The 281,306-nt window shown below is 40.7% G+C and overlaps 1 protein-coding gene across 1 annotated transcript; it reads right to left on the reverse strand.

Annotated features, from left to right (window-relative positions):
• Positions 1-36,606: 36,606 nt before the first annotated feature.
• On the reverse strand, positions 36,607-227,059 carry grid1a (glutamate receptor, ionotropic, delta 1a; the record flags this gene model as incomplete). Its single annotated transcript, XM_079169360.1, has 17 exons — positions 36,607-37,044; positions 38,171-38,197; positions 40,962-41,202; positions 42,758-42,924; positions 44,234-44,429; positions 50,502-50,640; positions 53,139-53,469; positions 54,485-54,682; positions 56,013-56,114; positions 64,803-64,922; positions 65,876-66,037; positions 69,190-69,363; positions 77,164-77,217; positions 104,401-104,606; positions 116,521-116,805; positions 225,320-225,475; positions 226,981-227,059. The coding sequence occupies 17 exons, from the start codon at positions 227,057-227,059 to the stop codon at positions 36,607-36,609; spliced, it is 3,075 nt and encodes a 1,024-aa protein (XP_079025486.1).
• Between the last annotated feature and the right edge of the window lie 54,247 nt (positions 227,060-281,306).

A 281,306-nucleotide genomic window follows, 5' to 3' on the forward strand; every position in this document is an offset into this window, starting at 1 on the left:
GACCGAGAGGGGTATTGTCAGGGGAGGCAGACGGCAACAGCTTCACAATCCACTTCAAAAGAATAATTTGGGAGTCACTGTTAGACAGAACACCGCTCCCTGACAAATTATTGATACCTAGAAAAGACAGTTTTGCTGTAGACCTTGGAAGTAATGCGCTGTTGTTGCAACATCACTCAACCAAGGGAGTTTAACTCGGGGCCAGACATCTAATACTCGCTCAGATAATGTACCTTGCAACAGTGCTGGCTAATTATAACCAAACTATTGCTTTTAAATTACCAGCGAGGTAATGAGATGGTTGGAGGAAGCCGTACTTTGGCTGTCAAAGTGATTCTCACAATGCCGAGTGAAGTGTGTGGGACACGCAGATTTCGAGCTTCATCAGTGGAGGGCTCAACACATTGCACTCTCCAAATGTTGTGAGAGATAACTGAACCAGAATTAGCTTTTGTGGTCTTTAAAATTGTGTCAAAAGATCAGTGTTGCTGATTTTTCTTTTTGGCAGATTGTTGTAAGGGAGACTGTGCTGCGTTTCAGTTGGAAATGTATAATTCATCACCTCCTTTTGTGCAAAACAGTTAATACACAGTTTCCTCCGGAGTGCAAAAGTGTGAGAAATGGATTGAAAAGCCTCTTCTCAAACACAAGCTGCAAATGTTACTGTGGCTAACTGGCTTACTATACTAGCAGCCAATCCTTACTTCTAACATTAAAGGGTAACTTCAGCACAGATCTGAGTCATCACTGCATCATTATGAAAAATCCAAAAATGTATAACGGAAGCCTCAACGTGAAATGACGATTTGTATAATTTTGGGAAGAAATGTCAATATTAACACCAGTATTGATGTTTCATCAAAGTACAGTTATATCATTTAGTTTATAGCTCAAAAACATGTTTGAGTGTAACTATGTATGTTGCGTTAAAGAAGCCCTGTGTGGGCTCTTTACTGGACTTTTCTTTTGCAGTGGTGCTGTTGTAAGTGAAAACAAATTACAAACGCATTTTTAGCTGAACAGGCAAACAGGGCTTTGTTATAGTGAAATAACAGTTGAAGCTTACATTTTTCCTCATCATACTTATAATGCAAGAATAATGGCACTTCTTTATTTCCACGTCTTCTGGATGGATCGTCAGCCTATTAGAATGCAAACATTTTTGCCTGGAACTTGCAGCATTAGTCTCCGTTGTTTCGCACAAAATCATGTTAACTTTAGCAAGAGACGGCGCCCATGAAGCGTCAGGACTGCAAGATAAGTGCAGCCTTCGCTCACGCCGCTGGAGACAAACAGAAGTTGTCACAAATAATTATTAGGACTTGGGATGTTCATTTCTGTTAATGTTATTGACCAAGACTCCCTGGAAGAGTAAATCTTGTTTCTAAATGTGACCTTCCTTGTTAAATAAAGGATATTTTAATAATAGATAAGTTTACAGCTCTATATCTGACTAGTCTAGATTTTCTTGTGAAGTAGTTGAGGCACTTAGGATGAGGTTCTCTTCAGTACTGTGCAGTGACTCCTTGAACCAACCGTGTTCATGAACAATTGTGTTCACTGCCACTCGAGGATCAAGGAAACATGCTGCTGCGAGTGGGGAGAAACTCTGTTCCTCTGTGTTTAAAAAACAAACAAAACAGGCAGCATTTCTCACACGTATAGCTGTTATCATGTCTAATAATACTGTAAGCCTCTGTATCTCGTGCTCCCACGGAAATCTGACAGGTGGCTGGCGAGTTGAAACGAAACATGCTGGACATGCTGTCACTCTGCAGCATTTTGTATGCTCTGCGAAAAAGCAGGAGGAGCTCTTTGAGAGCCTCTAGCTTTTGCCACTTGCTGGCAAGAAGACTGCGTCAGTCCTCTGCATTAGCCAACTCGCAGAGTGTTTCTTTGACCTGAAGGGAGCGGGTATCCGTGTTGACGGTGTTGAGACCATCTGGTTGTGCAGTCGCTGAGGAGACACCACACACTTCCTGCAGCTTCTGTTTCTAAACATCCTTGCCTTGTCCGGCAGTCTCTTTAAATTTGTTTCCTCCTGCGTGAGGCTCACAGCTCGCTGTAGCTCCGGTTCATCCTACACTCTATTCGTTTCTGTAATGGTATGTGAATTGAAAGCTGAATGACAGGCGGCTTTTGGCCAGGAAGCCTGGCCTTGTTTATGTGCAAACTGGAGCACTCGATATGTGCTCTCAATGTTTATTTTGGCTCCTGTGAATTTCACATGATGATACAGTTAACACACATCATAGAGAGCAAATATCTGTCGATCAATGGGGTAGAGGAAATCTGGCCAATTAAAAGGTCGCAAATGCTGCTACTTGGACTGCTAGTCTAGTAAATAACTATGATTGGGTTGTGGTAATATTGGGAAAAACATAATATAGTCACTCATGTTTTTCAATTTGTCATCGGCCATTATTGTGAAGGAATTTTAGTTATTGCTTTAATCCATTTTCATTGCTTCTTTTTTGCTTGAAAAAGGAGTTTTTAATGAATATTTTTTGCAATCTACCAGTCAAGTAAATTCATTTTTATACCTCTGAATCATGAACAAAATTGCTTAAAATTTGTACGTCATGTGACAAAAATATGTTACAGAGTGGACAGAAAAGATGATGGTTAAATAACAATACGGAGAAACATTCTTTTTGATTGTGTAATGCATGTGAAATGAATGTCAAATGTCAGATTGCTTTTGGCTACTGAGCCTGGCATCATTTACCTACAAACTGGAGGATACAATCGGAGCGCTAAATGAGTTTTTAGCAACAGTGAATTTCACATGCAGGTGACGCATTTAATCCATCATAGTGAGCAAATGTCTGCCAAGGGGTAAGTAAAGTTTGGCCAATCAAACGGTCACACATTTGACTACTGGGACTGCAGGTACAAGAATAAAATTACAATATATGCAGAACCAGATGACAATATTACTACAAAAGAGCACACACTTACTCCATGAAATATGTGGATCAGAGAAGACGTGAGCTAATCCAGGTGCCGTTAGGACCTGCGCTACAAATGTAGCAAGACCTAGGAAGAGGACAGACGCATCAAAGTTGCCCGTTCTCACAGAGGGAGGAGAGACGAGAGATGCTGAGGGGATAAAGCAGTTGACAAGGACTAAATGAACACAGTGGCGTGTGCACAGGCCACTGCAAAGGTTTGGGAAAGTTTCAGCAAAAGTTCAGTTAAATTGCGAAGAACTCAAGTCGGGGGGGGGAAAAAGTGTTGTGATGTCGTTTTAGTTTTCTAAGTTTTAACACCTTGACTCACAGTGAGAAAATTGGCTGTTTTGAAAGCAATTTGTGTCAGTTGCCATGGCACCAAAAGCAACACGCTTACCTGCCCAGACACCAACTCTCTGGTAACAACAGCTGCTCGTTAATGGAATCACACTAATGTATAGATTCAGAAAAATAACAATAAAGACTGGAAACGGGGGTAGAATGCTAGTTTGGCTCTGTCCAAAGGTGATAAAATACAGCGACCAGCTAAAGCTCAACGATGAACTAGTTCTGTCTTGTTTGTTGAAAGAAGAATGTAATGTTTTATTTATTGTAACTATTCCTTTAACTGATTGAGTTATCACTGAGATAAGCTCAAGAAAGAATGGTCTGTATGTAGAAAACAGTATTTGAAGGACATCTGCAGTGCATCAACTTCAGTGTGCCCAAGTTTACAGTTATTCTGTATTTATCTTGAAGAGTGACACGGTATTTTGTCGTCCCAGTGTCATATTCAAAAGTGCATGAAGGGAAAGAAGAGTTGTAATAATGGTGAAGTGATGGATGGATTTTCCCCTGTGGCGGAGACATTGTGCTTTTAGATGTAAGTTTTTCTCTCTTTTGTATTTTTTCCTGACTGAACCACAGAACAATATACAACCCAGACAGTTTAAGTCAAGCATTCACTCTATTTTTTTCACGTCAAGGTGACGGCCGAGAATTATATCAAAAGGATAGAAAATATATTGTAAAATAAAATATCCTTTATAGTAAGCTATAGATGACTTTAAATGAAAGTTATTGTGCTGCATAAATAACGATATTGTGGCTCCTTTAGTCAAGGCTGTACTAAATTTGTAGCAAAGCAAGACGATGTCAAAAGATTCACCTTGCAGATTAAGGGACTTGTTGTGTTTCTTTACAAACACCTGTAGGTGTTTTGCACTTTTAATAAACCAAATTCTGACTGTTCTCACGAAACCATACCAATTTCTAGATACCATAAATACTACTACTCTTGGAGAGGTAAACACTTTGGAATTATTACTGAAACAGTTATTTGTGTTGCAAGTGCTGCCTTGTCTATACCACTATCTGTCTTTTTTGTCCTTTGGGGGGGGGGGGGGGGGGGGGGGGTGTCGTTAATGAAACACTTTTCAAGATATCAAAGGTAGCAGATGAACACAGACAAGTTCATGTTACATCCTCTGCCATTTTTCTAAATTGAATCTTTGCCAGTAAGTTCACATATCTGCCATTTATATGACATCAGAATATCAATGTCAGACTTTTATTTTTCGTATGCAGTTGAATGCCCTGAAAACATCAGTCTGTCATTTTTTTTTTGCTGCCAAAGTTAAAACAAGTTCTGGTTATGTAACATTTGAGGTATCTGATTTTCTCATTTGTTTGAAGACGGTTAGTGTGCAGTTTAGTGAATCAAATATGGACGACCCACGCTCTCCCAGTCCTGATGAAGCAGATTACTTTAGTAGCCTTTGTGTTTGAGTGCGCTGGTCTCCTTATTAACAGGAAACACTTCAGTCACAAACACAGGTCAGTGAGTTGTACTGCATACTGGGCTGAACAAAAATGATGTGCAACAGGAGTGAACATCAGAATTTTAATTATTTGGACATAATGGAAAATTAATATCATCCACGAGCTAAACGAGGTTAAACCTCAAGCTCGGGCATACAAAACCAAAAGGTCACCAGTTGACTGAGCTGACCTGTCAACATTGTCTCACACAAATTCTGAAAGTGTACAGTTTTCAGCGTTTCTGCTCAATAAAAAAAGACACTACCAAAGTCCAGTGAAGTAACTGGTGTCGTCTTCAAAGAGTTTTTTTTTTTTGCCTCCCTGCTGTGGAAATTACATTTCTGCTTTTCGCTTGCAAGCTGAACTCTAATTCAATCACAGAATCGGCTGGAAGCAACAGCAACCAGTTTTACACTGCTATTCAAAGGCCAAACACATCAAGATGACAATCTACATGTAGGCGTGATAATGCAGATGATTTAGTAAGAGAAAAATATAGCAACGTATTGCAGGGTTGTGTCTTCTTTGCCGTGTTTCGTGCCTTCACACCGGTTCACACCATGGCTGATTGATGAATGTCTCTTTAGATGCACCTTTCATCAGCTGTGCCAATGTTTCCAAATATAATTAATATCTAATATCCATGTAAAACATGTCACGAAGGAGGGAACTTTTTTTCTTTAAAGTGATTGTTAGTTGAACACACTCTTGCTTCTTCACTGGCAGGTTAGTGTTCAATTGATTTGGCAATAGTCATGAGTGATAACAGCTAATCTTAATTTACTGTGACAAAATGTGTTTTAGCATGACGCTGAATCCCATTTCAAAAGGATGTCAGGAACAGGCAACAAATCACAGTCCCCTTTCTCGCTCAATGTTATCAATTATAGAGTTAATACTTCAACCTGACATATCCAGTTAGTTCAGGCACATCAATTAATAAACCTCTTTTTCGTTAGCTCATTGATGTAAATCTGAAAACCAAAGAGTAATTCCTCCCACAGTTTTATCATCAAAGACACAGAATAGAGACTGTCACACCCCTGACACCAGTGTACACAATCTTCTTGGCATCAGATGCTCACCAGTAAAGCTCAAAGTTTCCTTTCGTTTGTCTGCCACCATTTTAACATTCGTTCTCTATAAGTAACCTGCAACGGCAGCGCAAGGGTCATTTTGTTTTTTGCAGCAGAAGAGACTTCTCCAATTTCCCACTGGACAAACCGATGATCAGAAATCCTAAACATGTACCAAAAAAAACAAACCTTTATCTCGCCGACGGTGCTCAGTGCAATCCAGCCCGTCGTCCTAAAGAGAATACAGTATGTGCTGATCTAATTGAATCTGCTGCAAATGGGAGGCATCCCCAGTGGGCGCACTCTGCCTGACACCTCTCTAAATGCGAATTGCCGCATGACTGCAACTGTATTGCATACAAAACATTGGTTAACACCACAGCAACTGCTTATATTCTCAGGTGATTGGGATTTGGGAGGCACGTCTGAGGTGCAGTGTGAGAGCTGTCAACCTTGTCAGACACAACACATTCTTTGGTAATCTTCTGCCATTTCAGTTGGCCACTGAGGTGCGGTGCAGCCAAGTGTCGCCTACACAGCAGGCAGAGAGACCCGGGCATGTTTGCCAAGGGAAATTACTGTGTACCTGTGGGCTCTCGACAATGGCAATGGCATCGACCCTACCAGATCTTTCATCAGCCAGCAGAGGCCATTAAAGCCTTTAGATGGGCATGTCAGTCATGAGGGGTTACAGATTCATGGCCGCTAGGTTTAAAAGAAGAGATTTACTTTTGATTTTCCTTATTTTAAATATATTTCACCTTATTTGAGCCTTTCATTTTTAGGTTTGTGTTGTTGCAAACCTGTTGTTGTTGACCTGTTTCATTGGAAAATTCAGAGATTTTCCACAGAACAAATTTAATCAGTAAACAAATTAAAGCTGCCCCGATTAGTCGATACGGCAGAACAACGCAGGGATAGTGCAACGTGACGTCATCTGGCAAGACGTGTGTTGGCCAATTATGCGGATGCTAGTCGCATGTCGATGTGTCCTTGAGCAACACACTTAACCCCAAAATTGCCTACGCTGTGTGTGAATGCGTTAGTCTGATAGGCAGGTGGCACTTAGCCCCTGCCATCAGTGTGAATGGGTGAATGATGACGAGTAGTGTGAAAGCGCTTTGAGTGGTCGGAAAGACTAGAAAAGTGCTGGCCACCCTGTATTGGCTTTTATTTGACACTTGATGAACACATGTTGCAGCACTTCTTCAGACCCTTGAGAGGGTGGATATGTCCCTGAGGGGTCAGTGCATTAATCAACATAAAACAGCGGAGACGTTCTCCATATCTTTGATGCTGGAACAAATCTATTTCAGGAAATTTGTTTTTGTGTTGGGGACTTGTGTGCACTGCGATGCAGTAATGCTGCGGGGTTCATTATACGGACAAATGAAGCTCAGTTCCTGAAAAAACTCTATACCTATTAGGTGATAATAAGAAACTAGGGGGATGCATTATACCTGGATATCAGCAACCATGGCTGTCTTCTTCTCCCTGGCTCAGTCAACTGTCGGTTTTCTTTGTTTCTGCAGAGTCTCAAAAGAACATTTTGTCTCATTTGTTTTAGATCTGACTTGCTGCAGTTTCACTCCACTAAAACAAGGTTACCGACATCAACCTTTTAAAGATCAAAACTTGTAAGAAATCTTTGTCTACTGCTCAGGGCACTCGAAGAAGGAGGATTATACTTTCTGAAAGGTTGCTGTTCTGTTATCATTTGTCCCCACATCCGTTTCCATACTTGTGTTTCATTGAGCAGATACTCCTAAAAACTAGCCTTTAACAGCAGTTATTTAAAAGCATTTATATTGGAGTTGTAGTAGTTTGCACCGTCCATCTCAATTTTATAACCAAGGATCCTAATAGCACTACTATTTCATACCCTTTCTACCCTTTGCATCCTATGCTGCAGGGATATACACATTTTCAGCTTTAATTTGTATTTTCTTTGTGTCTGTTATCTTAAAAGTTTAACTAGACGTAGTGTATCGACCACACTCGGCACTGCTACCAGCTGGCAGAGTCACTGTGGGTGTATTTTATAAGGAAGCTGAAAGAAAATCAAAGCCCTGAGCAACAAGCAAATCAAGTAAAAAGGGACCTTATTTGAAGCTGCAATTAAAATGTTTCTGCAATGGCAAAAAGACATTAATTACAAAACCATGTTAATGAAAATGGCTGCTAAAAAGATTTGTAGAAACACAGAAAATTGGAAAGAATACAGAGTGTTGCCATGGTGATGCTTGGCAGTCAACAGAGAGCTTGTGTGAGCTTTCTTCCTCCTCCTTCTGAAAGCTGATTGAGTTGACCGGTGAGTAGCGGAGAAGAATGCCACCGACAGCCCATCCATTCCCCTGATTAATCCTCCATGCTTTCCCATTTTTCATTCATTTTAATCATTAATGCTACAGTCGCCATGCTTGTGTGTGTGTGTGTGTGTGTGTGTGTGTGTGTGTGTGTGTGTCGGAGAGAGCTGTCAGGGACACTTCTTTAAAGGTCTTTTAGTGTGGAGGAACATCAGAATATTTAATATTTGCATACAGGCCCAGATCAGTTCTAAGTCCTCAGTTACAGTCATGAGCGTTAATTATTCTTATAGTAAATTCAATCGTTTTTCATGTAAAAACATCCAACACTCTGTTTCCAGCCTGTCAAGTATGAAAATGTGTTACTTTTCTTCATCATGTGTGATTGTAAATTGAATACGTTTTGGAATATGCATTGAAGTAGTCCCCTTTGACTCTGAGAAATGATTTTGGACATTCCTTCTAGTATTTTGGACTATTTCTTGACGAAACCATTAACAAATCAGTAAATTAGTTGTAAGTTATTTATCAAGAAAAAATGCCATACATTTGATTTTTGAAGGTTGGCAAATGTGAGGAATTGCTGATTTGATCTGATATAGATATATTTTAAAGTAAATATTTTGGGATTTTTTAATGTTCAGACAAAAAAAAGCATTTCAAATACATCAACTTAGCCGCTGTTATATTTTGAGGGGCATTTTCCACCATCTTTCAAAGTGTTATATAATAATCGAGTAATTGCATAGTTAATAAAATAATCTTTGTGAATCAATAATGGAAGTAATTGTTAGTTTTAGCCTTATGCAGTGTAGAAATATTGCATCATGGAGCTGAGTTTGAAAGGATCACGCTGTTTCTGTAAAAACCACTCAGCCTACGGTGTTTTCATTATAAAGATCTGAAATCATCGGCAAGAAGAAAAGAACCAATTTGAGATGACGTATACCTAATTAACATCCAACATGCTAATCCAAAGCTAAGGTATTTATTTAAGTCATCATAGCCTCTGCAAATGGACCACTAATGATATGCAATGGTGTATTTAATGGGATTTAAAATGGTTAAAGTAATCACAGTTGATGTACATAATGGCCGAGTTGTGTTTGTGCTGCCCCTTCATGATCGTTTAACGTCTACACAGGAAATGTCTCTTGGCACCTGGGAGACTGAGGTTTAGTCCACCTCCAGTAGGAGAGAGCTCACAACAAAGAGTCTTATCTTATGATGACTCCATATGACATCAGACATTTAGTTAGCCAGTGTTCAAACATAGTCAGAAGAAAGCTATCTGATGAATTGAGATTGGTGTAATAAATGAATGTAAGTGGATTACCTAAATACAATTTTAGCCACGGGAGAAAGGTGAGATGTGTTTTGGCCCTAACGCATTACTTCTTCTTTTAGCTTTTGTTCTCCAGTAATCCATTTTTACAAGTTTACTATACCAGTTGTAATACAGTAAAAATACTACCTACAATCTGGATACTGGATATCTGAAGTACTGTATAGCTATTACATAAGACTAATACACTAACAAACCTGAAAGCAGACCACTGCATTCTCCAGAGGAGGATTGTATAATGAAGGGGAGGAGCCTAAGAGAAGAGATTCATCCACAGATCACTAACACAAAGAAATGGAGAGCAGAAGTGCCCTCACGCGTTCTTGTGCACAGATAATTCTTTATCATTTACCATTCATAATTAACTTTCCATCACTGCTCTCGACCTTTTTCTTTGATGTATAATGCATCCTGTTTCCCAGTTGACTGGTCTGTTAATCTGTACAATAATTAACAAGGTTTATGTTTTGTTCTTTGAATCTCTTCAGAGGGACGGTTCTGACACAACTTCTACTTTGAAACACTTAAAGGCGTATACTCTAATCCATTTTAAAAATGCAAATGTTTCTTATTAGTCCTTGATTAGCATCCTAAAGTGAATTCATACTTTATTTTTTTCTATTTAAAACAATAGTATGGGGAGTTATGTTTAATTGACAGTTTACCTTTTGGAGGGCAGCGTATGAAATTTGAATCACAAACCTGCATCTTGGCGACTCTGGGACCGCGCAAACCAGCTAAAAACACAACATTGATATATTATCAACTTTTAAGTTGATATGATAATAAATTCCTTATTTATACATCCAGCAGTTACGGATAAATATAAATTCAATATTTATTTTAGTCTTAGCTCTGTTTTTGGTCTCCACCAGAGTGAAATAGACTCTTTAATAAGCTACTAAATGCTCCCCTGTGTTCACCAGCTTGTTGCTAACTTTGTCTGAAAGAGATGCTGATGAGTGAAACTAAAACAATGAGATGGAAGATGCTGAAACCTTCCGTATTTAATCAATTGATTTACACCAACTATTTATCAGGCAACGAGTTGTCTCTCAACTTTTTTTTTTCTATTGTCCTGTTTGAAAACACAGCAACAGAACATCCCTTCGTGTCCTTGTTATTTTGCACACACTGGCAATCCGTGCTTTGAAACACGAGGCGTGATGTAGGCATTCTGACATTATGTTGGAAGGCCATTGTTTGGATTGAAATGGCTTTGACTTTTTTTTCCCCTGGTCTTGCAGCTCTACCTACTCAAAGCAGCCACGGTAAAGTACAAATCGATTCACACCCAAACAAATAGATAATGACTCCTGTGCAGCAACAGTAACAAAGAAAAGTAGCACCGATCTTAAACGCTGCTCAACATACATGCGCTGAAAAAGTGTCATTCTTGAGTTGCGATCATTCATTTTCTGCGTGTCCTGTCAAGGTGATACCTCAAACATGCATGCACAAGCTACAGACTCAGTGGTTGAGTGTCTGGTTTCTAGCAAAGGCGTAGAATTGTCCAATCTTTGCCAGGTCCTCTCCTTTCACTAATGCCTAATCCCCACGGCATCCATCTGGACAAGAAACAGCTGAAATCTAATAGTTAAAATCTGGACTCTGCAATGCATTAGAGGAAACACTTGGCTCTTCAGAGCAGCAAGTACTCTCACAGTCATCTTTGAGCCAACCTTGTGTGGTGGACAGCTCAGCCCTCGGCACTCTCAATGATTATCGGACTGATTAACACAATATATGAAAACCTTGACCGGTGCAAGAGGCATCCCTTGTGTTAGGGAGTTTCAGCTCGGTTGGGATTGAAGTCTTCATGGATCATTTGTAAATGTGAGGGATTTTACATATCGAGCGATACCCACGTCAGTCAGTAGCGCCACAAAGCCAGCTTACATCTTGTAAAATCAGTATTTCACTGCAAGATATTGGTCCGGATAATATTCACTAAAACTCGATGGGGCCCAGCCGTTTTTGAAGTTGAACTGAGCTGATTCCTCTTAACTCATCACCTAAGCTAGGCATTGTATAGCTGAATGTAAGCCTGATTCAGCAGCGGCATTTGGTGATATTAAGTTTAAAATGTATTCCGAAACCAGCTTTGGAGGATAGTTAAAGAGACAGCTTTAGTTTATATCTGTTCAAATTGTATCTGATTGTGTTACTGAAGTAAAACAGGAATTATTGTAAGGTTTACTTATAAAATAAACAATGAAACATGTATTGTGACTTATAGTGCCTCCTCGTACAACCGGGCAAAGCTATCACTTGATTCGCATTTAAGGTACAAATACTGAAAACATGTGAGTAAACGTTCAAGTTCAAACGGGTATTCTTCGTCCGCAGAGTGCCACCTGTCTGGAGTTAGGAAGACATCATTGATATTGCAATAATTACCATCAGTTATCCAGAGGAGAGAGAGGAGGATCTTTTTCACGGCTTAAATTAAAAGGACATTTTATCTCTTTTCATTCTTAACTGGTTTTCTTGCATGTGATGCTCATCCTAATTAATCTCGTTATAAAACTAGGTGCAGGGGCTGACCTTTTCAGGTGAACAGTCACAAAGTGGTAGACATTCCTTACATCCTGACACTTCCGCAGTCAAAAGGTTATATTGAGAAGCACATAACATCCTGACCCGTCCGAGTGTGTCTCCGCTTTATCAATTTATTTTATTAACTCCAGTTGGAACATTGTCTTCTGCATTTTAAACTCCTTCAAACTTTTTTTTTTTTCTCGGAGCAGAATAGTAAATGCTGCCACCGGGGCTCTTTGGGATCGATGTGTTGCTCTACGTCGGACGCCCACCTAAGACCATGATGTGGTACGGATGCCAAAACAATCGCTTAGCTGAGACAGTTGAAGAATATAAACATGTTTTTTCACAAGATGACATTTGAACACACCATGTTAACATGAAAGTGTAACAGAGATGCTCACAAGTTATTTTTTTTTTGCAAGTCTAAGTCAGGTCTCAAGTCTCTTATGGTTGTAATGAGCGTTTGTCTGAAAGATGCCGTCAGGCTTTCTAAGAACTCTGCATAGCTATATCTCAGAAATTCAAAGCAGGTGCTACGCTATCGTCTGTCCTTCATCTACTAGCACAGAGTATCAGTGTTTGTGTTGTCACAATACTGGAATTTCTAACTTTTACCTTGAAAAATATCTCTACCAAATATAATAACTCTGATACGAATTATCAGGGGATCCGTACGGTCCTTTACCCCATCAATATATATTATATAAGGTATATATTTTTATCTTTCATACAATCGTTTTTTTAAATAAAACATGTTAATCAGTCTAAATGAAGGAACACTGTTATCTCCTGGCCTGAATCACATCCCTCAGAGACTTAATCTATCAATTATCTCTGCATATGCATACAGTATGTCTTTTATCGAATGCAGTATCTTTAATTAAACAAATGAACACTGGAGTTTAAAACGTTGGCCTGAGCGTGAATGTGCACTCTGTTTGCTTCTGGAGCTGCCAGAAACCATTTCCTTCAGAGTTTGTAACGCCTACTTCTGTTCAGCGGAATCATCCGCTGACTATAAACACTGTCGGACGGACGAGCCAATCAAACGGCAACGATCTTTAATCTGCTGTATCTTTTTTTCAAAGCGTCACTGTTGCAAAGATATCATTCTAGTGATCTCATTTACCTTAAATTAGTCTGTCAAATACTCGTCGAAAGCACTTCAACACGTTTTGTGTTTGAGGTCAAAGGTGAACACAAAGAGGACAGTAGCTTCCTGCGTCACAGTATGAGGTCATGCTGAGCAGTCGTCATCGCTTCCTGTCAAATTCAACACGGGGTCAACGTGACTGTGTGTGTGTTTTGGACATTTTTCTTTCTTATCAAGTGATGAGCCACATAAAGACAAATAAACTAATCTGACAATTATGTCCTCAGATATTTTAGCACATTCAGTGCTGTAGAGTGGAATATGAGCAAGAAGCAATAGTCACATCACAAATACCCACAAGGACACCACATGACATAAAGTAGTAGTGGGCGAGGAAAGAGAACAAAGAGCAGCATAATTATAGGTGTTATTTCACATGGTGTTCTCCAAAAAGAGAAAAGTGGTCACAGTGAGGACAGACTGTTATAGGTGAATTCTTCCTACGGGCAGTTAAAAACTTTTTTAAAAGTGTGTCTCATATGTTCAGAGACTGTGGCGATAATTAAAAGCAGCAATGTGGAGCGCCACTACGAGACAAAGCATAACTCATTTTTAGCAAACGTACCCACTCAAATGCCAAATAAAGTCACAAATAATAAACAATATATGAGCCCATTACAGAATCCTAACACGTTAATTCACCGTCCAATGACGCTGACAGAGAGGAATAGAGCTGAACGTTGGTTTCCATGACCACAGATAAAGTCCCTGCACACAAATTTCTCTTATTAGAAGATGAGAAAAATATAATATCGTGGTTTTATTTGGTTGACATCACTTCACACCTGAATGAACTGAATTTAAAGCTGCAGGGCAATTCAGTGAAACACATTTTTCTAAAATGAAATACTTTATTTTCAGCTTTTGTTTAAGCTCTAAACAAAAGCTTTCTGTTATGTAATTTATTAAACAAGAGAAGAGCATTTATTTATTATTAGACTATGTATTATTTATGATTCATCCAGTTCAATTTTAAATCTGACAATAATTATTGTTTAGATATTATTCAATTGAACTTTTTGACTGTCAGTTGTTGACTACATAAATATGTTAACTGTTGGCTACTTCAATATATATATGGGACTAAATCATAGCACGTTAGACATGATTGAGATGTTCCGGACCTTTGCATGAGGAAATTATCTCCAACTGGACCTCGTTGAACTTTAATTGAATAACACAGTCTACGGTCCAGGTGAATGCGGCGTTCACACATATAGATTAAAAGTATAGTAGGCAGTGTCTGGCCTCTAATGAAGCTGTATCTTATGGGTATGTTGCCAAGACAGCATATCATTTACATACTCGCTCTGACTGGACAGTTGTTCTCTTATGTAGTTTTTTTCCCCCGTGCTGAAGAGCTTTATTTTTTTTATTTGAGGTACGAATGGTTGAAACTGAGCTTTTCTGAGCTTTTCAATCTCTGTAGCTCATTAAGCAGGCATTTTTAACAGCATTTGCAATATTGGTCAGAAATTTGCAAAAAATTTCCCTCAAATTGTTTGACTTTAAGAGTCTTCATCAGTCAACGCTGATCTATTGACTGTGTGGTATTGTGGCGCCATCACCATGGCACTATGTCTTCTGTTTTCACACCAGCACAACACAGCACAGAAATAGTGCTGTTTAGACTTAATTGGTCTTCAATACGTCAACAGCCTTTGTCAATATTTTGCCCTGTTTGTGTGAGTATGTGTGAATTCATTTACCCAAAATTGCAAATATCTGATTCCGTTTGTCAGAAGACAGATGATTTTGCTGCTGCCAGATTGCTACCACCCACATAATTAGTTACTCGCCTACGACACGTCAAATCGATTAACTGCAGGAACGGAGTTTGAAGAGTCAGATAAGTTTCTGAATGACTAATCACTTAGTGCAGGCGCAAATGTAATGAAAAGGAGAGATTCCTGTAGAGATACCAACAAGTACAGATTCTGTTTTGTCCCATGATGCATTGATGGCAGGAACCTCATCTAGATCTCATTAATAGGCTTACTTTAGCTGGACGTGATCTCAGCTACCTTAATCTACTCATTGGAGAATACAGTAAAGTTTGTCTGCTTGTTGTAATGGCAGCGTCTGAACTTTGAGTGAACATATAGCTGAACAAAGAAGGTAAGGAAGGTCATCAAGTAGTGCGCTAGTGGAAAATGGTACTGCCAAGTTGTCAACTTCTCAATGAAGTCAATCAATTACTCTCATCTCTGTCATTCTTCAAATGTACTTGTCAGTACTACTATTATCATCATAGTTTGAGTGTAATCACAAGTGGTAAAATCTCATCTCAGATGCAGGTTCAATATGGATACACGATGAAGAATTTGAAACATTTTAAGAAAGACCTCATATATAAACAAACAGGCATAAGAGGCTTGGTGGGACACAAACTGCATGATGATGAATTCCACAGACCTCCCTTGAAATAATGGCTGACATTTACAAAGTGTGTGTGTGTGTGTGTTTTGGTGTGTGTGTGTGTGTGGCTGGCTCTGTACAGTCATGCAAACCAACACAACGCTTACTCAGAAAAGAAACAAATGAAAGAGTGCACAGAGGTTGGTGCTCATAGATGTACTCGCTCTAAGCACTAATGATTGTGATTCTCACCTGTGCTGCTGTAAAGCAGCTAATTTGCCCATTTCAGGTTACATTATACATACAAAGCAGTTTGAGTTTGCCTGCCCCACCTTTTACAGGATTTTACAGCTCTGAAAACAGCGATTTTCATTGTATTCTTCGTCTAGTGGGTTGCCACGTAAAAAGCAGAATTAATGTTCCAAAACATATTGTAGCAAAAGAGCAAGATTTAATTGTATATATGCCGACCAAGTTGGCATATATATGGTATGAAACAGAACTCCAAAGCATATGGTTTAAAGATTATTGTATAATCAGTTGTCACCTTTCAGTATTTGTGGTGTTTTTCAATGGAAAGATTTATTTGTGTATGCAAATGTGGCATCTGTTGTGTCCAAAAAGTGTATTTCTCATAGTCTCAAAACAAAGTAAAACTCCAGTGCCAATAATATAACAGACCAAAAACTGTCTGTCGATACTTTGGACTGCTGGATACATTTTCTTTCTTCTGAGCACCTAAAGATGCATTTTTCTCCTCTCAGCGGGAGCTGGATGATCAGCTGTGTATCCAAAATGCAGAAAGTCCCCGACCTTGATGCTGCTCAGAGTAACCCTTTAGCATGCCGCTCAGTGCTGTCACCCACGACTGAAACAACACACTAAAGAGGTTGTTTGGGGGGAAATTAATGGTTTAAGGGGACACATTGCATATTTATACAATGTGCTTAGTTTGTTTTACTGGTGATTGTGCCTGTGAGTGCTCACCAAATGCGCGTTTGTTCTCAGTGGGGAAAAATGTTCAAGGCCAGTTATAGACAATGAACTCAGATTAAGTACGAGATCAAGAGCACCTCATCTGCACATGCTGATTCAATTGCTTTTCACTAATTAAAGACATTTGTCATAATAGCTGGAAACCTTGAACTAACAATTATTTAAAGTAAGAGCAAATGCAATCTTCATAAAAACTAAAAAAAGTAATTATACTCTAATTATACTCTGTGTAATAAGGGGCCTTTTGTTTCTATGTGGCTGACAATTTGAATACAATATGTATTTTTTTATTTGTACAACTTAAATTAAGCAACACCAAAAAGGAATTAGACTAAACTAAATCAACAAGGAAAAGGCTCAGATTTTATAAAATGATTGTGTTGGAAGATTCAGGGAACAATGTGTACAGTTTCTCTGTAGCCACTACTAATACTGCTGCTACTATATGCTATGCTACCCTGAATGGATTGATCTTTTCATTGCCAAATAATATTAATAATTTAATTCACCTTAATATAACCTCTGGTCATGCCATCAACAACACAACGTCCGTCATTAAGTACCTTTGCATAGTGTCGCTGTCTGATCCTGGTTTCAACCAAGTCAGAAAGTGTTTATTTAGGTACATGACCTATCAATATCATGGTCCAATAAATATTGTAATTGCACCTTTTTAGTGTATGTTATGGAAATAAGTTTAGATATTTGACTTACAACTGAATAGCTCTGTGTCTGTTGTTGCAGGGGGATCGGGGCACGATTTGTACTCTTTTCAACTTCAGCATGAATAAAAACTTAAAAGGAAACTCCACAGATTGAACATATCAAAGTCTGTTTACAGGTCTTGCGGAGTACCACTGCATATGTTAAAAAAAAAGTATTTTGTGGCTCCAGAGGGAGCTGTGCAAAATGAGTTTGAAAGTTTGAAAATCAAAAAAAGAAATGGGAATTTTGAGTTAAAAATAAGTGAGCATACCAGATCTCTGTTAGAGACTACATCAGCCACTACTAGCACAATACACTCGGATCTCAGACCAAACTGCCGGCAGTCAAGATGCATTGTGGGTAATGTAGGCACCAGGTTTTGACAATGATGAGGAATAAAAAACAAAAAAACAACAACCATGTCTTGGTCCTGCTGCATCAATTTTGATCTTTTTGAAAAACTGTCCATTGGAGTTTGACATTGTTATGGATATTCAGTGCTAGATCGGTGGAGGACTCCTGCAAGTTTTCAACCAAAAGCAGCACTTGACAGGTGTTTCACCCGCAAAATATGACTGAAATAGATGCAAAACAGTAAAAAGAAAAAAATAGTTTTGTCACTTACTAAGGGCTCCCACTTTTAAAGGTGTTGTTGTGCACTGAATGTCTTTTTTGACGTCCCTATAGCTGGTGGCAGCCCTGGATAAATGAATGTACACAATAACATGACTGTAGAGAGCGTTTCCTTTAAGAAACCTCTTTGGGCTGTTTTGCAGAATGATAAAGACACAGATCCACAGGTCCAGGTCACAGATGAGGACCGTTTCTCTTGGAAACATTGTTCGACAGCTTGAGACAAGTAAGATTTTCTCGCCAGATTGGTTAAAGGAAAGTACAATTAGAGCTGCATCGATGGTGAGAAGGAATCAATGTTTAACTTTAATTCGACAATGAAGATAAACATCTTTCATGGCTCAGAGTCACTTAGGAAACTGCAGGAAGGGAAGGTCATTAGTTTTAGTTTTTTTTTGTCCATTAAGCCTCACACCAGCATTAAACATGTGAGCTAGGGTTTGCTTTAATGATATGGGTTAGTAAGTTGTAAAAAAAAAAAAGTGACGGGTCACAGGCATACACGAAAAAGAAGGTGACATCGGAGATCTGACATAATTAAAAGCTTTTATTCAAGCGTGAGTGTGCGCGTCTTAGCAGCGGCCTTGCACCCTGACATATATCCCCTCACTTATGTAGATTTCTTCCTTTTTCCTGTGGTTGGCAGCTCAGCATTCACTAATTGTTGATTACTGACTTTGTGACACTGAAAAATGCCAAGTTAAGAGTAGTTTCTATGGGGAACTAGTTCTATGGCTCTGGGGTGCCTCTCCGCTTGTTTCATGAGTAGAAAATTATCTGTGAAAATGGAAATCTGAGGGAGAAATGATTCAAATTCGAAATCATGTTTTGTCTTCCCCACCTCTTGTGCATGTTAAATGGCTGACCTGGTAAATTATGGACCATCAGGTTTGGATTTGCATCATTGATGAATAATTTTTATTCCATTTTGAACTCCAGTAAATCCCAGACGGAGACGTGCTGCAGAGATTTAAATGGCTGACATGTATAGAGAGCTGTAAATCGGCTTGAACTGTTTACACACAAATATGCAAATTTGTGGAGCTTCATGTTCCGACCATTGTTATTGTTCCAGATGCCTTCCTAGAAGTGTTTCATGTTGTCAGAAAACTGAACGCTCAAGTCAGGGCATTACGGGAAAAATTTCAGTTTGCTGTTGACTCTCTGCAGCCGGAACATGAACACAAACACCATTACAAGCTCAGCTTATATTTGGTATTTTTAAGCTTGTTTTCATGTCTTTTTGACAGTGAGTTCATTTGTGCTAAGCTTTTCTCGCTCGATATTTAACATTGGGAAACTGCATTGGGGGGAAAAAAAGACTTGTCTCATCAGAAATGATGATTAAAGGCCAGATAACTTACATTTTTCTGAGCATATGCACATACAGATTGTTGCATTTAGAACAAGATCAAGAAATGTATACGCAAGGCATAAAACGTATGCTTTCTTTGCTGTTCGTAAGGCAGAAACCGAAGCACTGCATGGTGTCAGTTTTAAAAAAATGTAAAGAGAGAGCCACGTGGACAACAAAATAAAGAAGACATCTGTCATAATAAGAGAGGAACTTTTCAGTATGAGCGCAGAAAGGTCCTGTCACTTGGATTCAGATTTATCTCCTGCTCCTCTTTTTCTTCTTCTCAGAAGCGTTGGGACAAAGGTTCCTGAATGAGGATGAAAGCTGTTGATGGGGAGTGGGAGGAAGAGCCCGAGGCTGCTCCGTGGTGTGGATGCTGATGAAGTGATGTAGTAATTTGTTAATGAGATCTAAGCTGTCTCCTCGCTCTGGCTTTGTCCATATGAAGGGACATCTGCCCTGCCGTGGGCACTGTGACAGCAGTCCCACAGTGAACAAACCGGTCAGTAGGTGTGTGTGTGTGTGTGTGTGTGTGTGTGTGTGTGCGTGCCAGAATATGAGGAGGTTGACGACAATGACTTGCACCGTTCTCACCTGACATCTTGCGTTTCTCTGCTTGAGCTGGAGGGAGCAGAACTTGAGAGGGAGGTCCAAACTCTCAAAGATGCTGAGGCGTTCAAAAGTGTTTCAACACGTATATAAATAGCACAGGGCGGCCGAAGCACAGACATTTGGCAGGTTGCCCTCTTCAGTGTGCTGTGACAGAACTCTCTGCAGGCCTTTTGCGAACTGTGTGCAATTACTTAATTAATGAATTCATTGAGTGGAGCAAGATGCCATGCCAAATCATTTTTTTATTTTGTCATAATCATTTAAAATGTCCAGTTCAAGCTGTCAGGAGTCAATAATCAGATTGACCCATCTAGAATTAAAAGCAGACATGTGTGACTTAAAATAATTGTAATAATAGTTTAGAATATTCAAAGAAGTGAATATCTAAAATAATCCAATAATTTAGGAAAGAAAACCTTATTCATCATCTTATCTGTCATTATTACACCTTTCTTTGTCAACAGATATACACTGAGGCTGCAATTATTATTTTCATTATTGAATAATTTAATGAATATTTTAAAGACTGATGATTTGTTAATAAAGTATTGCTCTCTCATTTCAAGTAAAATAAGGGCTGCATTTAAAAATAAATCTTTTGAAAAATGTGCTTAAAAAAAGCTACAATATCCGTATTCTGCTCATCTTCTAAAAAGTAATAATAATAGTAAAGTAATAATAAATGTAATATCACTTTTAAAGGAGTAAAATGTAACTTATTACACTTCCTGAGTAACTTGCCCAACAAGTATTCTGGTAACATGCCAACATTCGTTTTAAATGTTCTAAACATTTTATACAGAAGAAGTCGCACATTCAACATGTCCATTTCACATTCACAATGTGTTTTGCTCAAACATCGAATGTAAACACCACTTGTTTGTTTACATGAAAGCACCGCAAGGTAGAGCTTCAAGAATCAAATCATTTCATAAACCTATGTTTTTCAGAGGAGGACACCTGAAAAATCCTTTAGAGATGAAATACAAGTGTGTTCTTGGCTTCGGGTGTTCACACCTGAAGGTTTTAGCAGCTACTGAAGCTTGCAGCAGTTTAGTTCTGCCCTGCTGGCACAACTTCCGTGACGCCATGGCACTGATGGCACTTGGGATTGAGGCACGACACCCTCCGCCCACGTCCTCCACCCCGCTACAAGACACACACGCACACTGCAACCCTTGACGGCTGACTCACCCAAACTGTCAGCACGAACGTGAAATGCAGACATCTTGAACTTGGGACAGCAACAATGAAGGACGTCATGTGAAAGTTATGGTGTCTATTTCATGAGTGTAAGTGTGTGTGTGTGATTACATATGTCTTTGCCTGTTTGTATAGGGGGAGGGTGTGTCTGTATCTCTGTGTTTTGTCATTTGACTCACCTCCGGAAATGCATTTCTGTTCAGTCCTTCTAACGGAGTGACCACATCTGCCACACTTTTTGAGATTAATATTCAAGCTCCGCGGCCGTCTGCCTAACTCCATTACTCATGTGGCGTCTGCGTTCTGCTGTTTGCACTACAAGGCCTAACAGCGCTTCCCACAGTGTACCAATTATTTCTAGAACTTCTATCTCCCAAATACAATTTTGTCAGATGGGATACAGTCTCTAACAGACAAATACGGCTTCTGACTTAATGTAATAAATATTTTGATTTGGCTCTGGCCCTGTCAAACCCCAGTTGGCGCTATACTTTGGAAAACTAGTGTAAAGCCTCCTTATTCGTTTTATACCGATTCTCCACAGAGGAAGCTGCAGGTTGAGCAGATAATCAGAAAGATCAGCACTCAGAAACAAAGGGAGCAGCTGTTTTTCTCCTAGATGGGCACATAGTGTGTGTTGATTAGAGAGCACATAAATCCAGTGGCCACTATATTAGGTACACTAAATTCTCCCCATACAATGCTCACATTTTTGTTTGCTGCATTGGACTCGAGTTGTTTCGAGCAATAGATCTGTCAGCTTGAAGGCTTAATAGACTGCGAAGCACCGGACAGCAGTTAGTCTATTATGGGAGGAGATTTTACAACTCTGGAAAGTTATCATGGCAGCAATTGTTTTATATTTCGGTGTGAGGTGAACAGTAGAAATACCTGTGTGTCCTTGTAACCCAGAGAACACATCACAAAGGGATTTAATACCAGTTATGTAACCTCTGCTGAATGCTATCTCACCTCATGCTTTCTGTAAAGGCTAGCATTTTCCCCCAAAATGTTGTCATACCAGGTTCAACTGTGACCCTAGTTTTTTTTTCTTCTGTTTTTTTTTCTGAACCCTCTACGTCTTCGTTCCTGCTGCATTAGTCTTACTCACCAGAAGTAGACTGTGGGTATAAGCCAGCCACTGGCCACGTATTTCACGCAACATTCTCCTCCCCTTCAGCTATCTGTGCTGTCTAATTTGCAAGGGCACTGCTGCTGCATCTTGGGCTCGGCCTAAGACGGCTGTGATTTGTTTAAAGAAATACAAACGAGCCAGAGCGCTTTCCCCCCCTATAGCAGGGGTATACAGTTAAAATTCAACGAGGTCCAGTTGGAGAGAATTTCTCCAGAAGAAGAATATCTCTATATGTAGCACTTTTTAAATTGGACTGGATGAGTTATAAATAATATACTCTAAAAATCAAAACATGTTCTCATGTTCACATTTTCTAAAATAAAGTACTTCATTTTAGAAAAATGTATCTAACTGAATTGTCTTCACCCTGTAGCTTCAAATTCAGTTAATTCAGGTGTGAAGTGACCACAAAAGCTACGATATCCATATTCTGCTCATCTTCTAAAAAGAGGAAATTGTGTGCAGGGACTCTGTCTGTGGTTATGGAAACCATTTATTTCAGCTCTATTCCCATCTCTGTTTATAGCACTGTTGGGCAGTGAATGAATGTGTTTGGATTCTGGTGGATCGATCATATTGGGCTTATTCTCTCTTTGGAGATTGGCCTGGCTATGCAAGGCTACTGCTGCATCAACAACAACAGAATGGTCTCGTAAAAAAATGAATAGGAGCAGGCTGTTTTCTCTCCAACGGGTTGCTGTCTGTCTAAACTTTGTCAGCCTTACCATCAGCCTTCAATTTTGTTGAGCTTTGGATTTGATTATTTTGGACCGAAGGACGCGCCACTACTTGTAATAACATTTCCTGCTGCTGCCACAGCAATCCTTTCCCAATGTCTGTCATGCAAGACCTCACTACACAAAATCTGGGTTCTCCAGCTGAAAACTAGCGTCCTTAACCAGGATGTATTTACAATTTCTCGTTTACAAGGCGTTTAAGAAACCGTTTTGCTGCAGAAATCTGACAATAACCTAATTATGTAAATGTGTATAAATGTACTTACTGTGATGAATATTCATGACAAGTAAACAGATGTTACTGTCGTGTAAAAGCAGGAAGGCGAATGCACTGGATTCCTACATTGTGAATATCTTTGGCAGGAACATCAGTTAATATTAGATGACTCACAGTTTGACAAATGTCTCCTCGTACATTCACTTTCACTGCTAAACAGACATCAATCGCTGCATTCTTTGTGTGTCATTATAACCTTTTCTAATACAGATCTCATTAGATGTGATGTTTTAGAATCCAGGGCCGTTCTTTTGATACTAGTGCAGGAATTTGAATGATTCCTCACCCAACTCTCCCGTGAGAAGAAATGCCTAGAGTAAAGAAATTCAGACTGGAAATGGATCGGACAAGTGCAACATGTTCTCTGGTGCTCTGAAGTCTGGTCGGCGGTTGCATCTCTTTCTACTTTGAGCTGTGGATGTTTGAGGCTGTTTACTCGGTGCCCAGTGTGTTGGCTGCATCTCAGTGAACAGCAGCTGGTTCATAAACCTACGCATGGCTCTGGGATTGCCGTCCAGGTTCAGAAGTTCTATCAGAGGTAGTAAAACAGAAACAAATATGTACACTATTTTGACAGCCAAGTAGGATACGGGTTACCACATCATAATAAAGGAGTTGTTAAGTTTGTAACTAAAATAATTCTGCTTTTCTATTCTCAATTGTGCCCAAGGTTGTGTAAAATTGCAATCTTGTGTGAGTTATCCTTGACTGTCCTCCAAGATGTATTGTACTTTTTCCATTCAGCGGTGTGTGTAACATTGTAAAAATACCAGTTTTTGTCTTTCCATGGTTTTTCAGAGAGAAATTAAACAAGTTTGATAATAAGCAAGAAACCTCAGTGTCACTTTGGGGCAACAGGTTTCAGTGAAAACACCAACTCTGTCCTGCAGAAAGATTAATTGCTCCTCAAAAGCCACAGAAGGTTGCCAAATGATGTCTGACTAATCTGCATAGGAATACATTTTCTGCAGTAGAGCAAGAGGCTAAACTTAACGTAGGACGCACTGTGATCGTCAGATCTTTTTTGGATTAATAAACAAGCTAGTGGAACAAATTAGCAGTACCAGCTGTGCACTACACCTAGACAAACGGAAGCAAGCTATAATCACATAAAAATCCTCACTTATTGGCTTTAATGTATTTTTAAGAGGTTCACCTCTGTGCCTGCGAGGTGGCCTTCTTGGAGTTTCTGTGTGGCGATGTGGACGTTGTACCGGACCGTTGTGGTGAAGAGGGAGCTGAGCTGGAGAGCAAAGCTCCATTTATTTTCCGACCGTCACTTATGGTCGTGGGCTTTGGGTTGTGACAAAATTGAACGTGATCACAGATACAAGCCTTTGAAATGAGCTTACTTCATAAAGTGAGGAGCTCAGACATCTCGAGGGAGCTCATGGACGCATCCCTTTAGAGGCTTTCCGGGCAACTGGTAAAAGGCCCAAGGTAGACATAGAATACACTGGAGAGATTATACATCTCGTCCGTCCTGGGAATGCTAAGCGATTCCCAAGGAAGAGCTGGAAAATGTTGCTGGTGACATGGACATGTTGAATACTCTGCTAAGTCTGCTGCCCCCACAACCCAGCTCTTGATAGAGCGAAGGAGCGTCCATCTTGTTCTCTTCCTCATTCCACTGAAATTCACACAGTCAGTGGTGGATTTCATCTCATGTTGGCAATTAATCTCCAGTATATTACTACTAACAGTATAATACTAATATACTGTATTTCAAATAACCTTATCACTGGTGTTTTAGTCCAATCAAATCAAAGCACTTTCTCACTGACTTTCTGGATTCATCTCGATCTCAAATCATGAACAAATACTACAAATATAACGAGAAATCGAAAATATTTCGTGGTTTCACTTTTTTGTTTGGGTATATTTACAACTAGATCCTTTTCTGAAATGTGATGTTTAAATAACCAGATATGTGGCCAGATTATTTTAGATAAATGATTGTACAGTAGACATTCAAACTAGCATATCTGCATTTTAAATGGAAAATTGCTTTAAAGTTTTATTTTATAACTGCCAGTCTTTCTGTTGGCAAAGAAATGTAATAATTAAATTCATATTCGTAATTTCAATTCATGAATCAGTAAAGATGGTCATTACAGAAAGAATGAGGAAGCGGAGATAACGGAGAGTAGAGAGACAGTGAGTTAACGAGAGAAGGAAGGAGAGGCCGGAGAGACTAAAAACTGATTCTTTACACACACAATCCCATTCTGTCTGGCAGAGCTGTCTTAAAATAGACTTGAAGAGTAAATACAGACAGTTTTTGCAATTTTCTCTCCAGCAGTAGTTTTGCCATTTTCTAAAAAGTTGCTGTCTTCAACACTTTTTGTCCACCAAAAAGTTGAACCTGTTCTGTTTTGACAGCTGTTCTGTTGCCTGAAAGAGCTGAACGCACACTTAGAAAAAAAATGGTCCTTGGTTTGCTAATGTATATCAATAGTTAGATGCTGCTATTGTCACAACCCAAAAATGAGTTTAATCTTCTAAAAAGTGATGAACGCAGTAGTAATTAGGATAAAAGTATGTGTATCTCCATTATAAAGGAATCTTATAATCCTAGTGTTGAATTACACATCTTCCAACACTCTGTGATGATTCAGAGAGTAACATTGTGGTACACCTGTTGTACTCCATTTCATTTCATTATCCTGTTTTATGATCATTCATATAAAAGCCATTTTGTTTGTACTCTGTACCGGCTAGCAGATACTTGCTATAATAGCTTGTACTTTCGTATTAGTATTAGTAAGAAACTTAGTCGGTTAAATAGCGTTGTTCAGTCGAATGGTTAATGCTACCGCTGTAAATCAGCAACGTAGCGCATATCTGGATGAGCTTATTTTGAATTTTTGGTTAGCTCTGACTGACAGGGCCGTTCTTTTACAATGATGAGTTGTGTTAGTTGTCTAAATGCTCCATTGCAATTGAACAAAAAGATTGTAAAGGATGCTGAAAATATCTTAAAACATTTTAGAATTAAATTTAGGTCAAATCAAATGAGGATGTTTGACTCGCCAATCAGTCTTAAAAACACGCCATTTACGAGCCGTTGGGGTTGAAATGAATACACACAGAAAATGTACTATCTGAGTACTTTTAAATTATGACAATTGTGCCCGACAACCTGTGCAACAGTGTGCAATAATGAACGCAGTGCCATGGTTAATCTGGTTGCTGTGATTTTAGCTTCTCCCTCCCCCTTTTTGTTTGTGCTGGACCGTGATGAGCATAGATAGTTGTAAACACTACAATTTGTAATGTTAAAGTTATATATTGTAGTAACTTTGAGGTATGCACCAATACGACTAAACCATCCCCCCTATTCATAATTAACAAAGGGCCTAATTCCTACAGCCATGCCACTAGTGTGACTAAAAATAACTCCTCAATAGTCAAGTGACACACTTAGACAATTATCAACACACAGTAAAAAAGTGCCGTTTAAAAACAGTGTATTGATGGTTTCTCCAATTTCCTAATTTCAATACTCATAATCTGAAGTGTAAGAAACTATAACTGGCTCATAGTGACAAGAGAATACGATTTACAGATTGTTACAGTCCAGTACGTTAATGGAAGGATGTGTATGAGGGATAATATTAGAACAGCAGATTGATGGATCTCTGAGTTCGGTTTCTTTTCTTTTAACCAGATGGTCACACAAATTGACGCTCCAAAAAATAAAAATCCCCAAATAAGCAACAATCTGTTGCTTATTGGTGGTGCTTATTAGATATCCTCCAAAAAAAAAGTGCGTATGTGTTTTTTTTTCTTCTTCTGTTTAGACAGTTAATGCTACTGCTTTCTCTGCACTTGAGACACATGCTTTAGAAATATGAGCTTCATTAACTGGCAGGCTGCAGGGGAAGAAGAAGTGTATCGAATCTCATACAGTGTAGATGCACAACAACCTGTTGGCAAGCAGAGAACCTCTTTCCCCAAACATGCAAAGGCAAACATTCAACACAAAACTAGTAAGAGAGAAGGAGGCATTTTTAGACATATTTGAAGAGACAGACATAGTGATGGAGAAAACGGATGGTAAGAAATAGAGAAATATTGGGATTCAGCCCGCTCCCTGAGTTATGTCTGGTATTCAGCGCGAGAAAGAGCCTCTCTGGCACAGGGCATAAAACTTTCATAGGTCTGTCTGTGTTTCTCTTGGATTATTTATCAAATAGTGTGGAGTTGTTTATCGCACAGCTAATGCCGCTCCGCTCAGGTAGGAGCTCGGCAACTTCGCATATGTTGAGCCTCATAATACATATCAATCTGTTCTCCAGCAACATGAAGAGAGAGAAAGGAAGGTGCCACATTCTTTTGACCTCAGGGCGGAATAAGGTGGATGGTACGCAGCTGAGCGAGAGACTTCTTCCCCTGATGTTGTCTGGAAAAACACATGATTTAATGAGCATATTATAAGGGATGGATATAGTACAGTGTTGTGATTCACCCGAGCTGAAAGAAAACGGAGTCTGTACAAATAACGAAAACACCAAGCAAAACAGTCCCACAGCAGCAAGACACCTCCAGTTATCAAAAGCAGTGTCTGTTGTTGAGGTAATCACAGGTCATTGCTTATTGACCCTATTGAGCTCGGAGGGCATTGTTTTGGCTTCACAACAAAATCATTATCTCATCCTAATTAATCCCATTATAAGCCATGTACGGATCCTTGAGGGCTGTGTGTTGTAGAGAGGGCGAGGCATCAGAGTGCCCTGCAGTACTGACCTGCCGCAAGAATAATAAGATATTATCGCGCTGCTACAGTTAATTAACAATTCCACAGTTAGAGCCAGTGATTAGCTTTTCCCTATAGTTCATAGTCCCAACAATAAATCGAGTGAAAGGTAGTGGTACCTTGTATTGATCATGCAGCAAAAGCTTTTTACAGCCACCATACTGCCAGGCAGAAGACTCTGTAGTCTCGGTCCTGCTGGCATTTAAATGCATTGATACTGACTGCTGAGGTAGCTAGTCTCACCTGAAGGTGTCTGTGGAGTTTTCTTGTAAACATGGTTTCTGTTTGCATTCAGTGTTACTCACCAAAGCACATTGTGTGTGTGTCTTAAAGGTCTAATAAATGTGTTGAATGTTTCTCCTTCCTCAACATTTGCGAAGCCTTGAAAAATAATTGCAAGCGAGTAAACACGGATGTTACAATGCTGTCTTTTCCCCTGACATTATTGTAGCTAATTAAGAAACAGATGGGATAGTTTGTTGTGAGATGAACCTGAACTCATTTCAATTGTGAACTAGTGGAGGGGATAGCAGGACATGCGTATATGTAAAGATACTACGTGAGAAAGTCATAATATTTATGATGTTGTTTTCCTCAATTGACCCTAGGTTGCATCTGGACACATGGTGTTATTTTTCAGCATGAGCATGGGCAGTATGGTTTCACATTTATGTACACCACTTGCTTTACCTCTCTATCTCTTTCTTAAGAGCTAATATAAGTCAGGTGGTGAGAGGTTTTAAACAGACCCCATATAACTATCAGGAAAAAAAACAACGAGGAGGAGTACTTGAGTTAGTGTCACAGCCAGGTCAAATAAAAACACCCATAGACCTGAACATACGGTACATAACAAACGCTATACAGACAGCATATGCTAAAACCTGCCATTTCAACCCCCAAAAACTACAAAGTATATAAAACATAAAACCTGGAGTACGTCCAGCCACCTCAATTAAACAGATAATCAGTTGATTGAAGTATTATCATTATTATGTCTTTATTTTTTTTATTGTCACTGAATCTAATAATGTGTTGGTTTTGGTCTTTTTTAATAATCATATTAACACGTTTTGCCAATGAAGCCGGAGTCTGATATTGATTATTTTGCCATATCACAAAGCTATTAACAACACAAGGACCATACTGTTCCTTTTATTATGACGAGCATGACCAGCCATGTAGTGTACACTAAGTCTTTGAGCATGCTCAGTGACCTCTGCCTGACATGAAGCTACTGCAGAGGTTCAGCTATAGTCACAAAAATAATTCATTTTGTTTGGCTTCCTTGGAGTTAGAACAGTTCCAAAGTCAGATTTCCCTCATAGCTGCTGTCAAAAGATCTGTTATAAAGTCTAGTGAGCTTGTTTTTAGTTTCATTTCAATTTATTTTGTACAAATCCCGAATTTGCCTCAGAGGGCTTTACAATCTGTACGCATGCATCATCCTCTGACCCGGGACCCTCACATCGGTACAGGAAGAAGTCCCCCCAAAAAAGCCCTTTTAATGGGGAGAAAAAAGGAAGAACCCTGAGGGAGAACATCAAAGGAGGGGTCCCTCTCCCAGGATGGACAGAAGTGCAATAGATGTCATGTGTACAGAATGAACAACATAACAGAGCTACAACACATTCAATGCATATGACATCAATTATTCATATACTGAGAGTAGTAAGCAGAATAATGATTACATTATGACTACTAATAACAGCAGCAGTGGATATAGTAGAATAACAATGATAACAAAAGCAGTAATGGTGTCGGCAATAGCAATGTGACTAATGATGATGATAGTAGCAGTGGGTGTCAGGCAGGACCACGGCAGGAGGCAAGACCACGGACCAGATAGAACCACGATCCACGGAAACCTGCGAGGCAAGAAAGCACAAAGACTCCGGGGAAGAAGCAAAGTCAGTAATGTGCGTTGTTGATTGTATCTGTAATAGAAATTGTAACGTGACTAATAGTAATAATTATAGTAGCAGTGGGTGTCGGCAGGGCCAGGGTCCAGATATGACCACGATCCATAGAAACCTGTGAGAAGCAAAGTCAGTAATGTGCATTAATGGGACATGAATTCATACGGAAGGAGATAGAGAAGAGGAGCTCAGTGTATCCTACGAAGTACTCCGGCAGTCTAGTTCTACAGCAGCGCATATCTAGGGGCTGGTCCAAGGCAAACCTGAGCCAGCCCTAACTATAAGCTTTATCAAAAAATGTAAACTTAAGCCTACTCGTAAATGTGGGGAGTGTGTCTGACCCCCCCCGTACTGAAACGGGAAGCTGGTTCCACAGAAGAAGAGCTTGATAACTGAAGGCTCTGGCTCCCAATCTTACTTATTAAGACTCTATGGAACCACAAGTCACCCCACATTTAGGGAGCGCAGCTCTCTAGTGGGGCAGTATGGTACTATGAGTTCCTTAAGATATGATGGTGCCTGACCAATTAGGGCTTTGTAGGTGAGGAGAAGGAATGCCAGCAATATCCTTAAACCGCTCTCTGCATCAATCTATCAACATTTAAGTTGATTCATGGACACTAGTTATATTGGCTATATTTATTATACACAGGAGATTTTAAAGTACTGTGTCATTCAGCCACCTTGTATTTTTTTAATATATATTGTATGTTGATGGCCCCAGATCTTTTCACTCTGCTCCCACTTGGGGAATATTTGTCTTACTATACTGTGAGATGACCTTCTAACCAGGCCCGGAGGCCGTTTTTAAATGCAGGCATTATGCTCCAGTCTAATTTATTTGCCTCAATAGAACGGGGCAATCGCCCACATTTAGGTACCACATTTGAGAAAACACTCTCCAAATTATTTCCACAACTCTTAACGCAAAGAAAAGTTTGTTTAAAAGTTTGGATATTTTATGCAGTCAGATTTAAGAAACATCTACTGTTGGTGGACCACCAAATAGTTTAATAAGAACAGAAAATACATAATTTAACGGTAAAGCACTTATGCAGCTTTACCAATATGATATAACACTGTGTAACACCTGAACTCTCACAGCAGAGGCTCTTTTACCTCATGAAAAATTCAACCGTTTTTTAAACAACAGCGTTTCTTATTATAATGCCACGAATGAAATACAGTTTGCTTTCGCCGGTGTTTAAAGCATTAAGTTCATGCTTCTTTCAGTCCCAAAGGTTTACAGTACAACATTGTACAATGAAGTAGTATTCTCTTCTATTCCATCATCACATTGTGGTTTGTACCTGCATACTACAGTACCATGTACAGTACTACTTGTTTTTGCCTGCCAATGCATTAACAGAAGTTCAAGTCTACTGATAATCATGCAGTTGAATTCACTGGTTTACAATCGTCGTAAGAATTTAAAAAATACAAGAGTAGAAAGTTATAAAAAAGTTATAAAAAAAAGATAACTGCTGGGCTAAATTAGCCGGCTGCTGGCTGTAGCTTCATATGTACCGTACAGACATGATATCAATCCTCATATCTAGCTAATCTCACTCTCGGCTAAAACAGCAATTAATCAAATTTCCCAAAATGACGAACTGTTAATTTTAAGATATGTAGTTGAGTCAATTTGTTTCCTAATTAAAGCTCCCCATCTGCTGTTCTTGTACTTTAAGTGAATTATTGAATTGTCTATACAGGACTGTCTCAGAAAATTAGAATATTGTGATAAAGTTCTTTATTTTGTGTAATGCAATTAAAAAAACAAAAATGTCATGCATTCTGGATTCATTACAAATCAACTGAAATATTGCAAGCCTTTTATTCTTTTAATATTGCTGATTATGGCTTACAGCTTAAGAAAACTCAAATATCCTATCTCTAAATATTAGAATATCATGAAAAAGTATACTAGTAGGGTATTCAACTAATCACTTGAATCGTCTAATTAACTCGAAACACCTGCAAGGGTTTCCTGAGCCTTGAAAAACACTCAGCTTGGTTCAGTAAACTAAATCACACGTATGGGGATTATCACAATATTCTAATTTTCTGAGACAGTCCTGTATATGGCTATGTAGCTAACAGATGGACCTTAAGAAACACAAACGAAAGATATTCAGCCTTGAAGAGAGGATGAGAGACTACATTTCAAATGATTCATATAGTATATAATCATGATCTGTGTATATTGTTGGTAATCTGCACCCATGTTGTGTAGATCGTGTTTGTATGTTTTTCATTGTAGGATCAAGGAAAGCTGACAGGCAGTTCTTATTCCAAGTACGACATTTTGAAACCAAGTTAACGTCATGATAATTTAAAGTTTTGGGGGCAAAAAAGACAAAGAGCTTCCTTTTTAGGACAAGAAAACGCTGCATGCAGTTTAAGGTACGATGGCCCAATGAATGGATAACAAAAGCTGCAGAGGCAGTCTGGACAGACGGTCAGTGATCTCCCCGCAGGGAAAATAGAAGTTATTTTAGAGCAGATTGCCTCACACTGCCCACACGAGCTAATTATACAGACTATCCATGCGAGTCATGTATGGCAGAAATGTATAATCGCAAAGACCTACTGTTATAACGTGCTATGTGAAGAACTGATAGAGATTTTTATTTTACAAGTAATGAGTCCATTTGGACATTTTCTTCCATGCACAGTATGATATCCATATTTAAAAATGTAAGATACACATGTATTCACATCTTCAATCATCTCTTCAGATGAAAGTAATCTCAGTAGCTCCTCCGGTGAATTGGATTTGTTTCTTAATATTTTGCCAAATATGCTGAGCTTCTGTACATTCTGTATTTGATGTGGAGGTGCAAAAGGCCATGTCATAAGATGAGTCATGAAGTGGTGGCAGTGGACTGTTTGTGTTAGGCAAAAACAGGAAGTACGTCCTTGACAGGACTCGGCCCAAATCCCAGAACAAGGTCAGTGGTTCCTTTTGAGCGCCGCCGCGGAGACTTCACAGCATCGCTCAGCACCACGTCCAAGACTGGCAGGCAGGCAGGACCGCCGGACAGGAAAGGTTTCTGAGGGCAAATCAACAATCTCAACACACATACGAGTACAGACAGATCTCCTAACTTGATTACTCTGAAGTGCACACGCACAAACTTGAGGGAAGCAATTTTAAAGTCCGTTGAAGTTTTTCAACTTTCGGGGCACAGTGCAGTCAAGTGAAACCACCTTCGTTATTACTTGAAAACGCAAACAAGCACTCGCCGACCAGTGCGTGAACCCCACCAGGTGCCACACCAGTCGACCAGCGTCGGCAGTGAGGGAGCAAGTCCTGACCTCTCCAGGAACTTTCTTTTGTTTTCACCTGGGAAAACTCTTTGCCTTGAGGTGAAACTGAGCAGATGATGATTCCACATGTGTGAGAGGAGGCACACGTTGGTCGGCTACACCCTCGCCAGGCCAGCAGTGTGGGTCAGTGGCTGCATTAGTACACAGCAAAATCAATCACCTTCCAGCTCACAACACCGCCCCAAGTAGCAGCGCTGCTGACTCATGGTGCCGTTGATGATGCAGATGATAATGGCAACACCTGTTTTACTTGCATCAGTGGTGACAAATTGCACTTGTTAAATCTGCAACAATCTCTTCTCACATTGCAAATGTGCAATATGCAGCTCCTGAAAGACTGGTGACAGCAAACCTCTTCAGCAGATTTCTTCAACTTCAAAATCATTTCAGCAGTACGGGGCTCAGTGACAACATTTAGTTAAGTTGGTGAGGTTGTGTTACTTTTTTTTTGGATACTTTATAGAAAAAGACCTGGCTCTTTACCACCCGTTAAATATCTAGTTGGTATTTTAAATGTACAGGGGGGGAAAACTTTACAATTGAATACTTTTTACAGACTAAACGCAATCAAAATGTCTGCTCTCGAACACCTGAGTCCTTCTCTAAGTGATTTCAATGAACTGCTCTGCTCACTCTAGACGCAGTAAAGTCCATTTAATTGAGTTGCTTTTTCTCTGGTTGTAAAATAATTGATAAAACTGGACAAAAATATTCCTCAGTGGTGTTCATCCATCTACTTGCTTTATTAGTCAAATTAAGTGTTGAACACCTGGGAGACAGATGGGCACGTTTCAGTCATGGACTCACTGTTGACCGTGAAAACAAATCCATTTAATGTAATTTAATCAGAAATACAATATTAAGCTTACTATTTTTTACATTTTTTTTAATTTATGTCTTTAAAAAAAAAAGCTGTTTTTGGTTGGGGCCTCAGGTTGCACTTGCAAGAAGTTAGATTGATTAGTTGTTTTCTCCAGTGGCAGCCTGTAAGATTTGTGGTTTATAAACGGACATCAGCAGTTGGCTCTATGCGCACAACAGGCAGCAGGTCAGGGAAATAATCAGGAGAGTGGGGAGGAATGTTTTGTTTGTCCAAACCATCGCTCTACGTTTGTTAAAATCTTACTAGCTGGAGGATATTCTGCACGGTGTGATCTTAAATCTATATCACCATATTGTTAAATGTGTCTGTATAGAGAGATAAATGTAACCATCATCTTTACATGAGGTTATGACATTTTCCCACGCCTTCTTTTGTTTGACTGGATGAATTTCAGTTTTCTGACCAGTTTAAGATTCTGGACTGGAGTTAAATCTGAATGGCGGGTTGAACATCTGGTTAGATGTCCTTAGATGTTGAAGGTATGTTTAGTTTAATTATATGGTATTCATTGAATACTGTAATTGGAGCAAAGTAGGCTTGGTAAGAGATGTCCAACCTGAAGGCCGCATTTAGAACAACTTGAGTCTTCGGACCGAATCCCCACTAACACCCAATATTTCCTCCCGCACAAACGCCATTACGCTGGCCAAACCCAGCGGAGTCTGCTTGGCTAACGTTTGCTTTCAAAACTCCCATGTCCATGTGGACGTCTCATGCTGCAACTGCCACTGGGGTCCAGTGTGCTCATACAGGTCTCATGTGTGTCTGCATGGACTGGTGGTGCTGTGAATGTGGCTCTAATGTGAGCAATTGTCCTTGATCCCTTTCTAGGTGTGCTGACTGTTGCGCCTATAGCTGGACCACAAGTGAGGCCCTTAGCGTCATACCTAGGGACGAAATGAGATTGTCAATTAGTCTTAATAGGCAAAATGGACAGTATTATTGATTTGTATTGTGCTTTCTCAATCCCAGTTATTGGCTTGAACTGATAAACATTTAAGGGTATTAAGATATATGGACCAACAAATGACAGATCTGACAAATCATCATTCTTTATTTTAAATCCAAAAATATTTTGTTTTTACGGCTTAACACACCGGGGGCAACTTCTTTCAGGCGAGTTTCGATTTTGTCATAAGTACTTTCACATAGAACCAGAATATTATGCATCAGAGAACTACTTTTTTTCAGAAGTTATATCCTCCGAGATTTTGCATCACGAATAAAAGCATCAACCATTCACTTTGTGTGGAACGGATCCATTCAAGTCGTACACTATAGTGTACAAAGTCACGGAGGCTCCGCAGTCAAAGCCACGCATGCAAACTTCATTATTTCTTTCAGCCTTGACAAAGGCAGCACATACCAGATCCACTCCTTCTGCTTTTTACTTTTCACAATAAAAGCCCTAACCATATACACTGCAGAACTCACCCAGAGCATTTTGATGAAAGGAAACTCAATAAAATAGCTCACAGTAGCTTAGGCTATACAGCAATTCACCTCAGACCAGACTGCCTGGGCAGATGCTGCTTTGGATCAATAAGACCACGATAGTTGGTTGTCTGCATGTTCAAATCTATTCACACCCTTTTATTGAAAAAGTGTCACAAGAATCGCTTATTAGCAGGCAAGTATTCAGTATTTCTGTGTTTATTTGTTCCTCATGTGTAAAGGCCTATAACTGATACCCAAAAGGTTTTGTTTCGTGCTGCAAGAACAAAGTGTCATTTGCAGTAAAACATGTGTTCTTGTAATCAGCACGGTCCAGAAAAAAATAAATAAAGAGGTAAATGAAGAAAATGCAATTAGCTGGAGATAATAAGAAAAAAGGCTGATTATCATGCAGTTGTTGCCTTGCAAACAATATTTTGCAAATCCAACTTGAAGATGAAAGTAATATGCCCTATTTCAGGCTTTCATTTCTCTCATAAACACACAATTTGACCAGCGACCCCATAGTCACAGATACACACTGACAGCATGGCACCAACACTGTTTTCAAGCACACGTCTGTTTTTTTGTATTATACTTTTTATTTTTTTCATATGAAACAAATCAATTCTTCCAATGTCTTTTGAAGTGTGAAATGTCTTTTTAGCATGAATCCTCACAGTACATTCAGTTAATGTTGATCTGAAAGAAAACATCTTTGAACTTGGCACTTAGAAAACAACCACAAAGAATTGTCACCTTTATTGATTTAGAACAAAATTTACAAAGCTATTCAAACAGTCATTTTTTGTAATACTTTTATGTTTTTTTAAACTCAACTGTTGAGAATATTCAAAATACTCTTAATGTTGCTTCTCTCTCTCTTTGTACTTACAAATATGTACATTGAAGACGATGTCTTGTCAGATATCGTCCCACTGACTCTTCATCACTGGTAATAAAAAGCCTTTTTAAGTGTGTTATTTATATCTCTTCACACTGTTAGCACTCTGTTTAGCGCTCCACTATCTGTTTGAGCTTTAGTCTCTGTGAGTGTTCGGTGTGCTCAGATGGATGTCCCGTGGCTTGGCTCACTGGCTTCTGGGATGGGTCCTCTTGGCACTGGTTGGTAGGACATTGGCATGGGTGTCTTGATTGGGCTCTGCCGGAAGAGCCCCCCATTGGGTGCCCTGTGTTTGCAGCGGATAGAGGGCATGGTGGCACTGCTGAGGGGCAGGGGCAAGGTCCTGCCAGTGGCTGCGCCCAGTGTCCTTCCTGCCCCATGATGCTCCTGGAGGAAGGTGGACACAGAGAGCCGCGGCGGCCCCCGATGAGCTGGGTAGTCCCGAGCAGACAAGGCCTCTAGGGACTGGCTGGGCTGCATGCTGCCAATGTCCAGGGCAGAGATCTCGATAGACTGGCCTGGCAGCTGTTTGTGGGCCAAGTCCTCGTCCAGGAGGCTGTTCAAACGATGGTGGACCTGTTCCAGGTTCACCTCTTTGTCCTAAGGATAGATGAAAAGAAAGGCAGAGCCACAGAGCGTGTGTGGAATAAAAGAGGCCAGGAGAAAGGTTTTAATTGAAGGGAGAGCATGAATGTAATTAAAGAAGAGTGTGATAAAGAAAGAATGAATGTGCAGTGAAAGGGATTAGGAGGATATAGGAAAGAATAGGACGGGGATAGAGAATGAAAGGAGACAGAGAAAGACAGGTTACAATGCTTGTTTCATCATCACCATCATGACCAGTTTACATGCAGTGCATTCTACTTATTGTCATTATTTTTGCGCTCACATGAGCTTCAAGGGTGCTAAAATAACACTCTGGTTAGTTTCAACTTTATTGAAGGAACCCCGATATATCCATTTAAGATATACTGGAATTGTTCAAGCAGCCCACATCAAGAGAGACATTATCTTAAAACACAACATCTTGAATATGGGGTCGTAAAAGGTAATGTCTCCACTTCTGAAATGAACTCAAATGAAGATGTCTCTTCATGCAGAAGTGTTTGAATTTTCTCCACAATTAGGTGACCACACATCTGCATTGGGTGACTCTTGCATGAAGAGCATCTGCTGTTAACAAGACAGGCTCCAATGGACACACAGATCCAATGAATCAGACTTTGTGACACAGTGAAATCTAAAAGAAGACAAAGTAGTTCATGTCACTTGATCGAAATAATCTAAATTATATTCAAGAATCTTTTAATCGATTCCTATTTTTTTCCAATAACACAAATATGGGAGAGGGTAGGGAGAAGCCAAATAAAGGCAAATAATTATTTATCACACATATTGGCTGCACCCTGCCCTCCACACAGCAATATATTTGATTCCATCATCATGCACTTAAGTCGAGCCACACTGAAGACAGACAAAACAAAAAAGCCAAATAACAGGAGAGACCATGGGGTGAGATGACAAATGAAGCAACAACAATCTACCCCATGCCCCGCCCCTTCACCCTGACACAGCCAATGACCATCCAGTACAGTAAGTCAGGCCTCTCCTGACCTGTGTCAAGAGCCTCGGCCTCCTCCCAGTCTCTCTCTCTGTCTGTCCATATGTGCCGCCTCCCTTCTGGTGAAGCGCTTGTTATGTCATTATATGTCAATGGACCAGAAACCCTTTCCAGACCGTAATCCTTAGTCACCTGCTGAAGATCATAGACAATGATACATAACCAAAACGGTCCCTCGTGAGTCCGATCATTGACATATAATTGCAATTAATTACTACTTAGGTGGTAAAAGCTATAGTTTGACATTTTGAGAAATACTCTTAGTGGCTTGCCTCTCGAGAATTAGATGAAGAGATCTTTACCTCTCATGCCTGTGCCTTATGTATAGAGCTGTGAAGTGACGGGAGCAGTTTCAGGCGACCCTGGTTCCAGTTCGATTATTTTCTTTAGAGACGATGTTAGGAAGCTGACAGTTGCAGCGCTTCCCTGGCTAGCCATCTCCTGGCTTTAGCTTCTTACGCAACTGACAGATATGAGAGCGGTATGAATTAAGAGATATACCGACTGCAATTTTCTTCGCCGATTCAGTTTTCAGATTTGTAAAAGTTCAACCTGCCGATTCCAATTTAAGAACTTTAATTGACAGCAAGGCTAATTATTTTTCACCACTGTCCCGAAGAATAATTGCAGCTGCCCCATATTCAGTGTGAACCTTCCTCGTTACTGTCATCTATAGTGGGTATTTGCATTAAATCACACAATTGAAATTATAAAGAATGATTGTATTTTAATTCTGTATTATTAGCTGCTTAGAGGCAGTTCAAGAGGTCATAATTTCCTCGCAAATATTTATTTTATATTGCTGCGAAAACCTCTAAAAACAAACTCTTTTTTTGGAAGTTTGTCACCAAAAACAAAATTTTACAAGATTACTTTTCAACACATCATAATGGTATAATTTGACTTTGCCCAAAAAAAAATTCTACTAAATATAGCTTGAATGCATCAAAATGCGGTCACTGATAACTCTGAGCAGCATGTCTGATTAAGTTGGTGGTGCCTCCATATTTTGGACAGCAGTTGGCACGTTGTGCTGACTTTAAACCATCATGTCTGTAAATTTGACCGGCAAGAAATCATAAATATGAGACTGATCGGCCGGTTATGTCTGATCAGCAGGAACTCAATCAGTGCATCTTTAATATCAATCACCTCATCTAACTCCCGGCACAAAAAGAAAAAAGGCTATTTCCCAAAAAAGTCAAACCATTCCTTTGTATAGCTGATGTATACAGCTTTGAAGTAGGATTTGTTTAAAATAGCTGTCATAATGTCCACATACTGTATGTTTGTGCTGTCATGGTGCGAGCAATGCTTGGAACAATTTAAAGTGATACTCCACCCAAATCTTATGAATATTAAACACTTGTTCTGCACAGGCTTGACGAGCAACTTTTCAAAAAATAAGTTTGTTGTGAAAGCTGCTGTCGTCAGCATGTTATTATCCTCAATTAACTGAAAAAGTGTAAGGCTTTTTAATTAAACGATGGTATTCTAACATTTAAAAGTTTGAATCAAATAACTCTTGCTATATAAAAGACTTTCTTCTATGTTGGGGTTGCAGCTAATGATATTTTTTAAATTAATTAGTAATCTGTCGATGAAGTTTTTGATTGGTCTATTCAATATCATTTGTCAGGCAGTCTCATAGAAATTGTTGCCAGATCATTTTCTGTTGCTCAACTAATCAGTTGTTTCTGCTCTAATCTACTTAAACATTTATCTTGTTTTTATCAACTAATAATCAACTCATCATTTTGGCAATAGTTACTTTTTACAATCAGATTTCACGCCTATAGAGGGCGAGTATTTGATGCTCAAGGATAACATTTTGGGTGGAAAATCGCTTGAAAACATGTCTACAAACATAATAATGGAGCACATAACCATGAGATTATACTCAAACAACCCATCTAACACATCCCATCTATAAATAAGGAGACAGGGATGTTTGTCTCTTGTGAATCTCACATGACAGCCGTATGTGGTTATTATTCGAGCAGCTGCACACAGAAACTGAAATAGGAATCAACAGCAGTAAGTCAAACTCAATGCGTCAAAAAACAGCACGGGTGGAGTTTGATTTACTGTGTCTTTTCGGGACAGGACTGGATCTTTAATGGGTGTCCTCAGCAAGTGATTCTCATTTTAATGTTGGGACTGTCAAGTCAAGCAAGTCAATGCTCAGATTCTTTGCTATCTGCTTTTGCTCACACTTTAGTTTAGGGATCCATGTCAAGCCTTAGTTGTCTGGACGCCTCATGCAGAGGGGCTGTCCAGTTGACAGCAGCGAGATGAAGTCGGAGCTCTAAAGCATTAAGACTTGAATGGATTAGCTAAAGAGAGCTATTGTACAACTGAAGCGCTTATTGACTCAGAAGTACAATTTCAGTATGTCGTTTTGAATTTGCAATTCAACATTATGTACTGTTATCACTTCAGCTGCGGTTTTCTCACATGAGCACCAGAGACTGTGACTGTCTGTTTAGGCCAAAGTTGAGGCAATTCATGTTTTGTATGCGTCAGTATGAGAGAATCACAGAGAGTGTGTTTGAGAGAGAAGCCTCAGATGTCCCTAACAAAGCACCCCGACCTCTCTCCCAACATGAGAAGGAATGAGTAGATTGATCACATGATGTCTGGACTATCATCAGGGGCACACCTATTATAACTGGGTGTACTGCAGCTCTACTAAATCGGGGCTGGTGTCAGCGCCTGCTGGATCCATAAAGTAGAGTGTGGCAGTGGCATCTCTGGGCAGGACCGGGGGGCCCGGGGGTCTGGGTCTCGACCAGGGTCTTGGTGGTGCAGGTGGACCCGTGGTGGCCACCATGGACCGGTTCTGGGTTAGCAGGCTTGGGACTGGGCCCTGGCCCGATGAGATGTCAGTTGTCACCTCTTTGGGCTGCTCTCTCCGGCATGGGTTGCTGTTCCACCAGGTCTCCAGTGCAGCCACCAGGAGCGCCAGCAGCAGCCCGGCAGCCAGGATGCAGAAGACGCCAGCAAAGCTGTGGAGACGCAGCGCCCGTCCCTCCGGCTGGGCGTCTGCGTGGCTCTGCAGGTCACAGCGGCCTTTCCTCGGCCACCATTTCTGCTTCAGGATGTCAAGGTCCCCTTTTTCCTGAAGCTCCAATATCCTGTGGAGAAGAAACACAAGTAGTTATTTCACACAAGTGGGTGCAGAGTTTCGTGTAATGAGACAAATCTTACATCATAATATTATAGCATTGATTCGGACGTGTTAAATGCTGGCTGATCAATTGACAAAGACATGGGAGTAGAGAATAGAAGATTAAATCATTTCTAAGGAGAAACATGAAGGAACATTAATACAACTGCTCTGCATTACTATAATTACTTGATAATACTGTGTTAATGTACTGCAATAGCATTGATTGTTAGCTAACTAAAGACCCATTGTGGCAATAATTGTATTAAAAACTGCAGTTTGCAATAAGTGTTATTGACGCATGGTTGAAACAATTTACAATTCCTAACCAGAGCTCAATGACCAGTTTTATGTACACAAGGAAAAGAAAAAGAGTGTCAGCTTCCAAATGAATTGGTTTCAAATCAAATTGTATGCGTTGAAACAAAGATGATCAAATACTAGAGTCAGCTCATTAGCTAGTGTGCAGAGAGGAATGGATGTTTGTTGCTGAGGAGAATGACGACGGCTGAGTTCAAACTGAGGCGAGACACTGAACCTGTCCCATCGGAGCGGTTAGCTTTCTGCATAGTCATTATTCAACCTCTTCATCAGTGACTGGCACATTCACCCAAAGCCAAAGGAAGACAATGACTCAAAGCTTTTGACATTTACACTCATGAAACCCCTTCAAATATTCACTGCTTCTTTCCGGCAAGTCCTGTATTTAAAGACCTTTCACCGAGGTACTGTTTGTAGTTTTCAGGGTAATCCTGGGATGGTGTTAACCATGAATTTATTTTTTTTGGTGTGCTGCCTTTCAATTTTGTAAAACTGCACTGAAATAGTTTTCAGCAGCATATTTCTGCCTTGTGTCTGGGGAGAAAACAGATTAACCAAAAACAATGGACTGAAAATGTGAAATATTTACCTCTCAGTCTTCAAGAGAAATGTTTAAGTGTCATTGTACAGTATCTAGACATCGGTCTACATTTATACAAAAACTAATGTTTAATTACAGCTTGGGTTTTATATTCGTAGCTCAAGGCCACCTGGAGACACGGTAACGTCGCTAAAAACAGCTCCAGTGAGGCAAAAATCAAGAGCACATATTTTTTTTCAAAAACTCAATGTCATTCAAACTAATTTGAAAGCGAAAGGTAAACTTACGTTCTTTGTGTAAATACCAACTTTTTGGATCAACTTTAACTTCCCGTACTTGTATGCAATAAAGAATTAGTACCACTCAGTTATGGGTTTACCTCCTTGTTTGATAATCTGGCTGAAGTGTCGGCTCATTCACAAATTCTGACCGCTTGTATTTCATGCCCAGTTGGACTTGTTTTTAGAGATGTGTTTCCAAATCTCAGCAATTATTTGATGTGTACAATGTTATCAAAACTGCCAGAACTATGAAGGAAAAAAAATACACTGTGCTTTTCCTTAAATGAATTAAAACAATTTACAGGTTGAAGGATACCAATATCAGGAAATATCTTCTGGTTCCACTACTGCTAAGCTAAAAAATATACCAACATACGTACTTCTGAGAGAAGAGGTCTCTGTAAGGACTGCCGTGCTGCAGGGCCATGCCGTAGCCTCTGGTGCTCATGCTGTTGCCCGCTACAGTCAGTGTGCAGTCATCATCTGTCAGAGCAGCGTACTCTACCACCGCCATGTCCCACAGAAAGGCATATGACTCTTGCTTTGCCTGGATAGTTCAACAAAAGACATACAAAGGATAAAAACGTGGAAGATGTGTTTTATAGCCAGGTGACACTAGCTTAGCTGAGAAACCTCTATGCAACTATATAAGTGCACAAACCCCACAGCATCATATACAGTGTAATTATCACACTGATTAGCACATTATTAGATTTCTTCACAAAGTTTATGAAAATAGTTGCATCCCTATTTATTTTCCAGCTTTGCATTCCTCTGGGTGTAACATATTTTCAGAGACACAATCATGTGCTGTAGCCTCAAGCGCACACTGTGGAGAGTATGGAGCTGAAAATCTGTCTGAAATCCTTCTGGACCTTTTCTGTTTATTTTGTATGCACTTCTCTGGCTTTGTTCCCCGTGGTGTCACTACAGCCTACGTCTTCCACGATAAGGCTGTGCTCTCAACAAATGCAGCTGAGCAGAATTTTCACCTCACACCTCATTAGGACTGCACAGGGCTCTCAAGTTCACTCAGCTTTGATAAATAACCACATACCGGAGAAATCACATTACCAACAAACTATAAAACCGATGTCAGACTGAGGCACTTGCAGTAGTTTGTGGGCTTTGAGAAGCACTGTAGTAATTCAGCAACTGGCTTCTTCTCTTCAAATATGTTTGAAGTGGGATTTAAATCTGGGAATATTAGTTTTTAATTAATGTATGTGCAATGCAAACTGGCCTGACTATGCTGAATGCAGTTAGCTGCTTAAATAATATAGCAGTTTAATGACAAGTGCATATTTAAAAACTCTGTAATCTGTTTAATTACGATTATTCTTCAACCTGGGGTTTGTAAGTGTGTGTTGATTTATCTGTTAAAGGAAAAGTGAGATGCATGAAATATGAATTCAGTACCACACCATTTTCGAGAATAATTGAAAACCACAATTCAATAGATTAAAAGTACCACTTTGCTCACATGCCTCTGTGAATCAGCAACAGCAATTATTTAACTAACTTACATTTTCTTCCTACCTGGTGGTGTGAAAGTAAAAAGCTATATTTCATTAGCATCAAGGCCGAACATATGTTTTGCAGTATTCTCTCTGAGCTGAAGATGTAATTACATTATGTTTTTAAATAATACCGTGATGTATTTTAATAAATGTATTAAATCATGTTTCAAATAATGAACTCTTCAGAATCAACTGATTTGATTAAATCTGACTTTTCATATCGCTGTTTGAGGATATTAAGTTTACAAAGATGCCTACAGAAGTCCAACAACAGCAGCATTAGTATAACGTGATCTGACAACATTTTGTTAATGAACCACCAAAATAAATATTCACCTTCTTGATTCCCTCGGATGGGCTGGAGACAGAGTTCTCATAGGCGTTGTTCTTGTTGATGGTCTTCCAGAGCTCAGCAAATGTGCTGTCTTGCTCCAAAGGGTTGGTTCCTTTAGCCTGGAAATACTCGTACACAGCCGAGTCCCTGACTGTCCCGTAAACGAGGTCCACCTGCTTGGACAGGTCCTGGAACGACCTATAGTTAGGGTCAAAATAGTGAGTTAGTTTAAGTGATTTAGGAAAACTGGAAATAATCTTGTACAGAAACACAATTATATGACTAGCTGAAGGAATATGACTGGTGTGAAAATGTACATGTATCAAGCTAAAATTACTGCCTAGCAGTTTACATCTATTTCTGTCATTGTTTTAATCCTGTTAGCATATGAATTCTTGAGATATGGATCTCATTAAAAAGTAATATAGAGTAAAGTATGCTATAAAATGTCATAGTATAGTGTGTCAAAAAAGTCATATAGAATGTCACAAATTTGACGTAAAAAGGTATAGTAATATGAAAGTCATAAATATAGTGTCACAATATGTCCTAAAAACATCATAAAACAGTTAAAAAAGTATGGTATTCCGTGAAAAAGTCATTAAAAAGTCATAGTATAGTGTGTCATGTCAGAAGCCATAATATAGTATGTCACAAAAAGTAATAAGTCAGAGTAAAGATTGCCATAAAAAGGTCATAAAAAAGTCATTGCATAGCGTGTCATGAATTGTTATAAAAAGTCATAGTATAGTATGTCATAAAAAGTCAATATCGTATGCTATAAATAAGTCCTACAAAGTCATCATACAGTGTGTCACTAAGTCAAAAAAAGTTATAGTATGCCATAACAAGTCATAAAAGTCATAGTATGTTATGAATTTGTCATAAAAGTCATAAAATGTCTTAGCATAGTGTTCCTGCCTGTAATGTCCCTGAAACTTGGCCAAATCCAGGAATACTGGTCACTGCACTTCAACCGTGACTCTTGTTCTTCATACTGATCAGACAGAACCGAGGACTCTGGCAAGAAGCAAGATGAATTTGTGTGCTTTATGTTGAAGAACGTTGATTGCACAAATTGAAGGAGCTGACGGGTGATTGCATTTCAGTGGAGTTGTAGTGTTAACGTTACCTTCTACTATGTGACAAATAAATTGAATGAAAAAGTCTGTGCCCTATTTTTTTCTATGCTCAATTAAACTAAAACATTGGTATTATTTTATTAATATGTAAGCACCGGGACCAACCAGCAAACCGGGCGCAACAAGACCACAGAGTAAATTCCGCTGGCTAGTAACACAGAGTGGCATATAGCCCCATATAGCCTAGCATATTAGCCTAGTGTCTTTGCCTCAGTTAGCTTGGTTGCTTCAAGCTAGGTGGGCTTAGAAAAACAACACATTAGAGTAGCACCAGAATGTTTCTATAACTAAGACTGTCTTCTCACTCATGCCCTATAAAATGAGAGAATCAATCAGCTTATTTCAAGAAAATGATGTTGGACAGAACAGTGAGAGAAACAACTGATTAGATATTGCATTGTCTTCATCTTATTCTGTCAGAATAAAACGCCATCTTTACTGCAACGAGTAAAATATTCTGCTTGAATTGTGTCTTAGCAGCTTGCTTTTAAGTAACTATACAGGCACATGCACATGTTGAACTACAGATTTGAGATAACATTATAAATATTTAGATCCTCCAGCTGGAGTAACTAGAACTTATAAAAGAGTTGGAAGGACAACTATAGTAAGACCAAATATAAAAACAATAGACAGATGGCACCTTTTAAATTCCAAAGGTATAATACTGGGCAATGACTATTTGAAGTAGATACTGTTTATACTCTGAGAATATCTCTCACCCATTTATCCTTGTTTGCCTTTTTTTCTCAAAGCAGTGCAACATAGGCTACACTTACAATCAATACAGAGCGGGCCAACCGGGTTCATTAGCTGTAATGGCTGAACAAAGGCTGAAATAAGCAAAATACCAACACCACACACACCAACCACAGTATTTCTCCCTCTCTGCCATGCACAGCTACAGAAACACAAGCTTGTAAAGAATATCCTTTTCTTCTAATTTCCGACAGCTGTTGGAATCAAAGGATCTTAATGACAGTTGATCATGGTTATATTTAGCTGAAATAAATGCAAAATTGACCATAGCAGTAACAATCAAAGCAACATTTAAAACAATAACAAAAGGCTTCCGAAAAAAAGAGTTATCTTAATTAGCATTAATCCATGTAATATCCTGGAGGACAACAAAGTTATGAAACTAATCTGACTCTTTTGCTCCCTCTCACACATATAATAGTTTTATATTGCAGTGAGCAAGGAAAGAAAAACACCCCTGTGTCCCAAGGCGTAGCTGTTTTGTCAAGGTTTATGTACAGAAAGAACAAACCAAAGTGGAAAAAAGCCATGCAGTGTTTAAAGAAAATGTCTAATATGCAAATAATGGCTTAAGTAACCATACTATTTTCAGATTAAGTTGTTAATTGTTTCCCCCAGTACACCAATTTAATGACTAATGCACACTTTGAAACAGACAAGGGCAATCACACATGCCCACAGACTCAATGCGAAGCATTTTCATTTACTGCAAAAGGAGGTTCTACAGTCTGTGAACATACGGCCGGTAGAAAACCAGTATCAGTAGACTTATGGCAAAAAGAGAAGACGTTCATTACAACAATGTTTTGATGTTTTTTTAACATGAAAGGAGCTGGACTACACCCTTACTCTATTTGTTTTTTGTTTTTTTATTCAAGTAATATCTGTCACAATCTTCCCAAGGTTTGGACATAGCGGGAAGACATTTCCACTATTGCAAATTTGGAGGTATCCGCCCTCTTCTGTGAGACATTTCATAATAGATCTTTGGCCACCAGGGACAATTAAAATCTAAGTTATCATCTTTATGAAATGAGACATTACATTTATAGATGAGCTTGCCAAGTTGGAGCAAAGTGTGATAAAATGATGTGAGTGAACCCTCCAGGCATAGTGCAACTGGAGAGGAAGATTACAAAGAAAACTGCCTATAATAATAATACAGCAATCCACATTCTCATAGTTATTTGGCTCCCATACTTGGGTTCAGACAGCACAGCTCTTCCACCTAAACCACATTACTCCAAGGCAGCAAGGACATGGTTTTGTGGGCATTGTGTAAACATTTCGGCAAGAACCTTTTCTTTTCCAAGCCAGCCTACAGTCTGCTCATTTACATGCAATTAGTAAGTAAACAGTTTACAGTCTACTTTCTCCGGTAAACAGAGATAGGGGATTAGGGAAACCTGATTTCCCCAGGTAGATTTCCCCTTGTGAACGCTGATTTCCCTGCCATGTATATGGGGAAACCATTTTCTATTTTATTTTTTAAAACTACACATGTGAATGACAGAAGACTGCAGCCAGGGAAAGTAAAGGAGAGATAATAGCAGAGCGATGCGTCTTTGTATTTCAACTGATTCCTACTAATGTCCGATTAAAACTGAAACTAACAGAAAGTTGACTATTTACACACACACACAAACACACACAGCTTCTTTCATTACTAAAGTTATAATTAGTGAGCCATGCTTACAAAATAAGGTCAGGCATAAGGGAAACTGATGCTGACCTGCTGCATGTAAACATGGATTTACTGTGTCCGGTTATTACTACAGTGCATGTAAACACGTTCTTCAAATACCTGCATAACCGGGTTACTTACACATTTTCTATGTAAGTGTTCTGGACTATATGTCCTCCAGTGGCGCAAAAGCAAAGGAAGTGAATTTTAGTTCTGATTGGAAATAAAGAAAAAAAAAGAAATTTTCCCTAATACCTGAGCTTTAGGTGTGTCTGTGGAATTAATAGGGCTAAGCTAACGGCTAATCCAGAGTTTTCCACCCTCTGCTTTGTGGTAAATTGCATCTGCGTTTTGTGGTTTGATTAACATTGATTTCATAATGGGAAAACAATCGATGTGCCAGACATGCCCACTTTGATTGTTGGTAACGGTAAGACCCACTGACTGTTTTAGGATCTTGCAACATCATCAAGTGTTCAGGTAGCAAAGCAACTATACCAAGCGTGGTCAATTTCTCCATTAGGTCAAAGAACTCCCATTCGTGAGGTTGGATGTGAAGTGTTGTGTCTTATCCCTGTATTAAAAAGAAGCAGTCACTTCTCCACACTTTACTGCTCTGATGGTCTTGACTCCAGCTGCTCACACCGCCAAATTGTATCAACATTTATCAGACTTCAATTGTTTATTTGAAACAGGCATACACATTTAGGAGAAAAATCATTAAATCCTTCCAAAAATGATAATCAACCTGTTCCATATGTCATTTTATTTTCATTTTTTTTTATACATTTTCCACAAATGTTTTTTTGTTTTTTACATTCTGCACACATTTAGCCGAGTCTTCACTCACAAAGATTATGTGATTGGGAAGTGCAGCAGCAGAGTTAATTTAAATGCCCTGCTGCTAAGTAAGAGTGTCTTCTGCATGTCAGGAAAGCAATGAAGTGCAAGTCTCCCCTACCTTAGCGAGCATTAAATTGCAATGATTTGTTCTTCTCGCAATAAGGAAAGCTGCAAGCGAGCTATTGAATTATATACTTTTTTGTATTTTTAAGTGTATGCAAACGACTATACATCTCAGGTTGTATTGCCTTAAATCTACAGATTTTCTAAACAATCGATTTAGATTAGTTAAGAGCTGAATCCCACACAGGGTTCTCTCTTTACAGCTGAGCTGTGAGCTGCTTAGCATTCGCTCCCCCCCCCCCCCCTTACATGTCCACATGTGGCTATTTGTTCAACAGAAGACGGACCCGATGCAATCAAATACCTCTCTGCCCCTTCTTCAGGGAGAGACAGCACACCAAATTGGATTCACTGACAAATAGCATTTGGGCTGAGGACAGGCTAGTTGTTAGGCAGCGGGTCAAAAATTACAAACAAGCAGACCGACCAAACACCAAATGCAGCTGATGAGAGATGCACTCGTATGGACATTCAAGCCAGCGCTTGTCCCTGTAGTTAAATAGTGTAAAATACACTCTACGATACCTCAAGAACACCACACACTCTGTACAGCATTAAAACACTCCTGTGTGTGTTTCCACTAAACAAAGACCTCACTATAATAGAAATGGGTCAAGAGATATATATACTACATTCAACGCTGATGCACACAATTAAATTCAATATATTTGGATAGCCCAGTATCACAAATCATAAATTTGACTCCCCCTCCAAACAAAAACAGAAGAAACCTCAATGGTTATATGAAAGCATCCGGAACCTTTAAGGGGTAACTCAAATCTTACACATTGAAGTCTGTGTACTGTTTACAGTCTGTTTTACGGAGTCTGTTTTCTACTGCATATGTGTAAAGGTTGTATAAAGCCTTTACCAGAAGCACGCATTTGCTGCATAGCACACCAAAATCTGCAACTGAATGGTCGGCTGTGAGGCTGCATTGTGGGTAATGTCTCAAGTTCTGATGTTTCGATATTTTTTTTTTTTTTAACTGTCCATCTGACAATGTTATTGGAGTGCAATGCAAAACATATGGTGTGTCAAATCTAGAAGGCTACAGCTGTTATTTCAATGTGTCAAACACACATTTGATCAAGATTTAGGCAAATATGATCGTAATGATATCAAAAGACTTGGATCGAGATTTGGGCCAAAACCCATTGTTTAAAGCAGGGGTGTCAAACTCATTGTTGCTCTGGGGCCGCATCGGCATCATGGTTGCCCCCAAAGGGCCGGTTGTCGGCGGGGGGGGGGGGGGGGGTGGTGGGGGGGGTGGGGGGGTGCTGCTGCTCCTTCGTCGTCGTCGTCGGCGGGGGGGGGGGGGGGGGCTGCTGCTGCCACATACGCTGGTGGAGGTGTGTGCGCGCGGATCGGGGAGGAGCTCCGCCGTGCGCGATTTCCATTTTTTTTTTTTTTGCTGGTAGATTCGCGGGCCACATAAAATGACGTGGCGGGCCGGATGTTTGACACCCCTGGTTTAAAGCATTTACTATTCCCACTGTGAGAATAATAACAAACAAATGGCATTTGACATTCAAGGTAAATTACGACAGAATGATAGCACCTTGATGATACTACTTTAAAGCACATGCAGCATAGACACATCTGTTCCTTTTTGCAATCTAAATCTCTTGTTGGTGTTGAGGTTCCACAATAAGAGCGAGAGCTGCATTTCACACAGTTCACACAATGTAAACATTAAGATACAGTGTTGTGCCTTACCGGACAGCATTGTCCATGCGTGACACTGTGAGGTAGGCAGCCAGGTTTGCTGTGTAGGACGAACAGACAATGAGAGTGAAGAGCCACCAGCTGCCCATGACAATACGCAGAGCCACTGATCCCAGGATGGAGTCACTGCCTGTGGAGGAGCAGTTATAAACACATGGGTATAAAAACATCATCTCATATCCCTGCTCTAGTGTGAATACAAAAAACATAATGCGCACTGCAGTCCCATTTATGCAACATATTATCATGTATATGTTATACATCTGATGTGGAAGTTCAAATACTGCCAACATGTGTAGGCATGATTTATTATTATCTGCGTCTTGTTTCTGTTAATGTATATATTATATAAAGAAGAAAGGCTTTTTTAATATTAATACCGTATGTTTTGAGTCACCAGGATTGTTTTGTGCATTTTCAAACAAGCTTTTAAAAGATTAGTCATCTCGATGAGAAAACAGACATTACAATTATCTGTGAATATGATTGTTCCGGTACAATATAGTCATACTTCATCAAGAAAAAGGGATTTTAGATTTTACAGTGTCTTTATGCGTGCGTGTCTGTACCAATGGTTTTCCACAAACCCTGCTCCTTTCTCTAGGTTTGAAAATATGTCTATATCATGAATCTTATTAAAATGTTTGATGGTCAAGTGATTACTGGGCATGCCATTTAAAGCACCCACCACTTTATGTTAAATCTGCTGTATATTGAGATAATAGTCATACTTGAATGAGCTTGTGACCCGAAGTGAAAAGCAACGCTTGCTTGCTCCCTCATTACCACCACTGAGGTGCTCTTGAGCAAAGCCCTTAATAAGCCCAAACTGCTCCGGTGGAGCTGCTCATTGGCCTGCAGATCAGACTGTAGTTGTTCTGGACGTGTAACTGAGTGAATGTTGATCAGGGGTGTTCCTGAAAAAGAGAGCATTGCTCTCAGTGTGACACCCTCCTGGATGAATAACGGAGAAGAAAAGAAAAACACTGGAGCAGTTGACTGCATGCATGATCTTGTGTTTCCATCCCCTATTTTCCCAAGAAAGTGTATTCACTTTAGTCTGCACTGTCTCTTGCTCTCTCTATTACTCATCCGATCCAGTTTTATTGAAGAGAGCAGTTCTCCGTTATATATATTTCTTTCTTCCTGTCCTTTCGATGTTCTTTCCTCTGTGTTTAATCCGTTGTCCTTCCTTGCTTTCTTTGAGGAGAGAAGGCTGGTTCGTCACATTAGCTTTTCTATCTTCACTTTTTCTCTGTCATACCGACTCTTTCTCTCCAAATATCCAACAGCATTTGAGGTGCATGAGAAAAACGTCAGCACACATTCAAATTTTGAAGAGTAAAGCCATAGAAATGTCATCTGAGAGATTCAGGAGTGTGAAATGTAATGAAAACATATTTGCCTGAAAGTGTCACAATCAACACAGCTGCGCCCTTAGGACAGTTTGGGGAAAAAAAACTGAAGGCCTTGTCAGATGCATAGCACTCCGGCATCAGTCATTTTTATTACATATGGCTCTGACGGATTTCGTAAGGTCACCGAGTGTGAAATGTGCATCTTGAAACTTTACTGGATCCTATCCTGCAACCGTCCACTGTGATGCAGTCTCTTTCGTCTTTGAAATGAATTGTTTCAACTGAATTTTCATCAGTTGTCGTATACAAATTGAGATTATTTCCTACCTCTAACCCACCTCCTTATGGAAGGAGAGAAGGGCAGTCCCTTTCTGAAAAAGGCAGTGTGGAAAAGTCGATATGTCTGCGGGTGTATAGTTTAATCTGCATGAACATAGAACAAAACCCAGTCAAGTGTTGGCATATCATTATGAAATCATTGGAGGGTCACGGTTGCCAAGTTGATGCTCTCTGAAAATGGCACACAATGCATCAGAAGTCAGATCCATATCAGAGCGACCTACGTCATCCCAAGAAAAAAAATGCAATCCACTTGACTGAAACAGAAAGTGGCGACGTTGGAACGCGAGCCAGAGCCGAGAACAAAAAAAAGAGAGGCAGCGAGAAGAGAGAGGGGATTTAGCTTCTCTTGAAATATAGTGGGTGCTGGGTTAAAAGAGGCTCATAGGCAGTGTGCCAGACTTTGATAGATGCTGTTCAGGCTACAACATCAGCTGCTGAAGAAGTCATTTATCCAAACCGGACATACCTGGATCACCACCAGACCTAAAGATGGGATGTTCTCCTTGACAAGGGCACCTTTAGAAAATGCTCTGGTGGGCCTTGTGCCTCAAACTGACTCACCACTGAATCAGCATTTGTTGTTTACCGACATCCACATATGCATTTTCATTGATTGGACCCCTTTTATATTAATATTCTGTCCTTAATCCCATGAAGTACTTTTTGGTGTTTTTTTTTTAGCTGGTATTCTGCTTATATTCAGGGTTGGATATTTAAGGACTCCTTGGTTGGTGCGTATAGTCTCCAAAGATGCATCACTGAAGGTTTTCATTTATTTAACAATGACATTGACTTTGTCAGTTAACACATCTTCAAACAGAGAAGTGTTAACGAGTAAGAGGTTGGTGTGTGATTTGGTAGACTGAAAACCTTCCTATATATAACATATACACACATTTGCATCCACTGTCTAAACTATACAACCCACCTTGTTGGACGAAAGCACCGTAGACGATCCAGATGGCGCTTTGAAGTGAAGTGGACACAGAAGGCGGCGGGTGGCCTCCCGCATTGTTCTGGCAGCGCACTGCCTGGATGCGCCTGAGCAGGAAGATCATAATGCCCACCACAGGGATAGCTGCGGCGATGCACGCCCATACAGCCAAGTCAAACGGTGCCAGCAAAGAGAAAATGTTGATCTTTTCCTCTGACTTGCGCATCAGGATTCCCACGGAGTAGTCCAGATAGCGCTTGCTGAAATCCACCACGCTCTCACGCTCCGGGGTGATGGTGATGGCTGATATGGCCAAGTCGGCTCGCTGCGGAGGGAGAGTCATATGTTTTAGTAACCTGATAGCATTTCTTTTTAAAACAACATAATGTGGTTAGGAGTGCATGTTGTTCGACATTCAAAGAAACTTGATGTTTTGACCCCATTGAGGAGGATTGTTTCAACAAGACTTTAAAAACTTGTGGAGGACTTCAAATACACCTTCGCGAAAGAAACGTTGGTGACCCTGTGACCTTTGCTCTCGTGTCTCCAACATGCTACATTTTCAGTTTTCAAATGAGCTTCCTTTATTTATCCATCAAAGAAGGAACCAGTCCAAGTTTTCAATTTCAAAATGCAAGTATCAGAGAATTTCTCAGTTCACCTTTATGCTGTCATCAGGAGGAAAACTTTGTCATTTTCTGACAAAATGATCTTTCATCAGCATCATTCATCTACCCAGAACATTGTTGATAACAATGTTTTAAGCTAATAACCAAGGACATCATTAGGCCTTCATGAAGGTTTTAATTCCAGAGTGCTTTCTAACTGAATAATTAAGGTCACAGTATTTCCACTCTGCACTCTTTTGCTTTTGTATGTTGAAATATATGGGTGAGAGTGCACCTAACAATAATAAAATGTTGGAAATCTTTCACAAAAATAAAATTTGATAGCATTTATGAAGTAAACAATGTAGCTTATATACAGCACATACATCTGCGATTGAAATCATTTACTGAGCCACTATGTGATGAAAATCTATCCAGGGGGGTTAAAATCCAACTATCATCATGACCCACAGCAGCATTTGTCGAGGTCTCAAACTGTATCAGTAGTTCCAAAAAGCAGAACGCAGACCCAGTTTAATCAATCTGTGATGTCACCCACTGGATACAACTGATGTGCAGATAGAGTGCAATGTTTTTTCTAATCTTTTCTACTTTACAATTGGGGTCCCATTTCAAAATAAGACCATGTGGCCTGAGTCCCAGAAAAAAAAAAAAAGATTTGGACTGAAATCTGGACTTTGATTAATTGAGATAAAAAGAAAACACACCAACCTTGCCAATGAGCTCTCCTATCATGCCATTCCAGGATCCATTGGGAAGTGCTGAGCCGTACTTCCCATCTCCGACTTGATAGATGTCATACTTGAAGCCCAGGATCTTGGCCAGGCCGTCCAGGACATCAATGGAGAAACCCTTGTATCTCTTGGGTTGGCCCAGAATATTCTCTGCTACCATCACAAAAGGCTCCTCCTGTTTGAATAAATATTGCACTTTTTGTATAATACATCACTGACAATGGTAATGCGGAGAAATGTGTGTGAGGATTTCGTCTCTAAGCCCTCGTTTTATCCTCGAAGTTTGGAAAAGAGTAGAGTGTGTGCACTTAATCACAGGCACGTCATTTATCAAGATGCACCATAATCTCCTCGGGGCCGGATTGGCGAGCGAAGCGAGGACACATTCACTCATCTAAAGAAATTTGGGGTGACACCTTTATGAAGAGCTTCTAAGGTGATCTAAGTTAAACTTCATCATAATAAAATAGTTTCCTTTGCAACTGTTGACCTGTAACACATGGCGCCATGGCAACTGCTACGGCTAATCAACGTGGAAATTGCTATTTCAAATTTATTGCACCCAACCATGGTTCTTCTTTATGGGTTGAAAGTGTCAGGGCAAAATTAAATAGGTGAAGGAGGAGTAAAGAGAGCTCAAGATGACAGGGGGAGAGGGACGGAGAAGAGAGGAGGCGTTGAAGTGGGCCGGGGCAAATGACTTGATTAAGTGACACTGCCAGGGGAGAGCTGAGCAGAACTTATGTAAATAAATACGGAGCCGGTAAGTCATGTGTGAAGAAGAGGGAGAATGAAGAGCAGGGGGAGGGAAGTGGCTTTAGCTGCTAGGATTCATGAAGTTAGGCGAAGAAAAAACTGCTGCCATGTAGGATTGTTTTTAACGGCCTCCTGTCGCTCTAGATTCACAGGACAAGATGGAAGAGGAATACCTGACATAAGTGAGTAGCACCAAACAGTGTGAAGTAGATTGGAAGAGGTCTGGTTCTCGGCTAGGTTTGTGGTTCTCAATCCTTCTGTGATAACAGCTCACTGAACCCAGTAGAAACTAGAAACCTTTGTTTATTGCAGTAGATTTTCAAAAAGTGAACAGAGCCTGTATTTCACTCAACTGAGGTAACACATTGGCTTTTTTTTTTTTTTAAAGGCAGCCTAATAATAAATACAGGACTTCATTTATTAAGTCATCGTGTTATTTACGCTACTTGCTCGCTTTTAATGCTAACTTATTGTTTTATTGTGAAACATCTGCAGGGAATGTTAAGTGTCTTTTACTGCTGCTGAACATTGAAAAAGCTAAGTAGCATCAAAATCAACTTATCAGCAGGTGAAAGATGTTTCTGTTAAACACAGAATTCACAGTATTATGTTTAAGTGTGTATTTCAGAGAAACAATTGCTTAATATGTGGGTGTAACAAACAACCAATTGAATGCGTTTGCCTCTACACTGTGGTGTTTGCCTACTCAGGTCAAGTGTTTATAGATTCATTGAACTCCCACAACTTACCAGTAACGTTACAATCTTCAGCGTCACTCCCTGCATGCCGCTCTCTATCCGACTCTCCTTCAGGCTACCGTTCAAACCACGAGTAGAGTCCCAAGACGCCAGCTAATTGGGAGAAAGAAAAGAATCAGATGGATGAGGAAAAATAGATTAAAACGGAGCAGATCTCTGAGAGACAAAAGGTCCCAAACACCTCATTCGTAAATAATGAGCCAGATAACAAAGTGGCAGAGTTGTAAGTGATGGAATCATCCTATCTGCCATTTTCTGACAGTTTGTGGTGACATTCAACACTGAGTGGCCAATGTCTATGCTAAAATCTGAGCTGGTTACCAAGACAACAAGCGCCAGCCATTAGTATGCTATTTGAAACCTCTATTCAAGCTCCGCCACTACATGCTGAAATGTTTTGTCACACTTTGTTAGCAACACAGAATACTTTACCAGCAATCACATAGATGGAGGCCGTGGTGATGATGATGATGATGATAATGATGAGAGGAAGGAGGGAGGAGCAGAAGTACAATGTTAAATAATGAGGACTTTAAAGTAGACATGCTCATCATGTAACAAATTTCCCATGAGTTTGAGTTTGTCTCATGAATCTAAACTACCCCTCACCTTCAGATCTCTCATTCCACGCTGTCAACGTTTTGAGCTATGTCTCAAGTCGTGAAGCTGATGTTTGTTAAATTCTTAATCAGTGCTGCAAGCTGGACAAGGATTCTGAAGGATCTGACAAATCATTTTGCAGTGGTCAATGGGATTTGAGCTGACAGGACAAGAATGGTGGCTCCGGGCCAAACAACAGGCCGTCCGGGGGCACAGCACATCTCAGTCTGCAGCACACGAGCCCCATCGGCAGGGTCCTCATCAAGATACCTTTCCCACCGAAACACACTCTACTCCACAACAACGAAAGAGACGTCGTTAATAAGCAGAAATAGCTTTTTTTTATTTTGTATTTCTCAATGCAAATGTGTCTTTTGTTTTTGTTCTAGCTTTGTCATTTTGGGATCACCAAATGGTAAATGGACTTGTATAGCGCTTCTCTTTCCGACCACTCAATGCGCCATTCATCATTCACCCGTTCACACACAACCATGCAAGGTGCCACCTGCCCAGAACCATCTAACATTCATACGCCGTAGGCACAGTCTACGGGAGAGATGTTTTGGGGTAAAGTTCCAAAGACACATCGACATGGACTAGCTGAGCCGGGGATCGAATCGCCGATCTTCTTGATTAAAGGACGACCCGCTCTACCACTGAGTCACAGTCCATCACTGTGGTCTTCTCATTTTCTACAAAATTGAGTTAAGCGCAAGTTAAAATTGAGTTAAGCGCACATATTTCCATACAAACAATTATTTAAATATACATTATTGTTTACATCTTAAGCACTCACTATATGCTGCCAAACTATCAGTGCTTGAGTTAAGAGGAGATCATTTCTGACTGGGAGAAACTGCATTAGTGTATTATTTTGGCACGATTGCATCAAACTGCATTTTGTGTGTACGACTCACTTTCGTCAGTGAGGGAAGGTTTATGCTGAAAGACTGTTGAGAAGATGGATCAGGACATTTCATTCAATATTAAGTAAAGAACGGTAACAGAGATCAAAACCGTCAACAGGAGTAAAGATATTTTTAAGCTTTAAGATTTCATCACAAGTCCTGCTTTGAACTCTTGCTTCATGAAACGTTGAGACTGCTTTGCTCTGTTACTTGATTGGACATAGGCAGTTGGGTTTGAGCCTGGAAATATCAGTCAAAAAAACTGAGCATATTGTCACAATTTTGTATTCATGCGATGTTCCAGTCGGCTCTCATTGGGGATTGATGAGAAAAACAAAATGAACAAACATAAATCTATGTCACCATTTGCAAAGGCAAATGATTATACAATCAAGAGGAAACAACAATTACCACAGATACACACGGCAGCGACAAAGGCTCAACTGTGAAGGAAATAAAAGCATGTGAGGCAATGAAACAGGCTTGCCAAAAAACGTCACTAATGGCTAAATCTTTAGTTTTTCACAAACCATTTGAAGAGCATGAGATCCTTAAAATACTATAAGTCTTAAAGGTTACACTGCTATGTATAACCTCACCGCAAACTGCTGGTGAATCATGTTTATAACCTTCCAGCTTGTGTGGGTGTACGTAAGCTATTTTCTCCTCATTCAGGATGTCACTCATGAAATGTGCCTTCCTCTGGCTTTATCTAAGCATTGTGTGCATGTCAACAACACGGAGATTAGTTAGTCATGGAGCTGTTCATTGAAAATAGGGTGACGCAGTATGTATTAACAAAGCTGCCCTAAACTTTGCTCAGAAAGCTGTGTTGATTTGATAATGAGTACAATACTGCACTATTTCATTGTAATAGCTTGTTCATCTGTGTATGCAGATGTATCCGACTGTGTCTGGCCATGTTCTGTGTGTGTGTGTGTGTGTGTGGGGGGGGGGGGGGGGCAAAACGTCATTCTGCTTTGCCTGCTTCACAGGGGACTATTTTCTCCATGAGCAACTTCGTCCTCCGTGGAAAACACGGAGCAATCTCTGCTCTGTAAACTGAAGAACACTAAAGAGGAATACTTCTACTTCACAGAGCTTTGCACACCAGCACGCCACTGGGAAGGTCATTCACACACACAATACAGACAGCACAGCCAAACCACTTGCATATGAACGAGTGACACTTCACCAGACACATGAAAGAAAAAATAATGTCGGTGCTTGCCATGTCTCTTAAATAAAAAAAAATGTGTCAGCTCATAGAGGATTTAAGTTTTAGATAGTCTTCCTTTAAAAAGGCAAAGCAATCAGTCACCACGAGTGTACTGTACCTCATGTAAGTGAGACCAAAACATTAGGTTGATCCCTCCTATAACTATATGCTTTGTTTTTTACTCTACAGCGCAAAGGAGAATATCGAGCCAATGACATTTTTGAAAATCCTGTTTGAAAAGTCACACTAATAACAGGGCCGCTATTTAGGTAATGGTTACGATGCTCAATATCTTAAAATAATCATCTGTAATGGGGATGAGCAAATGCGAATGGCCATTTTGAAAAGGACAAAGGGATGGAAGTCGAATATCCCTGGATTCATAGCGCTTCAACTGTCTCAATTACAGTATATCCTCAAAATTGTATAGAAAGCGCTCTTTCGAGGAACCATATAGACTGGATCATTATGAACACGGGACCACAGTTTGAGCAATTTGCTGCTATTCTGCTTCTTCTTTTCCCCTCCTAGCAGTGCGTCATGCTACCGATCTTCTTATTGACCCACAATCCTTTGTCTGAAACACCACCTGGATTGACAAGACTGTGCCTGATTGTGGGTTTAAGTGTGCATTGAACCTCTATAATAATAATAATAATAATAATATAAATAATGATAATAATAAATGTTGTTAATCTCTGCCTTAATTACTGCCTAATTCAATTTGTCAAGACAAGAGATATCGAGATGGTCTGTCATAACGCCACATAAGGCAGGATTCACTTTATACCGCTAAGTCAGAAAAAGAACATTCTAAAGAGAAAGGTGTCGAGATGGTGCTCCACAATTGCTGATGGTTAAGGACAGGCATTCAATGAAATGGTTAAGGTTCGGTCGCTGGGCAGCGAGTCTGCCAAGAGATTTTGCACATTGTGGGTTACTCTCTAGCCACGATTAAAAGAAACGGAGAGTAAATGAGATGAAGTGACCTAATTCCTCTATTTAAAGGAAATCACTCAGAGAAACACACAATAAGAAAACTGTACCATGGCAACAAAAGCTCTCCATGATCACACTTATGCTGTTTTCCTTCATTCCCACATGTAGTTACTGAAGCAGTTCCCCCTACATAGCTTTTAAATACAATGCGTCATCGTGGAGAAAAGACAGTATCTGTATCAGTAGTTAGATCTGTAAAAGCAGGCAGAGTGATCCTCTACCATCTCAGTATTATCATGTTGCTTAATGCAACATGCTTAATTGCTGCACGCAAGACAGAAGAAAGACAGAAAGAGAGCTGTGGCTGTCGGCTTCAAAAAAAGTGTTGCAGTCTAAAAAGAAACGACAGTGAGAAGGACGCAAAATGAATAATAAAACATTGATTTTCTGATTCTGGTGACTAGGTGATGCTGTGCATTTCAAGTGAACTGGATGATGATATGGCTGGTAACATCTATTCCATGATGGATTAGACCACATGAGAGACAATAAATTAAGACGTGGAGAAATATCATCCATGTAGCTAGTGTGGCCGTAGGAACAACCTACAAACAGTGGGTTCTGCCACTTAAATGCTTTCCTTTAAATGCAGACTGTGAGAAAACGCAATTTGCAAACAATTAAAATTCAGCATATTACAGTGTTACCATGTTCCATATTTAATTTCCTGTGGCATAATAACTCGACCAGTCTAACATTTTTTCCCACACTGTTTAATTGGATATGAAAAAAATGCCATTACTATTTGACCGTGCAAATTTGTAAAATGGAGTAATGAAAATATTTTTGGCTCATAAAATACGAGCTGCTGCCTCAGTGCTGTTCTCTATCTGCCTGCAGGTGAAAATCCCAGCAGCCAGGGGAGGTTTCAAAAACTCTAGGAGCCAGAGAGTAAGTTCCTGAAAGCTAGAAATCTCTGTGCCCGGCAAATTATTCATTGGATCAACAGTCCTATCAACCCCCTGCAGATCTGTTGTTGGCAAGAGAGAAGCACCCTTTAGAGACTATTTAATGCAGGGTTGAGTAACAGCACAAATACATCAGCTTTGAACAACTGCAGTTGTTAGACGCTGGTAGACGCATCAAGCAAGGTTGCACATGGAGCCAACGTGACCGCCACCATTACATCCGAATACATCAACGATCACTGGCTGAAGGGATGATGATGGCCAATAAGAAAAATCGGTCCTATCATCCAACCCGCATGGCCGATCGCAATCAAGAGTCAGCCACTTGGCCCAACAGACTCTATAAAGGCCGGTCTGAAGTGCCGATGAGATGTGTCGTACAATTTGTTCTTGCGCCGCTTGAATGGCATCACCGGTGTTGTGAGTTGCATCTCTAAAGCCCCTTTAACACAGCCTGTTTTAAGACAGGACCGGTGCTACTATTCTGCCTTGCTGTTCTGTATAACATTGCTGCTCTGCTGCCAAGCAGGCGGTAGAGGTTGTCGAATCAACGTCAGCCGGCATGTCGGGACCACAAACACTAGAGACGGTTGTATTACACGTTTGGTTTGGTTCGGTGTAGAAAAGCATAATGAGGGGTCTTCTTTAGCAGTGTTGCATGATCTCTGTATGAAGAAGGGATTATGAGAGAACGTGTCTCTAAGAGCGAGAGGGGAATGTGTTACTCATGATAAAAAATAATTAGTTGTCAATTCATGATACTTTCTCATCTTTTAATATACAATGTCGTTAAGAACAGCTGAATGAATTAATAATGCTACACCATAAATAAAAGGCTTCAAATAGACCCTGCGATCCGTATCAGCCGATACTGCTTTCAGCAATCAGTGATCAGCCCTGAAAATCCTGATTGGAGCATCCTTACACTTGGCTCTGTTCTGGCACCAGAGAAAGAAATGTGAGCCGGCTCTGGTCAATACATGGCTGCCAGATTTGGCTACGTTTTTTGGGGGTAGTTGACTTGGGCTTATTTAGGGTAAGAATCAGCTCCAGTTAGCTGTACTTGGGCTAGCTTTGGGCCAGTGTTGGCAACCAGAATTGGATGGATACTTGCACTGATTGAGATATGTTATTCTTTAAATATGGCAATCCAGCTACCAGCCATGCCAGATTTAGGCTGCTGCTGATAAGGCCATTTTGGCTACCTGGGCAAAGATGGCAATGATCATGTAGTGAGCAACACAAATTACAGGCTCCTTTCAATTTCAAACATTGTACCGACAATGGTATTGTAGCCGGCTGAGCCACAACAACAGAAATCATTTCTCATAACTTTTAAACTTGAGGCTGTTTTCTTTTCTTCTATTTGTAAGGCTAATGGCACAGACCTCAGGCAGCCAGGTCATATATTATTTCCAACACAGGTTAGGCTATTTAGAAATGACATCATATAGCATGTGATAGGCACTATATACCCTATAATTTAACGCACTTTGCCACCAGAATATGAAATAAGAAGAATTTGGAGCTGGCCATTTCAGAGACAATGTCCTACATTAAGAAGACAAACATCATTATGATGATGTTTCTTTTTATAGAATAGCAAAAATGTCACTAAAAATGCGATTTTGATTAATGTAATAATGACAGCACTGCAGACACATTCGAGAGATAACTACTGCATGATGCATGCAAGATGCCTGGCTAGGAGGAACAATTACATACAAGTGAATTTACTTTTCTCCATGAAGAGCTTTGCGTAAGCTGGAAGTCATTAGCAATATCTGCTTAGAGACGAGCTGACACATCAATAAGAGCAAACTGGGAAACCAAAACAACAACAGCATCGATCACTCTGCTGCAGCACTGGATGGTGGAGAAAACTCACAGTAGCCATCCAGGAAATAGTATTTCAGTCTTCATTACAGTGTCTAACCAGAAAGACGCCTCATCTAAGAGCTATCAGGCTGGGGAGAAAATGGACTGAATGCAGATAAACGATGATGGAGAGGGAGGAAACCAGGGATGAAAAATGGGGAGAAAGGGTTGGGGAAGAAGAGAAGAAGGGAGCAGAGAGGACAGGATGGGAGATGAGATGAGAGGAAAAGATAAAAGAGGGACGAGAGAGGGACAAAATGAGCTAGGCTCTGAGAGGCGGATGTGGGTAGGGGGGAGGGTGACAGTATTAAATCACTGTTACACTGCACTCAAAGAAACACATAGACCCGACAACATGATATTATAGTACGTTGCAGAGGTGGCCTTTCTTGATGGACATCATTTTTACACAACATAAGCAATGTATAAATATATAAACATCCTATTAATGGAACAGAGAGGAGCTGTACATGACTACATTGTGCCTGTTTTTTCACAGTAAATGGTCCTGTCAAGTATAAACATATATATACACACATGCCAGCTGCACTGAATGCATTTGTCATCCCATTATGTGGCCTTTGAGATACAAGCGCCCACATATTAGTGTGCTCCCTGCCCTCTGTTGTCTGTTTGCCTGGCTGCATGCTCTTAGTGACTGAGATCCAAAGCAATACATGTCAGTGTGTTAATGTGCTCTGGGGTGCCGCTGTTTGTGTGTGGCTCTCCGTGTCTAAATGTGTGACTCTGCTGGTGTCCATGAAAGTGTATGCATGTTCCTGTGTGTGCGCGTAAACACATGGCACTGCATGCAGTACGTCTCTTCCCAGCTAATTCAAATGGCCACATTATGATGAATTGGCTCCGTGATTTCAGTTAGGCCGAGTGGTGATTAAATCTTCATTACCGCTTCTGGTCAGTCCTGCTCTACATAGATTGCCAAGAAACTCAATTCCTCTTCATTCGGCAAGAAGTCCCTGACTGAATCAGGACATCCACAGCGATAAACAAATTACAGCTAAGAGACGAGTCCACAAATAATGCTCTCAATCTTTCACTGCAATACTCAAAGAGAACAGACCAGTTTCTCCGTCAAGACTTCATGATCAGTTCATACAGCCTGCTTGTTCTTTTTTTAAATGTCTCTGCTCAACCCGCAACCACAGATGAAATATACTCTGACAAACGTCACAGGTGAAGTGGCATGTTTAGGTCTTGTTTGTGAGGAAAGTTTATTTATTCTAAATGTCAGATCATCCAAGCTGGGATGTGTTGGTGTGGTGAAATGGAAGATTACAGCAGACTGATCCAGTTAATTCAGGATCTCCACTAGAGGGCAACCTGACACCTGACAGCTCCCTGCCGAATGTTACGCACAGCAACCAAGGGTTCTCAGAGATCAGAGTAAAGCTGATTCCAATCTAGTTCATTTTCTTGCATTCACCAGAAAGAAAGAAATGCAGGATCTTGAACATAAGGATTAAGAACCAGTGGTCTATGAAAACATATTACAAGCAAAAACAATGGACGTTTGGATGCCTTTCACTATTTTGTCCTAGCAGGCACTCTAATGGACCCCTATGATTTCTACTGGAAGTGGTACTTAATTCTGATGCTCGAGGACAGGTGTCCTGCAGATCTTTTTACCTCCCTGGTAGTAAATCAGCCACAGCTTGCATAATACGCTATTATAGAGGAACTAAAACCTGCACGACACCAGTTCTTAAGGACTGGAATTGAGTACCTACACTTAAGAGGTTTGCAGGGGGGATTTTGGAAAATGAGAAATAGTTTAATTTCACTGTTATTTCTCTCCTCACACAGTAAGTGGTCACACCGAGACAATGTCTTAGAAAAGCTATTTTCATCAGTGGTTTCACAGTACCTGCTGTTTCCTCAAGACATACAGAATGGACAGTTATGTAAGTCAGTGGAAAATTGCATCTTCCAAGAAAAAGCTTCTCAAAATGAATTCTGTTCGGAAGCTCGAATCGAATCGCCTGTGGTCTAATGCATACAGTATATAACTGGCACAGTTGCCTAACTTTGTGAAATGAGAAAGGAAGACTATTGTAGATTACAATCCAGCACGCTAACTAACAGCACAGCTACACAGTTATTTCTGACATACCCTCAGGAGCTACTGGAGGCGAAGGTAAAAATAATAACGAATGACTATCACATCAATCTGATATTTTTCCTTTACAGACACTTATATATATATATATATGTGTGTGTATATATAATACAAATTCTATTTTGGACTGACCCGTTTCACATCTTTCCCAAATGTCTCACTGTAGCTGGTTCCAAGAATCTCAAATTGCACATGGGAATTAGAGCCTTCGGTGCGGAAGTCCATCATTCCTGTCAGGCCACTGATCCGTCCCTGTAGCAACAACAGGCAGAAGTTACTGTTTAAGATGTCACAAAGACAGTAGCAGTGATGTCGGTAGTTTAATTGCATTTATATTTCTGTCCCGTAGGTGTAGGCGAAGATAAATAGCCTGAAAGCATTAATTAGTACATGCACTGAGCTCCTTTGTACATGAAATGTATCATCACAATTTAGTATAAGTAAATGTTTGCATTGATTGAATTAACTTCCGTCGGTATAAAGCATACTATTTAGGGGGACAAATGTAAACTGTGACACTTATAGATCATGTATATATTATAATCCGTATATAATCATCAAGAGTACGTTTGTACAGTTGTTCGCCATCACTTATACCATTGGATTCAAACTAATTGTGTTTTGTCGGCGAGGTAAAATCACCTTTCATGACAAATTCTGGCACATTTTTTAATTAGGTTTGAAATGTGCGGGAAATCAATTTAATCTAGTTGATGTTCGAATTGAAGGACGTCAACACATCAATATGACAAGAGCATCCCTACTTTGATGCTCTTCATGCCAGGCTCGGTCATGTTACTGTATGTCACACTTGAGATTAAAGCAGCGTGACTTTGCAACAATGAAAAATTCCATTATCAGAATGAGATGGATGACACCAAGGCACTTTATAGGATGCAGCCTTATTTCACTGAGAAAACGGAGTGTTATACACAAGCAAGTCCAGAATCTGCTGCAAATCCATCCTGAGGCCAAACCTGCAGATCACATTTAATCATTAACTTTCTTTAGGGTATATTAAAAACTAATTAATTTGAATCTGATGAAAGTTCCTAGCGGGGATCATAGTACTGGAGTGTTTGACTGAATATATCTTTTTTTTTAACATACCTATCAATTTAATCATACATTTTGCAGAAGCGATCGTTCAACATTTCTTACAAAACAGCACTTATAAAGCAGCAGCTTTGTTCCAACTCAAATACCTTTTGGATGGTGTCCAACATAGACCATCCTCCATTCCATGGCTTAGTGGACTTCCTCATGCAGTTAAGGCTGGCCATACTGTGCCACTTCCTATCCTCCAGTTTTCTGTAGAAGGCGTTGGCTAGCATCAAAACACTGTCATATAGGTAGAGATTGGACACCTGTTGGGAGTCAAAAAAAAGCAAATTCAATAAGTGCGTTCTTGGATTTTGTCGTCATTGTTTGTGCAATGATACATAGAACCGAACGCGAACTCCGGATACAATAAAGAAAAGCAATATTAGTTTTTTGGGGCTCCAAGAAATATAACACCGCCCCATGGTGAACCCTTATGAGTGAAGCAGTCACACAAAAGCACTTGTTTTTCAGTCCGGTCCTGTGAGGACAATCCCTTTTTCGTACAGAGATCATGCAATACTGCTAAAGGAGACCCCCCATTCCGCTTTTTTACAGCGAACCAAACAAAACATGTAATACAACCGTCTCTAGTGTTTGTGGTCCCGACATGCCGGCTGTCATTATGATGGTGAAATATAAAACAAAAATTGTCAGTGGGGAATAAAAGCTGGTCTTCTTGCTTGGAGAAAGAATGGGAAGCATTGTAACAACTGGTGAGCAGTTTTTTTTATTTTGTCAATGTCACAGTTGTCTTTTGGTGAGATAGAGACGCAGTTCCTTTCTCATTTACATTAAAAGATAGCAAAGTGAAGTCATCAGCAACCTCCTTCTGAATGTCCACGTTTACACATTCTGGTAAATCACTGAGGTTGATTTGCTGAACAATCAGAGGGTTGTTAGGTTAAAGGTGTAATCTGAAATCAAGAGAGTGGCAAAACTAAAATGATTTCTGGTTCAATCATCCTCCGTCAAATCAATTCCAGAGCTGCCATCAGTCCAACTGTGTCCCTCTGACTTCAGTGCACCCTGTCAGTATACATGTCTACCCCTCCTGTCTTAGTGTGACAGTGGATTTGATAGGTCCTCTGGGTCAAGTCAAGTCACATTCTCCCACAACAGAAGATCCATGGAAGCAATACTTGATGCCACTGCAGGCATTCAGTTCATGACACCTTTAGACTTCAGTCCAAGCCTCTCAGTGGTAGGACATCACACAAGTCAAGTTTACTTGCCTTAAGGTCACTCAGTCAGGAGCAAAGTCCACATGTAACGCAATGCATTAGCTCTGGATATCTGAGGTTAGACCACAGCTGAGTGCCTGTGAAAGGGATTAGAGCGGGAAAGGCATCGCAATCTTCTCAGTGTAACTATTCTGATGAATGCTCGAAATGCCATCACCCGATATTTAACCCTCTTTCATGTGAATTATTGAAAACTGTGGGTGCACACGCCACATGGTTTTTGCCATCTGTCCGAAGTATGGCTAAAAAAGGAGAATGAACGTTTCATTAGAACTCAGCTATAACACTCCAGATGGATTAAGCAAAAGAAAAGTTTAAGAGGTGTAAGGAGGCACTCTTAACTCACTATAGAAAGCAGGTGGCAGGGTGAGTAAGGTAGTAAAGTAAAATGGCATTGTGCAATAGTAGATACATTACAAAGCTGTAATTGTGCTTAAGGGCATCTTCCTTTATTGACTCTCAGTGGCAGACAGAATTTACCGTAGCTTCGGTTCCTGGTTAACACATTCTTAGTACAAATCATAGATAGCATAATGCGATCTCTCTAAGAGGGTAGAGTACTTTCCACAATGAAAGCCTTTGTTACGCTTGCTCAGTAATTTATTAACAAATAATATGTTGTTTTTTCAGACTAATCTACAATTTGGATATGTGCAGTTTCAAATAGATTTGCACGTTAATGGAAAAACAAGCTTTTACTTGGATTCAAACTATATATTACTCTGTTTTGCCAGTTATTTTCCAGTCCCACTGAGAGTCATTCATATTCATGGACAATCATGTCCCTTGTAATTGCCTAATCTAGGGAATTTAATCTATATTCAGTTCCATACATAATCAGTCAATATTTGTATTCATGTGGCACTTGGCAGATGCTTCTCTATACCGTCCTACACCATGGCTGCATGTTGTAAAAACTAGATATGTGAAAAACATGTGATCGAGCAGGAATTATGTTCATAATCCATTAGAGCACATGTGCTGTACACAGAACAACAACAACACATTTAGCTTGTTTTATGGTTCTGCCACTCTGGCTGATAACAAGTGTCCATCCTGCTGGCTGCTGGAGAAAGTGGATGAAACATGGCGGTTGTTGCTGAAGCACAACATCGCTGTCCTATAAATACTCGCAACAAAAAGGAAACAAATAACAAGAAAAATACGACCTTGCCATTGGTCAAATACTTAATACACCTAATTCATCATCCTGCTTCCATGTTGTACATTAGCCATTGAAAACAGCTTCCGAATCTGTGACTGTTTCTAACAAACCGTGCATTTGCATGGACAGTGGAGAATTTAGAGAGGTTTGAGAAGTTCCTTTGTATGTCTTGATACTTTTTCTTGAAATTGTATCGAATTCAAACTGACCACAGACATTACAAACCTTCTACAGCTACATTTCAAGCCTGCAGCAACTCAAAAGCTGGAATCTTGTCATCAGGAAACATTTTGAAATAAATACAATTCTAAAATAAATTGGTCACAGTTAAAAAACAATGCATGTTTTTCCCTGTCTGCACTCAGAGCATGTTGTATTGGGTGTCACAACATAAACTAACAATTATTGTGACCTTCATGTTTTATTACTCAGAACAACGCGCTGTAACTTAAAATGCTCTTCATTCCTGATGTGTTTTTCTGTTTAGAGGATTATAAAAAAAACAAGGTGTGTTTTGGTAAAGGAACCTTTTTGTGGCAGATTTGATATTTAGAGCCTGGAAGACAATGTTCTTTGTTTGAAATATGAACTGAATAAGTAACAGTATGTTCATAGAGATACATATTTCACCCCTGAAAAGGGTATTTTTAGTGTCTCTTGAGTTCATGTGGGCTGGGCACTTTTATGCGCATAACAGAATAAATCACTAACTAACCTCTGGCAAAGAGGCTGTTTTTGATCCTGTTTGTGTTTACTCGTTATTTAGCAGGATTTTCTGTCAACAGTTCTCAATATTATCGAGCATAGGGTTAGGCCAGGGACAAAATAATAAGAGATTATTATTATCCATTTTCAAAAGGGTTCCAGTCCTCTGAAAATAATTCTGAAGATTTTCTTTTAAAAAAACAAAATAAATAGGATCGTGAAGCCATAGCTGACATGATGATGTGATCTAACTGACTGTATTTCAGGAGCTTCAACAGTAACTCTTTAAGCGTTTTTTTATTACCTCCAGGGACTGCAGATAGCCTTCCTGCGGGTCACAGAGCAGGGAGGAGATGCGATGATTGTTCCTCATACAGCGAACATTGGTGTCTCTCCACAATGGGAAGATCTGACGAATGATGGTCATCCTCCCCAGAGAGCTGTGAACCAGCTCCATGATGTCTGCATCACTCACCTCCTGAATATGAAGAAAACATGAGGACTTTAGTTGAACAAATGTTTCCCTTTCATCTTAATGAGATTTTTCGCACAGTGGGGAATCGTGACACAAAAAGTGAATCTTTTGAAAAGCAGTTTTCCTGAGTGGAAATTTGGATAAGAAACAACACCTCAGAGGGGTTTGCGTTGGCTGTGCCCGCTTCTTAAGCAATTTAAATAACAGATGACACATTTGGGGGCTGCAGAGCAATTAGACATGAGAATAAGTGACGTACTTCCAACAAGTAAAATGGAGAATACTGTTAGAGGCTAGGGACAGAAATATCAACTTTTCGTTTGTAGGACAGAAATCCAGTGTATTAACAATGATCAACCAAAGCCTAATTCACATATTTCTGTCCAAACATCGGTTTATTTTGTAGTCAACCCTTTTCAAAAAAACCACCCGAAAGTCATTTTGATCAACTGCTATTTGGTCACATGTCATTTTCAAGATAGTATCCATCATCTAGGAAACTCGCTTATTTTGTTATTCACATTAGATTGACAAATTAATGAACATTTCAAGTGTATCCTTCACAATAATAGTGCCGGTGACCCTTGGCCCTCTTCTGTGAGGGGATGCGCGTGTGGAGTGTCGGTGGTGACCTACACTGTGAAGGGTCAGATCAATATTCATGAGACGGTGAGCGACCTGCTTGTCTCCAGAGCAGGACAACGGTCAATGCTGAGGCAGACAGTCGGCCTCTTGGGAAATGTTGGGTTCATACACTATCTGACAATAAAGCTGTGAGGTTAATGTCGGGTCAAAACTTAAGCAGCTCTGGGTTGATACAATCCTTAACCACACATTGAATCCATGCTTCCTATCTGTTTTCCTTATCAGATGTTTTGATCTCTACGTTTTTGCATCGACCTCGGTTGTTACTGCTGGTCTCTGTCCTCCCTCACTGTTGATATCTTCTGGCTTCTTTTACCTTATTTCAGCTGACTGATTTTTCACATTATCTGTACAAAATAAGGGTTTCACTTTTCAACCGCGTTCCTTTTTCTGCCTTTTTGTCATGTGCATATCTCATGTCATTTCCATATTTCTATTTTCAATGCAAAACCACTTAATGGCAAGCAAACCAAATTGATATGAATTCTTTCAACCAGAGCCAGTATTCCCAGATCTTTCATCTGCGTGCAGCGTTAGTAAAACACTCCTCAGGTAATTCTAGCTAATTTAGTTTCATCCTCTGAATCTTTTTCTGACTCAGTCAGGTGGAAATTATGAATATTCATAAGTTGCCGTGACACATTAATCAGATAAATTATGCCGGCATGGTTCACGGAGTCGAACCCTCACGTCCAAGCTAATAACTTCCAGTGCCACCCAGTCAAAGTGTTCTGTCACCATCACGGGTGACATTTAAGTCATAACCTGACCCGGCAATGACACTGACCAATGGGCCTCTGTTTGAGGCGAAAGTACAGACTACATGATATAGTTCACTTGCACTATATTCACCCAAAACGTACCCATTAGTATATAAAGAATACAAAGGACTGATACATTAAGGCCTCTCACTACAATGGTCAGCCCATGGATTTTAGAAACTCTAGAGAGGCATCATCAATCTAAATGGTATACTGTATGTGATATTAGTTCTTAACTGTCTGGTCACAAGCATATCACATCATAAACTGCTTTTAATATATAGAGTTATCACAGAATCCGTTTAGGTGTTAAGCACCTTGGCGGTAAACCAGCTCAAATTTCTGAGTGAATACAATACAGCGCGGCCAAAATGCATTCACAAATCTAGTTCAGATGAGAGATTATCCTCTTTGTGCTGCTCAGTCACTGTCATTAATCACTCACAAGAAATAAATTGAAAAAAATTGCTGGTAATCATGACAACGATTTAATTAGAAGTTAAGGGGCTTTTTGACTCTGCAGGCAACTAAATTGAGAAGTAATGGGACTCAAGGAAGAAGCGCAAAGCACAGTGTGTGTGACAATAATTTGAGCTGTGCGAAACTCAAGTTGAGAAGAATGTAATTAGTTGGGCAGAAAATGACCTCAAGATAACTTTATTATCCAGTTGATAGAACCGGATAATTGGTGTCCTATTGTCCTTTTGCAATGGAGAAAAAAAAGACATTAAAACCTCAACTAACACAAGGCACTCTGCTGAGTTGTGATACTCTGACTTAAGTGATCTTTGCTGTAATTTCCAATATATCAACTCTTGTATGAAATTGAAGCTTTCCTCTTGAACATCAAACCATAGAATGATAACTCTGTAAATTATGCAAAGAGTTTCACAATTAAATCAAGGCCATTTCCTATTGAGGCAGTGCTGTTGTGTTGAAAATGTATCATTCATCAAGAATTGCACACATAATCAAATGGCAGAGAGAGTAGAGGCATGATATTTACTTGTTTTTCACAGAGGGAGGACAAATACAACACATCATTCATGTGAAAACCCATGTAAAAGACACTGCTGTTATATCGTATAATAAAAAGTACAGCCATCACTGATTTGCATTTAGTATTTATCACATGTAGAGGCTTGAGTCTTACAATAAACTAGATCTACAGTGCTTACACGTACATAACGACATTGACCTTTTAGCAGGATGTCTTTTCTAGCAAAATTATCTGCAATTATATGTACGTTTGCCTTGTAATGTACTGTGCAAGTGACTGTAGGAAACATTAACTCAGGTTACTGTGTAACCTCACAGACCTGCACTAGCAGCGGCTCATTTTTTTTGATGGTCGTTTAATCCTCAAACGGCTATGTTATGCTAATGATAAATCAGCTAGGGTTTTATTGGCTTCATTAATAATACTCTCAAGCACTGCTAGTAAAAAAATCGCAACAGCTGATTTAGTGGTACTATGTTACTTAATCAGCCACTCAAAGGAGTTATTTTTCATAAAATATCCAACGGTGGGTGTATCATTGTCAGCTAGCACACCGCAAGTTCATGGCTTTTGAATTGCTTGAAATGTGTAGAAAAAGTAAACACTGGTGCAACCTGTGGCCGCTGTAATTTTAGAGCTTTTGTACGCAGATGTGGAGCTAAAGTGGTGGAATAGGGATGAAAAAATGTCAATAAGTTGGATGAATCTCAGGAGATTGAGTTCCTGTCTGTTTGCATTGACGTGAGGTTGTTTTGTTAAAATAGGCAACAACTACAGTAGCATGTAGTGAAGTAGAAATGTGTTTCAGTCACTGCTACTTGTGTCCAATTAATTATCAATGAATTAGAAAAGTTGCATTCAGTTAATCATATGTATGTGCATCCTCTAGTTAGTACATATCACCGCTACTTAATATACTGAAAAAGAAAGGCAGTAGACTGGCCACTCACAGGTCATGATCTCTTGAACGGGAAGGAATTTAAAGTGAACTGAAACAAAGGACCATTTGCAATAACATGTAGCCCGAGCAGGCGGATACGCGACGCAATTTCATGCCAAATTGCACTGCACCATCTGATCTGCATCATAACATTAGCTGCACCAACCAACTCTATGCCAGTCGGTTTCTTTCGAAGGCAAAAAAATTCATCAATCCAGCTGGAGTGCAAAAACATTGACTCTAACCTACGCGGTTAGCTCTATGATTGTGTTAGCACTTAAGATTAGATTGCTGCTTAATTGGAACAAGACATACCAAATGCGACATCAGGTGGAACGACATGTACATCATTTCATGAATCAATACATGAATGTGGTTATTTTCAAAGTACAGCGCAACTATGTAAACCTCCCATTACCCAGCTCATTGTTCATGCGGTGTAGTGCAGTGTTTAATCTATATGGGAGTTGGTTTTGGGGGTTGTATTGCCATGATGGAGCGAACATCTCAGCCTGGCGGTGCAGTGAGTCCTATTCAATGAGACACGCTGTGTGTGATTTGACATAAAATGACTGTAACTGCGGTAACATTTAGATAAGGTGGTTAGTGGAGGGAGTCGCCTGTCTGGGGTCCTTTTAGATTTATGACCATGAAGCAGGACGTCTCCTGTGGTCACCATTTGTGGGTTAGTACATCATTTCTTGACATCTGAATTGGGTTTCTGCATAGTCTCATTGTAGTTAATGGTACAAAGAATCTGAACGGCGAATCCAGGGTTTGATAAATGCGTTGCTATACAGTACTTTGAGTAATCAATAAGCTAATTGGAATATATATATATATCATTTTTATTTTATTAGAGGCCTCTTCGGTAATCCACCTTCCTTTTACAAAGTCTGGAATGCCGGCGATTGCGTCAGAAAGAAAGGGTTTCCATCTCAGTTGCTTGACGGGCAGTTACCCAAGACATCAGTCATATATTGACTGTCCTCCTCGACTCTGTCTGTCACAGCAGACACAGCGACCTAATCCATCAAACATTCTGAGGTGTCACCGCCCCGCCTTTGAAGGGAAAAAACAACAGCAACAAATTCTCCCGGAATGTGCAATCCATCTGAGTCCACTAGACAGTGTCAGAGGCAGACAACCTTCTGGGCGCTGGCAGCTGCTGCACCCTGGTTTTGTTTAGGGAGACGCATGCCCGCCTGTCGTCCCCATGCCCTCCTGCTCACATCAAGCTTTGCACTTCTTACACTAAATTTAGAAGCTATTTTTCCTCTTCTTTTTTTATATTATGTTGGTCATTTGTGTGTTGAGTAAATTTCGTACCCTGAGGGCTCATGAACTGTGTGCCATTCAAACCCACTCCTTTGGTTTTAAAAAGCAATATTGTCAGGCTCAAACTGAAATGTTTGCAACTGAAGACAAGTTTGCTGAGAGAAAAGTTCATCGTTTTGAACTCACTTTGCTTTCATTGATTTTACATATTTATAATGTTTTATAATGCATTCTGTGGGTCTGGATGAAGTCTGAGAAAATGACAAACCGGGGATGTCAGGGAAGGTCTAATAAAACTGCTATTGGGATGAAAAATGAGGGGAAAACTGTGGTTTTAGAGTTTGACCTATACTAAGAACGGTCAGGATATCTTGGCCTCTGATGCATCCTGCAACTTTAAGCTTTATGCTTAAGTGTGATTTTAAATTGTGGACTAAACTGAGTACATCCATGTGTGATTACCAGCCTTCAAACTAATACCTGTATCTTCATACCTTGAAGTTACTTCATGTAGCATTGTCTTTCTACTGTAATGCCTGCCATCCGTGTTGAAAAGATCAGTCGTATTCCTTTTTGTTTAACTGTTACACCTTATTGTTTCCCGACTTGTGATCATACTCACTCATCATCATCCTCCTTTTCCGTCTCTATCCATCTCACTCTGTGCTTCTATCACATTTTTAGCTTGACAGCTACATTCATCGTGCCACATGTAGCCGCTGGTGGCAGATTAGCATAACCACTTTGTCGTGAGAGTAGAATGAAATGTGAGACCTCGCCGACTGTGGCAGGAGCCCGGGGCGCTGGTGGGGTGGGCAGCAGTCAGAGCCTCTAGATGACCTGGTTAAAATGAATGTCACAACTCAGTCATGACCAGGCAGCTGAACAGTAGCAACTGTCCGCAGGGACTGCCGGTGCATAGAGGGTCAAGAGGTAACATGGAAAGCCCTTATTACCCTGCAGGATTTTGTGATACAGCTGGACTGCATCTGATCAGACTAACAGGACTTCAGAGTGCAGGAAACAGTATATAGTATTGTATAGCTGTGAGGTAAGGTGGGAGTTCAGCATTCACCAGCAGCTGCTACAAAAGGAGAATGACTCATACCTGTTGCAGATGGTAAAAAACCCCAGAAAAGATAAAGAAATGGAAACATACTTTAAGTCTGAGAATTTCATTCTGGTTATCAATGTGTTTGTCTGTCCTTTCACGTGAAAGAATTAATAACAAAAAAAAACCTGTGCCCACGTTTTGTGCTGTCAGGCATGTAAGGAGCCCATCAGAAATCAAATCAGAGGCTAATGGAAACAAATTAGCTTTACAATTTCCTTTAAATCTTCTACCCTTGTAGATACCAGTAAGAACTGTGGATACATGATTTGCTGTTATGTACATGGCTGGATTCAATTTACATGATGACTCATGTTGTTGATAAAAGCACAATAATTTAAACGGCTCTCTTAGGATCTAAGAGAAAGGTGAACTAAGGTTAGCTCAGAGTTTTCGTGTTATCTTTTTTCTGTACATGAGAGGAGCTCTGGAGGCCAACGTCTGTGAGAAAAAATAGTTCGGCATGACTAGTAATTGAATTTTTTTGTTAGCCTTTTGAACAAGGCTGTGTTATTTGTATTTCAAGGTGATTGTCGGCTCCATGCACAGTTCATCTTGGGGGATGGATTGAAAGGCAGGGAAACAGAAAAAAAGATAATTACAAATTACAGGAAGAAGTAAAGAAAACCAAAATAAAAAATTATTTTCACTGCCTTTAGAAGACAACAAGAAACGAGAATGGGGATATATTTGAGAGCTTACAGATACAACCAGGCACATTCCTACCCCTTTAAATGCGTACCAGGCAGAGATAACTACAGTAAGCCACATCAACCATTAGGGGGGTGCCATAGACATTAATATGCCATTAGTCCATACTTTCCCAGAGAATGATGCAATTAAAGCTCATGTCTAGGTGGAAGTCTGTGGTAATTGACTAAAAGCCATGCATGAGTTTGTTATGTGAATACCGCTTCAAATAAAGAATTAACGTCCCAACTTCTCGATCATCTTGTTTGAGACGACATAAGCCTGTCCCAGTCATATCAATGCATTGATATGACCTCAGCAGCCAGTCACGAAAACGAAGTCTTCAAGAAATCAAGGTCTCATTAGTTGTTATAAATCAATACTTCAGTTATGTGTATGCTGAAATGCATGGTGAAAATGATTTAAAACACACACGGGTAGTTAATCTATAAAAGCTCATTATAGTCCAATATGCGATGGTGTAGGCGTACACAAGAAGGTTTCAGGACATTGAGCCTCATTAACTCTTGTAAATCAATATCTAAGCTGAAACGCTGCACTGTACATTTTCTAGTTAAAGCAACAATGACAACTATTTGTTCGTTAAAGTCAAATGAGTGCTGTATCAATAATTAATTTGCCACAGAGAACTACAGCATTTAAACATTGAACGTTGCTTAACTTTGCATGGATATCATCAATCATGCTACATGGATTATGGATCAATATGTGTCATGTTTTGAATGTTAAGGGTCAGATATTTGTATAAGTGAGGTGGTGACATTTAATTTAAACACATGGACATTGATGCGTGTAGGTGTGTGTGTGTGTGTGTGTTAGGCAGACAGCCCCAATGCTAATATGCCATGTATATCAATGGGAGAAAACTTTTATCTGATGTCTTTCATCTACTGCTTTTAGTATCGGGCCAATCCTACGACTCCCCCCTTATCTCCAAATCACTTTGAATCAATGGAAATGCAGCGCTGGGGCACTAAAGCTAAAGACAGAGTGCCCTGTTCTGTATTCACAAAGTGTACCTGAATTTTGTGCTGTTACAGCCACTTTAGAAGACCATTTAGGTCAATGTCAGACGCACAGCGCTCTGGTACAAAGGGGGGAAAGACGCACTAACAGGTAAAGGGAGGGTAATTATACAATATCAAATAAAGGGCCAGCCTCTCAGGCAGTAAAGATAAAAACAAAAACAAAAGATGTGACGCTAATCTAAACGAATATGAAAGTGTACAGAGCGTTGTAAGTTTGAATGTGTTTGTGCGTGACTTGGCAGCATATGAGACTGTGTTGACAGAAGCAAACTGTCATTAAGGTCCAAATTCACTCAGGTACATACAAGTGTGTTTGTGTTTGGCCTCACCTCATTGGCATAGACCCAGTGACTGTCCTTGGATGCCAGGTTGGTTTCCACAGCCTGCAGTGATAAATAAAATGAGAAGGAGAGAGGACAGACAAAGAGAGAAGGACATTTTAGGAACCTTGAGTGCAATTCATTGAGATCTTACAATAGTTATTGTCACAACATCCGCAGGTCTCACTGGAGCTAATTTGAAAGACTTCCCGGATCACAGAGAGGGTGTGGGCCAGATGGATCAAGGGAGGAAAAAAACATCATGGAATGCCTCAAAATCACACTGCCTGGAGCTACAAGCTGCACATTTTTACAGTGGATGTGAGGATGAAGCCAGACGCACATATTAAGACCATTGCTGTGGGACATACTTCATTACCTTTTCCTATTGCTAAGATTTTGAAATTGAAATAGAAAATGTGGAGCCTGCAGAAACTGGTGGCAGTGTTGGATATAAATCAGTAACCTGTCAACTGTGAAGAAATACGAATTGGCAGTGGTGGCCTAAAGGTTAGAGTTAAACTCTTAAATTAGATCAGTCGCACTGTAAAGAAAAGCTGTGCATTCTCTGTACACTTTTGGCGTCTTCACACTTTTTCCCTTCTTTATTCACCTTGGAGGGAGGTGACGATGTGAAGAAATCCATATTATGTTTCCACTTGGTACTCGCTACCTTGTGAGAGTTTCGGTTACAGTCGGACATTGAATGGAAGTATTTGTATACAAGCGCGCACCTTGCGTAATACTCTCTCCCTTCCTCCCATCGCTCTGCTGCCACGGTGATACTTTCCCTATCTGAAGTTTTTGTCGGGCCAATGTGGAAACCCAGTTACAGGCAGCAAATACGCGCCTTTTTCCAGGAGCAAATCAGGTTTCTTCACCTCAATTACAGAAACTGTTTCTCTTATATGTGACATTTAGAAATGAGCTTACAGCAGCTATTAGACTGTAATATAGTTACTGAAATGCATATAAATTCACGGAGTGACCGGAAACCCACCATGGAATGACCATAAACCGTCCATCTCATTATGAAGTTCTTACAGCTGTCTCAAAACTGCACACATTTGACATCTGTAATGCTTAATGTCTTAATGCATGCCCTCTCCTACAAATTGCTATCATTAGTGTCTCAATGAATCCCTGAGCAAAGAGGACCGATACGTCTCAACATATAACGGGTGGAAACATGCTGCATTTTTACTCAACAACACCGCGCTCATAAATAATAGCTGCCTGGTGCAGAGCAACGGCACCAAAAGCTGCCAATCGATCTTCTAACCTTGGAAGAGTCACGATTTGATTTGAATGCTCCTCTCATTCCCAGATTGAGCTCATCAAACTGCAAGAGAACCATACCAATGCAAGCGCAATATTTACCTCCAAGGTTGAAACGCCGCGTCTCTCGTGCTTAAAATTAAAACACTGTAGCTTCGTGCTGCCATGAATTGGCCCTAAAATTCAAACGTATAGGCCAATGTTATCAATGGGTGCTAAGAAATACCTGTCAGATGCTGGACTTGGAGATGTTTTGAGTAAAAGTGCAAGACTTTGTCATGTGGACTACCTCACAGTCCTCACCAAAGAAAGTCAATAAATGCTTCTAATCTGTTTGAAGGGATGCTTTCGTATTTGACAACAGGATCGATCTACGGAGACAAAATGGTTCATTACTTGCATGGCGGGCATGTTGGTTACTGGTGGAACCACTGAGCTGAATTAAGTCATATCAATTTCAAAAGCTTCCAAATCAGTATGCAAAACAGGGCAGTATATTTACACTACAGGAAAAGTGCCACAACTGTTAGTTTTATTATTTACAACAGGTCTAAAAAGAAAATCGTTGAATGTGCTGTCCTTCAATTAAGGTTCGGACCATTAATTATACACACAATGTTTGTAATTGATAATTCTATGTAATATGATAATTATAGTTATCATGCTGCAAGTGGCATTTTAAATGTGATAAAGGCAGAGACGAAAGGAAATATTTCACTTCTGTGTAGCACAACCGGAAGGCACAACATAACACTGGAGGGCCTGTGTATGTGTGTGTGTGTGTGTGTGTGTGTGTAGGTGTGTGTGTGTATGTAGGTGTGTGTGTGTGTGTGTGTGTCTCTAGTGCGGCCATTTGTTCGCAGGTGTGGAACAAGGCAAGATTCTGAGAAAAATGAAGGCTACATGCAGAACGTAGAGCCGGAGGGACCAGTTTACAGGCAAAAGGTGAACAGAAGGAAGAAGCAGAAGCAGACAGATGAAAGGGAACTGAAGGCGTGGGGGTGCATGTATGAGTGTTTTTCAAAATAAACTCTAAAGACAGTGTTATTTTAGAGACTTTATATTAAATGTAATTCTATAAAAACATTATTTAACGACTATGTTTGAGCTTTAGTATTTCGGTTGAAGTGTTCCAGCTCTTAATGTGCCGTGTAAAACATATCGTCCTTTTGCAGATAGTGCATGGACGATTCTTTTCACATGGATAATCGCATTAGCACTTGAACCATCCCTGAACAACACAATAGGATCGTTGGCTTTGACAAGAGACAGAACTTGAAACGTTCTTTTATCAGCAAAACACTGTAGACATTTAAGTTAAAATCACAAAATCAGTAGAGGGTTCTTGTATTATGTATGATGGGAAAATATCTGCAAAATCCTTTCATGTGTGGGCAATCCAATACTTCAAATTATTATAATGACTCGCCGGTCCTGAAAAACAAATCTAGTGACGAGCGCTATTGTCTGCATTGAAGAATAACTTTAACATTCAAGAGAGACGACAGCTTCTTAAACTGCATTCATTGTTACAGACAAAATCTGTCACATAACATAATGGCAAAAAAACAACGTGAAGTACAGTAGTGTGGGTTAGCTAGTGTGTACCAGCCGGGATGCAGTGTGTTCTTGAAGCCCCGGGCACAACAAGACTCACCACTTGAGACAACTGATCACTTGACGATTCAAGACACTCTGGAAATACAGCCTTGATCAGCTAAATTACATTTGTGAGCTGCTGTATATATGTGACAAATGCAAGACTGTGTCGACATACTGAAGTGTCTGAGAGCTGCTATAACAGACTGAATGCTGTGCTAAATCTATAACTAATCACTGCGATGACATTCATTGTCAGTTAAGTTTGACATGTTCGCCGACAACAATCTAAGAATGCAAAAGGTGAGAACGAGGAATTCAAATATATCAATTATATATACATAAATAAATTAAGACTTAACATTCATGGCTGGTTTTGTTTCAACTCTACTTACGAGTGGCCCACAGTTCAGATTCCTTCATTTCAAATGAGGTTTTAATTGAAAAGCGCCTGGATGCTGAGATTTCACAAAACATGCTGTGTTCACAGAACTTCACGGAGTTTCTCATTAGGACTCTAAACTCGCAGCTCTTAAATACAAAAGCCCCTCATGTCTTAGTACAATTTCTACATTATATTGCCTAATCAGCCACTTCCTAATCACACGTAGTCCTATTTCAGTTGAACTAAGCAAGCGTTTTCCCCCTTTGCTTAAAATGTATCACACCAAAGCCTAAAAATCCATTTGAGACCTTAAATGTTATCGACATCCAGGCAGAGTAATTTTGGCTTTGTGTGTTTTCTTTCTTTTTATTCACTTCAGCAGATGATGTAACAGTGAAACTCTGAAGAGCAACGTGATTTTGGAGAAAGGAGGCTTAGACAAGAGCCTGGAGTTACATCTGAGGAATATTCTATACTGTTGATACAGCCAAAGCCTGGCGACAGTAAGATCTCTAATCAGAGAGGCAAAGTACCGCCGGCATGTTCTTATACAGTAGCAATGGCACAAAGGCAGCCAGACAATGCCAAGTCCAATTTAAAACCGTGACAGCCGATGAGGGATTGAGAGGAATTGCGGGTTTGGAGGATGTGGAAATAGGTGGGGGGAGGTTTGGGCAAGGTTCAGACGACTGAGGATGAATCTTCTGAATGTGAAAAGACAAGAGTGTCTTGTGTAGACTTATTCAAGACAATTATTATTCAATACGGTTATTTAAATCATTTAGTACGAGTTATGTTATAAAGCAAACCCGGTTTGCTTGCTTCTGATATGAACTACAGGAGCTGTGTTATTCTAACTGTGGCATGTTGCACTTGAGATGAACTAAAACCAAAACACAATATAAAATGCTCATAAACACACACGCCCATGCACAACGTTGTTGGTGTAATTAACAACTTTCTGATTTTCTCCCATCAGAGTGTAAAGGAGTTTGCAAGTAAAACAAATCCCCACCCTGCAGCTTACAGTTTAGATAATGATCTAAATTCAGTGAGTCTTCAAAACAAGTGTCTGCAGTATCACCATGTGGAAAGAACAAGTAGCAGCTCCCAGTTGGAAAACATAAACACATTTCTTCACTCAGTGCATTTTGCATGCTCACTGGATGATCCTTGTGATTAGATTGTACAAAAAAGGATGTCTTGATTACCTTGAAATCAACAAAGATATGCAAGATTTGCTCATTCAAAAATGTATCATTAATTTAAGTCTACCAATCTTAATCACTCAATGTGTCTACCTGAACCTGTGCGTGTATCAATCTACCTATCTACCTACACACTTATGTGAATCTACCAGTCTACAGGATCCAAATCAATATTTACAAGGGGTGTAAAGATTAATCTACCTCTCCAATCACATCCCCAACACTCCCGGACTAAAAGAAATGTCCGACTATCATGTAGAACCCCGCCGGCATTCTTTACGTTGCTGTCTCTTCAAACATCGCTATTAGCAGTCAACCACAGAAAAACGACCACACTAATGCGTATTCTAAATAACCCCAATTCCTCCTGGTTCCTATAAAGCCAATATTGAAAATACTAAATGCAGAGGGATGACACTGACCCAGGAACTGAGGCAAACAATGCTCAATTTGCAGTGTTGAGAACTAAACTGGCAAAAACTTTATCCAGTGTCTCACTTTGTGTGTTTACTATTTGTTTGTGTGGCAGTAGATTCATTCTCCTGGTCATTTAAAATGCAGCATATGAACTAACATTTGAGGATATTACCGATTTATTTTAGTCACATATTTAACATTTAAAAAAGGTTACAAAAAACAAAACAATTAGCTGAATCTAATTGGTTTTGTATCACAGTCTGTTACATGGCGTGTACTATGAATTCATCTGTACTTTTTTTGCATTCGCAATTGGGGCATCTGACTTTAGATTTCATATCTAGATACATATTGAATCGTAAGAGGGAAAGATACAAACCCCTAACATCTATCTGTCCATCCATCCATCATATATATGGTATAGTGAGCACATTCATGCCCTGATTGTTACATTTCCTTCTCACTGAAATGCTCCCATAAAGGCTTTTTGTACCCCCCCCCCCCTCTCTCTCTAACAGACTTACTCAGTGATTTCAACAATTAGCCTCTTGGCAATGCACCATAGTTTTAAGGTCAGCTCTGGACGCATGGCAACCAAAGGCCCGTGTTCGTTTGAAGTGGAGGCCTTTCACAGAGTCTTTGTATTTGTCCATAATTTGAAGAGGGTGGGCAATGAAAAGATTTTGGGAAGCTGTCCCACCTTTGCATGTTCTTTCGGTGTAAGTATCTCACAAAGAAGCCAGGAAGGAGTAATGAGGTCTGTCATAAATGATTCACAATAGTCCCTCTGAACCAGCCTTGCCACCGTTGCTGGGGAAACAAACCTTCAGACCACCGTCCTCGGTACACCTTTAGACTGATACAGACGTATCTTTTCCCCAAGCACAATGCAGATATGGCCATTTAAACATATATGCATGGGCTAATTTAGAGCTCAACTAATAACCGATGCTCAAAAGATAGAGAGAACAGTCAACCGGGATACTGATCTGCAGTCCTTGATAATCTACCACCTGAACAAATCTCCTCTGACCTTCCACTGTCAGTATTCGACACCAGGTGGCCCTCCCAAGAAGATGGCACACGTGTGTCACATTAAAAACAAATCACGACTCCCATCTGCCACGGAACTGAGGCTGCTAGCTTCTCTCTGCATGTAGTAACCTTCCCACAGGCTCACGCTACAGCCATGAGTGGAATAACTAATGTCCCCACTAGGAGACTCACCAGGCACATTACACTCATTATATGGCCTAAATTAGAGGAACTAGCACTGTGCCTGCAATACAGCGTTTTTTTGTACATCTATAAAAGTACAAAAGGTACATTTGAAACACTATAATAAAAGATATCACAAATAAATCTGACATGTGCTATAATCTTGTGATGGATTTATTAAATTACCATTATCCCTTATTACCATTGTTTGCATCTTCAATAAAAGTGTGTAGCTACTCTTTAACTGTCCCTGTGACCTATTCCCCCTGCAGACTGCTGGACATTTTGTGAGTTGTAATGTTGTGAGAGGGATTTGTGAGAGTCACTAAAAGGATTAGAACTAGGTGTGACATTTTAGGAATTTCACAGCAGGCTGAAGAGCCTCCTGAGTGCAGCTATAAGGTGTAAGAACTGTCAGGGCGAGGGGTTTGGGGAACGGTTGCAATGGCCTTAGCATGGATTTAACCTTTGAGAAAGTCTTGTAATGAGAAGGTAGGTAAATAAATAAAATTGAGCGGGATGCAGTCACAACTCTCTGCTGTTGAGTGGAAATGCTTTCTTGGAGCATTTCTGTGAAATATGTTAAGTGTTCAAAGCGTCTTTGCCTACATTTTATGAGCCTAGGTGTGATTTTTATTATTAGTCATATCATGTTTTTCTCTTTGCATTAGGCAGCCAAAATAATCCCTCCTTTTTGAAAACAACATACCAAGATGTCATTAACACTACAGAAACATGACATCATACCTTTAAAAGATCTTGCTCATCACTTATCATGCTATTACAGTCACAGAAAATACAAAAGGAATTTGATTGGCTTAAATGGAAACTCTACAAATAGTGCCTATATGGCCAAGTTGATTGATTGATTTATTGATTGATTGATTGATTGACTGATTGATTGATTGATTGATTGATTGATTGATTGATTAGGGTTTAGTCAAGATTCAAACTCTTTTGTAGACAGGAAGCCATGGAATCATTTGCACGTGTTCCACATCCAAAATATTCAACTTTCTCACAATCAGATATTTTTAGCTCTGTTTCCACATATAGCTGCATCATATGGTGGCCCGGACAAAACTTGTTACATATTTCAAGACATAAAAAGCATCTCAGTGCGTCTGTGGCATTGTGGTCAGGCTTTGAATCAAAACAGTGTGTAGGACAATTCAAACTTAGTTAGCATTTTAACAAGAAACCAAAGAACACTCCTTGAACAATACATCTTGGCAGACTATGAATTACTTTGCAGTTTTTGCAGGGTGTCCTTGGGGAAGCACCGGGCATAAACTAAACCCTTGCACATGGGGGAAATTTATGTTGTGGATCTTTGATGATATTTGCAATTGGATTTTTACTGCACAGCTGATGAATGTAATAAAACACGATAATTAACAGAGAAGAAACTGATTACCTTATCAAAAGTTATTTTTGTTCATCTGTGACTAGAGTTACAACACAAGGACAAGCAGATACAGTATATAGTCAATGTACTGTAAAAAAAGCAACACACTGTAGGACACACGCTTATTTTACACATAACACCAACACAAATGTAGCCGTATATATTCAAAATCATATTTGAACACAGTGTAAAATGAGAGGAAAATATTACACAGAACAAAAAATAATGATACAATAATTGTATGCTGGATGAGAATTGTATTTTTTTTCCCCTACCGCCCTAAGATCTATTTGTGTTTAATTTTTCAAAACATGTCCACGGGACCGGAGCAGCTCTTTGATGCTCTTTGGTGTTATTAGTCAAGAATGATCAAAGCTGAAGAGTGAGACACCAGGGGACGAGCTGGCAGATAAGCTGGGACAAGGACGCCTGGGCAAGACCGGTAAGTTGCAAAACCCAAAATGAAGTTGACAGGCGAAATCCTATAAACGTTCAAATCTGGAATTCATGAGACTGTATCCCAGCTAAGACAATAGATAAGCAAACGAATGCTATTTAAATGCAACTGAATAATGCATGCCACCATTACCTAACAGTAGTCAAGTGATTTAAGGTGAGGGAAATACAATAATTGTTTTCCATAAAAGCACTTTGTACCATTCCAAGGCCATTAGCTTGGAATAATGGATCACAGAAGTTTCCTTTCACACTGAAGTTCACACCTGAAAAACACATCTTAAGTGAGAGTTAAGTGATTTTTATTTGAAAACATAATAAATAATTAAGTTATCCCTTTAGTCAATGGTGTATTCAGGGCAGGATAGGTAGCGTCTGACAAAACAGGCACAAAAAGAAATCTCTCCACCCTTTTATTCAAACTTCTCTTTTTGTGTGGAGGGTCTTAAGCAAAAGAAGCTGATTTGTTCGACGTAAAAGCTGACATAGCCGTAGCCAAATATAGACCAGTTTGAATGCATGCTAAGGCGGTTGCACAAGGGTCCTTGCGGAGCATTGCAGTAAAGTTGTGGAAGACTGTCACTAAAGACAACTCACCACAATGCAGTGTCCTTGAAAGACACTCTTTGCTCTCGCAGCCCCTCAGGCTCTTCATAAACCATGAACTTGTTTCTTATATGTGGCCTGAAAGGGGGCACTGCCCACCAGGTAAGAACACCTAGACACACGTTTGCAGAAGATCACACACACACTTCTGTAATCTCTGCTCGAGGGTATGCGATCACACTCTCAAACTGATGAAACTGCCTCACAGTGACTACCCACGGGCGGCTGTCAGGAGTGAAAACAATGGTGAGGTAAGAATTCGGGAAGGTGGTACTAAGATACGACAGCTTAGTGGGGATAAGATGAGAATTACAGTGTCAGATGAGATCCTACTGCACACCACTTATTAGTTGTTCACAAGTTTTTCTCCTTTGAATTCAAACTTTTTGCTATGCTTGGTGATCTATCTACTTAATTGCAAAAGAAATACAAAGATATGAAATGCATCTAAAAACACAGGTTTTCAAGGTTCCAGCTGGTGTGTAAATATTTAGGGTATACAAAGCATGGCACTATTAACATTTCTGGAATAATCAAAGTTTTCTGTGACTAGCTTCTGTTGGTGCTAAAAGGTTATTACTGTCATACCACATTCACTGCCTCTATGAAGGCCTGATTTAATAAGAGTAACGTGTTTATTAAGCTAAAAACTAAATGATATCGCTCCACTGTGATGAAACACATCCATTCTGGTGTTAACGTTGACATTTCCTACCAAATAAAAAAATAAAAAAACTCTTCATTTCATGGTTGAAAATGGATCAATGCAATCTACTGTTATAAATCAGCTCCAATCTGAAAAAGGCCAATTCTGAGATCGAGTCGACCGTTTGGGGCTAATCTGTGTCGTGAAATAAAGAATGTCAACGCTCTCTAATCAGGATCCCATCCTCTACGGATTTTACTTTCTCCGTAACCAATGCATGGCAATCACAAGACTGTTCTCTCCTTTCTGTGCACATCACAACATCTGGCGAATCAGTGTTAATGACTGATTATCTAGCGATAGCAATGTGCTTTCCTGCTGTGAGTTTCCTGAGTGTGCGAGCATTAAATTGTTTAATTGTACTCATGTAGAGGCTGGCTGGTTAGCTCTCTTACGTTAGCTTGCTAATTCCAAATTCCAACATGTTTTCATGCTATCTGGTTACACTTTTTTTCATCTTCAAAATCATGCAGTAGGTGGACACAGTTAAACTTACAATTAGCTGTATTCTTTTCTTTGTCCAACACATGTTCCTACATTCAAACTAGGCTTAAATTGTATTTAAGGATTTAACCAGATTTAAATGCATTGCTAAAGACAAAACAAAATGCATTCATCATCAGAGAGGAGTTTTCTAAACACAAAGTATGCGCCGTCTGAGAGATGAAAATAACATATGAAGGGTATTGATAGAAGCATATTATTATTCCCTGCTGCAAATCATTCCTATGAAAGAGACACAGCCTTTAACACACGTTGAAAGCAACGTAGATGCAGATATCTTTGTCTCATTGTAGAGGTTTGTCTTTATTGTATTCAATAATGGAGAGATTATGCAGTATGTATGTACAGTGTGTGTTTGCATGCATTAATGTAGACATAAGTACATCATGTACATGTACTATATAGGTATACAGTACATGGTTTTATATAGATTTAATAATTGTAATGTTTATGGTGATATTTTTGTACATACTTGAACTATCATTGGTAACCTGTAGCACATTAACAGACTCCCCCCTCCACCCTCGACTATGAGTCAAATGCACACATCTATTATTCTCCCTCTCCTCGTCCACTGTGGCTAACGAGACCACAGCAGAAGACGTGCTATCGACTGCCAAGAGAAAATAAAAGAGGACGGGATGTGCCAAGTGAGGGACACATTTCTTTTTTTTTTAATTGCTGCTTTTCTCGAACATCAACACTTAAAAATAAGACAGGGGGGTGTCCACCTGTGCAGATATGCACCTTACTGCCACTGGTGTGTAAATAAAATAAATAAATAACAGGTGTAGCTGTCCGATGTGCTAATGTGCTCTGGATTTTTAACACTCTATCCTCCTTCACTAACCATTCTTGTGGTAATTGAGGCACTTGCAATAGCGCTCAGTGGCTGGTGGTGTGACACTGCAGGTATCTGTGGCACGGTAGATGTGAGTGATAGGAGGCAAGCTCCTGTAAAGGACCATTCATGGCTCAAACCTATATTTTAAGGAGAAAAAAGCCATGTCCATAGAAGGTGCATTGAAACATTTAAGCTGATGAAATTCTCTCTTACAAATTGATATTTAGAGCCCTCACTCTCACTGAACTTCAGGAGAGTAAACTGGAATATTTTGAAGTGAGACGCCTGGGAACACAAACTGACACTAAAAAAGAAGAGATGAAGATACAGGAGCAGGGGCCAAAACACACAAATACATCATGTGCATGGTGGTAATGCTTTGTTTGCTCCTAAAAAAAAAAAAACTTCATATTTGTTATGAATCACTGCATTGTGACTGATAGATCTGTATTGATGCCGTTTCCCTCTTCTTGAACTATCAAGGGCTTCTTCGTGCCTCTATGTACCAACTCGTCTTAATTGGGCACAAGCGAGCAAGATAAGTGGGCAGGCAAATAAGAAAGACATAAGAAAAGAGGGCGCAAGGGAGGTAACAGGGGGAGGGTTAGCTGGGCCAAAGATGAACGTGAATCTCATCCTAATTATTCCAGCAGAGGATGAGACATGTCTTCTCAGAACACGATGGGAAAGAAGAGGTGTTATGGAGAGTGGGAGTGTGAAAGTTTAGGTTTTGACATAATGCTAATTTCAAACAGCACTGACAGCCAGGAAGGCTGCAAGAGAAAAGGAGAGGAGGAGGAGGCAATGCCAACTACATCTCCGAACAATGTCGAGAGATATTGTTCAGAGCAGTTCAGAGTTATTTGTTGTATGAAATACTTTTTGGTAATGTTTGCTTAATCAACATTGTGTTTACAACAACAACAGGCTGGGGAGAGCATGCATACTGGCATGCATAATACTTGTTTGGGGAATTGAGTACTTTTATAGAGGCTTTATGTACAATAATTCCAAGGAAACAACACTCGGGGGCAATTAGAGCAAAGTCCGAATAGGCTTGTATTTTTACATGTACAGACATTAAATTACTCAAATGTGCTGTAAATAAAGCATTTCGGGCTTTGTTTTTGCATTGCCCGAGACCGCCGTGTTTCTATCAAAGATTCAAAGAGTTTTGTGTTTTCTGCTTGGAAGGAATCTAATTTGCCAGCGTGCTCTGGTTGTAGCTTGAGAAATGGTTTCGCTGCTTTATAGCCGGCACAAGCTTTCAATACACCTGAGGAGCACTTTAATTTAATCCGTCTCATCGGGATCAATAAGTCCGTCTGAAATGTGATTCTTTAGACATAAAACCCATTAATAGGCGTCAATGACTTTAGAGTGACCATTTTCTTCAACTTCATATTCGCAGTTTGGTATTATGAAGCCAAAAGGACCTAAAACAAAGCTCTTAGGTACATCAACATTGAATACTATTAGAACATTTTTTTATTTTTATCACATAGCCCTTTCCATACAGTGTGTGTGGTGAAGTGCACAAGGAGGGCTGTGCGAAAAGAAGGCTATGGGAAGGTGGGAGTAGAGGGGTTCCCAAAGCTCAGATGAAGGCAGAGTTGTGGGAGAGGAGAGAGGGTGCATGATCATAGCCTATATTTTGAAATCACTTACTTCTCCATTAGTTTGATTAATGGGACCAGCCCCACAGTCAGACAGAGGCAAGGGGCTTGAAAAATGATGCAATTACTGCTTTTTGAATAGAGGGCTGAAAAGGCCTGCTTGAAAGAAGGATCTGGAGGAGATTCTACGGGGCATCCTGGACAGCAGACTCCTCCTCTTCATCCATCTATCCTCCCTGCCCCACAACACTGCTATCACCCCCCCGGGGCCTCTCTCATCAGGCTTAGTGGCATGCTTCACTGGTCCTCTCTAAACGGGGGTAACGTACTATAAATTGTGATTAATATGTATCTGCAGCATCTTTCAATGTTTGCGTCGCGTTCTGTTTAACACTCAGATGACGCTCCACTCAATTCCCAATCTGCAGTCTTTCTTCATTCAACGTTTTCTTTGTCAACAAATATTTTCAGCGCATTCATACTGCTCATATTACGCTTATCCTGCAATATGAAAAGAATATAATGTAAACCTCTTGAGCTGTAATAGAAATGTCTCAAGTGCCTCTTGTAAAAATGTTTGAATAAAAGAGTGTGACAGTTATAGGATGGCTTTGAAATCACATCCACTTTAATTGGGTGTAAATAATTGGACAAGATGCATACAACAAACAAAGTCACTATGTCCTCTTTTAATACCTTATCTAAAGTGTTCAGATGTGCGTTACATAAGAACAACAGAGAATTATACGGTCTTCATTTTAGGTGGGTGTTTGAGCCAGTGTAGGTTGCAAATTAAACAACAAAGATGATCTGCACAAATGTAGTGAAAGAGACTGTTGGATATAGGTAATTAGAAAACTACAGGTCACCTGTAGAAACGCTTTAAAGATGTACAACAGTAACAATCAGTCAGACTTTTCATCTGGACATAAACCTAGATGAAACCCCATTGTCCAATTCTAGCTGCTTTATGAACCACTTTGTTTGGGAAGCAGTCTACAGGAGATTAAGCAACAAATTGGTCAGTTAAATTCAAGTTTACCAATTAGCTCAATAATTGCACTGCCAAGAAAATGAGAGGATGAGGTAAAAGACTAAAATGAATTGAAGGACAGACAGACAAAGAAAGAAGGGCATGTCAGGCTGAAATCCTACTTGTAAAATATGTATAGTCTAATGCATTACACTGTTCAGCTGAACACAGCAGGTACATACAAGGAAAAGCTTCACTTGTATTCTGCAGTTCTCGAATGCCACCCACTCTGTAGTTTTGGATGATAACTACGTTTCTCTGTTACTCTCTCTGTTGTAAAGAAGATTGCATTTTGTGCTCTGTGGGCGTTGTCCTGATTATAACTGTAATGAGACAGCAAATGTGTATTTTCAAGCAAGTCTGGGAGACCCTAAAATTGCTAATTTTGTTTATTTATTTGGGGTAAAATCACAGACGCAGTCACAATGCCCATGGTTGATTTTGTCATGTTATGCCATTGTGTGTGCCTGCATGCTTGCCTGTGTGTGTGTTTGTATGCATCTATTCAAACATGTTTATTAGGAGATGTGAAACATAGGGATAGAGAACAGAAGTAAGCGCGCATTATTAAAAGCTGCAGGGATGCCCCTTTGGAGAAAAGTGACCAAGAGTTTAGAACGGCAGATGGTTGGAAGCAAAAGTAAGAAAAAGAAAACACGGATTCACAGATTCATAAAATGCATTTCTAACATGGCCCAAATTTCAATTTGACAGAAGGCTTGTTGGCATGACAAGGTTGAAATATTACGTTTGATTAAATTAAATACGAGATCACGGGTAAGTATTGGCACACAAACATCAAGCAACGTTCTTGGCAGAGTGTGAAATCCGATGTCCCCATGTGCCCATTTAAACATTAGCATTTACAGTGATTCTCTCCAGAGTGCTCTTTGGGTTTTTACATCAAAATCAGTTAAGGATTTTATTCAACGCTCGCAAAGCAAAGTAAATCCGCTAATGCAATTGCAGAAGCACTCACAGACTTATGAAACTCACACAGGCTAGTGGGGAAAACTCTTGTCAGAGCAGCAGGTTTCTGCACTGAGGTGTTGATGACCTGTTGTGCAAATAATTGCCTCACGGAATGATTGGGACTATAATCCATACTACCCATGAATATGGATGTGTGGGAATCTATAGTCTTACAATCTACCAACCCAAGTCAGAAAAGACGTCAACATCAAGCTATTCTGGTTATTTCCTGAAGACATAAAATGGCCGACAAATGAGAAAGATATTAACAAATTCTAATATGACATAATTGATCTTGCAGGTACAACTTCACTTTTCTAAACTGCGCACTTTCCTAACCGAATTATGCCAACTGCATATCTTTACATACGGTAGGTATTTATAAATTAGATACATCCAGTATATGGTTCTATCTTTCAAATGTGGGTGTTAACACGGACCCGCGAAGGAGACATCAAAGGAACACATGAATATGCATGTGCACATGTTGAACACTCACTCATACATATTTGTGTAAGAGCAACACAAGGACAGGAATAGGCGAGCGAGCAAGAGAAGGGTAAGAGGGAACATGAAATGGAGTTTTTATTTATATTATTGCCACCGAGGCCTTACTTTGATTTAACATTTTCTCCGGAGCTTTTGGGTTGCGATACGCTGTGTCCTGGGTACCAATACAGTACTTGTTTTCCGAGTGGTTGGCTTTGCAATTACCCTTATAACTCTTACTGTATTTTAAGTCTGCCACCTGGGAATTGGGCAATAATTCTGAGCCCACAGCAACAATTTCACAGAGACAGAACTTTCCGACAATATTGTAGGGTTTTGGTATAATTGCGTCTCGTATTATGCTGCAGGGAGACACATTTACAGAGTAATAAAGCTATTAACATATACAGACAAAGTAACTGTGTTTTCCTCATTCCAATTTAACAAGAAAATGAACTACACAAAAGGTTTTGAAAAAACTTATATCTACAACAGAAAAAATAATTAACTTAAGCAAACAGTGTGCACATTCTAACCAACCTTTGTGCTCCGACACTACTGTTGGCGGATTCACTGAAACAAAAAGAGAACAGCAGGCTCTGAGAGAGCAACGCTGCTATTTAAAGGACTTCTCTGACACTTATGTACAACTCTAGAGGTCGCCAGATAAATGAGATAGACTTCAATGGGTACTTTTTACGAGGTTAAGCACTTTCCCTCCTGAAGAAATAAAAATTGCCCAAGAGGTTTACTGTTTCAATAATGCTAAGCATGACTCATAATCGCAAACATCAATCAAAGTTTATCACCCTCTGTCAAGACAAGACTTTGTTTAAGGTGCTGCCGCTGACATACATAAACTGAGAAGGCTTTTTGCTCCACACACCGGGCTGTATTAAACCGTGCACTTCCTACTGTGCACAAGCATAAAGGACAAGGTAGTGGTGCAGAGGCCAGGAAGCTCTCAACTGTCAATTGTTGTTTTCCTCATCATCATCATCACTTTTACCCACTAGCTACACCAGTAAAGCAATGTTACAGTTATTTACCCTTTAAAGGCCCTTTCCCACATTTGAAAAAGTCCCCTGACATTGAGTAATGTGAAGGTATCAGCCATCGCCTCAAATACACCGCAGTTTTAATTCTCCAGCATTACTTATGAATAGGAAAATTATTTATGAAAAGCTCTTTAACTTCATCAGATGATTCATACGCATGCAAGTAATAACAATCCATCAAGTAAAGAGCTTGCCAACTGCCCCGGTTTCAATTTTAATACCAGTTTGGATACACAACCATTTCTCTTGATTATTCCGCCCTCCCATGAAATATGTACCTGAAGAGGTGTTTTTTTTTTATTTTGCTGAAGTAACTACTGTGTTACAAAGTGCTATGCTGTTGGAGGTAACATATTGTATGCATACTGTAGGCAAACACGTTCTGAATATATATGAAAGTCACGGACTCAGAACGTTCCTGAGTTTCTCAATTGCTCTCAAGGGTACCATTAATTGATCATGGGCCGAGAGGGACACAGGTATCATTTACCTTTCAAATTGTTGCGTTTATTTATTATGTATTTATGATCACACAAAGCAATTCATTTTTCCTCTGTGTGCACTACAGTTTCTCTGTGATAAAAGCTTATTATGGAGAACAACAACCATATGGATTTACTGAATCTATGTGTTGCTTTAAGGCAGGGATGGTATTGGAAATGATTTGTTCAAGTATACAGGGCTACAAAATGACACTTGTACTTACACATCTGCTGCTAGTATTGACCAGCTACAACAACGATGCTGGTATTGTTTACAAATTGGGAGTCTGTGTGTGAGTCAAATGTGGTCCTGGAGACACCTACTGTAGCGGGAATTACCACAGAAGAGGTTTAGCATACTTTGCCAGGTGTCAACAGTCAAAGATGCATTCATGAAACTTTACAGATGTGTAGCTCAGATCTGAAGAGGTTGAAGATGGGTGTTGTCATTGCAACGGGGCAAAGGAGCCCCGCCCACACTTTACGCCCGTGGCCTGATTTAGTGACACAAACCTTTACAGGTGTGTAGTTTGAGATCAAAATGAAGGCCAAGTGCAAAGATGGGTGTGGTTCGTGGAAGGGCGCCAGAAATAGGAGGCTAGGAATTGGGGAAGGGGCAGACGGAAACAAAGTTCTGAAAGTTGAAGCCACTGCGGAAATGCCTTAAACCTGCATTCTCTCTACTGGCATTCAGGGGGTGAGTCCTCTGGTTGCAAATAAGAAGTCTGATTGTATAAAAGTCAATGAGAATTTGACCCTACTTCCTCCTTTAATTTATTACTCCAGTAAACATTGACAACACGAGTTCTGGTGTCAATCGATAGTTGCAAGTCTTCTTCAATACAGCATGATGTTCATTTAGAAAGTTATGGTCCCATTTATTGTAAAAGAAAAGACCATAAAGCAGAGTATGCTTTAGGGCGTGGCTACCTTGTGATTACATTACATTACAGTCATTTAGCAGACGAAGCGACTTACGAGTCGCTTTGGAGCTGATTGACAGCTCCCTACGAGAGCTGTATATGGCGTCTCTACCACGGCGTCACTCCTCAACAGTCCAAATATGGTCACTTCCGTTCACTGATCGCAGAAAAACAAGATGGTGACGACCAAACTCCAAGATAGCGATGGACAAAATGCCGAGCTCTAGGCTTCAAAACCAAAGTCCACTAACCAATGGGTGATGTCACGACGACTACGTCCTCTTCATGTATACAGTCTACAGAAAGAGGCCATTGGCCCCTTAACTTCACGTCCCAGGTCAGACTTTAGCGTTGTCTGTCGGTAGGGTATATTATTGTTTATACTGTACACATTATAGTTATTATTTCCATGTAACTAAATTACTGCAGGGGAATGAAGACCACTAAAGAGCGTATAAATCTAAACCATAATAAATCAGGCTGTAACACAGCAAGAGATGACACAACAAATATAGAATATTACAGAACAAAACAAGTTTGCAGAGAGGGTGAGGAAGAGAAATGGAGACATAGACAACAGTATACAGAGCAATAAGAGAGGAGATATAAAGGAGATGGGGGGGGAGGGGGCGCAAGGGCAGAAAGATAAAGTGCTCATGCAGAGAAAAACACGGAACCATTAAGATGGGAAAAAAATACAAAGAGGAAAAGAGGGAATGTCCTGTAACAGGGACGGGAGGGTAAAGAGATACAAAGAGAGAGAGAAGAGGAGGAGACAGAGGGCAGAGGAGGATGAGATGTAGGACAATGATAGATCGTTTTCTGGCAGGCTCAATTTGTCACGCTGTTATTGGGAGGAAAATGGAATAGAGGAGCAGCAGTCAGGGTCAGAGGGAGAGCACAGGGGTCCAGAGGTGGGAGAGTTAAGCCAGGAGGGGGGCGACGGCAGCGGAGGGTAAGAGAGATAAACTCCACGCACCTCTTCACCTCTGGCCTTCAACAGATGATCAGTGAGGTTACAGCGCTCTGATGACTCCATCCCAGTAAGCAGTGCCCCCCCCCCCCCCCGTACACTGGTGAACTAGTTTATGTTTAAACTGGATTAAAATATGTGCGCACACATTTGCATGTGTCTTTGACATAGAATGATATCATTAGCTGCCAGTTGCTGGTGTGTTGGATGGATACAAATGCATTTTTGTAAAGGGCCCATTATATGTCAATTTTCATGTTCAAGCTGTAGCACAACTGAGTCTATCTGAATTATAAATGAGGACATCTCCCCTTAGCTAAAGGGGATTTTCATCTAAAGAATAATGCAATCAGTAAACACGATTAAATTCTCGGACTGAGCAAATTGTCTGTTTATACAGTGTACAGATAATCTTGATGCTGTATAGTCTCTCACTCTGTGTCCTCTATTCAAAAACTTACCTGCAATCCCCCTCTACTGGCCATCCCTAATGTGATGCTTTGCTTGTCACCTCCATGAACTCTCCCAGCATCCCAATCCAAATGATGCCGCTCAACCATTAGCACTCCGTGGCCTTCATTTGTACTCTTGGACAGTCAGAGTGAATCTTGATGGTGGATGAAAGTGTGTTTTTCTATGGCGTATCAGGCTGAGGGGTACTTTTGGAGCTTTGTAATTAGACCTGGCCTAGCTCATTAGCACTAAGGCAGGGGGGTGTGGACAGAACTGGCAGTGATAAATCTTGTGAAGGAACGCGGGGTGAAGCAGTGAAGGTGTGCACGTGTTTGGGCATTCTTCTGCATGAATGCAAAGGATGTTGTTTGTGCCAGTAATACGCTCCCCTGCACCAACACCATGCTCTCTGTGTCAGGTTAATGAGTCATGCTGGGATAAACACTTCCAGGTCATGGCCAGCTTTATTCCATCTGAGAGGGGAAGTCCAGGTGCCAAGACACACAACTGTGCTGCGTTCAGGAACATTTAGAAAAATTGTCTGCTGTGTGTTTCTGCAACATTTAATAATGAATGGTATTCCCCTTTCACCTTAACATTCAGGAGGACGCAATCTTAAAATACCATTTTTTTTCATAGTGCTTTCAACCTGTGACATTCTGAGTCTGTAACATTTCTTTGTCCTTCGCAATTGTTTTGTCAGAGTGAGATCTAACTGTCAAGAGGTGTCTTAACGGCTTGCATGTTGGAAAGATGTGTAAAGTGTGTGACTTGCTTATATGCGTGTATGTGTGCGTTGTTCTTCCACAAGCTCTTAAGTCAATGGCACTGAATTACCCAACCAAGAAAAGCCATCAACCCTGTCTTTTTCCAAAGCGACCCATAATAGCATGTCAACTCAGACCGCTTGTAAATCACCGTCCACAAGCGTTTGTGACATGAAGACGGAAGGGTCCTTGGCATCAAAACACAATTCCCAGCAAGGGCAAATGTGTATGTTGCATCTCACACTCAACTGTCGAAAAAACATTTTTTATTTATTTATTTATTGTGATAAGTGATTCCGCTTCCAACACTGGAACCTTGTATGCAATGCAATTGGTGCACAGATGTGCAGTGGTGGAAGAAGAACTCATATCTTTTACCAAAGTAAAAGTAGCAATGCTGCTCTGCAAAAAAACTAAAAGTCTTACATTTAAGATCTTACTTTAGTAAAAGTAGGATGGTAAAATGTACTGAATAATGAAATTAAGTAACAGTACTTGTTGGGAAGAATAGTGTATTGTATTTTTGTATATTATTGGAATATTATAACTGATGCTTTAACACAGAAGCCACATTTGATTCCAGCTGGTGGAGCTGTTGCATTTTAACTACTGTATAAATTATTGGACAGTTTAATCTAGAGCACTGTATTATATTTCGATATTGATGTGTTGTTTTTTTTGTTGCTTATCCAAAAATAACTCCAAATACTCCATGTTACTAGAATTATTAAGTTTGGTTTCTGACAGAAAGCGTGTCATCTAAAGAGAAGGCCGGCTGGTAGAGGGTTGCTCTAAACTCTGCGCTGCAGTAAACTCAAGTTTTGTATTTATTTGTGGTTGGTTCAAAACAACAACAAAACATTTCTCAAAGCAATCCAAGTGATTTTGATGTTGGGTCTCCTACTCTCACGGTTGAGCAACACCAAAATCCCCCCTGGATGCTGCTACCCAGAAGCCTTATCAAACCTGAGCCACTGGGATAATTGATAAGCTTGTACTTAGTTCCTTTAACCACTGAGGCAAAGTCAGAGTGGCAATCTTTTCATCACAGGCCATGACATTAAAAATTAGGTGGACAAAACGTAAAAAATGAAAGGAATTATTTGCTGAAATAAATCATAATAATTATAAAGCCAGATTTGATGGACAAGCTTAAGTTATTCTGTGACAGAGCAAGCTAATAAAACCAGGTTTTATGCCACAGTTCTGCTAAATAGCTGACCTTAACAGAGTGCACAAATATATCCTTAGTGATGGCATTTATATGACCTTCTTCCCTTTGAATTAAATAATTGGACGTTGAAGTTGGCAGAGATGGTCCATAAAGCAACAGTTTCAGGAGAAAGCACAATACTCAAGTGCACCAGCTAGAAGAAAGCCCTGAATCCACAACAACGAGTCTAGCAGGGGAAGGTCATCATTCAATCTCTCCTCTGGCCGTTCACATAAAGCACTGCTGACACGTCTGGCCATGCCTGCTTAAAACACAGCTATTATTTAAAATGGAAAATACAATTTTCAGAAACAAGTTCAGTTTGTGTCATATAGTTCAGGATGTCCTACTGAGACACATGTTTAATACAGTATGCAACATCATTTTTAAAATGTTTCCTCCCAACACTGCACTTCCTTGGGTCCTCAGCAATACACCCGCCAAATGTGAAGTTAATCAGATGAGCAGTTGTCGAGAAAATCAAAGGACAGACATAAAGACAAATACTCCTTCCATTTGTTAGATGATAATTGGAGAACAGTCAAGTTAAGTCAAGTTTATAAAGGTAACAAGGCACAATCTAGTCTTTGGAAGGGAAACAAACTGTACCTCCTTCCAACTGAACTAATTTAAACTTTCAAAGTGAGATAAACTTGTGAACAAGGATTTCATCTTTTCAACCTGGGTTGCATTCACACTTTCAGGGAGTATATTTAAATGCTTAAAGATATCCATACCTTAAATATCTCTTCGCACAGAAGTAATGTTTGTCCACCGGTTTTAAAATCCTCCCTTTATAAATAGGGACTGTCTGTCAGATATAATACTCAGTTCCAGTGTCTCAGCACTCATCTCTTTTGTCTCTCTTCACTGCCATCTCTTCCATTAGATTTCACCCATTACTGTTTCACACAGAAGTGCTTTATGTTGGATAAGCTCCCCATCTCATTCTCATCTATGACCTTTCCTCCCTCCATCCATCTCCTCCTGTCCTGTATTTTTCTCTCGGCCATTGCGTCCCTCTTTTTTGTGCTCTCTCTTTCTTCCCGTCTCCCTCTCTTTACCCTCCTGCTACCCTGTGCAGCATCTCTTTCTCCCCATCACGTTCCCTGGCAGCAGGCAGCAGCACTTGTCACTCTTGTAGCTTGGTGTGGCTGCCGCACAGGAGAGAGGCAGACCTCACCCAGCCTCTCTGCTCCATCCATCAACTGGCCTGCACAGCTGGCACGCCAACCGACGCCACCCATTCCGTTTCCATTCACATCAACACCTCTAGGAGGCTACTGTCCCGCAAGCACAGAGAGACAAGATGCAATAGAATAAGGAGACATTTAACTTGTTTTACATTGCAAAAGTATATACAGACCAAAGCTCTCTCTCTGAGACTGAGTGGATAGCTGTAACTTGGAAAAGCTTGCTTTCTAATAAGAAAACACCCTTACATGTTCAATTTAACCTTAACATACATTAGTATTACTAGTAAGGCAAACTATTCATTTTAACAATCCACATTCAGAACAGGTATTTCAATTGCTTAAAGTAGTTCAATCAATGTTAGGGATGTCTCCCAAAGCCAAAACCCAGAGAGCCAAAAATCTAATTTGGGTGTCTTCAAGATATATAGCCTGGAGCTGTACCGTCGACAATTAATTGAGAGTGACTTTGGTACCTCGTCAAATATGTCACGTTTTTGTACCTAAATGTGCATCGTTTTATACAAGTGATTTAGCAAATGCTCACTAATACAGCCAAGGACATAGAAATGGGAGGGTTGAAAGTTAAAAATTCCACTTTATGATGCTGTAAAAAGGCTCTGCGTGACTCAAGTGAAGTTCCCCTATCATAAAGGGAACAGAGAGCTGTTGGGTGTCAGGAACGGGGTGGCACTGAAGCTGACAGAAGACGCTGCATCCCCTCATAGCCAAAGTGAACCAGACACGAGATGGCAACTGTCTGGACGGGGGAAGGCGAGGGCCCAGAATTTCAGCATGAAACCGCACACACTGTCAATGACATCCTGTTCAAAGCATAAGAAATGACTTCGGCCTGAGAGTAGACAGGGGAAGTGACAACTGACTTATGATAGAATATATAACTCAGGGAAGTAGAGCACTATCAGAATGGAATAGAACAGAATAGACTTTTGCTAATGCACTTATGTCTAATGTTAGTCAGGTGAATTTGGGATTAAAGAATATATGAATATAGTCCAGCTATGTTAATACTTTGATGAACTGTCGGCCTGACAAGGGTGCCTCTCTTTCATCCTTCCAATGCATATTGAGACATTTTCCTCTTACCCTTGACCTTGTAGAGGGATAAGTGAGTAGGCATGGACAGCTTATGATGACAATGAGCCTCTAGGCACAGACAGACGACCCCCCCCCCTACATAGGAACAAGACACCGAGACTGAGAGAGATGTGGCTGTCATTTGTCGTCGTTTTGTGTCTCCTCTCCTTCATTTCGTGTCTATGTTGTCGTTTTGTAGTTGCGTTGCATCTCTTTGAAGCCATTGTGTGTCTCTTCGTAGTTGTTTTGCATCATACTGCGGTAATTTTGCACGTCTTTGTGGCCAATGTGCATCTCTTTGTAGTCGTTTATGTCTCTTTGTAGTTATGTTGCCTTTCTTTGTGGTCATTTTGTGTCTCTTTAAGGTAATTATGCATGCTTTATAATTGTTTATGCCTAGATGTAGGCCTGTTCAATAATCCATGCCAGTGGGTATAGACAATTAATGCACAGCAGAACAGAGCAGAGCAGAAGTAAGGAAGAGAAATTAATGGAGCTGAAAAAACTATGAAACTCACGTTATGACAAAGTCGGAGAAGAGCCGGAAACAGAGCAGGTCTCTGTGGGAAGCAGCAAGACTACCCTGCTATAGCTGAACATAGCATAGTTAACACTAACCATACTAGATACTGCCGTAACGCATTTTTGTCACACCTTGCACAAACCGTCAAGACCACTAATATAATAAATCCTAATTAACCACATTTCTTCACGTTCATGTTACCATTCTGTCGACTTCCAGTCACCATGGCAACTTTACTTTTTCTCTCATGCGGAGACACTTCATGAGGACTTTAACCCTCCGAGGCATCATCATCCTCCTCCACTCAGATATTAGCAGATTTACATTTCCTCCTCCAGTATCTCTGGTGGGGAGTGTGTACGTCCGTGTCAACAGTTACTGTACCAAAGTGTTAATGAAGCGTTTATGAATTAACACATCTGCACCACATGTAATATATTTATATATTCACAGCAGGATTTGGGAGATATGCTCCAAGATGCCTCTTATTAATTGTATAAGTAATGATACAGAATATACCTTAAAAAGTCTACGGCAGTATATGTGTGTGAAAAGAATTCATTGGTGTCGAGGGAAAGACCAAAGCAGTTTATCATGAATGAAACTTGTGCACTTATTTGCCTCCACAGTAAATTCACATTTAGATTTTGACTGACAACTAGTTTCTGGCCTTCTTCTACTATATTTGCTCACAATCTAAAGAAAGTTAATCTGCGCATATGATTGGAGATGTGCAGAGATAAACTGAAGTCCACAGAGTGTAAAATACTTTTGAAACAGAGACAATTACACATATACTGTATTTGTATGGCATGTGTTTTTAAAAGTACTACATTTGAAATTCAGCTGCATTAATATAGCTGCAAACAACTATTTGTGATGTAAAGATATAGTGGAGTACCTGAGCAGAGGATGAAGTCTCACTCCCTCTCTGTGTGTATCCCTCATTCATAAATATGCTCAGAATTTGGAATGTAGCCCCTGGGAGGTTTCAAGACAATCATTTGGTTATGGGGCGACTGTGGCTCAGGAGTTTGAGCGGGTCATCCACTAATCGGCGGTTTGATCCCCGGCTCCTCCAGACAACATGTCCTTGGGCACGATACTAAACCCCAAATTGCTCCCAAAGGCTGTGCCATCAGTGTGAGAGTGTGCTTGAATGTGCCCATCAGTTTAGATCCTGATGGGCAGGTGGCACATTGCAAATGCACCCCTCTGCCATCAGTGTGTGAATGAGTGTGTGAGTGGGTGAATGTTGACATGTAGTGTAAAGCTCTTTGAGTGGACAGAAGACTAGAAAGGCGTGATATGAATACAAGTCCATTTACCAGATAGCGACAGGATTGCAGTACACACAGCATGATAATGTCACGTGTCTCAGAAGGATTTTCTCTTTTGCTCCGGTGATTTTTAAATGTAAGTGAGCTTAAGATGCAATAAAAAAAAACGCAAAATCAAGACGTATTTCATATCCCTTTTGTAAAGCATTTCAATACATCACGACTTTTATTTCCATCCACCCATCCATGAGCATTAACCATTCTTCACAATGTAAGATGGATAAGAATATTTATAGTGAAAATATCATTACTCAGAGCTTAAGCCTTTCTCTCGTGGCATGTGAAGAAAGTGTGAGAAGGTTTTCCAACAAGACAAAATACCTTCTCAGGGTGTGCTCGATGTGTAACATTAGTTGTTTTAATCAGTAATATACTGTAGAAGCAAGAAGTTTGAAAGAACATATAAAGTATGAGGAGGCAAAAATGAGAAATACTGTGTACTCCCTCTAAATGGATATACTTCACATCATTCGCTTCTCTGCATTGTCATCTTCAAGTTTTTGTATTTTCTGTACAAATCCGGGCTCCTTCTGCTGATTCAAATGAAATGAAATGTGTGAATCTCACTTTTCTTTTTGTATTGTACGTATTGTATATTCTAAAATCAACTCGTTTAGGCCTCAGACTCGGTTTACACATTTTAAATATTTTGCTTTGATGGGAGTTGACCAGCAAATATGTTGCTAAGATGACGCCTAGAAAGTTGATAAATCAACCATCATCAATCACAAGTCAGAATTTGCCTTGTGGTTAACAAATATGCATAAAGGTAATAAAAGAGTAGATATTTCAACACGGATAAGACATGGTTGAGTGCTTACTGTTAAAAAGGAGATGTAACTTTTATCTATAACCTGGAAATCTTCAGTGTTGTATCACTGTTTCACTGTCCTTGCCAGACGAGCACAATATTAAGTGTCGGACAGCGACGTGTTTACTGGGCAGAACAAGACACTTGGGTCGCTTTAATGTTGCCATATTTTTCACTGTCGGGAACACTGTCAATGCCACGCAGGTTTGTTCTTCAATCATGCCAAAGCTCGACGGTACGAAGTTATTCAACATGGTTATAGTGAGTAAAACCCCAACAGATGATTAAAGAAAAACCTTCCACTTTTGTCTGCCCTAAGTGGGGAGGCCAAAGGTGTTCTTTGTTATCATTACATATAACCTAATTACTTTTAGTTTACTAGAGTTTAGGTCAGTTGTGGACACAGCAGTTCATCTCTTGTGAACCATTTTGAAGAGAGTGCAGCTGATTAACGAATGACTTTTAACTCGGCAAGGTGACATGAAAGAGGGAAAAATGTGGACTGAAGCTTGAGTTGGATGCATTAACTACTTCACCTTCCTCTGATTCCAACTGTTATAAATAGCAAACATGATGTGGAAAGAGTAAATAGAGGAGAAGTTGGCTTCCATGTTAGGATAGTATGAGCCAGGGCTGCAACGACTAATCGATTAAACCGATAATGAAAATAGTTTGCAATGAATTTCATCATCGATTAGTTGGGTCTATGTTATGGTGCATCGAACGTGACAATGTGTCTGATGGATCAATGTAGCCGGGCCCCTGATGAAGCTATATTAAAGCTAACGCTTGATAAAGCTACTGCCTGGTTACATTGATCCATCACAAAAACAGAGAGAGAATAGAGGGAAGGTATTTCAGTTTGTCTTCAAATTAACCTGTAAAAACAGATTAGCGAACGCTAATTTGCTGTTTTTTGGAATATTTCTTGCTGGTAGTCAGGGACAGTCTAAAGGGTATTTCTGAACAGAAACGTATCTGATAAAATATATATTAAGTTTCCCTTTTATTTTCAGTGCATGGCATCATCCCAAATACCCATTTATTTAATTTTGTTTGATTTTTTTACTGTAGTAAAATAACACAAAGATGTACATTAAAATAAAGAATAAGCAGAAAATAATTAAGGAAGTATTATCGGATTACTAATCAATTCATCAAAGTAATAATCAACAGATTACTCACTAATCAAAGAAGTCTGTTGCAGCCCTAGTATGAGCTCAGAAAGCTTTGCCTGGGGTTATATGCAGAGCTGTGGATTTGTGCACTACACACGACTCGTTTCGCTGGCAGTGCAGTGCAGGCAGAATGAATGTTTTACTATCCAGGGATATATTTATAACATTTGATGCAGAATATTGGCACTTGAATGTGTTTTTATTTTGGCCAACTCAATATCCAAGGCAACACACAGTCTGATCTCTGCCATCTGCTTTGGGTCAGAACTCGACACGGTTTAAGGAAGGCAGCCGCATCTTGTTTCATCGCTTTAATAACTGAAGGTTCACTAGTGTGGTCTTAGTGATGAGTTCCAGGTGACAGGCAAACGGGGTTTCCCTTCATGGGTCATCATCATTATTGAATACATGTTTTCTGCCTGGCTCTTTCCCGGTCCAACTGCTTGTGTTGCTGACTGCTTGATGAAGAGAAGTATTAAAGGCAATGTAGCCTACCTGGTGGATGAACACCTGTGCACCACGAGGGCTCATGAGCAACACGGCCCGCCGCAGAGTGTCCCGGTACCGGTTGAGCTCCTCAGTGCGCATCGTGTTGAAGAGGTCATTGAAGACTCTGCTGATGTTGCGGTCGACCCTCTGCAAGGACACATCCAGACCCAGCCGAGACGCCTGATCCATAAAGGTTTGCAAACCCCGGATGTCTAAAGGAGGAGAACGAATGACAGAGAATGAGTGATCTAAACATACGTTAACGTAAACAGACAGAGACAGAAAAGGAAAATAAAACGTGAGGCAGGTGCTATGCAATTCTTTATTCCTGGAGCATTTGATCAGAAATGTGGGTAATCAACCTCTAATTTCAGCACCTGCATGCACATTTTCAGGCTTTGTTCCAGGGGCTTCGAGGCAAGTTTCGTTCATTGCTCCTGATCTGAAGCGTGACAAAACACAACAAGCACTCCTGTCTTTTTGTTTCCTGGGGTTTACAGGATATGAAACTCCAGGCAGGTGTTGCTGTCCCCAGAGAACTAAGTGTGTGTGTGTGTTATATAGGAAACCATTCATAAGAAGTCCCACAAATCAAAGGTGATGTGCAGCAGAGGGCTCACAATAAGCACACCAATCCCGGCAGTCACAGAGGGAGCAGCGGCTCAGCATATGCCAAGTCATGCTGCATTGTTAAAGAGAGGTTAGGCAAAATCGCTAGCGCCAGACCTCTGTGTGTGTGTGTGTGTGTGTGTGGGTGTGTGTGTGTGTCTAGAAGGATGGATGGGCGGTTGGGTTATCCCCTGTTGCATCTCTGGAGGTTTGATGAGTCATCGCTCTAGTGCTCAGAACAGATGATATACTAAGGGATAGAAAGGCAAACTGGCTTAACCATACATATAGCAGCATAAAACGCACAATACACACACAAACCTACAATATCTAATAAGTGGTAGTTATTTAAGTTGATATGCCGCATCATTTTTAGATGCTCCGGGCAAAAACTAGAAATTAGGCTAATAAAGCCCTTGACCTGGTCTGAGCAGTGAAGAAACATTGGTACATGGGCCCTGTTTCTCCGTCTTTAGCTTAAGGCAAAGTGAGACAGCACTATGACTAAGTACCATATGAAGAAAATCATAAAGAATTAGATGCAACGTTCGATTTCCCCTGGCATTGTTATATTGCAATTTATTTTGGGGGGTAACAAACATTCTCACTGAATACAAATGTTCAAAGGGCAGAACAAAACATGAAATTAAATCATTCATCATTTTTGAAGCGTCGCCAAACTCTTACTGCAGCACTCTTTGAAAACTCTTTCCCTTCCAGACACACACACACCTCTTTGTGTTCTTTGTCTCCAAATTGAAACAGTTATTCTTGGTGGTGTTGCTTTGAATACAACGGGCAAAAGCTGAACCTCTGTGTAATCCCTCCTTTTGTTAGAGCACAAACACAATTTGTAAGTTAATCATAACTCCTTCCCTCCTGTCCCACGGCTGGCCCATTGCAATTCATTTTGGCTACAATATTTTCTATATAAAATGTTTCGCTGCAGTAACATATGGTGATATCGGCTATATACTAAACATATAATCTGATTTCATGTTTAACGTGTTCTTCAGCGTGAACCATGTATGTGTGAAGACTGAATAAGCAAACATAACGAACTCATGGACACAAATAAACAAGTTAAAGTTAAAGATGTTTATAACTCATCCAAGAGGCTTCGTCAACATCATTATCACATCATGATGTCTTTGAGAGTCCTAATACGAATGAAGGTTGTACAACCTGCATGAATGGATGAACCTACACAGACGCAATGCAACATTAATCTACCTAGCAGGGCCTTGCTAATACCTTGAACAGCAGTGCTGTTTAGATTGAATAAACACAATGAGAGATCTAAAGAACGGCTCAAAAGACACAAACTATATTCAGCAGTAATAAATAGTGAGGTTGCTGTTGACTGAAAACCTTGCGTCTCCCAAATGGGAAATAGAAGAAACATACTGTAACAAACAAACAAGAGTTTTTAATCCGGTGAGGTGTCGAGGGAAAACGTTCACGCGATAACTCTAGGACCCCGATAGAAGTATCGGACTTCAAAGGCAGCGTTCCAAGCCCGTAGCAGGCTTTTCCACGAGGCAACCGTGTCAGCCATGGAAGGGGCTGCAGAAAAGAGGATTAACGTGGAATTAAAGGTCTGATTTCTGGACACGTTCACCCAAGCGTCATTTCTGAACACAAATCTGCTTCTGAAAGTTTTAGATATCAAAACGTAACCCTTCTTTGCCCCTCATGTATCAGCATCCCGCTCACTCACTCAGTATTCTCTTACCTATCTTTTGCTTGAACACTATCTGGTTTGGAAGTACAAGAAAGATAGATAGGGATGGGGGGGGGGGGACTAAGAAATACCACATGATGGTGCGCTAACATCCTTTTCAGCTCTATTTTACTCCAGTTGTAACTAAAGTGGGACTTCCTCTTGGATTGGAGCGATGCAGAAATGAGCATCTCATGATCAAAGGGCTCAGAGGTTTTTACTGAGCTGTCAAGCTGCGTTGCAATCCAAGCGGAAAAGCCCAGAGAAATGGCTACGCTACCAGCCTGTGTTTACTCAAAACTGAGATGAGTCTTGCTGGCAACAATAACATCAGTTAATTATATGCAATTTAGATTTTTTCCTTTGCAAAACCGAAATGTATCTGACTGTGTCGTGCACTGCCACAAGAGCAATTAAAGCGACACAGAGAAAAAGCAGGAAGTGAGAAACAACTGCTTCAGTTTGAATCCACCCTTCTTTAAACTAAAACACAGTTATGGTATATTAGGAACATTTGAGTATATTAACTATCTGAATATATGGGAAACAAATGATAGCCTATGGCATTGATACAAGGTCTAAACATCAAATCCATACAGCAGGTAATTCTTATCTGTCAGAAGACAGGGCATTTTGGGGTGGATGAGGATATGAGGGCATACACAGTCAGTCTTTGTCTGTAGGTCTGAATGTGTGCATTGTGCATTATGAACTTGGCTCTGGAGACAAAGAAAACAAACACCTTGCAGAGGAAAAACTCTCTCTGCTGTTTGTTTTTTCTGCTTTATTGAGTGAGGACATTGATTTTCCAAACATTTACCGTGGTTTTAGTTGAGCCTGTTGAAACTAAAACGATCACTACTAAGCTTTCAAAATGGGTATGCATTGTTTGGACAGAGGAGGTGTAGATCCATCATTGTCAGTTAACCGTGGTCCATTCATCTGGCAAAAACAAAACAGATGTTTACAATTGTACTTTTCCTTTTGTCAGTCAAAGACTATGAAAAATGAAGGAAAGCACCGTCAACAAAATGGTTCCACTTTAATTAAGCAGTCCGTTCTGAATGTGCAGAGCGGCTGGAGTTACAGTCCCGGACTAAATTATTCTCTCAGTCCAGGTCTGGTGAATGGTCTCAAAGATACTGCCTAGTGATTGGATTTCTGGGTTACAACACCGCCATGCGAGTTTGAGTATAGAATAAAATTAATTGCCCTACTTTGCTACTAAGTCTGGGTGGCATACCTTTGGTATGCTGTGTGCTTCGAAGGGAGCCAGTCAGACCAGAATGCAACAAATTGAATGATAAAAACACAATAATAGAAAACCGAAAATAAAAATAGTAAAAAAAAAACCCAGCCCTGCACAAGACAGAAGGGTATCAACTAAGTTTGTTTTATATCTTTATTTCAGGTCAGGTTCAGGGTTCAAATAATCTGTTCAGAAAATTGGCCCGAGACATTTTCTACTTTTGTCACTGAATTGTTGAGCATCAACACAGAACTATGCAAATTAGGTCTTACCAATTATTTACCCTTTAACAAAAAGGTTAAGTGCCTTTCTGTGTCACCATGCATGCAGGATTTATTTCTTCATTTCCAGCTGGTAATCAACATGTTAGTGAGGAGAATAATAGAGCTCTATATTTATATTTAAATATATAAATACACACACAATATCTGTATCACTTTCATATGTCATAGTAATTGACTTTTCTCATTGGTTCCTTGTGAACTTTACCAGATGAAATTGAATACAGACAGCTATCAGGTGTAAGACTATAATGGTATGCTTATACTGTATATAATGCATAACACACCTGAAATACTCTCCATATTTGAACAGTTTCTCTTCCTTTATGCACCTATGCTTTATTTTCCTTTCCCTTTAAACCTTCCTTCTCTCTATTCTTATGAAAGCCAATTAACTGAAGGTCACCTGTGCGATCAATCCCTGTGAAATTACCTGGCAAGATAGTTGGCAGTGTTAAAGACCTTATGGCCTAAATGTAGCATTAGTTTTGATGAAATGAAGTAATACAATAAGAAGCGTATGAAAGACTATGCCATTACAGTCTCTTCACTGCTCTCAAAAGGCTTGCTTAGTTTTCTCAGATCTATCACTAACCCTAACATTACAGACTTGCTTCAAACTCTGCAGGAGATATCCTTTGTGTTTGTCCTGCCTGTGCTAAAAATGCACTTCATACATTAGGAACAACCTCCTACATGGGACCAAAAGCAACTCAATCAATCTCACACCTAATCCCAGCCTAATTCTCTCCTCCTCCAGCAGACAGCCAGTCGCCACAGGGCGGGCAGAGACGAATGTAGCTGCTCCATAGTCATTACTAAATGCAGGTTAACTGAGATAAACCTGCCAGGGAGCCTATGTTCAAGAAAATTGACCCTTCTTTAAGATTTCCAATTTCCAGATGCCTCTCATGTTCTCCTTGTTACGATAAGATGAGAAGGGAATTTTACAGAAGCTTCTGTTTGCAGATACTCTGCCCACTGTCCACCCTCCCACACAGAATCAATAGCTGGCTTCCTTTTACATACACACACAAACAAGTGTGAGCACAGTGAAAGCCCATCTTAAGTGACATTTACAAATGCATGCAGATAATATATTGCAAACCTTTAAAACAAGACGAAGGGTCTACACCCATGCTAGCAGCTCTATGAGGCTGTACTTGGGGCACAGCGGTGCTTTGCGCTAAATGCTAATGTTAGCATGACTACATGCGCACAATGACACTGCAAACAAGCTGATGTCGTGCAGATGTAATATTTGCAATGTTACCAGCTGACGTGACAGGATAACATTTGTTAATTGCAGTCGAGTGCCACTTGCGGTGAGAGACTGGTGGGAAAGTCATTGGTTTTGCAGATATTTAGTCATAAACCAAATTTAAAATATTGAGCTGATGAATTTAAAATATTGAGCTGATGATGGTGCTATATGGGAAGGCATGGCCTTTGCTGTTACTATTCATCCTGAGGGGGACATGAATGCATGAACAAAATGTCATGGCAACCCATAATAGTTGTTAAGACATTTCACTAAAAGCAACAAATGTAAACCTCACGGTGGTGCTAGAGGAAAAGTCAGGGGATCACCAAAGTCAGCATTAATGACTAAATTCCATGCCAATCCATCCCATAGTTGTTGAGTCATTTTAGAAGGTGTTTCCCGGAGAGGAAGGCACGTTGTATCTGATTTAATACACAGCATTGCATGACAATTCTACTGAACGCTGTGTCTGGTCATGGTCCAATGTAATCTTTTGATTCACCGCAGGAACTAAACCCACAACTGTGGATTCAGTCGATGTCATTTAAATGCAGCCACAAGACAACAGAACAACAGTTGTTTGAAAGTTTAATTTGATATCTGGACACTCAGAGATTCAGAAGAGTGCCCACAATGTACAAGAGGCTACGTGGTCCGTGACTGCAAAGCAAGAAGAGTTGCCATCAAGAAGTTTATTTTTCAGTGGGAGGGATGAACTTTAGTGGCCTTGACATGCACTGGGTGTATTTTGTCCTTTTCAAATAAAAAGGCAGAGGCATTAGCCTACCCTACAGCGCAGTCAGAGAGCATGGCTGAAATCTGCAACAGGAGGACTATTCTCTGACAAAAAAAAGATAGAATGAAGGGACGGATTAAAAAAGAAACAAACAAGAAATAACCAAGGGAAAAAAGAACGCGTAGAGGTTTTGGTTAACAAAAGGCTGTTATAGGATAATCATATAATTGTGTTCTCTCTCATAGCCTGAAGGCCCAAAAGGTAAAGGATGTTTTTGCTGTCGTAATACAAAGTCGGCTTTCTACAGCACAAAAATAAGGTTATTTCTGTTACTTTTATTATGGAGCACGCTCCCTCACAACAGAGAATCAAATTATGTGTTGAAAATGTACAATGGCAAATGGAACCAGAAGAAGTGAAGCCTTAGAGGATGTTTACATAATGTGCTTTTTATGCAAGTGATGCATTGACGGAGACTGGAATGAATAAGTGTCGCTGACACACTTCATCAGCTGTATGTTGCCCCTGGGGTCAAAGAGGGCAGTTGCTTGAGATGACTGGAGAGCCTGGTGTTGCTCTCGCAATCCAAAAGCAAAGGATTAAAGAAATATGATAGACTGCAATAATAATTGTCTGTAAAGTGTAATATAGATAATGAGGTTTTCGTACGTAGTGCTACAGTGTGATGCCGGAGGCTATGTGAAAGAAGGCGCTCTATCTTTACTAGCATTTGCTTTTGTAGACTAGAACGCACCCTCAGCAAATTGATGACACAACAGCCCAGCAAAACACAGCCTTATCACACCAAATCCAGAAATCAATCAGTTCTCTGCTACTTTACGTGTTTGATAAAGATGGCCTCGGTATAGTAATATATGCGCCTTTTGAATCTGTAAATTAAATGTCCTTCTTCAACATGTTCATTCAGACAGTCTTTCATTTTGGTGTGGGTTTGAAGTATCTGATTTAAAAAATAATTGAATGAGATGATCTTTCTGATCTCTCAAAGAATCAAATGCTCCCATCTTTCTATAGGCAGTGATATCATACTACAGAGACTGAGCACTTTGATCATAGATCAGCAGTGTCTTGTCCTCAATCAGTGAATCGGATTATGACTGAGGGAAAGAAAACACAGGCCTTGTCAGTGCGGACAAGATTCTCATCCAATAAATCAATGTACTGTAACTGCTATTTGATGGTTAAATATAATGTCTTACTGTCAGACTTTTAGTGCATCAGTAATGTCTAATATGATAAAAGCATCACAGTACTTAATAAACCGGCTCAATGTATCTTGCAGCCATCTTTTTGTAATTTAAAATCAAACAACTGCAGAGTAATGATATATTGCAGGTAATATATCTCATATATATAGTTTTCTGATCTGGTTTATTACTTAAGATAACAGCCACGTTTCCTATATAGTCTTACTGCTTTTTCCTTTTGCTGTAACACAAATGATTTACATGCCACAAAATGTTATCAAACTTGAGACAGTTGACATGAATTTTGATGATATGACAGTAGCGCTGCCTGGTGCTACAAAGCAGCTTACTTTATCATCATTTGTTGATTGGCTTAAGGCACTTGCACTGACTCATATACAGTATGGCGGGCAAGCTGCTCGGTTCTTTTGGTCTTTTAATTTTCCCATGAAACTTGAGCTGATTTAATGAGCTGATAAGTTAACAAAAAAGACATTTTTGAGGCATAAATTACAGAAATTCACTATTTCCACGCTCTGAAACTGTTTTCTTAGTCTTATATGATTGTGAAACTAATATCTTTAGGTTTTGCACGATTGGTTAGGAAGTCTTGAGGACCAAACAATTAATCTAGAAAATGATCATCATACTTATCAATGATGAAAATGATCATTAGTTTTAGCCGTTAATGAAATATCTGTGTAAAATCTACAAGGAAGATGTAACATAGATACAATTTAGGCATTTCTGACAAACCTAAACCAAAAGCTCTGTACTACCACCACTGGAGAATGTGACAAATATTACAAAAGTAATTAGGAACTTGAAGGCGATATCACAATGTTTTCATGCTAAACAGAGAGCTGGAAAGAGGAGACAGGAGGGCATTGACAAGATCACACTGAGAACCTGACCTGAGCTCCTGTGCAGTGATTTAAGTTACATAATCTAATTTCCGCTCTTTGATAATCACTGATCCGACAGCATGAGTTGGAAGCGACGTGATGATCAAAAACTATCTTTGCTTATGAAGGCTTAACAGTGATGGAAGAGGTGATGGGAGAAGTACAGGAACAAATAAGTAGTTTCTGAACAGTTGGCAATGCAATATACCCTGTATTTATAAATGGATAAAATACATTGCCCTGTATGAGTCATTTGTATTTCCATTTTCTAAATATCTATTGGAAAAACTGTAACTCACCGTATATTCAGTACATTTCAATTTTGAAATTCACCAATGGACAGGAAAAGAAAAAAACAATCAAACTACCTGACAATCCATTCTGGATATTTTTGTTCACCTTAAGTAAATGCTTTTGTTTTTTACAACGTCAACCCTGGCTGAATAAATGAAATGTTCCTTTTTTTCACGCACAATTTAACTCAAGTTTAAGATAGTAAACACTAAACATGCTACCTATGATAAATGTAAAGTACTCATTACCACGCACAAATACATAATCAGAATAAAACTGAATGACCCGCTGAAGCGGCTTCTCCCTACTCGTATGTATGAAGTTTAAATTCAACATCATCACCATCTCTTTGTATATTATGTGCCTAATTTACAGGCGGCATGTTTCTCTCTCGGCAGTGGTGTGGGTCACTGCAGTACTGCTTCCAGACAGGCACCATGGGTATTTTGACTGTTCTGTGATGAGGATCCTAATTAGCCGCTACATTCCTTAATTTAACAAGTGCAGAGTTAAACAGTGTAACACAAGCACAAATGTCAACGGCGCAGACGTTGTAGCTCCTAATTTAGCAGGCCTAAAAAAAAAGGCTCTTCTGTAAGAACTAGTATTCCCATCCGGTATTTCTCACCAACAGTGCCTTGTTACACCGAGCCCTCATGCGTTAGACATGGGTTCCCTCTCACAGGACTTGCAATTTAAGGCTATGGTGCACTGTGCTGGGTTGAGATGTTATACATAAAGAGTTTCTGATAGGATGTGATTCAATGAATGGAACTGTATCGCACCAGGGGGAAACTGATTGAAAATTCCTTAAAATGCAGATGGATGGATAGAAAGCCAGACGGAGAGTCAGACAGCTAGCTAGCTAGCTAGCTAGTCAGACAGAGAGCTCGCTAGTGAGACAAATAGCTATACATTGTTATTGTCACGGTTTAGGCTTTGCCCCCTTTGTGTCTCTGTCTCTGTAGCTCCGCCCCTGGTCTCCTTCCAGCTCCTTCCTGTGTCTCTGTTCTGAGTGTGTTTCCTGATTGTCCTCATTCACTACACCTGTGCCCAATCACCTGCCCCTGGGTTTTCCCTCTGTCAACCCCTCTTATATAAACTCCCCTGCTTCCCTGTTGTTTTGTCGGATCGTTTAGTTGCTTCCCTGTGTGTGTGCGCTCCGTGTTCCAAGTTTTTTCCCGCCACGTCCCAGGGTTTGGACTTGGTCTTTTTGGACTTTGCCTTTCATTTCAGTTTGTATTTTTCGCGCCCCCTGTTGGAGTTGTTTTTGGTTCCTGTTTTTGTCCACTTTTGTGCCAGTAAATTAACCTTGCCTTCCACCTCGTCTCCAGTGTCTGCGCTTGAGTCTTTGCTCTACCCCTGCACCACATCCTATGGCAGTTATGATCAATGACGTCTTCTCAAAGCAGATAGATGTAGGTCCCTGTTTGCGGATGATGTGGCCTTGTGCAAGAGATGAAGGAATATGGAGCATGCAATCAAGAAAGTGTAATGAGTGATTGATGAGGCAGTGGAGTGCGGTCATGATTGGGGGTATAGGTTCTCAGTATAAAAACAACTTTTTCCACCAGGAAGAGACTTAATAATGTACTGTATGTGGCCTTGATAAGATCTGTGTTGGATTACAGCAGTATAGCGTATGGATCAGCAGCCAGGGCTCTTATAAGAAAATTGGATGTTATTCCGGCACAGGCATTGAGAGTGTGCAGTGGGGCTTCTAAAACAACGCCAGCACCTGCCCCACAGCTAGAAATGGAAAAAATGCAGTTAGAATTAACTGATGGCAAATTATTAGGCTAATTTTCAGGGACACAAAGATTCCAACCCACAAAAGAAGTGTTGCTGGAGGGCTGGGAGAAGTATCGGAGAGATAACTTTGGTCGGATAGGGAATGACATTGCAAAAGAATTTGGAGTGTTTGATCTGCGAATAAGCCCTTCAGCGGTTTATCCGGCGGTGGCTCCATGGATGTGGATGTGTGGCTTGATACAGACTGGTATTAGCTTGAGGTAAAAGCAAATAATAGGTGTAATGATTTTACAAAGGTTTATACAGATTAGTACGAAACCTCAGACAGAAGTGAGAGGATATGGGGTGCCGCCAAAGGAATTTCAATTAAGAGAAGAACATCCAATAATATAATGTTGGCAGTGTTGGCTACACTAGGATGGGTGGAAATAACATGACAATATAAGGTGTTGATATGCTCAGACTCATCCTCATTCCAAGCAAGTTTAAGGTCTTTCCATTCAAACAGCCATTAAGATATACTCTATGAAATAGCAAATCGGGGAGGCTGGGTAAAATGTATGGTGAAGGGGGGGAATGAGAAGGTGGATGAGTTGGCAAAGAAACCTTTAAAGAAATCGAAATTAGTATCAGTACAGCAAAGGTTAAGTGTTTAATCTGGGGGGAAAAAAACAACCAAATGAGGCAAGAAAGAAAGAGAAGGGAATTACAAAATTCAAAGAGTGCCGAAGTTACTAGCAGTGTTGTGCAAGCGACGTGGAAAGTGTAGTGCACTAAGCTACCAGTTACTCTACATTAAATTAAGCTTCACTACACAGAAGCTTCCCTCCAGAGAATTGCAGAAAGCTAAGCTACAGCTACGTGGCAAAAGTAGTCTAAATGCTACAAAGCATTTTTTTCTTCTTTGAAGTCAAGTTAGGGCCATTTATAAAAACTATGAATAACGTAGTATAAAAATATATAGGCCCAATATAAATGATATCATTCAGGAAACATAACACATGCTTGTCTGAGGGATGTCAGGAAGAGGAGTCAATGGAGCATGAGCTGTAGAGGGCATGAATCGCAGAGAGAGATGGTGAGGAATAATGTAATGGAATTAGAGGTGCAGGAATTCACATGAGTAGGATCACTGGGCATGGGGGAGAGAGCACAGGCCAGGGTACTGTTAGCTTTCTTAAGGGACACTTGGTTTTTGTAGGATATGATGCTATAAGAAGGGATATGGTGCTAGAGTGGCTGATATGGATAGGGAGGTAAGGGTGTGTGTATGGGTATGTGTGTTTGGGAAGCAGTGTCAATGTCAGAAACAAATCCAAGGAGAGATCTCTTTAAATGCGAAACACCATGTCACCTAAATTCACATGGAGCACTGCGACTGGCCGTACGGACCGACCTGTGGTGTGGAAACTTGTATTTGGTCAGTGGGTGGCTGTATTCCCTTGAGGGCTTGCTTTACTACACACTATATCAACTGTAGCATCCACTGAATGGAAAAAAAATAAAACGATTTACGCTCTTCTCTAGATTGCACTCTTCCAAGTATAGTAAAAAAAAAAAAAATTAGCCAGCAGTGGCAAAGTATCATCTGAGAAATGCCAATGCAGCAATATATTCTCTTCATCTTTCTGCCCTTGTAGTGACTTGGCAATCACAGTGCTTTGCCTTTTGCCAAATGTGGGTCACAAAAGGTCTGGTCCGCGGGGGGGGGCGTCGTGGGGAGAATAATGAAACAGAAATGGATAACATCTGAAGATATATTAAGTGCTATTGGGACACCGTTCTCCGGTGCCACAGATGAGCCAATTAGGCACAGACTGGTCTTCATGAAGACGCTACTAATGGTGAATGGTTTCCCGACAATTTCTAGTGAACTTTGATATATTTTTTAGCAGTGTAAAATGTGTGTGTGTGTCAGCATGGGAGTTATGATGTTCTTTCATCTTAGTTCCGACTCTGTGTATTCTTTCCAGTGAATGAATTCCTCGTGTTAATAATGCTTTTCTTCAGCCCGACAGTAAAAAGAGCTGAAATCATCTCACATACAGATGTCCTGTTTATGAGATGCATTTGACCGTCAACTGCTCTCATTCGTCTCAACTCACCGTAGTCGCTCTCATAAAAGATGATGAACTTCTGCCAGTGCAGCTCTGAGACGAGGGTGAGCAGAACATCGTTGATTCGAACAGGTGGACGGGCTGCCAAGGTGTAGCTCTCTCCTTCTGGACTCGGGTTGAGCTGGCAGGCAGTGCGGGGCGCACCGTCTCCATTTCTCTGGATGAAGAGGTGGGGAATGTGCATTGCGTCCGTCAGAGACTGCAGGGCACTCGCAGCCGCGCAGCCAGTGGACGTGACCAGAGCGAGGATCCCCTGGTTCATCAGCTCGCATGCTGGACAGAGGAAAATTAAATAAGAGAGAAGGTGGATGAAGAGAGAGGAGTAAAGGAAGAGGGGTGGAGACAAGGATTTGAAGAAAGGAAATGAGGATGAAGAAAGAAAAAGCAGATATATGGAGGAAAACAGGGTCGGGGGGGGAAAAAAGCAGAGGAGAAGGAATAAGATTAAACATGCTGAGATGTGTATTTCAAGTTAATCCAAACTGTAATCAATTCAAACAAGATTTTAATTTCAAAAGTCTTTCAGCGCTGTACATTATTCAAGAAAGTGTGCTCAACTGGTTTTAAAATTCAAGATGGTTCTTTGTGTATCCTGCTTAGGATTACGTCTGAGCCTCTGCAGTTCAGAACAGATCACAAGACAGGAGGGGGTTGGTACTGACGTCGTATTATAATGTGTAGATGAGAGATTCAGAGGGGGGGCATCCTCTAATGATTAGAGTCTAATCCTTGTCCCCAGACAAGAATGAGACAGCTGATTAAAGCAAAAAGGCTTGCCTAAGTCAACAGTCACTGGCTAACAGCAGATGAATCAGAGAACTACTGGAGTCCGTGCGGTTCCTCGGAAAAAGCACAGAACAGTCGCACGTAAAAATCTATGTATTTTAGCTCGGTACAGAAAGTAAGATGCAAACTGATGTCTCCAATCAGTCCAAGCTAAATATTGTCCCTCACATCCTTCACTCCATGTCTCTCTTTCATGTACAAATGGTCATCATCTGTAAACCAACACGGATTCAGACGGCAGACATACTGTAATTGTAATGTTTGTGTTGGGACTTAACATCCCTCCATTTTTACATGTCATTTGGGCAAAATCTGCTTTAGATCCTCTTAGAGCGGGTCAGCATGAATGCCGGAACAAAGTGCTAAGTATGTTTTAAAGATGAAAATGCCATCTTCGACATTCTTAATGTGTCTGAAATTGAAGAGAGAAGCTGTTCTATCTAAGTGGTGGTAAATATTTAATGAGAGTGGGTAGACTTGAGCATGCAGTGGTGTGACATATTAGGCACTCGTGTTTTGCTCTTCAAATGATCTGACAGTTGATTAATGACCTAAAAAGATGATTCATTCGACCGAAGTGACAATATGTTTAGTGTTTACTAAAGACAGCTGAGACTTCTTTACTATCACTGTAAAGAAGTAGTGTATGGCACATTTTAGGCAACACAATTGCATACCTCTATGTCTAATAGAGTTATGTGTAGTGTAAGAGTAACATACAGCTCATAGGTTCTTTTACTTTTTACTACAGTTGGTTTTAAAATATGTTTGAAACATTCATCTGCAGAAAACAGATCATACTTTCACACCCTCCGGTTTAAAGCTAACTGATCCAATCAGACAGTTTTCACAAGAAACAAGATTGAATTTAAAGCAATACCACTTTCTTAGTCGCAACCACTGCTTATGTTGTTCTCATGTTTCATAATCGTCGACCCTGTACACTCTTGACCTGCCCATTCGTGTGGATTCGCATCCTCTCTTAGATCAAAAGATGCAAAACACAAAAATAGGCATTTAACAGAAAAGAGAATGTAATGTGAATCCAAATGCAAAATGGTTTTAATGAAGATTATTCAATTTGCATTTAATTGTAGGCTCTATCTCTGTTATCAGCTGCATAATCATCTACTACAGGGATTGTCTAGTTTTGCATGTGACACGGGACAGGCTACGGAAAATGCTGCCTTTAAAATTCAAATCACCATTTTTCCCACAGCGGGGCTCTTATCATTTCAGCATAAACAGCTGAGCATATTGTAAAAAACAGCAATTAAATGTTCTCTCGCTGCATTTCACAATACCACCTAATTATGAAGTCTACTTCAATTTCTGCAAAATGTAGCAAAAGGTAACCAAGAACGTAAGACATGACATTACCCATATGATATTGAGCATTTTAAGAAGCAGAACCAGGACTGCACGTCACGAACATGAAGGAAGGTTTAGGAGGGCGAGAGAGGGAAGGATAATAAGACGGGGTGCTCTGTAAATGAAGCAATACTGGGAAAGGGTTGTGTGTGTGTGTGTGTGTGTGTGTGTGTGTGTGTGTGTGTGTGCGCATGGATGGCAGAGGGGGAGGACTATTAATGTGACAAATGACGGTTTCATCTACTGACTGCAAGCACAGGAGTACATTAAGGCTCTGTAAATCACGAGTACAGGGGCAACTAACATGCTGAGGAGGGGCAGGAAAGCGGGAATGTCAGAGCAGAGGTAGAGGAAGATGCACTGTAGTTAAAGTAGAACAAGAAGAGAGTGCAAGAGAAATAGAAGGATTATTTGGAGCTTTTTGCATGAATGCTCAGGAGAGTGCTAGAAAGACTTCTACAGAGTAGGACGTGTGTTACCGTGTCTATGTGTGTGTGTGTGTGTTAGACAGAGACTTGCATGAATGCCAGCATGCACACCAGGGCACTTGGCAAATCGTCCTTTGTGCAACATGAAATGCTAATACTCTGCTCAGCAGAAAGTTATGTGATTGACAGTAATACAAATCTAGAGCATGCTTTAACACTGATCCGGTGTCTACATGTGTCAGCTGGCAACAGTAGACTGTATTCTGTACTACGCACTGAAAACAGAGACAGTCCTGTTCCTGAGAATTACTTGTGTTATTGCTTCCGGTTGCATGTAGTATTTTTACACGTAAACATATTAGAGCTGCAACAATTCATTGATTTATTAATTGGTCAATGACAAGATAAATAATCAGCCACAATTTGGGTAGTGGATTAATTGTAAAATGGCAACCATTCTGTGGCTCAAGCTTCTCAAATGTGAAGACTTGCCACTTCTCTGTGAGCGTGTTTTATATTATTTTCAATTGGAACTCTTTTGGACTGTTGGTTAGACAAAACAGGACATTTGAAGATGACTCACAACTTGTAATGACGTCTCATTAAACATTAAACAAATTGATTACTCAAAGAAAATATCCAACAGATTAGTTGATAATGAATATAATAATTATGAATTGCAGATCAAAGTAATTGTAATATGTTTGCTTCATTACTGTAATCAAAAGAGACTGGTCAGAATGATTGGCAGCCTTTGTGCTGTGCCTGCAGAACTTTCTTTTTTTTAATCTATTATTTATTTCACTTGTTCCACCATCTGCTAATGCAAGAAACTTCAAAAACTTTATCTTTATTTGTGCAAGTAGAAAAGTGACTCATGAAGCTATATCTTTTTTTTTTATTTTTATAGCCCCTACCCCTCAGCCACTTTTAGCAGATTGTAGCTAAAGTCTGTCTGCGGCCATTTTGGCTTCATAATGGACACCCCAGGCCCATTATACAGCAGAGAGCCCACTGATAGGAGGCAGGAGCGCTCCAGTCATTGGCGAGGATGATAATGGTGGAATAATGACCCTTAAATGTTCCCCCTGAAGTGGACAGGGGCTATCACTCATTCCCTGCTAGCTAGATGACATCTAATGTCAACAGTCTCATATATACACCTTAAAGCAAAACTAAAATCTTTGTCCAGGACACCACTGTTTGTGTCCCAATGCAAATCTTTAAGTGAAGTTGACTTTAGTCACGCTAGTCGCTCGATAGAGATTTGAGTCATTAGTCAGACGTTAACATAAACAAAGCTCTTTTCCTATTGTTTTGTTGCGTGAACCTTACTTCCTGTGAAAATGTAAGTTTATGTTGAAAAGTCACTATACAGGTAATAAGCACATATTGACATGCGGTCATTGACACGTTCAAAACTAACTCTAGAGGGATATGTAGAGAGTCATAGTTTCAAGCTTAGGAGCACCGACCAAAATGCAGTGGCGAGGCATTGGTGTGAGAATGTGTTGACTGGGAATATGGATAGAAATGGATGGGTGGAAGAATTTTGAAACAGTCGATAAGTCTGCTGTAATTAAAGCAGTTGCAATAGGGAGATGCAAACAACAGCTGCTTTCTTTGGAAAAATAAGAGATTTACTAATCTATCAAACCCATTGTGGAGAAGCAGTCATTTTTGTCTCAGTGATGGTGTGGTTGATTGATGGACGATGAATTTTTAAATACATCTAATCATCACTGCATATCTTTAAAACCCCGATACAATTTAAATTACAATGAGATTTTCACCCCGCTGTCAGCAAATTCGGAGACCAAATCAGGGAAGAGGCTAGGGCATTGTAAGCGATTTTTTCATGTTCCTACACTCATAATTGAAACCATTAAAAAAGGACATCTGCCATGCAGATTCGGGCTGATCAACAAAAGCACACAGTAGTTTTCTGTCCTCACCTCATCAGACCAGTTCAGTTACGCACGGAGGGTCACGGGAAGAGGGGAAATTAGCATCAAGACACCAGCCTGAAAGAAGATATTACTACTTTGTGCCACTCAATCGGTTTGCCCGTAAAAACATGATGGCATCAGTGTCTTGCACTCATTTTACCAATGTAATATGAAGAGTAGAAACAAACCACCACACCGCTGATGTAGTGAGTACTGCATAAATTGGGGCTGTCACAGTGATTTCACAGTCTAGATAAGAGAGTCTCATCTAGTTTGCTCTGACTCAGAGCACAATCGTAGGATTTTAAGGAGTCACCACTAAAACAAATGGCATACTGTTTTCACCACTCTACCCTCAGTGACAATGATAACTGTGATATGATTGTGACAGATTGTACTACATTATTCAGATTTAAATGTCTGTCATTCAGAGGCCGTTGGGAAAGGCTTTACAATGTATTGTAATGCTCCTTCTTATTTCAAGGATGAGCAGCTACGTATTCCATCTAAATGTGAAATTATTGGATAATGTAAATGTGAATTAGAATGTGATACAAAAGAAATGTGAGTATTGACTGCACTATTTAAATTTGTATAAATTGTTTCAAAGTCAGAGTAATGAAAAAAGGGTAATTTAGATCTTCCATACATTTACATCTGTGTAGTTTAGTGTATAAGCCCTGGATCATACTCCTCGTCTTTTCTACAAGATAAAGGGCCGTTATTGAGGTACCCGACCGCCAAATTGGTCATTGATGGTTTTTAAGCATTCAGCAGGGACAACTGGCACAAATTACAGTTCTTTTTTTAATGTTTTAGCTGCTGGAAGATTCACAAGAGCTTTCAATGATCCTCATCACCCTCAGCTAAGAGCAGACCGGATGTTGTGTCATTTCTTCATTATGAATGGGCCCTTCCACTATGCTTTTGGCAGCTTCCCTCAACATTATATACTGTATCTCTTCGCCAGACAGAAGGGAGAAGTGGGAGAGACCAGTATGGCAGCCATACCACGGCTTAGTTCAACATTAAGTGCACAGCAAGATTGCACCTTCAGTAGGAGTGAATCGTCTCTCTATCTCTATCTCTCATTCACTCACTCATTCTCGGCCATTTTCCCCACGCCTGCACTGCTGCTGTCAGACTAAGATAAGGGTACATATCCCTATCAATACTATTGATGCTGAGACTGCCCATGTCACCTGAACTGTGAAGGAGTGTTTCACTGCTGTGAATTATACTCTCCAGACAGGTAGAACGGCAGAAATAGACTTCGTACAGTAGATACTGTTTATATTCAGTGGGCACAACCACATGACCTGTCGAGTAAAGCACAACACATTGCAATAAATATTACATTTGTGCAAGCTTGAATGTTCAATTGCTGTTTTGTCCACAGGGGCATTCATAATAGAATGGGATTTAATATAACACCACCAAAACTTGTATAGCCTCTGAAATCAGTTGGATTGGTACCTCTCTGACAAAGTCTGAACAAATATTTAACCCACAGTAAAGCCATATAAAATTACCAGCTGGGCCGTGACAGATCCCCGCTGGGTCCCTGCTTGGTCCTTGGTGGTATGTGTGATCCCCCTCAATGACGTAATGCCTCTAAGCACCGTGTGTGGAAATCAAATGCAATGCTTTATCTATCCGCCGGTAGGGGCAGTGATTATGGAAGCTGAAACGTTTTACTACCATCAGGCGGCTGCAGTGTGACCGTTTTACTTCAAGTTTGCCCATTGCGTCTTGACATTTACATTGACCCAGTTCACCTAAAATCAGTTATTTATTGTCATGTGCTTCCATGCTGAATTTTGGAAGTGTATCCAAAATGATTCACAAGACATCAACACTATTTTCATTTAACACAGGGGTCGGCAACCTTTACTATCCAAAGAGCCATTTTGCTCTATTTTCCACCAAATAAAATTCGTCTGGCGCCGCAAAAGCTATTTGATGTCACAGTTTATAAAGTTTTATATATAGTTATATTATATATACAAAAACTATAGTTTGTTGTATTTATGAAATTTTTAGAACAAAAATAAAGACACTTGTTGACATTTTATTGCTATTTTACGTGTTGTAACAATATCAAACTCTTATGAAGAGGAGAGTTTGCTGCAGCAGTTGAGGAATCGCTCTTTTCCGCTCAACTCCAGCTTGATACTTTCCAGCAAATGCTGTGTGCTTGTTCTGGAAGCGTCTTTCAACATTACATTTGTTGTTGTTTGCAAATTTCTCGCCACATATCAAGCATACAGGTAAGCCAGCATCGTTCGCAGTGAAAGCAAATGAATACGTCCACGCAGAATTAATCTCTATTTTCCTCCGTGACTTTTCTGTTTTTGGATTTATCCATTGATAGTTTACCGAGGGCGGGGCTCTGCAGATCATGATCAGCCACCTGGAGGGAAAGCCACTAGACAGCGACGTAAGATACATGTGGCGGATCACGTAGTGCGCCGGTTTTTGAATATATTACTATTTTGCTCGACAGAGTTCGAATCCAGGTTGATGCGATCTTACCAAACATATATTTTCTTCAATGTATTTCTTCATACGTGGCTGCGATGTAGTGCTCACTTATACAATATATATGAGATGTGGCTTTTGGATCTCCAGCAATATGTTTGTGAATGTGTGACGAATCTGGCAACAGAGGCAGAAAACAGCTGCTGCTGTTACGCGAACACTACACACGCTCGGAAGAGAAACCAGCTAAATTCTAAGTAATTTGTTATGGAGATAACCTGACAGGGGCACCAGCATCGGATGAGGCTGACCATGTGCTTCCAACTCATAGAGCAACAACTCAGAAAGTCAATGGCACTTGACTATCATATCATATGACTGCTGCAAAGCCACTTATTGTTGACTTAAGCACTTTTTGCATTTCTAATGGCTGAGATGGCTCCACTAACTTGTGAATAATTCGCTGTGGCAAAGTTGCAGTACAAACGTGAGACGAAGCTTGTGTCTCTGTTCCTATTTTAAAACATGGTACACTGAAGCCTGTTATTCTTATGAAGCACATTATCTTAACTTCATGTGACTCAACATCTTCAACTTCACAACCATTTTTCAAAACTTTTCACAGATATTCTATCACAATGCAAATTCTTAATGCAAACGTATAAAAAAAAAAATATTACAGAGATTTATAGCCGTTATCTGAACTGCACAACGCAGTGAAAAGCTTTAGTAGCTCACAATGGAACTGGCTGCTGCTTTGCTCAGTGTGAAATCAAATGAACAAACGTATGCAACAGTCGTATACAGTAAAACCTTGCAAAATATAGTATGCTGTGGTTTTCCATTCAACTCTCAGTCTAAGGCTTTGTGTTGGCATCTGCGGCTTTGTGTTCTTTGCTCCATACGTGGCAATCAAATCAAAATATAGACAGTATATCGAACATCAAAATGGATTGACAACGAGACTTAGTTAGTCTGTAGAGCTTTCGTGTCTCTTCGCCTGGGTCCCTATGTTGAATATACTTTTGAGTTCTTATTATTTCTGACAAAAGAAGATAGTTGCTGTGCCCTGCAAAATGTATGCTTAGGGATATTTTCCGACGGTTGGTACCCGAGGGATGAAACAGAAAAAGGCCTTGAGTCTAAATCTCTGCAGCCTGGGAGAATAGATCTAAAGCAACAGAATCCACTCCGTATACAATCAGTAAAAAAAGAAAAAGAGCCGAACCGGGGAGACGCACGCAATTTTTAGTTTTCAAAGTTCTGAATCACTGACTGCTATTTTGACACAGAAACTGATGCGACCAGACAATGATATCAACAACACCACCAAAATGTGATACTACTAGCTACCATGCCATGTGGCATCAGTTTCAACTATTGAACAATTAGTAGTGACTTAGTGTGCTTCAAAAAGCCAACACGGATGGAGCGTCTCAGCCTGTCACATGAAATATATGATTTAAACTGACCCCTTGCTAAGTCCCACTGTTGACGCAGACTGACCAATCATAGCGTAGCCTCAGCTAGCTCTGACCAGGATTCAAACACTAACCGGCTCTGCTCATGCTATTTTTTTTTGTATTCTTTCTCAGCCTGGTTTTGTGAATTTAGCTAGTCGTGGTTACACGTTATGTAATAGTGATACTCGTTACACGAAGAGGTTGGAAGGAGCTGTCCGTTTCTAAAATGCTGTATTTTAATGTAAAAAAAAAAGTACGTTCCGAATCTTTAACTAGCATTAAACCTTCTCTGCTACGCCAGCTACTGGAATTATCTCTGAAATCGCTTTTTTATTTTTCCAAAAATATAATGTTTATTCAGTGCATGCAGTAGGGGATTGCAGTTAGTGACAGTGTGGGCTCCATGGTAGCTCTGAGAGCTTGGCGTAATAGCAGCAGGGGGTCAATTGTAACATATTGATATCTCATTAAATCAAGAAGACAATAGTATCTATTTCAAGTCATTTAAATGTGTGTTTTCTTGCTATCTTTCAGTGCTTTCGACTCTTGTCACTTGCTCTCTCATCAGCTTAGCACAACCACTGTTCCGTGGTCAGTCTAATGTGCATAACACAGTCCTTTGCATACACAATGATGTAAGTGTGTGTGTGTTTGTTGGGTGTTTTTCCTCCCTCTGACAATTAACTTGCAGCAATGCCTGTAGGTACAAGGATCCCTATTGACAGCACAGTGCTGGATGTTGAAACAGGTGAATAGAGAGCCTAGTTTTTATATGGCAAACATGTGTTTGGGTTTTCTGATGATTGATTTGGATGGTGTTATGGAGAGAGATTGTCTAGCATTGTGGGAGGATAATCATGACTCATTCACCGTTGGGACAGGGACAGGCTGGACCTTTGCTTTTCTGCTGGAATTAGAAACATTAGGAAACAGCTCACGCTCTCATTTGGTAATGTGTCATTTGCACCGATATCATCTCTTTTCTTTGTCTCTCTTTGTCTATAGTTTTCTGGTCTCCCTTCATTCTCCCTGTGTACATATCTCACTCTACATATCTTTTCTCTCATCTGATCGTGATGATGTTTGCCTCTCACTCTCACTCTGCATGTTGCTTATCACAATCTGCCCTTGTCTGTCTTGGACCATCTGCATCTCGAGCAACACCTCAAACATGCGAGATAAATTATGAATTAACATAATTTCATTCAGGGATGCGTTCCCTCTTTGTGCTACAGTAGAATAGAAGATGACAACACAAGGATCAAGGATTAAATAACACCGGTTTTAATTATCTTTTATAAGGTCGTGTTCCTTCCACAAGCATTTTTTTTTTTCTAATTCAACAACAGTGGTCAAATAATGGGACCAAATCAACAAATAAATAAATAAGCAAAGCCAATGGTTTCATGACAAGTTAACAAAGAGAAAACGTTTCGGTTCTATAAAAAATCCGATGAAATGTAGTGTCAGTCTGAAGTCCTGTCCAGCACCTTGTTTTATAATATCCCTCACAGGGCACATTTGGTTGACGTGATAACAGTGTAAAGAGGTAGTTGAGGACTCAGGAGTATAACCTCTTTAAGTGGCAGAGTGATTTATAGTTCTCCTCAAACTGCTCACAGATACAAGATTTAAAATTCTTGAAAAAGGCAACCCTGAGTTCATTTTAGAAGTCGACTTAATTGGTCTGCGGCAGCTAATGTTTCGGTTGCAATAGTGCATCATTAGCTGCTGCTACACTTTGGCTCTGTGACGTCCAGAAGACTAGCAGAGTAGTAGCTGTTTGTTGGTGGAAAGGATGCTACTCCGCTGTGTGGGGTTACAGATAGCTTGTACTTTAGTGCCATGTGACAAAGTAATGGCCAAGAGAAGTTGTCGTGCAGTTGTTTGTGTATATTCCTTCGCAGCAGTGTGCATTGTAAGGAGAATTTCTGTTGGAAACTACATAGCACTATACATCATGTTACACTAAATACAACATAAAACTATACCGAACTACAAACAAACAACACAAGGCACTTTTTAGGCAGATAAGCAATGCATATCATTTCAGAAGTCTGGTAACGTTTGGAGGATTATCCGACATCACACCAAAAATGCACGACACATAATGTATGACTTCAACCCTACAAAACACAATAGGTGTTTGACATTCAAAATGCTATTTGCATTATTTATGTGATGTTGGCATGTTGGAAGACATTTTTTCACATAGGCCTAAATGTAAGTTTAAGTAATTTCACTGTAAAGAAATAGGCTCAGCTACTTAGAAAGCTCCAGTGCTATCCTCCACTGGAATGATATTGCATTAACCATTACAATGGCTTACATGATGCTATCAGCAGTAATCCACTGCATGAAGACTGTAGCCACTACAGTATGTTGGGCATAATACTACAAACACTGACCAGCTCCACTGAGGCTCATGTTGGCACAGAAGATCACAGCCACCTGTTCCCACAGCTTGAACAGAGCCTGACATGTGTTCCAATGCAAGTCTGGTGGCAGATAGGTGTTCACCTGCTTCACAAGAGTAACTCCTCCGAATCCACAGCTACCATTATTTACTGAGACCTGACTCATGGTAAGGATAACCTTCTTCTTGAGTGTTAAATCAGTTTGATGGGTTGATTCATTCTGCTGAGTTGACAAATACATCAATGTCAAGCAGTTAAAAGACACAGGACCTGTGCAATGTCGCTGTTGGCACTGGTACTGTACGTCAGGGGACTTCCTTGAAGGACCTCCAGTGATATATAACCAAATTATTGTACGGTGCTTTAGATAAAGCAAACCCATGTAGATGTGATCTGCCATTTAACCTTGCACAATTTGAGACAGAGAATTTGAATCAAGGATTTTTAATATTCAAATTGCTTTTGTGCTAAAAGTGCTGCCAATGCCTGTGAGAGTGAGTAGCTCTGGTTGACCCTTAACACTGTATACGATATATCAGAGTTGTATCTAGTGATTGGTTTGGCATGTGGCAAGCTAAAGATCAAAGAGTGGGCCAAACCAAGGCTGATCACGAGTAAATACTAGACTTGTGGTGAGAAAGAAAGACCGTAGTGGTAAACCTTTGCTGCTCTGTCGGATGTGTTGGTGACATTAGGAAGCGCTGTAAACTCTACAGGAGATCTCCACATTTTTAGAAGAGCTAGACATTAATGAAATTGCAATTAACATTAGGGAGATCTTTAGATGAGGGTAATGGTGTGAGTAAAAGTAAACAAACAGCAGTGAGGCAGATGGAGGACCATTCATTGAACTGTTTCAACATTTTAAGTAACGTTATTCTCTTCGGGGGGTCGGCTTATATACAAGTCATCTGGAATGATTTAAGTAAATTGTGCATTGACATATTTGTTAAAGCAGAAGATGATTCTCTCCCCTTCACTCTGTAATGAATGGTAATCTATATTCATGTCCTATTTGCAGTAGTTTTTCTAATTCACAGCCACACAATCGTCCACGTTTTAACAAGCGTTTGTTCTTCTCTGAAATGCACATGCACATGCTATAATTTATATGAATACATTTTTGAACATAATTCATAAATCGGTTTTGCAACAATATAGCACCCATATATATATATATATATATATATATATATAACGTTATTCTCTTCGGGGGGTCGGCTTATATACAAGTCATCTGGAATGATTTAAGTAAATTGTGCATTGACATATTTGTTAATGCAGAAGATGATTGTTAATGCAGAAGATGATTCTCTCTCTCTATATATATATATATATATATATGTTCTGTAACATGATATGAAAACAGTTAAAATAATGATTAGTAGTTCTGCTTGTCAGTTTGTGATAAACATGTTTGTCTTTCAATGGTAAACTTATCTTTTTACTCTCATCTTGCACAATTTACCTTCGACTATATAATGAGCCCTAATAACTGATCACAAATTTGTCTGAAGATTCAAAATGTATCATTCGGAGCAATTCTGCGCCACATAATGGATCTTTCTTTTGAAGAAGAAAAAGAAGAGCCTTTTCCCCAGCAATCCGCTCGCAGTCTAACGTTTGCACTGTCTTGTTGAGAAACAAATTAGCTCATTATCCTTGAAAGGCTGTGCACATAGGAGCAGCATGCGTGACGAGCCAAGCCTTTGGATGTGCCAAGCTGAAAATGTCAACATACTACCTTGAGAGTGCATATTAAACTCGGGCGGTAATGGCCGTCACAAGACAGATTCCCATAATCAGGTCCATTAAGGTACCGCACTCCTTCCCAACAAAACAAAACAAAAATACACCCAACAAGCAGCGGGATTTTAAAGTTTGCTATGAGCGTCTGTAGATAAATGTCAAGGTGACACGCCATGTATCATGCTGCCAACAACACCCATTGCTGAGTTTAATAAATATCTACTGATGGGGGCGTGTGTCAAAACGTGCTTTTGTGTGTGTGCATGGATGACCAAGGACTGCCAAGTAAAAAAAATAGGAAAACTAAAATGATATATTTGCCAATAGGCACAATACGTGTAAGTTAATTGTCAGTTAGACCTTATTTTTGTGTCATTTCACTAAACCGTTTAGTGCAACGATGAAATTGGGCGTGTGAGGCATGCCCCAAAACGACTTAAACTCAGCAAGACACCTTCAGAGAGAGCCCACGCAACCGTTGGTGGAATTCCAGGAGTTCTTATTGTCTAAAATCCTCAACAGCAAATCACTAATTATTTCTTGGATTAGGATCCAATTTCCTAATTGCCAGCCCTTCTCTTTGTTCTGTTGTGCTTTGCACTCTAGTTTTTATTAATTTCCTCTCTTGGGCGCCGAGTTGTCAGCAGAGAAACAACAAAATGCGGAAGAGAGGCTCCTCATGCATGAAATGAAAGAGGGCTTTGCCCTCCTGGCGGGGCTGACACTGACGTATTCTCTGAAAGGTAAAAGCCTGCATACACTTATTGCATTGTACCACGCTGGGTTATGCCCTTCCAAAAACAAAAACAGAGATCCTCACTATTTGTCCTCTTCAACGTTGCGTGGCAGTGCATACTGTCAGCCGATAACATGTGGGTTCTCCCTGACAACCACTTCACAACGGATTCCCTGATAAGATAATTATTAAAGATGTAAGCCATGTTTGTATGCTTGTAGTTGTGTTTGTGTCATGGGCTGCACAGGTGAATTATGAGAATTGTTGTCCGATGTTGCATTTCTTACATTATGAGAATAGTCAACTTAATTGATGACTAAAACTCTAAATATTAGCCACCACAGCAATAGCCACACTATTACAACATGGATGTGCATGGGATTTTTGTGACAGGGTGATGTATTATTAATATTAGATTATTATGTACAGTATATATCTGCAGTACATGACGACACATTACAGTACACATGAGGGTGACACAACCTCTGAGATATGATTTCTGTCCCAACTGTTCTTTGAATAAATACTAATTCATACGGTCAGTAATTGATCATTTGCTGCAAAGGGTTTCACATTCTCTGCACACAAGAAGAAAACCCTTTCTTTGACACATGCAAACAGTCCATAACTCAATGTTATAAATGCAGTGATACCGTGTGGCACATATCTCCACTCTGCAGCTTCATTATTAAATGGGACCAGCCTTGACAGCAGATCAACAGGTCTGACGACATCAGACATTAGCTTTTCAAAACTCGCCTCATACTGAAGTCACTCATTCATAACATTGGGGAAGTTGACAATTCGATTTAATAAGCATAAAGTCTGATTCGGTTGAAAAATGAGCGATTTTGTGTATAAAGTAAATATTAATTTGAGCTAGTAACGGAGCAATGGATAGAATTTAATAATGCCACATTGCATATTGTTTTAGTTATTATTTTATAAAATTCTATCAGTGGCTTTTGCTGTGTTTATTTTAGTCTCTGCTGAATCCTGTTATGTTGCTGCTATACCACAATAATCTCTAAGGGTATCAAAAATTTCATCTAATCCCAGATTAACCTTAATGCACTACTTGTATCTCCAGCTACCGCTCGAAGGGACACAGTGCCGCATATTTTTCCGTGTGCCACTTCAACAGGTGGCGTGGAAGACACCCAGGCCAAGCCATCTGCTTGGAGATACTGAGGTAAAAGCAAGCAGACAGAGAATCTAGTGGAAATATGATCTACTTTATGTAGTCCCTAAGTAAACTGTCATCCCCCATATTGCACGAAGGGAGCTGGCAAAAGAAGGTCTATTACTATGTTGATAACATCAATTTGAAGTGTCAGGACGGGGTGAGCTAATACCCGGTCCTGCGAGGCTGCTCTCTCATCTCCTCAGCCTCAGAGTTTCTGCTTTGATTAAAATCACAAACCAGCCAGTCTTCCATACGCCTTTTCGCCCCACTACCCCGGCTCCCATACTGTTCAATTTTGTTCTTTTTTGGTATGAGGCACAGGTGGCTTACTGCTGAATCACTGTCTTCCGAACAGTGCTCCAGCGATGACTGCTCTGAATGACCCAGCAGACCTGAGCTGCCATCTGTTTGAGGACTCCAGCTGTCTCGTCTCCGTCTCTCAGATCCTAGCATGTTCTACGTGTGATGTTTCTAAACCCCACTCCTTGCGTCTGTCTGCCCACATCCCCACCTTTACTCTGCCTGGTGTGCATTCTGCTCCCTCATTTATTCCTGTAGGATTTGATCTCTCTACAGCTGCTTGCATTTCCAGTGCGTCGGTATTTTCCACCCACAATGCAGTGCAGGGGATAAATCATCACTCAATAGCTATGCAAGCATATTTATCCTGGACAAATAATAAACCTCTTCTACAGCTAAACGTAGCTACTGCTACATTTGACTCTCATACAGGGGCGGCATCACCTGTCAGTACAACAGTATCAATGCAGTATTCATGTTCTAACAGATTATTAATCAAGGTCCCTCGTCAGCCTCACAATTCTCTAGCTGCATATAATTAAACGTATGCAGAGAGGCTCTCTAAATCGACGTTGGTAGATGTGCTGGGTAATAAATCACAGTCCCTGCAGGAATTCTCTATTCTACATTTTTCAAGGCCCCATTATACGACATACCTAAAGATTATGTGAACATATGAAACACTGAATATAACAACGTATGCTAGTATTAAATGTATCATCTTTTGAATAAAACAAATGATTGGAAGATATTGGAATTATTTTTCCTAGCTGTGTCCATTCAGGCCTCCTACACTCACTACTTTAGCTTCAGCTGGACCTGTTTTTGCTTTGCAATCTCTTATTCTCTCTCTCTCTCTCTATTTATTTATTTACCACTGCCCCTCTCTCACCCTCCCCAACAGCTCCACTGTTCAAACCATCTCTCGCTCATACGTTCTCTAACTCTCCAGTCCTTGTCCTCATCTCCAAGTCCTATTTGCTCCTTGGATGTTGGCATCTCTCTTCCTCGCACTTTCCCTCTCGCTCTGTATTGTAAATGAGTACAACAAGCAGGCGAGCACTCGATTTCCCACTGGCTTTGTAGTTGTTTAGCCCTGAGGTCAGAGTGGGAGCAGAGTGAACCAAGCAGCCCAAGATCAGCTGCACTCTCATGGGAGCTGACAGCATTACAAGATTTATTTTATTTTTTATACGTTTTCATTCTCTGCATACGCATAATGAAATAAAGGATTACGTTATTCAAGGAATAGTTCAACATTTTGAGATACAATTTAAAAGTTTTCTCGCTGAGAGTTACATGAGAAGATTGATACAGCAAAATATGAAGCTTACAGCTAGCAGCCAGCTGGCTTAGCATACACACTGCTAGCAGGGGAAACAGCTAGCCTTGAAGAAAACTGTATTACTCCAAGTACATCTAAAATTGAAAGACCAGATTGCGTCAAAGTTTTAAGGATAAAGAATCATGTTGAGTTCCCCAAGAGGATGAAATATTTGATACTGAAAGTAAGATTGTTTCATCTTTGCTGGTCAAGCTGCTTTGCCATACTCCTTCATACGTTATTAAAATGTAGAAGCACATGTGCTTTCATAGAGAATAACATTTTTGCTTTAGTTCATCTGCTATTACATAAGTTCCACTCAAGAGCTTGGATTTTAACAAGGTGTAAAGATCATCTGGACCATGCCCTCAAAGAACCCCATTCTTCAGTTCCTATCCAACAGCTAATAAGCAAATGCCCTCCTGCTCGTTCTCATTCGCATACTTGTCTGTTCACTGTATTACATTTACAAGCCTCTTTATACGGGCCCTGTGATGCTAATTGGCTAATCGCACACTCCTGCTCTACTAAGAACCTCCTGCAGTAGTATGAAGACCTTAACAAGGATCCTGCGCCTCCTACTTATCCCTTTAAAGGAGAAAGTTAATGGCCTCTTTTGCACACAAAAGCCTCAAAGCCCCAATGGTACAGCAGCAGGTAATGCATATCACGCTATCACTGAGCTCTCGACAAACTTGTGTACACATCGACATTTTTCGTTCTTTACGGCAAAACTTCACCAGTGTGAACATTTTAGTGTAATATATTGCTATCAGCTTTGAGCGTGTCCATTTGAAGGTGGATAAAGCAAACAACGTATTAGATGTAATAGTGAAGTTGGAAGAGTGGAGTTAGCAAGCGGGTGATGAAACACTAAGCAAGATCTGGGCTCTCTCTGCAGCATTATTGGATGGAGAATGATTGAGTGAGACTGCTGACGGGTATGGTCGAGCCAAACTACCCACTTCCATCCAGAGCCCCTCTTGCTAAGTACCTGTTGGTGTACCTCTCAGCCATGACTGATAAGTGGAAATTAAAGCTCCCTTTGAGGGAGGGACACTGTTCTTATATCCCCACTACAGGCCATCTGTTAGAGAGTGAAAGCCAGCTCTGAAGTCTGATACCTGATTTTATAGACTACAACAGGGGTGGCCAACCCGCGGCTCGCGAGCCGCATGCGGCTCTTTGCCCGGTTTCATGCGGCTCTTACGTTCATATCGAAGTTTGTATTTGTGTTTTTTTAATGTTCGTGTTCGCTTCGCTTGAGTTAAATACGGTATTTTCGTCAAACGCGCATGTGCGGCCACAGATTACGTTCCTCGTCGACCCATGTAACGCCGAGACGGACTGTTTGAAAGCCCCGCTTTAAGTAAAAATGTAAAAGTCGGACAATTTACAAATATCCGTTGTATCGCGCAAGGCGGAGCTCCTCCCCGATCCGCACGCGCCGCGCACACCTCCACCAGCGTATGTGACAGCAGCAGCAGCAGCCACCCTCCCCGCCGACGAAGAAGGAGCAGCAGCACCCCCCCCCCCCCCCCCCCCCAAACAATGAGTTTGACACCCCTGGTGTACACAATGTTCATTGTTGAAAATGACTGGCCTGTGGTCTTAGGAGTCAATTTCTGTCATTATCATATTGGTGTGTGACATTTACAATAAATCTGGCTGAGCAAAGGTATGTGTGTGTGTGAGGAAGGGATAGGGTGATGTTCATGTGTGCCCATGTGTATGATGTGGCTCTTTGCGGTAACACAGTAAAAAATGTGGCTCTTGGTCTCTGACTGGTTGGCCACCCCTGGACTACAAAAACATACTTAATTACTGACAAATTAAATCTATCTGCCCGGGCCTATCATGTATTTAAAACTTAATTATTATGTTATCACTGCCGTTTGTTTAACCCATATATTCTGTTGGAAAAAATGCTCTTCCCCTTCTCTTATGACTATATTGGGTATTTTTAGCTAAATATATTTTTAGACAAACTACTGAAAGATCTGAAACATTACAGTAAAACTCTTTGTTCTTACTGTAATGTTGGTGTAGGCACAGCACAGTGTAGTGTTCTGACAGAGTAGCATCATCCACAAATATCTCTAAATCTATTGAAGTGCAGACTTTTTTATACTTCTTGTGTGTGTTTTTTTTTTTAAGTGTTCAAGTCATGTAGCATCTTCTCTGTGTTGCAAAGTGGAGGGCTTCTGGGAATTACGTTTACGATTATTCCGCATTCTCTTATCTGCTGCCTCAGGTTTCATTTAACACCTTCTTTGCTCACATTTTGTGTTCCAAACAATGATCGCTCTAGGCTTTATTTTTTCACTGTGCTCAGAATGAGATATGTTATTGAATGCCAGAGTCATTAAAAATATGTTTAAAAACAAAAAAATGAAAAAAAGCAGTTTGATTCATGCTGTCAGGAAAAATTGCACTCACAAATGTGATGCATTTATCAAGTTCATATTTGTTTCATTCACTGCCACTTTGGTTGATTCACTATCTGTAAGGAGATCAGGCGTTCAATTTGTGTAGAACTTGGCTATCTTACCCTGTTCAATCCCCCCGGGCCTATTTGTTAGCTGTCAGTGACTATCTACCTTCATCCCTGCCCCATTGTGTTTGCCGGCTCATGCTGCCAGGAACTGGATCTGTCAAATGGCCGTTCCCGAAGGGTAACAGCAGAGCTCTGCATTTTGTTAGATCGATCCTGGGAGACGCATAGAGAAAGAAAGAGAGTACGAGAACGAGCATGAGAGGGAGAGCAATAATCTCACACCAGGAAGCTAGTTAGAGGGTGATGCTGAGGAGCAAGCAAACAGGTTTGGGTTGACAGAGCATCAAGATAAAATAATTACACGAGGGACATTGCAAATGAGACTGAAGAAGCAATGGAGATCTCTTTGAGCAACAGATGGCTGATGGGTGAAAGGAGAAGATGAAATGATGTGAAATAGAGAGACGGCATAAGCTGAATGGAAAAGAGGGATAATGAGCATGAATCTTGCTTTTCTGAGCACTGCAGTGGTCATGCCGCAGCAGCAGGCAGACCATTAATATGTAGCATGTGTGATTTACATTTGACCAACCGCTGACACCTTTCCAACCCACATGTACAGACTGCCAAGGAACATACGAACAATGGGAGGATGCAGCTCTTCTTTGTGTCTGTGCCAAGCCATGGTGGAAGAAACACAGTTTACATCTCAGTAAATGAGGGAATCGACATAAAAAGCAAAGAGCGGAAAAAAAGCCTCAGTAGAAGAGAGTGGCTGATAGAGGGAGGGATAACCAGAGAGAAAGAGAGCACTGTGAGCAAATGCTATGCATTTTCAGAGCAGGGCAGCCGGATGGCGGTCTGCACCGAGAGCCATACATTCTCATTAGGAACCCTGCTGCTGCACCAAACTTACATCAGCAGAAGCAGACACACGAAATGTTGGAGGGAGTCGCATGTACACCGGAGGCCTCTTTGCTGGCAGTGGAAGTGCATGCAAGTGGGCCAAAACAGGAATAAATCTAAAAATAACCCAGTGACAGCCATAATATATTGAAACTAAAACAGTACATAGGAGTCGCCACTCGAGATTCTTGTCCAACCCTGTGCAGAGAACAATCTCCTGCCAGAGGAAGAGGGTTAAATCCTGAAGATAGTTAACAGTACCTGTGGGTGTTGTCCTTGTGTGGCTGAGAATTGGATATTATAAATTATATGACTGTCATTGGAAATGCCAAGCTTCTATTTGCATCACAAACATCTCTTCTCTTTAACTCATAGACACACCGAGGGCAAAGTGCTCTTTTGTCTGACAGCGGTTTTGTGGTTAATCAAGAATGGAAAGCAGACCGACGACCTGACAAGGACGGACAGATACGTCTCTATATCTCCTTCCCGCTTGCCTCGGGGGCATTGATAAGAGCAGACATTTTAATTTGCTAGGGCAAAACAAATGCTTCAAGACTGTGCTGGCAGGCCGAAGGAAACCTAAGGCTCTTGAGTACTGCACTGGCAGAAGGAACATCAATCTGCTGTAGTTTCTTATGGTCATCGTATTCTAATGGGTCCTGAGCCAAAAAAGTCTTTCATTAACTAAAACAGAGAATGTACCATATAATTACTGAATCAGTATGATATACTGTAGCATGTGAATTGCAGATGTATCACACTCAAGGTAGAATCGAATATGAAAGGAGTAGTTCGACATTTTGGGGATAGACACTTATTCAATTTCCAGTTGAGAGTTTAGATTGAAACCACTCTCTCAGTAAACTGTGCATTAAATACGAAGATACAGCCAGGGGACAGTTAGCTTAGCTTAGCATAAAGGCTGAAAGCAGGAAGAAACAGGTAGCCTGGCTTTGTCCAAATGCAAAACTAGTTGCACCAACCAGCACCTTAAATCCCTAGTTCCCATTAATTATACCTTGTTCGTTGAATCTGTACGGACACGGAATCTAAGAATTTGTTGTCTTGTGTTGGCGGGACTATTTCTTGGCCAGGTGCGGTGACACCCTGGAGTCTTGTCACCGTGAGAATCCATATGTCTTGATCCTTCACACTTGTACGCCTATTCACCATTTACCCTAAATTATTGGAAATGTGAAATGGACTTGTACTTATATAGCACTCCCGACCACTCAAGGCGCTTTTACACTAAATGTCAATCACCCATTCACACACTGATGGCCACCCATAACTAACCATTCATACTCATTCATACACCGCCAATTCTCTGACTGAAGGACGACCCGCTCTACCACTGAGCTACAGTCGCCTGCTTTTTTCTATGACTTACATCATAGTTTTCAAAGGTAGGCTGTGCAGCATAACAAGTATTTAAAGAGCTTTATTGAATTGTCCAAAGATTTTCTACACAACACTGGTTGAAATACATTATACAGCTATTACAATCAAAACACATTGTTAGGGATCCCTTAGTGTGTGAGTGACTATGAGCAACTTTCATGTATACAAGTTGGGTGAGAAAAGTGAGCATTTTAAATTGCAACAGAAGATTACACAAATTAAACTCTGGGCTGAAACAGGTTGGATCTTCTTTCATAAAAAGTGCCATGATTGGAACCAAAGAGTGTTCCATGATTTTACAGAACACAAAGACGATAAAATATTCCCAAACGGCGATGGAAATAAACTCAAAAGGAATCTCATCAGATACCATTCAAGATCTCATTTACAAGTTACTGCTATTACAATTCCTGACTGGAACTGCGATGCATAAGTAATAATGCATATTAAGCCGACACACTCCCCCCCCCCCCCCCACCACTCCCCTCCGTTTCAGACAACTGTGCAATATAATGCAACCCAGTACAATAAACTGCCAATAAATACTTGTTTTATGAAGGCTGTGATGGTGAAACTCCAAATAAAACTATAACCTAAAATCCCTCTGTGATGTTCTCCTTTTGTTTTTTTAAGTACTATGCTGAATGACACATGGCTCAACTGAATAATATCTCTTTCGTGGTGTTTCTGAATAATTATTGTCCTACTAGGAATGAGCAGTTTCTTGTTCACCATGTCTTTGTAATTATTAACACTCAACACAGCAAAATTGTGAAGCATGTACATTGATTTTAATAACTTTAATGTACTTGTGTAAGTGTGCACTGTTATCTAGGAAATGAGAGTATTGAATCGGGGGGGAAAACTTGATAGGGACTTCCCTAATTGAACACTGCTGTGTGCAGAGACGAAGCAGCTCCTCCTCCCTCCACCGGTGCCTGCAGGCAGTGAGTCACACCAGCAGTGAGAGGAGGACAGAGGACAGGAGGAATGATTGCGGGCTCAAGTTTGTTCTTCATTCTTTCTAAACTTCACTCAGTATTGTGATGTCAGGGATATACATTTTATTGACATTTTAGATTTGTTTCCAGTTTTATATATTGACTTTGTTGTTGTAAAAATTGCTGTTGCTGCTCTGAGTGTATTCTTTTTCAAACAATATATTAAAAATACATTATCTATTAACACAAAAGAACTGCTAAGAGTATCGATAAAGAACCGAACCGGTGAAATAGTATCGATAAGCGCGGTATTAGCCATGAAGTCCTAACAACTGGCAGCTGTGATGCTACTTTATCTTCTCTGTGACACGTTTGGTTATTTTAAAGCTCAGCCAAGAGTAGGTGTACTGTAAATAGCATTTCAGTTGATCAGAGAAGTGCTAAAACTGACCAGAGTACACAACAGCAGTGGATTTCTGAATCATGCCGTTGGCAGGGTTCACTCTCACTGTGCCAAGTAAAGATATTTGCTCTGTGAACAGTATTTGGAGGCGTTATTGCCCTTGAGTTGCTTCAACATATTTTCCAACATGAACAGACTCCAACACTGCATGACAATAGAAGAGGCAGCCTGTAAAGTAAGTCAGCTCAAGAAAACAGAAATCGAGAATTCTCATGTGGACATAAATCCAATGTTTAAAGAGGGAGCAAATCTGGAAACAGAATCATGGAAGTGGTTTTAAAACCTCCTAAAACGTAAAGACTGGGGACTGATTTTGGTACATTTTGGCAAAAAAACATCATCTCTGTATAGTAGCTTGAATAGAAAACTGTTGGTCACTTAATTATTCTGGCTTAAGTGATTTATGGGACAATCTAGATATAATGAGCAGACACAAATGAAAGTCAGAAGAACCAAACAAACTTTAAAAAATAAAATATGAAAATAAATGCACTCGCAACAAGACTGAAAGGAGTAAGTTTAAATCTTACTCTGGTAGTTTTAAAATTAGCTATGTACCATACGGCCATCACGACATCTGCAGAAGTTCTAGTGCAATTTAAGGGGAAGTAAACATTTTTGATGAATTGAAGTAGGGCAGCGAGATGTGCTCGTGTGGATTTGAAGGTATAAAAGGAATTAATTTGGAGCCTTTTTGATGCCTTCCCTGGTTGGTGAGATTCTGCAGTAATGAGCAGGTTTAAGGTTTTTTCGTTCACTTATCAGGGAGCTCTGAAAAAGTTGCATGGCTCAGGCTGACAAGTCATAGAGGTGCAGAGAAAGGTAAGCTATCAGTGTGTCATTTTCAGTAATAACAGGAGAAAGATGGGAGAAAAAAACCTGTCTTTTGGGCAAAGATTTAAGCTGTCAAAGCCAGGACTGATAAAAACCAAACACAACGCTCCATCAAAGGATCAGTGTAGATTCAACACTGAAGAGGATACCCACGCTGCTAATCTTTGTGTTTTTCCCCATTTTCACACCTCACTGTCCCTTTTTCTGGCTAATCACATGTCAGCACTCTGTGTGTGCGATTAACAAAAGTACCTAATCCATTTCAATAATTTTGAAAATGGATCTTTATCAACCACCGAACCATTGATCTCGGTCTAATCATTTTCCAATCCAATACGTGATCCATTTCAAGTGGTTTTAATTGACAAAAAGTTATTGATAGAACTGTTCACCGTCATTCTCCATCTTCTACACTGATTTAATAAGCCAGTTAATGTGTGTGTCTGTGTGTGTTAGCAGTTTGCCTGAGAGGACACTGACAAACTCCCAAAACATTGTGTTTTGTGTTTGTTTGTGTGAAATATCTTTATTTCATTCCTCAAGATCTGCACTGTCATTTAACTTAAAGATGATTAGATGTATTTTGACGGTGAATTACTTTTCGGCAAAGATTTCTGTCAACTATTTGTGGAGCTTTAGTTGGAAAGCAATAATCACTCTATAATGATGGATCTTGGTCATGGCAAAACGAGCTCCACCTGCTGCACCCATCCATCCATCCAGACACAGGGAGGCGGACAGACAGGAAAAGAATATGTTCACTTTCATGCTGATGGATTGGCAGCTGTGAGATCCACACAACTGTAACTCAGCTGGTGGTCACAGGGCTGGACGGATGGCTGAATGAATGGGTTTTAAAAAAAAATGAACTTGTGTTTTCCAAAACTAAAAGCAAAAAAAGACCGGGGAGAAGCTTAAAGACACAAGCTCATTAGTAAGAGTTTAGTAATGCCTTTGTGTGTGAAATAATGCTTTCTTTCATCACAGTGCATGGATCTCTATGATGTTGATTAAAAGCTAATCCAACTGTGGACATTGTGTCCTGCATATGAACATTCTTGAATAGGTGTTTTTCATCAGCATGAATATAAAAATAATTGTGTGGATGTGTGAATACATTCTGAACTACCTATAATCTGTTCAGTTGAAGGAAAACAACCAAGTTATAAAGGCAAGAGTACATTTTATTAAGATGACAAGTGAAGAGAGGAACAAGCTATAATGGGGTAATTAAGTGATCACACCCCCATCTCAGCCACGTTCTGATGGCATCTCATCTTTTGCGATCAATTTAGTTACGTTAAATGAGCCTCAGTCATTTTGCTGCGTGAAACAGACATTGCTTTCCCTCAAACCTGATATCCATGTTCTTATTCTTTTACCCATTTTCGTTTAAAAGATAGCAATCATCGTGTGACTCCCGGCATCGTTGCCATTATGCACAATGGAGGAATAGCGCATCACTGTTAGGAACATCTGTACAAGATACGGATTCTAAAATGATAAAGCAGAACTCATTTGTTGAAACACTTTCATGTTTTGTTTCTAGTCTTGCGCTGATTGGCCATTGGATTTCATACCGATGATTAATGAGATGATTGACATTCGTTTTTTCCTACGCCTATATTATGGGGATTTTAACGAACTTGCTATCAGAACCAAGATGTTATAAAAGATAATCTCTTGAAGATGCGCCCTACTTCATTTGGAGATGTTTTCGGATGGCATGTCTGTCCGCTGAGCCCTGTTATTCAGCACAAGTGAGCAGTGACTTTTAAATCTTTAATTACAAAACCAGTTTGCCGTCTCTTTCCCATGGATCTGACAACCCACATCCCCATTCTCCATATGCCTGCTCGTTATGGAAAGGGCTGTAAAATGTGGATGAAAAATGTGAAAGCAAAGTTTACATATTTCGAATGAAATGTTCACTCTATTATAAGCTGCATGAAGCCTAAAGGCTCTATAGGCTCCCTCAGATGCGGAGCCACGGCGCCGCCCCCTATAGCGATTGGATCTCCTATCGGCGTTCTCAAGGAGCCACATTTGGGTGATCAAGATAGAAACCATCAGCCAATCCTATTTGTTTTTGTTAATATGATGGCATTTACACAATGACTTCCCAAACAAGATTCTCAGGCGTACTTCAGTGTCCAAGATAGAGGCAAATTAATGTATGCAAGACAACAACACAGCACAAAAGCATCCACATGGCTCCTTGTCCTGGAGTTGGGGAGAAGAACAAACCCGAAACTGGCATTGACCACGGGCCTCGTTAACAATGCCAAAACAAAATGCTGCACTAATCCCAATTAGGCTTCTGTAATGAGGGAAGCCTGCACACAAGGAGGAAGTGCCAGGCTGCTTCCCCAAAACCCAATTACACAGCCATCCAGGCAAGGAAAGCGGAGGCACAGCCCAGTACTGTGTGTGTATGTGTGTGTGTGCGCAAGGGCAGAGACATGGCTCTAACTATAGAGGAACAATGATGGACACAGAGTGGGGAAGCAGAGGGATTGTCTGGATGCGTAAGAGGCTCTAACTCCAAACGAACACACACAGAGCGAGGCTTAATTCAAAGTCAGTGTTGTTCTTTAAGGGGAGCTTCAGGTTCACACACCGAGTGCCTTTGCAGCTGCAGGCAGCAAACATTTCAAATAACCAACAAGTAAGAACAAACTTTGTGAGTGAGCTGACACATCAGGTTATTTGGCCACATAAGAGTCAGATAAACAGACGGAAGAACTAGCTCGGAGAAAGTGAGCCAAAATAACAAAAGTTGAAACGTTTTTCCGTTGATGTTAACAAGAAGTGCAGACCTGCTGTAATTGAAGTGCTACTTTTTAATAATAATGTCAGAGTTATCAAAGTTGAGTTAATTAAAGCATTAAGGGAAAATGTTACTGGAGCTGAAATGAGCATTGGAGTGTCCACCGTCTGGTAAGGTAGACTCAATCGGACATTTGCCTTTTTTTTTTAAACAGGCTTATGGACACTCTACTATGTCTGCATGCAGAAAGACTCGAGGTGAAAGTCATTCACACTTTCTTCAGGCAGTTTTAATCTTGGACCAACCTCTTGTGAATATTCCCTCGGGCGTAAGAACACCCCAGTCGAGTAGAATGAGGCGAGGTGATTTCATTTACAGTCTGATCAGATCACACAATTACACACCCTGCACACTAATTCAGATGACCTGCAGGCATTCATAATGTGATACTGATATAGTAAAAGATTAAAATTGATTTTTTCTTTTTGCACAAAGTTTGTGATTTGTCAAAGTTTTATGAATCCTGTGTGTCCCACTTTCTCCTTCTGTCTGGGTGTGTGTCGGTAGGGATAAGAATGTAGAACATAATGGTGTATTTATGATGCTTTAATGTTTTTGTTTCCGATAGGGAAAATGTTTCAGCAAAATGAAGCCTCTTAAAAAGGAACACGAGGGAATAATTTGTGCCACATTACCTGTCAATTTCACTTGCAGGTGACAGATGAAATGGCATATGGCGTGGGGATCGTATGCTATCTCACCAGATTAACAGTCCTTAACTGGTGTGCGTGTCTCTCTGTGTGTGTGTGTGTGTGTGTTTGTGTGTGTGTGTGGCTGGCTGGCTGTGTAGGGGGTGAAAGAGGTAGGGTGTCTCCTGTAAAGGTCACCCAGCCCCCGATTAGAGACATCAGCAGGGTATTAGCAACAAGGGAACTGCCACTGCTTTCCTCCAATCAATGAAAAAGATGCCATGTAAAAGGACAGCTACCAGTTGTATAAGCCTATACCATTAAATCCCCCCTCACAAATGAGTCTGAACTTTGCAGCAGTGAGGAAAATAACACTCAGAATGCGAAGAGAATTTACCTCAAACCTATTATCAGAGCATTATACTGCTGCAATAAAACAGATTTATTAAAAATGAATAAGATGTCTGGGGGTTAAATTGGAGAGTGGTTTGTAATGCTATTACAGGACCTATAAAGGTGGTGTGTCATATGTGTGTGTGCCTGCATCAATATGTGAATATGTCCCGTCTTTTTTTTATTTTTATTCTCTTATCATTTAATGTTTCAGGCAAACTTAGCCCTGAATTTTTAAGCTCACTGCCACCACTGAAACACTTCCAAATCCCTTCACACATAAATGCACAGCCATAATTGAATTCCACCCATTTTTCAGAGTAATCGGCGAGAAGCCCTCACCTCCGGCTATTTTTATGTTCAGGGTGCTGCAATTCAAAGTTTGAATGACAGCAGCATTATGATGAGGTGCTTTTATGACAACCATCCACCACAACACTCACACACAACCCATGCATACATACATGTTGAACCAGACTACATGTCTCACTGATTGGACAAGTCTTTCATCTGTCAACCATTCCTCTCTATTCTTGATGACTTCATTTGAATAATGCCCTTGAGGAGACGCACTATCAAGAACATTAGGGAGGACCAATGTATTCATGCATGGTGCCTCCGGGAGTCATTGTGTCTCTTGTCAACACATAGGTGAGACAGATGCTTTGGGTATCTTGGTGATCTGTCATAATAAATCGAAAGGAATAAATGAATACAAATAATCTGGTTTTATATTATAAACCTATCAGTCCAGGAAAAAAAATCCATTGCTTTGGATGGAGAAAACAGAAATGCGCTCTAAGAGATCATAGCGTTTCCCCCTTCATGTCTTCATGTATTCTGAATGAGAGCTGTCCAGGAAATATTTGAGCAACACTAAAAACTAGACAGGCTGATTGGCCTGGTGCACTTAGTGGGGATTAATCTGAACAGGATTTAATGGGGATTGCGTGGTTTTCTTATCTGGTTCTAACTTCTCAGTACTTCTGCCACTTAATTGCCCTAGTAATTTTGACGTTACACAATGAAAGAAAAGCTTCAACAGACTGTCAAATGTCAGACACTGTATCATCCCAAACTAGCCACTCACCAGCAGGATTACAATAATTGAAAATAGCAAAAGTGTATTTGCATCTCCATCCATTTTTGCATGGCTAAAACGGATTAGTGTTGAGGGTCTACAAACTATGCTCCAAGAAATAATAGTATGATGTAAAAATGTGTTTTTCTTATTCAGTGAACAGGTCAAGTTCTGAACTAATAGACTGTAGCAGTAAAAACCTGCCTTTTATCTTCTATCCTCTTCATTTCCGTCAACTTTGTTTCAGATCTGTCTCACTTTCTCATTCTCTCTCTTTCTTCTATCTCCCTCTCACTGTGGGTCTCTCTTATTTTTAGGCCCTACTTTTATCAGCAGTGGAATGTGGGACACAGGGGCTTCTTTTCATCCTCACCTTGTAAAAATGTGCGAAGAGCTGGAAGCTGAGAGCCAATCTAAGGAAAACAGACAATTAATCTCCTTTTTCCATTTTAATCTCCAGTCTTAACTATGTTCTTCTTTCTCTCAACCCCCTCCACCCTTCTACACCCAGTTATCCAGGCCACTAAGAGAACAGGGGCCTGGTGGTTATCTGTAATTCCAATTACAAAGACACAATAATTAGCCGAGATTCAGAGGTCTAGCAATTACAAAAAACATCAGCTCTTTCCAATGACTCTGTTTTAATTAGTCTCCAGTGCTTGGAAAGAAGCAACGCACAATTCAAACGTGTTTTTTAATTGAGAGGAATAATGGTTTGCCTTTTTCTCCTGCACATATGCTGACTGACTTATACCACTCATGTGATTCTTCTGTGCTCACAGACGTAAAGTAAATCTATTGGTTCTGCAACTGGGGTTGCCAGGAATAGTCCACTTCATTCATCCACAGCCTTCATGGCCTATTAAACTATGTTGGTATCTCCCATTAAAATAAAAAAACATAACTATTGTTACATATATGGAGACAGTTTTGCAAATAGGGTATTAAAGCAACAACAAGCTGCAAATATGAGGAGCAAATGTATAATCCCTTGGGTTGTTTCAATGGAAAGCATGTTGTTATTACGTTCATTGACGACAGCAATAACGTTAGCCTTAGAGATTATGATATATCTGGTGAAGAAATCAGTAATCATTCCTATAAATTCGAGATTCAAAGGGCGAGCATTAGAACTGCTAAATTGCACATCAGTAATCGTTTGCAGCAGCCATATTTGACATCTTCTAAATAATTAAACATTTATAAAGCTGTAATTTGCTGCAAGCTATGAGTCATCAGCACTGAATAACTGACATTTGACATCCAGTCAGCAGTGGAAATCAAGCACCAAGAGATCTGGACACTGAAATAACGCTTTGTTTTCCTTGAATCTTAAACAAATAGTCATTCCTTGTGTATTCTGTTTGTCAACCAACTGCCCCGGATGACTCCACCCCTGGCTGAAGATCTGCATTATCTTGGCTTGTTTTGTTAATCATTTGTGTCAAGAAGTGAAAACCAAGCTGAGGATCTGAGAGGAAAGAATGGAGGTTGTGTGAACTGTAGATCCTCTGAAAGCTGGCTCAGTGCGTTCAATAAGTGATCGCATTTCCACTCTCTGGAAGCGAGGGCTCGGCATTAGAAAGTGCTTACTCACCACGGGGCACGACTGGACTGTGCTGCGACGCACACACAGAGCTTGTTGAACTCAAAATTAACAACCCCCCGAGGGAAACAGTGAATCTGTATCAATTAAAGCCATTCATAATCAATAACCCAATGGATAATCGAAATAGAAACGCTGCTTCAGAAGCGACCGGCAGAGGACACCATCCATCCTTGCTGTACTGTGAGGGCAAAAGTCAAGTGGAAGGAGGATCGAAATAAACTACATCAATTACATATTCAGCAGACTACTGTGTATCTCCTTATCAACCACAGTAGGGCAGGCAAAAAGAAGGGCAAATCTCCTGAAACCCATTATAGAGGGTACACTGCAGTAAGGCAATCAATGTCAACCTATACTTTATAGTGAACCTAGCCCACTTAAGCTTGAGCGAATGATGGTTGAGCACTCAGCAATCTTAATTAGTAAAATATTAAAAGGCCTCTAATAGGCACTTTAGTTTGATGGATGGTATGGATGTTTCCCACCTATTGTGATGACAAAACAGTGCCCTGCCCCCGCCGACCCACTGAGAGGAGACGTGAAATCAGACAGACTGTGGTCAGATTTGAGAAATGATGCAATATTAGTAAGGGTCAGTTTCCTACCACTCAACAAGGAGGCATCAGTCCATCCATGACGTGGTATCACGCTGATCCCACTTTTAAAAAGGTACAAAGGGGAACAATGACATCAGAGTCTGACCTAATGTCATTGTCTTGTCGTTTCTTTGCAGTTTCACGTCTTTTATCTCCGTTTATATTATTACTTTGTGACCCTATTACACTCTCCTGCATGGATACACACACTGTTTGTTTTTGTTGCCTCAGCTCAATATGTGTTTTTTTTTCCACATTTCCCTCTGCACTGACCTTGAGCTGATGGGCAAGATTGATTGCGGCTCAGATGGGAGGAAAGGAGGAGACATAAAAATGAAAGTAAGACCTAGAGACCAGAGAATCAATGTAGACAGTTGACTTCCTGTATGCCCTCTTTCTGTGACTCGTGATGATGGCTCTCTTTTAGCACCTTTGGATATTAATAATTACCCCCTTTCTTTCTATAGAAGTGTGAACCCTTTGAATTCATTACACTGCTTCATTACACTGCTCTGTATTTTTCTTTCCCACCTCCCCCTCTACCTGCTGTGTACTTTTCTCTTTAGACAACCTCTCATTTACACACAAAGATGAAGACATCTCCTGCAGATGTGACAAACACCATCAATTAAGTTTGCTACCAAGTTTTCGATTCAAATTGGCATACAGCAGAGCAGACTGGGCAGACGGAGTCCACACGCATATTAAAACGAGGCGTGACACAGAGTGCACTGCTCGACCTAGCTGTCAGCCAAGAATGGTGCCGATGCAAAAAACAACACACGCGGCAGCTCAATTAATGATTGACATTCTTCAGCGACCAAATAACAGATATTGGCACAATCTCGTACACTTTGTTAGTAGCAGGACTGTTTTGGCTCTTTTGGATCCAATGCGCAGTCACATACCTTTGCCACATTCATCTTACTAGCTAACTTTACCGGCAGTATACTGCTTACATCAGGATTGAGTGCGCTCATGTTAATAATAAAAAAAGCCACCTTGTACTATCTTCCCCTTGGAAGAAGTGCCGATGTTAGATGTGACGACTATTTCAAATCTAATCATGACGGGAAGAGAACAGTGTTCCGTAACATATATACACACAACGTTAGGATAGTTTAATTATATCTTAAAAAGCAGGAAAATTCATTGGTGCAGAAACATGATGGAATAAATCTTTACATTACTTCAGAAGGACATGTGTGCGTGTGTCTATATTGCTAGATTCTTGTGAATGTTTGCATGCGTCTATCAAAGACAAAAAGAGCAAAGGTGCGCTCCAAAGGATGCATCAACAGGTTGACAACTACTCTCATTTCAGGCTCTTTCACTGCATCTATCTCTCTATACTGGAAGAAGCACAACAGTTGTGGGGAAGGTATGCGCAGTAGTTGAGAGAGAAAAACACCGGAGGCTCGTCTCTAATGTTTTATGGAAAATGCACAACGTTGGTGCCTTCACATCAGAGCTTTGCTCCTCCACACTGTTGAGGCTTTGAGCCAACTGAGCCATTAGGGCTGTACTTTGAGACTGTGTTTACTGGGCAAACAGACAAAACATCACACATCTGTGTTGAAAGAGGGGAGAGAAAACATTGTGCAACAGGACTGAGCATCACAATAGATGAATCCTGAATAAAGAAACTACTCAGAGGTTATGTGCACACACTCTGTGAAACGCAAATAGAAATCCCTGTGCAATAACGCAATCCAACGCAACATCACCACACACTATAGCTTCAAGCATTACCAAAGAACTGACATCTACAGCTATATGTGCATTCATATAATGTGCCTAAAAATATGGTTGTGAAAGTGTGAGTGGTGGAAGGTTTGCTTTGAACGCTTGTTTTCCAGGTGTATGCTACTCCTTTCAGTAGACTATATCCATTTTCCCCTAATGGATATAGCGTTACGGATGGAGCGTAAAAATTGTCCAAATAAAGTACGAGCAATGAGAAGGAGATGTTTTGTAGTCATAACTAACGCAATTTTCTTTAGTTTACATAATTTCCTTAGCTAAAATTATTATTTACTGTGATTTGATGTCCAGCTACTCAACCTGCGTCTTTCTGCATTCATGTCGACTGCTGACTGCAGGCTTAACAGAACCATCATGGATGTCAGCGTTGATTTTGACCAATGAAAATGGGATGGGTGTCGTTGGGCAAAAAATCCATTGTAACCTTTCAGCATACTGTAATTCAAGTGGTGTGAGAGACCAGAGAGTCGCCTCTTGGCTCCGTTCTCAGGCTTTAGATAATCTAGCCTGTGACGGGAGACTTTGGCCAATCAGAGAGAGAGGCTTTTCTACAAATGCAGATGCAGGTGCACATCCCATAAACTGTAATAAAAGTCTCCATGACGTTACCCATAGGTTTCTGAAGAGCCGTTGCGATGCTCAAAGTGGGTGGCCATCTTGTCAGTGACGACGCAGCTTAAAATGTAATCTCTCTAATAGATTAGCCTTTCTCTGTTTCAGTTAGCAGAAGGCTCGTCTATAAGCAGCATTTATGCTCCATCTCTGCAAAGCTTCGCCTATATTGCTCTTAGCTAGTGCTTTGAATCACAGTATGTCATCTCAAAGGGCCCACAAGATTGCAAAGAGAACAGGACGGTAAATCTCATAGAACGCCATTATATATAACGGCATCGGAGCACAATCACTATTGGGATGAATGACCAGTACTCGTACAGGTTATACTGTATGAAGCGCGTGCATATTCCCATCCTCATCTGGTATGGGAGGGACTTAGAAAGGAGAGGGGGGAGCTGCAGGATGAAGACTGTGGAGGTGTGGAGACACACAGGAAGGAACATTCATCATGTCTTTCCATCCGCCCCCCAGTTTCATGGTCTTCCTGTGTGATTGATAGTCAGCATAACTGTGACTAACGTGTTGTCCGACTTAATTAGCAAAAATGAATGGCGGCGTGTTGAGGCAGTGTCAGCCTTGTTTGTGAAAAAAAAAGCCTGTGTGTGGAGAGCTGCCCACCAGAAGCAGTGGAGAGTAAAATCCTAGCACCTTGCCAACACAGGTTAATGTTCATTGCACAGTGTGAAAGACAAGTAAAAGTTAGGCTACGCAGTGCTTTAAGACAGAGGCAAGAATACTCAATGTTTCATAGTGAGGATAACTATTTATGGCAAAGTCACATCTTTAGTCAGCTCACTACCAGTCACCCTGATGTCTCTCAATCCTCTGTTTCCCTCTATTTATTCTGTTAAACATGCAGACAATGACCTCTCAGGGGTTTTGACCAAAGAACACCACCTGCTGCTCTCACTTCTCAAATGCAATACATAACTCTTATAAATGTCACAAAAGTCGAAAAAGTGAGACAAGGCTTCACCTTCACCGCACATATACAACAAGGCTCATGTGAAAATGTTAAACTTGAATACTGAAGCATAGCTATGTTGTTGACTCATACCGTCAGAAATAGCAAGCGTTCTCACATCACAGTAGCAGCCAAGTGGCATCACTTTTCAAATTGACCTCTGTTAAGCAGCCCCCTCCAGTTAAAATAGAAGCAACTACTGAATTTAAAAAGGGAAAGCTGCGACTGCATATTTCAGTATATCATCCCCATTCAACCCAAAGAATGCTCGGTGATAAACTTGGTCTGTCAAAGTTGTTTTTTTGAGTGTTTTTTCCTGCCCGGTGCATCTTGGGATAGGCTGTACCTCTATGTACAATAATGCATAATGCCATATTCTCTGTTCTATGGTCCTCAAATCACAGTCTTAAGCGACTCTGGGGGGGGATTTATTTTTCCATGGGAGGTGGCCAAAAATATTGTCCCTTAGTGACAAGGCAATGAGAACAGAGAGCTAAAAACTCTGGACGCTGTTCTGCTGCTGTAACTGACACATCTCACATGCATGAGTGTCAAAATCACTTGGAAGTTTTCCCAAAGTTAAAATGAGATTAGATGATACATTTTTGTCTCACAACCCAAGATTTTGTGTCTAATGACATTGTCAGTTGCGGCAGATAGTTTCAGTGGGATGTATTTTTTGGGAATGAGCGAAGTGTAAAAGAACCATTCAAACCCTTTGACAGTAAAGGGGAACATGAATAACTCCATGACTTGATTTGAATGTCCGTGTGGCTTTCGCCAACAACAATGACATTGAATCATTCACTGCGGCAAAAGAAAATGAGTGCATACAGAAATAATGCTGCAGGCATCTTCTGACAATGTTCTGCCTCAACAACCAAAATCTAAAAAAAAACTTGATTGTTTCAGACTGACTGTTTTTCAAATGCTAGATTTTCCCACCAGCATGCATGCTAGTCATTACACAAAAGAAGAAAAGGCCTCTGGGAACATAGAAAACACAATTGAACTAATCTAAATGACTCTGGATTAAAAAGGTCAGAACAAAGTAAGCTGTGTGCGATGAGGGTAAAGTGATGCAGAAAAGCTCCAATAAGCTTTGTCAACAACTTGAAAGCAGTTCATACTGCGAAATGTGATCCAAATGTATTAACTGCTAGAGCAGAGCTGTAGACACGTGGTGACGACATTTTAATTTAGTCAGACAAGTAATGCGCTGTATTTGAGAGAGTGGGGAGAACAGGAGTGAGCTTTGAGAAGAATACTCAGTTTTCTTGACTTATTGCAATAGTATATATAATGACTATTAGTTAGTATTAATAGTATTAATAGTTGTTTATACATAGCAGAATTCTGTTTGTTGTTGTTTACACAAGTGTACACAATGCCAGTATGCTAGTGAGATGGCATCTGTGATCCTTGGGAGTAATGCTCTATGTTTATGGCATCACACTGACATCTGGCAACGTGACGTTGCTCAGTCGACAACATGTGTTGTTCATGTGGCGAAAAAAAACAAAAGAGGACAAAGTTGAAGCAACACAAACAGCAATTACCAAAACAAATATGCTTAAAACCAACAATTATCAGTCATGACAGACAGCAGATATAAGATTCAACACAAAAACACAAATGTGCTCCCCCCCCCACAAACCCAAACTCTCCCCGAGCCTTCGACAACATGAATTTGGTATCAATGGAAGCCACGACGAAGGGAGCCACAACGTGCACCTGCCACACAATTGGCATTCTGGTTTAGCAATGAGGCCTTCCATTATAAGCATACTGGATTCCGCCATTAACAAGATGTACCGCCAAGCAGAAAGGATAACAAGCAGCATGCTCACAGACGCATCTTGTGTAGGCCAGGGTGACAAGATCTCGAACTAGAGGGGGTCGACAGACATTTCTGAATTATCCTCTAAAGCACGAGGTTATAATATGAGACAGTTAGGTATTTTGTAACACCACAAGAATAACGACTAGACACTGAAAAGTGAAAATGGCATCCCTCGTGTTTTTACACACACACACACACAAACAAACATCTGTACATCTCCATGCTTAGCCCTCAGTTGTGTCGAGCCGGCCTGGTGGTGCCAGAGACACATCACGCTGTGCTAATGGACCCTCCTGCTTTTTAAATGAGATCATGGCTCTCTGCAAATGAGGCGCATAGAGAGGGCCAGTGGTCCGCCGCATCAAAAACCATCACCCTTGACTACTCGGCTGCTTGGGTAAACAAGAAAGCAAGAACACACAGACACAACCTCACATATAAAGAGATAGCTAGCAGGCGGACCCTTATTAAACAATCAACACCACCTGACGTCAACTCATCCGGTGGCCGAGGTGCAGAAAGCTAGCGGCGCCCCGTTCTCCATGCCTCATTTAACCAGGACGGGTGTCACCAGCAAAATAGGCTCCATGAATATTTACATGCATGCTACTGCTGCAGCTGGGAATGCAGTCTGCATGTTCAGTAGTTTAAACGTATTTATCTATTTATTTCTCTATACGTCAGTGTATAAAACGTTCATGAATATTGAAGGAAGAGAAAAGAAAATCCCCAACATAATAAGTAACATTAAAATAAATGCCCTCTGCAAAATAAATGAGAGCTTGTAGGATGGGAACAGATTCACCTCTTGGAAGAAAATTCAAGGGAATGATAAGATAGGTAAACACAAAGATATTTGTTTCGTAAAAAAAAATATATATATTTTCTGACTTAATAGCAAACTACACCTGACCAGATAATCCACTTCTCCAATTCCAATCACTATTGTTTTTCTTGATCCAATTCTATTTCTCACTCTATTTGTGTTGCCCATCATAGCGAGAGGCCATTTAGTGATAAAGCGGGAATCCATTACGTGCTTTCACTCTCTCCTCTGACCTGTGAAAACAGTTTGGCTTTGTCTCATGAGGGGAGGGTTCTGAGTGAAAAATGAATCATTAAAGTATGTGACCACCTTTGCTACGGTGGCTGTCACAGCGAGGAACTGCACTTAGACTTGGCCAGAACCCATGGCAGGGCAAAATAAGTGGAAAGACCTATGGCTCCGATGACCGAAGCGGCGCAATAAGGCCACCAGAGGCTGCAGGCTCAGCAATCATATAGTATGTCCTCCACAAAGGCAAACAGAAAACTCTTTTAGAAATGTGCTGCTGTCTCCACTGTGTACCCTGGCAAGAGGTGAAATCTGATGTTATGTCATGAGTGGAAATTAAATCATGTACATGTCATGTAGAAATTTGAAATTTAGAGCACTGAAGTGTGTAATAGAAATGATATAGAAAAGATTATCTTGGTTATGTGTTGCACCATTTAGTAAAAAACTGTGATAAACATTTTTAATTGAATGTCTATTTATCCTCAATTTGATTTATATTAACCGTCAACAACAAAATAAATCAATTGAATTGGAAAAGCCGTACTTGATTGTGCAAACTATTATAAGTATTAAGTATGCTGACGTTAAGTAAGTGGAGTCAGATGTTTTCATTAACTGTGACAAGAAGAAAAATAGAAAGTGAGCACAACAGCGAGAGAAAGAGAAAGAGAGGGGAAGAGGGAGAGGGAGAGAGAGAGAGGGAGAGAGAGGGAGAGAGAGAGGGAGAGGGAGAGAGAGAGAGGGAGCGAGAGAGAAAGAGAGAGAGAGGAAGAGATAGAGAGAGAGAGGGAGAGAGAGGGAGAGGGAGCGAGAGAAGGAGCGAGAGGTAAAGAGAGAGAGAGAGACAGACACAGAGAGGGAGAGAGAGAGAGAGAGACAGACACAGAGAGAGAGAAAGAGAGAGAGAGAGAGGTCAATTACACGCATGGCATGCAGAATCAAAGAGCCTCCCTCTAAATGCTTTTCTTCTGCTTCATTCCCCCTTTGATCTGCTTAGATAAAGTGAACATATTGGTAGGTCATTAACTAACCTACCTGATTTAATTGAAAAATACCAATTTGTCAAAGTACAATCATGTGTAAATAGTCATGGTCGAGTCGAGAGCTTTCCCTTTCCAATTAGCTAGAAGCAGGCAGAGGGTGAGAAATGTCAATCAGAGGGTGTTATGGTCGAAGGTGGATCAGTGGGTCTCCATATTTCAGGCATCTCAGTCCTGTATCTTATAAATCAAGGCGCATTAGGTTAGACATTTTACAAGACATGTGGGACATCCCCTTTCAATCAATATAGCAGGATGGTCCAAGCGGCAGACATTTTGATGTGTACCATTGCAATTGCAAAGAACTGTCACTGTTGGTGTAACTCTTTCTATTTCTATGTTATTTTTACAAATCAAAAATACATTTCTTTGAAATACTAGGCACGTAGACATGCTGGAGTCTAGTTCTGCTCGCAGCAGATTCTGCCACTGCTGGATTTTTACAGCAGAGCTTGAAATAACAGACTATGAGATTGGTAAAGGACGAACAAGGCTTAGTTCCAGCACCTCAACGATGCGTGGTGCTCCTCTTCTGTTTCCATTTAGCTAAACCTATATTGGCCAGTGCTCCGGGCATCAAATCAATCCAAAGTGGCTGCATACACAAACAGCGCTAGTGCTCCTGCAGGTTCGGTACAGATGCTACGATGAAGGACCCTCACCAAAAAAAGTCCAGTCCTCGAGCACTGAAGTACCAATTAATAAAGTGTTTCAGTGTTGTCTCATCTGTGTTTTATTTTGGGGTTTTTCAACGCCACCAGTTTGGCATGTGAGGCTGGTGGATACCACAGCGTAATGACCACATGATTGCTTTTATTTTATTTACTTTTTTTATGTATTTATTGTCTCTTTAAATGTCTATGAAAGGACTTCGGTCAACATTTGTAGTTTTTTTATATGTGGTCTGTAAATAACTTTTTAAAATAATCTGAAAATGTTGATACAATTATCAGAAGCATATACAGACAGGGATTATCATAAACAAATCACTGGTGGTCCAGGCTGCGGTACACTGAACTCAGTGCTAGAATAAGATGTATATATGTCTATAAAAGAGGTTATTTTTACCCAGTAAGTAAATTACCTTGCTGTAAGACTTGATACTGTACTAACGATTAAAAATCGATATCACATTGAAGATAAATTCAGTGATTAGGGGACCAACCTATAAATCCGGTCAAAACATACATTCTTTATTGAGTGTGTCTCCAAATATTGTTATCCAGACTGAGAGCAAGTGTTTTCATAGAGGTTTGCTGTCAGTAATAAACTCCAAATTCAATGCGCACAATCAGTGGGAGAAATGAGACTATATTAAGAAAAATAATTAATGTATGACATTGGATATTATACTTGGTTTAATAATATTATAACACAGTAATTAGACTCTTAACATAAAGCCGTGGATTAATGTTCTACATTCTTCTATTGTGGCAAAGTAAATGGTTTCCTTACTCAAAAAGAAGGAGTTGACATCCATTGTGACAATAAGTGATTTCTGGTTGTTGCTTTTCTGAGTTTTCAGCTTCCGTTTTGTCACCATGAAGAATGAGCTCCAAGGTAGCTGGTACTGTATTTTGATCTATGGACACTTTTTCGTAACAGTGGAGAATTTGTGACTTGATTTCCATTCAAGATCCTAGGTCTTCTGAAAAGATGGGTACTGTGCAGCCAAATGGTGAAGCCTTTTACAATAGCATGCTCATCACACACAAAACTGATTTCCATAATAATCCCTGAGGCCCAAACAGCCATGAGATTATTTAGGATTTTAGCAAGCAGCCTTGCGTTGGCATGATCGAATAAACATGGGATTTCACCAAAGTGCAGTTCTGGGTTTATATATACTGGGAAAGGAAAGTACAGAATTTCTTAAATGTAGTTCTGGCTGTTCTAAGAAAAAAAATGTATACATTCAGCTTGTGTTTGTGGGTGTGTATGTAAACCAAGAGTGTATGATGTGTGTCTGTGCACCCTTTTGTGTATATATGTATGCTCATGTGTATGTATAAGATAGTAGAATGGAGAACATGGCAGCTTGAAGCCCCAGTAGCTCAGTCGCAGAGTCAGAATACTGATAGAGAAATCCACAGTCGTCACACTCCACTAGCTCCTATCTCTCTATCTAGCCCTGATCCTTCCCTTCCTGTTCCTTCTCAAACATTTTATATTTGTTTCATGCACACTCCAAATGGTCAAATCCCACAATCCCCCCCCAGTAAATAACATTTGATCTAATCCTCCTCAGAATCTCCTACCCTCCATATTACCACGTCTCACTGCCCATCGCCATCACTCCCCTCATTTCCTTCTTTCCCACTCAGTCCAAATACTTGTTAGCATTAGCAAGACTCAGGAGTCCCTCTAGCTTTGCCATCTAAATTAAGAGAGCACAGCTCATTCAGTGAGCCCTTAATCCATAGTGAGGAGCAACATGAACGCCTTTGGCCCCTGAATACGTCCCTCTTAATATGGGCTCAAACTCCGGCCCCACTGGCAGCTGTGTGCTCAAGTGAAAACCTCTTGATGAACTAGTGCAAGGAGTTTACATGTCTTAGATCAGATCTCCTGTGGACTCCCTTGTTTATTTGTTTGCTTGCTTATTTTGTTCTTAGTAAACCACATGACGTGTAGTCCAAAACCAAAACCATATAGGCAGCTGCTTGCTTAACCACAAGGGGTAAACCCAAGGCAGCCAGCCAACGTTCACTCATGATGGGCGGTTTCAAACCTCTATAATGTACAGAGGCATCTGTTTTCCAATCCCCTAGTGCTCCCAAGGCTGTGCATCTCATTATAAAAAGAGAGACAACCAACACTTTGCTTTTTAGGCATTCAAAAAATGTAATTATGTTCACATATGGCCAGAGCCTTGAGCCCCCCAGTGTCGTGGCTTAGTGTGGGATTATGACAAAGTGGGCCAATGTGAATCCATTCAGCGCTCAAAGCCACGTTAGCAGGGAAGACACCAGTGCTGTCTTGGTGACTGTGTGGCTTTTTTCAGGCCAGCAAAAGGCAAAGGTCCAACAGCATATAATTATGGCTTATTCTGCAGTAGTGTTGGCACACTGTTGAGCTTTCTTTTAGTCCACAGGCACTGTGCTGTCATAGTGAGTGTATGAAAATGTGAGAACTTGTCTTACCTAGTGTAGAGGATCGGCATCGATCATTCGGAAGCAAGAGTGGAAAAGAAACGAATGGGAGAAGAGATCGGGATGGTGAAAGAGAAACGGGGAGAGAAAATGGAGACACAAAGTTAGTCATGCAACAAACCAAATCCATTGTGAGTTAAAAGCGTCACTGGCAAAGTGGCATCTATCACTGTCATTGTTCGCACGTCCATATTTTGAACAGTCATTAATCACAGAGTCTGGACTGATGTGGGCCATAATGGTACTCGCTAGTCCCAGCCCTTGATTATAATTGGCATGGACACCTAGTTTGAACTTGTAAAATACCTTAACGTAATCTCAAACAGCCAGGCAACTTTTGTGAAAACCCTCACTTACCAATCACCCCAGTGTCAGGACTTTCCAAAGCTACCTGTGATCTTCATGTTTTTTTCATCCTAAAATAAGTCTTCCTGTAATTTCTGCACAAATCTGTGTCGTACTCGCCACTCGACTTCCTCGCGCAGCGAGGCCAGATGAATAATTCAAGTTACGATTTGCTATGCAAAAGACCCATGTTAAATATTGTTTGTACATTTGTTCTGTGAAAGACCAAAAAACATGGACCTTGGCTAAGTGGTGTCTGCTCAGGGTGAACTACTATTCAGCATAAATTTCACTCTGACAGACAGTGGAGATATACATATACTTAAATACATCCTAGGCACTCCAGAATGTGCTAAAATGCTTGGGGCTCAGAAAATTAACTTTATAGAATGAAAAGCCAGAAGATTTCCAGCATATTTTTTTTCAACCGATTTTACACAGCCTTGCAGTCCTACTTTCATATGGCAGCTGAGGAGCCTTACAAGTGGAAGAACAAGGTTTTTATATAATATTGAAACTCTGTGTGCCAAACCTTATTCTGTACGTTCCATCAACCACAAAAAACAAGTGATTGCAAGATGACTCAAAAAATACTCAAAAAGTGAACAAAGCCGTTTAATTGTCCTTGCCTTCATCCACTTCTCCCACTCATCTTAGGAGAACAAATAACCAATAGTGAATCTTAATAGAGCCGTGTACATGATGAAGGATCAAGAAGATTAGGAAACAGCTCTAGTCACATATGGAATTATTTACAAACACTTTAAGTTGAATTGTGGGCTGGCTATGACGGGCATTATGCAGGTTTTGAACAGGTTTTGTGAATGATTTTGCAAGAAACACTAAATATGCTGTTCATTTTGTCATGACACGTATTTAATATTATATATATTAATAGTTCCTAACAAGGAAAAACGTTTTTGAAAGTACGGTCAATCCTCAGCTTACCAATACAGGATAATTAAGTTTCTGTTAATGGCAATTAATGCTTTGCAATGAACAAAATCAGAAGAATGAAGTAGAAGCTATTTTTCCAAAAGGGAAGTTTTTGATTACCTTGCTCATTTAATCGATTTGCTTTAACAGGTAATGGAGCCTGGTCTGCAGCCTGAGCTTCAGCAATGAATCCAGTGGAGAGCTGGAACATTAGTAGAAATACACTATAATGTCATTGTGTTGACTCAGCACTAACATGCTGAACTCTGTGAAATGCACTTTTGACTGGACTAGTTACACAAATAGGGCCAGATTTCCGCAACATTAAAGCACTGTGAAAAGTTGTCTTGCACCGTTTTTGTATGAACCTTCCTCAAATGAATATGCATGTCTGCATATTCATTTGAGAAACGATCATAAAAGGGGCTCTACCACTGATTACTGCAAGTTTCTAAAGACGGCATGCAAATGTAAATTTCATCCTGGTGCACCTCTTTAATAAATGACGGGTACGTGTGTGTCTTCAGGCACAGACTTCATGGCGAATGAGGTACACATCACAGTAAATCTGGCAGTCTCAGCTGGTACTGTATGACCCCCCGTTTGCTGCTTCACTGAGCAAACCAGTAAACAACAAAGTGTTCCTGTCATTCAAAGTGCAATTAAATTGCTTCATTTTACACATATAATGATTAAAAAGGACTACTTTACTGTCTTTTGCCTTATCTTCAATGGTAGTTCAACAAATAAGTGGCGCAAAATCCCTTAACATTCCCTGCATCACAAAAGCTGTAAACCAGGGCAAACGTCAGAAAACGGGAGGCAGAGACCAGTTTGATCTACCAACAGCGTGTTAGATTATATTCCCCAGTCATTTATGACAGCTCTTCTATATATTTATGTATGCAGTTAGCATACGATGGGGTTCAGTTCAGTACATTACAATCATAACACATACTGGAGATATATGAAATGGGACACCCTGATAAGCTATCTGAACTTGAGAATAGGGGTTTAGACAGTAAACAGATAATAGTTCAAATATGTTTGTGAGCTTGACAGCCAAGTGTTTTTTTAGTTTTTTTAAAGCAGCTGAAAGCTGTATAGAGCTGCACAGTGGGGTACAGATTCTCAGCTGGATCAGTGGTACCCACAGCACTTTCACATTAAAATCAGTGGAAATGTAAAAGAAATACAGAATTTATGGGTGTCCTGTATATTTAGTTTAGTGCATTATTTGTTGGGTGGTTTTTAATAGACTCTCTTGGAGAGCCAGATTTCCCTCTGTGGATAGTAAAAACATGTCCTGACGTGAATGCTTTCCCCGTAGAGTGGTGATAAGATGCTCTGCCTATTTGGACCAGACTATTCTGTTGGCTCTTATCAGCACGTCTGATCACACAGCTTTTAAAATAGGTGGCCTGCGAGTAAACGCTCCTTGCTCTATTCTCTCCTCCCCTGCCCTGTCACTGCAGTGGCCAATTAGGCCCTGTGGGCCCCTGATCCAACCCCTTTTAGCCATCCCTTCAGGCCCTTAACACCTTGACTGCAACTTTTCCTATTGGCTGTCTAGTCTGAGGCAACATACACACACACACACACACACACACACACACACACACACACACACACACACACACACACACACACACACACACACACACACACACACACACACACACACACACACACACACACACACACACACACACACACAGGTGTACGTGCACACACTTCTAAATGCATGCCTGATTAATCACAATTAGTGCGCAATTATGTGCTAATAACGTGTGAGCATCTGTGTTTGCGCGTGGGTGTGAAGTGTCTACATTGAGCCAGTTGCGCGTAGTTTCTTGTGCCTGTCAGCGTCTCAGTCTGTTTGTGTTCTGTGACTACTCCCATCCTCTGAAACCTTCTCTTCAACCTCCCTCAGTGTGATCATTACTGCAAAAACCTTTATCGCTCTACACTGAATTCAACAGGGTAGAGACACTTCTAAAGACTTTCAAAAAGCCCTGCAGAGCAAAGCAAACACATCGTGGAACACAAGAAGACAATTCAGGCTTTAGGTTGGAATCTGAAATACAGGCAAATAGATATCTACAGAGCAGCGGCCTGTGACACGATTAAAGGTGACAGTACAGAAAATGCTACATAATGTTAAACAGCTTTAGTTACTATCACTATTGAGCTTGTGTGTGGATAGAGTGTTTTTTTGGATAAAGCAAGTGATCCAAGTTGGAATCAATCAATGCAATGTGCTCATTTAAATGGATAGCATGGGGACGCGGGAGAACCAAACATCACCCAAGGACAGCTATTATTAGATTTTTATAATTGTGGGCTGCTTGTTCATTTGCAGTGCCTCCTTCATCATAATCAAAGTGACACAAACGCAACACACTTCAACACAGGAGACAAAATGGACACCTAAGCCGCTGCCCTCTAAAGTAAGAACGCTAAATAAGAAACACGGTAGGCTGAAGTGTAATACAGTGTAAACTGAGGCTCTGTGGATTTGGACCTGTACTTAAGATTTGGTTTTTAACTACCCGCTGTGTGAATAAAGTTATTAAATTGAATTGAAATGAAACGAGTATGAGGTTAAAATGCAGACTTTTCACTTTAATCTCCAAATAACTGATATTGTTCTTCTCTTTACCGAGTCCCTTCAGAAATAATCACAAGGGTGTGCAGTCTAAGGTTACAATTATTGGTTGGAGGACTTCATGGAGGTCGTTTACAGAGGGATGCAAAAACATTCCACAGCCAGGCTTTGGTAAATGTTTGTCTGCCTTCTCCTGGCCTGCAGTTTAGTGGTTTAACCTTGTTCATTGTGGTCCCCTCAGTGTGATTCACACACCACAAAGGCTAGAAGACTCGCCATTCAAGAGAAACAATCATAAAGTCAAGCCACTCAAAAGGTAAATACAATCACAATGCCCCACAGCATTACTTCACACCACTAGCTGTCAGATAAGCCTTGCAGGAAAATGCCATTGCCAAGTGTCATCTCTGAACAATAACAAATGATTCTACTAAAGGAATACTGTATGAATAGAAGCAGATACGCTATTGAAAATGGATCTGTTATACACAAATGTAAAGTGCAGCCTGATTAAAATGTACCATGTGTGCGTGGTCCTGGACTTGTTGCATTCAGCAGTTGAGTTGATGCAAAGGCAGGTATACCAAAAACAGTAATAATAATGATATTGATAAAAGAGGGGAGATGAAACTTAATGATTGTAAAGATAGATAAATTGGTAAACGTATTCTAAACGGATATACAGGTGTCATCAGAACCAGAGACATCTGCCTTAACACGTGCAATCATCTGGCTGTTATGTGTAATCATCATGTAATCATCAACGTGTTTAGGCGCAGGAAGTTCTTAAAGGGAAATTACAATTCAACTACTTTATTTCATAACCTGATCACAACGGCTCTTGTCTCAAGAATAATTATAAGAAGGAGTACAAGAAAAAGAAGAAGAAGTTATTAATCCCTCCGGGAGAAATTGCATTTTTTCCACTCTGGTGTATATGACAGTCTCATCTGCCCCTTTGTATTGTAGCCTATTGTTGATAAATAGTGGACATTTGTCAAGCAGGTCATTTTCTGACGTGGTAGTACCGCCATGCAAAGGAGGATAAATCTTCACAATGATTGTACATAAACTAGCTTAAAAAAAACAGTTTTTAGTCGTGTCTGTGTGATATTTGGTTATTTTTGTCAGGAGTAGATTTACTGTCAACAACATGATTCACTATGATGCATCTCGCCATGTACTGTTCCACGAAAGAGAAGGGACGCTTACTCATCAACTTAAAATAGCTCAGGTTGATGCTTAAATGTCATGTTAAATATTGTGTCGAGTAATCATACCTGTAATCACACTAAAATGTATAAAAGGCGAGGGCAGCCGAGGCAAAATACCAGGGACAAGAACAAGAACATTTTAGACTCCATCTGTTCATCTTAATACAAATTATAAATCTACTAATAAACTATGATGTGTTATTTAGTAGTGCATTCTAATTATTGAGTATATAAAGTTGATAAAATGAGTTTAACCTTTACCAGCTGAAACATTAGAGCGATGAACACATTAATGCATCAATAATTATAATCCAATGATATAGCCCTACCATTTATATATTATTTAAAATGGGCAATTCTGCATACTGAGTATACATTTACTTTTGGTGGTGTTTTTCAATGCACATTTTTTGTACTTTTACTTATATTTTCATGCAGGATTTTTAATTTAAACAGAGAATTTTACACTGTGCGCTCGTAAATAATGTAATCATAAACAAACTGGTTGGATAAATATGAATGTGACGACACAGCGAAAAAAGTCACATCTAACAAAAAATGGTAAACAAGACGGGTTCCGTGGTTCCAGGTCGGGTGGATTGCCGACATCACTGCAGATTGCGCACTGAGGACAATCTGTTAACAGTCGCACCGATAAAGAGTCCGGTCACTTGCGGTGAGTGCGCAGCAAACACTACATTTTACGGCCCGGGAAGCAGCGAAGGCCGGCAAGTGGGTGCTGTAATTCTGACATGGCCGGAGCCAAAGCCTCTTTCCCTTTCCAAGCAGAGCTAGAGACAAACTAGAGACAAACTGGAGCCGGCTGCTGCGCACCGCTATGGAGGAAATGCTCCCAGAGACGGTCAGCCATTAAAATATATTTTTGGTTCATAATGAAACTGTGGGGGCACAAAATAGACTTTGGCAGACCATCAGAGTCTAGGTAATTAATGGGAAACACTGGGTTGGGGCTTAAGATTACTGTATAGAATGATCTTGATAGATATTGGAGCGAACAACTATTAATTTTAACTCCCAGTTTCCCTACATTGTACATCCGGATAACATGACGATCTGGACAAATGCATCTTGACTGGAGAATGAATGAGATTACAACAGAACTACCTCATCTTACTATGATTGTGCTTCCTCAATTTAGAGCGTGTTTGCATTGTCATAGTAGTATAGTGGTTTTGTGGGCTCTGGCCTACTTGCATTATTGTCAAATTATGATTGAATTTATGATGTGAAAATAGAGTAAATATGGCTGAAAGCACAACAAAATGTGATGATTTATAACATATGTACCATACAACAGTGTTCAGACATTATATTCTGTTGTTGGGGTTAAGGCCCAAAATAGGTATGCATTTAACCTTTTCAATCATTTGACAAAATGCAGTTACAAGACAACTCACTCTTTTTAAGTGATCGATCGCTGTAAAATGCGCCTTTTAAAAGGGCACGATACCAAAGCAACGAGCTGTTTTCTTCCTGCCACCACACACTCGGGCACATTAATGTCAAACCTACCATATGTCAACTTATAAAGTGAACTATATTGTCGACTTTACTATTTACTTACTTGCACTTGAAGATAGTGCTATTTTTACCGCCATTTGCAGTCTCTTAATTCACTCTTGACTCAATAATCTTCCTTTCTTTCTGGTCATGAGAGGAGGAAATGGTATTGAACCAAATGACCTGGATGCATACAGCCAATAGCTGGAGGGAACAAATGTGACGGAACATACAGTCAACATTTTGAATTTCACACAGCTCATTATTTTTAAGCTGCCTCACCTCTTGTGTTGCCAACTTAACTAATACCGCTGCTGTGAGCCAACAGGCGTTTGAGATGCCAGTAAATGTTAAACACATTGTCAAACTAGAGACCTCTGACTTTCAGAAGGCTGTTCCATGTTCCAGGCTCAATCTCAAAGCTCAAGATCACTGCTCACGTCTCGATAACAACTGGTGAAGAGGAAGAAAGCTCCATCCAGTCCACTGTTTTATTTATTCCGTACTTAATTCAAAACTTTTATGACACGTTGATTTACTTAATTGCGTAACACCTGAGTGATTTAATTTACCATTTGTTCCACAGAAACTCCCATTACACTGCTGTTTTTAATGTCTTCGTTTTTTTTAAACAGCAAAACCTGAAATACCAGAATACTGATAGCTGTTATCCCATCTCTAACCTGTATGAGGCATTAAAGTGTAACTCTCATAATAGCATGCAAATTGGACTTCCTATGAACACGTGCAGTTGAAGTGTTCACCAGACTAGGAAATGCCTTAGAATGTGCAAATGTTTGAGAAAGAGGATTTAGCCTGGAGATAACGGTCTGTGCCGATCAGATTGCAGCGCTCTGAGAGTTACGTTTGCGGGCCTGCTCCCCCCTAAATGGTGCAGATTTAAGGTTGATGCGTCTGCGCATCACGCACTGCTGCTTCGACAGTCCGTGTGAAATGCAGCATCCGCAAGATTCCTCTCAACCCTGTCAGACAGAGTGGTCGGACCTCAATGTGGACACTGGAGAAGAATATTAATACCAGGCCTAAATGTATTCAAGTTAAATCATATCAAGATACAATCTGGATACCGGATCCATTTTAATGCAATGTGGAAAGGGGGCCCTGAGTGTTTCCACAGAGATGTAGAGACAGTCATGGCAGCTTTCTTCACTTTTTACCTGAGAAGCGACCTCAGCTGAAGCACTAGGACAGCAGCCAACATTCACTGCAGTCACTGTGCTGACTCAGCCCAGACAAGCACATGTTAGCTGTTGCCTGTTCTGAAGGGGCTGTGGGTGTGTTGCATCGTGTTGTTTAAGGATGCCGTTGTCGCTCATCACTGTGAGTCAGCTCATCAAGCAGAGCAGGCATTTCGGGGGAAAGTGGACGAAACAGACAGAAACATACAGTGTGTTCAAATGCCAGCTAATGATTCTAGGCAGTACTTTGGTTACATTAAGCACAATATAAGCACAATAAAACCAGTTGAAAAGGCTTACAATACAATGTATGTGTACCAATAGACAAAAGACATTCTCATCTTTTGGAAAAAGTAAATGAAGGAAGGAATGTCATTTCAACAAACCCTCACCTCCACAACCCTCCCACTAATTATCACGTGCATTTTAGATGTTGCTCCAGGTTATCAACAGCTTCTAATCTTGCTGTGATTACTCTCCTAAAACAAAAGAAGTTCGGACAACAATAGCGTTATTCATCAGCTATTTAAACAGCCCTTTGCTACAGTGCCATGAGGTTGTTTTTGTTGTTGTTTTACTGTAGATGGATTCTAACCGGCGGGAGGTAGAGTGTGAGGGAGCAGCCTGTGTGAGCGGTGTGACAGAGAGGGCTGTTTTGAAGTTTTGTTCTTCTGCTCTCATAATCCACCTACTCAAACTCCTCTGGAAGGAGGTAGAGCTGTGCTGAATAAACAGCAGTTTGTAGCTTAATAATTATCACAATAATATCAATAACTATTTATTAAGCACCTTTAAAAACAGTGTTCACAAAGTGCTTTGACAGACGAAAGCAAAAGCAAGGCAACAAAAAGCCCAACACTAATAAATCAAGTACAATAGATGACATAAAACACTAATCAATTCAATACAATTCTTTCAATACAAAAATACAAGCATAAGCAGCAAAAAAGAAGACATCACATTTCTTCCAGTCTGTAAAAAAAAGCATGTTCACCTCTTTGAGCCCCGACATGAGGATCTAAAGCGGCGGGCTGGCTCGTATGGGGTCAACATTTCTGCCATGTAGCTTCGGACCCAGACGTGCTTTCAAGCTGATCGGTAACATCTTTACATCAATTCTAAACAAACTGGGATCCAATGGAGAGAAGCCAGGATTGGGGTGATGTGATGTCATCTGTCTAAACCGGTGAGAAGCCTGGCGGCTACAATCTGAACTAGTTGGAGGCGAGAGGGTGACGTTCGGTTCATGCCAGAGTGGAGGGAGTTACAGTAGTCTTGAAAAGATAAAAGCATGAAAGACATTTTTCCAGGTCAGCGGGTTAGAGGATTGGTTTGATTTTGGAGATGGTTCTTTTTAGAAGTAAGCAGGACCGGACAACTTTTGTGATTTGAAGCTTAAATGGTACTCCGGCAGTGGACCTTTTAATGGCAGATGAGGGACCAAGCGCACTTTCAATGGGACTGAATAATATTCCGATTTTTATATCGAAAAAGGTAAGAATTAAACCAACTAAATGCAATGTCCTTGACGCAAACCCAGGTTTTAAAATCGACTTTTTCAGAAGCTGCGCTCAAGTCATTGTCAAGATCATTGTTTACCTTGACAAGGGCGTTTTTTTGTGCTGTCTAAAGCTCTAACACCTGACTGAAACTTCTCAAAGACGTTATTAAGACAAACACAATTAGAACTGGATAAAATGCCAAAGCAAGGATTGAGCTCCCGTAAGACACGAACCACACCGTCTGTTTTGGCTCGACAGCCAAGGAGATACAGAGGCACAGTGCAAAGAGGAGGATATTAGAATACTAAACTTAACATTTAAAATGATGCATTCCACTTACTATAGTGCCTCAATGCTGTTCACAAAAATAGGTCGGTCAAGTGCATAGGTAAGTAGTAGCAACCTGCTTTACAGTTTAGTTACAACAAATCCAAGCATGACTGAAGTCATGAACGTCTTGATCATGAATAAAATCCTATTGGCTAACTGTATTAGTGCTGTATAAATGCAGCTCTCCATACAGCAATGGTTGATGAGCAGAGTTAATTAGCAAGCGGCAGGATGGCTCTAGGGTTTATGTAATGTTACACCCACTCTGTCAGGCCAGATTAGCCCAGCACAGAGGGGAAAAGGGCATGAACAAGCAAATGAACAAGGGAAATAAAAGGAACAGATTCCTTCCAGTCTGGCTGACTGCCAGGCTGTGACATAGCCCATGTTGAAATCCTGCAATTATGTTGGGATACAGCTGGCCACAAATCGAGAGTAATTCAGCACAGCAGAACGTCTGAGCAAGTGTGGGGAAAAAAACAAAAAGGGAATGATTCTAATTCATGGTAATACTCCATGTCTCCTTCTTCATAACACTCGGCTCAGTTGATCCACCCAGAGAAGGCAACTTTCACAATTGGGAAAATAACTACCTGACAATTAGTTTGACTATGGGAACAGCGCCTTGTGCAGTGCATTATTGCATCACTCAACATGCTTTATAGTCCAGCTTTCAGTACGTTCACTGCCTGCAAAGTTATTCAAGAAAACTTTAAAAAATGACAGCTCCCTCACAAGACTAGTTTTGGGCGCTAGCAACCTGCCCGTATCTCTGTCTCATCATGACACAGAGGGAGGTGTATGATGTAAATGCACGTGGAGCCGAAGAAGCTGCATGTTGCAAACTTTACAGAAGCTGTCAGACATAGATATGTGTGAGTGCATGTGGCAACCAGCAGCATGTTTCCTGGGAATGTGCCATGAGATCTCCCGACTCACAGCTCTAAAGGCCAGCGGTTGACGTCTAATAGCGGTTTAACATCCCCTCAGCACACGGGAAAATAAAAAGTACTCGTGCTCGTGCGGGGTCCCTTTAAAATCTCCCCAAGACTTGCCTTGCTGGGCTGTCATGCCAATTAAAAGAAGAAAATAATGAATGTGAATGGATTATCATGCACTGTTTGTTCATATCATTCTAGAGGGAGGACACAATTGCAGTCCCGTCGGGCTTTTTGTTTACTCCATTTACAGTATGATGTGGCCATCGACATCAGGGGCAGCATTCAATGTCTTCGGAACAACTCCAGAATGTCTTCAGGAGAAACTCTGCACTTCATCGCTCTCTCTACCTTTCTTTGTTTTTGCTTGGATGAACATGCTGCAGTTCTATAATTGGGGTAATTAAGTGATTACTTTTTAGAGAATAAGGAGTAATCACAATTTGAGCTATCACCATTAAGAGTTATATTGTTATGTCGGCATAACAGGAGAACAGCTGTGCCTAAAAAAAAAAAAAGCTCAGCTTGTATGAATTTCATCGTGATATCAGTGAAATGATCCACACACATACTTTAAACATCAGTCTATACACAGAGAGGAGTCTCTAAAGAAATATATAAAATAATAAAATCCTTTAGGAGGGCATTTGAGCAATCACAGTCATTGGACCTTGTGGGTTGAGTGCCACCCACTGTGATGAGGGCATTACAGAGATATTATATCAATCCAGACTGACCCCTCTGGGGTGTCGCACCGATCTCGGCATGCATATAAACTCAAATGCACACACACGCGCATACAGGTGATGCATATTTCTGTACACAGTAGCTCCATTCCAGACAATGAGCAAGGCTCAGCAATGACATGCAGCTTTATACTCGAAATACAGACCACAGAAGAAGGATGAGAGGAAATGATGAAGCATTGTGTTGCTTTGACCTTTAATGGCCACTTATTTAAATCAATTACAAAAGGAAAACCATGCGTAATACCTGTTATAATTGGAATATGAGCAGATGCAGCTCACCAGTGCGACTGAATCTCAGCTAAAGGCCGGATGTATAAAAGATTGGTACGTACAAAGAACATTAATACACACAGAAACACAACAAATAAACTGCTGTTTATAAAGTAACTATGTCCAGAGAGAATGTGGGCACCACACACAAAATTCAGACCAGGATTACATGGTTTTCTAAAGCCAGTTGTGGGGAAAATATAAGGTGAGAGATGTAACCTTATAATAAAAGATAGAACTTTCTATAGGTTGTTCAAGAAATTCACAGATTCATGTATTTGTAGACAACTTGATAGACTTCATTTTAATGTTTTTTTTTTCAATTTTCTACTACATTTGAGCAATCTTTTGAGCAAGAGTGTTGATGCTCTTTTCACTTTATCCTCAATCGTGAAGCACTTTAGAAAGTCTGTTTTACTACGAGCTATCACCGAATGAAGTCCAAAGAAAGAAAATAAATATTCTCATTGAGAGGTCGACATTGGTAGAATAATGATAGTGTGGAGCACGAAAAAGCCGATAGCCGATTAATCAAGCAATACAGGCCTGAAGCTTTCCTTGGCTAATGATGGCTGCGTCAACCCCCTCATCCTTTATTTGGAGATCCTTGATCAAACAGGTTCTTTAATCAAAGCACGGTCTGACGGCTACTCAACACTTTGTTTTTCACCTGAGAGAGGAGTGGACTTTCCCTAGACAGGTAGCGACTTTGTCAGCTGTCCAAAGCAACCAGAACCTAGTGTGACAAGCTGTGCAGTCCTTTCATGAAGTCTATCAAAAGAGCTAAATCACACTGTTGTTCTGAGACAAATGAAAGCGAAAGCAAATAGATGTATCAGATGTGCCTGGCAAGTCTGTTTTGTAAAATAGGCAGCCCCATCATCTTCCCCCAGTCTTTTTCTGCTCAGGCGTTTCTTCCCCAGAGTTCACCACCTACTAAAAGAAGAAGAGAGGAGACGGGTACAGGTACATATATGGGACCCAGGTGCTACTCATCGTTTCATAGAGTCCCCTTTCACCTCTCAGCTCACCTGCTCTTGTTTACCACATATTGATTGACAGCACACGCTGGAATGGTGAGATGCTCCCTGCAGGATAGGTTCATGCTGCGTGACATTTATCCCCAAACATTTAATTACATTACTGTTTTCCTGACTTGTATAATAGCTTTGACAAAGTAGTTGGGTCTTAAGCAACCTCATTTGAATAATCCTATAGTGAAGAAGGATACATTTACATAACCAAAAGATGGATTCCACTCAAGGACTGGATGCTTTGAATGCATCTTTGGATTTCATTCCATCTCCTAAAATTGGCTGGGAATTCATACTCATTCATAAGTACCAAAGTGACTCTTAGAAATGCATCGATTTCATGTATCCTAGAATCTTTCAAAGCATGGTGCACTTAAATAAAATGCTATCATAAGGTCATTCGATTATATTTCTAAACTCTTTGAATATGCCTTCCCAATGCCAATCCTTCCTAACAAACGGCAACATCCATTTTTTCAAAGGCTTTTGACTTATGCTGCCTTCATGTGCAGAGCCCTCAGTATCTCAGCCTGATCAAAGCAGTGTCCACAGCTCAACGAGACAAGGCCGGAAGATCTCCAGATAGAGGAATAGATTAGCATCATTAATGGCAGTGACACAGGGACTTAATTGTGGCTCTTGTATTCGGGCTAGCGTGGCCCCCGGCAGGCTATCTCTCAGGATGAAGCCCAGCCGACTCCAGCAGTCACAGAGAGGCAGGGCTGACTGATTGGCCCGAGATGCTAATTTCATAGCGCTATAACCATGGCTACACTTTCATTTCATTTGGAGAGAGCTGCTTGTTCATCTTAGTGCATCCACTTGACAAGCAAGCTAATTATCAGTGGCTGGGACTTGCCCAAAGATCACCAGACTACTCAAGAAGAAACTGAAGGAGCATTTTGTGTAACTTAAGAGAGAAAATAAAAAAAAATAAAAACTAGAAGGTAAAGGGCTGTGAAGCAGAGTGATGAATGATAATGATTTAAGTGGTATTTTGTAAAGCATGGGATCTATAAGCATTAATAAACGGGAAGTTTCTTCAGCAATCATGTGGATGAGTACATGGTGGGAGGTCAGTCTAACTTGTGAATCCTTAGTGTTCCCTATGATTTTCTGTTTTATCTCAAATATTACTTCATCACATTTATTCAGGTACTGTGCTTGAGTACAATTTTGAGTATTTGCATTTGATGCTGCTAAGGCTCGACCCGATTATTTGACTATTCAGATATTCATTAGATGGGTAAGTATCTGTTTGTTTGTGATTTCAAAAACGCATACAACTTTTGGAATATGCTTCTTATTCCATAACAAATACAAACAACAATGATTTAGAATAACAGAATCCTTAAAAATATATGCATTTAATTAAACTGAAAGAAAAGTGTTGCAGCACGATCGCAGCCGGGAGAAATGTCTGGCTGTGTCCGTCCTGAGTCATGTCTGGGAGACAACCAAGTCAGAGCCCTCGTCATGGTTGCTCGTCTCGGAGTGTTCTCCAACGTAACTCATGGGTGGCTCGGGCCAAAAGGGCGGAGCAGAAGCCTCCACAGGCTGCATTACGCACAGGCTTGCAGCCGGGCACAGCCGGTGCGTAATACCCGGAGACAGCAGCCTGAAAAAGACGCTTTAGGGGGCCAGCAAACGGGACTTTGAGGTACGTCTATACTAGCACACACATATTGGTGAGGAGAGGAGACGCTGCACGTGGACAGAGGCATTTGTGCACCGTCCACACAAGGTGTAAAAACAGCACTGCTGGACTCATTGTGAAACGATTTTGTTGGTAATAACATGTGCGGGTGGGGCCTCTGAGTGGTTAACAGAGGAATTGTGCTGCTTCAATGACACGAGTCCTTGCTGCGTACTTACCTATATGGCGCAATATGAATACAGTGCGTACCAATAAGATCATACCAGGTTCTAACACTCTCACATATAGGTTAACATGTAGGGAAAAGAATTGTTCACATCGTAAGGGTGAGGTCAGAAATGATTTTTGATGAAATGCGCCAGCAACCGTCTTTCAGTGGTTTACAATCAGTAACTGTGTTTCTTTGCAGTATAATTTGTTACAGTCCATTTAAATGTGGACCACATGCTGTAATTGGCCCAAAACAACAGTGGCATCACAAGCACACAAAGGGTTGGATATCATGCGTAGAAGTGGTTCGGTTGGTTGAATGAGTTCAATTATGCCGAGCAAACCTAATTAATGGCAGAGCTGTATTTGAGAGAATATGAAGGTTTATTCAATAATACTCAGGGCTATAAAATATGTTCATGAACTAAGCTTTGTGAAGAGTGAAGAACCCTTTCCTTTTCTTTACTAAACTATCCATTTTGAACAGAAGGGCAGACGATGAAGCAACAGAAAGCACCAGAGATAAAGGGAGAAAATGCCACATGGCTGCACAAGGGAGGCCCATTTAATTTGCCAGGACCAAACCATGACCAAAGCCGGGGAACATTATGAATAAATGACATGCATTATTTCACATAGATCTGCTTTTACTTCCACTGTTTTTGTTAACTTTGCCATTTCCCTGCTCTCCCCGCTCACAGCGCCACGCCTGCACAAATGGGAGCCTCTGAAAAAAAGTCCAGAGTTCCAGCCTGTTCCTCCTCCCCTTTGTCAGGCTGTAAAGAATGTCCCTCATCGTTGTGCCGCTGTGTAAATGTCCCCTGCTTTGCTGATGGATCTTCGCAGGGTGGACTCAACAGCAGGGTCTGATTGAATTCCCCAACATTAGATTAATCTCCAGCAGACACATGGAGCTACCTGCACACATAAAATGCATATGTACATTCACATGAATATGAATATAATCATAAACCAAAGAAACGCAGACAATCATCATGTAGAGAAAGGTACCACTCAACATGGTACCGTCGCTTGGCCTTGCGCACGCACACACACAGTACGCAGTGCATGTACACTAATCATATTCAAACAATCCACTCTTCAAACCCAATTACCTACTTATTACGACCACAATGCAACATGACGTAATAAGAGTTGACAGCTATGAATATTTATCCTGATGTGATTGTACTTTGCAGGTAATTACTACTTCGAATGTGAAAATGTCCACTTCTTCTATCAGAGCGCACGGTTAGGGTCCTCTGGAGGCAGTCGAGCTGCAAAACAAAGCTTAATAAGACTGAGTGGTAGGCAAAGTCTACAAGGAGATAATTATCTCCTCATATTCAATGTAAGCATAGAGGATTTATTTTTGTTAGCTGCAGAAATCATAATCATAGATTACCACATTGCTGTCTATAACTGTAATTCCCTGTGTATGGGGTTTATCCATTCCACCCTTTTATCGACTCCAAATGGTTCAAAGTGCAGTTGCAAAACTTTTACCTGGAAGAAAAAAAGACCTGCATTGGTTACCAGTAAAATACATAATTGATTTTCAAATATTTAGTATTTGTTTCGAAAGCCTTGGATCAGCTCCACAACACATTACTGATCTGCTAACTCCACATTCTGCCCCTGGATCCCTCACGTCATCCTCACGACAACCCTTCTTGGATCCCATGAACACAATGGGAGCCCAAGACCTCTGTTAAATAATGCAAAACTTCCAGAGACAATAGTAAAAGCTTCTTGCAAATATATCCGTTTAAAATTGAAGCCATTAACGGTGATGGGAAATAAATGAAGGCGCTTATCTTTAGGTTTCTGCTGCAGTCTGTAATTGTTGTGATTACATTAAATTTATGGTTGACTGAGCAATTATATCTACTTAAACTGAAAACCTCATTTTGAGTCAATGTAATAGAAGCACTGCTTAAGGTTCTGACATTATTCACAATTTTTATGGTTTTTGAACAGTGGTATCAGTTTTTCAGAGTGAATTTCTCTCTTTCCTTGTATTTCAACATGTTTAGTATAATAAAATTGAATCTAATAGTTGTGTCTGGTTTGCTTCTACTGGACAGCTGTTCGTAGATAGGGTAAAGATACGGAGAAGGACCTTTTTTGTTCCTTGGCATATGTTTATGTTTAGAGGAAGGAGTTGGAATCAATCTCTGTGGAACAGTTGGTTTACAACACAGCTGTTTGTGCTCAGACAAGGGTGTAATTTTTTACAATCCTGCTGACTGTCAAAGTACTCCCTGCAGTAGTTGGTTCTTAATGAAACTTTTCACTGGGAGAAGTTGCATGAATGTGTCCTGTTTTGCATTTATTCATTTTTTGTTTCATTTGAGAGTCTGCAACAAGGATAACATACAGTTTCTAGGATTAAAACCTTACAAAAAAATGATGAAAATGTACAGTGACATTCTACATTATCCAATTTACTACTAGACTTAGATTTCCTTTTTTTAGATTTACCAACATGTAGATATGAGATATTATAAATTCTTCAAATTAGATTTAACTAATTATATGGAAATTCAAGACACATTTATTATTTGATAAGAATTATATCTGACAGATCAACTAAATCTAAGTCCTGATGCTGTCAAAAGTTCATCGGTAATGAAAAGAAAAGACTAACCACCGGTGTGATGTCCAATTGAGGATAATTCCACAAGCCCTGTTATAATAATGGTTGTCATACGGCAGACTTCTCTGTGTACTTTTGTAGCAACAGCTAATCAAAAAGGAGTACCATTTGTCTGCCATTGCTTTGGGTTTGACCATTTAGGCATCATAGTTTGTTAGCTTGGTTCAAGCTTAGTCTACAGCTTTTCATATATTGCTATTTTTGTTTACATTTTCCGAGATGTCCTGAAGTAAAATGTATCAGTCATTGTCAGGAAATGTATTAATTTATTGAATTATAATGCCCTCGTTAGGAAACCAACATTCGGTCCTAGCATATGGTTAGCTACCTTAGCCTGGAGCAGCTTGAACATTATGAAGGAATTACTCTACCAGGACAGATCATAATCAATGTGTGCCAAGCATCAACATTAGGGTCATTCCCCCCCCCCCCCCCCCCCCCCATTTCGCTACAGCTATATCATAGGTGATCCAGCATTTTGGAAAAATAAGCAGGTGTGGACACTGAGGTCATCGAGGTGCTGCTGCTTTCTGCCTCCACACCAGATGGCAAGCCAGCTCCACCTCTTTCTTCTCTTCTCTCCACTCATTTTTTTCTCAGCTTTATATGGATGGCAGTCAATGCTATTCTTGCTGAGAGAGATATTGCCTACTGCCAAAGATGGCACCGTGAGGCCCGCCGTCAAGTCAAATGAATGCAGATGCATGCATGAGATGCAAGCTTCTGTTTACAGCAATAATTTCTCTCAGTGGGGGTTTTCACTGCGAAGCACCCTGCGTATAGATCATCTGTTAAACACATCTCATTTCTCATGCTCTCTCTCTCTCTCTCTCACTCTTCAAACCTTCCTCAGCAAAACAGTGTCTAATTAGTTCTACCCCGTTTTGTACTAATTTACTGCAGCACTTTCGCACCCGTCCCCAAATCTCCAAAGGTGTTTAAAGATAAATGTGTCTGCGCTATTGTTGTCCATTTGTGCTCGTCAGTGCGTTCCGCTTGATGAAGACACGTCTTGCCGGGATGATGCATGCATGATAAGCGACTGTGAATCAAGTTGAAAGCTGAAAGGCAGCATTGGAGAGAAAATGACAAAGAGGGTGACAGAGAGACACTGAAAAGAGAGGAAGCGCCGCTGAGCCTCTGGGCTGGGTAATTGTAATGGTGTCTAATGAATAAGGTCATTACAGTTAATGTCTTTCAGGGCATTATAGTCTATGTGTTAGGTCCTTTATACACCCAGACGAGGCCTGGATTGTAACACAGAGGCTAAAGTATCATTTCAATTACTTATATATAACAAACATAGATTATCTTTCTATTTTACTGTCTTACTTTTACATTTCACACTTGTTCTTGTGCATGAAATAATGGAGCCACTCTTGTCTGTGGATTAAATCAAGTGTCTGGTCAAAGGAATGAGTTGTCCTGCTGTATCTTTTTGTTTAATGAAATAATTAAAAAGGAATTCACCCCTGAAACAATTCAAGAATATCTCTTCCTAACAGCTTGTGATAATCCCAGCAAAGCACTTGAAAATTCAAACTGTAGCTACTTGAAAAGCAACAACTATTTTGGTAGTTGATTTATCATTTCTGCATTTTTCAAGCAGAAACGACAGCTATTCCCAAGATCCAGCTTCTCATTGGCTGCTTTTCAGAACATTGTGATCAGTTTTCACTTGTTTTCGATTCATCGAGAAAATAATGGGCAAAATAATTGATAATGAAAACAGTCATTAGTTGAGGCCTTCGTAGCTACGTGCTCCTGCCTCGGAGCCACTGACTGCTAGCACCTATTCGCTGCGAATGACCCTTGACCTCGTTGGTTGCCCCCAGGACCTGGACAGCACCATTTGTCTAGTTGTGGTGGCTGACAGTCTGTCTACCCAGCAGGTCCTCTCAGGCCTTAGTTTCGGCCACTGACCCGCGCTGATGGAAATTCAGGCCGTCTGTTGGCTTTCCCAAGCCAGGCTTGTTGGCACATGGTGCAACCCACTGCCACCCACAAATACACCCATGAGCACACTTAGACTGTACACAAATAGCACATATGCAGGCACTTTAGCACATTTACTGGTGCACGCATGCAAATACTGAACACATAGATGAGAGTATACAACGACATACACATACGTGCACAGTTACCATCTAAACATGTCTCAGCTGGCGCAAAGTGGCTGTACTAACACCATGACTCCGGCCATATGGCCAGTGACATACTGCTCTTCATTAGGGCTCAAAGCGACAGCCCTCCGGGGCTAAGCTGTGACTCACTGACACATCATGGGCAAAAAGGATTAGACCAAAATGGCTTTTACCTTTTTGAACATCCACTGTAATGCTTAAAAAGCGATGACTTCAAAAAGGTCTTCACAGATTCATCGACTAATAAACAACTGCAAATGTTTCTCACATTTAGGAGACATTTCAGTATTGGCAGAGGGCAAATATGATTATACTTGTAGTCAGAGGGGTGTTGGTGATTAACGTTGAGTAATGGTTCATTTCTGCAATAGTCAAAAAAGCCATTCCTCACAACAACCCTTAAAAGACAAATTAGAAGCACATTATAGAGCCACAAAAGCATGAACAACACAGAGTTTCCGCTGCCAGCTGGACCGAAGCATCAGGGAATTTTTTATTTTATAGTTTTTAAAATAAAATGTGTTACACAAGTTGTTAACTCCTTTCAGGAATAACTTCTTAGGCTTATGTTGTTTGCTTAACGTTGGCGAGTGTCAGTGTGCAGTCGAGACACAGAGAGCGTGTGTGTGCGATGAGTATGAAGCCAGCAGCGATGGTATAGCTGTGAACATAGCAGTGTGCAGTGGGAGTACAGTTTCGGCCATTTGTCGGTGAATAACTGCGATAAGAACCTGTGTGCATCTTTATATTCATGTCGGTCTGACAGTGGGACTAAGGGAATGAGCAATCTGTGTGTGTGGATGCATTGCTACTAGGTTGTGTTCTTTATGAGGTATTTGTGGGAGATATTCCTTGCAGAAGCGAGTGGGTGTCCTTTTTTCTTTCACATTTTAATTTGCATTTTAAATGTGTACGTTTTCTTTTAAGACAAATGAGGTTCTAAGCCCATGAAAGGTTATGCATGCAAATACACAAAACGTATTAGGGTTATGCTCCTCTTCATGTTCATTTGGAGCTATACCCCTGCAGCTCTACACCCCACAACACTCTTCGGGAAGGTTAGAAAGACTGCAAAGATTGTATTTAATTAGTTAATTTGTTGATGTCACATTGTCAGATTGTGCCATTTAGAAATGTACACGTGAAGTAGTTTCCATTGTGTGCACCATCAGATTGCTTTGACGGAAACTATTACTCATACTTCAACAGACTGTTCAGAATCACAGGGCATTTAAGTGCTTTGAAAAGGCTATCATTTACAATTCCACTTGTGTGCCCCGCTCACTCCTGATTTGGTTGGCTGAGGTTGTGACTTTTAATAACTAATTGGTTAGTCAAACTTTGATTTTTAACCCATTTTTCGTTTTTTTCTATATGCTATCAATCTATAATTGTAAAGATACAATTGTATTGGGTCACAATACTGTATCATATGTATTTTGCCTTAAAATCCCTGTTCTGTGACACATGTAGTAGGGCTTTCTCATTTAATCTACCAATTATTATATTGTATAAAATGTCAGAAGATAGTCAAGATATTTCATTTGCTCATGATAAAACATTTTGGAAACCTTATTAACACCTTACAAATGAGTCTGCCAGTAGCTATAAATAGGTTGGGACCTTCTCAAAATTCCATTATGATGTTGCTTAAACAGACTCATTCGCTATGGACATAGTCAGTATGAAAATATAAAACACGCATGCAAACACATTTGTATACTTTAAATGACCACAGCTCCTCTGTGTCTTGAGGGCTCGTCATATGTGTGTTTGTTCCTATTGCCAAATGATTAAACAGCCATTATACTATCTGATGAGGACAGTGAATACAAAAATGGAGAGACAGGTGTGATAGGGGCCAGTTTCCAGAAAGATAAAAAAGAAAAATGCATCTGGGGTGGAGTAAGGGGTAAGCAGGGAGGAGGCAGGAGCTATCTAAAGGGGCTACCTAACTTCCCATCTGCCAGACAACCTTGCACAGATAACAACGAGACTATAGGGACCTCTGCAAACACCCCTGTCGTCACAGCAGCAAAAACAAACATAAAAACATTAAATTATGACTCACAATATTATGGTGGGCGCTGTCTTTTTTTAAAAATTAAGATGTTCTGTTGTTCTGTTAGCCCAATGCCACCCCAATCAATTCATTCAATTCAATCAAAACAACAGTTTGAAACACGCATCACTATTCGTTTGGTAACTTTTGATGATTACAGTGTCACTGTAATTATGAACGTCCAGACTATTCCAACTAAAACCGCTCTGATGTGAACTACAGACAATGTAATACAATACGTATTACATTGTGCGCTGGCAATAGTTTGTATTATTTTATCCATAAATGATTGTGTCGGCTATCTTTGTTTATAATTATAAGAGAACTGCTTGTAGACGAGTGGTTTTGTTGTGTTATGCACAAATAAATAAATGATAATATTTGTTGTGCCTTTCAGTTTATTGGCCTAACTGACCAATGGAGTGTGCAACTGAGAGCTCGAGCAGCCATTTCCACGGAGTAACAGAAAACATTATAGCCTGGAACCACAGTAATAGGTGGTAATTGTGTTTTAGATTAAATGCTTAGTAGGCTGATTGTTGAGTCAATACGCAGGATTGGTGAAAGTAGTGCACACTGTACCTTTCGTGATGATTAAATGCATGTTCCTGAATTTTATTTGTGAGCAAACATGGACATTAAAAGCCAGTATAGATAAAGTTCACTCCGGGCTTGCTAGTTGACACATCTGCAAACATAAAGCCCTCAGGTGGCATCCTCAGCGCTTGAAGGTTCACAGCTAAACATGCTCAACAATGTGTTCCCATTTGATTAAGCACCACCATAACTCCTTATTCCCTGAAGCGCCCCGCTTCGAAAGGGACTTTAATCAGATTCCCTTGGACAGCACATCTCTAACCTGACTGTAAGGCTGGGTTTCTTATGAAATGAGATCGCCATGTCATACTGAGCAATCACATTGAGCTGTTGACATTTTGAGAAATCCCTACTGTGTCATCCCTGGTGAAAAAATGATCTTCAGCTCAATAACAATCTATTATGCATAGTTTTGTGGAGACACTGAGCCCTCACAATGGGTTGTCATCCTAAAGGTGGAAAATGTACTGGTTCACTCAAGATCTTTGATATGTAATTTTTTACAAAAGTATCTACATCGAGTCACAACTGCGGATGAATTTACCGTTGCTTTTTATCAATGCACAAAATGTACAGAAAACACAGTAAGAGTAGCAAGATGTGTCTTCCACCATTAGACAGCTTCTTTGCAGGAACAAATACATTTTCAATCCGTCAATCATACTCTGCATCTTCACATTAAGACACAAACTAAACGAAGGTTTATGCGACAACACAGCATGTAAGTGGTTACGATGTGTTCGTACACAACCAGCCAAGGCCCTCTCAGTTAATGGCACACAAGATGTTAACCCGGGTCCGCAAAGCTTTGCTGCAGTGGGTGTGTGTCAACACTTGATTTGTGCAGGACAGACCTGTCAGTCAAGACTGTAAGTCTCACTATTGCCCCGCTCTGCACACAGCTTGCTGCCGAAAATTCATGTCTTTAAGTGTATGTGTACTGTAGGGTTGTCAAATTAAAAAATGTACAATCTATAAGTGCAGCAGGCAGCTTGAAGTAGTTTGACTTGTGATCCATGCAGTGGGCGTTCTCAAAATTCACCATCAGCTCGACCTATTGCACTGATGGATCAGTAAACTAAGCTGGGGCCAGGCGGGCAACCCCTGTACCCATCAGACCCATGGCCCTTCGCTGCACGTCACCTCTTCTCTTCCAGTAGACTGTCCTGTCTATCTAATTAATACAAACTGGCCATAAGACAACGCTACGAGTTAAAATTAAAGAAAAAAGAGACGCTGTACTGCTCAGATATTGGAGCTCACTGTATTGCAGACTACAATAGACGGATTACACTGCATGTTCAAATGACTTACAAGACTTTCTTGAATTATTCAAACTTTTTGAATAACTCACTGCTCTCACAGACATGAGTAATAATACTTTCCATCAGTCTAACAAATAAGCTTAAGCAACCATGCTGGGAAGCAGCCACACAGCTAAGGTACACTAACAACAGCATTCTCCATTTAGATTATTTCATTTCTGTCTTTGTTTTGTTTGGGTTTTCAGATATCAACACCCTACCGTTTACACCACTGTGATCAAATGCATTTTGAAGTGATTTCCAGGACACTGGACGACAAACAAGACAAGATATTTCAGGCATGTCAGGGGCAGTTATTTGGTGTTTTTCACCCAACCAAACGACCCAAACTGAGGCAAATGCTCAAAAAGTCCATGGGCTAAACAGAGAGGATTATTTATCTGTCCATCAACTAATCAATAACGTTAGTCGACAAATTGTTTCACCATCTGAAAGTTACATTAACTGAGTACTGCCCCTGTACATGAAACTGGACCTGAGAGTTCAATGAGGAACGATGATGATGACTCTCATGATATCTCCTCCTCGGCTTCATTCATAATTTAAGCCACACTTGCTGGCTCCTGTCAATTCAAATATTCCCCACTTCCCTCTATTATGTTATCAAATCTAAATGTGACAGCTCTCTCCGACTTCACATCATCCTGCCGAGTGAGCAACAAAGTAATTGGCCAGGTTTCTGTCTTACTCGCGTGGCGGCCAGTTATCAATCAGCTTATTAACAAAATAAACTGCACCTGCAATTGGAGTGAGTACCTGCCACTCGTGCAGCATGAACTCTCTTGATTTAAGGTGCTGAGAAGCTGCTGCCATAGCGGGGCACTTGTTGGAAGCTTAAAGTTAGACTGTCAAACGGCAACGTTATTGGTTTCTATTGACTAAGAGAAGTAACGTTAACTTATCGTCATCTTCAAACCTGCTGGACACTGGATCGCACCCAGCAGAACGCGATTGCAGACGCTGAGGTCGTTCTTGGTTGGCTCGTGGGGTACAAGAACGCCCACTTTTACTTCCTCTCTACTTTATGGACGCACGGCTGGTTCTGGCTGGTTGCTATTATGGTACCGTGGACTACTCTGCCAGGAGGAGAGCAGAGACCTGCGTTTCATTATAATGCATTCAATACTTGAATTCTTTCTTTTTTTAAACTTAAGACTGGAATTGGAGTTGAGAGTCAACATGTTCGACTGGATTGTTTGTTACTCTCCTGCTTTCAAACAAAGCCTGCTCAAATGTGATTGGTGAATGAGACTATAAACGCAAACCAGAATGCTGCCTAGTGTAATTTGTGTATATGAATGCAGGTTCCCTTTATAGAGATTAGCCTAATGATAATAATAATACTATGCATTGTAGTACAGAAATTATATCAGCTTTCTGCCATTGACACAGTTGATAGTATGCCAGTACATAAATATCTTTGAACCAATCATTACACGTTAACATAGAATGTAGAATGTCTCAAATGAATTACTGTAATTCACTATATACGATAAAAGGAATCCTATGATACTAAACAATTAACAATTATAAAATATAATTTTAAATGACTGTGAGTAATTCAAGAACTAATTGTCAGTAATTTATTAATTGGATTTAAACGGATAAATGAATATATGTGATTAAATATAATGATCTGTCGCAGCCTTCCTCTGGATTAGTTCATTATTCGTTGTATAATGAACTAATTATTCATATTAGTACGATTTTTGGTCCCTTGGTGTAAATTGTTACCAGAATAGGCCATTGCTACTCACCTATCAATTACTAGTATGCCTGATGTGCAATGACTGAAAAATCTCATCAATGATGAAACAATGACCCATCCTTCCAAACGTTTCTGTATTCCCATAAGATATGTGACACCATTTGTTTTGGCCTAAAGTTGTAATTTCAGAAAAGTTGTGTGGAAAAACCACTGGTGTGTTTCTTGCCATGCATGAGTGTATAGGCTACAAAAGCATGTCTATTTATGCAACTCCATTTCTATCTTTTGCATATGATGCAAGTCTATATGAGTATCTCCGCTGTGATTGCAGGAGGACTGCAGCATTTTAAAAGCCCATCACTCTAGTTTTTCTTTTCTCCACCAGTCACATGTCCATGTAAAGAGCTTGACAGCCTACAGTCCCTTCTGGCACTGTAATGGCTCTTTTTGAGGTACGACAAAGTGAAAGTAAACACTACCTGCTGCTCCTTTACACCTGCCACACACACACACACACACACACTGACAACCTAAAAAATGTACTGACTTGGTACCTATTCAGACACATAGCATAATATTTCAAGAAAATGCAAATGAGCTTTTTCTCTCACGTACATATTTCGATTGTTTGTGTTTGGTGCGTTTGAGGGTGAGGAGAGCTGGCGGGTAGGAGTGGGGCATGAATTTGCAGTCATGCTGCAGTAATGGAATCAAAGACTGATGAGTGTGCATACCAGACTATTTACTCTGCCTGGCTCCAAAACAAAAAGCCACGATCCCCACTATCTTTCTTCCAGTGGCCCTTCCAACCCATCTCACAACATATGTCTCCTGCCCCCCTCCCTCCCTCTCTTCCTCCCTCTGAACTCTGAGTTAATCATTTAGAAATAATTAAATTCAATAAAGCGGAACAGATTAAATAAGAAACAACGATTGGGCGTTAAGGGGCAGGGTGTGTAGCAGGAGCTTCCTCCCTCACTGTAGGGAAGAGCAAGTGATGTGCTGAGACAGAGAGAGCGAGAGAGAGAGGAAGGAATGACTTACAAGAGTTTCAGGGGAAACAGAGACAGACAAATGTGTGCAGCAGCAACAAAAAGGTATGAAAAAGGACAAGAAAAAAAGCAAGGGAATAAAAGAGAGTCAGTTAAATATTCATAAAGGCTGCGTTGATGGGTAGTGATGTAGAGCAGCGGGGGAGATAGAGGAGACTGAGGCAAATAATGAACATAGACAGAGACACCCCTATGCTTTACGACACAGCTGGAGGTTCACAGGCACAACCTCACAAATACAAATGTGCAATTATAACGACGCAAACAACACGTGCATGCACAAAATTATGGTGATTAAATTGCGGGTAGCTAAAGGCTGGCTTTTAATATTGTATTTACGGATAACAAATTCCATGAATAATCAAAACCAACAAAGAGTTAGATGTCTGTCAATTCCCTTCCATGTTCCCATCATGTCCGTAGCTGCTGTCCTGAGCCCATTGGTTCCTACAGAAGATGTAAATACGTACGGAGAGCCTTTGTTGGGAATTAGTTTTAGTAGCAAATGAAGAAACATTCGGTGAGCTTGTTAGTATTTACAGCAGCAGGACGGTGGATTGACTCAAATAAAACTACAGTACCCATGTTTATTGTTCCTAAGGAACACGTGATATGTTAGAGCTACATCAGGCTTTGGCTACATATATGTACAACTTGTTAGTGAAATTGGTTTATTTTCACTCTTTTTTTCATATCATACTACTTATCCTGTAAGGATGAAGTAAACTGGTTTAATGTGGGTTTCCCACAAATTGGATTCCTATTGACCACTGCCTCCAGGGAGAAAGCAGACCAATATTGACCTTGAATCAGATTCAACCTTCTCGATGTGGTTTACATTGCAGCTGCAATTGACAATTACGTATTCTCACACGAAAATGAATAAACTTGCAATTCTCTCGGCACCTTGTTTTCAACGGAGATGATTTGTAAGTCGTAGTTCCAGCTGACATGTAGGCCTTTTCAATTATGTATCATTTCTTAAGTTGGCTCGGGCCCCAGTAAACTCCCTCTTGGCCTTGAACTGGAGAAGAAGCTATTGACCGGGCGCCACTGGATTGGACACAAACACTGTATTAGTGTGATTGGGTGGATAGAGCTGATCCATGCTGGGGGCAGCCTGTCTGCCTGCCTGCTGCTACTAACCAATCTCAGAGGGAAAATCAGAATTCAATTAGTCTGGCCTGAGGAGCACTCTCTCTCTCTCTCTCTCTACCTCTCTCCCTCTTTTATGTTGGTTATCCAATCTTTTGGCCATTCTCCTACTTGCTCTCTTTTTCTCTTTTCTCCCTATCGCAGTCAGAATTTCCTTATGACCGCTGCAGCTATCCCGACCCAGAGTGGAATATGGAATTAAATTAGTCCAGCCCTAGGAGTTCTCTCTGGTTTACTATTCGCCCTCACATTCTTGCACTTCATCTGACGGTTACTCCGATTCCTCCTCCCTCTTCTCTCCCTCACACAGGCATCTCCTCTGTCCTCTTCCTTGCTGGCACCCAGCTGTAGCATAAATCCTTATAGATGGAAGGATAGGCCATAAGCGGAGAACAAAAGACAAAAAAAAAAATAAGAAAGCTAGAGGGAGAAATGGAGAACGATAGCCATAAGAGGCAGTTGACATCCAGGGGGCTATTAAAAACAGAAAGAGAAGATAAAAGAGGCAGGGAAGGGAGAGATGGACCTGTAAAGAGGAATGATGGGATAATGGAGTGAAAAAGTAAGAGGTATAAATAACTGGTTATGATGGCAGGAAGAGAAACGGAGGCACACAAAAATAAGAGCTGGAGTGTGGTAGAGAAACACAAGACATAGAATGTGATGGACGGAGAACCGCGACTCATTAAGAAAAACAAAATCCAAGGCCCTCATAATAACATGTACAATAGAAGCCAGAGAAAATGGAGAGACAAGATATAAATACAGAGGGGTAAATGTGGGAGGCTGGTATGAAATATATTCATCAAAAATATCTGACTCCTGACGCGACAGATGTTCTGAAACCCCTCCCCTACGTCTCACACATTATCAGGCGTCTCTGCCTGTAAACCCACAAAAAGCCTGCATTATCACAGACTCGTACAACACGGCATGCTGCTCTTGTGAAAGTGCAGTTGCGGGGCTACTTTCAAAGACCCTCTAACAGCGGTAAATGCAAGTCTCACATTTTTTTTTTTTAAGACGTCGATTTCCCACAGAACCGGTGTGTTGTGAACACTCACATGTGGACGTTTTTATTGCTTTGAGTCTTTCTGTAGGGGGAAACGGTGAGAGTTGCCTGAAATAACTTCAAATTTGATCAATACAGCTACGGTGTGATGTGCACACTGTGCTCCAGTGCCTGCCAACGGCTTGCGCTATGCCCATCCACAAATCCCAGGAGTATCATGAGTAGTCCGCTTCCCTTTGACGAGCATCTACTCTCAGTACTTTTGCAGGATTTTAAAGTTGCAGAGGGTGTGAAGTTTTCTATTACAGTCTACTTAAAGAGACAGCAGTGCTGCATGCCAAGTATGATGTCCAAGAAGTCGACATCGAGATTGAAACAGATTTACAGCGGAACGGGATTTATTTGGTTGTACAATATGATCGCAAGTGGTAGCTACAGTATGTTACTTTGGGCTGCACTATGAGACTAACATAGACTGTTACCTTTATTTTACTCACAGACCACTGCTTTTTACAGCAAGATTACCAGTTAAACCAGGCCCACTTGTGTGAATCAGGCTCATTTTCAGGGTCATAAAGCAGGATTTAAAAGGCTTACCCAATTTTCACACCCATGGAGACTTAACCCTCCAGACAAGGCTGGTCAAACTAGTTTTCAGGCTTTACTATACCTGCATACTGATGTATCGTGAACACGAGTCCAGGCTACGTTGCTTATGCTGAATGGAGAGCTCATCTCTTTTCAACCTAAAGTATATGCACACATTGTATGTGGTTTTAAAGGCAATATTTGCTTCTTGAGTACTTTAGCTAAAATAATAAATAGCATTGACCCAAGGCTATTTCATTCCTTATTTTATTTAAGTTGCATTTTACACATTTAAATTTTCTTAATTGAAAATTGATGGTATTTGCTTTAATGTCTCAGGTCTGTATTGCATTTCAAGTCATGTGAAGTTCTTAAACCTGACTGATTACAACAGCTTTGAATTTGCTTTATTAAACAACTGCCAGTACAGATTTTTGAGATAAGATTTTCTGAGCCTTTTTTATGAAAACATGTAGAAGAAGCTTATAAAATGAGGTGCACGTTAGTAATGGAGAATAATAATGGTCACCAGAATAATGGTCACCATTCCAACACCCTGAAAAAGGATTTGTCACTTTTGTTGGCAGTTTTGTTCATCTTTCTATGTGGTTTTCATGGGATTCAAAGCCAACAACACCTGTCCTAATTTAAAAGGTGCTGCTTTTAAGACATTCATGGCAGGGGCTTTAGACAAAGCTGCTGATCCCATTGAGCGATAGCAGGGAGCGGCCGCTTTTGATTAGCATGCTGTATGGGGAAGATAAGATGGGAGTGGTGGTGGACGACGAGGGAGTTAAAGGGTTTTCAAGACCAATCGTTCTCAACATCTTTTTCTCTTTTGAAGGGAATTGCCTTGGAGCAAGCGGATACGATTTGTGGTATTTTCTTTCCGGGTGTGTTTATACGTGTGCATGTATACATCCCGGACAAAAAGGCACAAGAAAGTAAGGGAAGGAGGTAAACAAAAAAGTTACGCAGTGCACATGTATTTGTGAGAGGGAGCATTTTGAATCCTCAGAGAAAAGGGGTGTTTCTTATCTGTCCTTGTGTTTCAAGGGGAGATGAAAGCAATCTTCAAATGGCATCTGCAGTCGAGGAGCACTTGAACCCAATCAGCACCCGTCAGACTCAAATGGACCACAGGAGGGTTTCTGTGCTGAAGGAAGCTTAATGCCAATCACACCAAACACTCACATTCTCACGCATCAATCAGGCATTCTCATACGGTCTGGGGTAATAAAAGCTCTGGAGGGGTGACACAGCCTTTAGGCAGCAACAGATGCAGGAAACCTGTGGTTATGGGGCAGATCACACGGGTGACAGCCCCAGCCATGCAACGGGCCGTTCATTTGTTTCACTGCCAAAAAAGATGCTTGTCTCGTCTTTGTACTCTCATGGTCTCCATCGTTCACAAGGATTTTCAAGCTGTAATTTCTCTGAACTTCAGAGACCATGTGCCAAAACTACTCACACTCAGGCCACTCGACCAGGTATCGCTAAATGTCATTGGCAGCACAGGCAGACGCTGAAACACATGCAGACTCTGTAAATCTGGTGGTAATGAACAAGGTTGGGCTAATTAAAGATAATGAGCAGTGGGTTGTCCATGTGCCAGCTAAAAACTAGTGGTATCACACACTTTATCACAGAGTAACAAGTAACATAATGTTATTTTAGATGAGTAAAGCTTCAGTTCAGCATTCAGATCCATCAAAATAATGATTTTATTCATAATAATAAGGATATTGCTCTGCTTTATCTTCAAATTGGCTCATTTGGTGAATTCCACTTCCTAATGCACAACACAAAATGGGTTGAATACTATATTCTGTGTATATGAAGGCAGCAGGAGGTGCACTCTACTTTAGAGCAATCATTTTACTCACCATTAGTAAGCTGAAAATTATTTGCAAATATTATCAACAAAACTATTTTTTAACTGGTAAGAGAGAGAAAGGTATGCGAGATAAGTGGTATACCTTTGATTCTTTATAATAGTTGCCAACATTTTATTCCGTGTAGCTGCACAGTTTGTACGCATGTTTTTGAGTCTGATGAATTATTTAAGAGATTAATTGTTCGGCTACATCTGACTAAGAAAAGGGACTATTGTGACCTCTTAGATCCATGTTGTCTATCGGGTGAGATTGGGCTGCATGCCAACGTCTGTGTGTGTCATAATGACAAACTCCACCTGTGCCCACTTTAATCCGGCCTGGGGTGGACATGGAGTGGTTTGTATAATTTGGAGAGCCCGTACAAAGCAAAGCGGGAAAAGGACACCGCCATGGCCAAATGACACTTTGTCACAGCGCCAGCCTCCGATGGCTGCACGGCTCCAAAACCTGGTGTAGGCAGGAAATTGCTCTTATTCATAGTTTAAGAATTAGGACACAAAAGGTGTCACTTCAAGCAAAAAAAAAAAACATTTAGACAGCTTCAGTGGGTGGCACGTCCCTGTTGTGTAGCCATGGCAACATCATATGTGGAGAGTGCAGGCTGGTCTATAGTCAGATTCTGGCGCTGGCCTTCGTGCTTTCTTGCTGAAACACTTTCAGTTGTTTGAACTCTCAGTTCACGTTTATTGTCTCTCCCCCCGTATGTGTAAAAACACTTAAAAACTACTTGAATTGCTATGCTAATGTGGGCAAATAATATGCTAACAGTATCGAGTCTTGAGTATAATATACAATAATAAATACATGTTTTGTATTTGTTTTACATTCAATTAAACACCAGTGATTTGTTTGGAGTAAATAGAAGACTTTGGTTGTTTTATCGTCATCAATTAGAGTGAACAAAACTAGCATGAAAGAAATGGAGAGAGATAAAAGGAGAAAGATTCATGGAAAAAAGACTAGTGGGCTTAAAATGGAAAGCAACTGTCTCTGAGCCAAATGTAGAGTGAACATCGGCACTGACTTTCACAGATGAAAAGCACTCAAAGACAAGGAACGCTTGATGAGCGATGAAGATGTGGGTCTTGAATTGGTGCTCTTTTCTCTCTTTGGCTCTTTTCCACTTGTTGTTTCATCGCTGTATATGTTAGCTGAAGTGACACTGATAGTCAACTGCCTGCACAGTGTGGCTCTAACTTTTATAAAGGAAACTGCTATGTTATATGTGTGTGTGTGTGTATGTAACTAAACAATAGTCACAAAACATGTTTCCAGTGTAATGTAGTTTACCTATTATCATCTTAGTAGCCATAGCCTCTCTCTGAGCTGGAGGTCACTCTTAGCACAGAAGCCTTTACTTTATTTCATTCAATTAAAGTTTAGTCCAGTGATTTCCCACAGAAAGTTATTACTGGAAAATACAATGTAAAACAACAGAAGCCACGATGCTTATCGCAAAAAAACATGTCCCCGCTGAGACAAAAAACAAATACAGCAACTAATGGATTATCAATTTCATTGTATTTTTGAGATAATGAGTTTTGCACCAGGCATGAGGAAAACAAATATAGAGGATATGGTTAGCCCGATTGTGAGCAAGCTGGGCTCTAACAATTGATTGCCTGTATAGAGAACAGATGAGGCCACAGCATAAACATGTCACAATCCCTCACTACGAAAAGTTGCCTTGCAGTCAATGTTTGAATGGTGATCAATAGCATCAGCTTGTTAATGTGCAGAATTAAGTCAGAGTCACAGAATCATAGTCAAAATGTGATCAGGATACCAGTTACTGGTAAGGGTTGTTGTGATTTACAAGTAATCCTCCTTTAGCAAAGTAATGTCATCAAAACGTACTTATCTAAGCTACCATGAAGCCCATGCTGTCACTAACTGCACTCCCAGCTTCAACATTATGTTTTTGGAAAGACAGAAAAGCAATTTTTGAGAGAAGAGACAGAATGTCTCTGTATTCACTGTTACAATCATTACAAATCAAAAGCGTGTGCAGGTATTCAGTATACCTTCAGCAGCTAGCGAACCACAGAAGTGCTAACACTAGTTTCTGATGTGCTAAAGTTAGCTCCACAGGTTTTTATGTAGAAACGTAACGTTTTAGAGACGTTTAGCTCCTTCCACTCGTCCAACCAACGAGTATCACTATTATCATAACGTTTAACGCTGACTAGCTCCAAATCCACAAAACCAGCCTGAAAATGTGAAGCTGAAGGGTCAATTGGTACTTGCAACATCCGCTACGCTGATCAACAACCTTTCATCTCTTTTTTTATTAGGAACTCCAGAAGTGTTAACAGCACCAGGTGATCTTTGACCTTTCTGTAGAATCACCACAACATGACTGTCACTCTTAGAAGTTGAGAGTTGGAGGAAATGAAAGGGATTTAAAAAGTTGAAAGCAGGAGGCTGCGACACACAAGGGGTTTACTGTTCATGCTTCTGTGTGTGAGAGTGTATATGTTAATGTACATTATGTGTCTGTGCCTGCATGTAATCAATAGAGAAATGAGAGGCGGAGGATGAATTGAAGATGTGCTTGTGTGTGGTCCTTTGAGATCTTAGCATCTGTGTCACAGTAATTATTAACAGATTAGCCCTGAGAAAATCACCAGAGATGGAAAACAGATTGACAAAGCTGGATTATAGCTGCCTCTACATCTTTTCATCCTTTGTTTCTGCTTTTTTCTCTCCTCTTACTAACATTACTAAAGAGACACGCAAAAAAACTAACCTCCAAGCACGCACATGCAACAAAGTACGCTCGCATACAAACTAAAAAAATCAATGATTGGCGAACAATTGGATATATAAGATTCGTGGCGACATGGCGCAAAGGAGTGTATGTCGGTTCCAATCGAGAAGTATTTGTGTGCTTTTCTCTTTTGTTATGTTCCCCCTGTGCAGTGTGTATCTCCACAGGCTCATCCAAAGTGACTGGGAGTGAGCAGCGCCCTCAGAATTGAGTCGTTCACACAGCAAATGCCTAAAAGCACGGAAGGGACCGCTAATTAAATATGGATGGGGCTAAACTTATGGCTTAGGACAGTTTGCCAGGGGTGCCAAAACGAGCATGGACACGCTTCTTTTGTTTGTCACTGTCCATTTATTTTATCTCATCTTATTCAAGGACTTTCTTGTATACTGTCTGACACTGAATTTATTAAAGTGGTATCAGTATCAGTGGTGGAAACTGACTGAAAGTACATATACTTAAGTACTGTGCTGAGTACTGAAGTATTTCTTCTTTCTATTTATACATCACAGCATTTCAAAGGAAAATATTGTATACTGCATATATTTGGGATATATAGCTACTTCTTTTCAGAAAAATATTTTACACAAAGCATTTGACAAACTTGAGAAAACACAATACATTGTTAAAGATTAAACTGGTGGGTCCCAACCTTTTACAAAACAGTAATATCTATGAATCCAGATATCTACGAATTGTTCCTCCAAAGACAGATTTAATTTTAATTAATTTTTAATTTTTAAATAAGAGTTTGAGGTCAAAAGATGTAAAAGGTTATAAAAGCTTTACAACTGGGCTACACTAACTGTATATAAGAACGAGCACCTCAACCAACTATGATATTAAAACGCTACTTATACACTGATTCATCAATAACACATCATAAGTCACTATTTTTCGTTTACTCTTGATACTTTAACCCTTTGATACACAACATGGGTCAAAAGTGACCCATGTTGTGCCTTAGAAGGGGTTTGCATAGCTTGTGTATCAAAGGGTTAAGTAAATGTATTTAACAATATATCTTTTATTTAAATGTGGAAATTGATTTCCAAGTGTATGTGTACCTTGTCGTATTGGTATTTTTAATGCAGTAAAGAACATTGGAACATCTTCCACCACAGGTCTTTATGAGACCTTGTTATGTATATTCAGCTCTTCCCGAGGAGCTACATGGAGTGTGCAAATTATGTGCAGCCCTGAACAGATCTTCCCCATGGGCTTTACTTGTTATCAAATACACGCTTCATATTTCATTACCATATAGGCCCTTACACACCACCACTAAGGACCGGCGCCTGGCAGAGCGAGGGTACCCTCTCTGGATGAGCTACTATAACAATCAGGCTCGTCTAAGCAGATGGCCATCATTACGTGCGGTATGGCCGAATGCACTTGACTTACGACGTCAGATCAGCCACAGTGGTAGCAGGCATTGTCGCATCAAAGTCGAGGCGGAATAGATGGTTTAATTAAGGCCTCGTTTTGGTGATGGAGAGCAACATCAATATATTGGAAGACATTTGTTGCTTAAAGAAAAAGGTCAAATTGAAACAAAAATAAATCAGGGAATCCCCTTCCTATCAATTTAATAATAATTCCGTGACAAACCGCAGCTCCCGAAGCGGGAGAGTGAAAATAGAAATAAGAGGAGGAATATCTGGTAATATCAAACTGTAAGGAGAAATGAGATGGAAGATTATCTATTATCTAACCCCAGAAAGCTGAGCTGATGCAAGATGAAAATGATAAGCACGGACATTTTCGTGAAAAGGGGATAAAAGATTGATTTGAATTTTGTTGCATGGTGTCATTGTTATCTTCATGTTATACAACACTCGCAGTCCAGCCAGTTCCCTGTCACATATGTGTGTATTGTGTGAACACATTTGCTTATGTATAGCAAACACAAGCATATTCCCAGTTGCCTTTATTCTTATTTTACTCTCAGCTTTCCACACTCCATGCAGATTACTTTAAACAACCTACACACATTACTACACGCACACAAGACTCTTGTAGAGACACACAGGCACAGAGACGCTTCCATTGGGCACGGCTCATGAGGAACATCCATCAGCACTGAATACACACTTGTGAATCTAACGCTCAATAAAGCAAATATAAACCTCCCGTTCCCGTTATCTGTCTTCAGCAGGTGCAAACGCTGTGACAGAAAGCGGAGGGATGCGAAGGGAAAAGGAAAGGAAAAGAGAAAAGAGTGAGTACCGGCCACCCCGATGTATCTCCTCATCAACTAGCCTACATTAAGTGTGGATGAAATAAGGCCCCTTTATCCGAATGCCACACTGTTAAACGTACAAAGACATATATATATAACAAAATATCTCAATGTAACGCATGACAGACTCCTCCATCCTCCTCCAACAGACAGTTCAGAGGAGAGAGGTGGTTCAGTGGGCTGAGGGTTGCTTTGGGAGAGGAAATAAATCCTGTCTCTCTAGCTCTCTTTTCTCCCCTTTCTCTTTATTTTAGTTGTCCAGCGCTCATCATCTCAATTTACATAACATCATCAAGCTTTTCCTCTCCATCGAATATCCTACGTGTACTACTCTTGTGGTAGTTCTACGGAGGCCTTATAAACGGAAGCGTGTGTCTGTATGTCTGTATGCATGATGCAGATAAGAGTGAATTTGCAAGACTTGCTCTCACTGCTGCTTCTGTGTTGGCCTGCGCTCATAACTTGTCCATGTATGTGTGTTAGCTTAATGATAACAGAAGGCTTTTACACAACAAAATCTTTGCCCAACCTTATCTTCACCGTAGAAATGGAGGCTCAAATGAGCGGTTTGAGAATGGGCATATGGGTCTTTTTGGGAGGGAATGACAAGTTGCCAAGGAATGAGGACTTGTTGGTGTCACAATGTACACAGCTTGTATTGTACAAGTCTGAGGCAAATCAATCAGAAATGACTGAGGGGCACAGGGGTAAAGTCCCTGTCCACCATCGGCAAGACCCATCCCAAAGATGGATTAAACATACAACTTTCGGATTGTGCAAACAGCGCTGCAACCTCAAGATCTCTCTAATATCTTGTGCACAATGTTTGTATAAGCAACAGATAAAAAAAAAACTGCATCTGGGAGGACTCACGGTGCAGATGTGCCTGGGTCTGCCCAGCATGAAACTGTTTTCATGCGACTGGTTTTCTCCCTCTCAGGGTGCTGTTTGTTGATCTTGAGGTTCAGCCGTGTTAGTTGGTTAGCAGACACTCCGAGGTCCCCTGCCCCCTCATGAGAAAGGTCAAGCTTGAGTGAAATCCGCCAATAAGACCTCCACTGGCCCCTCTGGCAGTCGACACACACAGCTGCATTTTCTCAAGCTAACTGCTTGACCATTAATGATTTCCCTCCTCACTCTGCAGCCATTTATGACTCCACCTTGTGTTATCATAGCCCCCAGGTGAGGCCATGCTTCCCTGGAAGGAAAGAGGGAGTGAGAGACTGATAAGGTGGCGATGGAGGGAGAGAGACAGAAAAAGAAAGGGAGATATGAAAGGATGAACAGATAAAAGAAGGGAAGTTTGGGTGTGGATATTTAACAGATTGAGTCACAGATTGAGGTGATGTCATTGATTTTTTATTGTTTGCCCTTTGCCGTGGATTTCTGTCCATAGAAGGAATAGCCAATATTACCGACATAAATGCAGAGTAAAATTGACTGCCATTTTTTTCCTGAGGTGTGAGCACACAACAGGTTACAGTGGAAATAAATAACGTGTTGGAGGAAATGCAATGCGATTTGAGGATTTAATTGGGTGTTTCTGTGGGAGGCATTGAAGCATGGCGGTAGATTACCAATAAGCATACTGCTGTCTGAGGGAGGAAGGTTTCCATCAAACATTGAGCTTGGCTGGAGCTGTAACTAATGCTTCTGTATTTAAGTCAATCAGTTCCTGTGATGGCTCCTGGGTAGCGCCTGATATTTTTCTCATTTACCGTTCAGCACATTCTTCACTGAGTGCATCAGATGTCCTGTACTTACATTAGTGGAAGCTTTTCACCACATTCAGTGGAGCACCGAGGGATGAAGGGTGCTTTTCGAGAGATAGCGGAAAGCGTGATTTCCTTGTTGGGGAGATGTATTGAGTTTTGATCTGCTATGGCCCACCGTATCAGCCACTGTAAGTCGGAGCTTGCTTACATAAACTCACACAGAAAGAACCAGAGGAGAATGTGGACCTCCAAATAGTCCACAACTAAGCCCCCATGCTCTTTGCACAGAGATGCACACTAAGACAGGTGACATTTGTTGAAGCATATTCAAACAATGATGGACACTACATCGATCCAACATTTCAAATGGTGATATCATTGATATGCATGAGAATCTCTGCAGAAAACTCCCAGCCAGGAGACAGCGGGGGAATAAAACAAATGTTAGGTTGATTTGTCGCACTTAAAGTAAATGGAAAGAGAGTGGAGCTTTCAGATATGAAAGTTTATTTCACTGTGTTCAGTCATTGTAGCTGATGGCCTATAGCCGTAAAACACTATTTCTTGTGTTGTCCTCCACTTGCCTGAAAGCCAAAAGTGACGAGAACAACAGTGAGTTTCTGTACATCACGTAGGTGGTGAATATTTCTAGGCACGCACAACTATTCATCGTCACATGTATTTACAGAAGCAGGAACCTCATTGGAAGACAATCATACAGTCTACATACACAGCAGAAGAGCGCGTTGGCTGAACCTCGGCTCGATGTTGAATGAAAGCTTTTAACAACCAAAGTCTTGTTTGCCTTGTGCTGATTTATGGGCTGTCAAATGTCAAGAACACAAGGCCTTTATTTGTTGTTATCGGGATGACTACTCTGATTGATAGGATGTCAATGAAAAATATCTCATGCTGAAAATCTCTATAAATGTAAATTTTGACATGACATCGTATGTATTTATGTATAACATTCAGCTCACCTGTGCAATTTTGGCAAGCAATTTGTGTTCCACATCTCTCTTTGAAAACTTGGCCAAATGTTGCAGCATAGAGGCCTTTTATTTAGACTGTCAACACATTCAACACTGTAGCTTCTGAATTTCTGTCCCAGCTTCACACTCGCTGTACATGTGGGAACGACATGATATTCCTTGGATTGGTTTCCTTTGTGTCTTTGTTTGATTACAATCCACGTAAAGTGTTTTAATGCAGATGTATCTTTTTCTTAGTTTCGGAGGATTACAGTGGATGTATTCTACACCTAGCCCACCATTATCATCAGCATTCCCAACCTCTGTGTCAGATCAGGCAAGAGCTTCTGTTTCGATTAAACTTTGCTCACTCTGGGACGACATTTACGTGAGAGGACAGCTGATATTTTCACACTGTAATTACAGGCATAGGTCAATGCACGCCCGGTTCTTACCAACCAGCAGACAAGTGCTGACTCAATCAACAGAGCTGAAGACCACCTAGAGCCAGAGCTGCATAAATTCAGCCGAGGAACAAAAGTTTAATTATATGGAGCCTTTGATCTCTCAACACTGTGAGAATATTCCTGACAATTAATTCCTTCATTTCCTCATTTTTTTTAAGCTGCAAATGTCCCCACCCCCAGCTATAGTGTTTGCCCTAGAAGGTTGAACTTTGGCATGGAGGCCAAGTGTTCATGTGTGTTTGTGTTCATGCCAATTGGTGAAAAGGGGGGGGGGGGGGGGGGGGGGGGGGGGGCAGTGCGGGTGGCCTGTAGCAAAAAGGCACATACGTTCTAAATGGATTCAAGTATCATGGCCAAACTTATGAACCATGAACCATTTGTCTCTGCAGAAAGTTCATTTTTAATGCCGTAGAGGTCAATTGTTTGTGAGGTTGTGTTTGAGTGTGAATGCGTGCATGAACTTGGTCGCAGCTATTGCAAATTTGCGCTTGTCTTATTGTTGTTTGGGAACAAAAAGGCTAAATATTGCTGCTTACACCAATTCAATGCGCTATGAGTCACCGTAACTAAACACCATAAAATTCAATCAGTGTTGTACAACTCCCATCAACATTTCAATTCTCTTTCTTCCTCATTCTCTCAAAAAGGTTTAAAAAAATAAAGGAGTAGAACAATTCTCTCACATGATACCAGTTGTAGAGAAGAAAAGCATCTTTACATGTAAAAGTATTTTTATTGGCTGTCTTGCCTACCTATTTTTGTTGCTTGCTCTCATGACCACAAGTAACATTCTTGGTTTTCTTCTTATCTACAACTAGCACAAAGAATAGTGGTCCATCACAAAAACTCTATCATTTCATAACAACCTCCAGCTCAGATTGACTAAAGTTAGGGCCTGTCCAACTGTGTGGAGAGTTTTATACCTAATCGGTACCACTGGAACTAAAACTTCTCACCTCTCTGATTGGCTTTATTGATCTTGAAGTTAAGTATCAAACTACGAGAACAGAAATGCTGAAATGGTTGATTTCATGGAGCCAAATCAGGTACATTGTCTCAAGAATGAGAAGTTTGTTTTTCTTTCATTAACCTCTAAACCCTCATTTGCACATTCTTCATTTGCTCAAACCATTAGCAAACCTTTCAGTTTAAAATGACAAATTAAGTGTCCGAATTAAATCTGGGGTCTAGTTGCAAAAAATGTGGCTGTCTCTGTCTTCACTGATTGAAATATATGAGTTGGTGTGACTCAGCACATTTGCCCACCTGCCTCCCACAACAGTTGTTTTCTGGACTGAAGTGACATTTGAGAAGGAGATTAAACAGGATAACTCTCTCCGTCTCTCTGTCTGTCTCCGAGGGAGCTCAGCTGAGTCTAGCTGTGTAGCCTTTTCATCAGAAGCAGGCTGATACAGGAGGGAGAAGCCATGTTGAGTTTAGGGGTGTATAACAAGGCGCAGAGCTGACATCAAAGGGGAAACAAGACTAACACACTGCCAAACTAGGTGGTAAACATTTGGTATGCAAAGCCACCTCGAGACACGATGTGTGTGCAGGTGAAGCCTTAACTTTGGTGAAACAAACTTGGTATGTGTCAAATCTGGAAACATGAGGACACACCAACACACCAGCAAACATGCTGATGATTAATTATCAACCTTTACTAAATGCCAAAAACACTAAATTGAGCTCTCATAAAATGAGGAATATTAAGCTCCCGGTGACGATTGTGTCATGGTTTCAGGAATCACAGTTGGAAATTGATGGAGGAGTAAAAATATGGATATTGAAGTTTTTCGTCAAACATATTGCAATAATAGATTTTCTCCATATCGCCCAGCCCTAGATATGGAGCAAACTAAAGTATATCTTATACTGGATGTGTTGGTTTTCTGAGAGTGAGAGGTGGACACAGAGGGAGAGACAGAGGAACAACAGAGGAACGACGGATCCTGCATGCTGTTTGTACCCAAGTCACAACAGAGACATGCAGAGGGGGCTGCTGTCTCCCTGTGTATTTGAAGAGCAAATATCAGATGTGAGTAGATGAAACGTTTTTACATTTCTACAATGCTTCCTCAATAACATTGTATTTGCTGTGCTGACACTTGTCTTTACTGTTATAACAGCTTTCAATTTGAAAGTACATTACCTGCCACTGTAATGCGTTTACTTTGAATCAGAGGTAAGAGATGCACACTGACAGCGGAAAACCTGTGAATGGAGACATCTCAAAATGTTTCCGAGTTTGTATTGTGTTGCTGGTTGTAAGTCTACATGAGGAATAAACAGTCAAACAATGCTATATCATTTCAGTGGCAGTGATGAACTGATCAAAAGCGATGACCTATTGACTGTTGAGACAGGAGTTGAATATTCTTGTGTGATGCCCTTTTGCGGCACAATTAAGTGTTGCACGGTACAAACGGTGATTGCACTTAATGTTTCGTGATGATACTCGTGTTTGTGATGCAGTGGTTTAGAAATGATCTGGATGCCCTGCTTTTCACCTTGTACTTAACTGCATAAATAGAAGACAGTTAGGATTATCAGCACACATGCAGCCCCACACATGCACATCAGCAATGGGCCAGTGCACATATGTTAGTCGACGCCTGCAGAGCGTATCGAGGTTGGGGCTGTCGATTTAGGCGATGCCTGAGGGGCAGATGGAATAAATGGTTTGTTAGCTCGAGGGTGGGACATAAAGCTGTGGGTTTCTAATTAGTATGCCTTTGGCTATAGGAGACATCAATACACAACCTACAAAGTTCTCTTATAGACACTCAATCTTTCAAATCCAAGCAAAAGCAGGCGTCGAAAGTATACTTCATTGGCAGGCATCGTAAGAGTGTGTGTGCATGCGAGCAGGGGGGATTTGTAAATGTGTGAATGTTTGTGTGTTAAATGCTATCTGCCTGTCAGCATCCCTGTTCCAGCTTTCGTTTCCAAGTAACTGCTGGATGTGATCAATCCAAGCCCCGCACAGAAACAGGAAATCTATCGAGAATAGACAACGCTGTATATTTGGCAAGTTAGAAGTTCATCCTTTCAGAGATGCCTATATGTGAAGCTGACATATATAAGATGTGAACACCAAACGTAGTAAATCTCTCAATTCCATCACGGGTGAAAAGAATGTGAAATGCAAGATAACGTCCTTCCTCGACAAGAGAACAGCATTCATCTCTCCTGGTTAGTCCGCCCTATTACTGGGGATTCACTGAAGAATAGTATGTGACGTGTCCCCTTCACTTCATTTGACGGTCTCATGCGTAGGAAACACGGGGGCGTTGTGGAGGATGACAATTTCATTTTAGGGAAGTAATTTATCAGCGTGGAGGAGCCAGGGATTTGAGGTGTAATGATCTGATTCACCGGCAATCTTGAGAAAGGTCAGGAGTAAGATAAATGTCATCTGCGGTGGATCCAGGGGAGTTGCTAAGACGTCAGAAATAAATACAAGACAGATATTGACTTACAATGTTTTCAAAGGGCCGCCAGCTGCTGATTCGGAGATTGGCAGATAATAATATAGAGATTTATGGCAGACTTTTATTTTGCGTGTTTTGAGTTGAGTGCATAATGTCCGATAAACTAATACTGTCCATGAAAGAAATCAAAAGAGAGATGCAAGTTATATAAAATAACAGGAAAGTGAGAATGCCAGCTATAGGTACCTTCAGCATAAATAGAGCATTCCATGATTTCCCTATGGACCGTACCACCCTCAAAGCACTCTTTGTATGCTAAAGCTCTGCATTAGAAGCACAGTCATTGATCTCAGCCCCCCACCAACACTGACAGTGGATGATGCAGTACCTAAAGGCTTGACTCCATGCCAGGAAGAAGGAGACGGCTCAAGAGAAGTTGGTCAAAGGAAGAGACAGAAAGGACAAAGGGAAAGACAGGGACGAGGAGAGTGAAAGAGAGAAGGGATGGAGGAGGGAGGGAAGGGGTTAAGGAATGAAGGGAAGTAAATGTAGGAAGGAAGGAAGTTAGTATTGAACTTAGGGAAGGAAGTAAGGGGTTAAGAAATTACAAAAAGTCAGGAAGGAGGAGGTTAAGAAAAGAAGAAAGAAAGTAAGGAGGTTACAATGGAAGGAAGTAACTAAGTAAGAAAGGAGATAGGCGAGTTAGTAAGGATGTTAAAAGGTAAGGAAAAAAGGAGGGGGTTAAGGAAGGAGGTAAGGATGTAAAGAGGTAAGGAGGGGGAGGCGCAGGAAAGGAAGCTTTTAAGGAAGGAAGTGAGAAATTAAGGAAGGCAGAGAGTAGTTAAGGAAGGAAGGAGGAAAGGAAGAACAATAGACAGAGAGCATGGTGCTGAATGCTGCTACATGACTCATTCTTCCCAGTAACAATCGTTTTTGTAATTACAAACATTATAAGTGAACAAGGATTCAAATGATGGATCATTTTTCCACTGCAGTGGCAAACGACGTTCATGCTGGAGCACCTAAGTGATGCATTGTTTGTGTCTGTTTCAGCTTCATTTGTTCCCGGATGGCATTTTATGTAGACAGAAGTGCACGTGAGGAATGCAAAGCAATAGGCAAAGCATTAAAATAGAAAACAATAAACATACAACAAAACAATCTGCAGTAAAACCCCGTGGATCTACATGGTGTATGAATATCTGCTGGAACATAACTTTAAAGCTATGATTTTCAATAAAAGCACTAAACATTTCAGTTGGACACAAAAGGAACGTAGACAATAGGTACAAACATGAACAAGAGCAGTCTATCATCACCATCATTATCCACAGACACGTTGCTGTTGAGTTTTTCAATTTCATTTTTTTGTCGCTTTTACCTCCACAAGCCGAGTGCCATACAGTGTAATTACATTTTGAGAGAAGGTAGAAACCTCTACAGCCTATATCTTTAAAACAAGGCAACTCACACACAAGCTACTTTGATAAATAGCACTATTGGTAAGAGGGAAAAATATGTATTTCTTGTATTTTGGGTGAACTGGGGTGAAAAGTTCTAAGACAAAAACACTGATGTATCCAAGACTGGAGAACGCCGTGGTAGCGACTTGTCAATCACAAGGTAGCCACGCCCTAAAGCAAACCCTGCTTCATCGTCTATTTTGCTATCATTTACTAAATTAACATTGAAGAAGACTTGAAACCAGCGAATGAGACCATAAACTAATGTTAACAATGTTTACTTAGGTAATAAATCCAGTGAGAAGTAGGGTCATTTTTCCATAGCCTTCTATAGAATCAGACTTCTTTTGGCAACAAGAGGAGTCGCCTCCTGCTTGCTATTAGAAAGAATGCAAAACCAAGACTTCACATTGTAGACCCGGAGGTTGGTGACTGATTAGAGTAAATATCTGCATCCTAGTCCCAATGCAGCGGTCTATTTGTGTGGACATACAGAACATGTGCAGTCCTTTGTGCTGCTGTAATTGCGTGCCTCAAGTATGTCTCGAAGTGTGCACTGGAACATGCATGTGTGCGCGTAAACGTCTACATTCATGCCAGCGTACCTCCATAATAGCCTCTCAACGGGTCAATACAAATAAATCCAGCCATCTAAATGATTAGGGGTCTTCTGCAGCAAAGTGATCAATACAGAGAAAGAGAGAGGGGACGAGCCATGAGCAGCCGGCTCTCCAGGCCTCGGCTGCTCTCAGCTACGTCACAGCGGTCTCCAGTGAACGACGAGCAGCTGAGGGAGAAATGGGCGAAGTGGACTGCAGTGTTTTAATTTCTGCCTTATCATTGTCTCAGGGGAGAGGCAGTTTGCGATTCACAGACCCTCATTTGGAGACAATTGACATTCAACACACGCACGCAGTTGCACAGAGGATTGAATCAGATGTGCATCACAGACACAAACACACACAAAAAAGTTTGCACAAACCAAAGTGAAACTCTGGCATGCTCACCAACACTTGCAATACATAATATCTTATTATTGCTTCGGTTTGGCACCGCAGCATTATGCAAATAGGGCCGGATGGATGTGCAAATACTGTTTTTCATCATAACTCCTCAGGATTACACAATGGCCTGCCTGTTGAGTATTATATTATTTGCCCTTAACATCTGTGCAAAAGATACATCATTATCAGCTAGTATTTACTGTTAACATGTAAAACTGCACAAACAAATATATAACAATGAAATCCCTGTAGACTGAGTTCATGACCTCTCGTGCAGATTTAGCCACAGCCTGACAATTAGCTACCAGTGCATAGATGGTAGATGGTCTGTTTTCACCTGGTCATGTTCTCGCGAAGATAAATACAAACATCCCCACATCAGGGGATAAAGTTCATGCATACATTTAACACATTATTTGTGCAACGGTAATTACTGTATATGTACACGGATTATATACAAATATGTATTCATGCATAATATGTTTGCGTGAGCGAGACAAAGCAAATCACAACCCCTCCCTCAAGTTTCGCGGTTTCTACATGTTGCAGGAAAAGTCAGTAGAACGAACTGGAGACCCCTGGAAGACAGACTGCAACTCACGTAGACAATCCCTCTCTAAGCAGCATCAATAGTTAGAATCACAGCGTCAACAAATAAGTTAGATCAATTCCAACCGACAACTACCAACACATTTTCAGATCCCATTTAAAGTTCTTAAAAATCCTCCCGAGCAACGATTTCAGATCAAATGGTGCAAAAACAACTCCCACTGTCTAACCAGCAACCTTCTGTGACGCCGACTCTTAGATCAGTCTCAGGAAAGAGCAGGGGAAAAAAGGGAGAAACATGAGTGGAGCTTGAAGTGTTTTTGAACGCCTGCAGAAGAGACGGTGGAAGAGCGACTGAGCTAATCACAGGAGAGCAGAGGCGACAAGCTGGATAATGGCTTTGACACTCATTGCCACATAGCTGTTGTCCCTGTGCTACCCACTCCGATCTCTTCGGGGCCTCTAATCCACCAGTCACCTAGGCATATACCTCTCTAGTTGTGGTGAAATCACAGCTTATGCCCACAATAGACTGACGGTTAGAAAAATCCTGGTGTCCCCATGGTATCATTCATGTATCATTAATGAAGTTCCTCACTTTCTCTACAGTGACTTGTGGACAGGTGACTAAAGGGTCTTAAATTAAATTAAATAAATAGACTTAGACGGATTGGAGAAACATATTTATACTGTGATACTTTTTCCAGTTGATCAAGCAACCTTTCATCCTTTGATGTGGTAATTCCACATAAAACGACAGTTTCACTGGGTAATGGCCATGAAATAAGTTTTATATTGCCTATACTTATTTATTTAATTCTCCTGCATTGGTGGTTATTTCATGTACACTAACAGTAATGATCCGTCAAACCAACTGGGATCTCTGAAGCACATTTTGGTTTGATTAATAATTCTGATAGATGGCGGAAGAAGTCCAAGTTCATCAGCACTGCAAACTGCATATTCCCAGAGTCACAGTAGCAGAGGGTTGTGCCAGTCGTCACCTTCAATGTTATTGGATTATTTTTTTATTTGTTTGCGAGCCAACTGAATCCTGATCAACTCAGCCGGCCATCACCAAAATATGTTTTTTTTAAAAATGCATTATAGTTGCATTTTTCTGAAATGCTGATGCTTTGAAGCATGTAACCGGCAGGAGCTGACTGATTATGAGTAGAGCTAAGTGTAGCACTAAAAGGCTTAGTGAATTACTATTAGATTGACATGCCCTTCATATTCTATGAACTCCGCCAGTTAGGCGCTGCTTTTAGCTTTATGATGTTTTGTGAATACAGCCCCTGGTGTCCAGGTACGTGTTCACCGTCCAGCAGCAAGCTGTCGCTGCCAAAACCACGAGAGTCCATGGAGGCTCTACGGGAGTGCAAACACTATACTCAGAGGGTCAAAGAACTGTGTCAATTTCTGTGTAGTGAGTACATTTACCGTGAAATGAGCGAATGAAAATTGTTAGCTGTTATCTGAACAACTAACCCTGGATCACAAATAGAAGCCCACGTCGCCTCAATGGGAAACAGTGGGCTTCTGGGGATAGGTACAGGAGCTCAATAGCAGAATTAATGCTGGAAAGAACCCCTACTGGGAAACAAACAGGGAAGAGGAATCGGGACAGAGCAAATGTTTCTGGCACAGAGACCCTCAGGTCACCTCCCTCTCTTACCACCTACCACCAGCCCACAGCATACTAAAACTCGCCCGAGTGCCCATCACACCAGGGATCAAAGTCATGGCCCTGCCTGCCTTCCACACTGCATGAAACACGATGAGAATTATGTTCCTTGTTCTCCCCACTGTTCACTGCACTCCTTGTTCATTTCTACTGTGAGCTACCCTTTGTGTGATTTTACCATCCTCTCTCTGCATTTATTAACCGCTCAGGTGTGGTTTTCTATCCCTCTACTACAGGTTGCTCTTCTGCAATGATAAACACGAAAATTATTCCAATGATAAATGATGAACTAGAAGAAGTGTTAAGAATAGACAGGTTCTTCTGTTGAATTAAAGTACCAATACAACAGTGGTAAAACAAATTGTGTTTCTATTTAACATACACGGGGCCATGTCGAAGAGGTTAGTCAGGCAGACAACTTGAGTCTAATGCTATAATTAAACATCAACATATTGTATATCCAATGCACCCTTTGCAAAGGGGCAGTCTATTAAAACCCTGGGAGCTCTGCTCTTTCTTTATCTCTGCCATGCCTGCTGCTGCACTGCTCTTCGGAAAGCGCTGCTATACAGATGCAGCATGCAGAGTTTCATAAGCTCCCACATCCACACCAGCATCGACCTGTATCCTCCGAGTCTAAGTTTCCCTAGGGGGGAATTATTATCATCACTCGACATTCTCTGCAGAGGTCGATGTATGGTTACGAGGGAGTCGGGGTGGGTGACGAGGTCACAGCCAAACATCAACTCTGTAATAGGCTACAAATAATGATTTTTTTGTTCTCGCTTATTTCTATTGATGAATCAAAGGAATAGAAGGCTTCACATTATTGTTAAGACGTAAATCCCTGTGAGGCAAATTTGTTAAAATGGGCTTAATGAATAGAATTGACATGGTTGATTAATATCATGACTGTTATTTTCATTAATTGAATAATTTTTTTGTATATCATTTATTAAAAACAAAGCCTATTGTTCTTCAAATGGCTTGTTTTGCTGGACCAAAAGTATTCGATTTGCAATGACAGCTTAACGCATGAGAACCTTGTGTACAGGATCTCTGAATAACTGATCTTAACCCGATACTTCAATACTTCAAGTCGGAGTGTTTGTTGGACCGACTACCTACAGTCTGGCGCTTGTACTTGCAGAAACATGGTGAATGGCCCAAAGATGCTCTGGCAGAGGAGATAGAGATGTTTGCTAAACCAAGGCCCTCAAATGGCTTCTCTCCTCTTTCTTTGCCATTCCTCAGCCTCTAGTGAGCCACTTTGTGGAGGAGACTTGGAGGAATGAGGACAGTATCAACTTCCCCTCCACCAGGAGGTGGCCAGGAGAAATTAGTGAGGCTGATGTTGTGATTGCACCAGGGAGAAGACGCAAATGACCCCTTGAAATGGGTTGTATTGAATGGATTGTATAACCGTGGGAACCCTGGGGAAAAGAAGACAGAGATGCCTTATTATGCAATATGCGACCTGGTAATTTGTGCTGTTTTACTGTGCGATCGCGCTCTCTTCCTTTGAGGTGAAATAATCTGAAAAACACACGCACACATATAAACATGAGCAGTGATTCATACACTTTCAAATTCCCCCACATCCATTATAAAACAAAGGAAATCATAGGGGTCATGTTTCTATAAAAATTACATAAAAGTCTGTGCCAAAAGTTTGATTCTCTCCCATCAAGGCGTAAAAAAACAAACAGAATGAACACCACAGCTGTGTTGACAGCTCTGTACAATTCATGAATAAGTGAGTAAGAATGGATGTTTCCTAATTCTCTTGTTCGTCACTTGTTCTGCGCCCATTGTTTTCAGTGCCGATGCCTGACACCCGCTGCTCTGTTTATTGTGTAACTTTTTGTCGGCTGCCTCCAAGCTTTTCATTCAAGAGCATCTATTAAGTATTGTTCATCTCAAAATGAATGTTGATGGTGAGAAAATTTAACTGACTGTGTGGAGTAAAAGCAAATATGCATACTCCAATCACGGAGAGTGTGTGCTGTTCATCTATGGGGAACATGGGACAATGGAGGATATATAGCCACGAGTGGGTGGGAGATTTTCAGCATTGACTGCTTGAATGTGAAAAACAAAAAGGTAGTGTTGTGCTTCTTAGGGCCCTTCTGTGTCTTGCCATGCCCTTGAAGAGCTCCTGTAGGAGCATTGAGGAGTGCCTGACAGAGGTCTAATCAGCCTGTGACAAATCAGCCTCTTCTTCAGCTTGTTTTTCATTTGGATAATGCTAGCCTCCTCTCCTAAGTGATAAAACAACCTCTGTGGAGTGGTCTTTACACAGCCAGATTAAACGTGATCACCTTGCCAACATACCCTGGGAGATTGCCATGATTAACAGGCAAAAGAGAATAATGATAATCATATGCAGGATAATAGCCCATACCAAATGGCTGCATGATCTGGACATAAATCACAGCCCATTTCCCACTTTAAAAAGGACACGGTTTTACCCTTTGGTTGGATTTACACGACAGCAATCTGATATGTGTTAACCGTTATACCTCCAAGATCTGATTATCGGACTTATATTTTTAAATATTAAAACGACTTACAATAAATCTGGATCACAAAGTGTTAAAAATGTTTTTTTTTTTATTTTTTATTAAGCTTTCTATGCAAATTCATCCCTTTTATTCTGTGTGATTGTACGCCTTAAAAGTGAGCTAAAGGGCTGCGAACACAGCACGATTGACACCTCATAAATGTTACAATGAGGTTAATAAGCCTGAGCAGATATTAACTTGAATTAAAACACAATAATGACTAAATGAGAGGGGTTGAGTTGTAGGGTGAAACATTGTAAAACTGCTTTATGACACCACATAATGTGTACAGTACTTTAAAAAGCATGTAAAAGTGTGTAAAAGCATCTGTATCTCAGTTGATGTCAACACGTGTTTGCTTGTCTGTGTGCCAAACATATACAGAAGCTGGGAGTGGCAAAGTGAACAGATTTGTTTAGACATAAACTGTGCAATTGTGGGTGTATACATCACTTAATGAAAGCCTAATCACATCCGAAAAGCTTGTGGCACAACACCACTACTTTACTCTCCCTCGTAAGCAGAGAGGGTTTTAGGTATTTACAGGCTGTAAATACGGAACAGACAGAGCGAAAACTGCCAGCATCCCATGAATCAGAGGCAGCTCATGCACAAAGTATAACACGATGGAATTAATTAGCATCAATTCAATTTGTGATCTATGTGATACGAGCGGAGCGAGCGTCCAGGTAAGACCTCTGACAGGCTTAAGCATTACCCACAACCCTCAGGGAAATCGACCTCAGAACTAATCCATATTAGAAGGGCGGTATATGACGAGAAAAAAAAATACAGAAACAAAGCATTAGAGCAACAGAGAGGGATATAAAACAAGTAATGAGAAAACAAGTGGAACTGGATCTGAACATTTAGTCTATAATGACATTTCCTCTGGAGACTAAACATGGGCAATGGACAAGAAATAGTAAGAATAAACATGTATCAACAACAACAGAAGTGCCACACTTTGTTTCTTCTTGGCAGGGTCAACAGTGTTCATCAGAGAACTGCAAGGCTGGAGCCTCAGTAGGCTGCTAGTTCTAACTTAGCGCTGTATGTATTAAAGGCTAAATACAATATAAAAAAGATAGGTTAACAGGTATTATATGCAGGCAAGTAGGTATAAAAATATACATTGTTTACCTTTAGATTTGTCTACAGAACACTGGTAGGTTTCATTACTAATTGTTTGTATTGGTTAAGTCTAAATAACAATGCAAATTACTCCTTACTTTGTTTGATATATGTCGTTACTAAAACTGCAGAAATACATTTTTTAATTCCTCCTAACAAATACTTTGCTCCATCTTTAAATAGAAGTTGAGACAAGCATGACCAAAAAAAATACCTTTTCCTGCTTTAAAATACACAAAAGGTTCCATTTATTACTACCACAGTAATAATACAGCATCATAAAAAGCTGTTTCTTGCAATGTGAATGCGACCGTGCGTGCCTGGCCTGTGCTGTGAATTAATGATCATGGAAGGCTATAATCTCATCCTGAAATATCCCATACGTATGTAATAAAAGGGAACTTCAAAGGTTCTTTATTAATTGTGTGGCCTGAACTCTGGAGTGCAGTGATTTCTGCTGAGTGGATGGAAGGACAGCCCTTCCTTTGATCATTACAGCTTTTAGGGGAGGGAGGTGAGGTCATTTGGAAGCTGGAGCCCTACAGGGAATTAAACGAGGGAATCATCAATTCAGACAGCGCGGTCAAATCCTGTTGCTCAAACACTGCTGATCGGACTTAATCACTGGATCATTACTCCGTGAGCGTGTGATGAGTCCAGGAATGAGCCCAGCATTGACACCACACTGATGAGAGCGAGGCAGCTCCAGGGAAAAATGAGTAGAACTTTATTCCCTATAGGCACCAACTCCTCTCCAGGAGAACTATGTGTTGAACTACTCCGTCTGCAAAGAGCAAATGCACACATCATTAGAGATTCAGTGGTAGCCTCAAGGTTCGAGAAGTGAGCTCCAAAGACGAATTCCTCAGGCAGAGAAAGGAGATGAAAGTGGATCTCCTTGACTCTGCAACGGCTGCTGATATGACTTTTAGCACAATGGTCTGAAAAGTGAGTGTTTTGTAAACAGATGTCAGGCAACTGTTGGGTCATTATTATCTGCTGGCTTATCAGCCGGCCACAGAAATATACGGTAACTTTGCTATCGTATAAGAAAAATAAAAAAAGAAGGTTGCAAACAGAAGTCCGGTTGTATAAAAGTTTAAGAGAAAATAACCCAACTTCTCACTTGATTTATTATCTCGGTAAACATTGTAAACATTAGTTTATGATCTCAATCATTAGTTTCAAGTCTTTTTTTATGACAACATGATGTTCATATAGTAAATTATGGTCCCATTTAGCGTAAAGTAGACCATGAAGCAGGGTATGCTTTAGAGGGAGTTGTTTGTGTTTTCGTCTTAGAACTTTAACCCTTTCACAGTTTTCAGTTCATGAAAGTAACATTTGTTCCCCTAAAAATGTCTTATTCAATGTCCGGTTGTACTTAGCTACACCCCCTCATGGTGGCAGAAAAAACAAGATGGCGCGGACCAAAAACCTACATACTATATATCCAGCTCCATGATAAGTGAATTATGAATTATGGGCACAACTTCTGGTTATTGCTTTCACTGATCCAAAAGTTTGTGGTACCTTTTTGGGAAATAAATGATTTGGGAGCACGAGCTGTCAAACCTTAAATGAGATAATGTGATCATACCTCTCCCTTCTCCTTAGTTTGCAGTTACACCTACAATCAAGCTGAACCAAATGTGCGGATTAAATAACAGTGTGTGGAACATTTCCATGTTTCTGCCATTTCCATTGCCTTCTGTCAGAAGACAAATCCTAATGAACTGACCTGGTTCTACGTCTGCTTTGTAGACAAAGTTGATTTCCAACTCCTTAAAATAAACATGGCCGACCTTGTTACTATGAAATGACTATGAGAAGCCTGAGAGCTTTTCAGATTGTTCATCGCGTTCCACTGGAACACAGAATCAATAAAGTAGCTAAATATGCTACTGGATGTTAGCATGGGGCTATGGGCAACATGGCAAGCTTACTATGATCATTAAACTATGCAACAGAAATGTGTGGAATGATAACATGAAAAGATCATACAGACCACGATCATCATGATAGGATTCTGCTGAAACTCAATGATTAAAATGAATTACTGCTCAGCCCATATGGAAATGAATATGCACCATAATGTAAAAGTTTTGTAAAATTGTGGGCTGTATCCAAAGCAAACATTGCACAGTCTACATTATATATTTATTGAGCCATGTTACTCCCAGCACCACATTTATTGAGCCCTCTTTGTACTTAAGAACCTTACAACAGCCCATTTAAACTTGAAGTCTGTGGCTAAGTAACAGTCAACCAACCCTGATCATGAATCAACAGTAAAGCACCACAGGACACAAGAACCTCTGGTACTGTGGTTTTGTTCTCCCTATTTCAAGCCCAACATTGATCCCAACCAAAACCAGTGCCAGGGGTAATCCATTTCCTCTGAGAGCAGCTACTGCAAAGTTTTTTTAAAGCCTCTTCCGCCTCGCCAACAAAGCAGTGGGATGAACTCTATCCATACTGCACATACAGTCAGATATACTGCAATAGGACATAAAGAGGCAATAAAAGAAGTCGAGATGGCCTTCTTTGGATTAGAAAGGCTAAGAACAGATATGGTATGGGTTAGTTTAAAGAGATGGCAAAAGCTAAAATGGCATTGACAGCACTGAAAATTGAGGATTGAAAGGCATTACAGGACTGCCGAGATTATTGATGACACATTCCAAGAGCCTTTCCTATTCAGACCTCGCGCTCCGATAGAGGAACGCGTAATCAGAGATTTATAATGTTTAAGGCAAAATCCAAAAAGCTGTGCGCCAGTTCCTCGCTGTGGGGGGATGACACTGAGCCGCTGCAAAACACACACATCCAAACACATGCATTCATATTTGCAAACATATTAATGAACACCAACAGCGGCACAATCCTTATCTGGCTCACAACAAAAGCTGCTATTAGCCCCTTAACAATTGGACTTGATGCCAGGCAGGAATTTTCAATCCAAAAAAAATGTAATAAAAAAATAAATCCCCCTCCAAATGTTCTTAAACCAGCGAGAGCAGCTTGTCTTTGAAGGTAAAGCAAACCGAGCCAATCAATTAACGAAGACAATCTGCCCTCAGAGCTATTAAACATGGATAATGTGCCCATCAGGGTTGAGGTGGACTCTGATCCTGGTTAAATCACATTAATATTTTCGGGATCAAAGTCAGGAGAGAGCATTAAAATCAAATTTAGCTCAAGTACTTAATTCCACTTAACTAACCAGAAAAATAACAGATGTGTGATCTCAAGAGATTCTACTAAATTAATGACAAATAAAAATAGAAGCCAGCCCTTGAAATATTGACACACAAACGCACACTGCGACCTGGAAGACACTACAAAATCAAATACAAAAACAGCCACAAACCATGCAGCGACTCAGACTCTCAGGCTGATGTATTTTCTCCCCACTGGGCCTCGGAAGGGAGAGAGAGGGTCATTACTGCTCGCTCCCTCTCTCTTTGTCATGACACAGAACAAAGCTCAATGTTACTGTCGCTAATCTCCAATACCATCTCTGTTACACACACGATTGCATTATATCAAGCATTTGTGAAATGAGCGTGGCTAATTTGAAGGAAAAGAGGGCGAAGCTCAGCATGCAGTCATTATGACGCGCAGAATATGAATTCCCTCCAGAGTCTGTATCGGCATTTCTACAAAAAAGAAAGAAAAGAAAGAAATCTCCAAACATCCCCTTCAAGTGACTGATTTCATCATGCAGTTATATCATGTTTCGAGTGGGAGAAAATCATTGCGCCTATGACAGATGTTTTAAATGATAATGCCTCCCTCGCGCTCCGGCATGCGCCTCGACTTTTATCTCGCCTGCAAACGCAACGCATTTCCACTCTTATGTCTCTCGGCCTTGTTTCTCCCTCGTCAACAGGTGGACGGGGAAAATCTGCTGTCTCGAGTCGGGAGCCGTTGCCATATCAATGGGTGCATTGGATCAAGGCATTAAATGGCTCGGTCCAAGTGCACTTTGCTACAACACACACGGTTTATTATGATGACAGGAGAGTGCATCCTGACCATGCAGCATAGTCGAAACTTGACATCTTGTTATGTGGTTTTTGAAGAATTGCAATTCATTAGCATGGCGCCAATGCAGGAATAACAAGCAATCTAGTTTGTTGTAAATCCACGCACACACACACACACACACACACACACACACACACACAGAGTGAACTCTCTTCAACCACATACAAGCCTGTGACAAAAGCACAAACACGGTTTGTGCCGGAATGAATGCGCCTGTGTCCAAGAGTTTCCATTTTTGTGCTGTTAAATGGAGGCTTTGTTAAGGCAGTGAGTGGGCATGCGGTGAGTCAGTGAGGGACATGTATTCAACGGGGAGATGCCTCATTTTGCTAGCCTCTCTTCCTGGTCGCACGGCCTGTCAGGGCGTTGCTAGCAGGAAGCTGTCACTGCCAGAAATAATGACATCGCCTTGATAGACATCCTCCTGCTATCCAAGAGAAAAGGGAAAGATAGAGAGATGATCTGAAACGCTGCCACCTCCTCCTCCTCCAACACTGTTCCACTCCTTCTACCCTCCAGGCGATCCTGCTTCTCTTCGCTTCTTACTCATCTCTTTTGTATATTTTCATACCGCCTTTAAGGCTTCTTTTTCTGATTGTGATACTGATTTTGTCCAGGAATAATAAGCCTCCAGAAAACTAAAAGTTTTTGTTGTGTTCCCCGTGTTTGACCTCGTAAAAATGTAGCTCTTCTAAGCATTTTAGTACATTTCTTTTTTCTGTTATTGCCCAGGTCACAGTTTGCTACTGTGCCAGTGGTGAAGGCACTGAAAACTAAGGCTCTAAGTGGCTGAAAATCACTCGAGCCGATCTTATTTTCCACCTGAGGGCATGTTGGTTGTTTTGCTATGTGTGTGTGTGTGTATGTGTGTGTACCTTTGTCCAATTTCTACCTGGATGGAGTTTAAGACACCCTGTTACAGAGTGCAACATAAAGACCAACCACATCATCGTTTGCAAGTTGCTGGGTGGGTGTTGCTTTTTCCAGTGTCAAAATATTCTCGTGCTTCTTTTCTGACTGTATAGTAATAATTGCAACAGAAAAATCTGCTGTTTGAACTGAAAAAAAAGATCCCATCTGGTCTTCACAGGCCGATTTTTATGTTGTTTATAAAAATTAAGCTAAATCTTCTTCACTAGACTTGCAGATTTTTTTCCTCTTATTGAAAAAACAGAAGATATCCTGAGGCATGGTGGATGGTATATTACTCCTTTTCAAGAACCATACAGAGGACCACTGTCTCCAATATATACATGGAGTCATATAACGGATGAGCACATGCATTATGCAATTCCCTTTTGTGAGAGTCCGGGCATATGCTTATAATATTTAAAGCCACTTGTCATGTGCCTTCACATCTTGAACTCGTATATTAAATGTTATCTGGAGGACAAGAACAAGCCTGGCCAGACAATAACAATACGGTGCCTGCTTCTGATGACCACCCCTCTGTGGACACACTTAAGAAGGCCCTTTTCTCCACAGGGCATCTAATATAGAGTTATCATGGGCCAGCATATAGGCTAGTTTAACCTTGCAAGCGCAACAACAAGTGCAAAGCAGTCCTGGGCCTTTGGTTCATGTATGTGAAGTGAACGATACAATAGATCGGATCGCTGGTCTAATTGCTCAAACAGCTGTACCAATCAAAGTGACGACGCATGACGACAATAGCTTTACAAATAAAGACATAGCTTATACCGTTTCGCTCTAGCACCGGGCCAAGCTGGAAATGGAACCTGGTTCTCAGGGGCGGTGTTGCCGATTTTGAGCCCCACGGTAACACAAAAACGTCAACATTCAAGGCAAGGCACACAAAGATGTACCAAATCTGCATGACAGGTGAAATAAGCTCAAACTGACGATCAATTACATACACAGTAAAAGCTACGACGGTGCACCTTGTAATTATTTACACAGTCCTAATGTGCTTTTTATTTCTTTGTGGGAAAAGCAATCTTGAAGGGATTGAGATGACACCGGCAAACTGTCGCAGGGAAATGTTTTGGAAACATGTCGTCTGAGGCAAACAAAATGACTGCATGTCTCAGGGTGACATGATAATGGGAGATGATTAACCTGTTGTGTCATTCAAGTGAAATAAAGCACATTGCCTTGGGTTTGAAACGGTGCATTAACGCGGCTCTCTTCGTCACCTCTTTCTCTGAGTAAAGTGATCCTCCTTAACATGCATCCAGCTGACGTCAAATTAAAAGAAAAGTCAATGGCCCAGTCAGAAGGCTTTGAGCCTGCTGAAACATCTTACATGCTGTGGCCATGGTTCAAGCTTTGAAAAAAAACAACAAAAATGTTCAGATAGTGTGGTGATCAAAAATCTGGTTCAAAAACCTTACAGACTGACAAACCCAGTTTAGTCTCTAAATGTGAAGGCATTAGACCTGTTTACACAGCAGATGAGCTAACAGTAATGCTAATGACAGCTGGTACATCAGAATATACATCTCAGCACTGCTGCAATACCACGACTCTACCCTGCATGAAGGTGGCTAATACAATATTTACTTAAATATTTTACATCTATGTATATTTTTGTCACACTAGCTCTTTGGCTCTAAGGATGCTAATGTTTGTCAGTAAGTCTACCACTTTGGTCCAGACTTAATTATCTCTAAATTCAATAACAACCAGATCAGAGGGTGAATCCGAATTGGTGATCGTCCAACTTTTCTTCTGGCGCCACCAATAGATCAAGTATTTGTATCATGCAGTGAATTATCCCAACACCTACCAGGTGGATTGGCACAATATTTCGTCCCGACTTTCATGGTTCCCAGACAATGTATCCATCTGACTTTGGCGATGCCCTGACATTCCCTCAAGTGCCACCCTGAGGTTCACATTTATATTCTTTAGTGAAAGGTCTCAACAAAATATTGGATGGATTGCATGAAATTTAACACACGTTTAACTGATGATGATCATAGTCAATGTTCCAGGAGAGCTGTTCAGTGGCCAGCAGATCAGACTGTGGTTGTACTGGCCAGCTTCCAAGTGTGGAAGTGTAACTGTGTGAATGTGACGTGTCCATGAAAAAGAGAGGTGAAACATGAAATGACTGTCAAAGAAAGAGTCTGGGTTGTGAATCTGGCTCAGTGCTAAAATGTCGATGCACGGTGGAGTACCTCTGTGGCTTCAGCTGACAGCAGGGGTGACCATCACTATGCACCGCAGACCAAAGTAATTAACAATATTCACATATTCGTGGAATCATTCTGTTAACTTAAGAGTGTGTCATTGTCATGACATAGTCTGTGATTTTAGCCCCAACCTTTTTAAATAAATTCAACAGCTTTTTACAGTGATGATTGAAACCCAACAATGACACCTTGCTTTGATATACGACCAACAGACAACTCACACACTTGTGACGGGTAAGTACGACAGAAATTAGGCCTACACCTCCCATAAGTGCTCCCAGGAGGGTTTGTCTTGATGTGGTAATGCGATGGATTAGATAACGTGACGCATCGCGGCCGACTTACTGTAATACTGAAATATGTACTAAAACAATGAGAAATTCATTATTTACGGAGACTTATCTCTATCATCAGCTGAAGTAAGACACATGATCTGCTGTGTTTTTTTTCTCATCATTGCAATAAACTGAACACGTGCATCTTAACCAATTACAGGCGATAACATGTTAAACCATGTAAAATATAGATGTGCTGGAGGAAATACTGTTACAGTAAAAAGGGAAGACCGTAGATGAATGTGCACAGAAACTAGTGACTCAAAGAATAAATCAGTCCATCATTAAGTTCAAAAAGCTGAGTAATATTTAATTGGCTTGTGATGATTTCCAGTAAAAAAACGTATTAATTAGCCAAACAGTTTGAAGTATATCTTAGGGTGCTGTTTGACCCAGTTTTCAGTGATGCCTGCATGTTTCGCCCTCTACACTCTTTTAGGCCTCCACTCAAAAGGTTTAAGCTGGGTTTTGATTTCACTCAGGGAGGGCTTACACACTAGCTTAGCCTCATCTTTGGATAAAATCCATGTTGCCTGGGCATGGTAGAGGACCCATGGCAGCGAGAGAGAGACAGAGAGTCAGAGACTCAGCGAGGGGGGATTCTTGTGACAGATGGTCCCACTCGGTATCCGTGTCTTTGGGCAGTAATGCAAACAGTAGCTCCCAAATACATTTTGGCATCTCTTCATCGATGAGGCTCGTGAGCTGCGTCCGAATGACTTCGCCCGACTTGTCTTCCAGACGGCCCGACATTTCCCAGCCTCTGCCCCCCCCCCACTGCATTATCTTTCCCTCTGGCTTCTGCCACTTGCATCATCCCGCTTTTTCCCCCTCGTCATCACGCTTGCTCGCCAGTTTACTTTGCTTCACCCCTTTACCCTCACTAAGACTCCTATTCCACTCCCTCTCCTCACCCACTGCGTCTCCCTCCTTCGTCTGCCTGAAAAGAGTGTGAAGTCGGAGATAGCCGCGCCGCTCTTCTTTGGCTGACTCCTGTTTAGCCTCTAATAGGATTTACTTAGGGGCTGATTTTCTGCTCCTTGTCTTCCCTCCTGGAATGAAGTCGTCTTGCTGCCAATAGTGCAGGTTGGTGGGTTGTAAATTATACACACTTCCCTTTGAGCTAGTCAGCATCAGAAGAGACTACCTCTCAACAAACCAGCACCATTTGTCCAGCTTCAATAAAAACACCTCAAACACACACACACACACACACACAAAGGCATATATTCAAACCACACTGTACCAACAACCAAATCCTCTCCTAACATTCATACGCCCACTGTATCTCCGCCACCCTTCCAGTGCCCGTCATCCCAGCAGCTCAATAAAGTCGAAGCATAACAGTGTGTACAAAGAGAGATGATGCTTGTAACACGTGGGACTGCGATGTATTACAATGGATGGAGACCGGGGGCCTCATCAGCATCAATCTGACTGGACGGGACATCCCCTTTGGGCCACCTCTCTCTGCCTCGCTCGCTCCCCTCTCTGTCTCAGTCCCCCCCCCCCCTCGTTTTAACAGGTAGAGTAGTATTGATGGCCAATCCCCAGCGGTGTTTGGGGTCTGTTTGGGGTCGTGGCAAAGCACTAACATCTGTCACAGTGTTCTCTACAGCTCGTTGTAAATCTGTCACACCAGAGAAGACAGGAACATGAATAAGACATGGGACTGAGAGACCTGTGAATGCTGAAAGCATATGTTGTGTATTCACGTGTATGCATAACAGGCAGCTCGTTGAGTTATGTCTGGCATGTGTGCAGGTGGTCTGATATATTTCTTGCTGTTTTATCCGTTCTTCATACATCAGATGCTGCTGTCATATCGGAGAAATCAATACAGGTGATGAATGACTCTCAAACAACAACTACAGAAGGATGAATTTGGTCGCCTGCTAGTTTCATGTCATCGTCTGACAGTGGTAAATGACCCACATAATATTCTCTGATGCCAAATTTAGGATTGTTGTGCACAGCATGGGAGGAACAGTCAAACATCAATCAAGATTTGTATTCAGAATGTATCCGCTTTTCAAATGTGTTTTTTCCTGCATTTGTCCTTCACACACACAGACAGACATCATACCACCCAGAAGCCATTAGTCAGCCTTATACACAATGACCCCCCCCCCCCCCCCCCAGAACATCCTAAATCAAATGTGCCAGTGTAAAAAAGCAATGAGAATACTTTGAAATCAGCCCTCAGCTGTCTGCCAGTAAGGCAGCATGGGGAGTGTGATGAATACATAAAGGCACAAAGGCCCGATGTGACTGCCACTCTCTCTAATTAGCTCAACACAGTAATTCTGTTTACAGCGCACACCAAACATAACTTCCCAGTTTCCTGAAAAAACTGAAATATTCCCTATCTTGATTTATTTATCTATTTGTGGGACTCTGCACGTCACTGGCCCTGTTTACTCAAATTAAAATATTAAGATCCCCGCACATGGTGACATTCAGCACACTGCAGATGAATACAGATCAGACGTGGCATTTAAGTGAATTTCTTTTATTTTTTTTTAAGTTAATCAACAGATCAAGCCTTCTGACTCAAAAGCCAAAATCGCTTTTAAGTCTTCACAGACTCAAAGTCTTCAATTTTTTTAAACATATAATTGGATAAAATGTCTCTCTACTCCTTTCAAGAGAAATCTGAGAACTGCCAAATGAGACATCTGTTACAGCTGTTGAGACTATGCGACACAGATGCATCCCACTGCAGGAGAGGAATACTGACCGGCTGTTCGTGTGCAGCACAGAGGACAAAACCTGTAGGCCTACTAAGCAGATCCAGCATTTAACAGCCTTGACCTCCCGCTCTGTATTTGGCTCTCTTGCTCTGCAGCAGTTGCCAGACATTGCTGACTGTGGCTATTCTAAAAGAAAAGCTGGAGGAATACATATTCTTTAGTGAGTCTGTCAGCCCACAGTGGACAACAGGTCCCATAGGGCCTCCCTTGTGTCATCCACACTCTATGGTGTGAATGTCACAGGTATAGAAGGACAAGAAGAGGTTTGTATAATCCATAGAACTCAGTCGGTTACATAACAGCTGAAGTGTGACAGAAAAAGTGACCCGTGTTACAAAAGAAGCAGGATAGTGCCTTGTAAATCTCGTCAAGGAGATAGAATGAGTTGTAAGGAAGCAGACAGAGCAAAGAATGAGTACAGCAGTGTGTAGTAAGCAGTCAACAGGGAACTAAACAACCACAGCACTTAACATACAGCACTGCAAACATATCCATAACACACAAAAGCATGGCACTTAGCAAAAATACAATACCAACACATTCAAGCCCTGCGATATACTGTTAATCACACATTCGTTGCTGCCATGTTAATTAACAAATATATGAACAGTACACACAAGCAGCAGTAATGTGGGCATCTCTCACTGTGACATCAGGAGCTCAAACCAAGCGTGGCAGACCAAAATCAAGATACAACTTCTCAGGTCAATAGAAGGCAGGACAGCTGTTTCAAGTGTGTGTGTTCGTGTGTGCGTGTGTGTGTGTGTGTGTGTTCATGTGTCTCAGCGTTCATTCACCAAATCTAAAATACAAACAAAATCTTACCCGCTGTATGTTTGATATGGAAGGTAATATTTGCAGTGCAGTGCCAAAGGTGAATGGCTCAGTGTGTTTGTGTGCATAGTTTTGAATGGTGAATTAATGAATTAATTATATGTATTGATTATTACAGTCATTCCCAACCTTTACAGTTTGACATACCTTCATTCACATGAGCTAGTACCAGCTTATCTACACTACTTGTCATGTTCCAAATGTCTTCATTTAAATTGATATTAGACTGTTATTTACACTATTAATTTAATTAAAAAGCATACGATGCATGTAGGTGCACAGCGATGCAGCGAGCTCAACACACTTCCAATAAAGGTGGATGACAACGGATAGAATTTGAGGTTTTGCAACAGTTAACCCAACTGGGCGACTGAATGTTGTATTAGCAACGCATGAGCAGATGGCTAGCAGCGTGGCTAGCTTGGAGAAACGACTAAATCACAAATCAACAGTCGCAAAGCCTCTGTGATAAACGGAATATAGCTACCAGATGATGCACCAACAAGGGTATGTGTGGAGTAGATAAAATAAGTCTGTCTTGTCAATATTTGCCTGGACTCAGATCTGACAAAATGGTGGATGTAGCGACGTCAGTTAAGCTGCTGTGCAACTGTGACAGTAGTGGTTGCTACTAGCAACAGAACGTAAAACCGACTGCTGGCGGCAGAACGCAGAAGTCATTCTGCCGTTTTCACACCTATCTCCTCTGCACTTAGTCGTTTCAAAACCCTGGAGCGAATCGCCCTGAAGTTCGGTTGGTTTGGAGATATGTGAACTCAGCAATCACACTCTGATGCGAGCCAAAACAAGATGTCCTATGGAAGGTGGCGTCGGCTCGTGCATTTGCCTGATTTGAGAAGTAGCTCATGATGAGAAGCCCAGTTTTATGAAGGTATTCTAGTTGAGTTTACCTGATGTGTCATCTGAAGAATAATTGCCATGCGGGTGTGTGGTGCTATGCAACTGTATGAGGCCATCTCTGGCGGCTAAGGAGTTTTAAGGTATTTATTTTCTTATTATATATTTTGTTCCAGCCAGAATCAACATTTCTTATGTATTTCATAATAAATGTTTTAATATATTTTAATGAACACTCGTATATTAAGTACATAAACAAACCAACACCCTGCTGGTGCTGCATCATAAAGAAGGAAAGAAGAAAGAGAAAGGAGAGTTTGTTCGCAACTTTTACGCTACTGTATATGTTTCTGTGTGAACAAAAAACGAAGCGAGCGGCAAATGCAACAATTGTTTTTAATTAGTCCCTGAATTGGAACAAAGCACACAAACTGCGGGTCTGAAAATGACCTTTGGCTTTGTTTGTGCTACTGCTGAACCAATTGGACTGGCAGAAGCCGGACATTAACATTATATGCTAACTAGATTTATTAATTTTTTCAGACTGGCTGAGCTGATCTTTCTTGTTACCCTTTGGCAACTGACATCATTTATTATTTTGGCTGAAATGAGTAATACTCTTTTTTAACTTTTGCTCTTCTAAACGGGGATTAAAGATTTTCTTTAGCACAAACTGGACCACCAGTATGCAACCAGCTAAAGGTTAACCCTACACGGATGCTAAGTGGTGGGCCTTACAGTGTGAAGGGATTAAATGGTGAAGGGTATACCTCTGCCGCAACATCACTTAGCTGATTAAGGTACCAGCAGGCCTTTAAACAGCCCATTGAAGAGCTTATGACGGATTAAAATAACCACTGGGGGGTAATTAACAGGGGCCGGTAAAATGGCCTGATCACCCCCCTCCCCATCTGTGTAGAGCTGGTAAAAAGTAATAAAACAAACAAACAAATCCATTACCAAGATTTATGCAGCATTATAAAATTCACCAGGACAATAATAGTGAAAGGGCAGCATTCCATCACGTTTGGAGCACAGCGAGTAATGAGTTGTCATAACCAGAGAATCAGATGGAGGATATTACATTACCTATGTCAACACTTTTAAAGGAACCATTATATCACCTTTTGTCATTACAGATTGAGCAAAAGGAGGAGAAAAAAGAATTGCACTGCAAGTTCTCTTCAAAGTCTATTGGCTTACGGGGCCAGAAAGAGTGAAGAATGAAATCCTCCTTGACATTACCTTGGCAGAGGTTGGATGAAAATGGAGGGTCACTAGTGGTGGGGTGTGTGAAAAGGACTCAGTGGGACAGTACACTCAACAAATTACTGCACATTAGAGGAGCAGGGATCTACTTCCTCTAACTGTGTCCAGATGGCTATGTTGTCTCACTGCTAAGTGCATGTTTTAAAATGAACTGGGAACCTGCAGGGTTCACCTCGTAAAAAAATGATTTTTAAACCACTGCTATAAAAAGGTGGCAATTGATTGAATAACAATTAGCATAATCTGTAAACCCCTTAGAATGTATGTCCAACGGTGTGTGTGTGTGTGTGGTATGGTGATTAGTTTCAACATTTTTAGCGACGCTAGCTAATGTCGGTTGGTCCAACACTTTGGACCAGACTGAAGAGCCTCAACAACAACTGGATGGATTGGCATGACATTTGGTACAGACATTCATGGACCCCAGAGAATGAATCCTAATGACTTTGGTGAGCCCATGACTTTTTATCTAGCGCCATCATCAGGTCAAAATTTCAAAATGCACCTGGAGCTGTAATGGCAATTTGACATTGTGGTTCTCTGTTAGTTGTCTTTATGGTACATTAGAGCAGTTGTCTCAACCTTTTTGAGTTGCGACCCCCCCCCCCCAGAATATTCAAGTAAGAACCATTGCATCATCTTTTTATGAAGTGTTTTCATCATTTTGTTTTGCCCGTAAATGCTTTGATGCCAAGAAAAATCCAAAATGTTGCACAAACACTAAATGGTTCCAGCCCCATCCTATCACAATCCTTTCAAATGGGTGAATCCTTACATTTGGTAATCTATGTAAACACATCCTCTGAGCAATCACAGCAAAAAACAATCCGCCTCACAGGCTCAACTTTACTTGAAATATGTATAAATTTGGATTTACATAATCACACAGCAAGGTTGGCAGCTTTGCCATCCCCTTTGTGCCATGTCCTTTGAATAAAAGAAGACAAAACAAGATAAAAGTTATTAAAGCTTTGTTTCTTATGTATGCTTATCTGGCCCAGAGGACAAACTTATAGTTTTAAATCAAGGTGGAAATAATCTGGGGGGACAAATCTCAAGATGTGTGAGGAACCAGTTAGAATGCACAATCCTTTATTTTAACAGTTGTCACAGCCTGATTTAGATGCCACTCAGACGTATTATACTCTTGAGACATTCAACTATTGTAATGTACCTTCAGATGACACTGGTATCGTAATAGGCTGGGGCCATGCTCTGAATTTAAACTTTCTCAGGTCATTGCTGACTTGACGCTCACATCCTTGTGAGACCCAGACTGGCTCTCCAGAGTGATGACTGGCAGTTACTAGATAAGTGAGGCATTAACGTTAGAACTGGTCAGAATGGCAGCAGTTAAATCATGCATAGCAACATTGTAGGAGTCATTGCAACCTTCCCTTCCAGAGAAATGTGTATTTTTTTTTAAAACAGATTTTTCCCATTTTTATCATCCTTGCCTGTATCTTATCTTGATCTCTATAAAGTACAAGAACTGAAGGGGAAATAGCATAAATATGGGGTGAGGCTGTTGCACTGATCAAATGCGTGTTTGTTGTTTTCTGTGACAGTATTGCAAGCTGATGGCATCTAAAAACCTCATGACAGGCTTCAGATAAGCTACCACCGAGATAGATATTCCTCCCAGTGTAGTTTTCGCTCCCAGTGTGGAAGTCGCCCTATTCATTCTCTCCAGTTGTTCTGGCCTATATATAGGACAGCATCTGCCAGTTGTGTGGTCAAGCAGTATATCCAGCCAGCCTTGAGCCGTCATCTTTAAACGATAAGAGCGTGGGAGGACTGAATGTGTCTGCATGCATGGTGGCGGTGTGACATCCTAGTTAATATATGTTCCACCAGTGCAAGGACAAAGGAAGCCAAATGAGGACAAACATGACGCTGCAACTACTTCTCTCACTGGGCTGATACATTTTCCCCATCACCTCACTCCTATCTTAACTCTTCTCCAGCCTCTTCTTCCGTCCACTCATGTTTATTCATGACCTGATCATAATTCTCTTCTCTCTTTTTCTGCTGTTACTCGTAGGTATTTTTATCCTCATTGCTCTTCTCACCCTTAATCTCCCTCCCTTCCTCGTTGCGACAGCCACTATCTTCTCCACCTCTATCATCTCTTCCTCATTCCCCTAACTCACCCCTCGCCGCCTCCTCTCCCCGCTTATGCCCATCTATCCCCTCCCTTTTTCGCCGTGCAATGGCGAGGTCCTCCTCACTGCCACTCACAGTGGGATGGCAGCGAACAAAAGAGCAAAGCAAAAGGTCGACTTATCCCGGTTGTCACTCAACACCCTGCCGTGTGGCTAGTGCAAGAGTCAGGGGCCTCCCATTGATCGTCACGTCAAAGACTGCACGTTATTCCCAACTCTCTCCAGAAACTGAATGCCCCCTAATCAGCCGCTTCTGCGAATATTTGATTATCAGGAGTCGAACCGTAAACAGTAATTAAGTATGTTAAATGATACCCAATCAAGGCAAAGAAAAGGCAATTCAAGCAGAGGAAATAAACTCTGAACAATTTCAATGAGCAATAACAAGCTGTGCTGTTACAAATTCTCGTCGCATCTTTTTTTTTTTTTTTGCAGCATTATCAACAACTTCTGTATGTCCTTTAGGCATTTGTACAGGCGTGCATTTAAAAAATGTATTATCTGGGGGATTGTCTAAAGACAACAACTTTAAGGTAATTAGTATTCAAAGTTTACTGTGTAAACTCTTCACCAAGTGTCGGGTTAAACACTCCGTCGTTGACTACACTACTGAAATAATCAGAGCACTGCACAAATGGAAAATGATTTGCCGGCAAGTCTGTTTAATTACTACACTTTTGCATCTCAAGCAACAGCGACCGATGAATTAGCCAAGTCATACGTGTGTGTAATAATTATTTTCTAATCTTATCTCCGCAGCAGCAACTTGGAATATCTTCTCTGATTACTTTTATTTCCAGAGCCCGAATGACACTCTGCTTCTCGTGAGCCTCATCAGGATTTAAGTTTTCAAAAGTAGTGTGAATAAGAATACTAGATATCTAAGACATTGGAGAGGACCACTGCTAAATGACATAGGATAATTATAGTAAAATGAAGGACATCCCTTCTGTGTCTGTCAGGAGAACTATGAATAGTAATGCCTCATCAAGGCTTTTTTGCAACTTGGGACAAAAGTACAGGCTGGTAACGAACTGCAGGGGACATAAACAGCCTCTGAAGGTCCCTACGAACCTATTAAAGTCTTACTGATTTATTTTAGTGGAAGAATTTTAATCACTTTTGCAGTATGGGACCACCTTTCAATGACTGAGACATAACCTTGACAAAAATAATTTCATTGCTAATTTCGAGTGTGGTTTGTGGAGGTGTGTATATTCTGAGCACTTATGGGGAAACCAAATGAGGCAGACGAAACATTCTAAGGAAAAATCTGAAGGTTGATAAATGTGCACGAACGACATTCGGTGCTCATCCTTCAAAAGAGACATAAAAGCTGGAAATATTTTTCACTCTCATGCGATTGAAGAAGTGGAGTGTTGGTGCTGAAATTACATTTGATCATCTTGAAATGATTTTTGTTCTCACATAACATATTATCCTCAGCTGCTGTGCCCTAACTCAATGCTTCCACCTAGCTTTTCAACCACAGAAGACACCTTGCTTTGGTACAGTGGCACGCACACACACGCACACGCACACACACACACACACACACACAGACACAGACACACACACAGAACCATTGCACTCATCAACAATGACTGCTTCCTGAGCGACCACACTGACTGATCAACATGTGAAATGAAACGGCATCAGCTCATAGCACAAAAGAGCTGCAAAATCAAGGCAGTCTTTAACGCATCGGACTTCTGGCCTGATTGTAAGTAGAAGCGACTGAGAGAAGGAGAGCGCCTTCCTGACGCGCCTTGCGGCCTGAGTAATCAAATCAAACAGAAGGGGCAATTTATAGCAGAAATTATAGGGGGGGGGGAGCTTACCTTCCTGCACAGCCTGGAAAGGGTTGTTTGGCTCAATAAGTTTCACTGAGTGGGTGATTTTCTCGCTCTGCAAAATGTCATCGTTCAGACTCAGATCTGAGATGGCAAGTTGGAAAATCTCGTCATCTCTCCCAGCGTTTTCCTCGAATATGGCACCTGTTGAATAGAATAAATCACACGTCATTTGGAGGGAAAAGACGAGGGGTTGAAGTGTGATTGCACGGTACCTTCATGAACAAACCATTGCTATTCAAGACTCAGTAGTGCATGTGCATTGTCCAAAGCACGTCAAAGTGATGCATAGTTTAGTGACGGTAAGTGAAATCGATCTGTTTGTGGTTCATTTTGCATCGAAGTTGCGCAACATGTGCATCAGAGTGCGCCCGACAAGATTTCAGCACCATGGAGAGCGACACGGCCACATCACAGAAACTCTCGTAATTGATGCATAAAGTAGACAAACTTAGAAAAGAAATGCCCGTTGTGTCTACTAGATCGATGGCACCCTCCCAAATAAGCATTACAGGCCTGGTGCGGGAGGCATACTGAAGCTTAACTGTCTCCCCTCCTCCCCTCTTTCTTCCTCTGTTTATGGCATCAGCAGCTATTATGAGACGCACATATATCACAGAAAAAGGTTTCAGGAAATGAGAAGCATAATTGGGGTAGGCTACCCGTACGCTATGCCGGGCATCAGCCAACATTATCTGGATGGAGTCCCACCTCTGTATTAAGCCAGTGACTGAGCACCTGCTGCTTGCCAGACTGTTGCAGTAAACTGTGAACACCAGCAGCAGCAGCAGCTGCAGCAGAAGCGGAGGAGCACCGAGACAAAATCTGCTCACAGTGACATTGACATTTTTATCTGAGACTACAACGCCAGTCATATAAAAGTGGCTACGTGACTGTGTGCATGCAAAGGGGAACATAAACCAAAGCAATTACTTAGTGTGACAAACGGATCAGAATCATTTGAACATCGTGATGAGTTTATAGCCCCCCCCCCCCCCCCCCCAATCTCTGTAAAAAAAGGCAGTTCTGGTTTGAAGTTTGAGAACAAAGAGGCTCTATATGCGTTTTGCATCTCTAAAACGAAACTCCACGGACATTCCCTCCGTTATGTTTTTGACATTGCAGTCACGTTCCGGTGAAAGTTGAGGCTTGTCGGGGACAGACAAGAGCTTGGTCTAAAAAAGCCTCAGTCATTTGGCTATTGGACATTAATTTCGTCAAAGCTTCTGCGATACAGGCCCTATACTCACTGTACTCCGTGTTTGGAATACAGAATTTGCAATTTCCAGGCCAACGGTGGAGAGGTTTAGATCTGGAGCCAACATGAATGCATCGATTAGCCGTCGAAAAGTGTAAGAAATGTCTGCAGAAAAAGGCTGATAAATAAATAACTGCAGTAAATAATAAGAAAACAGCTGTGGCAGTAAAGGTCAGAGACATGGCTGTTTATAAAACGCCAACTTTTCAACTCGCTTGAGAGTCAAAGTGTTGCTTAAACACAGGATGCAAGCTGAATAGACTATTTATCCCGCCCTCTCACCGAAATCCTGTGTTCAACGCAGTATGCGCTGGCTGAGCTTTATCCCCGCACGCTTTGCCTTTTTATACCTGTCTAACCCAACTGCATGTTTGTTTTATCGGATGCTTACCGATATGTATGATGGAGTCCGCTTTGGCCGAATTGCATTGCAATATCCACAGGGAAAGGCAGATCAGCAGAAACTCCATCTCGGGATTTCAGCGAAGCAGCTCATCCAAGCTCTGCTCGACTGTCCTATACTGTCCAAATGGAGCACCCAGAGAAAAAAAGAAAAAAGAAAAAAAGATGATCAAAACCCAGCACTAAACAGAACCGCGGTCCTCCTCCTGGCAGACCAGACCCGCATGAAACCCCACAGATTTTTTTTTTCTCTCTGGCTCTCTCTCTCTCTGTCTCTCTCTCTCTCTCTCTGTCTCTCTCCCTCTCTCTCTCTCTCTCGCTCTCTCTCTCTTTTCTTCAAACCAACAAAAACAAGCCAACCGCAGGAAGGTGGGCTCAAAAAGCCGAGGAAGAACCGACGGGGACCCGAGGTAAGACTGAAAGGACAGGTGGCCCGGTGAGAGAAACCGGCGTTACCTCGCTCTCACTCTCGCCTCTCCCCCTGCGCTCCGGCGTCTAAAGCATGGCAAGCAGCAAAAAAAAAAAAAAAAATGTGGAGGAGGGACACCCCTCTAACTACACACAGAGAGACACTCACATACACATTCCGAAAAGAAAACACACACACTCTCTCTCTCTCTTCAGTCCTGTCTCGATCACGTGACTGCAGAGACTTCACGACTCGGCTGCTGTCCCGACAAGCCGGGTAGAAATGATTTGGACTAACCGGAGAAAGACGCATGGAGAGCCGATATATCCAAACACATGACTGGAGGTTACAACAAGTCTATCAGCCTACACGCGCCTTTCCCGAAAAGACAAGACAAGTGCGTGACAAAAGCCCACGCGCAAACCCAATCGTATAGATTCGGCGGTGTAAACAGCATACTTTTGGAGAAGTTTGCGTTTTTTTTTTGTTTTTTTTTCAGGGATGATGAGAGGGCGCAGAGCGGCGGAGACACACTGTCAGCGTACTTCCGCGGCGATGGAGCGCAGCTGATGTGGCAGAGAAAAGGATTTACACACCATGTTCCTCGGTGAGGGCTGATGGATGAGGGACAGACGTGACAGAAGCCACAACGCCTGACTGCGCAGGGGAACAGCTGGACTGAGTTAGCTTACCGGAAGAGCATTTTACATCTCAATGTTGTGTTCTCGTTGCATGACTTGATCGATTCATCGATTGTTGATTGAGCTAAATTGACGCCCTCGTTTTGATCGCGGGATTATGGCATTGGGGATCATTTTAAGATCTTGTTTTTTTGTTGTTTGTGTGTGAATCAGACCAGTAATTCTTAGTAATACGTCTTGCAATGTTTGAGCAACGCAAGGCGTGTGCAGAGCCCGTGAAGAAGAGGAGGAAGTGGCGCAAGAGACGGAGTTTTTAGATAGGCATAATCTTACAATTAAAGGATATTTCTCGTGACTGCAGAAAAAAACCGGAAATATCTCTTAATTGTTTGGTTAAGTCTGTCAGATGCGCAGAGCACAAACTTTCAGCACCACCGGCAGCAGACAGCTCTCTCGCTAAACGGCACAAGTCCAAGAAAAAAAAAAAGCACCTGTAGAGCAAACACAGTCAGAGATCTCCTATAAAATGCCTCCATGTTTGTACTTGTTTATTTCTTTCCAGCGACTAATTTCACAGTCTGAAGAAACCCATACGTGGGAAGATAATGTGTTACAAATTGGTTTCGTTCAGACAGAACTGAATAAATCCACAGCACTCTCACGCCAGAGTCTCGTCAGGTTTTCATTGCAGCCGAGGAATAAACATCCATGCCTCCAAAGTTGTTGTAAAATCACACACTACCCCTACTGGCCACTCGTGTATACTGCAGATTTTTTCATAACGATTTATGACATTTCTGTGTGAGTTAGATAAAAGATGAAGTTGAAAATACATTTTAAACAGACTGCTTTTGTGAATAGTTGTGTCCATAACTTTGATATCTAAACGTGGAGCATAACATTTATGTCTGGATATAATGCTAACCCACATATCAGAGCCACATGTCAGTGTTTCTATGGAGCCAACACGGAACACATGGTATGAATGAATTATTGCCCTTTGATTCCAATGATAGTTCCCATAACACAGTAGCTCAATCTAGACATATTCCAATGTGATCAAAACAGAAAGATTAACCTTGAGATTTGGGTTTTAAGCTGACAGGCATCCACAATACCATAAACAATTCATCACCTCCCAGCAGGGGAATGAGTCTTGTAATTTCATTGATCGATGAAGCAATATGTTGCTGAGATTTCATCAACGAATTCTTTATTTGAACTGGCAATTCACACTGGCTTCTTTCTTTGATGTTTCTTGTTGTTATTATGACTGTATGTGATGTAAATCTGCCATTCTCTCTCTCTCTCTCTCTCTCTCTCTCTCTCTCTCTCTCTCTCTCTCTCTCTCTCTCTCTCTCTTTTGGGAGGATTTTGTGTAAAATCTACAAAAAGAAATGATGAAAAACAAACACAAATGTTTCTCACCTGACTAACACTTATAAGATGCAAGGAAGCCGCAGAGTAACATTTCTATGTTTTATGCACTTAGTCTTTCTTTATTTAATTATCAAACATCCTAACATGTATGTTTTGTTAAGATCAACAACTATCCCAAAATAAAGAAAATACTGGATGAAACGGCAACAACAGGGTTGTAACTCGTTAATAAATGAATCGTTCAGCGTGTGAAATACATATTGTATCAAGTGAGACAGGCCAAGGCTCCACGTAGTGAGGATATACAAGTGGAGGTGGTGAGCCTCGTTATCGTATCCTATGTAACCATTACCATATACTGTACCAGACAGGTATGCTGAAAATAATATAATATTTATTCTTTGCATATAGAAAGGTAATCATGAGATATTTTGAATGAATAGCACTGTGTATGTTTTGTGCCGTGACGAGGCAAGTCCCATGCATTATTAAGTAGATTGAAAATGATGGAGGGAATACTTTTCTATGCAAAGTAGGCCATACAATGGACAATTACTCTTTTTTGGTTTCATTATGCCATTTATTTTAATTGATTTGTATATTTACAGTAACAATGGACAGTCGCGGGGCAGGCAAACAAATTATGGCATTGGATGTTTCAATCCAGACGGGTACAGATCATAACTACAAGCACAAGATATTACGTTATACAAAACATGAAGAAAAATACTCTATGTTTAGTACTTTGTGGTTAACGGTCAAATGATTGGTTCTGTTTCAGCCATGAGCTCAACTGATTTTAAACTAGAGAGAGTAGAGCAGTGTCTGATCGTTCTGGGTGTTGTCTGTTTGTAGCTCTAACGCCAACCCGCCACATTCAGTGGACCTGTGCTGTACAACACAGCTGCCTGTTAGCAGCGATGATAACTCAATGGCTTTTTGTACAATATTTTGAGAATGACCTTCTATAAAATGGGCCTAAGAAGGTTTTTACCTGCTTGGGACCAAGTGGTAAGACAATATGATCGGCGGTTCCTGATGAATTTGGTCGACCCTTTTCACCCGCTGCGTGTTAGGTGTGAGTTAATTCATACCGGCTCGGTTTTTGTTCTAGAAACATCCCCCAATGATTATCTACAGATTTAAAAAAAAAATAATTGCCATCTGTCAGTGTTTTGTTCCTTCGACTCCGGTTGTGGAGCACACCTCGTGCATCTCCATGGGTGTCACCACGAGTTAGTCTCAAAGGTGCTGCAAACAGCCACCGAGACATTGGCGGGTATGTCACGCCTGCTCTCAGCAAGGAAGGTGGAATTTCATTGTCACACAAACCTGAGTCATTAATGTTTACGGCTATGAGCAATGAAGGGAAATGGAAAGACAGAGTTTTTCTCCTCCTGTTGGGAACAAGGCCAAAAAGTGAATTTCGATGAAGAGGAGCTGTCACATGCATACGTTTCAAAGCCCAAAAAACAAACTGTAAGGCATGTATAGATAAGTACCACTGCTACGCAGTGACCTCTTAGTAATAGTTTATCGAAGAAGAATAGATCAAAGTTTCCTTTATCCCAAATAATATGCTTCTCTAATCAAAAGCCTACAGCACAAGTCTGGGCATGATTAATGGTTTCTTTAGAATAGCGCCTTTGCATTCTGGGTCCTCAGTTCCCTCTGAGTCGCATCTCTCAGTTTAATCTTAAATTATTTTCTTACACATGGCTTGGGGCAAAGAACACTGCTGTCTGCGATTGCTGTTTACAGCGTAATACATGCCTTGCTCCCGAGTAGCTGGTCTCTGTCCTCATTGATTTGTACTACTATTAGTGCTATTATATATTCACTGAATCTGCTTTTGACTCCAAGAGAAAGAGTCTATTTAATAGTCTCCGTTGAAATACAATTGGTCATACACCGTAATGGGTAATTACTATCTGTGTTTATTGTGTTTGCCCCTATCCTTGCACACGGCCACATGATTTGATACCTAGTGATGTGCTGTAGCATAAGTCCGAGTGTAATCACTTCATTAGCCTTTAGCTAAGAACTGGACAGAGCCAGCAGCATGCAGTCAAATGCACTGTAAGTCATAATTAGACTAGTTACTGCAGCAGTAGTCTTGCATACATACATATGTTAATGTCACTGAGGAATGCACTTAGAGCACCACCACTAGCGCTCCGCAACAACAGAAGTAAGTTGGCGTTTTCATAAAGAAATTGGTTTCCTTGTAGGATAGCGAGGCATGACACTTTAATATCATGAGTTGACTGAAGAGTCTGTCACTGTAAAGTTGGACCTGTCCATCCCATTGTGCTACTGGATGCAGATAGATGAAGCCCCTGCACAAATTTGGAAGAGGGTTAAATCTCAGACAAGTTGAAAATCCATTCATGTCAAGCAGAACTGTGCAGGGAATAGCAATAAGTGTCTGCAGTACTAGAGGTGAATAACCAAGACCCTCTCTTCCAAATACACAGCCCGAGGTAACATTATAGATTAATCATGTTATGGGAGAACAAGCACAACCTCCGTCACAGACTCTGAATTTCAATGAGTGAAATGTTGACTACCGGCATCATTATATATCTAAGATTACACCATACTGAACCTTAGTGAAATATGTACTAGGTATTAAATATAGAAATTATTATGTATGTGGAAAAATATACCGGTGGACAGAAGCTTTGAAATGGTGGACAATGTCGGCCCTTGAGCTTTGACAGCTGCCAGAGCAGAGGTTTTGTATGCCTTTCAGCCAGGGACATGACTCTGGATTCAGTTTAACTGAGGTATGCAACCTTCAAATACAGTGTTGCTCATGTATTGAAGGCTTTTTATAATGAGACACAAAATCAAGTCCTGTTTTCGATGTGAAAGTTCAGGTTAGTCTCGGAAAGAACCCTATAATCAGAACCACAGCTACCGTTAGAGATAGTTTATATTTAGTCTCGATTCTATTCCCACAAAGAACAAATGTAGGAAAAAGGAGTTTTGAAAATAACGGCACAGAAAAGAATACAGAATATACAGCTCGTATGATCAATTGTGATTTGAAAAAAATAAAAGTTGTTCTAGCTGGATGTATTGTATGAGCCTGACTGAAGAAAGTTACTAATGACAAGAGGACAGAAAGAAAAACCAGCGCTTCTGATGATCTTTTCCCTTTTTCCCTGATGTATCTCATCATCATGTAGGTGTCCAACTGTTCGTGGATTGTGGCTACTCCTATTAAAAATACAAAAAGAGCACAAAAAGAGGGTGTTTTATATTTTTGCTTACCACAGGTCATTATTAACATTGATCTGTGGGAAAGCCATGCAGGAAATGTACAGTATGTTTGACTATCTGCCTTTCTGCCGGTTAGTCTGTCTTTTTTTGTGTCTGCAGAAATATATCAAATCAATCAATCAATGACTATTTGTACCCAGTTGTGCAATTGGTTATACAGCAGTGGGATGCATACATTTAGCACACTTAAAGCACAAGGCACATAAATATAACACAGTCAAAAAAAACAATAAACAATGAATACACAGTAAAATACTCAGTAGTCAAATGACCCTTTGCTAAGCTCCGCCCACTGCTGCTACTTCATCAAGCTGTCAGTGCTACCATGGAGCCCACGCTGTCACTAACTGCTCTCCCTGAAGAAACTTTTTTTTGGAAAAACAACAAAGCAACGTCAGAGAGAAACAGACAGAATGTCTATAATATGCATTTGAAGGAAATATCCAGGATGTCAAACTGATTCAAAAGATCTTTAAAAAGATAAAGATAGAAGCTAAAGCCTAGATCCACATAACACAATGAAATTAATGAACCACACTATTCCTGTGAAGCCGGGTAGGTCTTTTTTCTAAGCAACAACAGCATGTGTATACATTCAGTACACCTTCAGAAGCTAGCATAGCATAGAAGTAACGCTAGTTAATTATGTGCTAACGTACTAATGTTAGCTCCACAGGTTTGAACGTTTACGTACCATGACTAGCTCCAAATCCACAAAACCAGCCTGAAAATGAAGAAAATCTGAAATGATGTTACCAGAGCCTTTGGAGCCGGTTGGAGCTGGCTGCTACATTTGGTCAGTCTTTGGCGTTCGAGGGGTGGAATTTAGAAAAGGGTGAATTAGGAGGGACTTGGCTGAGGACATAAAGTCTGAATGTTTTGGTTTTAGCCAAGGAACTGAACATGTTGATGTAAAGGATTGGAAAAATCAAACACTGCACTGATGCATTTACCAGCTCAGTTAAGTCCTCGAGGGTTCAGGTTTTAAGGCTTTAGGGGGACATTGGGATTGGGCCAGAGGCTGGGGATCAGGGCAGGAATTTCACGACGGCCATGGCCGCTCTACCCCCTCAGTTTGACCTTATGCCCAAAGAAATGTCTCTCTGCTCCGCTCCCTTTAAAATACGTGCCTAGTCTATTTTAGATTCTTTAGATTTTTTTTTTTTTTCACTTGTGTGCAACACCCTTTTCATAACCAAGAATCAGAAAGTTCCTGTTTGTTTAAATAATGGCATTCATGTGGAAAATCTACCCATTAAGTCTTAATGAACTAAAACTTGTTGTTTGAGCCAACGTAGCCTCCTTATTATCTAGCATTAGTAGAATCTGCAATGCACTAATTTTGCCTGAGGTGTTTGGGATTTATAAGCCTAATAGTGATTGTTTCACAAGCCATTTGTTTTGGGTGTCCTGAACAGTGGTATTGAACCCAGTGCCCGTGGCGGCTACATTTCACTCCAGCTGTGCCTGCGAGACAGTCATTAGAGGATGAGGTTGTTTAAAGGGGAGCCACTTAGCAGAAACACACTGGAAGAAATCTACCGACATAGAGGGAACACTTTGCAAATGAGCGCGACAAAATAAATACTTTTTGATGGTCTCTAAGAGCAGGTCAATCCGATTCATTTGACATTCAGTTTCAAAGGAAAATGAAGAAATGTAACCAGAGAACACACAAAGTGGCGAGACAGAGACATTCAAAAAGCTCTGCTACTTATTGGCAAACATTCATTATTCCAATTATCCACATTTTGGAGCTCAAACACACAGTAAAAAAAAAATCTCAAAATTAAGTTTGCAGACGAACGTTTATGAAAGTTCCATTTCTGTGGCCATTATGCAAAACTAAATAATCTATAGGCCTATAGGTGCTCTACAAAAAAAACAAACAGCAGCAGGTCTAGCAGCCGTATACACTAAATATTGCCACGCAAACCCACCATTCAATATACTGCAGTTGACTCCACACAGAGTAGTGAGAGCCAGCGCTTGTGGTCATCATCATTGTGTGCTGAACATAAATTATTACACAGATATTACAGTGCAGTAGGAGGGGGAGAAGCCAGAAAGACAGCAACAAGCTTGCAGTTTTTAATCTATTTATAATAAAGTCAAGGTTGGGTTTCAGCGCTCTGGAAAGTTGGCCCGGAGTGAAGAACTAACAAAGAGTTTCTCTCTCTGCCATTTTTACTCTCTCTCTCTCTCTCTCTCTCTCTCTAATGCTGTCCTAATCTTAGTCTTTTCCTCTTACTGCCACCTTCACAGATGTACTTGAGACAGGTCTGCCTGTGTCTGTCTCTCTCTCTCTCTCTCTCCCCGTGTCTCTCTCTCTCTCTCTCTCTCTCTCACACACACACACACACACTGTGAGTAGGCGGTAGAGATGACAAGAGTCTTAGTATTCAGCTCAGTTCCTGGTCTTCTTTTAACTCCACGGGGTTCGTCCCTTCCTGTTGGCCCCAAAGCCTACTTTTAAGAAATGAAAGCCTTGGGCCTAATGACAAAATCTAACACAATAAGCGTTACTGATATGAGACCAAATTGGATTTCCTTATAGTGCCTCCAAATGTATTCCCACTCCACTACTCATCCTGATAGTTACCAGAGTTCCTATGAAGAAATGTCCCCCTGCAGCTGGTTACAACACACAGCAAAGATTTATTAACACCCTCATAAATCTGCCACTTCCATACTGAAAATATGCAGGAATGCCCCATTACCTTATTTAAAAGCAGATTATTAAAAAAAAAATCTCTGCAGTTATATCACTGGCTTCCATTTGGGTAATTATCCTTCACATTTTGGGGTAAATGACAGAGTATCCCGGTGGCATCTGATTAATTATAATGGTATTTAATAGGCCTAGCCAGGCTCTATTGGATTAATTAACTGGCAGATGATATAGTCTAGTGTTGCGGGCCTATTACGTTAACTGTCACCGTGCATTTGATGACAAGGTGCCAAGCCCTTAGCGATCTATTCAGTGACACAAACATGATTGGAGTAGGATATTATCCCGCTGGGGGAGCCTTCACATCATTTTAAATACAAGCTGCTAAGACTTAACATTACTTGGTGCAGCTGTCATTCACAATGAAAGGGGGCTCCCCTGCAGATAGGAGGGGCCGCTCGTCAGAGGTGATGGGTGCCGTACAGTAGCACTGCACTCCTTTCTGTCATTTGCATAGAGCCATTTTGGCCATTATAAATTAAACAGCATTCCAGAAATCTACTGTTGCACTTTAATTAAGTTGGGGAACTTGCAAACATAGAGCCAAAACTGAAGCAGAACAAGTTCTTCGAAAGAAAAGTGTTTTCTGATGTGCAGCTGCTATTGGTGGGACAACATCATTTGTCAGTACTTTCTATAACTTTTACAAATCGCTGATGCGTCAACGACATGATACAATCACGACTCGGTTAGGTTTAGAAAGAAATGTGTTGGTTAAGGTTGGGGAACGATCCTGATCTTTAAAAGAAGCCAATGCTGGAAAGGAAATGGGACATTGAACCTGTGTTGAACTGTAGTTCTCTGCAAACATAGAAGCAGGAGCTGCTGTAGCTTCCTGCACAACATCAGGAGGGTCAGCTATTTTCACTTCTCTTCTCTATGTCCGGCGTGTCCTTTGCATATCTCAAGAACCGCTCGAAAGATCTCCTTCAAACTTTGCGTATTGCTGGGGATCCCATGGTGTGCTCTGTCGTGTTTAGTGTGAACAGCGCTCTGTGTGGCAGCGGGGGCGGAGCTTCATGGCTCTGCAGACTTGAGCATGTTGCTTGCAGCGGGGCCACACCCACGACAACTAAGCAGCGTTACCAGGAGCCAAGCAACAGGCCCGTTGCAATTGGGCCTCGCCTCGCACGGGTACGGCACTGGTGCACCTAAATACTGCTCCTTTCTACCGCCAGTACATCGTCCATTCCCACACTGTGGCACAACCAATGCGCTCCTTAACTTCTGGGCGATTGACCGCACCATCACTCTGACTCCAGACTCTTATTAGCTCTTGCCCTGCAGTGGTGGCATGAATTTCTTCAGACAACACCCTCATGTAAGCCCTTACTGTACTTTCATCTAATTTATAAAATAACAAATAAATGATAAAAAAAAAATGTCTACACACTGGAGCACTCTGAACACACTATATTTATTTGGTATTTTTGGATGGCATCTAGCTCTTGTATGTATGTATGTATGTATGTATGTATGTATGTATGTATGTATGTATGTATGTATGTATGTATGTATGTATATATACACACACACACATACATACATAAATTATTCTTAATTGGTATTATTGGACATAGCATTAATATAATCTGCTTATGCTATCGCTCGATCATCTCGTTATGAGACACCTCGTTATAAGACACCAGTCTGTATGCAGGACAGCAGAGATGAGGGCATGAACGTGAATGTATTGCAGGTAAAAAAATGATTTAAACATTGTGTGTGACTGCGGGTGTCTTGTGATTTTGGTCTGCCCCAGGCTATTTGTGGGAGGATATTTTATTTCGTCTCCATGTCTACTTTAGCTGCAGGCAACTTGCCTCTTGCTGACAGATGATAACAGCATTTATTCACAATGACCGTGAATGGGAAATTGCGTGTGTGTGGTTACGGAATATGTGTGTGTGTGGGTTTGTTTTTTTTGCAGGCTTGTACATTTATCATTTATGCCTTTGCCCGGGGGAACATTTAATTCCAAAAGGTTTCTGTGTTGTCGATTAAATTTGTTTAAAGCGTGGTTTAACTGGAGTGCTGTGACAACTGTTTGATTTCGGTGGCACGTAATCAATAGTATAAATGAATTTACAGAGAATACAATGTGCTTAAAAATAGCCAAATAAGCCTAAACTTCACTATAAGGCTCCTGGAGAGAACCGAATAAATACATTTTTATTTTTTTATATTTCCAGGTGACCTGGCCTTAATCATTAGGCTATAGATTAAAAACCATAAAATACAGACAGAAAACAATATCCTGACCATGGATCTGTGTGCAAAATACAGATCAGTCTTATTTCATTATTCAGTAGTTTGAGGTAAGCAGTGTGTATGTGCGGACGTTGCTAAGCAGCAAAAGGAATGGTCCAAATGGTCCGACACCTTGAAAAGCTTTAACCCTTACTCGTCACTGTGTCAAAACCTTCACCTGCATTTCTGTGTGTGTCTGTGTGTAGTTGTGAGAAGGCAGCAGTTTTACTCACACACAGACACACACACACACACACACACACACACACACACACACACACACACTCTTTCGGAACAGCGATCTGAATCACAACTGACAATCTCTGCTGAGGACGATAATGCAAACAGGTGAGAAACAGTCAGAATCTTGAACGTTCACACATACACACCTTGTTCTGTTTAATTGGTACACTGTCTGAAGGTGGTTCGTTGACAGCTGCCTGTAGATTGCACATTGTTGTTGCATGTGGAGACCTTCCGACTCCAATTTCAGTATTTTTTCATGTTGCAGTTGAAAGATAACCACAACAGTGGGTGTTGTAAGAGTATTGTACAATTAAATCTAAGCAGCACATAAAAAGAACACTTTCAAATGAATCATTAAATAGACTCAAGCTACAACAGCAAAGCCTTTTTTCTTCCTTCCTTTAAAATGTTTCCATATTTACATTCAACTGACATTACATTGAAGATTTCCACGAACATTTAGACCAGACACACCTTGACATGTGTGAAATCTGTGTGTGACCAACGTGTGGAATGTAGTTTTGCAATATTATTTAGTCTTTGAAATGTTATCTGCATTCATTTCATGGAATTCTAATCAATATCTGATTCAATCAAAGAAGATTTTTTTCAAAGGCTTGGCCTATCACATCCAGTGGACTTGGAGAAGGACTATGACCGCGTCTCCCGGGGTGTCTAGTGGGGGTTGCTGTGGGACCGTTGCTACGACCCCATCTGGTCGTTATAGAAACAAAGTGAGAGCTGTGTGCGTATCCTCGGCAAGAAAGTCAAAACAGGTTTTCAGTGGGTGTTGGGCTCCGCCAGGTTTGTCCTTAGTCACCGATTGATATTCATGGGCAAGATCTCAAGGTGCAACTGGGGAGAGGCGAGTGCCCACTTCTCTGCTCTTTGCTGGTGAAGTAGTCGACCTGAGTTCCAAGCCACAAGCTTTTTGGTAGTGATCAAAAGAACAAGAGCGCAGATATAAACTGCTGAAACGAGTTTCCTGTGTAGGACGGCTGGGTTCACTTTTAGAGATAGCATAATGAGATCAGACATCCGGTGGGAGATCGGAGTGGAACTGCTGCTGCTTTGCGTCATAAGGAGCCAGCTGACATGGTTTGGGCACCTGATAAGCAAGCAGGGACGTCTGCATGGCTATTTGTATCTAACACTTCCTCTTTAGATGGATATGCAAGCTTTTTTATCTTAAAGTTTGTGACCAGGTAAAAAAGTCAAAACACGACCCCAATGAATGCAAGATGGCTTGAAAGGGTGTATTGGAGAAGAATTGCTCAACGTCAGTTTATTGTGATGCATAGATCGAACTGGCAACACCTCACTGTCTGTCTGTGTGTCTATAAGCAAGCAAAAAAGTTGCCAAATAAAGAAATCCTCAGTCCTGCATCTACAAACACCACAAAGCTGGAGTGCATCAGAATGATTTCGATCGAAGTCTGATTGAGGTTCTTTGTCTGATTTCTGAAGACAAAGAAAAATACCAACTGAGCCACTAGAGTAAAGAAAAAGGACCAACTCCTGTCAGTCAATACCCTGCTGCGAGTGGAGTTATTAAGTCTTACAAGAAAAGAAGCTAGTTTGAAGAGGTCCAAAATGTGCAGACAACAAAAAACTGTTTTTTTGCGAGTGTTGCATTTGTCGCGGGTGTGGCATGGGGTGGTTTGTGTGGGAGGGAGTGCGTTTGCTTTCAACCACTGCTCTTTGTTTTCTGAGTTGAAAATCCCTCTGAGATATATGCAAATGAGCTGACTTTTCAAAAGACATCCTGTTCTGTGTTCAGACAGCTAACAAGACACTGCTGAGCTACTGTGAGGTGGCCAAGGCGAGCTTGCTGAGAGAATGGTGCTAAAGCAATTAGCATGACCATTACTTTCTGACATTCTGCATGTTGAAGTGTGAAGAGTAGCAATCAAGAACAAAAAAAATCCTTCGGAAGATATCTGCCTTTAATTGCAGCAGCGTGAAGTAAGCCAAAAGGAAATCTAACAAAATCGTAGTTTTCATTTAAATTTGCATGAGATGATTATTTCATGCACATCAATTTAAAATACAATCTAATATAAAAGATGCCCCTTTGTGCATTCATCTCAAATGAGTGACATTGTAGGCATTGATTTACACTAATGAGCTGTGCAACAAGTGCAACAGCAGAAGAAGAAGATTTCCTCCATGATTAATACAAATTCAAAGAAACCTTTGTTTGCAGGAGCACATATTGAAAATGCAGAAATGTAACCTTTCTAAGAGTTCCTTTTAAAGCAAAACAGCACTATCAAGATGTTCTGCGAAATAGTGGCCAGGACACATGCCATCCAGCAGCCCATTAGCAAGAAGACCACAAGGACAGATAGAAAATAGTTTCTCCATGCAGCAATGAGGCTGGCGAGAGCCAGAGATTGACTGTGGAGGTGTTAGATAAACCGGCGGTAAAATTACTCTCACTGTTCCACTCTCCCCTCGAGCAGCAGCACAACTACCATGGCCACCTACAGACCTGGCAATTGAGGGAGAAAAGCTGATCAGTCTTGGAACAGTGTGTCCTTCTGGCAGCCTGTGCTTTCTTGCGGGCATGCGTGTCTGCAGGAGAGTTTCATTATCCGGATATAGCGGATCCCCTACAGTAGCCCAATCTCAGCATCACTCTCTCGGACTCTTGAGGGCCACAGCTAAGAGATTCCATATACGGCACTGAGCTCAGGCAATCAGAACCGGGATATCCATCACAGAGCTGGCCACGCTGTCTTGTGCAGCTCGCTGAGACGATTTTGAGTCTCATAATACTTTCTAAATCATCAGACCATTAGTCGAGAGAGAGGTAAATAGGGAGGGGGCGAGACAGATGAGGTGGTGAGCGTGAGGAGGAGTGAGAAGAAGTGACAAATGAGACAAAGCTCATTGATTTTTCCTTTAGAGGAGATCATTCAGTGCAGGCAAGCGTGTTTGGTGCTTTTAGAGCTCTTGAATGACGGGACAATAGAAGAGAAACCCTGAAGGCAAGTGTCTAACAGACCAGCCCTTTAACAGAAAAGTCAATTATGGTCGGAATATTTCCTGCAATGTGTGAAAAAACAAAAAAAAGAGGAAGACTATTTAGAAAAGTCTTTAAACGTGACATTTTCCCCGAATACAGCCCCCCTTATTAATTACAAGCATCACTACTTTGTTACAACACTAAGATGCCAAGTTGCAACACATTAACCGTGACGGCTGCCTTCTTTACAACACCCCCACTGCTGGCCAAAACACATTTACAAGCTAGGCTCTGCTCTCTGTTTATTTAGATACAAAAATCATTACATGTGATATTCCATACTTCATAAACCTCACAGAGGAGATTACACCATTCTGTAAAGTTCTACAGACATTTCAAATTCACGGTTTTGAGTTTACTAGAAAACACATTATGATGAGCCTTGCCACTGCAGATAGATACAATGCATGTTGCATTTTTAATTGCCTCAAGGGAGATTTTGCTGTATGTGGCTAATTAGAAATAAGAAAAACCCGATAGAAAATGCTGTCAGACCATATGATTAATGCTATAATCTTTTGAAATATGACTTCCCTTGTCAAGGCCATCCTGGCAGTTACAAATTGGGTACCAGGTGTCTTGTGGGCGGCAGACACGACGTGGAGAAGATAAGCACAGCCTCGACATTCTGCCAAAGGACACAATATGCATTTTCTGCAAGACCTACCCTGTCGTACCCATCGTGAGAGGAAACGGCTTCTATACACTAACTTTCTGTCCAAGACTCCGTAGACCACAACTCAACCTGGCCCCCACCATCCCCTCACGGCCCCTAATAGGTGGCCATAAAACCAGATTTCATGGCTTCAGGGGTTACGCAGAGGGCTAGTAATTGTTCTGCTAGTGTCAAACAGTCATGCACACACATACACACACACACATAAATTAGAACGACCATGTCCTAATTAACATCCCTGTCTGCACTCATATGTACACAGTTCACACACACGCATCTTATGTGTAAGCGTGGAAACACTACTATAAGCACATTACCAGCTGTTAATCCTTGTGTAATTACACCCACAGACCCTTCTGCAGCCAACAAACTTCACTTCATAAACTGTTGCACAAGACATTTCTGTTCCTTGCATGTTTTATAAACTATTGTTTTCTGCACATTTTATGTGTGTTTTTATATTTTTATTTCAAATCTTTGATAAATGTACTATTACTGGATTCACAAAGGGTGTGCAGGCATCAATCATTGCAATAGTTGAAACCATTGAAGTAACACTGTATTCGTAATTAGTACAATGAAGGGAAGGGAAGGTAATAATCATGATGCAAAGACAGCTGCTGTGACGTCTTATTTTGGACTTGCTGCTGTTTAACATGCTCAACCTCTTTGTTTAGCATGTTGTATGCTTATATTTGCCAATTAAACACAGCTTAGGCTATTGGGAATGTATTTTGTTTTGCAGAAAGTACAGACTTTTTATAGATTTTAGAGTCAACAAAAAAATGGACACAGAAATGTAAACTCACAAACACACACACACAGCCTCCCCCATCTGCCACAGGCTCATATGATAGGAGGGATCTTAGAGGAATTCGATATTTACGTAGTTAACCTTTTCATCCTAAGTGAGTTGGAAGGGCTTAAATAAGCAACTTGCTCTTGTTGTTTCAATAACTGCTGCTTCATGACCTGACTAATGGAGCAGACGATCTGCTGTCCGTGCCTCTGTTCGCCCAACAGCAATCGCTTTTAATGTAGGTATGAGCAGAAGCAAAACAATCGATACACAGAAATCCATTTTATATAAATGTTTACCGCTAAATGTCTCACATTATTTCACCAGCATCTTGCAAGAAAGAGTAGATATTAACATTCGACGCTGTGCGCGCATATATATGTATATATATATATATATATATATATATATATATACAGGACTGTCTCAGAAAATTAGAATATTGTGATAACGTTCTTTATTTTGTGTAATGCAATTAAAAAAACAAAAATGTCATGCATTCTGGATTCATTACAAATCAACTGAAATATTGCAAGCCTTTTATTCTTTTAATATTGCTGATTATGGCTTACAGCTTAAGAAAACTCAAATATCCTATCTCTAAATATTAGAATATCATGAAAAAGTATACTAGTAGGGTATTCAACTAATCACTTGAATCGTCTAATTAACTCGAAACACCTGCAAGGGTTTCCTGAGCCTTGAAAAACACTCAGCTTGGTTCAGTAAACTAAATCACACGTATGGGGATTATCACAATATTCTAATTTTCTGAGACAGTCCTGTATATATATATCTTATGTACCTCCTCATAGCATTGCGACTACTTCACCTCAACTTATATTCACCTGAAACCAACAACCCTTTAAGATAAGATCATTTGCCCTCTGTAGTGTACGTAATTTCATTATGCAAATCATTTTTAATATGTTTGATTAACTTGAAATGAATCCTATCTTTGAGAAGACTGTTCATGATTTATATATTCGCTGATTGCAATATGCAAAATTGCCAGTTGACAAATTGCCAGGAAATTTCTTTCTTTCCTGCCTTTTATTTTCATGATGATAACGGATTATAATGCAACTCATTTTTATCATCAAAGCATGCATTTGTATATGTCAAACTCGTTGGTGTATGAAATTTCTCTTTTGATCTGCGTTACAAATAGCTGTTAAAAAGAAATGAAAAAGTGTTGGCTTTATAAACATCAAACCTGACCAGATTATCAATCACAGCTGTATTATCAGATGTTGGCAAATATGTAGGATGAATAGTTTATATTGTAGAACTATGTCTTAACCACAGGCTGTCACATATCTGCTTCTAGATATTCTAATAAACTATCATTGACATTTCATATTTTTCAAATTAAGTGAATCAAGAGCAGATTAAAACGGAGTAGTTGTGACTTTCTTCTCGAGTTAGAACCGAGGAAGAGGGAGTAGGAGAGAAAGAGGAAAAGATGTGTTCTCAAAATGCCCTTCTGATATCAACCTCGATGAGCATCCGTTTTACTGTGTGTGGAGCTGCACCTGCTGTACTCACACTGATGAATAGATAAAGGCCTAAAAATAAACATAAGGACATGGAATTAAAATCGATAGAGTAAAGGCACCAACAGTAACGAGGTTAACGCAACATGACTCGCTGGGGGGAGGGTGGGCGCTCACCTCTGAGTCAACAGACACACATCAGTCGTATGTGGATTCTCTGCAGCTAGAAGAGAGGTCATGCAAGTGTAAAGAGGACAGCAGTCGCTTATGGTGACAGTTTGAGAGGAAAACATCTCCTGAGGACTTTCAGAACTAACTCTGCATTCTGAAAACAAATCCACAAAAGCCGCGTCTACTAGCCTAAGTGACGAAAAACCGCCTTTGAACATGCTGGAAACACAGTACAAGCTTCACGCTGGGAGAGCAGCAACAGAGGTTGCGAGGGCTGACAAACCGCTCAGAGCCTCAGTTTCCAAAATGTCTCTGCAGAGAAAAGGGATTCGAGTGATCCTGTGAACTTCATGACATGCTTGATTGAATGTCAGACGTGCAGCAGTCAGTGGATGAAATATTTGGTGTTTTTCGTTTGGCTTTCACCATCTGCTGCTTGATATGTGACTTGGGAGGTGAGATTAAAGACTATGAACCGACTGCATCAGGAAACCCACCATCATAAGATCCGACTTTCACTCGGGGGACATTTTCACAGCCGAGCTAAGCTCTAGCTCACAACAAATATGTAACCTTGATATAAAAGCAATAAAAGTGGAACTCGCAGTGGGTAAATGATGAGTTACTGGCCGGCTAGTGATCAGCGATGCTGTATGAGACTGAAACATCAGGTGAATGGTGTATTTTCCTAATTTTCAACAAATCCCTCGAAGAGAACAGAACCAACAATGAATTGATGCTTCTGACAACAGTTGCCTGTGAATGTAAACCCTGATGGTCATCCCTCTGTGCAACAGACCTCCATTATTGTTAAAGACTATCAACAAGACTAAGTCTCAGTCCAACACAGAGTCAAAAGCCAGTAGTGGGCGGATGGGAATGTCATCATGGTATTTGTCCAATACTTCAGATCAATGACCACAGTTTTGAGCTGATCGTGGATGATAAGTCAAAGTTATCTTATTCATCCTGAGGGGAACATGAATGTGTGTAATTTGTATGAAATCCATCAAATAGTTTCAATTAAAGCCAACAAATAGAGAAAATTGAGATATTTTACAGGAGAAGTGAACACTTTGACGTGCTGGTGGCGCTAGAGAACGAGTCAAAGTATCACCAAAGTCATTCGGTTTAATCCTCTGGGGACCGAATATCTACCAAATTTACGAGCATTGGTTCATGAGACTTGAGAACAAAGTTGACCGACCAACCAGAGAGACAGACAAACGTTGCCAACCATGGAGCCGTGTCGCTAGTAGTGAAGCTAATAACACATTAATCATCCGATACTGGAGAATCTTTATGCTGACAGGCTTTCGCGATGCAGCACAAAACAAATATAGACAGCTGTTTAAATCACACAACTATCCAGCTGTGTAATATTATGTCCGTCTGTGAGATCACCTGTTTCACTGCAGGCAGATTCTCCTCGCTCACTATGGTGGGCGGGGTTTATAAAATCAATGAATCAATACATGTTACTGTTAATATCTTGATTTCTATGGAATGGATGACAGAACGCTCACGTCCAGCTTCCAATAGGGATTCCCAGCAAGATCTGCTCATAAATGGATTTAGGGCTGAGAGCGAAGCACATCTTTATTGGTTTTGGTCTTTTCCAGGGATTTGTTGACAATATAAAAAAAATATAGAATACCGCAAGCCGCATTAATATTCCTCCCAAAGCAAACCAGGAAACCAATGCTCTGCATGGTCTTTGATGCCATCGAGATAGAAAATCTGCAGCTGCTCCACTGGCAATACACATGAAACCAACTTTGAGGATTCATAGATTGGTGATAAGTCCTTATTGTGATTAAATGCCCCTTCATAAATCATGCATTGCAGGAGAGGCACACATTACCGCCGTGAAAAATGCAGAGCAGAACTAAAGTGGAATGAATCTGCTTCATGTAGATTGATGTACTGGTTCATTAAAGTAAATAGGTGGTTGGGGGGTATGATTTTTTTTTTCTTCTTCTTCCAAAGGGCATTATGAAAGTGTGACAACCACCAAAGGGGATGCTAGTCCCTCCAGAAGTTGGCGCCAGATGCCACACTTCAGTGATTTTAAACTGTTTTAACATTTTTTGATTTATTTCCCCATTATGGGCACAAATTCCAGCTAAACTGTTTTAACTCTGAGGACCAACTGGGGACAGAAACTCAGTCCAGGAAAAATACAGTTTTCATATTTTGTTCTGAGGGCCAATAACTACGCCTCCACTTCTCGTCAGTGTTATGACCTGATATGACCAAGTTTAGTCGGAGACTCAACTGAGGTCAACCGTGCTGTTGGAACTGTATATGTGCATGTGTGTGCACGCGTGTGTGTGTGTGTGTGTGTGTGTGTGTGTGCGTTTGAGCCCCGCTATCTCCGCTGTGCAGCCCTGCACCCTGGGCTCCGCGTGAGTTGACAGACTTGCACTGCCACCCGCACGGGTGCCACTAACAGAGAACCTCTTTTGGCTCTAGTGGTTGTGTACCAGCGCGCAGAGGTGCGTCACTGTGTGTGGACTTGTTTGTGTAAAAAAAAGAGATGTATGAAATTTTGACATTTATTAAATATGGGTACAATAACGTGCAGCGACTTAATGCTACAACTCTACTAGACAGTGGATTAACATTGAACATGTCAGTATGTCGGCTTATTTGCAGAAAAAAAGAAGAGGAGCCTTGTGCTCATTGGCTAAAGAAGCTACCGTTTTGCTGCTTGAAAGACTCACCAGACTCATCCATTTATGTATTATCTACAACTGCTAATCGCTGAAGCCTCTCCCATCACACACTGGGAGAGAGGGCACAACCTGGACTTGTCAATCACAGACAGACAGACCGATAGGAAATGTTAAGTTGCCGCTTCACCTCGTTGGTGACTGGAGCACCCGGAAGAAACCCACACAAAGTGTTTTAAGACTTGGTGTATGTCACCCAAAGTTGCTACGCCCTCTATTATAACTTAAAGCCTTAATATAATTGAAATGGGTGAGTTATATAAAATATGCACTTGAAACCCACAGCCCCAAACAGACTGGCGCATTCAGTCCCAAGACCTTTAGAGGCATTAGATATAACCAGTTCCGGATAAAAAAAATATATATCTTTCCCCCTTTTTGTGAGAGTGAGCCGGTCAAGTGCAGGAAAACAGTTTAAACCCCACCAGCAGATAACACAGAGAGACTGAAATCCTGAAGCCTAAAAAAAAAAAAGAGACAGTGAACACTGGTGTGGTCTTGTCAAGATGTAAACCTCTGAAGATGGATAAAGACATTTTGAGTGAAGCTGCTGTTTCAGTCAGACGCACTCACATCAAGGAGTAAACTATTAATAGCAAAACGTTCCACAGTTATTGGTGGAAACGGCTCTGCTCTTTGAGGCAGCTCTCAAAGAATCGGAGCAGAAACGAGGTTTTGGCTCGGAGAACTAATCTTCTCTTAAAAGAGTGCTCTACTGATCGAGCATTGGACTCCTGTCAGACTCACAGTGGCCAGTTATTAAAACCTGATATATCATTGAATTTTTGAAATTGAAATTATTATTGCCAATTTGGCCAGATGTGCTAAGGAAGGAAACTAAGCTGGGTTTGATCTTCTCTCTCAAGCTCTTTTTTATCCATTCTTGACACTATTTCTGTCACTTTTCCTGCGTAACCCACATCGAGTGCAACGCTAAGAACGCCTTCGATGAGACACTATCTGAAAATACGGTATTATCACCATATTTCAAAGAGTTATTGATTCTCAGGCTTTTTTTCTGTTCGGAAAAGTTAACAAAGTTAACACTTCCACCTTCCAATGTGGTTGAATGAAATGTCGTATTTTCCAAGCATTACGTGAACCTTCAGTCTTTCAAGCTGGAGACTCGTCTCGTCACAAATCTGCAATCAATATTTTACATTTTATTTACCATAAAGACCTCAACCAGTTGCCTAACCCATACCTTTACTACAGTTTATTTGCCATAACCACAATCTTTCCCATACTTTAACCATACCGTCGCTGCAATACATGGATATTGAAGAAGGTGAGAGCTTTAAAATAAATTATTTTACAGAAACAAAATAATGTGGTCGATTTTCCATTAGTTTAGATAACTACCTGGATGTTTAAGTATCCACATACAGTATACATGAGGACTCATACATACATGGATGTGGATACTGATGTACCTCAGTGTGTTTGTCAGGGCAGAGGAGACTGAACCAGCTGCAGGGAGAGGCTTAGGTGAAGGCAGGTTCTCACCTTGGATAATTTTTCTTATTATCCTCGTAGAAGGACTCTGAGGCCTTTACTGCATAAGCAAATACATATTAACTACCCTATGGGCTAGTTGGTTATCCAGTTTTAATAATTGCATAAACCCTTATACGACTGCACATGAATTATCAACAAGTGTATTAATTTATAATGGCTGTACGTGTGAAAATCCTTGCCCCCATCCACAGCCATTCGATTTCACACCTCTCTCATATCAATCCAGTCATTATTGGCTGTCATTCGCTCACCGGAGTTAAGAGCAGCTCTCTCTGGTACACACAAAAACAAAAACATATGGTGTTTAGAAGGTTTGCATCACCCCGGCAATCATTCCAAAGGCGGCAGACTGACGGGCCTAACGGGTTTATTACGAGAGGTTTTCGTTTTCCCAAAATGCTTTTAACATTTTTGAAAACCTCAGTTGTTGAACCATTTTTGATGATCATACAAAATATTGTATTTTTGTTGAAAAAAAAAAATCTTGGCATTAGTTATTTTAATGATGTATTATAAGCTGCTGAGCCATTTTTTCAGGAAGTTACACAGGTCATAATTCCGTCTCTAATATCTATTTTATATTGCTGTCAAAACTTCTCCTTCAAACAACTTCACGTATTCAAGATTCTCAAGATTACTGTGGAGCACATTATGATAACGTTACTTTACAACGGTTCGCTGTTGTTGCCAATGTTACTAGCTCTCCTGCTGCCGACTTCAACAGCAATCTTTTGCTCACAACGTATTTTTCTAAGGGATCGAAGACTAGAAATTATTAATGCTGATCTCCACATTCCATACATTTATTGAATGTTGGCAGACAACGATTCGCAGCAAAATCCGTAGTTCACATGGCTCCCTGGTCATTTTTTTATATCCCAAATGCCCCCACACTGCTGATTTAAGATGCTTTTTTTGGCAGATATAAGGCTGGAATGTCGGTTCCCTCTTGACATTTTTACAGCTCTTCTTCTCAATGCTTCAGGTGAGTGACTCACACACACACACACACACACACACACACACACACACACACACACACAAAACAAACCAGCGCACACACAAATATGTCTCGCAAGACTCATTTTCTATGTTTTTTTTATGCTACGCTATTATTGGCCAGTCTGCGTTCGAGACGAGGCAAAACTAAATAAAAAAGGTGGCTTCTAGGGCTATGGAGGGAATAAAAGAGAAAATATAAACTGGGTGAGAACTGAAATCAAACTGCAGAGGAACAATGTAAGGGATAACAATGATCTGCTAAATGATGCAGGGAAATAAATACATAACAGCTTAACATGTCTGCGTGATCCTGATCTCATAATGAGATCTTTTGTCATAATTAAGAGATTCTTTCCTATAATTATCTTATCTGTACTTGTAATTAAAAGATTGGTGTATGATTTGTTCTTCTTCTGAGAATGCAATGCTCTTCCATTCCACTGATATCCATGGTTTCAAAAATGTGAAACCATTCAATGAGCCCCACTGTCGCACTGGGTGACCGGTTTCTTCATTACCGTGAACACTGTAATTGAGCCAATCCCACAAACACAATCATGTAAATTTACTCCTGTTTCAGTAATGTTTGCTTGAAACTACAGTGGTGTTTAGGTGTAAAACTAAAGCTTTGCAGAGCTTTGTAGTGAGTGTCAGCTGAATGTGTAGCTGTCCAGCTGTTTTGGTTCACTGTCACCACTCGTACAGTGTTGTTTTCAGCTGCAGCTGTTTTCGCTCTAGAAATCCTCTGTACACCACCTGCTCAGCACCAAAGGGCAGACAGACATAGTTAGCGACTAACTGGTGAACATAGAGGAGCATTTAGCAGCCAAAGATTCAGATATTTCCCTCAGTTGATAAAAATCATAATTAGAATAGTGGACTTACATCCGGCAACTATTTTGAAGATTGATTCATTGGTTTGAGTCATTTTCTCGTAATTCTCTGATTACAGCTATTTACATGTGAATATTTTCTAGTTTATTTACTCCTCTGTGACAGTAAACTGAATATCTTTGTGTTTTGGACAAAACAAGTCATTTGACGACGTCATCTTGGGCTTTGTGATGCTGTGATTCTGACTGACTCATTTCAAACAACTAATCGATTAATCAAGAAAAATAAACGAACGATTGATTGTCAATGAGAATAGTTAGATGCAGCCCTATGTTAAAAACATAAGCATGTAGTAATTTCATCCATCACATCTAAACTGCCAGCTACACCCAAATTCACATTAAGCCATTTTTATATCTGACTATTACAACTGCTGCTGCTAACAAGAGACGCCTCCGGCCTTCACCCATGTGGTATTTGATTAAGGGGACTATTTTTCTATGGTTCAGTCTTCAGTATAATAAACAGTTCATCAGACAATTGAACCTGTATGTCATCCAGTTATTATGGTGGCATTTAGATGGAGATTTACTCAATTCCCAGCAGAAGGTTGGGGTTTTTGTTCTGCACAATATTGCATGGCTTAGGCTGCTTCTTAATAAAATGTGACCAACATGTTCATGAATTAAATTTCTCAATAGAAGAAAACATTTCTGCCATGTCTATTAGATGGTTGAACTGTCTCTACGACAACCTAATAATGCCCCGAATTACTGACGCACGTATACAAGCAGCGCTGGTATAATCTGAGAACATTGGCATTTATTACATTTTACTGTTACTCACTGGACTTCATTCATAATTAGACCAAATGGACACAGTGTACTTTGAGGTCTGTATCTGTTCTTGCTAACCCGACTGATGCTCGTATGATTGAGGGATAAAGACAAAAGGACAGAAGAGCCAGATCCCGCAGGCTCATTAAATGTCCTGCTGTGAGTTCAGCAGGTCAGCATTCAACTCAAGTAACAGCTATTGTGAGTGGGCTACGTTCTGCGGACAGTCACGTAGCAGTGTGCCGTAAATGCACAGTTTGAATATTTTAGGCCAGCTGCACCACATAAGGACTAATATCCTATTGACTTTCTGTCGGGCCTGATATGTAGCCTCCAATAAAAACGCATTTCATTGAGTGAGTGAATTCTTGTGCAGTATGTAACACGAGGGTCGTTATATCACCGACACGTCCATCTTTTCAAATACAACACAAATTAAATGAGTTTTCTCAAGAAAATAATTGAAAATTACATCATGTTAGTTTTCTAGCAAATATGTGTGACCATCGAACAGGCCAAGCAGCAAGTTTATTGATTTAACATTTACATAATCTTGTAAATCTTTAAAAAAAAATACTCATACCAAGTGCCATACCACAAGATGTAAGTACAGAGGGTGAAAGCAGTTAGGTGAGACTAGTGTGTGTGAGAGTGAGTGAGTGAGTGAGTGTGTGAGTGAGTGAGTGAGTGAGTGAGTGAGAAAAGAGATATTCTTTAATCCAGATCTATTTTCAGTTTGAGCTTCCACACATCTAAGCAGACCAAATATCATCTCAGTCTGCTCAACTTTTCTGTTTGAAAATAAGTTTAAAAATAACTAAGCCAACAACTGACTGACACAGCAATCAGGATACTATTGATAGATCTTCGACAACGGTCTATTAATACATCATCTTTGCAATGCCATGGGAAAGTATCGCTTGTACTTTCTATTGTGTAGCAAAATTAACTGTCACAGCGAGAAAAGGCTACACGTTTTGAGACGAGGCTATAGTTATTTATAAAGAACTCAACCAGCACAGTGAAGTCTGGTGTAGATGTTTACACAGTGTGAGACATTATTTTCTATAACCGTGTAACGTATGACTTTAATAAGACAAAAAGCTTGCTGCAAAGGTGAAAAGTTATTTTTGGTGACCTGCTAGCCAACAGTCACATCTCTCTTTAAGGAGACACGGAGACCAGGGTTTACATCCTAAATCCGTAGTGTGGTTAGACTTGATTAAACAGATTATTACATTTTTTGTAATTTATTGGGTAGTTTCTGGGACAGGATACAAATCCTCCTCACCAGACTCTCCAACTGCAACAAACAAGCAATACAACAAAATAACCCCACAATATACTTCCCACGCAAAAGTTGTGATTAACAAACTTGACGGGAGAATGTGTGCACCTGTACGGAAACTCTGACCATCTGTCTCACCTTCACATCCCCCCCCCCCCCCACTACAGAAACTCATGGTGAGCTGTGGAGCACCGCAGCGGATTAAATTATTATCATCGGTCGTAGAAATCCAAGATCACATCAAAGAGCTTTAAATACATGCAGAACAGAGTCACGTTTCAGAAACATCTGCAAATCATAATTACGATTTTAGTTTCCGCTTTTTAAAATCTATCCGATGCAACTATGTCTCTCTGGAGACACCGCGGTGGTCACAACTCACCTGGCACATCTCCACCACCTGCACATATGGGTTGTGTAAATTAGCAAAGTCTGGAAATAAATCCTGTGGCAGCTCTCGCACAATCCATATCCTCATTATGAGTCCTAATCATAATGCTGGCCAAAGTTCCCCATAACAAAACTTACATAAGAAAAATATAAATATTGTGTTCACCTATCGAACTTCCATTTTCAAACGATACCCAGGGTGGGGGATACCAACGACTGTCACAATCATTTCCGAAGCAATTAGCCTGATTGCTGTTAACATATTGTGCGTAATGCTACTTGATGGATGCGCCGTCACTGCTTGAGGACTGCGTCAATGATTGATCTGCAGGCTGATTTCTATGCGTCAACATTCATGAGGTGCTTTGCATCGACCATGTGTGCTTGACAAGATATGAGGCTGATTCATGTGCACACATTTCCAAGTTCATTTGGGATTTATAAAAGGAAATTGCCCACTGGCAGGCATATGCAAGGTTTTTTAAAAATCTGAATATTTTTTGGCATACTTAGATTGTCTCATGTGTACATATGCAAACATTTAATGCGGCTCTTACACACTATTATAAATGAGACCCCTGGCAATCCAATATTCACCTTCTTTAAGCACAGATTTTGGTCTCCACCACCTCCTCAGAAAAGTATGCGTGTCTCTTAAGATGATAAAAGCTCCACTATGTTCAGCAGCTAGCCGCTAACTGTGTCTGTTGGTTGTTTTGGTGCTGAGCAGGTATCGTATATCAAATCATCATGTTTAAACTCTCAAAATCTTTTCCTTCAGAGGTTTGCTGAAGTTTTCGATCCTCTTCAGGAGGACCCTGACAGTGACCGTGTAAAATCTGAAATAATTTTAACTAAACTAAAGAGAAAAGTTGGCAGCCCTGAAAGCAGCTGCCTGTTGCAATCAAAACGAGACTATAAGAACGTCGGGAATGAACCCAAACAGTAAAGTGGTGGCTCAGACATCTAAATAAAAAGCTGAACGGTACTTTAAAGCTCAGTAAAGCCGGCGGCCTGGAGATTTGGGTGACGCTCATCACTACAAGCAACCCCTTTAAAAAATTGAAAAATTATTACAGCCACTTAAATTTAGGTAAAGATTGTGGTGTTCCTTAAATGCTAATACAAGAATACATGCACTGTCTCATGCATAGCCTTCTGTTGACTGTTTCAATTTTAATACAAGCCCACAATCTTTTTTCTACCTTTGTTTGTCGAGCTTTGTTGTCCTTGTTGCTGACATTTCTATTTCTGTGTAAGTAAACTGAGTCAAATTCATTGCATGTGCAAGCAAACTTGGCCATTAAAAGAGAGTCTGATACTAACACTTTTTGGAGTTCATGAGCATAGCATGCCTTAGTTGCAAGATATTGTAGGAAAACAAATGTAATACATTTTCATAAGCATTTTGCAAGGCAGCTACATTTCTCTCAAAACATATTTGCTGTTGCACATGAGTTAATATAAATCTAACATTATATTAAGAGAGTGAAAAAGCATCGACCTTTGTAAACCATTATTGCTCAGACTTTACCAGAAGCCAATTAATGGCGAGTTAAAATCCATGTTAGCAGGCGGCAAAAATATACTGGTGCCGAAAAAGTAAACTGCTAATTTAGCAAAGTGCAACACTCAAAAAATGAATGGGAAAGCACTGTTTATTGGAATAACTGACCCTCGATCTGACCACTAGTATATTCCAGAAACCACTATCCATCTCTGCCAGATGCACACTGCCACAGGGGAAAGCAGTGTAATGATGGGTGCCAGACTATGCATATGTTTCCTCTTTCCTATGCACGATATAATGCCCAAAGCAAGACCGGGCGGAGACAATGCCTCCCCAGAGGCCAGCCAGAGTTATTGAGCTACTCGTGCTGAAGTTATATATCTGCTTGCATGATATTTATTACTGCTATAACTAAAGAAAGGAGACAGAGACATTAACCTTCATTTCCCCCTTTTGTCCAACAAAGAGGAGCCATTAGCTATGCCATTCTATGCTGTGCTTACAGTATATTCTGCAGAACCGGGCCACATCGTTGAGTTGTCAGTAAGGTAATTTACATTTACATTATTGCGAACAGTAGCCTTGGAGTAATATATAAATTGTTATGAACTCAGTATCTATTAGCCTTTCAGGGCAAAATAAAAAGAGGTTATTGTAAAGTGTGGCTGAAGGGATAGAAACCTGCTCTTCTCTGTGGGGGTGTGGCGGGGGGGGCATGATCTCTTAGCCTATAGAGCACTAGCATTAGAGTCCCTCTCTGGCCGAGCTGGCCAACTTCCCGGCTGGTTACCTCCACACATGAATGGCATGAAAGCAATTTACTAATAAAACTCTTTCGTACTAGTTGAGAATGAATTCATGCATCCTTTTGCAGACATTTGTTCTGTAACGATTGTTTCGGGAATGTCCTAAAACACCAGGCAACAATTTGACCTTTCTTTCGATGCCACCTTTGGGCAAAATGTGACATGTTTTGCACCACTGGTGGTCAGGCTCTAACAACTGCAACGTTGTGTTTCCATCTTTAATTCATCCAACAATTGTTGTCTGATATGTAGATAACATTACAGCCTCAGGGAGCTCCATCCTGATACTGTGAACTATATCTAATACATGTTCTTTTACACATCTCTCAAATACACACAGGGGAAAAATAACACAGCATTGCTGCTGGGTTATTCATGGGTGAATAACTATAATTCATAATATTCATCTTAACTATTTACAAGTGGATATTTGAGATCAAGGTGCAGGTAGATGGAACTGTGAGAACAATAAGCGTGTGACTACACCTCCTTGTTCGCCCCCGTCATCCCTCATTGCTGCCTTTGGCCTTTTAAGCAGAGCCATGCTGTCAGAGCGGATCTCCACTTCAAGATGTTTGCACAAGCATATGTGTGTGTGTTTGTGTGCATGCATCAGTGAGTGAATGTGCATCATGCCTAGTGTGTGCATCTTTGCCGGGTCTGAATGCATGTCTGTATGTAAATGACATACACACGTTTATTTATTGGCGCATAAATATATGCAAGTGCATCATTTTCTTGCATGTATATAGGCTACGTGTACCCATTTGATCTGGTGTGTAGGTGTAAGTTCAATATAACTTACAGGCAAGTGAATTGTAATAAGCCATTCAGTCACTTCACCTTCTGTACCCTTTAGCTTTATTTTGAGCTCAAAGTATGATAGCAGAGAGAAATTGTAGTAATCACACCTTCTTTTATGTTTGCACAGAAAACTACTTTAGAAATAAAGCCAACTACTATCTAACAGCAGGGCAAGGATACGCAGAATTTGAGCAAACTAATGAAATTCTGAGAGCCAGTAAAGTTACACTGCTATATATATCTTATGTCGGCCCATATTGTGTTTACTGTGCCACTAACTGCGGACTGTAAAGTAGTTTGTTTATTGGACCAAATCAAAAGTGGCAAATACTGGAAAACTTGTATTTTCACAACGCGTCACAGGGTTTGCACTGGCTGAATGCAAGCTGCTACAGCTAACCGCTAACTGAAGGTCCGTCTCCTGGGTGGCCATCTTACCTGGGTCCAGTTTTAAAATTGCCACAATTGGAACGCAGTGAAAGAGGCTTATGGTGTCTTTATAATCCTTGTATTTTTCTACCAATCCATCAATACAGTCGTAAAAAAAACTCTGCCTGTCTAGAATAAAGGTTGTGATTGAATTCTGATTATTATAGCTCCAAGAGAACGAAAACGCTTTAAATCATAAGGATAATTTCATAATTGTGCATTTATATTGCAGACGATGATTGTTTTTTTTCCCCAATTTGCCTAATGTTAATATCTTTTTGGTATACTGAATGCCTAATGTGCTTCATTAAGCAATATGTTATATGTAGAAATCCTAAATAGACTCAATATTATTGCCTGCAGGCAGTCAATTACAATCAGACACGAGAGAAACACCTTCTGTAATATATTAATGTTGTAAATTGAATCACTTCTTGTTTTGCTGCTTTTTTCTAGTCAACCAGCATGGAGTTTGTTTTGATGATGAAGAGAGGTTGAAGAACCTTGCTAACTCGAAATGAGTTTCATCTAGTCTCATCTACTTTATACTGGCGTGTGGAAAGTAAAGCCAGCCTCCCTGATCTCTTTGGTCCTTTTGGTAAAGCATAGGCGCTGCGCAGCTGATAAAAAGTGGTTGCCCATTAGTGGGGATTATAAATAAAATCCTGGTGAGTCGGTGGACCGTTATCGCATGAGTTATGACGTATGTCTTCTCTACTGTTTTATATCTATGGAATAAACATGTTCACACAAAAGGGGGCTGAGATGTACACCTCTTGAATTCATATGTTCTGATGTATGCATGTGTCAGCCTTAGTGTAGCTGTCTGGGGTTTATGCATAATGCAGCATGTGGGCGATTCATAAAGTGGTTCTATGTCTCAGAGGAATAAAACAAAATAAGTAGTTTATCAAAAAGGCCATGACGGTGCTAAGCGATACACCAGGGGGTGTGGGCGTGTATTCGATGGCTGCTGTATTTCAGACTATAATGAAATTAGTAGAGAGGTGAATGACAGTCGTTTGCTTTCCAACAACTGCATGAAGATGCTCCTCTGATCTCAATTAGGCCATCATTTGTTTCCGTTTTGTCTCTACTGGTAAGCCTCACATGCAACTTAAGTTGTTCAGTAACCTTTATCTTTTAATCAGTCTCTCTCCATTCACCTCGTTGCCCTCAGATGTGGCCTCACTGTTGATGAGGTTAAAACTGTCTCACAGTTGCAGTGCTCTTTGTCCCCCCCCCCCCCCCCCCCCCTTAGGCCAGTCATTATGTCCATTTTGTCGCCTGTCTTCTGCAGTGTGCTGCCTTGCAGAGTCCCAGTAGCAAATTGCTTAAAAAACACCAAAGAAATTGGACAGGGGGAGAGGGATTCTGTGGCCTCAAGTATTGTATTCAGGGTTATGATAACACTACACACAGTTATTACTAACATCATCATCATCACTCCTGAGATCTCCAAAGAGCACGACAAGAGGATTCGACAAAAGAAGCGCCAAAGATCTGTGCTGAATAAAAGAGTGAGGGCTTTGCAAAGTAAGTGTGCTCGTGTGCGTGCAGGAGAGGCTGTGAGGATCAACGTCTGATGCTCAGCAGGGTGCAGTTACCCCTGTTGGTGCGGTGGTAGTTCTGTCACCTGGACGATGCAAGGTCCTGTTGTCACTAAGTGGTCTCAGAGGTGCAGCAGAATGGTGGGGAACCTCAAAGGCCATTGCAGAGTCAGGTCAGTGCAACAGTTTGGGACCCAGGCAGTGCTGTGACCCTTAAAAAAAAGGGACCACTGGGTTTGCACATGGTTCCTGCTGGATGCTCACAAATGTTTTGGAAGATTTCTTGTTTTTTAACTCATATGTTGCAGTGACACACCCTGTAACAAGACAAGTCTGCGTAGCGGCAGAGCAATGCTTTGAGCTAAGTGCTAACATCAGCATGCTAGCACGCTCACAGTGTCAATGCTAACATGCTGACGTTTAGCAGATATGTTTAGCATGTTCACCATCTGTTAGCTAAATAGCACTAAACACAAAGTACAGCTGAGGCGGATGGGGATGTCAGTTTTGCAGGAATTTGGAAAAGTAGTGGACAAAAAGTCAGGAGATCATATAGGATTCGTAATGGGGGAATCATGAATGTCTGTATAAAATTGAATTGAAATCATCAAAAATTGTTGCGATATTTTAGTCTGGACAAAAGTGGAGCACCAACTGATCGACCAAAAGAGCCCTCCACGGAGCCATGCTGCTAGCTTCACTAAAACCAATGAGTCATCTCACTGGATCAACAGAAAGCATGAGACCTATTTTATGAATCATGTTGTTGTTGATAGTAATGGGTATGCAAGCTTGTACAGTAATTGTGTTGTATTACGATGACGCACGCAAAAACATCGAAAAATATCTGGAGTTTTATTTGAATGAGCTTTATGTATTTTGATACGTTTGTCTCCCACAGTCCTACCTTTTATGTGATGAGCATATTTTCACTCTTATTCAAGGTGAGTCGTCTCTCATAAGTTTCTACCCTCTCCTCTCCTGCACGACTCTATTTTTCTGTTTTTGATGAGACCTTTCAAAAGATTCCACAAAGAAATTGAAAGCTTTGGACTCATTTCTCAATTTGCAACCTTGAATGTATATATATATATATATATATATAGCAACACTCCCAAATGTTGTATTCCATGCTAAATACTAATGCGAATGAAAATATTGAGCTCTAAACAACAGCCTACAATACTGCAGGTAGAGAGAGAGCGAGCGAGAGATTCTGATTTCTACAGATTTTATCTGGACTGCAAATTATAAAGATGATCTACTTTGAGCAAAATGAAAACATCCAAGTTTTTTAATACATAAAATATTTCAATAAATAATAAGTCTGAGAATGTGAGAGTTTATAAATGTTTAATGAATTTGGCTACCATGAATTTCCGGTGCAGACACTTGTGTAATTGAATAAGCAAAGGCAAATTGTCATATTAAATGCACCACCATGCTGTTCTTCTTTACATAATTAGAATATGCAAGCAAAGCCTTCGTCTGATCTTTCTGTAACTGCATTAGGAAGCTGCTACGACTGTTTGATTAAGATATTGAGAGTCCACTTTCAAACATACAGGGAGATGGAGATGCTTATTAGCATCTTAGTGAAAGTTGTAAATACTCATACAACTTTAAGGTCAATTAACTGCAAAAACTGTTTTAATTACACACCTGCAAACAAACAAGCAAGGAAGAAGCAAGGACGGTCATTAGGTGATCCAGTGCATCTGTCAGCTTGTAACCCGGGCAGAGCGTCTGCAGTTACCGGAGGATGGGTGAAAAGATTGTGGAGTAGCTCAGCAAATTTGTAAAAATAGAAAATATGATTCATATCATAACAAACCTCCCACTGTCCTAAGTCAGTAGTCACTACAGCAAAAATGGGTCCATTATTCAACTAGTCGATGGACGGAAAATTCATCTACCACTATTTTGATTCATTCATTATTTCAGTAATTTGTCAAGCAAAAATGCTACCCCAAGTAAAAAGGTTTGCTGCTTTTTGTCTGTCATTTCATAGACTAAACAATCAATGAATCAAGATAATTATCTCTTGATCAATCATTCATGAAAATAGTTAGTTTAAGGCCTAATAGTAATCACCATGAAGACTAGTTGAGCAGCTGAAAGAGGTATAATAGTAATGAACACGTTTAAAAACCACAAGCTGAACATAAGAAACAAAAAAGTGTTTGTGAGCAAGAACGTGTATTTCTCCCACGACCGCAGCAACACATCCCGGCCACCATGTACGGTTTTGTAAATGCTGTCTGCATAGGCGCACACATCAGTCACACAGCGCTCGTTTCATTACTCCGCCTGTGGGGACGGTCCCGAGGGGGGATCAGTTTCATCACGATCCACACACACCTGCCACACCTCCGCTTGGCACAGAGAAGCCCGAGTTCTGGTTTCAACATAGGAGACGAAAAATGGAGAGGCTCAGACGTTTCTCCATTTGTTCCACTTCCTCAAGTCTGTCTCCTACTGGTTTAAATGACATGCGAACCAAGCTGCAGATTTATATTTAGTCACGCGATGTACTATGATTCTATCAGTACTCGTTCCTAAAAGCTTTGTTAATACAGATTCTGGCTCCACTGTAAGTGCCTGCCGGGGGGATTGCTTTCTAGATTTAGTTTGGCCCTCACCTAATCTTTTCCTCTGCGCTGTTGCACCGTTTCATCCCATCTCATCACTCTCGCTCTATTTATCTTCATCTCTCTCTCCCTGTCTGTCTGTCTCTCCGTTTCTCCGACTGTGACTCCCTCGCTTTTTTTGTAAGTGTTCCTCAGAAGCAGCCCGCGGAGGAGGAGTGTGTCAGGACTGTATGATTATTCATCCAGCAAAAGGCTGAGAGCTTTTTTCATTCACTCACCTTCTCGGCCCAAAGCCAGTTTGTGATTTAATTCATCAACTTCATTCTCTTCTCCTCTCCACACACAGACACACACACACACACACACACACACACACACACACACACACACACACACACGACTCCTCAAAAAGAGAGACCTCTGATTGTGACTCTGTTTCAGAAATAGCTTCACACACACAGAAACTTGTACATCAAGTTAAGTGAAAGTCTACACTTTGCCTAGTTCAGCATATATTCCCTTACCACTTCCACTGTACTGTTGACCATAAACATCACTTGAATGAAAAAGGCGTGTGCTTTTTTTTCCTCTCTTATTTATGCAGACTTGCAGACTGTGTTCCCCAATAGGCCATTACAAACCAAATTGATATTATGCAAATACGGACAGAAAATGAGCTCAAGGGATGAGAGTTGTACTATTGGGACAGTCCAAGGCTGCTAGCAGTATGAATTAATTGTGTCCTGGCATGTGGGGCCGGAGGAAGCAAGAGCAAGAGGGGGTTTCATCCCTCCTGGTGCGGCCTGGAGCTCTGCTGGAGTTTTAGATCTGGTGATTAGGCTGAGAGGTCGAGCTGCTCAGTGGAAATCTCCTCTGAATTCTGAGGAAGCGCTGAAGGCATGTTCTTCGCTGCATCAGAAGAGGAGGAGAGAGGAAAAAAAAGCTTCTTTTCTTTTTTTTTTTTAGATGCAGACTCAGCTGGCCAGTGCACAAAGGATGAGAGGACTTTAAAGACCCTTTGATTTGAATCCAGTCTCACTGTGAGACTTTTTATTGGACTATTTTAGTGCTGAGCTGATGCCTTCTACACAGGAGCAAAGAATCCTCTTGCCTTTGTAAAAAAAACAACAACAAAAAAATCAATGTTTCAGCACCAATCACTATTTAATGCTGCATGTCCAAAAGATGTGTGCAATTTAAAAAAAACTATGGATGCCATTATAGAACACCTAACAAGACACATTTGACTACTCCGATTTGTAGCATTACTCACAATGAAAACAACTGGCTGAAATTCAAATGCTCTGGAGAGTCATACTGCAAGGGAAATAAAAATGCCCAAGGCTGTATTTCCACCTAAGGCACTGCATTATTCACGAGATGGTCTGCGGTGGGTTTTGGGAAAACAGCCTTCCATCTCTGATAGATGAGGTTTACATCTGACATGATACACCTACACCTATCCCTCAGCTCTGGCTGCCTTTCTAGAAAGAAAATCTGCTTTCTCAACCAATGTTTCAGGCAGGCATTCATGTGTGAAAGCAAGTGTTGTGCAACTGTTCACAGCATTAACACACCGATAAGAAATCAATAAGATGCTTTGATGAACAGAAAACGATTATACTATTACTGGTTTACTGCTATACATCAAACACAATGTCAAGCTCTTAGTAGAGATGTGGAAGGATGAGATCTGGCATGTACGACAGAATAAATCTCAGCCATGTTAACAAGAAATCAAACACCGCTCCAAAGTAAGAGCGAAGGCATCATATGCTTGTTAAAGTGCTGTGCCGAAAATGGTCAAACAGTCTTAAACCCTCTCTCCTCACACCGCTTTGATGTTTGAATTGGGGGGTATGCGTCTGACAATTTCTGTAACTTTCTGAACCCCACGATCCGGCATTGACGGTCACTTCATGCAGTGATTAGTCATGCGTGCGAAGGTGAGTAAGTAAAGAGCATTTGAAACCCTCAAGCTCTCTTTTTTCATTCTTCAAACAGTTACTTCTGTCACTTTTCATGGAAAAAAAAAAAAAAGGAGTGCAACACCCCCCCCCCCCCCCCCCCCCCCAATGCCTTTGAGGAGAGACTGCTTTAAGATGGTACATTTTAAATTCAATCTATTGCCTCCACATGGCTCTCAATGGCTGAGCAGGCGGCTTTCAGCAAATTGTGCTAACAACGGCAACCGTGCTGACAAAGCTAACAGTGTTCCCCTTCAGAGGGAACCGGAGGGTGAGCGCTACGATTCCACAACAACGTGCAGAGCGGCGGCCATGAGCTAACCATTGGGGCTCGGCTCACATGCACTAAAAAGGCACACAGGGCCGATCCAAAGCAGAGCAACAAAGCACAGCAAAGCTCAGCTCGGTTTCTCCACAGAGGGAGAGCGACTTCATTCTCTGCTCAGGTAGACTCCACTATGCCTTTACATATAACAGTTGTTTGCAGCTATATTAATGCTCCGAGTATGGAACAGCGAAGCTTTAAAGTGTGCATCATTATCCCCACTTTGACGATGATTGGCTCTCAAGATTTTCACCCTTCCTCTGAGTGTAGCCATTTGGTACAGATATTAATACTTCTTATTCTTGCACATTGGTTTGTCAGTACTCCTTAAGTCCTACTTTGTTTTAAGCACACCCTGGCTTTAAAGTTCTACTCACGGTTCTGCGTTAAGAAGTGACCCTAACCCTCAGAAGCTATGCTGTAGTCTGCTCTGAAGCTGAGGTTTGTGCTAGGTTTGTGCCTTCTGTAATTCGACTGGCTGACGCCCAACAGATTCAGAATAATATATTTATTAAGGTATTAGACTTGTTGATATTGAAGATACAAGTTCTTCACCAAATACAAGTCAAAGCGCTTGAAGATGACACGTTACAGCACAGCGAGCCTGCCATCTGATTCTTTTATGTGCAATGAACGTGTTTTTTCTTCATGCCTTTGCCTTACATGCAACCATTGTGCACGGCTTTAACATCCATTTTCTATCTTCAAGTAAGAAAGGCATCCATAACATGAAAATGATTTGCTTCTGATCCGCCATTTCCTTCGAGGTGCTGCTCCTGAATGTGTTCCTGTAAAGTAAAGTGCCTCCAGCACAGCAGTTAAGTCCTCTGCTGGGAATCCTTTAATTGCATCACTCAGCAATCATGACACACTCTGATCCCCTCGGGAAGATGAGCGTTTCTTTCTTTTGGTGTCAATCAAATTCGCCGCGCTTAACCTCTGCCACCTGTCAGTCATCTGATTAAACACTGCGAATAATGAGGAATGCCAACAGGGGAAGTCTTGCTGGCTGCAACAGGCCAGCTGGAATGACTTTCTATAATGAGTTATTATTTGATGCATTCTCACCAGTATGTATACAGATAGCTTGGATGTTTTATTTTCATCATATGTGAAAACATTCATTTAGAAGTTTCATCAACAACTTGGTGATGATTTGCATCCTCTGCTGCATCAGTTGTATGTATTCTATCATACAGTAAAGTGTGTTGAGCTGCCACTATGTATGAAATGTCCTATTTAAAGAAATTTCCTTGCCTTATAATGGGAAAAGAAACTGTGTACGGTAAGAAAAATGTAAGCAAATATGGACGGGAAGTCAATGAAAAAGAGAAAGAAGTTTTAGTCACACGGAGTAAGAGTCCTTATCGTGCTCAGAAACGTGCACATTTACATGAAAACTGTGCAAAAAATTCCAGAACACCTTTTAAATGGACCTTATGGTTTCATCAACTGTTATTTCCACGGTCAAGAATTATGTTTCAAGTGCAGCCATGACTACGTGCATCCAAATAACTGTTTTTAAAAGGAAGTCAATCATTGCAAAGTCAGTAAAATGTCAGACAGTATAAATTGTGCAGAACAAAAACTAGCTCAAACAATTACCTCAAATCACATATTTCAATAACAGTTGACTGTATGATGAAGCTCACAGCTCAGAACTACCGCAGGACTTCCTGACTTGGAAATGGCTTACATTGTACAACTTCCAGCGAAAAATGATCTCTCCAGAAAGTCAATTCAAAATAATGAGTGTCTCGCCACATGTGGAAGCACCCAATCTCCTCTGTCATTCTTAAATTTGCCAACTCCAGTGTCTGTCCTCCCCGCACTCATCTGTCTTCACCCACTTACAGCAGCTGTTGCTAGGGAACAGTTCACGCCTGCATGTACATATTATATTTTGTATCAAAACAACATTCAGAGTGCGATGAATCGACAGGCAAATTGAGCAATTCTATATGTAAAGTGAGTCGCTCTCGCTCGTTCAGTACTTAAATATGATTACCAAAAAATTAACTATAATGCATTACACTACTTTATAAGTGAGGAGGGTAATATAATCACATTAATGTTACTTAGTGAGAATTTGTGATGTTAAAACTTCAGGCTGACGAGTCTCCCTTTACCCGTGAACCAGAAACCTGTGGCTGAACTGCTCAAACATTCTGCTTTGTAACCATAACCTACAGGGGGTTTCTAATTAGGTAAGGAAACAGAAACTACACTGCAAGTGAATGATGGGATGAGAGGGAGGATACTGGAGAAGTGTGGAGGGGGGGAGGGGCTGATCGGGGAATGGAGAGAGAGAGGAAGCAAATAACAGGAAAGAGGTGGGGAAGACGGAAGGAAAAAACAGCGGAAGACGACAGGAAGACTGGGGACTTATCAATTAATTATAGCGCCGAGGCAACTAGAGACAGTCATAGCAAATAGCATGCAGCGAAGGAGTCCCAGCGATGAGGAGATTGGGACAGACGCACAGAAGGAAACCAGGAGAATATGGAGATTTGCACACAGATAGAGATTTGCTCAAAAAGAGATGGGATAGAGAAATTTGCACATAAAAAGCCCAACAACGAGACTGGATTGAGGGAATGACGGAGGGGAATTAAACCCCAACACAGGCCTCTTGATCATGATCCGAGAAGTCAGCGGGGCAGCCTGCCAGCTACCTCGAGCACATACCTGCCCGTCAACGTGCCAGCTCTGCACATCCCACGGAGAGGGGCCAGGCTCCGTGGCCACACATTCCAACACAGAGGCCCTTTGAGTAGGCATGAGACGGTGGTTATGTGGCCAGGGACCAGTCTGGGTCAGCCAGCATCGCAGAGCTAATACGTGCCTAGACTTTCACCACTAAGCCCCTCTGGCCCCACAGTCAATGAGCCCAGAGATTGCTGTGCCGCTTTCACTTTGGGTGCTCGGGATGCGAGGGTGAGAGCGGAGGGGCGAAGCCACGGCGCCTTGGAATGAGAAGTAAAACAAACAGACGTTTTAGAAGAGGATGCGGCTGGCTGCTTACATCTTAGCCCCCGATGTGTATTCAGCATTAGCAGAGAACACAACAACAGCCTCTGAGCAACATACGTTATCCTCTCTACTGTCATCCACAGCTAAATATCCATTTTCACTAGGAAGCTGAAATCAGGGAGTTTGCAACAAGACATCTCTCTTTGTATTAATCCGCAATAAACAGGCAGCGTAGGCCTTCTCCGAATCATACTTGCAAATGATGCATGGGAGTATTGGTAAGTGGGTTCACAGGGATGTTGGGAGGTAAGCAAGAAATCATTAACCAAATCCAAACCAATACTTCAGGAAATACCCCATTGAGAAAAGCACTGCAGGGTGAGTTTAGTCAAGGCAGTTAGGAGGTTTCTTTGAAGCCAACAACAAAACAAAAGGCAGCGAGCCAAAGTCCTGTCCTCCATTTCACTTGGCCAAATATTACACACGACAGCCTGTATCTTTCACAATGCCTGGTTTTGGATAAGAACCTCTTCATGAGATAATCAGACATACCATGGTTAACGTCTTTTAAAAGCCAGGGCACGTTCATGTTACAACCTCACAGGTTGTTAACTAATCAGCCAGGCTAAATGAAAACACCTGGGTGAACTTCAGATGTAGTGACACAAATATACAGCAAGCCACCAAGTTTTCAGCCTTTTAGAGAATCCTTGTTGACAAGTGTGTCCTACTTATTTATTTCTTCTGTATTGTATTGTTTTTTGGAGGTGAGAAAGTGTTCAAGATACATTTGCCAGATCAGCTTATTAATGGTCCTGAAGCCTTTTGTCTTGTAAAACATTTTATTTTGTAAGTTATCCGCAATAAAGTATGTGACTCACCTGTTTGTAGTCATTGCAAGATGTTCTGTAACTATGAGCATTTTGAACATTTTGCCAGGAGTTAGTTTGACACATGTCACTCACTTCAGCAGACTGATGTACCCATAATGCAATGCTTTTTTAAAGTGACAGGCACGCTCTCTAATGAGCCCGTTGGTAACACATCTACTCACCTCATTAAAAGAGAACACTGGTGGTGTAAATAATTAAATGTTCTATCAATATAACATGACCTCCACTTTGTCCTCGACATTTAAATTTCGTCTTGGATGAGCAGCTGAAACATAAATGTGTTTTTTTCTGACCATATTCTGGAATAAAAACAAAATAGATATCTGCTACTACTGTCTGTACCAGTCCTCACCAGTCACCAATCAATTTATCATTTTATCTTCACATTGTACTAATCAGTAGTGAATTGTAGCGGCAGATTCCCATCAAGCATAGAGCATGGGCAGAGACAAGCTTTTCTGAATGAACTGAAAATTAAACTCTCAATTACAGAATGAGAAATGAAAGAACAGAAGCAGACACGTCAGCTTCATGGTGCCATTCTATTCAATACAATAAATATCTTGGAAGAAAATAATCTCTTCAGAATAAAACACATTTCATGTCTTTTCAACAGCAAATCTCATCTTTTGGTCATTCTATTGCAACGACAGCACAACGGGTGAGCCTCTAATTAATTCAGCGATATTAAGCGTTGAAACAGCAGTGAGGCAGATGCTTGGGTGGACAATGCACGATTCACTGCAACCTCAGCATCAAAGAATCCGAAATATCCAGGTCAATTTCATGATAGAATCATCGGAGTTGAGTCTGTGTTTGATTGAACGTCCAGAAGCTTCTTGATCACCGCATGTCCCCTAAACCCTGATTCTCCACTTCTGCATTAAGTGAGTCGGGGGCTTTTTTCTTCTTCTATCTCTCTCCTGAATCAAATCTCAGTTTACTGCAGGGTGGAAATCCTCGTCACTGCTTCTGAAGCCTCAACATGAAAGCTCAAGTTTTTTTCCTTTTCATCACAGATGCCCATTGGATTTTCACAATATATTTCAAAGGTCCTGTGAGGTTGAGCACTATTTTGGTCTTATAGCGCGGCATGACTTCAGGTGAGGCCCAGACTGAGCGTTGGTGTGATCGGCGTACTGAGTGACAGCGCGGCAATAAAACAGGAGGAGACGAAGATGGAGATAGGGAGGTTTAAAATTAATTATAAAACGTGAGAGAAGAAAGGGCAGGCAGCCAAAAATAACAATCACGCAGTCAAATCAAACTATTTATCTTGGGTGCCTGATAGTATTAAACTCTGCGAGAGATGTTTGGCAACATTATAAGAATAAAGCAAACAAAATCCTGAGGCAGTCCCTAGAAAGAAAAAATAATCAGCAGCTAATTTGTTAGTTTGGTAGGATGATGCACAGAAATGTTTCGTAATGATGAAGTACCCATGAAGTAGCAACTGTTCCTTGAAAGCTCATGATGCATTGCTTTATTCGAGGAGGCATGAAAATAGAAATCATTTGTGCGTAGTAAGGAAGTCATGATTGATTATTCCTTGTGTGCCATAAAACTGATTCAGAGCTAATTAGGAATGATTCATTGAGAAAGTAGTTAGGAATTAAAAAATGGGTTTATTAACACAGCGTCTAACTTGTTATCTACATTACAGACCTTGATCATACACACTTATTGGTAATAATAGAGTCACCAATTTATGCCTAACCTTTATTGGACTGGAAGTCTTTGGACTGTAGGAGGAAACTGCACAGATATTAAGATCATCCATCTTTCTTCCTAAAAAAGGTGCTTGGTTTAGTCCAATTTAAAAATTTGAATTTGTCTGCTGGAATATACAATGTTGTCTCCCAGTTTTGTCAAAGCAACAGCTTTATTGTTATAACTCAGTTTCCTATTCCTTCCAGTTTCCAACATTTCCTTTGGGACTTTGTCATTCGCTGCCTTCCCCCAGCCATTCCACTCAGCTCATCACCACATGCCTGCCAACCTGCTCCCAATTCCCTTCACCAGCTTCCCAGCATATATATACCCCGCTCACAAATACTGGCTCTTTGCCAGATTATTTTGCCACTGTATGCACGGTGGTCCGGCCTCTGTTCTTGTTTCCCTGCCTGCTCCCTTTTCGGATTTAGCTGCCTTTGTTGACTTCCTGCCTGATGTTGATGCTTTGAATTTCAACCACATAGACCTTCCCTGTTGTCTTGCTTCTGAGCCCAATCACCCTTTTACAAAGAATCCTTACAAGTGCTAGGTACTTTTGAACACTTGCACAGCGTGACTTATCCTCTTTAATAACCCTTGTCATCAACGCTGACCGGTTGTATGGTCAAGCTGATGATACGTCTCAAACTGCTTGCACTCCCCCATAATCAGTTTTGCGTTACGGTACCGATCGTTAAGGCGGCTCCGCGTAACATCCTGAAGAACAGCTTTGAAGGAAAATGTGTTTCTCTCAGAGGAAATGTTTATGCATTCTGCCGCACTAAGCATGCACAACGGTCCACTGAAGAAGGCTGGTGTTCACATTGCTTTTCTATGAAAGTGAGACATGCAAAGTATTTTGGACACCTTGCAAATCATCGAATCATTTTACATATTTACTATTACATCGGTGATCAAATTATTGTTTAATTCACAGGGCATCATCATTATGGCATTCCTGAGGCGACCTTAATGAAATTAGCTGTTTGATGAGTGATTTCACGCGGTGCAGCGTATATTCTGTTTCTGTCTCGTTAAGAGCTAATGAGTCGACTGCTCCACCGAATCACAGGACTCATGCATGTCCTCCCCAGGTGTTCCTCGCACACCTATAACCCAAATACTTTTCTCAACCATGGCAGAACCTCTGACATCTGATCACCGTGCATCGGTCAGCAGCATTGCTGTCGCTATCGCTGTCACAAAAACCTCACCACAGTGCGAGTCTTGTGCTTCGAGTGCAGCTATCGTCGCTGAGCCCAAACAACCGAGCAGCCCGGCAGGCGTGGAATCAAGTGCAGCATCCCAGCAGGAGGTTGGGCCGGTTATCCCCCCCCTAAAGTACGCGGTTCCGCTGGCTGATTGCTGAGCTGAAGCTGAGAGGGCAATTAAAATAGATGAGAGCATTAATAGTGTGTGTGTGTGTGTGTGTGTGTGTGGAGGTCAAAAAGAGAGCAGGATGGTATAACTTTGTCATCTTTGACACATTGTTTCTCTCTGTCCAAATACATGTGACTGTAAGAGCACACGAATGGCTTCACATTTAGAAACACACTGTCACAACCGTTCATAAATCGTGCTTGTGAGGAGCAGGTCAGTGGGGTCCGTGAGAGGAACATGCAGGGGTGTTTGTCTTACATTAACACTCACCACTGCAGCTGCTTCCATGGTAACCAACGAGACACCCAGAAACACACACACACACAATAAGAGCACAGAGTACATTCATATGAAAACAAAGAAAACACAGAGATGACACAACAAAAGGAGTTCACATCAAATGGGAGACATGCACATGTAATTGCATTCACGGCAGGTGTCAATTGAGTGGAACAGCGAGAGTTTTCTCTCTTCAACGTGTTTCGTGACAATACTTTGTGCTGTCTGAGTGATAGCAAGAGCAGAATATGAGAAAAGAGTTTGGAAACACTGCAAACCGTGTGATTGTGAGAGTTAATAAGAATGTCTGAGGTAGTCAGAAACGAAAGCGAAGGGGAAGGGCGGGAACAGAAAACTACAACTACGTAGTCTTCCGCTGGTGCATAGTTTGTTCGTTAGGACAGATTTGGAGTTTTTGGGGTTCAGGTGTAGCTCTGCCTGGACAAGCGAGGATAATCAGAGCAGAGATGCTGAAACTTTAAATGAACTTTGCAAAGTCTACAAAGCTCTTTTCATGCAAGCAGGAGCTTAGGGAGAGCAAGGGAGGCCCACATTGTTGTCTGGATTTACCATGCAAATGTTTTTAGTCACGCATGGATAAGAACAACAAAGCCATTTTAACACCGGCAACCCCAGTTTGAAACGTTTTCATGCCTGGCAGACTCACCTCGACTCTTAAAAAGGTAGAGCAAAGTGTCAGCAACGATCATGTTGCCTTGCATTGATCGATGATGGAAACACTCTGAAGATAGGCGATGCAAAGGTTTACCTTTACAAGCAGATAACACCCCTCTTCCTGGATCATATTGTTTGTGCGAGAGGAATAAGTGAGAGTTGCAGTCACGTATTTAAGTTGCCCTCCACAAACGCAACATTTTCTGTGACATTTCTATCCAGAGATATGATTGAGATGTTAAGTAGACCCGTCATTCTCTTCGCCCCTTGAGGTCTTCTGGCTTAGGCCCAGATCACATTAATTAACTCGTTCAATGCAAAGAGTCCTGATCCCCAGAGCTGTTGGCTGCATGGAGCAATGTAACCATGGAGCAGAGCAAATTCATATTTTCCATGTTAATTTCATGCTGTAGGGCAAATAGAAACTCTACTCTGCTTAATTTGTAGTCACTTCCAGTATTCCAGGCTTCTTTTTATGTACATTTGTTTGAGAAAAAATAAGACATTTAATGAACAGAGAGAGTATGTAAATGTATTAAAAATGAACACGTGTGCCTTACAGTTTAAAAAGAGAGGGCAGTTCGTTACATCGCTGCAGCTGGTTGGTTGTTCATCACTCCGTAGTTGTAGCTGCACAGCAGCAACAAAAACAAATGTGTTTTAGCTCTCAGCATTTGTCAGCATTTCCAAACACATTTGTTTCTTTGCCCGCTGCGGCGCATTAGAAATACAGAGTGCTATGTTTTCTTGTGATGGGTTGACCAGGCCATCTTTATTTAATATGATCGTTCATCGGCTCATGATGACAGGAAGGCCAACAGGCATAAAGGTCACTTATAAACTATTGAACAGTCCAATTATTTTGCCACAATAGCAGCATGCTACTTTGGTCCAGACTGAAATATCTCAACAACTATTGGGATGGATTGCAATAAAACTTTCTCCAAACATTCATGCTATATTATCCTTATTTGATTGGATCCCCTGACTCTTTATCTGATGCCACAATGAGGTTCACATTTGTGGATTGCAGCGAATTGCCTCTTCAAGTAGTGCATCGATTGGTGTGAAATTTGATTTAGACATCCGCAACCCCTTCAGGAGGAATTGAAATAACTTTTCATGTTGAGCCAGGGTAATATCGTGCTGATTTTCAGGTTCATACTTGTATTTTTGGTTTCTACAACATGTTTAAATGCTTCAATGTTTAAAAAAACACAACTTTTCTTATACTTTATTTACCGTCGGTCTGAAATGCTCCATTTTAGCGGCTGTCTCTTTAAGCCTGCTCTCTGGCTTGCGAGGAAAATATGGTCCACCTTTGCGATAGTTCTCAAACCGAAGGGTGGAGATGGACGGTGGTATATTGTGACATAGGAAGTGGAGACAAATCTGAATGGTTTGTTGAATCACATGTTTTCTGATTTTGGCAGCCCACAAAAAACTTAGTTCACAGTTTGTGGGTTGGTAGGAACTCCAGATACCCAAACGTACGTGCACGAGCAATATGTCCCCTTTAAGTCAAAATTCAAATTTGCCCAACACAAATCATAGGTTCATGACCAAATAGCAGTAACACTATTACAATTCCCATCAGCCTCAGATTTAGCATGCTAACGTGCTAAACTAACATGGCAACATTATCAGTATTCAACATCAGCAGGTCATTGCCATGATGTGCATGTTAACATGCTGAAGTTAGCATTTAGCTCAAAGTTGTGTACGACCTCACAGAGCTGCTTGTCTGGCTGTGATCATGACTGCATGTCAGTGTGAGACTAAAGTATTTTATGGTAGAAATCACAAGTAAGTCCACAATATACTGAACTACACAATTCAAATGTCCACAGAAATGTCCAACCTGGATGTTGTTAAAGCTTGATACATCCATTTATCTGTATAGTGGAAATTAAAAGAACACAGCAACCTGCCTCAGTTGCAGTTGGTCATTATACGTAATAACATACTTATGTTACCAATAAAGACAGTGTTCAGTGCAGTCCAAAAAAACTGGAAATATGTTTCACACCATGTTTGTGTTTTCATTCATCGAAAATGACAGCCTTCTCCTCAACCATCCACAACAGCTCTTTCGTTTTTTTGGTGTAGTGTGAACATTATTTCAATTATTTCTCACCACTGCAGAGGATGACAGTGTGCAGAGAGTACCACATGCCACAAACCTGTGCTGCTCACTCAGTATATTATATGGACTCTACTATTTTCCCTATTCGCCTAAAAATGTCTTGGCTACATTTGTACTTCAGACCTCCAACAAATTGTAGAAAGAAAATGTGTGAAATTCAGCTGTGGGTAATAGTGGAGAGAGAACTATACAGTAATGCATAACGAGGCCAAGACATTGACAGTTCAAAAGCAAACGTATACACGTTTTACTCAAACACTGCATGTCTTTTCATCTGCATCATGGTATGTTACAGGTGCTGTTGGAGGGGAAGTTGGCATCTCTGCTTCTGCTATGATATAAAGTATATGGATAAAACTCTCCCTGTATGATTGTTGACTGTTGGTGCAAACTGTTAAAAGAAAGAAATTAATGTTTAAAGAATTCTGAAACCTTATAATTAAGTTGCTTTGGATGACTGAAAAATGCATTTTTGTCAGCACTACAGCTGCAAACCAAATGCCTGGTGTTCAAACTCAAGTTCAAACACAGTAGAAATGACTCAGAACTGCAAACTAGTTGTTGTTTTTAACACCACTAAGAAGATTCTTCCCTTGAGTACACATTTTGCACCATTATTGTTTGCTAATGAAAAAGTGTTTTTATCTCAACAGTTTTAACGTCCTAAACAGGTAATATACTTTTATATGTTATATTTATCTATTTTCTATCACTTTTTATTTAACCATGGCTTAAAAATATGATTTAATTAATTGAGGATGTTAATGATTTTGTCTCTTTGTAAATTACATCACAGACTAAAATCATAAATCTTTCATTTTTTGTCTTGAGGGAAGTCAATCATGTTTCCAAATTAGAACTACAGCTATACCCAAGGTCCTAAAAAAAGCACGAGACATTATTTATTATGGAGCCTTGCTTTAATTGTGATAGCGTGGGGAGCTCTCTTCAGCAAACGCAGAATTATGAATTTCCTTATAATGTGCTCCTCACAATGTAGCGAAGACAGGAAAATGAGTCACCTGAAGATAGAGAAGGTAACAATGCTGAACTGAGGAGTATACTGTGCCTAGAGGGTGTTTATCATCTCTTCAATCCATTTAGGCTCTGGTAAACACACCAATCTTTTACTTGAATACAAGTTTATATGTGTTGTTGATGTACAATGTGCACAACGAGTTTGTGCTAATAAAAATAAAAAAAATACCTCACCTTCTCCCCGGATTCCTTATTATACATCTGGAGGAGATTTGGGATTTTGATGATGAATGCAAGTTGTCTGCAGGGCGTGCAGTGGAGTGATAAGGAGTGGGGTTAGAAATCCCAACATACAGTCAACATCAGAATAAGTTGTAGACTTGACATGAAACTAGAAGTTGTAATCAGTAAGGCTAGGAGCAAAATATCACACTTGGGAGAAACCGGCCTGAAAGTTTGCTTCGCTCTAAACTGTTAACACTCTCACAGGGAATTAACTGCTTGTGTGCAAGTGTCAGCAGCTTAAAGGGAAATCCAAAATCCAAAACAGGGCCCTGAAAGAAAACGAGTAAAAACTCAGTTTAGAGTGTTAAGAAAATCCTATAGCGAATCCATTCAAGCTAAATAAAAATGCAAAACATATTCCACTTAGCGACAGAGGAGACAAAATACTCCCAGATCGATGCTTTCCTTTGTTAAAAGCAAAACCACAAACTTTTACTCACCCTCGGGGGCTTAACTTTTTTTAAAAGTTGCAGTTTCTTTTTTCCCCTCTTTATTCTTCCTCTGCCTTTGTAGCCGACAAGACGCATCTCAGGAGTACTGTTGTTGTCCACCAACAAGGAATAGGTTTACCTAAATTTCCCCTTTCCATAATGTTAACACATTTCACATAATCATAGTGGCAACTATTTATTGCATTCATTGAATTTAATGCTGCATCTATACAAATTCATCTTCATCCTTTCATGCAGGTATTTAGTAGGAACTCTACTAAGTGGACTTTGAGATAAAACTATAGGTCAAAAATAAACCCTCAAGCTCAACTTGTGTTTTAAACAGTTATTAACCCGCCTGTGAATTTCTGTACATGTGTATAAAGAGTTAATAAATGCACGGATTTGTTCATGTGTGTCATCATTAAACATTATCAGAGCTATCTTATGCTGTGTTATCAATCATTCATTAACCAGTTATGGATTTGTATTTAAAAGGAGAAGATATAACTGTTGACAAAAACATGAATACATATTTAGAAACTATTCTTATACCAGTTTACAACTTGATTATAATGTGACAAGACTGCATACAAATGATAAATAGAGGAGTTAAAGTAAAGTATTACCTTAAAGCTTTATCAGCTGATCTTAATAGAAAGTGTGCATCAAAAAATAAAAGAAAAGTGTTAAAGTTTTTAGTCCCTAGGCCTGTGACGACGGCTCCCTCTCGTTTCCTTCACACGTTTTTACATTGAAAGGATTCAGCAAATCCCTCCAGGAAATCTTACGTCCTCTGCAAACTCAAGAGCAAAGTGCTGTATAACTAACCACACAGTTGGTTTTAAAATCAAACCCCTGCAAAGCTCGGTTTAGACACCTTCCCCGTGATGCTGACTGTTTTACTTGAAGAGGATCTGGGCATGTTATTCCCACTAAGTTTCTTTATGTTCTCCCCCAGGCGCTACAGCCTTTCAGGGCACCCTGCCACAGGAAAGGATTAATATTAATTCCTTCCAAATTACTCAGAGATTCAATTAGGCAAGATAATGCAAATACTGAGTCTTTCAGCTCTGATGTACTTCCTACACACACAAAAAAAATGTAAATCTGCCAACTGGAGCAGCATTGTCTGACACGCTATTTGCTTTTTAACTCATGTGCAGCTTTAGTGCGCTGGCTGCCTCTCTGTGTTTGTGAAATATTTGGTGTAAGGGTAATGATATTTGGGAGATGTTGCCATCTGCTGCGTATGAATAATGCAACCGAAACCTTCGCCATCGAATGCAGCTTCAGTATCAAAATGCGGTTTTCGCCTTGTCATCTTCTCAGTGCTGCATTGAAAGTTGTGCCTCACTGAACGCCAGCCTCCGGGGAAGAATCACAGGGACCGTTAGATCGGAAAAAAGGAGGTCTTCAAATCTCCGTTTAGAGGCTTGTGCTGCTGATGTTTGGATTTGCTTTTCTGAAGCCACAGGGGTCTCCTTGGGCTGGCATGCCCTCAAATGCTTCACAATGTCAGTTAATCACTTAGATCTCCAGCAACTACAACAACAAAAAAAAACAGCCAGGCTAAGTGAGAGAAATGATACATAAGACAGAAGAAAAGACCACCACAGGGGAAAGTGGTGGAGAGACAGACAGTCAGAGTTGAGAGACTAGAGGGGAGGAAATAGTGCAGATGTGGCTACTGCAGCTTTTCTTTTTTTTTATATATAAAATTGACTTTTTCTATTATAGCATTTAAGAAGGTGATTGACAACCTGCTCAACACCTTAGATACCTGTATTTAGAATAACTTGTGTCCTCTAAAGAAGCGGGAAAAACAACAGACATTCCCTCTATCTCTCTGTCATTCACAGGTACGCTATCGCTCAAAAATCCTCCTATATAGCTGAAAAGACTGACATGTTTACTGACACCCTGGAAATTGCACCTGCACCTAACAGCTTTTTATCCTTGTTACCTAACTGAAGCATCATCAGTGAATACTGAAAGTCATAGTTGCAGCTATAAACATGTCACCCAGTCTCATTGTGGAAAACACTACGCATTTACAAAAGGGGAACCGTTTGCAGCCAAGAGAAAGGAACCTATAGGGTCTACTGAGCTTGTGCCGCGTTTGCAGCTAAGCTAACGAACGTGCTAGTTGCTTAAGAAATATTTTTTTACTGTTAGCATCTAAGCTAACACGCTTGTGAATGTCTTAGTCCCACGTAAGCAACTATGCTAACAAGCTTGCTAGCATGGAGAGCTTGTCCTCTAAAGTCTTAACTGAATTATATGATGTTCAATCCTGCTTGCACTTGCTATTAGCTGCATTACATGATCATAATAAAAACACTAAAAATACACAATATACAATAGCCATTAGAGATAATCTTCCACTGAAGAAAACCTGAACCTGTATCCTATTGTCTACTAACTACTGTGAATAATAAGGTTTCAGTTGTTACACGTGGCAGACACCATGGAGGACTAGGGATCTAAAATACAGCAATAAAAAACAATAATTGCATCTAAGATAAGTGATTCAAATCTAAGCAAAGGATCTTTGATGCATGTCATCGACCCCTTTCTCTCGCTACGTTTCCTGTAAAAATCTCCCCAATTGACCTTCAAATAACTTGGCAAAATGTCAAAATAATAAGTCCAGGCATGCTTCGCTTCACTGACTCCTATTTTGCAGCCGGGAAATAGTCAATGTTGTGCACGGCAAGATACATTTTTAGGTGTCTTGTTAATTGATATTAATTTATTCCCTCTGTTGGATAAATGCCTCTCTGACTCCCCCTCGGTGTTATGATCTCAGGACCAACGCACAGGCACAGATGCTGTGAATGAGCAAGTGTCCCTGAGCTCCTCATAACGTTCGTACAACCCAACCCACACACTTAGCCTGCTTTCACACAGCAACCAGCCTTAGGGGTGGCTTGAGTCCAAAAAAAAAAGAAAATGAACATTTAAATATAAAGCAAAAGAAAATCAGCTAATATTCAGCAGCTGCTGATTTGTCAATGTATATTCTGAGGGAATATTGTGGGAATTTCCTGGTGCATATGCATTGTATGGGTTTGTTAGTGATTTATGCTATGCATTGAAATGAAACAATTTGCAGTTGACACAGGGATCAACTGAAGAGGTCTGCAATGTCCGTCTGAAACAAACACACACACACACAAACACCTTCCAGCCTTAATGCATACACCCAGATGGACAGACATAAACTCACACACACACACACAACCAGCTGCCCTGCTGATACCCACGCTAACCAGCCACTACAGACAGAAAGAAAGAAGGCAGACTGAGCCTGGAGGTGGAGAATAGCAAAAGGCAGGGGCAGTGTTGGGGTAGTAATACTACCACTCCGCTCTGCTCCTCATCTGGCTCGCCTGTGGACAAAGCCCCATCCGTTAGAGTGCAGGTCACGCACAGCCAGGAATACAGATGGGCTGCCGAGTCTTTTCCGTCCTGCCACTCAGTGATTCAAGGGTTGAGCTTAAACAAGAAGAGCTATCTGCACGTGTATGAGCAGAGAACATTGTGCACTGGCTTTGTTCCTTTAGGGTAAATGTATTTGTGGGTGTGTTTACACACTTGACACAGTGCACATGTTGTTGTTTGCTGCTTTTATTGCGAGGTGTTTGCAGGCCTGTGTGTGTTTTTTCATTCAGCCGATTGACCGTGTACCTAAACCTGCAAATGTGTGTGTGTGTGTGTGTAAACAAGACACCAGTGGAAACGTCCTGTTTGGGTTGCAGAGCACAGTGTGCTGTGGCAGCAGAATAGAGCAGCACCGGTGGACAAACTGTTCGAATAAATCCTTTGTAGTAAAAGCGAAATAATTCAAGACTCGTACACAAATCAGCGAGTGTCGGGTCTGTCAGCGCTCTGCTGTGTGGTCGAGAGCAAAGTTCTTCATTCGGTTGACAGTGCGAGGCTCCGGGTTGGCTCCAAGCTCTCCTGCAGTTTCAAGATAATGCGCTCAGTGCAGCCACAGTTTACCCTTTGACTTAATCTGTCTTGACGTCCAAATTGAAGCGCAGTAGTTAGAGGGAAGAGTTGCTCTTGGTTTTAACAGCGGTGGTGCAAAGTAACCAAGTACAATTACTCAAGCAATGTTGTTAAGCACAGATCAGAGATACGTATTGCACTTTTTACCCCACTACATTTATTTGACTTTTCCACCTGGAAAGAGGTAACAAGGGAGGCTAAAAAAAAAAAAAATCCTGGTGGAGAACTTTGACATGGGAACAGAAATCGGCTGATCTAACTTGGTGCGATGCACAACGTGCTGCACCAGATGGAAGCGGACAGTCGCAGCCTCGTGTTCCACAGGGAATGAAGAGGATTAAGCAATTCTTCAAAAGAACAAATAATAAACGCCCAAACATAATATAAAGTTTGCTTCATTAGCTTCACCCTGAGCAGCTACAATATTAAAACATAGCAAACTTGTTAATGCATCCGCATCAATAATTTATTACAAAAATAAAAACACTGAAAGAAGACATCTGCATAATGAGTACTTTTTTATGCTTTGTGATTTTCTAGATTTTTCTTGTGAAAAATGCCATTAAAAGAGCAAAACCAACCATGAATTCATCCTACGAACAATTATCGACCGATAGATGATCCAAAACTATTAAAAACACATGACATGTGGCTTCATTATGTTGAACACGGGGGATGTAGTTTATTAGAGTTGATCTCACATAATCCCTCCTGCTGCCATTGAAACTCCCAGAATCGACAATATTAAATAGTCCCCAACAAGTGCACTACTTCACCATGTTTGAATAACATTTGCAAAAACCTACACTGCCCAGGGTTATTAAGGAAACAAACAAAAAACGGTCTAATTTTTAGACCACGTCCTCAGTAGAAATTAATGGGTTTGGGTGTTCATGCCATATCGGCGTTACCGTAATGATGAGCTTCTGAATTGTAAATGGCATTTATGACAACTTCAAAGTCGTAATCATGACTGGGAATCAGATATTTCTAAAAGCTCTTGGAAGCACTTGGAACTTACTAATATGAAAGTGCCTGAAACCCAAGTAAACAGACACATTACATCAGCTGAAGTGTCCTCAATGTGATCAAACCATCATTTTAGAGGACTGTGTTAAATTGGTAATGAAGACTATTTTTAACTCACATGACCAACTCTGCGGTCACAAAACTGCCCTGAGTTGACCAGTGAGGTCAACAGTCACCATTCATTATCATGGGAACCGCTCCCATCCTACATACAGTGTGTGTGTGTGTGAAATATATATTTATATTTGTATTACTTCTTCTAGTGCCGTTTTAAAAAGCCTGATTCTTCTATGCCTAAATGCGCCAGTTGATCATTTAAAAGAGGATTCTTGAAGAATTAAATGTGTTAAATATGCGGCGATATGAAAAAACCTCCTCTGAAAGTTAAAAGCCAGATTGAATTTTATTTTTAACCCACATAACCATCATCAAAAGCACTCACAGCTCTGCAGATTCAAGATTCGAAGGCTTCTCCACGTCTCCAGTCCGTCTCATGTGTCGGTACACAGGCGGCGACATGTTCCTGACATGTGACAGCTTGGTTTTAATTTGCTGAAGAAGATTGTCGTTGACCAGCAAAGCAACTATATATTGAGCCTCTTCATAAATGTTTCACCATTCTGCTGCTCGTGCACGAGGGTGTGTGTGCGCGTGTGTGACTGCTTCAGCGAGGCGAGGGCGGTTTATCTCACCAAAGACAGCAGAGCTCTTACAGCTTGAGGGGGAATCAGTAGGCAACACCACTGATGAGAAGATGCGTGTGTGTTTGCTAGTACGCCAAATATATGTAGATGGGTGTTCATTTCACTTCAGCTGTTCAGGCACTGCGGTCAGAGCACTCACACCACCTAGTGGCATCGAGGCCTTGCATCGTTCCGCCTTCAGACAAAACCGCAGGAAAGATGAAAAGACTAACACCGCAATATTTAAACATGTCGACTGATCATCCAGTCCACCGTCTCATTCACAACAAAGCAAGCATGAGGTAGAACACCAAAAAGGAGTCACGTGGAGTTAAAAAGATCATTTTGGCGGAAGCAAATCTCACACCCGACAGCGTCCAAGAAAACAACAGGTTCTGATACGTTCAAAGGGGAGGCAGGGCTGAAGAGAGAAATAAGTCGAGCTTGGGAAATATGCGTCCAGAGACGGAGGGAAGATGAAAGGATGAATCGTGGGGAACCTGCAACATTCATGTATTGCTCTCCCCCTCAGGCTGTGCAGCTTCACAGAGAGGCTTTTGATTGGCAGGTGGAAAACCGTTAATCCCGTGTTCTGCATCCTTTTGTTACTCGTTCTTCCCGCCCTCGCTTTCTTTCTCGGTGGAGGACATCTCATCAATCTTGTAAACCTACAGGAAGCGCGGCTTTCCTCCTCCTCCTCTTGTTTACCTCTCATCCACCTCCTCGCCACTGATCAGAGGGAACACTCTCTCCGCCTTTGACTTCCTACAACTGAAGCGCCGCCATGTATAATGTATAGAGGTGACTGAAAGGCAGAGGTTCCTATCATCTACATAAACGCTCTTTGGAACGCCACCTCCGTCTAATCCTATATTTGCATGTGGTGAAACGAGACATAACATAATTGCATGTTATTTGCCCACTGTTTACCAAACGTGTTACCTGACAATTCCTGACATTTCAGATTCAGAGGCTGCATTTGCCCCCGCTTGTTGTATCACAGTTGACACAGCTGTCGCCGGCGTTGGAATCAGTGTCGCCAGATAGTATTTCCCAGCATTCCCCAGGCTCCCCAGAGCTATTTGTAAGTTTGACTCTCGTGTCGCGACTGCAACATGAATCTTTTGTTT

The sequence above is a fragment of the Pholis gunnellus genome (assembly GCF_910591455.1).
Source record: "Pholis gunnellus genome assembly, chromosome: 11".
In the NCBI taxonomy this organism is placed as follows: domain Eukaryota; kingdom Metazoa; phylum Chordata; class Actinopteri; order Perciformes; family Pholidae; genus Pholis; species Pholis gunnellus.